This window comes from Solea senegalensis, linkage group LG20, assembly GCF_019176455.1.
Source record: "Solea senegalensis isolate Sse05_10M linkage group LG20, IFAPA_SoseM_1, whole genome shotgun sequence".
NCBI lineage: Eukaryota > Metazoa > Chordata > Actinopteri > Pleuronectiformes > Soleidae > Solea > Solea senegalensis.
This window is the reverse complement of record NC_058039.1, coordinates 5,216,416-5,496,746: the sequence shown is the minus strand read 5'-3', so window position 1 is coordinate 5,496,746 and position 280,331 is coordinate 5,216,416. Positions and strand designations below refer to the sequence as shown.

At 39.4% G+C, this 280,331-nt stretch overlaps 10 protein-coding genes and 7 non-coding genes across 35 annotated transcripts; 7 read left to right on the top strand and 10 right to left on the bottom strand.

The window, feature by feature from the left end:
* Nucleotides 1–1,296: 1,296 nt before the first annotated feature.
* Nucleotides 1,297–9,896, bottom strand: LOC122786576 (transmembrane protein 79-like). Of its 2 annotated transcripts, none has more exons than XM_044052976.1 (5): nt 9,656–9,896; nt 6,707–7,526; nt 5,106–5,300; nt 4,800–5,022; nt 1,297–2,877 (listed from the first exon to the last, which is right to left on the bottom strand). In XM_044052976.1, the coding sequence occupies exons 2-5, from the start codon at nt 7,410–7,412 to the stop codon at nt 2,688–2,690; spliced, it is 1,314 nt and encodes a 437-aa protein (XP_043908911.1). In that variant the 5' UTR covers nt 7,413–7,526; nt 9,656–9,896; the 3' UTR covers nt 1,297–2,687. The 2 variants fall into 2 exon arrangements, with proteins under 2 accessions (XP_043908911.1, XP_043908910.1); XM_044052975.1 differs by lacking the exon at nt 9,656–9,896 and adding an exon at nt 9,543–9,645.
* Nucleotides 9,897–11,562: 1,666 nt separating this feature from the next.
* On the bottom strand, nt 11,563–15,891 carry si:ch211-288g17.3 (chromosomal protein D1). Its single transcript, XM_044053364.1, has 2 exons — nt 15,747–15,891; nt 11,563–14,286 (listed from the first exon to the last, which is right to left on the bottom strand). The coding sequence occupies exon 2, from the start codon at nt 14,243–14,245 to the stop codon at nt 12,779–12,781; it is 1,467 nt and encodes a 488-aa protein (XP_043909299.1). The 5' UTR covers nt 14,246–14,286; nt 15,747–15,891; the 3' UTR covers nt 11,563–12,778.
* A 31,702-nt stretch (nt 15,892–47,593) lies between these two features.
* Nucleotides 47,594–51,097, top strand: LOC122786595 (40S ribosomal protein S19). 4 transcript variants are annotated; one of them, XM_044053008.1, is made up of 6 exons: nt 47,594–47,715; nt 47,935–48,005; nt 48,382–48,482; nt 49,514–49,697; nt 50,004–50,058; nt 50,632–51,097. In XM_044053008.1, exons 2-6 carry the CDS (start codon nt 47,935–47,937, stop codon nt 50,677–50,679), a joined length of 459 nt encoding a protein of 152 aa, XP_043908943.1. In that variant the 5' UTR covers nt 47,594–47,715; the 3' UTR covers nt 50,680–51,097. The 4 variants fall into 4 exon arrangements, with proteins under 4 accessions (XP_043908943.1, XP_043908942.1, XP_043908941.1 ...); XM_044053007.1 differs by having other exon boundaries at nt 50,571–51,097; XM_044053006.1 differs by having other exon boundaries at nt 48,382–48,587.
* Nucleotides 50,943–54,070, bottom strand: LOC122786594 (trypsin-3-like). The gene is made up of 5 exons (XM_044053004.1): nt 54,024–54,070; nt 53,785–53,935; nt 52,848–53,101; nt 52,441–52,577; nt 50,943–51,265 (listed from the first exon to the last, which is right to left on the bottom strand). The coding sequence occupies exons 1-5, from the start codon at nt 54,061–54,063 to the stop codon at nt 51,116–51,118; spliced, it is 732 nt and encodes a 243-aa protein (XP_043908939.1). The 5' UTR covers nt 54,064–54,070; the 3' UTR covers nt 50,943–51,115.
* A 2,005-nt stretch (nt 54,071–56,075) lies between these two features.
* kmt2ba (lysine (K)-specific methyltransferase 2Ba) lies at nt 56,076–84,961 on the bottom strand. Of its 6 annotated transcripts, none has more exons than XM_044052996.1 (36): nt 84,582–84,961; nt 79,472–80,849; nt 79,034–79,200; nt 78,479–78,559; nt 77,977–78,133; nt 75,060–75,324; nt 74,291–74,352; nt 73,943–74,167; nt 73,324–73,427; nt 70,197–71,015; nt 69,773–69,886; nt 69,291–69,437; nt 69,057–69,149; nt 68,809–68,926; nt 68,491–68,604; nt 67,592–67,782; nt 67,400–67,501; nt 67,160–67,270; nt 67,003–67,079; nt 66,642–66,784; nt 66,357–66,442; nt 65,860–65,994; nt 65,544–65,702; nt 65,343–65,460; nt 65,133–65,211; nt 64,790–64,950; nt 64,400–64,561; nt 62,016–64,260; nt 61,412–61,528; nt 60,839–60,954; nt 60,433–60,558; nt 59,949–60,201; nt 59,226–59,336; nt 59,024–59,107; nt 58,793–58,922; nt 56,076–57,341 (listed from the first exon to the last, which is right to left on the bottom strand). In XM_044052996.1, exons 1-36 carry the CDS (start codon nt 84,882–84,884, stop codon nt 57,066–57,068), a joined length of 9,129 nt encoding a protein of 3,042 aa, XP_043908931.1. In that variant the 5' UTR covers nt 84,885–84,961; the 3' UTR covers nt 56,076–57,065. The 6 variants fall into 6 exon arrangements, with proteins under 6 accessions (XP_043908931.1, XP_043908934.1, XP_043908933.1 ...); XM_044052999.1 differs by having other exon boundaries at nt 73,324–73,412; XM_044052998.1 differs by having other exon boundaries at nt 73,952–74,167.
* An 818-nt stretch (nt 84,962–85,779) lies between these two features.
* Nucleotides 85,780–89,666, bottom strand: LOC122786002 (oocyte zinc finger protein XlCOF22-like). Its single transcript, XM_044051985.1, has 5 exons — nt 89,606–89,666; nt 88,315–88,449; nt 88,077–88,195; nt 87,077–87,220; nt 85,780–86,939 (listed from the first exon to the last, which is right to left on the bottom strand). Exons 2-5 carry the CDS (start codon nt 88,412–88,414, stop codon nt 86,436–86,438), a joined length of 867 nt encoding a protein of 288 aa, XP_043907920.1. The 5' UTR covers nt 88,415–88,449; nt 89,606–89,666; the 3' UTR covers nt 85,780–86,435.
* A 607-nt stretch (nt 89,667–90,273) lies between these two features.
* ndufv1 (NADH:ubiquinone oxidoreductase core subunit V1) lies at nt 90,274–95,549 on the bottom strand. Its single transcript, XM_044053472.1, has 11 exons — nt 95,503–95,549; nt 94,532–94,641; nt 94,368–94,450; nt 93,995–94,165; nt 93,251–93,434; nt 92,155–92,344; nt 91,758–91,970; nt 91,423–91,589; nt 91,253–91,334; nt 90,959–91,104; nt 90,274–90,543 (listed from the first exon to the last, which is right to left on the bottom strand). Exons 2-11 carry the CDS (start codon nt 94,634–94,636, stop codon nt 90,448–90,450), a joined length of 1,437 nt encoding a protein of 478 aa, XP_043909407.1. The 5' UTR covers nt 94,637–94,641; nt 95,503–95,549; the 3' UTR covers nt 90,274–90,447.
* A 941-nt stretch (nt 95,550–96,490) lies between these two features.
* trnah-gug lies at nt 96,491–96,562 on the top strand. The gene has a single exon. It is a non-coding gene; the product is annotated as a tRNA-His (tRNA).
* An 806-nt stretch (nt 96,563–97,368) lies between these two features.
* trnah-gug lies at nt 97,369–97,440 on the top strand. The gene has a single exon. It is a non-coding gene; the product is annotated as a tRNA-His (tRNA).
* A 798-nt stretch (nt 97,441–98,238) lies between these two features.
* On the top strand, nt 98,239–98,310 carry trnah-gug. The gene has a single exon. It is a non-coding gene; the product is annotated as a tRNA-His (tRNA).
* Nucleotides 98,311–99,179: 869 nt separating this feature from the next.
* Nucleotides 99,180–99,251, top strand: trnah-gug. Its single transcript has one exon. It is a non-coding gene; the product is annotated as a tRNA-His (tRNA).
* Nucleotides 99,252–100,104: 853 nt separating this feature from the next.
* On the top strand, nt 100,105–100,176 carry trnah-gug. The gene has a single exon. It is a non-coding gene; the product is annotated as a tRNA-His (tRNA).
* A 1,184-nt stretch (nt 100,177–101,360) lies between these two features.
* On the top strand, nt 101,361–154,990 carry ptk2aa (protein tyrosine kinase 2aa). 10 transcript variants are annotated; one of them, XM_044052284.1, is made up of 36 exons: nt 101,361–101,564; nt 117,800–117,826; nt 122,169–122,413; nt 123,375–123,544; nt 124,578–124,665; nt 124,923–125,002; nt 125,908–125,970; nt 127,521–127,575; nt 132,344–132,484; nt 132,698–132,775; nt 133,036–133,143; nt 133,934–134,051; nt 134,277–134,307; nt 135,216–135,280; nt 137,226–137,243; nt 139,919–139,975; nt 140,860–140,880; nt 142,275–142,372; nt 142,913–142,997; nt 143,119–143,219; nt 143,546–143,661; nt 143,939–144,039; nt 144,395–144,484; nt 144,630–144,834; nt 145,190–145,301; nt 145,407–145,481; nt 146,273–146,371; nt 146,900–147,004; nt 149,536–149,598; nt 150,381–150,420; nt 151,020–151,123; nt 151,572–151,580; nt 152,287–152,442; nt 152,577–152,657; nt 152,799–152,884; nt 153,264–154,990. In XM_044052284.1, exons 3-36 carry the CDS (start codon nt 122,213–122,215, stop codon nt 153,388–153,390), a joined length of 3,147 nt encoding a protein of 1,048 aa, XP_043908219.1. In that variant the 5' UTR covers nt 101,361–101,564; nt 117,800–117,826; nt 122,169–122,212; the 3' UTR covers nt 153,391–154,990. The 10 variants fall into 10 exon arrangements, with proteins under 10 accessions (XP_043908219.1, XP_043908214.1, XP_043908216.1 ...); XM_044052279.1 differs by lacking the exon at nt 101,361–101,564 and adding an exon at nt 112,083–112,298; XM_044052281.1 differs by lacking the exons at nt 101,361–101,564; nt 137,226–137,243 and adding an exon at nt 112,083–112,298.
* Nucleotides 154,991–155,235: 245 nt separating this feature from the next.
* Nucleotides 155,236–155,308, bottom strand: trnav-cac. Its single transcript has one exon. It is a non-coding gene; the product is annotated as a tRNA-Val (tRNA).
* Nucleotides 155,309–157,179: 1,871 nt separating this feature from the next.
* Nucleotides 157,180–159,396, bottom strand: rplp1 (ribosomal protein, large, P1). Its single transcript, XM_044052821.1, has 4 exons — nt 159,095–159,396; nt 158,119–158,193; nt 157,522–157,630; nt 157,180–157,306 (listed from the first exon to the last, which is right to left on the bottom strand). Exons 1-4 carry the CDS (start codon nt 159,164–159,166, stop codon nt 157,224–157,226), a joined length of 339 nt encoding a protein of 112 aa, XP_043908756.1. The 5' UTR covers nt 159,167–159,396; the 3' UTR covers nt 157,180–157,223.
* An 874-nt stretch (nt 159,397–160,270) lies between these two features.
* clptm1l (CLPTM1 like) lies at nt 160,271–167,946 on the bottom strand. Its single transcript, XM_044052820.1, has 18 exons — nt 167,674–167,946; nt 166,610–166,826; nt 166,389–166,483; nt 166,092–166,281; nt 165,786–165,985; nt 165,612–165,690; nt 165,334–165,451; nt 165,141–165,235; nt 164,840–164,924; nt 164,495–164,598; nt 164,098–164,163; nt 163,917–163,967; nt 163,734–163,816; nt 163,610–163,644; nt 163,463–163,518; nt 163,256–163,300; nt 163,055–163,170; nt 160,271–162,259 (listed from the first exon to the last, which is right to left on the bottom strand). Exons 2-18 carry the CDS (start codon nt 166,772–166,774, stop codon nt 162,175–162,177), a joined length of 1,668 nt encoding a protein of 555 aa, XP_043908755.1. The 5' UTR covers nt 166,775–166,826; nt 167,674–167,946; the 3' UTR covers nt 160,271–162,174.
* Nucleotides 167,947–168,150: 204 nt separating this feature from the next.
* On the bottom strand, nt 168,151–168,222 carry trnah-gug. Its single transcript has one exon. It is a non-coding gene; the product is annotated as a tRNA-His (tRNA).
* Nucleotides 168,223–280,331: the final 112,109 nt, after the last annotated feature.

Below are 280,331 nucleotides of genomic sequence, written 5' to 3'. Positions count from 1 at the left end.
CTATTATTACCATACTATGACTTTTTGACTGATTTTGACCTATTATACCATACTATGGCTTTTTGGACCGATTTTGTAAGACATACTATACTATGGCTTTTTGGACCGATTTTGGACGACATACTAAACCATGACATTTTTGTCAGAATTTGGACGACATACTTAAATACGACATTTTTGTCACATTTTGGACAACATACTAAACTATGACTTTTTTGTCACATTTTGGATGGCATAATAAACAAGGCAATCAGAGAAGGCAGACTTCACCCCATTCATGCAACAAGCCTCTTGTGGCCTCCGTTCGCAAGTGCAGCTAGTGCGGAAGAACAAACAGACACTGAGCCACTAAAAATACTTTACTAAAAGTGTTTTCACTTTAAAACATGTATTTCACTGGATCTGACTCATCAGATTTGATCATATTTGGTCAAGAAGCTTTATTTAATTCATTCAAGGTCCAAAATATAGATGATATTTACTTTATATGCAAATTAATTCATTCATATGCTGGAAAGATCTTTGACAGTGAGAAAACAAAAAAAAAAAAACAACAGCCCAGCTACTAATGCAACTTTAACAAAAGATTTTGATCAATAAAACAAAGTTCTGGTCTCAAAGTTGAAAGATTACCACTTGTACAAGTTCTGCAATAAAATAAAATGGCAGAATTCATAAAAAACAATAATGCAAATAATTCAACCACATAAAAATAATAATTAATATAACCCTGAAATATTCAGTTTACATACATATATTTTTGATTGAGTGCTTAAACCAAGTGTCTCGTATTTATTTGTCCAGTTTTGCTGCATCACAGACCAAACCCTGGATGAGTCACATGGAAACTATTCAGCCTCAAAACTGGATCTCATCCATTTGTGACGATGAGGCTGTTAAACGTCGTTTAAGGTTTGTAATGAAGAAAGATGCAAATACACATTCATGAACAGTGTGGACAGCCGGCTTCTCTTGTCACATCACTGAGTAGTTTTAGGTTGAATAAAACTTTGTCGTAAACTTAATTTTACGACAAACAAAAATGTGGATATTGTTCTGAACTGAAGACATCTGCTTAAAGCTGAGTTCAGATCAAATATTTAAGTTATCATGAACTCAGACTTTGAAACTATTTTCTGTCTGTTTTTTATTTTTATTTTATATACATATATATTAAGTAATTAGAAATGATGAGTTCACCATGACTGCACTGGATTGATAGGAGTAGAGTTCTGGTTTATGATTAGTTAGACAGCTAAACAGTTTCTTCACACTAAACCTAGTGTGTATACAAGATTTTTAAAGTTTCTTTCACCCCTATATTACCAACGTGTGAATGGTGACATGATGAATATGTCATAATGATGAGGTGGTTAATAAGTTGTGTCTTTTACTTGAGCCTCTCTCAATATATCACTCACATGATACGAGAGATGAAATAAAAAATATTGAGCACTGTTCGCCGCAACCATTCATAGTTGAAAAAAATTATGTGCGTCATAGCGTTTGAGTTTGCAGTGGATCAGAGCTGAACCTGTGTCCATTACTAAGTCATTTAATCCACTGATCAAAAACCTGTTTAAACACAGGATTATACGGGATTTTGACCAGTGGGAATGAGGCGTTATGGCGCTTTTCCACCAGCACGACTCGACTCGCCTCGGCACAGTTATTGTGCTTTTCCATCAGCGATAGTAGCTGGTGCTTTTTTAGTACCTGCTCTGGCGAGGTTCCAAGTTAGCTGAGCCAATACTATGCATGACATCGTCAGACTGCCGGCCACTGATCGGTCAGAGAGTATCGTCAGGGGAAGAAGCACGAGCAAGATGTCCGGCACAAGAATCAAACTGAACACTGCCGAACTGTAGATCAGTTAAAAATCCTGAAAACACACTTTAATCTCCAACATTTAACATGGAAATGTCTAAAATCTCATGGTTTAACAGAGGAGTGTACTGATGTATTGAGCGACAGCACTGCTGAAAGCCGGTGATCTCAAGCAGCGAGCCGCATCACAAACCCACGCCACTGTATTTCAGTTCAGTGACTGTGTCAGACAGAGTATGAACTCCGGTCACGCAGGATGTACTGAACTAATCTTTTTAATTAACTGATTCTAATGATTCAGTTACACTGAAAACTGCTTTACAAGTCACTAGTCACTAGTTTGTGTGTGTCGTGTATAGAACGAAGTCACGGCAGTTTCATGCAGCTGTGCTGTGATGACTCTTCCCACATTGAGGAGGTACTATATTGTAACCGAAACACAACCAAACCGTGTAGAGCCGAGCCGAGGTGGTAACTTGTAGTGGAAAAGTGCCATTAGATTCAGTCAGAACCCTGAAACTGACAGAAACCTGTCAAACTGATCACAACAGACAGCAGCTTTAAATGACTCAGCATGGGAAGGCTTTTGTTGTGAAGCCACAGGAAGCGTGTCCACACCGAGTGTCAACACAACAATAATCAACAGTAATTTCCTGCCGTTTTTCATCAGTAGATTGTTTTGTTTAAATTAAGAGTATGTTTAACTGTAAAGCTGGTATAATGGCTGTGACATGAAACAAATGGTGCAGTTCTTTCCAGTAAACAATCTAAAAGGATTGCAGCTTTGTTAGGGGTTCTGTGTGAGTGTGCTCCTTTGTTGTGATGTCAGTCTTTCTCTGATCACTTTTTCTTGACGACTGTCACCACCAGCGCTGCCTGGGAGGAGGAGCTACAGTGGGCGGGGCCACTTCAAAAACAGCCTCCTGCCCGACTGACGAGCAGATGAAGTAGAAGTTGGCGCACAGCATGACCAGTATGGGGAAGAAGGAGAAGCCGAAGCCGAAGCCTCTGATGCTGCTGCCCAGAGAGAGGCAGAGCCAGTAGATCAGCCTGCAGCACAGGGAAGACAAGATCATGACATGAGACAAATGTACCAACTCATTTCTCTGGAGAATTCATTCATAATCAGCATGATTAATTTTACACAATGACAGAAGATTTAATGACATCAGACCAACATTTTTCAACATTCTTCATGTTCTCTATCATTATTTTATTCTAGTTATCGGAGGATTAATGATTCTTTAGTTTCTTACTTTCTTTTTCCCTCTTAATATATTTGAATCTGTTATTTTTTCAGAGCCTGTTTGTAACTTTCTACTTGATATTGTTAGTGATGCAATTATTGAAATAAAAAAAGTTTCTATCAAAGATTCTATAACATTCTGCTTCATAAATGTGTCGTCTCAAAGTGTGCACTATTTAAAATTTTTAAGATAAAATACAAATGCAGTGGTGAATAAATACTTATTGGACCTGCAAACAAGTTTAAAACAAAAACTGACATATATCATGTATGACAAGTCAACAGGTCAAAGTCACAGCAGGAAATATCAGCAGACAAGTTACACAAAAAACTAAACATTCACCTACACTCTCACATATGAAGTAGTTCTAATAACGTGGTTAGTGAGGGTTTCATCACTCATGGATTCACTCAGTGTAATAAAAGTTGTGCCCAGCAGTGGAATATCTGTTTATTTCACACATGCTGATAAACCTGTAAAATTTACCATTTAGAATAATAAATAGCAACCTGGCAATGTGTGTGGCTTCACTTATTCATTTAAACATGGACCAGGGATTTCAAAAGTATGGGACGTGGCCTTCTACTGGGCCATGAAGGAAGTGTTTGGGCCACGAGAGGACAATAAAAATGAATAATCATTGATCAATAATCTTTACATTTTACTTCAAATATTCTATTAATTCTATTGACTAAAAGACTAAAATATTAATGTTATAAATTTATTTTGTGGGGGGTGTCAGTATTTTAATTGAGTACAGTGTTCGTGTTTGGCAATGGCTGCCACAGACTGTTAATACAGTATATAATGGAAAAAGTCTCAGAATCCAGAAAGTAAAGCCAATGCAGATGTGCCAAAAAACTGTATTCTCTTGAATGATCATTAGGGGGCGACTTGTGGGAAATAAATATAGTTGTCTTGAGCTTTTCAGTAGGAAATGTATTGATTTTTGGTGACCTCTATCAGGTGATTTTCCTACATAAAGTGTTTGGTAGTGGTCAGATGACTGATCTGTGTTCCTGCTGAGAGATAAAGCCAGATGACAATAAACTGTCCTGTAACATGAAAGGTATTTGGATTAGGAAAATCTGATTATCACCTGGAAGTGTGACTGATTTAATCAACCCGGTCTTTCCTGTCCCTCTGAGGACATATGATGCTCAGTATACAAAAAAAGATGGCCGATATGAAAAAATCATGGCATGTTTTTTGGTTGTGGATCCTGGACTGTTAGAGGTTAAACTCATGTACAATGATCACCAGCTAAAATTAAATCATTGACATTTTACCTACCTAAGGAAGATTTGGCAATAAACTGTGATAGACGAAAAACATACATTGTCAGGATTTACTCTAGAGAACTGTACAGGCAAGGATTTTGTAGGCTATTTTTTGGAAAAACGGGTCCCAGATAGAGAAAAAAATCTCATAACAAAACTCTTCTTCTCTCTCTTCTACATCTTTGTCATCATCTTCATTCTCTTGTGTGGGGTTTGTACACAGCATGCATGCTCCACATCTTCTGCTTTTTGGTTATTTCTGTGGTTACAGCGCCACATACAGACCTGGCGTGTAGACTACAGCGTTGTTAGAGTTGTTTGTGTGTATGAAGACTTGAAATGATGCCATGTTTATTGAGATTTTTTTAAGAACGAAAAAGAAAAAACGTTCATATAGGATTAGTTGTGTTTGCGTGCGGTTGAGTGTGACAGAAAACATCCCTACCTGCCAAAAACAAATATGATGGTCAGCAGTGGCACCAGCTTGACCAGCTCCTGACTGATGTAGGTTGCCATGACGGCGAGCTGCAGGAAGTAGAAAAGGAAGAGTACCAGCGATTCGTTGACATAGTGCCAGTGCACGGCGACCTCTTTGTTCAGTACTGAATTCTGATAGAGCGGCTTGAGCTCGCTGAATCGCAGCCGGGCCAAACCCTGCACCAGTACACCTGCAGAGACACGAGGGAGCATCGTTAACCTACGCTGATCTGTTCAAAGACAAATGTAACAGCGAAAAATGCTGATGTCTTACCCAGTAGGATTGGGAGGATAGCGAAGAAGGAGCAGCGTAGTGTGTAAATCACCCTGAGGGGGGTGCTCTGCAGCTTCGGAGAGTCAAAGGGAAGGAGTTCGTAACCTCCCCAAACGAGGAGAGGGAAGAGGACCCCTGCGGCCACCAGCGACAGAATCAGCCCCAGTTTTCCAACAGAACCATGATCACACAGGTCTGAGGGGAAAAAAGCAGCAGTTTTTACACCTGCGTCAAGCTCAGTGAGTGAGGCAACATGATTCACCTCAACCGGAGTGTTTTTATCTGATTAAGCAGGAATGATTACACTTTGCCACAGGGCTATAAGGGCATTTAGTAACTGACTGCTGTTGAAAACTGATTGACCGGTTTGGATTTAACTACAATCAGCAATCTGACACGTTATATTCTGACACACTCAATTCAAAAACACTGTCCCGCTCCAAGGCCTCCTACCACTGCTGCTAACCAGTTGCAATGAGCCTTTATCCTGTGGAACTGCTGAGCGTCCGTGTTTATTTTAAGCAGTACAATCCACTTCTGAAACTTTCACTATGTCTTCAGCGATGTAGAAGGTAACAGAGCAACAGTGATGCAGAGAGCGACAGTATCTGCTGAGCACTGAGACGTGAATCAAAGACACTTGAGTTGTTTTTCCCTGATCATTTCTAAAGCTTAAAAACAAGCTGCTGGAAGTAAAAACACACACGAACTGAGCGGATTGGAGCTTTGGAGGAGACACGCCTCCTCACACACTCACATTCATGCTTTCACACACATACACCACTTTCATGCATCATGGTTCCTGTTTGGGCTGTAGATCCATTCAGAACTGTCATGCTTTTAGAAAACCAGCCTGGGTTGACACCAGATAAGCAGAAGTTCTGCCCCCTAAACCATCAACAGCAGCTTTGCTTTGCTCAACACACAATGTGAGTGGAAATAAACACAACAATTCTGTTAGTTCAGAAAACTGTCTGGAAACCGCAGTATGTTCACTTTGCCATTTTCACTTGTATATTGTCCTTCCTTCTTCCTCCTGTATACAGCTCACATTGACACACCCACTGGTGACTGAACGGTTGGCAAGGAAAAAAAAAGTATTATTTGGTTCCTGCTCAGCACCGTCTTTTCAGATTCCTAACCAATTTATGTTCAGTGTGAATGCACAACCTGTAAATGCAGTTGAAAAGGTTGTCTGTAGGGGGGATCAGGACTATGAGTACAAGATATTATCTTCAGGAGTTAGTTGGACTGGACTTACTTTAGGTAGGTTTTCAATTTCAGTTGGCTAGAGCTGAATATACTATGACCTGGATGATGGAGAACCTCCACAGACATGCTTCAGCCATGTTCCAACCTGTTCCAACCTGTTGTGTCTTCACCTTTCCTCCATCAGTCAAACACAACACCTCTGCACTGAAAGAGCTATGCAGCTGATCAGCTTACTCGCATGTATGTGAACTTATTTGACAGAAGGTTTAAGGCAAAGGACATTTGTTTATATTAAAAGGTTACATGCTACTGCTTTAAATATGTGGCATTACACATGTCCTGAAATTATCTGGAACATTCTAGAGGCCCAGTTTGTGTCATCTACTCACAGTACTTGTCATCCTCCTGGGTCCACTCTGGGTAGTACTGCACCACAGAGTCGGGGTCCATCTGCGGCTCCTTCTCTGGGTCCTTCTCGATATAGAGATGACTCTCCTCCTCAAAGAGCTTTTTGCTCGATCGACGCACAATTGTGACTTTTGGAGTGAATCCCAGAGCAGGTTTCTCTAACATCCACTGTGACTCGTCGTCGTCTTCTTCATCATCCCCCTCATCTTCATCATCTGCCTGGGAGCCGTCCCCTTTGTCGTCCCGCTGCACCTCGATCTCATCATCCCTCCACCTCTCTCCCTCTGGCATGCTCTCCCTCCACTTGTCCTTGCTCTTTCGGTCACTCGCCGGGCTCTGTCTCTCAGACAGGTCTTGGCTTCCTCCGCTGATGCCCGTGTCCTTCTCTTCAGGCTCTGAGGTTCCTTTTTCTGACCACACTGCGTCACTGCTGTCCACCTGAGGCCACTTATCTTTGTCTCCGGGCCATGGCAACGTGCTCGGCTCCAGGAGAGCAGAGCTGGTCATCGTCTCCTCTTCTTCCTCGTCCTCTTCTTCCTCTACATTTTCCTCCTCATCTGAAATCTTGGGTCTGTCCTCACATTGTGGGTTTTTTCTTCCGCCTACCTGTGGCTCTGCAGGTGGAACATCAGGCGATAAAGCCACGTCTACAATTAGTTCTGAGATTATTCCACCCAGGCCAGACATCCTTTTAACACTTTTTCTTTGACTTGATATCCTGTTAGTAGTTGTCGCTCTGTCAAGAGTCTGACTGTTAGTAAAGTTTTGTCCGCTTGCTCAAAGTCATGTTTGTTGATTTCTCTGTGAGAGGGAAAAAAACAAATAACATCAATTTACATCCCGGAAAAAAAGGGGGGAATCAAAGTTCACTGTAAATGATGGGCGCGTTGGCATGTGTGAGTTATACTGCACTCACATGACGTTACAGGGCTGTGAGTCCTGTTTGAGATGTTACAAAATCAGGAAAATCACACTTAAAAAAAGAGAATCGAGGTGCGACCTCAAAGTATTGGACAGTGAAAAAATATTATGTAGAATCCAGTGAATTTATTAGAAAGTTAAGTATATTATTTTATTATTATAATAAATACTGCTACTACTACTACCTCCACCAAGGATCGGAGCTGAGCACTGCTCAATGACTCGCAGAATAATTACAATAGCAATATCAACAAGTGCAATATCCATTCATTCTGCAAGACACTGCAATATCTGTCAAACATATTGACAATAGGATGTTTTATGTTATTCTTATACAAATAACAACACAGAGGGAAACTGAGCAACATTGGGGAGGTTTGTGCTAGTTTTGATTATTATCATCAAATATAATAATATAATAATTTAAATACATATTAAAGTTATTAAAAAGATACAAAAACAAAACTTTGAAATATAATTGAGGTTCTTTAAATAAAAGTCCTACAGCTTTTGTCTACACATAAATGTACATAATGTCATTTTAGACATTTAGACAGAATGTTTTACCCTGAAAAACAGAGAGCCATGACAAACACATCTCATCCCTACTTTGGTTTGCTGTATCTGTGAGGATATGTCTAGACAATAATTAACACACAGCACTGATAAACTAACTACTCCTTTATTATACCGATCAGCTACAAAGTGAGGGACAGCTAAATAAACATGGCTGCATTCCTGCTCTCTGTACACACACACACACGCAGCTGCCTGGACTTTGCCTGTCAGATACTCATATGCTGTACAACACATGGACACTACAGCAACTACATGTCTTTATAATCAAGTCAAGTTTAATTAGGCTGTCGAGACAAGTTTTAAACCAAGGTTCTTTACAGTAAGTGAGCAATTCTTATTTTCTAGGTGCCATATATTAAAATTAACCCCGTTTACCCAGTTTAAGTGTTACAGCGAGGCATTTAAAAATGTAAATGATTCAAAGACTTCTATCTATAGATGTATCTATGGTTATGATAATTGGACAATAAGACAAAATATGCTTATTTCATTTTCAACTTCCAGATAAGACACCTGGAATTGTATATATATATGTATATGTATATATATATATATATATACACATACATATATACATATATATATATACACACACATATATACATATATATGTATATATATACATATATATATTTATATATATATATTCACACACATACATTCATGGCAGGTATAAATACGCAAAAATAGGAAATTCCAGGTGTCTTATCTGGAAGAAGTTGAAAATATATATATATACTGTATATATACATACACACACACACGTTGGTAAAAACATTCAAAGCAAATATATGATGTGCGTCAAAGTGTGTCTTAAATGTGAATATGTGCTGGTTTATTTGCTCCATATAACAAAGAAATCATGAAAACTGATTAGTTTTAGTCTGTGAACAAAATAATAATCATTTCGCGGTTTGAGAAGACACATTTTCGATCATTTGACATTTTGAAGACGAAGAGATGCATCTTTTCCCTCATTGTTTTCCTCATGTCTCCTGTGTGAGATATTGCCACACATGTTTTTCACTTCAAAGAACACAGGAACTTTCAGTGTGAGCAGCTCCAGTGAAAACACATTGTTGGTTTTACTGAGTTTAAAATAGGCTTGTGTGTACTTTACCTGCACACACTCACACATACAATGTTGTTGTGTTAAAGTCTAAGCTGTTTGCCTTCTTTAGCCGTTTCGGCCTGGTTCACAGCTCAGACATGTAGTTTCAGCCGAACAGCTGAGACTAGAACTATTTTGACAAATGTTCTCTTTAAGAGCGAGTTTTCGCAGTAAACGCACCTTAGTATCGTAAAAGTTTGACGTACCTGTGTCTTCTATTCGCTCACATCACTGAGGACAAATCGTTTACAGGAGGTAAAGACACTAGTTCAGTTGTTTGTCTCCATGTTAAAAGGAAAAAACTTAAAAAAAAACTTACCTAGCAGGTGTGACCAGGTCCACAATCCACTCTCTACGCAGAGACCAGGAGGCGGTGGAGAGGTCTCACTCTGCGGCAAATTCCACGTACCAAGTGAAGAAACGTCAACCGAAAGACTGTCACACTTAACGTCACTACATCCTTGTAATCACTCTGTCACAAATAAATCCAGCTGTTGTGCGTAGCAAACTTGTTTGTTTTGCATCAACAAAACATCTGTTTGAGCTGCCCTCGAGTTCACGGTCACTTTAAATAAACGTGACGAAACCACACCCTCATGTCCAGGTAGGCAGTCAGGCATTATACGAAGGAAGAGTACAAGTTGCTACTAATGATGTGGTCATTCATACTTTCCCTCCCTTCACGTTCAGCTGTTGTTGACGTATACTGTATGTGAGTGAAATACATAAGTCAAAAAATAAACAACTTGAAAATAATTGCTATTAATTAGTGGTAACTTTTCCACTTCTTTACATGGTTTAATTTGAAAGTGTGCAAGCAAATTAGTAGTTTGTGCTTTTCACTTCATCTTGAGTTACAAAATTACCTTATTGTTGAACAAAATTAAAATAACAATGAAAAAAAAAACTTGAGCCACACTAAGCTACTAGTTTATTTTTTAAGATAAATATCAGTACATGGGGAAGTAATTGTAGTTAATTCTACATGGACATCGCGGTTATTCCTGGTGTTCCACAAGGGTCTGTGTTTGAACAAATCTATTCACCTCATACATCCAAACATCCATCTACACATTTTATACCACTTTATCCTCAAGGGTCACAGCAAGAGCAGGAGTTAATCCCAGCTGAGCAGAGTGAAACAAAGGATTCACCATGGACAGCTGGTCAGTCCATCACAGGGATGAACAACCATTCAGTCTCACAGGCCAAGAGGAAAGGAATTGAGCTTGTAAGTGGAAGGTTGCCAGTTTAAATCCATAAAGAACTGGGTTGGGCGCACATGAAAGCTGTCCACTGCTCCTGGATTGTGTGTTCATAAGGACGGGAACTGTCAACCTTCGTACTGTAAGGCAAAAAAGCTTCCCGTGGTCACCCCATACATGTTATTAACACTCCATTCACATGATATCAATGATTTATATTAAGGGGTAGTTGATGAAGTGGGGATGCACATGGTACTTTTGCAGAGTCTGTTTTGCTGCCTGGTTGGACACAGGGAGACAGGAAACCTGGAACACAATTCATGCATTATTTTTCTGTGACATATGATTTATAGAAGGCCCAACAGAACAATAAAGCCATACTCACTGTATGCTGTCAACTGTTTCTGCCTGAGATTTTTTTTCCTTCCGGTCACTGTTGCCAAGTGCTAACTCAGTAGGGTGGAAAGTTCAGTTTTTACAATCATATCTTATCAACATGAAAATAAATAGATACATAAAAGTAATAGTTGTAACTGCTTTGCATGAGAAAACTACACTGAATAGACAACTCTTTGTATGAACCTTTATCTAGGACTATGTAAAAATTTAAGAATTAACACGCCGTTACAGAAACCTATACACAAAGCAGGTGTGAATGCATTTTTCTGAGTATAATTTATCTACACATATGCAAAAACTCAGGTGGTTGGCTCAGGTTTATGGGTATAATAACACAGAAGTACATGCTTCCAGAGAAATAAATGTTTTTTTGTTTTGACAAGTACAGTTTTCCACTTTGTAGTGATTCATCTGCCAGAACACATACAATCTTTGACTTTGCTTGAACTCAGGTGAATAGTGCATTAGTCATAGGGTGGAGCCGCTGCCCACAAACTGTGTGATTAACAGCTCATGTCTGCCTGTGGATGTACACATTTCATTAACTCATGTAAACTGTCTGGAAGTAAATAAAATAATTTAAATCACAATCTACAGAAATAAAAACAACATCACACCACACTGAAAAACAAAACAGCAAGATCGACATTTTATTTCAAGACCATATACTCACAAATTGTTGGAATCTTGCTCAAAACACACTAAATGCAAATATGTCCATTTAAAATGATTTGACTTGACAACGTCAGATCAATTTTCACTGTGAACCTTGAGACTATTACTCATCCAAGTCTCAAATCATCTTCCATAACTGGACACACAGAAAACACAATTTGGCAATCGTTTGACTCAAATCATGACGGTGTAACATCAACAATCATGATGTACGGGACAGACAAAAACTTTTTTCTCTTTTTTTACACAAGGTGCTCAATAACAAGTAATGTTTGTGAAATCAATCTCATGACAGTCCCGAGTAATAAAAAGGATTTCACAGCTACACCCAGACATTAAGATAAAAGGGTGAAACGACGACTGAAACTAAATAAAAAAGGTTCAAGTGGAGGAGGAAAATGTCAGAGCAACTGTGAGCGGCAGGAGGGATTTGACACAGAGCTTTTAGTCCAGTCTAGGAATGCATGTTTGAAAGAAAACGTGAAGAGGCTGGTTTGTGCGGGACAACTCACTGATCATTTTCTTAAGTTTAAACCAAAGATATTATCCTGTGTCTAGCAATATTTATTTTTAGGTTGTCTCTTATTTCTCTCCTATTACTGAACATTTTTGTTTTCATTTTAAACTCAAGGGAATAAAAAGATGTTTTTTAAAAAAAATTAGGAATGTATAACTTAATTTTTCCAAAAACAGAAGAAGCTACAGCCTGGATGTGAGGCCAGAACTTTGGCTCTCTATGTTTTCACTGTTCTTCTACTTTTTTACTCCTTATTTCCAACATTTGTATAAACTTGTTGACCTCCTTGTCATACTCCAGCACCACAACTGTCACATTTAAACTGACAAACACTACATCTGGATGCTAAATGAAAACTTGAACCATCAGTCTATAATACTTCTTTACATGCCAGTTCTAGTAAAAGATTATTAGCACTGCTTACTTGAATGACAGAAATAAAGTACATATTTTTTTTAAAAAAATATCAAGCACATTAAAACAAGATGAGCATGTTAGTTAGGAACACAGAGGAGCTGCTGTATATCTATCCTACCCCGACTGACAAAAATGTTAAAAATGCCTCTTTTCATTAACAAAGACCGTGTTCTATGGTTTAAAACGGCAACTACAACAGCAAATGTTTTGGTTGGACTGGGATTATTCATCAAGCCTGGTTACTAACATCAAAGTTTTTGTTCTGTTTGACGAATGCCGTTTCAGTATCTTTGTCGTGCTCCACCACCTCCTCTCCTGACACTCCTTCATATTCCACTCCAACAGCAGAGAGCTCCCTCACTTCTTTTGTATGGCTGTGCGTGTTGTTGAGCTGTGTTTCACTATTGACTTTTTTTTTGTTGAGCGAACCTTTAGGACGGCCCCTTTTCCGCGGCGTGGCATTGTGACTTTTCGTGGCACTTGGGGGTCGGCCTCTTTTTTTTGGCGGTTCATCATCATCATCATCATCAAGGTTGTATGTGGAGGCTGGAGTAGTTGGCATATTCTTGCGTAAGTGAGCACCTTTCTTAGACTCAGACTTGCGAGGCCGACCACGGCTCCTGCGAGGGAGTGATGAAGCGTCATCTGGAGGATCTGAACGTGGATATTTCCGCGGCCGTCCAAGTGGCTTCCATACTCTTGGCCTTTTCAAATCCTCAGGTGATGGAAGAGGATACTTCCTGGGTCTTCCCCTCGTCTTGGCTGGTTGCAGTCTTGGTCGACCACGCTTACCTTTTGAAGGGGCAGCAATGCCCTGAAGCTGTCCGACATTACCGTGCAACCTACTAGCAGGATATTTCTTGTTCAAAGAGCCTTTGGGTCGACCTCTGCCTCTTTTAGCTATCTGGGAGCCATTTTGTTGATCTCCATTCTTCTGTTGGATGCTTTTTCTCGGCCTTCCCCTCCCTCTACCAGCTGTGTTTGTGATGGCGTTTGATGTTTGCTGTGTCATACTCCCACTGTAATTTCCCCTAGACTTCCTGAGTCGACCTCTCACACTTGTTGGTGAGCTTAGGCTTCCCTCAGTTTCACCATCACTGCTCACCTCTGCCAGCAGTCTGGGTACCTTATTGGGGGAACCCTTTGGTCGGCCTCTTTTCCTTGGTTTTGCAAAACTGCTTTCATCCTCATCACCACTTGTTAAATTTTCTGACTTTTGCTTTGTGGATCCTTTTGGACGACCCCTTCTCAGTTTTGGTGTACCAGAGCCGCCATTGGCTAAGTCTGCAGTAGCTGTCTCAGTGGAGCTTTTGCTGAGGGATTTTTTAGGCCTGCCTCTTTTCTTTGAATGGTCTGTCATGGGATTGTCTCTATTACTGGTGAGTTTCTTGGACCCTTTGGGTCTCCCTTTACCCCTATGAGTCTGCACAGAATCACCAGCATCGTCGTCTCCAGATTGTTCTTGTACTGTTTCTTCCTTGAATTTTGGACGCCCTCTTCCTCTCTTAGTCTGTGTGGAGTCACCATTGGAAATGCCTGAAACCATTTCCATGAGATTAATGTCTGTTACACAAACCTTTAGCTTCTTTGAACCTTGTGGCCTCCCCCTTCCTCTTTTCACTGGACTGTTGTTTGATGTGTCTGCAAAGGACTCTCCATCTTTGCTTGAGCCATCTCCTTGTTCTGTGTCGGCCATATTAATTTCTTCTTCAATACTTCCTTCTGTTTTGTTTGCACCTTTAAATCAAACATTGAAAAGCACAATTAATAAGATAAAGTGTACAATAAGCAACCTTTGGAATTGAGCAAAACTACAGATTTCTGGACATAATTTTGTCATGAATTTAAAAACCAGATATGCTATAAAATAAAGACAATTTTTAAGAGATTTGAAAATTAGAGGCTGCTTTTCTTGACCATATATTATATAATATTAAAATGCATATTTTGGCGGGTTTGGACAGTTAATTGGACAAATGAAGACATGCTGAGAAAGGCATCAAATTGAACTCCAGGATCGAATAAAAGCTTCAGTTTTCTGATGCTTTACAGGAAAAAAATCAGCAATAAAACAGAACAGATGCAAATGGGAAAAAGTCTGTTTAATCCCAAAAAATATTTCTTGTAGTTAGAGAGTGAGGTGATTGTATAATGTTTTCTAGTTTAATTGAACATTTTGTGTTAACGCAGAATGTTGTATGAAACAATATTATTTTAACTATATATGAAAGTAACATTCAATTTAGTTAACATTTACACATTTTTCTGACCATAATAATTTCATGTGGTGAAATAATACATCAATATTTACATATACATTTTAAAATGCACCTGTCTCATAGCTGTTCTTAAGTAATAATGACCGTTAATCTGAATCATTCTATTGATAAACATTGATGTGATTTTACAACCAATACACTACATAATATCACAAAAGCTGTTACAAGTGTTGACTAATTGATCATTGCAAGTAAACCAACTTCAAAAGGTTTAACATTTCAGGATAAAATTCATTTTTGAATATACAAATAATATTACTACTCTTCTTACAAATAAAAGCAAAGAAAATATACTCTGCACTACATTACATGTCATTTAGACGTTTTTATCCAAAGCGACTTATAATAATTGCATTTAAACATTCGGGTATAAACAAGAGTCTAGCTCTTGTTTATACCCGGTAAGTAAGTTTTTAGTCGGTGGCGGAAGATGTGGAGGCTTTCTAATAACTAATACACAAACTTATTAATACTAATTATTATTTTGATACAAATTAATTCGAGTTTTCAGATTTTTATTCTTATTTATAGGTTTTACTTGGCTGTGTCTATTTACTGAGGAAAAAAAGTCAACCAACGGCGGGAAGGTGCATCGCCGGTCCTCAGGAGGTGAACTTAGCAACAACATGTGTGCCTACGTCTCCCCATAAAAGTAACAATTATTACGTGATACCGGACCGCAGTTTTACACATACAAACACATGACGCTTAATTAACAAAAACTTACTGACCTAATGCACACACAACTGAACAAGAAATACAGTTAATTTGTTCAGAGACAAGGCCTTAAAAGACCGCGATGACTCTGGAGCAGATTGTTTTCCAGGTAATAGTCAAATTCAAAATCGACGGCAGTGGAGAATAGCGAGCGGCGCAAAGCTCATAAAAATAATGTAATGTACAGAGCGTGTAGCTTACCTTAGAGAACTCCTCTTTATGATTTTTGACAAATTTTTCTTTTATCGAATATTGATTTATCTGACACCCCGTAGTGTAAAAGTAGGCCTTTATTGTTGCTGTGGTTGCTGTTTAAATTTGCGACCACTTCCGGTCGTCCGTGACGTTTAAAGAGCTCCGACGTAAACCGCAGCGCAACACTTTGGTTCCCCCCTCGCAGGCGTTACGGTGAATTGTCACACATGTAGATTCACAGCCACAGTCCACTTGTGTGTCTCTCCACATGTTATTATTTCACCTCAATATTATGAAATATTTACGATATCTGTTTTTGATATTTAGCTAAGTATATACTCTTGTTTTACTCTGTAAAATCTGATTTTGAAGAAATCTGAGAAGACTGATTTACAGGCTACAATAAATGACACCCACAGAACATAATAGACCTGCCAGTCATAAAAGGACTATTTCTCTGGTCATGAAAGACAATGCCATCAAATGTGCTTTAATCTCAATACCCAGAGGCTTTGATTCAAATGCCTGTGTTTGGTAACTAAATGTCTTTGATAAATGCTCCTCCAAAGTATTTTGATACCTGACGCCCATTAATTGTTTCAAATGCCGTTTGAAACCACCAACCTCTGTTAATATTTACACCGGTTTTATTGAAAATCCTTCTTTATTTTTTTGTCCACATGTTATTATTTTGGCCATGTTTCTGTAAGTGGGATTACTCAAAATAATCAATTCAATGATATTTTTATTACATTTTTTGGGAATCTAGCTTAGCCCAAGGAATAATTGATTAGATATTGGTGATTATCTAGATACAGATTTACACATAACCTTTCAAGAAAAATGTCCAAAACTGATTTTGTAAGTCTTAAAATAACAGGATATATAATCTATCAGAAATAACCATGAACATGCAGTGAGAGTTTTTACATGTCTTTTATTGTACGTAGCTGTGTCAGGCAGTAACTGGGAGGTCAGGGGTTCATCTCCCAGCTCTGCTTGTCTACATGCTGACGTGTCCCTAGAAAAAATACTTAACCCTCTGTTGTTCCTGATGGCTGTGCCTTTAATTTCTGCCAAATTAAAATCTCACTTATACACTGGACTTAGAACTGTTTATCTGTTCTGTTGCATTTTTTTTAAATTATGAATGCTTCACAGTTTAGTACCTGTTAATGTAATACGGTGTCCTGGATTAACACTGATTTCTATTACTCTGCCGCTTTCTTGAGTAATGTTTTTGTAATTTAAATCTTATATTCTGTTTTTAGCATGAGACTACTACATCTGTCCAGGGACAACATATGAAAATAGACACTTGGCTAATTTAGCACATTCACATAAATTATTTTCAATGTGCACTGTCCCACTTTGATCAAACCACTAACAAATAAGTACATGAATAAAAAAACTAATTGAAATAGCAAGTACTGTTGTCTTTTATACAACCTATACTTGTCAGGCCCTGACCTACATTTCAGAAGAAAACCAGCAACGACCTAAAATATTTATCCGACTCTGAGATGCACTATAGAGTAAACTGCGGATATTCATTCATTCAGGTGGTAATGGTCTGTATTTATAGAGCTTTTCTAGTCTTGATGAGCTGTTTGCAGACACATATCAGAATCAGGAATTGAATCCACAACCTTCCAGTACTTTTACTTCTAAAACGTAAGTACATTTCATATCATAAAATTACGTTTGATATTTAAATAGAGTAAATGTCATACACTTGAAGACTTTTACTTAGGTAATATATATATATATTTTTTTAACGTGACTTCAGCTGACAAATGTCATTTTCTGGTAAGATACTTGTACTTACCAGTATCCCTTTTAGGTACTTTATACAAGACTGCATACAGAGAGACAAACAACAGCTCACACTCAATCTATTAAAAGTCTCCAACTAACATACAAGCTCCACACAGAATAGAAGAAATGATTTAAACCAGTGACCTTCTTGCTGTGAGGCAACAATGTCCACTTAGTTGAAGTATGATGTACTGATTTGTAGTTATTTAACCTGAAGCACAATGTACTGCTTTATAGATATTTGACCTTAATTACAACTAAGGCTACTTATAGTGTTTCACTGTGACTGTGGGAATGTAGCTCAGCACTGTCCCCTACAGATGAATCTGTAGGTGGAGAATTAACTATTTAACAGCAGCAGTATCTCTATGCACCATGGGGCTCAAAAAAGTGAGACATCTCCTATAATGCAGCAAAGCAAACAACAGAAAATCTGACCTAAACCTGTAGCACTGTGCTTCACAGCCCACACTCTAAATTCTCTAAAAACAACACGTTATTAAAATTCCTTAGTAGGAATAATTAACAATAAATATATAAGTAAAGATGGTCTGTTAATGTTAACAATAACTATACACATACAATAATATGTCTTTCACATGGTTCATACGTCTCAGCTTTTGCTGAGTTTTATCTCCCTCTTGTCTTTCCTGTATCTCTCCACAGAGGGGAACCATTTATTGACAAGAGAACAAAAGGCACGAAGGGGAAAAGGCAAAGAGAGAAAGAAAGAGAGAGCGAGACATATTAGAGAAAGAAGCAGAGAATGAGGTGAGGCCGGAGTGATGAGGTCAACATCAATGAGAAGAATGCAAGAGAAGAGAAAGATATGCAAATTGTGTTTATATGTGAGTGTGCAGAGAGAGAGACAGCGAGAGAGGCTGTCACTTTAAAAGCGGGAGAGAGAAGCTGAGAGAAAATGACAGACATGGCCGAAGGAAAGGAGAGGAGTGTTTGAGAAAGACAATCCTGAGAGACTGCGTTGAACCCGTTGCCCCGTCTCACCCCCACCCCCTCCCCCTCTGTGTGCTTTGCCATGGTTACCAGACAGGGCTCCCAATGCAGTCAGTTAATGTGTTTTTCAGCGGCAGTCCCGAGCTGGGTACTAATGTGTCTCAGTCTGTCTCCCGCACAATCAATGTCAACTGTCCTGGGATGCACAAACATAACGGAGGCTGAGAGCCAGAGAACACTGAGCCACACAGGCTGAGGGTCTGACAAAAGGCCACGTCACTTTCATTTATTCAACTCTAAACTGTCAGCTGGTTTGTTAAGATGTCAGTAAAATATGAAAGTGAAGCAGCTTGAGCCTAATATCACATGTGGATTTTCCTCATCCCCACATTACACACCTCACCTGGTGATCAAAAATGTGTTATATGCTGCTCATGTGCCACAAAATACAAGCTAAAATAATATACTTTCAAACTATTATCAATTTTTATATATATGTAGAAAAAAAACCAGCACAAGATGTTTTAAAAATTTCTTTAACTTTATTATCATATTTTCACAAAGGATTATCCAGAGCAGTGTTCATATCATCGGCAACAGAAAATAAACCAACTGCTGTTATTTGCACCCCTATCAAAATGCACATTTTTCATTGTTGCCAACATATTTTATTTAAAGCCAAGTATTAACACACCAGACGCTGAGAAGATAGAAAATATCAAGGTGATAACACTTCCATCAGAATTTATCCACACTGTTCACAACAGGTTTGCAGTGTCGTCATTTTCAGTCCCAGGGACCAGATAAAAACAAATCCCACATGAATCATTTATCGGGGTCACGAACCTTGGCAGTCTTTTTTTCTATAACGTATTCATCACACAAAGCCTGCCAATAGGTACTGTCCCCTCTGCAGAACCACGCCGTCTCCCCTTGGTTTCTCCCGACGTCTGGAAAAATCGGGGAAATTTTCTCCAGATGACTTCATGCACTCGAGATTCGCCCTGATCCGTTGTACATTTTCTGATATTTGTGATAATCTCGTTATTGAAAAAGTAAATGACGTGTTGTCTGGCAGCGTCAGAAGTTTCCTCACAGTGTAAGTGACAGGAAGTGCTGTGGTTTTCCAGACGCAGCTGCATGCACCTTTGTTCCCAAGGACCTCACCTGTGACCTTTCACATCATCACAGGTTAAGGGTCTCAGGGACAAAGAAGGACACAGTGACAGACGGCGCTGCGGCTGCTGCACACAGATCCAATCCAGTCGTAGCATCTACTGCAACCCTCGTCTACTAGTTTGCTGCTGGTTTACGCAACTGTTTTTTATATAACAATGTTGTTTTCCTTCTCATGCGATCCTTTTATGTCTACTCCTATATTCTGTGCTAATGGGTCTACCTTCGTTTGATCTCAAGACAGATGTCCCTCTGAGACAATAAAGTATGCATGTATCTACCTATGTCTATCAATCTTACATAAAAATAGCTTTCACAGTATACGTGTCAGGTATATTAATATACATTTTAATTAACTCTACAAATAAAGCATTTGAATGGATGATGGATACATAGCATTGTGCAGTATATTTCAATAAATGAGAGACAGTTTACGTGTCATACTTGATGGTTACCGTCTGGATCTACTGTATGTCGTTGCGGTCCGACATGGCGCGCTTTCATCTCGACATGTCTGCAGATGCCGGACTGGACCGCACCCTGCAAACGACAAGAGAAATCAAAGTGAAAGGCATTATTCAAATATATCAGTATCAATTCTCACAGCGTCACTATCTGTTTCTTTTCCGTTTCAGGGCCCTTCCACTGTCTTCTCCTCCTGACATAGCCAGCGCCTGTTGTTCAGTGCAGGTCTGTGCAATGAAACGCTCTAACAAAATGCCCCCTGCTGGCAGACAGACACACAGACAGACAGAAAAAGCGTTTGAGGGCAGACACATGCGCGATGGAAAATTCTCAAATTTACGTACATATACATATACATATATATATGTATATGTATATGTACGTTAAATGTACATATATACATATATATATATCTCGGACTTTGCAAAGTGGATGAACATATGGTTGTGCAGCCTGTATGAGCCACACACACGTACATGCATACATACAGTCGACGCTTCGCCTGTGCACACGCACACGGAACGTCCACAGACAGCTATGCCTGGAGCCGCAGACAACATTGTCATCTTCCATTTTCCTACAGGCCTTATGATCTCACAGGATTATGCAATCACTCCCCCATGACAAAGATGTTCAGCCTTTAGGGAGTAGCGCTGATTTACTCCTGCCCAGACAAAATAAATGTCACACAAGCCTGACACTGCAGATGCCACATGAAGAATCCGAGCCAGGGTTCAAACAACTGGAACGAAAAATCTTCATCATATGTTAAGTTGGTGCGGATCCCTCGTCCGCTAATGATCCAGAACATGTCTCCCAACTTGCTGTCTGTGGCTGTAGGTGCACACGCATGCAGCCAAATGCGCAGCTACACAAAGAAACACAGAACATGAAGCCTTTTGCTGCTGGTGTGAAAAAAATGAAGACTGGCTCTCTGTTTCCTCTTTGTCTCTGTGCTTTGAGATATTTCCCTCTGTCCCAGTTTTATGAGCTCTCTGCTGCTGCTCCCTCTCAAGCGCCACAGACAAAGACCGCTGCTGGATCAAGAGAGTATCAAGTGAAATATTATTATATAAAATAAAAAAAACAACAAAAAAATAAACTAAGGAATACAGATGGAGGGTGGACACAAATGCAGCAGGAAGACATGGTCAGATGATTTGTTATCCGGCCCGCTCCAGTCATTTTGAACTCATCATTTGCCTTTGCCTGGTGTTCGTTACATGAACACACACATGCATATGTACTCATGCATACAACAAGTGCATGTACATATAACAGGTTCACACATGCACGCACACACACACACGCAGAACACAACTCACTCTTACGATGAGTTATTGATCCGATTTTCCCCCGAGAGAGAAAAAAAATCATCAACTAATCCAGTTGTAATCAAAGTAACGCTTGATAAAACCTACCCTCCTGCCCCATCTTCAGTCTTCCTCGTCTCTGAAGCGCTGCACGCAGCGGCAAACAGAGGAGCTATTCCCCTTCTCTCTACCCCTCCATCACTCGCTCTCTCGCTCTTTTTCTGCCTCTCCGTTCTTCTTCTATCCCTCTCTCAGGCGCTGTCCCTGGCTCTGTTTTGTGCCTGTTTCCCTCTGCCAAGTCACATCACTAATTCTCCAGGCAATTAGAGTCCAAGCAAGCAACGTGTATGAGGCAGGTACGCCACACACACACACACAAACACACAGGGTAAAACACACACAGACAGTTGCATTGTTTCCATTATCTGGTGCTGTACCAACACCCCCCACTTCCCCCAACCCCCAACAATCACCAACAGCGCCTCCATCTATGACCCTCTCCGTTCATAAATCTGTGTCACCTACATATATCACACACACGCACACACACGCTCACTTCCAGACACTTATGCAAGCATGCAGTATCTCAAGCTATCGTTCTTTCTTCTTCTTCTTCTCTTGCCTGAACACTCTCTATCACGCTGTCCCCGCCTCCCCCTGCTCTCGCTCAGCTCTTCCCCTCATTCCCTCACCCACCCACCTCTCTTATACTCTAACCCTTTACATTTTTTTTCCCGGCATGACGTCCTGTCTCACCCATCTTGCAGTGTATGTTCACATGATGCCTTTTCTCTCTCTCTACGTGGGCGTCTATGACATGGGTGTGTTTGTTTGTTTGTGTGTGTTTGAACTTGCACTGCTCTGTTGGTACATCTGGAGGAGAAAGAGTCAAGGGAGGCGCATGTGTGTGAGGTGTGTGTATGAGTGTGTGTGTGCATGTGTGCGAGCAGAGGAGGGAACAGAGGGATTGAGGGGGGGATCATCTCACAGACGGCGTCTGTGGATTTTTACACAGCATGAGAAGCAAAGCCACAGCGAGCCCAAAGGTGATTAACCACCCCCACCCCCCCAGCCATTGTGACCACAATATTTCATTAACACAACATTCAGGATGTTTGCACAGTTCATCACATATCAGCCAAAACCGCCTCTTTGTTGCACAAGAATCCAACGATGAGAAAGCGTCCGACCAAAGTTGAACTATGAAGACATTTGTTGAGATAATTTTCAATAAAAAATACATTTTAAAATTTTCTGTTGAAAACTGTTGTGTAGTGATTAATCTTAACCCAATACCTTCAATTTAAATGGGATTAAGAAAATGGTGCCGTTAATAGGGAAAATATCAGTCAGCCTCATATGTGGAATGTTAGCATTAAATGAAAAAGTAATGCACAAATCTGCCACTGCCATTAAAATAGCTGGTGGCTCTATTGTGAATGTATTTCCTCTTGAATTGGAACATGCTGGCGAGTCGTTTCTTTGTGTGTACAGAAAAGAGCAGTGCTCGGCAGAGATTGCTGATATATGCTCTTTTTCTCCCCTCCTCGCTGGAGTACTGCAACGCAATGCGGATACTGAGTGTCTGAGCCACTAGCCAGACACACTGGGGGACAGAGGAGGGGGGTGGTGGTGGTGGAGGAGGGAGTGAGGAGGAGGGGTGGTGGGGGGTCCAGGAAGGCTATGGGAAGGAGGCGGAGGCGGTGAACAAGTTCACATACAGCCCCGGAGTTTCAGGACATACTGGCACTGATGTCTGGCCACAGTGTCATTATTTGCCCTTAAAGCAGCACAAACGTAGAAAGTGAAAACTGTTACGAAAAAGACACCGTGTGATTTGTAAAATTCTGTACATTTGTATCATCGTGATGCAGTTTTTTTTAACTGTTTGAGTCAAGGTTGATGGGGCCACACCTGATGTACAGTACATTACAAACGGCTAAAATCACCACGACACAAAATGACATTGATTAAAACACAAGCTCTCTTGTTCTTAGTGGTTTTAGCATCCCGGCGTAATGACCTCTAAAGAAACACTGTGTTTTTGTTCACAGAACGCTAAGAAAAAAAATCCCAGCCATCGACAGCTGGCTCTGTACCCGATTGGACTGCACCAAATAACAAATCAAACAGCACTGCAGAACAAGGTGAGTCTATCGATGTCTGGATTAGCCGGACCTCAACAGCCAAACCTGATCGCTATATTAGTTGTTTCAGATTTAAAGTCTGCGTCATTATCATTATGATTATGAGTTTAAAAATCGGGTTGCTGCTATGTCAGGGCTTTTGTACAAAATCCAGATTTTTTTACCTGCATATCTTTTGTTTCTATGCACCTATCAAAAGTCAGCCAGTGTTAGAACTCTTTGTCCTACGTCTGTCTTCGTACTTACCACTTTGAAAGACCCAGGATGTTGGAGGCATCCACACGAAGTCTGGGTGACACCGCAGGGAAAGCTAGAAGGTTGTACAGTTATCTCCAGGCTGTTTATTATGCGAAACCATACAACCAACTACCTCACACTGCAGAGCACCGGAGCAGGATCAGCGCTGGAGTTTCTTCGTCCTTGCAGGGTCTTTCTGTTTGTCTCTATCTGTCATATGTCTCACCCTTGTCTTACACTTCATTCTCGTGGATGTTCATCATAAAGCTTTTGATTATTTTGTCATAGAAATGTCACAATGACAAATCTATATCAAATAATATGAATAAAATAAAGTTCTGTCCATTGCTACGAGATTTGAGTTGATCATTGTACTACTGTTGGAATCTAAATCTATAATAGCAGATGAACTAACTGCACTCCATGCATTTTTGTGGACTTGTCTCCCTCTTGTGGGAAGACACTGAACATAGCCCCACCCCCCTTCCACCCCACCAGAGGCCAAGGCTGTCTCTGAGTACAAAGACAAGCACTTAACCTGCAGTTGCTTACTGTAGGCGTCTGCCTGACCTACTTCTGCAAGTGGAGCTGGTGGAATCTTCCATATCCTCAAAGACTCCTTTCAGCACTGCTGAGCAGTATTTCATTGTCATTCTGGGGGTTAAAGTCAATCACTCTGGTTCCATTCGAGGTTAGGTATCGTAGTCTCAAGTGTGCGTAGGAGCATCTTTTCGTTTTGCGTGGACTCGTCTCTGACTGTACTTAAGACATTAAGACAAATATGACTAAGAGTTAATACACTGTAAGAATGAGGCCGCTGTTGTTATCTGTTATCTGAATGTGCGACGGAACAATTTGATGACTGAACAGTTTAAAATGTCAGATTTTGTCTAATTATTTTACATTTTCATCGTAAAAAGAAGAGTAGAAAGTCGTCATGTCTGTGAAGTGGGAACTAGAAAATGTTTCTCATCTTGCATTCAGTTGATCGATTACAAAATTATTATTAAAATTAAGATTCTAAGATTCTTAACTATGCTTTTCTCCTTGATATATATGTATATCAATGTACTACTAAAGTGTCATGTTCTGATGGGTTTGTAATAGATTGTTAACACCAGTTGAGTCACCAGGATGTAACTGAGGTTGATGGTCTGTGGTTCATTTTAAATGAGAAGGTTTGTGAAAGATTGTTTTGTTAATAAAACACGATGTGTCCATCAAGTCACTGTGAACGTTTCATAACCCACAACCCGTACATTCCCTGATTTACCAGGTGCAGTGAAATGTACTGTAGTCTTGTGTAAATATACGTCTGTGGATATTTTACGGATTCATTCAGTATAAAATAAGTGTGACATATACAGGAAATGTACTACATTTCCTTATTTCATTAATATATATATATTGGAACCACTTACATTTTCTTTCAACAGTATCTTCTGTGCCTTATTTGTATATAAATGCACTTTGTAAAACACATAGTTGGTTTTTCATTCATACACCCTGTGCTGCAATTATTCAAATTGAGCATGTTTTATTCAGATTATTTTTTTTAATCTTCTATCTTTTCAATCTGTATGTGTTTGTCCACCATATATCCTTTTGATCCCTTGGTGAAAGTTGATATATAAAAAACTATCAACCATATCAAGGCTTCAAATTATTGCCAGTGTAAAAAAAAAACACTTGAAGCTGTGTCTAAAGCTTTCTGTAATTTAAAAAAGGAACATCTCGACTGTGTGGCAAGGTCTGCAGAGCTGTTAATGTTGTGAGGGTTTTTTATTCACCCTGAATACACTGCGCATACCAAAACACAAAAAACAAATGCCTTCAAGGCATGAAAATATGGCTCATTATTTCAACTTTGTATAATGTGTTGCATCTTCAGGCTTTTTGCTCAACCTTTAGGTTTGTAGAGCAGGTATTTATTTAACCGTGCCTGTCATACGAATAGGGAGCTGTTTGCAAGATTGTAATTTTCATCTTAAAGTAATTTACAGGTCTAATTTTGACACCTTTAATCAATCAAAACAAATATTACAATAGGAATCCGTGCACGACCATGTGGCAGCCCCCTGTAGTATTTGCAAATTGAAAGCAAGTATTTATGAAAGAATGCTGGGAACTATGAAATCAGCACCTGGTTCCTGCTTTAAAGACTTTTAGGATCATGTTTTTCCTTCTCTCTCCATCCAGCAACAATAATGTGGTCAAATATTCTTTAAGCCTTGCAAAGCTGCAGTAGGGATTTATGTATTAATAAGACCAAACAGCAGTGCTGGAGTGTCGCCTGTTGAAAAGACAAAGCCTCTTACAGGAATGGAAAGGCCAAAATGCATGAATGAGAAGAATAATTAACCATGTATTTCATACAACAAATCCACATAACTGTAGTATTGTTTTTTTATCAGTTGTTGTTTGATCATTTACTTCTCTATCCCAACCCCAGAATGGTGTCAAATATCTGAGCACATTTTAACAGGATAAGGAGTCGTGCACGATTTGATGAGGTACATTCAGGGTGAGGCAGAAATTGGTGCACTGTGGAGCACTTTTCTGTGTGACAAACAGGATCTAATGAGTGAGCAATTGAATGCCAATTTGGAGTAACAACACTATCCAGTCAATCTCCCTCATTATCCGACATAAATAATGGGATGCACCAACACATTCGATGTATAGCTGAGGTGATCTCCTGCAAAAGCAACAAATTGGATGTTGTGAGCAGACAGTGACTGTGTTTTGACTGTGTGTGTGTGTGTGCCTCGAGGACTCATTGATTACTTGATAGCAGCTGCACAGCACAGTTGCTAGGCCTCCTTTTCATCGTGGTCAATGCACCAAAACCACAACCTTTGAGTCTTTGGTGACTGGGGCCTCACTGATGAAGTTGGATTCAAATCCACTGATGATCACTGATTGCTTAAAAAAAGGTATCTCACGCTATTGCCTCCAAGGACCAGAACCTCATACTAATATGGACTGCTTTAAAATACAACTCTAGACTGTGCAGCACAGGTAAATGAGCATAAGATGATAAATAGCTGTGTTTAGTCTGGTTCAGTTACATTAGCGGAATAAAGGCCAACTGTAAATAGTCTCATTTTGTTTATTGCTCTGAAGATTTATGACATAGCTATCATTAAATTGAAAATAAGTCAAGTATAAACTTCAAAGCATCACAGCGACATATGCTTAATAAAGACATAGATTGTTGTTCTTACTGGCCTGCTTCCAAATGTGAACCCATTCACCCTGCCTCTCTCCACTGCCCTCTGCCAAGTTAAAAGCCCACCCTCTGCCTTCCCCTTTATTTTCTTTCTTTGGTCGTCCTGCGCCTTTAAGTGCCTCTTATTTGTCCATCATCACCAAACATTTCAAACCTAAAACTCTTATACAACTTTTTCCCCTGAGAAAATCTCCTCTGTTCATACTAACTACGTCTCCCCCATCCCCTTGATTCCTCACCTCCTCTTTTTTAACCTCTCTCACCGTCTCATTCGCAGTCGAATCACGCACGAATGCGGCATGGTTGTGCCAATGCCAGCTCTTTGCCAATCTGCCTGGGTGTGTTTGTTTGCCAGAGCAAGTATGGTGGGAATCTTTGCAGACCAGTGTTGGGTCAGGTGAAGCTTTGTATAAAATACAAAAATTTGCCCTCTTGAGGGAGTGGAAAAAAATAAAATCATGTTCACTAAAATCACCAAAATTTTGATTTATCTCGATGATGATGTTTTTAGAAATTAGCTGGCTCCACAATAAAAACTGCTACACTCACCACACAAATTCGGTTTGACTATAGTCTTTATATAGAGAGAGGTGGTTAACGATTGAATCTAAGATTCAGCCGTTCATGTCTTTGTTAATACAGTTCATGTCTTTGTTAAAAAAAACTAAACTAAAAAGAAATATGCTTGCGACTTATAGGATTTTAGCTTGCCATGAATTTGAGAAGTGGTGAAATTAAAACAGTAAATATTACAAAAACGTAATAGAGAGAGAAAAAGCCATCAACTGTCAAAGACCACATTGTATTTTACACAAGAAACGTTACATGAAAAGTGCAGAGCTGCCTCACAACAAGACATTTTCTCTGAATTATTTAGGCTCTGCTGTCAAAGAAGGAACAAAGATTTCACGTTACTCTTAACCACTTGCTGTCTTTGTAAAGTGGTGCACAGATTACACCCAAAAATGTAGGGGCACAGAGGAGCGAAATCTGCCCAGTGACAGCAAATAAACTGTTAACTGCAGCTATGAATCGTCTGGCAAATGCCACCTCGACAGGAATGCAGGCAGCAGACAGTGCTTCTCAAATTCAGGGCAAAGGACCGCTGCTTCTGTTGACATTATCGGAGGGACACGCTGTCTAAATGAATATAATTCTCTTGTAATTTAAATGACTAGAACAAAACAAATCAAAAGAGAATAATACTATGAAGAGTCACTGTGATGTGATAGACAAAAAAAAAAAAACATCCAAATTTTTTATTTTGCCAGCAACTACAGCGGAGTGTGATCAGTACTTTTCCAGGAACATTTAGGAGAAAAACATCAGTTAGAAACTGACAAAGAAGACTGAGATCATAATACTGGAGGACTGTGTGGGGAGGATTCGGACCCGAGACCACCATTGACACTAATGCTCCCCCCTTCAGACAGATGACGACTTGGTGCAGGGGCAGGATGAGTATGTGCTTCTCACAAACCCCGCATTATTAGCTCTCTCAGGATAAAATGAGACTCTGTAGTGCAATTTCTCCAAAACCCCCCTCTCCACTCTTCTCGTACCTTATTTACAAAGGCAGAAAATGTTACCATGGGAACACACTACTAGGCAACCTCAGTGGCTTGGCATGATGCCCAATGGTTGCTAGGGCACTGTTGTCAGTGGCTATTGGTTGTGTGGGCCAGTCTGTAAGAGCGCATGTCCTACATATGTGTGTGTTGTTGTGTCAGAGTGGGAGAGGTGCTGCAGTTAGTGTATGCATGTTTACCAATGAGGAACAATTTAAATGTTTTTATTCCACAATGATAGCTCTATCATAGTTTCCAATATGTCATTATTTAAATTATATGCATTCTTCTGAATTGGTTTTGTTGATGGCTCGACTCTCGACTAATATATATATGTTCTTTTTTCTTAGTAAAGTGAATAAAAAGACAGAATAATCATGCATGCAGTTATGTAAGGTCCCATATGCAATTTAACTGAATAACAATAACAACTTAACTGTGAAGGTGCTGTGATAACACTTGTGAAGTAGTGTGTTTATAATGGCAGTGATGTAACAACTTAAATAAAACAGACGTGGAGACAGAGAACATAAAAGTGTATGTCTGTTTACTAAAGGCTGGCTTTCTCCATCACTAGCTCTGATTTCTCAAGCTCTTTCAAGAGTTTATGTTGGTATAAATTGGGAAGGAATGGGGAAGATGTTGGCAAAAAATTTACCTCTCAACCCTGGATCTAGTTTGATGCTTTTCCCATGGCTCTGCTCTCACTAAGGACCTTCTGTGGCTGACCATGGCATTCCTGAAACCAGCAGAGCATCGTGCAGATTATTAGCATACCACAGGGTAGGAATGGGAACATCAATTAACACATTTAGCCATGAAGTTGGAAAAGTAAATGAATAACGTCAGCCACACAGACACAACCCTATCTGGCTTATGTCCAGGCCGCATACCATTTAGAGCAAAACCATCCTGGGTTCACGCATGAAAGACTATTACAACAAATAAATCATGATGCACCAATCCCTGATTAGACAAAAATAAATTATAAAATAAAATAAATAAATTATATATATATATATATATATATATATATATACATACATATATATGTGTGTGTGTGTGTGTATATATATTGTGAGTAGGAATTGGATTAACAAAGTGGTTTATAATGATGAGAATTAGTTCTTTGGCCATCAACAATGCATGAATGGGATGATAGAAAAATACATGAAGAGGAAAGATGTTTCAAGACAATGGTGATGAATAATACATTAATAATGGAGGAGAATACAATCAGCTGTAAATTAAACAGCAGAAAGCCAAACAAATGCAATAATTATGAAACTGCAACACCATGAAAGACAACGATGTAGTGCTTTTGTGTTGGTGCGTGCCCATTAATTCCCACATGTGTACATATAATGGCTCTGTGTGTTCCTGTCTGCATGTACTTAGGGAGTGCAAGTATAGCCTGCGGTGCATCTTATCTAATATTACCAAGAGGAAGCTTAGCCTCTCTCCCCCCGTGCCTTTTCCCCCCGGCCCTTTGAACTAAAGTTACTGCTGGAGATGCATTCAAACTAAGCACAGCGTGTCCTAGAAAGAGGTCAAAGGGCAGGACAAGCAGTCTGGTTTCACAGCAACACGATGCCACCAAGCCACCAAAGTTTATAGAGGGGCTAGTGGGGCAAGAAACGATTGAGATGAAATCAGAATGCTGAATTAAATGCTACACCATAAAGGTGTAGCATTTACGAGTTAAAACATCACAATAGGATGTGTTGCATGTGTTGCGTCACTGTACGCTTTTGTGATTAATTTTTAAAGGTGTTGTTTCTATTTCTTTCCTCCACTGTGGACCCTGCTTTCTGCCAAGAGCATGTGGCGATGACGGTCACTTTTCTAGAGCTTCAGCAGTGTAGAAGTGGTTATAATATGCTCTCTGTGCAGTGCTGCTTCTTCCTCAGAGCAGACAACAGTGATACGCTGTCAGGATGAGGATGGTCCGACAAGATAAGGGCTTGCTGGTTAGAATGCTAATGTCACAGAGTGAAAAAAAAAGATAGAAACACGAGCAAAGAGTTAACATTTGCAGCAAAAAGGCTGAACCTGGCTCCACTTTTGAGGGACCACACCCTAACATAATTCCTCTTCCTGTAGTAGTACTGAGAAGAAACAACATTGAGAGGAGACTGCTGGTTGCAGAGTGCCTTAACTGATCAGCTGCTCTTAGTCGAATGGTTTTCTGCTACACAATAGGCAATCCTCATCCTTGAATCGTGAGGTGTATGTCCCATGTTTTTTGCTTTGATATGTGTGTTTTGTGTTCTGTGTTTGATGGTTTTTTAAATGTGTGTTATATAACTGTACAGCACTTTGGTCAACTGTGTTGATTTAAATGTGCTTTACAAATAAATTGGATTGGATAAATTGTGGTATACAGGCTGCTTGTTTGGCAGACAAAAAAACACAACAAGGTGTAAGCACCATAAAAAAAAAATCATCTGCCGTCACTGGACCACATCACCACTTCTCGCTACTTCAAAAGCGCTTTCAATATAATCAGAGACGCTTCCCATCCTAACCATTCCATGCTTGAATTGCTGCCCTCTGGCAGGTGGTACAGATCTAGCACTGGGCATTATGACCAAAAATGTAGTTTAACGGTATACAACTTTATTTGTTGCATGAGTGACTGCTCCAGCGAGAGAGAGAGAGACACAGTCGCATGTGTGTGTGTGCCCGTACTGGGCGAGTGGTCAAGCGAGAGAAAGGAAGCGGAGCAGCCAAGTGTGTGCCTGTTAACGTAACTACATTCTTTTTACTCTCAGACTTAGACTCAGTATGCTAAGGTGGCGGAGTAAAATGATAATTTCTGCAATTACAGACACCTTTGCAGCAGTGAAAAGGGTCCCCTCGTCGAATAGTGTTTTGCTGTACCACATTCCATTTTTAACATACTGGCCTTGCGGTAAACAAGAAATTCATATAGCACAGTTTCTTGTCCACAGCCATCCATAAACTAAACTTGAACATGCAAGTAATTAACTATTCTCTTGGGACAACCCTACAGACAATACTGCTGCTATAACCATGTACCTTACTACAATCTCTACGTACTTGAATGCTGATGATATTTTTCTATTTCACACACACTTTACTATCACATTTATTTTGTGTGGTCTTTTTCTTACACACTGTTTACTTGTTGTTTATGTCTTGTGCCAGCATCTGTGTTTTTTTGATGCACCAGAAAGAGTTATGTCATAGTTTGCATTACTTTCAATGACAATAAAGGCATATCATTTAATTCAAATCACAAAAATCATATATATGTTTGCATTCCTGGTGGACTACTTTTGTAGTAATGATTCTGTTTACTGTGTATGATCATAACAACATCAAATTGATTCTTTTGCTTTGGGCTTCCTCTATAATCTATTCCTATTACTCCTCTGCATTATCTACAGTACACTTTTGGGAAAGCCATTTAAAGTGTATAACCTTATACTTTGATGACTTGACTCAATGTCTTTTATATACATGATCTTTAAAAAAACATTGCCACAACCAATGATGACTTGGCTCATATATCCCTCTGAGTAATTGGCACCAAACGGAATTCCTCTCATTTATTGTATTAATTATTCTCGGTATAATCAAATGAACTGCAGCTGTAATTGTATTGCCTGTTGGTTCCAGTGCAAGACTGTCTGTGTTTTCATACTCTCCCCTGAGGTGTTGGATGAATACGAAAGCCAGGTTCCTTTGTATGTCATTAGCTTGTTTGCAGCTCAAGCTGAAACACCTCCAAGCCTTTTGTGTGTTCAGCTTCTAAAATCTCTCATATGCAGAGTGTGGGATTTCAGGTGTGTGCATCTGCAGTGAATGAATGTGCATATTGACCTTCAAAGCAGCTTAGGTAAAACAGTATTGTAAATAGGTGTTTTAGTTTGAGTCTTGTGCGCACTCCTTGTGTTTGCTCAATGCGGCAGAGAGTGGAGTGGCAGATCAATAGGAAACAAATGAATTCAGATCAATATGAAGGCAAGGACTGAAGGAGGGAGGAGAGACTGAAAGTGAGTGAGTGGGGTGATGCACCAGAAAGGAGGAGGAGGTGGTGGTGACGGTGATAGTGGTGGTGGTGGGTTGGAGGGATGATGTGTTACCAGCAGCACAGCGACTAACAGCACACTTGGGAAGGACCACTCATTTCTAAAGCCAAAACCTCAGTGCTTTGAGGTCATTGATTGTTAAAATGGATGGTTAAGCGAGTTAGAGAGAGAGAGAGAGAGATGTGAGAGCGGCAATGCACTGGTGAAAAACTCGGCAATCCTGCGTCACTGGTGTATGATTGGTTTTGGTAGACAGTAACAATGAAATGTGGCTGGACTGTGCATCAATTTCTTCATGAAGGTCATTTTCTGGTGACATGTTTGTTCTCTCTTTATTTTATCTTATTTTTTTCCACATAAAAACGATACCTGACTTACTGACTAACTAGTTGTTTTCTTTTGTATTTAACTGTTATTTAACTGTAACAGTTATATTTCATGCTTGTCAAGCTTTACGTAGCTGATACAATAAAAAAAAATATTGAGAGATTAGTGAGATCAATATGGATGTGAGAGGGCCATTCCTGTAAAAAAACACACACCAATACCATATGCAAAGTGAACCTTTTTTCTTTTACACTGCACTTAAAAAGCACATTTCCTTATTGCAGAGAAAGGTATGAATAGAAATATCAACCTAGAAATTAATTTATTATATTCAGAGTTGGCAGAAATTGGAAGATGCTTAGACTTTTTCAATATTGTGTTATTGTTTTATGGGGGAAAGTCTGGATAGTACTGTGGTTTAAAATTTTGCTTCAAACCCAATTAACTCAATTGTGGAATAAGTTTAATCAATGCAGGCACGGCTACAAACGAACAACTTTTTTGTCAATTAATCTGTTATTTTTAGACTAAAACTTCAGTTATGTTGCAAAATGTTCCCTTTTAAATACTTGGGAGGCTAAAGTGTCATTATTTAAACATTCATTTTCAGTGACTAAAAAGCTGCAAAAACAACGTTTCAGAAACTTAAACTACAGAATGTGAAGCATTGTACATTTTCCAAAAAAAGTATTAATTAACCATTAGTGTAATCTCTAAAAAATGTCTCCCTCTAAGATGCCTGATGCCAATGCTGTATTTCTGCCTAACAGCATATGTTATATAGGCACTCTGGTGATATATGATATACCCATCCACTATATTTGTCTAGACTCTGAGAAATGACTGGAGATTTGATCAACTATCATATTTCTATCGCTGAAAATATCCTTTTGAGCTGCACGATACATACGTGAAAGCAGCTGTGGTGACATAACCTTCTTAATATAACTTTATTTGAGGACGTTAGATCAATGACATGCTATACATTTATGTACGGTGTATCTTCATTCAGTCTGCTGTAAAGCATTTGATTCTTCTTTTGCTTTGAAACAGGAATGCTTGGCTTTGTGTATCTGCTAATATCTCAGCTCCGAGATCAAAGCAACAAGAGCCATTTGGGAGTCGGGACTGAATGAGACTTTGAACTGATACTGTCGGAAACATACACATGGCTGCTGTGGAGCACTTGTGAATGGGCACTCTTCACTTCCCACTCAAGGTTTCCTAGCTTTTGAGATGGATTTCACAGATAAATGTCTCAAGTAGGTTTGAATGCTATATCATTGATGCCCCAGAGAATATTCGAAAAGATGAAAGTGATATTGTTTAAGTCAAGAGGATACCTGCTATATACTAACTTGAAAACCAACAGCTTGAACTAAATATTTTTCAATTTACTGCTGGAAAAGAGAGTATATAGATATTTACGATGTTGACGTAATTTTTCTCTTACCTGTTATAATGCTCAGCTAAATTAAATATTAATGTAATACTCTTTACTTTTTTATAGGTCACCATGTCACATATTACTATTTCCTTTATTTATATATTTGGATTTATCATTATTTTCTTTAGCGTGACAAAGAAATCAAAGCCCACAGAAAGCGGGTTTTTATATGCATTTTCAATTTCTGCATCTAAATGGAAAAAAATTGGTGTATCACTAAATGTTAAATGTGAATGAGTGTAGTGCAAACAGTTTGTCGAGTAAAATAGTACATTTAGAAATCATGTGACTGCAACGTGTATCGTACTTTTCATTGCACTGAATAAATAGCGGAAACAGCGGATCCAGTGGGCGAAAGGAGGAATGTGTGGACTAATGAGGACACCACAACATTCCTCGACTTAGTACAAGGGGTCTATGTTACTACAATAATAAATTGACGCAGTAATGAAAGCTAGTGGTGCTGTCTATTTCCCCCATCGAATTGCTCCGCCACATGCTTTACTCCCTATATTAACTCCCAATAAAGGAGTTGATGGAAACACAGATATGTATTTTCTTTTAAAGAATCTTTGATATTTTGGTAAAGATTTGCAACCCATTTTTATGGAGCTTGTGCAACAGTCGATACTTAAAAGCAGTCATGTAGAACAGCAAGTCCAACCCGACAGTCTTCTAAAATAATGTGGAGATGTCTCTCAACGTCACTGTTTCCCAATTCTCTTTAATCTGACAGCCTCACCCTCTCTGACTGTCTCTATCTCTTGCTCACTCTCTGTGTCTCTCCCTCTCTCGCTCTATCTCTGTCCCCCTGAGCCATGTTCCGTGTGTTCCATTCCTGCCTCCCTCCATCTCCCTTCGTCTAATGTGCTCTGGCGTGTGTTACCCACAGGTGCTTGGATGCTGCTGCCGCCCTCCTAACGCCGGGTTATGGGGGCAGCTGATGCAGCAAGAGGTTGTTTGTGACATCATCAGTCACTATTATTACTCACATCTCACCTCATCCCACTGAAACTGCCACGGCTTCAGGTGTTGGGTTGTGGGCGCACAGACAAACAAAACAAACACTACAAACAAACACTAATTTAAACCCATGTTGTCAAAGCAAAATGAAATATTTGAGCTTGCTACACAATTCACACTTGGTGGGTTTTATTAGATTTACTTTGGTAATATAAGGAATGAAACTATTTGTAGTTTGTAGAAAAACAGGCACAACATCACAGGACAGTCAGTCACAGCAACTTATGCAAAATGACTGATGCTGCACCTTTTATCTTAATGAGTGATGAATCTGTTGATTTTCCAAGTAATTGTTATCATTAAAGACTGTTTAGCCAATAAAATGTTGAAAATGTCCATGTGTGTTTGTAAAGACTAAGTTGCTGTCTTTGCTCGATCCAACAAACAAGGCAAGAGATAGTCGACTTACTCTGATGCAAGGCCATTCAAAATGGGCAAAAATGTATATTTACAGAGACTGATCCCAATGGCTTCAAAATAAAACAATTAATAAATCATGAATGTTATTCTAACAATTGGTTCATCAAGGATTAAATCAACTAAATATTCTATGTTGTATTTTTGTACCAACTATCAATTTGATTTAGAAGGGGTTAGTAACATTTAATCGATTAATCATTGAGCAACTGACTATTAAATTATTAATATGCTGTTTGCTTTGTAAAAATAAAAAATAAATATGGTTTTGAACTTGAGTATTTTCTGGTTTCTTTGCTCTTTTATCACAGTTAACTGAATGTCTTTGATGTGTGGACAAAACAAAACGTTTGAAGACGGCATCATTTAAGGCTTGGGGAAAAAAAAACACATTTTCATCATAATCTGCGTGTACAGAACCAAACAAGTAATGTATTAATCAATAATGAAAATAATATTTCATGGCAGTCCTATTCTAAACAAATTTATATGGAAATTAAACTGAGATGGGCATGACAGGACAGCCGGTGACATAATAAAAGTTGTCAGTCACAAAATAAAATCATAAAATGTTATTTTTGCTTTTAAATTTACAATTTACAATCCCAACAACGCACAAAATGGCCATCTGCCACTGATGTAAGATGAAGCAATACATAGCATTTCACTGGTAAATTACATTTGTATGAATATAGCGTACAAAAGAACATGAGAATTCCAGCTGACTCGCCCTCTGTATAAGTTATGAAGCTGTGCGCACTTTGCATCTGCGTAAAGGGAAGAAATGTGCTTCTATTCATTGAGCTTGTGTGCAACTTCCAGACTGTGTCAAATCACCACATCTGCCATCAGCAGAAACACCTCAGAACCCGGGGGTTGATTTGTCAACTCCACTGTCTGCTGGGGTGTGAGTCCGCAAACTCCTTCACTCAGATGCATGCAGCATGTAAGCATCAGCCTGTGTGGGAACACACCACATAAATCAAACATCACCAGGCACCATATGCATGCTAAAGCACTACATTAATAACAAGCATGCCAGTGTCATATTCACAAGCATACAGAGAATGTGAATGTCTGCATCTTCTTTTGTCTCATGCCCTCCCAACATGTCTTCCTCTAATCACTGCAGCACAGAACTCAATGTCGCCACAGAAAAAAAAAGTAGAGAGACTTGAAACAGAAAAGACGGGTGGGTGAAGCGTTGGGGAAATTATAAACCACACAGCAATGGCAGAAAAACAACGCTACAAGAATAAGAAATATATATTTCAAGATGAAAGACTCAAAGCACTGTGTGCACGGTCACAAATAAAAGACACAAAGACAACGGCGAAAGACACGGCGAACAACACGCCTATTAGAAGAGCAAAATAGAAAGTATGACTGAACGATAGATTAAATAAAGGAGATAAAGGAGGGACTGCGACAGACAAAGAGTGAGCACAAAGAACAAAAGGTGAAATGATGAAACGCAAAAGAAAGGAAGTGGAGAGGGCAGGAGAGACTTGGAACCAGACAGATAGAGAGAGAGGACGAAAGAGAGACAGAGAGAGAGGGGGGTGGGGGGTGAGATAGGCAGGCAGAATTAGAAAAAGATAGAGGACAGCAATGAGACAGAGGCGCAGCGCGGCAGTGCGCATGCGGAAATAGGTGGCAGACTCTTGTCAGTGCAGTGACCTAGTCGCCAAGACTGAGGAATTCTACCCGTCAACCCGGACACATTCCTCCAGTCCTCAGACATTAACCCATGCCACACCACCCTACTGTACCGCAGTGGCTTTTCCGTGTCTCTGACCCATGAAAAACGCCACTCTAATAAACACGCTGCTTACAATACTTGGATTAAAGAGCCGAATTAACATTTCTAATTTAGAACGGGTGCTGTGAGTAAATCTAATAAATGATCTGCAGTGGATTTACGAGGCACTTCCCGACAGTGGGAGCAAAGCACTACAAATCTCTGAGCAAACACTTTCAACAAGAATGGAAATATTAGGTAAAGTGCACAGCTCGAACAGCCCTGAATCAATGTTCTGTGCTGCCTGCTGAGAATGAGTGTGTGTGTGTGTGTCTGTGTGTGTGTGCAGACACACATGCATGTGTGTGCACAGGGCTCTGCAAAAACACATTGTGAAAATATCAGGCCAAGAAGGGCTCTATTGTGTCATGGAGGCAGAATGTAGCTCTTATTCTCCTGCTGCTGGACCGGGGGCACGGAGGTGACATCAGCACAAAGACAAAAATGTAATGTGAGGCATCTCCAAAGCTAGCTTCAAGGCTAGACCACAGGCCTCTCTTTATACCTGCACTCTCTCACTTTTCAGCAACATCTGATAATCGGGACATGACCAACGGATGACCTTTCACAAGTTGCTTACTAAGATAAGTCACAGTCCACTGCTTTGCACCAAACCGAGGTGTGCTACAGTGGAAAAACTAAAGATTGTCTTCTTGTTGCGTTTAAACAGGCCAAAGGTTTGCACATATTTGTGAGATTAATCACAGCAGAATGACTCAGGGAACACTAATTCGATGATTCTGATGAGGTATTGACATTTCGATCAGGCCGTAGACTAAAATGGCCGACCAAGTGTGTCTGACTGCTGACTGCCATTAAGAACAAATCTAGTCAGAAAGTGCTTGATTCTAACAAAAATAACATACATGCATTTCTTTTCTAGTACAAGTAGAAAGTTAAATCTCTGCTGCTAATTAAGGACAGTTTCTGAATTAAATAAATGAACAGAAAATGAAACCTTACCTGATAAAAATCACATCTTCAATACAAAAAAGTTCACTTTGTCTCAGCATCTTAATCTGAAAAACAAAAACACATTTTTGGCATTATTAAAATAGACATTTGCAGTCATTCTCGAAAGAAATATTTATTTTATATAGTTTTTGAAATTATTCTGGATTATGTGTATTATGTGTATGTTAAAGAACTCTTTTTTATTACATGTTTAACATTTTTTTAATCCTTTATTAAATACAACACTCCTGATTTGTGCAGGCATCTGTGCTATTTGAGTTTCACACCAGGCCTGTTAGATTGTTGTATGAACACTAGTCAGTTTGTCAGTTTCCAGCAGATTCAGTGGCACAAACTCAAACCTGCTACACACAATGGCAGCTTGCATGGGAATTCCTGAGGTCTGTTCGATCCATTAATGTATGCTGTGGTTGAATGTCATCAATTATGAATGAGAAACAGAGAGGTGGTAGAGAATCATGGGAACAGCAGTGGATTGCAGGACCCTTATCTTACACAGAAGTGTACATTTAAATACTATAGGAGGCACAGAGACTGCAACCTGCTATAGGTGAGGTTACTTTACTTTCTCAGCCTTTAGGTGTCAAGCACTTGGGTCCATATGTGTAGATACCGCAGAAGGGGCCTCTTCCCCTTTAAGGCCCAGGTATTCAGTGAGTGTGTTGACCCTGTCAGTGAGTTCATACCATAAGCAGACCCATATAGCCTCTCCTCCGGAGTCTCTGATCACGAGCCTGCTGAGCTGCCGCCTCAGTTATGTAAGATTACATAACACTAGGTCTGTCTGAGTAATATTTCATAACCTGGGGGTCTGATTACACTGGCATTACCATCAAACCCCCTCAAGAGTGGAATCGAAGGTGCTTGGCTGGCTTTAAAAATTGAAAAAACAAATTTGACTAAGTTCTATAAGAGGATTTGCCCCTCCTCATCTTTTCTTTAGCTGCCAAGCGCAGATGTTTAATTCAATTTTTTTTAATTCTCTCTTCATTTTATCAACCTAAAGAGGAGGTCAGGGAAAGGTCAAGGCAGGGACGCTACTAAACAATAGAAACCTCCCCCTTTGCTTATGAAAGAATTGTGTTTTAATTAAATCATTACATATGAATTCATCTGGCACACACTTAAAAACTGAACGTCATTAAACAACTAGGCCACTAACTGTTACCTAACGGCGTCAACTAAACAGTTGACACGTTTCAGTAGCTGCATAATTTAATATTTTATTTTAAAAAGGTCTGTACTGTTCTTAAACAAAACTTTTCTGATGCCTAACTTCCGCATGCTTGTCGTATTCACAAACAAATGAGGTTTTATAATACAGAAATAAAAACAGAATCATAAGAGGTTTTACAGCTTATTGTTCGCATCAACATAAAGAACATAAATGTCAAAGCAACACACACACATGTATGCACACTGCTTTTGGAACGACACTAGTGAACAATATCGGATGTGCCAAATGATAGAGAGAATGTGGGTTGAGATAAGAGGTGGATGTATAAATAAAAAAAACAGAACAGGCAGATATAAAATACAGGAGCGGAAAAAAAACGAAAGGAAAGAGATGCCGGAAGATATCTGAGGCTGATACCGTAGGAGAGAGAGCACTATAGCCGATCAAATGGACAGCAGTGTTTTTATATACGCAGTTTAATGCCTGTCTGTCTGTACACACTGTATTTAGGGTGCAAACATGTATTCATCTTTGCATCGCAGATTTGCACTAACAGCCTCCATCTTTACCTAAAACTTCACACCATCAGACAAAAGTCGCCTTGACCAAATACGAAGGACGCAGAAAAAGATCAACTTCTTCAAACTGACTCCAGGATGTTACATAGTTAAGGCCCTTAAATAAATCCAATCTCACCGAACTACTTTGTCTTGGATTATGGGTTTTGTCTTTACAGGCAAACCAACAGATAAAGTGGGGGATACCCGGATGAACGGATGAAAGACGGGATAGAAAAGAGGGGGAAAGCACGGGAGGAGTAAAAAAAAAATCTAATAAGAGAGGCAAAAGAAAATAACCTGCTGTACATTTGATGTTTCCATCTTGTCATTCCCTCTCGATCTAAACCCTCACCTTTCAGTTCTGTGCATTTTATAAGTAATTTATATTGTGCCTTCATTCTGTGAATATGAAACATGAAACGTGATTGTGTAAACCCACGCATGCGCAAGGTGGTGTGACTGTCCACCACTACCGGCTCCTTTAACTCTAAATCACACCCCAACATACAAACACATACATGCATAGACACACAGATATACATGACTTAGACAGACAGACACATGCACACACCCTGTCTCCTTCATGTGCTAGCCTTCCATGCATGGGCCCCCTAAAACTGGGTGCACTCAGTGATCCCTTTCCCAAAGCCCTCATCTGAATGTGAGCAGAGGTAATCCTTCAAGGAGAAGCAAAGAGAACAGCTATAACCCATGATAAAGAGGAGCTGAAGGAGGAAAGAGGGAGACAGTGAAAGAGGGAGAGAGGTGGAGCGCGAGATGGGATACACAAACAGGATGAAGGGATTAGCAACCTAGGGAACACATTTTTCAAACAAGAAAAAAGAGGACAGTTGAAAAATTAAGCAGGCGGAGGAGAGGAGAAAAAGGGGACACAGCAAGGATGGGTACGTGAGCCAGGAAAAGAATGTGTACACACAGTATACTCACAGATGAATGAGAGTGTGGCCCGCAGAAGTGATGAAAAATCATGGCAAAAAACAAAAATGAAAGGCGATCAGACTGCATGCCAGCGTTTGGCAAGAAGTCCAGCTTCTTCTCATTTTGGAGTTTTATTTTTTCTTCTTTTTCCCGCGATTTTGCCAATTCCTATCCAACTGTCCCTCCTTCCAAAGTCTATCCCCTACTGGTCCCCCTTCTCTTCCCTTACCCCTCCCGTTTTTCTTGCCAGTGCCGGTACTCATTTTCCTACCGCTCTCTCTCTCTCTGTCTTTCTCACTTTCTCCCGCAGACCATGCTCTCCATTTTCCCCTCATTCTTTGCCCGTGTCCCCCTCATCTGTCCACTTTTCCTTTTCTTCAACACCAGACTAACGCTTCAAAATACAGATGCGCTTTTAAAAAACGTTTCTAAACTGAAATCGAGTTTTCAATCAAGTTGGGGAAAAAATACTGCAGTTTGTGGCATGCAGTCTAACGCAGGGACAATCCATGGCCTACATTTTTCAGAGGTGCCACTTACAGTAGAGAAGCGTCAGTGAAGTGATGCCTCCGTACATGAGGGCATAACCAAAAGGAAAGAATGGCAAGCAAAAGAAAAAGAAGGAAAAAACTGAGCTTGTTGCAGTCAGTCCCCAGTAAGCGCGCGTGAGGAGGAGTGGGAAGGAGTCCTGGGTGTGTGCATGTAAGGTGGGTGGGGAGAAAAAGGCAGTAGAGAGAGAGAGAGAGAGAGAGAGAGAGAGAGAAAGAGATAGAGCATGGGGTTCATAGAGAAATATCCAAGAGGGAGGGATAGAGGAGGAGTGTGTCGATGAGGAGAGGATAGAGGAGGGGGCAGGAATAGGAATTTCTTCTTCTTTTTTTTTTACACTCACAGTATTAGAATTTTGGGCTTTTTCATTTTTTTCACAGCCCCATTTCAAGGCTAATACTTTCAATTTCTGTGAGAAGAAAATAGAGAGAAAGAAATGAGGAAAAGAAAGAGTTTCTGTGTGCTTTGTCTCCCGCCCCTGCCGTTCCTTTTCCTGGTTTCCTTTCTGCTCTGACTCTCCTCTATTCAGCCTTTTTTCTGCACGTGCACTTGAACTCTAAATCCTGTCTGCTTTCCCCTCCCCTCCCCTCTCTCTCGCTCTCTCTCCCTCAATCTCTGAGGCAGAGGCTTGAAATAGTGCTAGCAGGCAGGAGAGCGCAAGTGGGAGGGAAAAGGAGAGGGTGAGGGGGACAAAAAAGGGGAGAGAGATGTTGAGGGGGGAGGGGAAGAAGCCTAGTCGACTGACACACAGAAAGCGTAGGGCTGCTCTGTGTGTGTGCGAGTGTATGCGCATACATATGAATGTGTCTACACACTTGTAAAAACATTAATTTACCTTGTGTTTACATGCAATAATACAATACATAATAATAATTTATCAGTCAATCATTAAGTTAAAAAGAAAATGTCACAAATAACAAAAAGTCTTTTCTCAAGCTGTCAGAGTCAATACCAGACATCTTCACACAGCTTATGATTTAGTTATTGAAGTGACAAATCTTCACCGTGTTGACAGACTCAAAACACATCCTCCTGTCAGAATTAGTCCAAACTTCAGTACAAGCCTGTAATCCACACACACACACACACACACACACACACACACACACACACACACACACACACACACACACACACACACAGACCAGGATCGTATTGTTTGCGGATGAACGATGGAGTTTTACTTTTAGTTTTCTAAATTAAGAAATGTGTTATTTGAAACATGAACATGAAACATGAAATGTGACACTAAGATAAACAGTGAGCTCTCTTAAAATCTTAAAACCAACAATCAGAAATGTTAAATTAAATAATTAAATGGTTTTATTCACAATTGAAAAACTTAGTTTTCTGTTTCAGAGAGCACATCTCTGATAACTTGTACCTGGCAATTTCCAATATAGTTTCAGATTTTAATTATAAAATAAAACTTTGGAAAAACCTAGTAAGAGTAAAAAATAACAATTAGTTACTGTTCAAGTTTATTTTACCTGTTCAGTGTCAGGTAATTGTTTAAGTGTCTTTAAGAGGAAACATGTACTGCAAAACCACATTTGCAATTATCTTGTATTAAAATGCAGTTCACAGCATGAGTACAGTAAATGATGCAATTAATTAAGTTTTAAATATGTAAAATATGTAATAATTGGTGTTCCTCAATATGAATATAAATATGAAGAAAGTGAGGAAATAAAAGGAGAAAGGTGGAAGGAACCTTTCTCTATGCACATACTAGATTTGCAACAGAATTTCGAGATGTTATTTAAATTACATACAGTGTTTAACAAATGTATTAGACCACCTGTCATAAAATAAATAATAATGTACTGTACTATTTTGTAAAATTGAAAATTCATGGATAACAATAATAATTATATTTTAGCATTAAAAATATAATTTTGATTAAAGCGCTTCTACATACTGGTGTATTATCCATTACAGAAACAAAAAAAACATTTGGATAATTACCAATGCTGTTAATTTGGGGCACCTGTGGCTTTGGGTGGTGATCTAATAAATGTGTTAAGTACTGTATATTGACTTATATATTGTATATATCATATATTGACTTATTGACTTATCCATTGACTTCATGCTGTCACTGTATACCATGTTTTGTTTTCCAAGGATGGTAGTTACCTTGGCACATAAAGGGCTGACAAAAGCATTTCGTTGCCACTATTAACTATTTCATGCTACGTATCAAAATAAAAAACTGTATTTTTGTATTTTTAAAATACTCCCTGACTAAACAAAATGGTCTGCCGCATGCACATAGTCTACTGTAAATATTGTGTCAATATAATCAAAAGCACAATCTTATTTGGGGACATTTGTAACAAAAATGTTGCTTAAATATTCCATAACATGAGCCAGAACTACTAAGAGTATGGGGTTGTGCTGCTGCAGCACACACAAAAGTCCTCTGCATGATACAAAATGGCACCATGCAGTGTCATTGCATTAACAACTTAGAAACGTGATTCTTATGTCATACACAGCCGAGAGAAATCAAACTAAAGGAGACAAGCTAACGTGAAGTTAACAGTGAGAGTTAGCAGCTAACATTCGTGGGTTAAATAACCTCGCTTCTACAAAGAAGAACACTAACAACGTAAACTGAACTTGTCAAGGCTGAAAGCAATTCATGGTTAAGATAAATGCGTTATTCAATCAATTTCCTTGGTTGTCTGATCTGCAGCAGCACCTCACATTGTTGTGTTCTTATGATGTTATCATTTTGCTTCAAATAAAGTATTATACAGTATTTTAAAAAAACAAAAATACATGGCACTCGTATTTCGATACAAAATATGAAGGTATTTTCATCATCTCAATTAAATACAAATTACAAATTAATATTTTGCACTTGAAATACATATTTTAAATGAGACAAATATGAAAAAGCTCTACTCATGCTGCCGTAACATGAAATCAAATTTTAAACATTAGAGAAAGAAATTACTGTATGTGATGAACAGTGTTAAGAGTGCAGGGATAGTTACAAATACATTATCATATGAGCTTTGATGAGTGGAAAAACATTAGCTGGTGTCAGCTGAGGTGGTGGTTTCCATTTTGTTCTGAAGACAGATTGTGTTCATGTAGCTCAGGAATGTAACATACGCATCCTAAAACCACGTTCGAATGTGGTTTTTGAGATCAGATCTGACGATGCATCCAAATTCAATTGTGAGTGTTGGACTTACTTTCAACTGCTTATATTCCGCTCATAACTGGAACACACACGTGACTGCCATCTTCACACCACCTCACATACACAGAGCAACACCCAGGTCACTGAGCATTCAGCACTGTACTTACCACAATCTGGATGATCACTCTGAGGACAGATGTTAACACCTGGTCTGTTCAAGGTCATTGTGTCTGGTTTGAGCACAGTTGGATGCCAGATGAAGCGATAAAGGGAAACTAAACTTCCACCGGTGGTGTCGTCCTCATTCAGGTGCTTTCTCCTTTCCTGCTGACAGCAGCACTTCTCGAGAAAAATTCTCTGGCTCTGATAAAACAGAGAAACAGGCCAGAGATGTAAAAAAAAGTGACACAATTCTACCCTCTGCTGGGATTCATAGGGAGTAACTCACACCCAGCATCATCCTCATCACAGTTCATCACAAAAGTCTCTATTTGATTTTAAATTGTTTAACTATCATTTTGACACACAATAGATTACAATTACGATAGTGTAATCTCAGTTATGCTATAATTTATATTATATTTAGGTTGTAATGATTGCTATAATTTTTGTTGCTTTTTACATGTACACAATTCTAGGGAGAGTTATATAATATGTTATGTCATTATTTGATATGATTAATTTATTGTATGTAATAGTAATTATCACAGTATCTTAATGAGATGTGTGTGTAGTAATATAAATACATATATTAAGTTTTTTATTTACCTTCCTCTTGCTTTCCATTCTTATCTGCCAGTGTTTCTGGGGGATCTGTTGAAGATGACAGATGGAGTTAAATATGTGCAAATGAGTAAATAAAGCCAGATGTTAGAAATGTCCTGCCATGTGATAGTGATAGTATGTGGACCGCCTTCTTCATATTTGACAGATGGCATCTGCAGTGTTGCATTACTGCCTTCTTCTTCTTCTCTTTCCTTTGCAGAGTGAAAGAGGCTGTAACCCGCAATCCACTGAGCCAAGTGAGAGAAACCCATCCAGAAATGAGGGTTAAAATTAGTAATAATTATATAATAATTAGTAATAATAAAATAAGTAATAATTGTCATCAGCCAATTATTACTGATTTGTGTACTTGTAAGTTTACACATTTCTGTTCTTAGGTTTTAAAAGTAAGTTTAGGTTTTTGACTACTATTGGTGGGAATCACAGCATATCTCACAATATGATACACAGCACAATACCAATAATATCACAATACAACGATTCTGTGACAATCAATGTATTGCAAGACAGTCATATAGCGATGCATCACAATATCTGGTTAACTGAAAAAAAACTAAATGTCAGTGAAAAGTTAAAAGTGGAGGATTTCTCTGTTTATTTCCCAACATAGAGTAAAAGTGCATAAAGTCGATCAATGGAGATATCTAGTAGTGACGGCCGGCGAGTGCAACTGGCAGGGACTGTTTACTTTAGAATGCCTTTAATTTGTTAATTAAAATAGCCCTGACGTATCTATTATAATATTGCACAAGGAAGGACAACAATATATCACCAAATCAATATTTTGACCCACCCCTATTGATTACCTGTTTGATTGATAACCTGTTTGATAATTTAAAACATAGTTTCTACACCATTTTTGTAATAATATTCTAACACCCAGGGACACTTTACAGAGACAAATAATGACACAGTAAACAGATAAAATTACAGAGAGTATGTTATTTTGAAAAGGGGGGTTTTATGTCTGTGGATTTGAAGGGGGGGAGAGTTCTGGGTGTCTGGTGGGAGTGAATTCCAGAGATGGAGAGCAGCGCAGCTCAAAGTTCTGCTCCCCATGGTGCTGAGGCAGGTGGAGTGCACAGTGAGTAGGATGGAGGAGGAGGAGCTGAGGGAGCAGGAGGAAGTGGCGATGTGCAGGAGGTCAGAGAGAAACAGAGGGATGTGGTTGTAGATGGCCTTGAAAGCATACAGGAGAATTGAAGTTGTATGGGGGGTATGGGAAGGGTGGAGACGATTAATGTTGCATAGATGGAAATATGCAGACCGGGTAATATTATTGATGTGTCGAGGATGACACCCAGACACAACTTTGGATAGTGTGGATTTAGTGCCAATAATAAGGATAAACTGTTAAAAGTTATTTTCACTTAAAGCAGAGCATTAAGAGAAATTAATTTATAGCAATTTTGTATTTGTTATTTTCAACTATTACATTTTAACAGATGGGAGTAATAAAAAGAAAAACAGCAAAACATATCAGCCATAAAAAGATGAGATTTGTCAGGTGCCCTGATTCCTACAGTGCCCTGATTCCTACAGATCGGCATTGATCCTGGAAAAAACTCCAATATTGTTCTATTTACAGTTCAGATGTAGAATTTTATTAATTTTACAATTGGTGTTTATTTTAGTTGTGTTGAAGGACTGGGATGGATGAGCATCACTTGCAGCTGCTGTTGAGGTCAGTTCAGTTCAGGCTGCTTTAACATCATCTTCCTCTTCATCCCTCCCTCCTTCATTCCCTCCTCAGCACCCTTCTTTCAGCTGCTCTGCGGCATTACCTACAGGACAAACTGTGGCTAAACTCCTAACCACTAGACTGTCGGCTTTGTCTGGTATATGAAAAGTAAGATGCTGGTTATAACCTCAATAAATGACGCAGCAGAGCTGCATGTGCTGCTAACTCTCAGAGACTTGCATGCTATCAGTTACTTTAGCTAGGTGTCTATCTAGCTTGGTGGCTAACGTTAGCACGGGATGCGGTGCATTTTTGAGCCCTAAAGCCACACTGGCAACATTTGACGGTAAACTTTGAGCTCACCCTCGTCTCCATTTTGTCCCGTAGATGCCCAGTGTCACTGTGAAAGATGTCAACCAACAGGAGTTTGTCAGAGCTTTGTCTGCTTTCCTTAAGAAGTAAGTAAATAATGAGCTGCGGTGCAGTGCAGGATTAGAGCCACCTGTCAATCACTCAGGCTAATTTAAAAAAACAAAAAAAAAAACGGTTTCCGCGTTCATAATTACGTGCTATATTATATATAAAAATGTAATAATGATAACTATTTCAGATTAAAAACACACAAATAATATAATATTTTTAATAGGGATGAATATAATACTATAATAATATAATAATAGATGAGAAACAAACTATTTATGGAAAACAGCAATGCAAGCATTACAAAAAACAACTGTATTTGTTGAATAAATCCCATTTTCCCATGGCATATGTTGTTGAAAATGGTGCAGTCAGTTGATTTGACACATTAACTGATATTTTATTTGTTTTCAGGTCTGGCAAACTGAAGGTCCCAGAATGGGTTGACACTGTAAAGCTTGCCAGGCACAAAGAGCTGGCTCCTTGTGATGACAACTGGTTTTACACCAGAGCAGGTTGGTGTCACTGGAGGTGTTTCATCAGTTCATCTGTTCATCCTCAGCAGCTGGCAGAAATCGGCAGAAAATTAACACTGGAATTACTTTTTGAAATTTTGAAAGGTAATAACTATGTTGAAATAAATCCCATGTAACAATAGGACCTTGAGTTTTCCTAAATATCTGTATGTTTTAAAAAAAACATAAAACAAAAATATTGTTATTTTTGTTGAAAAGCCCAGTCAGTGACAGGAGATGCAAACTAGCAAATTGCCATATAATCTATGTGCAGTACATCTGATGCACTTTATGTCCACTATGTCTCACAGCATTGTCCATAATAAATAAAGATGAATTTAAGTGAATTTAAGTGAAAAAATGGCTTAAATAATAATTTAATTTGTGTTTTTGCTATATTCTAACTTGTCACAGTTACCTTGCAATTACTGTTTAGATGATTTTACACTGGCTAAAAACTTAGAGTTTAGCTTTTACCAAGGACCAAAAATGTCATCAAGATAAGATAAGATAGTCCTTTATTGTTCCTGCATTGGGGGAATTTACAGAGTCACAGCAGCAAAGACAGTAAAGATAAAGGTGATAAAATGATGCAAAATCAACAGTAATAAAATATACATTATTGACAATTACTAGAATATATACAGTAAGAGCTTGATATTTATATTCTTCATGTATATTTCACTTTGTGAACAGGCTCAGATGGTGATGTATCTGGTGATAGCCTCTGGTACCCATTTCAGGAACCCATGTGTTGCAAATTATCATATACATTGTGTAATATTGGTCTGTCCTATCAGATTTTCCACAACTGGTACCGTATATACTGTACAGTAAAAGCATATGCACACAATGATCCCACAGATGGTCTGTATGTTATCATCCTAAGTATATATTGGCCTACCAAAGGTTTTCATACATTTGATTAAGTTGGAATGTTTGATTTCATGTCTGTTTGTCCAAGAAGTCCAGACCATTTCAGACCGTATATACAGTATATGACAAAGTATTTTGTTTGTTCGTCACACCAGCGTCCACGGCACGTCACCTGTACCTGCGAGGAGGAGTGGGCGTGGGCTCCATGATCAAGATCTACGGTGGGCGTCAGAGGAACGGAGTGTGCCCCGCCCACTTCAGCGTGGGCTCCAGGAATGTGGCAAGGAAAGTCCTCCAGGCTCTGGAGGGCCTCAAGATGGTGGAGAAGGACCCCAGTGGGTAAGATACTAACCCTAACCCATATATAGAACCAAAATACACTATATTGTATGAAAATTAGTCAATTCTCCATAGTAAAACACTCCAAGTAAACACTCAACTGATTATAAAATTGTTTTGTTTTGCTCAATTAAAAAACTGACCCACAAATAACTGACTTAAAATAACTCATAATTCATTATGAAACAAGTAGATTACATTACATTCAATTACAGCTAGTGCAAAAATACTATTTTGGTTGTAGGACTGTAATGTTGTGGTGAGCTGAATGAGCGATAAATGTGTGTTTTAACATTTTTCCTGTAGTGGACGGAGACTTACATCTCAGGGCCAGAGAGATCTGGACAGGATCGCAGGTCAGGTGGGTTGTTACTGTCATAACTACCGTACTACAGAACATGGCCAAATTTAATAATTCAGTGCAAGATAAGCACTGACTTTATATTATTATAATGTCATTATTATTATTATTACCATATAAGACTGAGACAGTAAGTGCACAGTATTATTAAGTAGTAGTGATAGCATTACGCTCCAGAAATGGACAGTTTTAAGCAATGCCTATTATTTACTGACTCAGAAAACTATACTTTTAAATTATTCTTAAATAATTTGGCAAAACAAAAAGAATAAGAAGAATACTGAGTGCATCACACCATATTTTTCATTCTATATACAGTTCTGTTTGAGGTATGACTCTTGCTCTGTCCACTCCACTGCAGTGTGTGACATATTAGTAGCTCCCTCTTGTGTCGTGTGTCAGTTATTGCCATAAAAACAACGATTCAAATGAAACTGTGCTTTGTATTTAAATAGTTGAGTGAAATATGTTTTGTCACACGTCACAAAATAACTTTTACGACTACTCCACTGCACATGCAACTGCATGACTACCCCCTCCTGCTATCCTCTGTCTTCTTCTCTGCATGTTAAGGTTGCTGCGGCAAACAAGAAACAGCGGAGTTTACAAATCGCCATCTGAGGAGAGAATGCAAAGAATCCAGAGCAAAATTAATGCAGTTATGCCTCACACTTATTTACTGCACCCTTATCACTGTGGTGCCCCACATTAATCAAGTACAAGAGGCATTTCACAAAGAAGCATGTATCTATACTACAGTGATTACATTAATTTATTATGAATGTCAAGATAGCAGTGGCCTTGAGACAGAAAAACTCAATGGGCTCATGAACATTTTAATGTTGTCTCTGCATGAATGTAAAAAAAACACACAACAAAAACAGTTTAAATGGATGCTAATGTATATTTTATTAATTCATCCAGTTTTGTGTTGATTACAGAGTATTATGCCCAAACAATCTGTTTGTGAGATGCACAGTACACGGATGACAAAATAATACACAAGGAGTTCTAAATAAACTGTCGGCTCATGTGTGAACATTGTGGCTGGTTGTCTTTAGTTGTTCCTCATAACACTGCTGATCCAGTTGTTGTAGCGGCACACACGGGCATAGACGCTGGGGTGTCCCTTCATGGCACAGTCATAACCCCAGGACACGACTCCCTGCAGCTGACCGTTGCACACCAGAGGACCACCGGAGTCTCCCTGCAAACAAACAAAGAAGAACTTGGATTTAAATGTTCGTTCTCATTGGTAATATTAGGCAAATCATTTCATGAACTGTTGCAGAGATTGAATAGCTGGAATAAAATGCTGGAGCATTACCAGTCAAGCAAGTACCAGTCCCTGAGCGGGGGCTTTTTTGGGCCAAAAAAATCTACACAAGTTCCTGTGATAGAAATCCTTATAGTTCCTAGTAAATTCACAAGTTCCTGGTATTAGTTTCTTTGGTGGAAATGCACATTTGGTGTTGTAACCCAAGAGCACCTTTAAAAGGTTTACTACGTGCTTTTTAGAAACAAAGAACAAACAATATAGGGAGTGAAACATGAGAAACACAGAGGCAAAGCAACACAATTCGAACAATTGAGCACCATGGCACAAATGACGAGCTGTGTTCTGCTGCTGTTCTCTGGTTGAATGTCTGTTTCTATTTGGTGAAGTCTAAAACCACCATGTTCACTACAGCTCAGCAGCAAAGCCACATGTTAAACCTCTGCACAAGATTGTAAGGGACTGTCAAGTTACTCTTTAACTTAATCCTTCCAAATTTAGAACTAGGTTCTGTGTTGGACAGATGAAAGCTTCTTTCTCGACATCTATTATTGTTGCAGTATATAGAGAATAGATGTAATGAATTGAAATAAAATTATTCTTCACTATGACCTAAGAGATATTTAAGGGAAGGTTACCATGTTATATATTATCATATTGCTTTATCAAACACAATACTGTGTTAATATCACCAATATGTTAGAATAAAATCACTATATTGACAGATATTAGGTTTTCAAATGTGTGTTGGGGCAGATATTTGTGAGTTGGATAATTAAGGCACGTTTTAAGATTAACACACTGAATATCCTATCCTATAATAATATTGAAAGATTTTGTTTGATATGTATTGTTCTTAATCATGTATGTGTATATACTTTAGGGTGAGACATAACAAAGTGTTCCTACTCAGACTGGACAATAACGTTCTATTCTATTCTTATTACATTCTCAATTGTATTGTGTTAAATAGTCTTAAAAAGAGTATTAACGTGTTTCTGCTCTCTATAGTGTGTGCACCACAGCAGTGCTTGAAGGTGATGCGGTGTTGCAGTGGACCACGAGACTGACTCCCTCTGTGTTTCCTGTGGTTTAGGCCAACTCACCTGGCAGCTGCTGGCACCTCCGCTCATGAACCCGGAGCAAACCATGTTGTCGGTGAGCAGGTGGGGGTAGGCGTTCTTGCAGATCCTGTCATCGATGATGGGCTGCCTCAGGCACTGCAGCCTGTCGGGGAAGTTGCCTAGAGAGCAGGAGGGTAGGAGTTAACTACCTGACAGATGTATTATTCTGACATTGTCAAGGTGAGATTTTCACACTGTTAACATTATACAAGATATTATATAACAGTTTGAAAGGATGGGAAATTATGAAAATGAATGGTCAAGTGTGTGAGAATTAGTGACTGCTCATCCCTCCCTTTCCCAAGCTCATCAGGAAACTACGGTGGCCTTCGCGTACCAGAAAGGATGTCGTTCTCCTATGTTTGCATTTTAAACTCAAATTAACTTACTGCCGTTGGCAGATGTGTTGCCCCAGCCGGACACCAGGCAGTTCTCATCAGCCACAGGGCAGCGAGTGGGCAGGGCCACGGTCTTGACGTAGCTGTTGAGGGCGGCGGGGCGGCTCAGTTTGATCAGCATGATGTCGTTGTCCAGGTTGTTGCTGTTGTACTGTGGGTGCTTGATCATCTTGGCGCCGTCGATCCACTGCTCTGTGCCCTCGTTCACGGCAATGTTGTGCTCGCCAAGACGAACCTGAATACGACTGGTGAGAAAGGGAAAGTGTGAATAAGTTTGTTTTCACATCTAAAAACTTCTCACCATAAAGTTTTGATTTAAGGCTGTCGTGTGTAGCAAATGTCCATCACATTCAAATGACTTCACTAAATCTTGACCCACACGACCCCACTCTCTGTGAAAGTCAGTATAGCAGTGTTGTGTATTCATGTCTGTGGAGACACAGAGTGATGCATTTTACACTATGACTGTGTAAGGTGCTAAAAAAGTGAGATTGCAGCTAAACAGTTGGACCTAAAGTTGTCCTCACTGAACAAAACCTGCACACTGGGGCTTTAAGATGTGTTCATACATCACAGTGCATACTTATGTATGTCAAGGCCACTCAGTTTCACAACTACTGATATAAAAAACTATCCTGAATTTGGGTCTTTATGTTAATCAGCACCAAAATCTAATCCTCTTTTCTTACATCCCCAGAAAATCCACATCCATTCTTTACGTTTTTTTTTAGTTATGCTGCACACAGCCAAACATTTCCAACAACATACCCGCCTTGGATTTACAGTATGAATAAAATAGGAGATATTTCGGGGGCCAGCAAAGCTTGTGCTTGTGTAAGTCTTAATTATGCCTCTCAATGCATATTTTGAATGACATGCTACCAGTATGGAACAAAAGGTCATGCGGAGTGTGAATTGCTGTACTTACGATTTGTAGCAGTGAGCAGCTGACACCACCCACTGGCTGGAGATGAGGGATCCGCCGCAGAAGTGGTATCCAGCGTTCAGAGACACCTGGTAGGGAACAGAGTTCCTGGGACACTCATACCCTCCTACAACCTTTTCATCCTCAGCTGCAACTGCAATTGCACATTATGGATAGAAATATAAATGCCTTCATCTGTTTCAAGTTCTATGACCAAAAAGAAAAGATAGTAATTGTCTTACATGCTGCTCCAAGCAATGTCAGGAAAACCAGGACCTTCATGGTGACAACCATGCAAATGTGAGAGAAAGAACCGCGCTGTAGCTCCTTATGTACACCTGTCCCGGATGCTTCATTCATGACTTTCTCAAGGTCACAAGGCAAAATGAATCTGGGAAAAAGCCATATGACAGAGAGGAACACAAGAACCTTGAGCAATGTTGAATAAACAACCCAGCATTGTGGGTAATGTTGAATGAGCAATTTTGGATAAAAAAACCCCTGTCAACTAACAATTATATCAGCAATTTACGTATGTGATTTCAAAGCAATGACAGTTAAACATGATGTGGACACAGGCTAAAAATAATACTATATGTCATGTTTCCTACAGTGTGCATATTTGTTCTGAGGTGCAGCCGGTTAATTCAGCTGTGGATGTGTCTGATAACAGCTAACATTCACAGGTGTCATTGGTCAGGTTTTTTTTTTAGTATTTTCATAAAACCTGATAAGTCTTATCCTGATAAGTTACACAACTGCAGCACTGACACAGGGGAAAAAAAGAGTTAAAATTACATTTATCATCACCCTGGAGGTCAGGGCCTCCTCTGTAATCCATGAGATTAGTGTCAGGAACATGACAAATTCATCTGGTGGAAATGAGTGATGTATATGATTATTATACAGTGCGTAAAAATGTGTCAGCACTATTCATACAATCAGGTGATTGTACAAACACAAAATGAAGTATAATTATTTTATCTGCCACAAGTGATCCTTCCTTATGGGAGGAAAAAGATAATATTATAATTTACATCACAAATATGCAGCATGGGCGTCTTTAAATGTCCATTTAAAAGGCCAGTGGATTTTTTTGAATTGTTGTTTTTCTTTACAGGTTCAGCTCTACACAGGCTGCCATTTTGGACGACCATGTGTTTACAATAGCCCACAGTGGATGAAATAAACATCCTTTTGAGTTTTGATGCTGTTGTAACTGTAGGGTACATAAACTCTAGGAAATGTGACGTGAGGGATATTCAGCTGCAACATGCAACTTCACCAGTAACATTTGACATACTGTAGCTTTAAGCATGTATTACTGGGAAAACCCCATTGCAACATGAATAAGGAGACTCCCTCTTCCCATCTCCCTATAAACCACCTGCAACAAGTAAAACAAACCATTTTAAAGGTTGATTTAAAACCACTCTGATGGCTGTGAGTGGTTCAAGGAAGTCCACTGCAGGTGGACTCATCAGGCCTCTTGAACTGGAATCTCCTGTAGAGCAGTATTTCCCCAACCCCGGTCCTCTGGGAACACTGCCCTACATGTTTCATCTGATTCAGATGAGCAGCTCGTTATCAGGCTTCTGCAGAGCTTGATGTCGAGCTGACCAAAATCTGGTATATTTGAAAAGAGGTTCAGCTTAGAAAGTGTTATACTTTAACAAAAACAATATCAAACAAAACAGAGGAAAAAAAAGAAGAAAATTGTGAACATTTCAGCTTTTATTGAACATAAATAAAAAACGTAGATAAAAAATATTTAACAGGTTTAGAAATTCTTTATACAACTATATACAGACACGGATCCATTATAAACCGATAGGTAACAAAGCTGTGCGACAAATTCAATCATCAACCCTACAAAACAAAACAATCACCGACAGCAGTCAGCCTTCCGCTTCAGATCCACCTGCACCCATCGGCTGGGGGGTGAAAAAAACCAGGTGATCGTCTTTTCTTATGGAATATTTGTCGGTATAATAGTCAGTCAATGTTAAACACCTCTGAAATGGGTGGTTTTTACACTGTAATAATGTAACGATGCACATTAGGGAAACAAGGAAGCCATTTTTCCACCAGATACTTTGTGTAATTCAAACGCATCTTGCTTCATAAACATGTTTGAGGTAGTAAACCTGTGAGAGACGAGACCAAGAGGATGAGAGTGCAAAACAACCGCAATCACAAAAAAACAAACCTCACTCAGAATCACTGCTCAGCACCAGCTTCAGTTGTTAAGTCAACCTTCACTTACAGAAAAGAAAGGTAAAAGCTCAAACATGTGTAATTCCATCAGCTATACATTTATTGTTCAAATATACAAAAATACAAAAAGATATATAAGGGACTGAGCAGAGCAAGATCAGTATATATTCATTATAAACCCTGCACCACTGAAACTCCCTCGTAGACCTTAAAACACACAAACGGCACAAATGAACTGAAGAACAGACAGTTATCATAGGATAAAAGCGTCACGATCACAGCATCTCTGCCTGTTACAAATAAAAACGAGACATTTCAACTCAAGTGAACTCTGGAAAAGGTTTGTGTGACTATTAAAACTACCTTTTAGGGGAACTGTCGTCAGCAGCTACAGCAACTACAGGAGTCCCTGTTATCCAGTTAAAATGTAGCTGCACTACAATGTACAAAAAGGTGCTTTCAGCTTATTGTGTCAAATTTGCTCTAAAATTATATTTCCCTCAGTTGCCGTGACACCGGTGCTGCCAGAGAGTGTCTTAAACATAAAAGTGCCACACAAAATTAACTGCCCTCATTTCTGAGACCTTTACAAAGACACTCTGTCAGCAGCATAGCACTGGATCCCTCTTTTAAGCATCAACAACTGTATTCAGGTTCTTTTTAGGATGTGGCTGGTATCCATCACTTCCTGGCTTCTGAGTTCCAGAAGAGGTGATGATGACACATTGAACAGTCTAAGACTCAAAGAGTCCGGTGTATGGATACGGTCAAACGGTAAATGGAAAAAAAATAAACAACCAAGCAAAAAGAGACCAACTTTCCAGCAGTCAAAAATCATATAAATAATCTTCATCCCAAGTTTTGACATATGGCTCCAATGTGGATTCTGACCATCACTGGTCCGATCATATATATTAAGTAAAGATACAGTAGTTCAGGTCTGTGTGTGTCAGCGGCATCACAACAGTTGCCTTCACCAGTTCATCAAGGCCCCCCTCTCCCCCCCTTGTGGTTTCAACTGCATTAAACAAAATGACTACTACTGCGGTGTTGTGCGTGATGCTGTACTAATTCAGGAAGCGGCGGCAGCGCTTCGTCCCACAGTTGCAGTGCAACTTATTGTCTTCATCCTCGATGGGGAACTTGTAGTCGTAGGTGAGCTCCTCGCCACGGTAGATCTTCCTCAGGGCGAAGATGACGATGTGCTTGCGGCCGTCCACGTTGATGACGCGAGAGTAGCAGTTGGGCTCGCACGAGTGGTTGATGAAGCGCGCGGCGTTGCCTTGCATCGTCGCGTCCACCACGTCAAAGTCGTCGATGCGGAACATGTAGCAGCCGATGCCCTGGTGGAGAGTTAATAAGGTAAGAGTTAGCAGGTCTTTAAACATTTAAACAACGGCTTGACTACGGTTTGTGCAGAGGTTTATTTTAGCTCATCGTTTCCGTTCCGTTGTCTTCTGCTTATCCGGGTCTGGATTGTGGGGCAGCAGCCTTAGCAAGGAAGCCCAGACGGCCCTCTCCCTAGCCACGTCTACCAACTCCTCTGGGGGGAATCCCTAGGCGTTCCCAGACCAGCTGAGAGATATAATCCCTCCAGTGTGTCCTGGGTCGGCCCTGGGGTCTCCTCCCAGAAGGACATGCCCGAAACACCTCCCCAGGGAGGTGTCCAGGAGGCATCCTAACCAGATGCCCGAACCAGCTGGCTCCTCTTGACGTGTAGGAGCAGCAGTTCTACTCTGAGCTCCTCACCCTATTTCTACGGCTTTAAGGTTTCCAAATGATCTTATTCCATCTGCTAATAAACACAATTTTATTTTACGCTAAACCCCCAACTGAGGATGGAAACCCACAATACAATACTGTGACACAGACATGGACAGCACTCCATCAAGAGTAATATTGTCAATGTTCCACCTCCTCACAGCTGCAGCTCGACCGCAGTAGCATTTGTTTGGTTTTTGGGAACATTTCAATTTCACTAGTCAAGAAACTTTGAAATTCATATTCAAGTTCATGTGCATATATCAGGCATGTCCAAAGTCCAGCCCCCGGACCAATCACAGCCCTTGGTCAGATTTTGTACAGCTCGCAGCTTCAGTTTTATAATGTATTATTTACGGCCAGGGACAGACTAGGACAGAAAATTGGCCCCAGTCACATCAAGTCATGTGCTTTAAAACCAGAGTCCTGGGTTCACAACCCAGCCATGACAGACAGATACATCCATTCATCTCCAATTGCGTTATGATATCTGACTCTTGCGTGCTTAGATTTGGTTACATTGCCATTAAATATGATAACTGTGAAAATGAAAATAAAATTATTATAAAACAGTGCATTTGCAAATTCTACTGTTAAAAAAAGGCCTGAAGGGACCACTGGCCTCCAGGAATCTTCACATAATCGTTGGTAAAAAAGCTTGGACGCCCCTGGCATATATTCATTTATGACAAAGTAGTCCTGTGCATCAGTATAGAAATTTGCAAATGTGCAGTATCAGGATGCACATTATAGACAAATTTGGAATTCAAAAATAGACATTATAAGAATATAAGCGTGCTTTCGTTACAGATATCCACAGTTTTCCTGACACCATGAATCTTTTCGGGATCTCAGCAGAGTTTCCACTGAAATAAACGGCAAAGTTCACAGAAAGGTCAGCTCACACACAAAGACTTCCCAGGAATGTGGCCATTAAGTGGTAAACTGTGCGCGCTGGAATTCATCCACAGACTCTGGCTGTCATGATGAAGATGATAAGTTCTACAAAAAAGCATATACTATGTTCACTGACCTTGCCGTCATAATATTTCTCCCGTTTATCAGTCAGGACGGAGCGAATGACGGTGCCAGCGTACTCTATCACCATCTCCCCAGCGTCAATGTTCCTCTTGCAGTAAAGTCCACGTCCGTGAATTTCAGACCTGATTAATGCACAGAGGGAAACCGGTATTGATTTAATTTATTCATGTTGAATGTATATGACCACCTGTGTTCATTTGTACAAACTCCTGTTTGTCATTACCTGTAAACTCCCACTGCCTCTTTGGACGTTTTCTCCAGGTGTCTGAATCTCATGGCCATTGGAAGCTCACTGCTGGTGGCTCGCCTGTCACAGTCACACACAGTCACACGAGATTAGAATCAATGTGGAAACGCATCAAATTACTAGGAAATTTTAGCTCACGTTCGTGTGCGGTGTGCTGTGGGTAAAAAAAATCTCTCACCTTGAAGATTTTAGTGGGAATTCATCCTCTTCTTCTTCGAAGGGGCCTATTATGTCGGGGGGGTTTCTGTGCTGCGACGCCAGGAAGTTGAACATATCAAACGTTGCTTTCCTAAGCAGAGAAGGAAAGAAAATTACAATTACACAACAGCTTTTAAACCTTTTTTTTAAAAAAGCAAGTATCTGGTCATGTTCTGTGTGAACTGTGTTTACTATTTTAGGTCCATGTCCTCCCCCTAGAGGCTGTTAAGATAATTGTTTTAATATTCATTTGCTACTCTGTTATTATTTGTATTAGTTGTTTTAGTAGCATGACACAGAAGACTGTGAAATCCTCTGTGTTTTGTGCTCAGTCTGGAGTTACAGCTACCTTCTGTTTTCTCTCATCTGTTTGTATCAAACGATGTTGTGTTAAGGTCTGTAGGCATTTGAACACTTATTGCATGTGTTGAACCATCTACCCATCATCATTAATTGCCATGCTGCCAGTACAGTTTATATTAATCACTTTATGTACCAGTCCATGGGGATTTTATGCAAAGATAGTGCAGCGATTTATGCATTATTTAAATGTGACATATACACATTATTCAAGCTAGTTGCATTATATTTAAGTCTATGTATGTCTATATTTTTCTGTATCATTTCAGTTTTACAAAAAGAAACAGATCCTTTAAAAGGAGAAAAGAGAGGGTAAAGAGAATTGAACTTGAGAACAGAATACCTCGTGTAGATTTCAGTTCGGGCACAGCCACTTGGGTTGAGGGGAAGCTCCTCCTCGATGCCATCACAGCGGTGAAAGCGGAAGCGGTGGCGTTTGCAGTGTGTGGCCCCCTGCAGCTGCTCCAGCAGGAAGATGACGGCATCGTGGAGGACGCCGAGCACCCGCGGCCCAGTCATCCCGCCCAGGGGCAGATGCTTGAGGTGGAAGCCTGCGCGTGCTTCGAGAACACCGTCGATCACTGCACGCCAGGCGACTGAGGGAGATGAGAAATTAGGAAGGTGTGGGAGCTCTGCACACACACACTACACTGACGTGTATGTATACTCCAAAAAATGATTCCTCTCCTCAAACATAAAGTTTAACAAAGACCATAACATTGAATAACAATCTTGACTAACAGTTATTTAGTCAGTTTACTGAGTTTAGTGGTTTAAGTGGATTTTATCTGTTGTTTCCGGCAGACTGCAGTTACAGAAGCTCTTACCCTCGATGCTGTTGGCTTTAACACTGAAGCCATCGTCACTGGTGATTTCAAAGCGCAGGTGGGGCTGGTTCATGTAGGTTTTCTTCCTGGCTTTAGGCGCATGACCTTCTTCCTCTGAGCTGAAACCTGTGCAATTGAAACAAAATCATGTTACATGCAACATTCCCACTGCAAATATGACTGTGGCTAGAGATTTTGACCAAGTCAAATTTAGAAAAATGCGTCAAATAAAAGGCACACAGTTGATCTCTGAAAGGCTGTGGCTGTGTTTCACAGACAGATTAAAAGTAGTTGACTGTTGAATGATTTAATTACACCCTTTTTATTTGTGAACATCAAGAAAAGACGCTGTTGCACTGATGATGGAGCATTAAATAAATAGACATTCAAAGTTTCAGACACACACCTGAATAAGGTGCCCATTCAGAGAGGTCTCCATGGCGAGCACTGACCCACTTGTGTGTTCTAGTCTCAGTACCGTGTGTATCACTTTGTGCAGATGGACTTTCAACCGTAGAATGCCTGAAGAGAAAGGGAAGACACAGAAGAAATATTACAAACTTCGTAATTCTGTATTCTTTTCTTTAAATTGTATTTAAACTTGTGCAAATCGTAATTTTTATGGCCCCTGACCTTGATCCAATTTTTTTTACTATTGAGTATCTGCCAATGAGAATTCTGACATCGCAGACCATTTTAAAACAAATGGTAACAGTCATTAAAATAAATACTATACCGTTAAAATGAGGCACCATATTAAAATATGACAAATGACATCAAACACAGGTAACGGAAATAAAAAACGCCACTGGCGTTACAGATCAGGATGATTGCCAATATCCGATCTGTCAACAACAACAAAAACCTGATCTTCTCCAATCTAATACATGAGATCTGGATCGGGACATCCCTTGCAAATTATTTCATAATATTTTGCCTCATACTTTCACCTTCTTAAGGCTCAAAATGAGGAACTAACCTTGGACTTTTGGGAAGGGGAGGAGCAGTAATTCTCAACGGCTCACACACATTCTTTTCATCTAGATCAAGAATGTCCTTCATGGTTGGAGCTTTCATTCTCACACCACTCGATCTGCTGAGTAAAAGGCATTGGTTAGGTACATTAACATAGATTTTCATCATGTGTTCATCATTTACAACAAAGAGAAGTTAGATGGATAATATAGATAGCTACATTATTCCTCCTCTTAGGGGAATTCCACTATCCAGAAGTGTGTGATGTGCAACAGTAAAACGGTAGTGGAGGACCAAACACAGCACTTTAGGGTGCAGAGAAGTGGTACACATTTATGTAGAGAGGTTATGAAGTCCCTACTGCTACCAGACTCCATAACTCCTTCATTCCTCCTTTCTCTTAATTCAAAGATTGTCCATCTCTCTGTCCAACAGAGAGAGAATACGCAAGGCAATGTGCCAAGCATGTGATGCTGAGTCAGTTGAAGCCCATGATACAGGGTCTGCACTCTTTACTTTAACTACAGTAACTGTATCACTATACTAGTAATATTTAGTTACTGTCTTTATAATGATGCCGAGAGAAGAATGAGAAAACTTTTTAATACCTTGCGTCCAGCTCACTTGAGGGATCCACCAAGAAGTCCATCTTGGATTTCTTCCTTGAGGGTCTTTCAGATGACGATGACACTCTCTTGACTCTCACCTGCGAGTGTGATGGGGCAGGTGTTGGTTGAGATTTCACATTGGGTTCACACGTTAATCCACTCGGCGACGTCGACTGTACGGCAGGGGACTGATCTGATTTCTCTGCGTCCTGAACATGGGATGATCTTTCATGTATGGCCTTTAGCTTTCGAGGTTTACCAAGAATGGTGGGTGTCGTCTTTTCCGAGTTGCGATGGGAAGCCATGGCTCTCTCAATGATGGCCTGAGCTGTGCTTCTTTCTGTGTTTAAGACAATAGGTTTAGGAATACTCTGCACGCAAGCAGGCGCTGTGGAGGCAGAAGAAGTACCTGCACTTTTAAAGGGCAACACTCTGATAATGATTTTTTTCTCAGTTGGCGTTGTGTGGTTACTGGCAGCAGGGGTGACTGTGGAGGAGGGGATGGATCGAGGCCTAACGATGACTCGAGCGGTAGGTCGCTGCCCAACGCCACTGCTGTGGAGAATCTTGCCTATCTGGCTTATTTTGTGATAAGCCGCAGAGTTTGAATTGAGCATCTGGTAAGTGTTCGATCTCGGGTCTTTGAGGAGAATCTGACCTTGACGGTTGACCAGCAGAACTTGAGGGGGAGGGGCAGGGGGAGGAACCTGAGGGGAGTTAGTTGCTGCAGCCTGATTGGGAACAACCAACTGCTGCTGACTTTGTGGACTGGGTTTGTCCAATCGAATGGCAATAGTTTTGCATTGCCTGGCACCAGCCTGCACAGGTAAAGTGTTTAAGCCATTAATCACAATGGGGGATGTGACTGTACGTGGAGCTGTGCAAATAGTGGCAGCAGCAGGGGAAATGGATACATTACTTATAGTTTGCTTGGGTAGAGGAGGATGTATCGTGATGTGTTTGAGGTTTAATGCGGGAGGTTTTTTCGTCTGCGGTATGGGGGGGGATCTTTTACTTGTAAATTCTGGTGAGTAATCTGGGTCATTTAAATCATCTTTAAATCCTTCCACAGAATCTGAAGCTGATGAGGTGCTGTCATCGACGTCGTCCTCTTGAATGTTAAGTGGTCGCACCACAGAGCCATCCTTAGAGACAAACTGGCCAGTGTCAGAATGTAAAAACACGTCATTTTGAGATCTCATTGGAACTTCTTCTTCCTGAAGTGACATGTCCGATTCAAGAAGAGCAGAATTTTCCTGGAACCCTGACTGAGTTGTTCCGGTTTGGAGGTTTGACTGTGAACCAGTGTAGATTGACTCCAGCCTCTTTAGAGCAACTGACAGTTGTTTAGTTGGTGTAGGATTATCTGCATGAACATCAGTGTCATCACTTTCATCACTGCTCACTTCACTTTCACTACTCTCTGATCCACTGTCTGCTCCATCTAACTGTGAGATCGTCTGTGCAGAAGGGAGCTGATCAGTGGCATCTGAGCCACTGGCTGCATCACACACCACTGTCCTTGAAAACTTAATGTAATGGCTCGAGTCTTCATCTTCAGAGTCATTCTCCCGATTGTTTTCCTGAATTTCCACATCCTGCGCTGCGCCTTCCACCTCTCCTCGGCCTCCTTGTGCTACACAGTGAAGTACTAAGTTCTCAGTGAGCAGGGATTCATCAAAGTCAAGCTTTGTATTGAGCATGGAAGCCACTGCTACCTCTGTGTCAGTGTCAAACACATTGTAAGGCAGCTCCTGGGACATCAAGTGGGCAACTTCGTCTTCTAAGTTATCAGGTGCCAGTGAGATCCCATTGGTCGTAGCCACCGCTGCATCCTCTGCTTCAGACGATGCCAAGAAGTCCTGGGGAACCTCGGCAGAGACAGGAGCTGTGATTTTAAAGTTTTGTCTCCCTCTTGGGGAGTGAGTGATGACTCCTTGCCGAGGTGACATCCCTGCAGAAATGCTGGAGTTGGATCTGGGCGGAGAGCTCCACACTGGTGATGTTGAGTTTTGCCGTGACAGAGGAGGTGAGGCTGGTCCAAAGCTTGAGGTTCTTGGTGGAGAGCCAAACAGAGCACATCTGGAGTGGATGGTGCCTCCAGAGCGAAGGGTCATTGGTGCAGACGGGTCGCTGTCAGTGGGAGAGGAACTGCAGCGGCTTCTTGATGAGAGCCTGCGAGGGCGGCGGGTCTCCTCCAGGTCCCTTAGTGTTAAGATGTGATGTGATTTGGGGAGAAGAGCTCCTGAAATTCACAAAATTACAGGGATTAATGGGGTTTGCATCATGAAGGCACTTGAATATATCAATTCAAACTGGAAACAAGATAAAAACACCATTGTACGAGTAAATGATTGAGAAAACCTTATATTTTCACTATTTACCTGGAGATGGGAGCGGTCGAGATGATCCTCCTGCTGGTCTCCTGGTCTGTGTGTAACCAGGACTTTTCGATCCAGGGCTATAGAGCAGTTTAGAGTCAGGTGATGGAGTAGTGGACTTTATTGGGCTGGATGAGGAGCTTAAACGATCTGGGGACTCCATATCTGTAATAAGAGAAAAAAAACAAAAAAAACACACAACTTTATTAAGTGTTCTAATGAATATTTTTCAGTTAAAAACTCATTAACTTGCAGTGTAATATAGCGAGTGGTTTTTCAAGTCTTCTGTCATCTTCACTGCAGTTCCCCACAGATCATATGACAACTTTTCGCGGAGGAGGGGGGGTGTTAAAGCTCATGAATGGTTAAAGATTTTAGTGGGATCCTCCTCACCTCTGTGGTGTTTGGGGCTGTGGACGATGGTGTGATTCTCTCCATGATCCCATCTCAGATCTTGCTCCTCACCAGGGAGAGGTGTACTCACTTCTGTCACCTTACAAGTGTACTTACAGCGCCTGCGGGGGTCCACGGTGCTCCAGTACAACCGAGAGCATCTAAAAAGGAAAAAGAAAAGTGTGTTTTATGTCTTCTGGAGTGTACATGCACAAAAAAAAATATAAAACAGACTGGTAGTAATAAATAAAATGATCAAACTGAGTTCTAAGTTCTTACAAAGTAATGTGCCTTTAACAAATCTTCCATGACCTAAATATGACATAAAAATGTGACCACTCACTGATAACCAACAGGATACAGCGTTCTACCATTAGATGACAGCTCTGACAACACACCGAGTTTCTGAATCTGCAAAGAGCCTGGAAAAGTTGGGAAAGAAAAATAAATTCAACACTCTGACGACATACACTAAAGCAATATTTTTGTTGCCATTATAAAGACACCCACACACCAGTAGTCCACAGACAACACAGATGTTTTTTTTTTTTACCTATGGTCATGCTTATGGTTTCTGGCTCAAGGCCTGTAAGGAACTTTCTCCTAAATGTAATGCCCTCAAAGTCTACGAACACCCGTCGAGGGACTTCAAATCCTTTCCCAGAAACCACCTGGAAAAAAATTTAAAGAAAATCATTAGGGTCTCGGTGAAGACAAACCACATAATTTAATGGCAAAATTAACTCAAAAATACCTTTGCATTGACAAGATCCCTGTGTTTGTAGCAGTACATCTTCCTGTCTTGCTGAAACAAACAGTTCTGGGCGCGCGCGCACATGAAGTGGTAATTACTCTGGCAGGTGGAAAGACAACAGCCTACTGTGGCTCCCGACTGTCCACAACGATCACAGCGCTGATGAAGGACAAAATCATTCACGTTTTAATCTTAATGTACATTAGCTTCATTTTCATACAGGTTTGGAAAAAAAGATCCTACAACTGCTACAGTGAAAAGTAACAATCAAACCACTAGAGACATCGCAACTGCTTATTTCCTGACAATGTCTTACCAGGTGGCGCCCTCTTGAGACAGCAGTGTGCACTTGCAACAGAGCATTATTATTCTCATACACCTCAGCAGACCAAAGGCAGCAGTTGATGTGAGCCCAATCATTTTGTCCCAAGTACAACAGGCGTCCTGCATCCTATGGAAATAGAAACAGTTTGCTTAATAAGCAGCAGAAAGAGGCAAACTTTTACAGGACATTAAGTCAACATGAGACGTCTGCAGTGTACACACGATGCATCCCGTTTCTGTCTTCAAACATTTATCTGTGAAAAACAGAGAGAGCCTCTAAAGCAGCTGATAAGTTTCTTACTCCTTGATTATCATTTCACAGATTTAAGCTTAAATGTTGCAGCTTCATTAAAGGATTTTATGCTTCCTTTTGTGATTATTTAAACTAAGACTGAATATTCTTGCTAAATATTCTGAATATATGAATATTATAATGACTTTCCTGTCGTCAACATTGTAAAAACATGTTTTATTTGCAGTTCAACTCACACGAGGAGCGTAGTCTCCATATTGTTGGCACAGCGCACACTGCCTCATGTCTTCAGTCTTTGAAGATGCAGGGTTTTCTTTTACATCTGTGAGGGAGGAGCGACAAATTAACATTTTTTGTTTTTAAACCTAATAAAATAGCATTAATTAATCAATACAGCAAATAAAAAATGTACATGCAGGTGATCTGATGTGAACTGGGATTAATGTACTTGTAAAGTATATGTTATTACTGAGACCACATACATGATATAGAGCAGACTACATCACACGTCATTTCCATACCGTGCAAATGCAGAGGGAAGCTGTTGGATGTACCACACTGCTGCATAGCGAGTGAAAATGACAGAGAGCCTGGCTTCCTCTCCAGCCACTGTGCATAGCTATGCTCCTTAGACGGCGGGAGGACGGCATCAGGGAGCATGCCACTGCAGAGCGACGGATACATAATTCAAACAGAGGCGAAGACCAGAGAAGACATTAGCCACAGCATGGAGACCAGACTCATTGTATAAATAGTTTGAATTGCATTTAATTAGGATAAACATTCACCTGAAGTCACAACTATATTAGAACAACAAAAAGCACATAACTAGCGAATAATGAGAATGTGTATATTCAATTATGTTATTAGTCATAAATGTACCTTGGACATTCTTCAGAGAATGAGTTCCACTTTTTAAGAATACATGCAGGAAACCCCGTGAAAACTCGCTCCAGCAACTGTGAGAAAAATATGATGACATTTTTTGATAATCCATTGTTCAGTGACTCAGCTCAACAAATGTGAGGAGGAGACTTACTTTGACATAGTGCACTCTGGCCTGAGTAGTTGGCCTTTGATCCTCAGGGAGAAGCTCTTCCTCCTTCAGACACTTCCTCATTAGAGACATGAAATCCATATGGAAAGCTTTCTGAATAGAGAATAGGGAAAATATATCAAGATTATCCAACAAAAAAAACTGTCTCCGAAAAAGAAAAGAGCAACAAAAAAAAACATTGAGATGAATGTGGTGATGGATTATAATAAAGAAAATACTAACTATCGAACTGTAGCCATTCCCTTGAAACTTCTTGTCCATGAATTGTAGATCACAGACTGGTTGCTGTTCCCTGAAAAACCCTGAGTTGTTTGTTTCCCGACACTGAAAGACAAAGATTTACAAATTAATTACAAAGAAATCCTTTACAACTGCTAGCATATTGTCTGTCATGTGGATGCAGATATCTCTTACTTCTTTACAGATGTGGAGGTGCTTTGTGGCATCACTGGAGAGGAGATCAATGAGCACCTCCTCCAGCCCATCTAACAGCCTGCTCTGCAGCTCCTCCTTCAACCCGGTGTGTCCAGTCTGGTCCTGGCTGCACGGTGAACAAGTGAAAAGCACATCCTCCGTTTGGCTCGACAGCAACCCACACAGCTCCTCTACAGTGACACATAAAACAGTTTTAGATACATCTGCTTCTTACAAAAATAACATTTGGGAAAAATTAATAAATCAGGTTAAGTGTTTTCTTTTAATGATTAAGACAAGATATTAGATATTTTTTAGCTTCTTAAATATGAATATTTTCTGATTTGATCTACATTACAAAGGAATCATTACACCTAAATAACAATCAAGAGATTAAATGTTTATGAAAATGCTGAAAAAATAAATTATAAAATTGAATAAGCCATGAAAGATATCAATAATCATTTACATTTTAAAGGCTGTAAATCACTTTGAGCAATGTGCATCAGGCAACTTTAGACCTGCAACAACACTTCTACCAATGTGTGCATATTCTTTACCAGCCTTTTGATTTGATACGCATAATTATTTCTCTTTGATTTATTAATGTGGGTCGGATGTATTTAAAAGTGTTGTGTGTGTTTCTGTGAGGAGATATTTGACACAGCCCAACAGGTGTTTTATTTTGAAAAATCTGATTTGATTCAATCAATCATGAAATTCTCCAGATGTAGTCACTGATGAAGATGAAAAACATCTGTATTATTATTATTATTATTATTATTATAATAATTATAAATATAAATACTAAACCTGTCAACCAAGAGCAGATATTTATGAGTAAAATCCTCTGATCTAAGGTTTTGTTTCTATTATTATTTCTAAATAAAGTCACTCACCTGAAAGTCCTTCACATGTGTAATGAATCCAGTGGCTGCACTCTGAACACTGAATCATCTGTGAATGTTGGTTGCTGTCATCATAGCACTTGTGGCAAACAGTGCAGAAATTACCTGATGTAAAAACATGATCTTTAGTACCTCACATGTGATCCATTAGCACAGACAGAGTGTCTTCTATGCATACAAATACAAGTCTTTCCCTAAGCACCATTGAACTTGTTAGGTTAACTTATTACTGGGTCACAGAGTGCTGTTACCAGTGAACCGTGTATTTAGTATTTCCTGAAAGCTTTGCCACTAACGCTGATGTCGTACCTTTGCTGTGGAGAGACGTGCAGTCAGGACACAGATCCTGCTCGTGGTTCCAGGCCAAGTCCCAGGTTTTACCAGGAGTCACACCGCAGCTTTTACACCGAATGCACGTCATGCACACCTGCACAAATACAACAAAGTCAGAAAGTGGCACAAATATAAAATCCAGAGAGGGTTCTTACTCTGCACACTTCCTTATGATGCAAAGTACGGACCATACGGAGAGAGTTTCAAGTAATTAAAAGCAATACCCAGGGAATTTTGCAGTTCATGGGTTTAGGGTATGTTGGTCCCAAGCAGGAAGGATGGTAGGAGGTTTGGCAACGCCTGCACTGCAACACGGGCTACAAGTGAAATAAACACAGAGAAGGAAACATCTATGAAGGTACAAGTTTATCTGTGAGGATAGCACCTCTGTCAGTTTTCAACAAAGAAATCACATGTACAGTAGATTGACGCCGTGAGAACTATGCTGGGCTGCATACCTTTGTGGTCTTGTTTTTACGTCCACACACGTGACAGAATTTGCAGCGCCTGCAGCACCAGTTCTCCTTGTTCTCCTCCTGGGGGCACTCTTCTGGCGAGAGGCAGAAACTATGGAAAGGTTCGCAGCAGACCTGGCAGAAAATCATCTGAGGGCAGACAAAAATATTACGTTTAACAGAAAGCACCAACGGGGTGGGGTGAGTTATAAACTAAAACAACTGCAACAAATATTATACTTGAGAAGATGGCTAATGAGTCATTAAAAATAATAATCTGAACTGCTCAACAACTGTTTGTTTTTTAAGACATAATGATCACTTTTGCAAGTTTTCAAGAGGTGCTTTCTTGAAAACACTGTCATGTTGACAAAAACAGAGCGATTGTGGAGTTGTGAGGCTTACATGAGCATTGTGTGAACTTACAGTATTTGACAATGGTTTGAACCTATCGGACATTTGTTTTTGTATTTACAGTTACATACCTCATGTTGTCCTTTACTGGCACACAGCAAACAAACTGGATGTGGTGTGGTCGGGACAGAGGTGAGGACACTGAGGCCTCCCATTAGCCAAACATTCTGGACAGCACAGTCCTCCTGGCAGACACAAGTGAAGGACAAATAAACACAAACAAACTTGCATTAAAAAGGCAATCAGTGCTTTCTTCCATACGAGTACGAAAAATTATCAGTTTTATTTTTATTAAAATGTGTGGAAACAAGCAGCTTTGTTACAATCCTACAAGAATAGCTTGTTGATTGACTGGTTAGAACGTGTTGGAAAAATAAAATATAACTTAATTAACTAAATGTATCATCAAGATAAATGCAATTTACTCATGTATGCTTAAGGAAACAGATCAATTCTAAATATTTGCTGTGCGCTTGGTTGCTATACAAAACCCACCTTGAAGTCCACACGGATCTTGTACTTGTTCTGCAACAGGCCTTTATTGGGAAATCCATTAGTTAATCCGGTCAGGGTGTTCACTGATGCACACTCTGCAGGATTCTGGGAATGAAGGACATAGTGCGTGTCAGTTGTTTGACAGTTGTTCAGCACTGTCTCTTTTACAAAGGTGTCCTCCTCCTCCTCTTCTTCTTCTTCTTCTTCTTCTTTGGGCTGATCCACTCGTTCATCCTCCAGTTCATCTCGTTTGCCCTGCTGTAACTCTGTGTCTGGATCAACAGTCTGAGACGGCACCAGCACAGTTTTATCTTTGTCATCTCTGTGTGTCTCAGTCTGTTCCTGCAAACACAACTTTGTAGAAACTTCTTTAAAAGTCGATTGCAGTACCAGTGTCTGGTGATGTTGAGATGGCAATAATATATATTCGGTTGACTGCACCACAGATTTGGGCAAACGACGTAAATATAACCGCAGATATTTCTGTGGAGAGTTTGTTATGGGATGTGTGGAAATCGGAGGCGAGGGGTGCGTAACAAACTGCGGCAAATCTGGAAAGGACTGAGTTGTGGAGTGCGATGAATGTGAAATGGTGGGCTGCGTTACATGCTGGGACAGTTTTGGTTGCAGCTGTGCAGCACACTGATCCAGACACTTGGGCAACTGCCGTGTAAAAGCACGACCAGACTGCAGGATAAAATTGGGCAGACGGTGTAAGTGAATTTTTAGCTGCTGCTGCAGCTTCGGCAGTGGGCTCCTGGGCGGGCTGGTATCAGGCAAAGTTTCTCGGGCCTCCATCACTTCCATGTTCTCTTGTTCCTGTGGAGGAGGGGACTGCCTAAGCCAACCAGCAAGACAGGTTCCAAAGTGACACTAATAGTAGTGGCATGCAGAGGCGGCGACCGACAGCAGCCAGTGTAACAGAAAAACGGGACGGTCAACAAACTTATCAAGGGTGTTAGGCTAAAAAAAAACAAGTGAGAAAAGGTGAAGTAGAATTTAGCAAATGCATCTAATAGATAAATAATCAGGTGTGATGAGGTGCAAAGGTAAAAGAAGTTGCAAAACAAACAGCAAAGCAAAGCTCAACAAGGGTAAAGGATTTTGTTAACAACACTTAAAGACAGATTAATGGCAAAGTGGTGTTATTAGTTTGTTAGTTTTTTTCATATTTCCAGTGCTGCTTTACAACTACAGTACCACCAAAAGAGCACCAGATTACAACTGTGTAAAGGTGTTCATCTAGTGACACTCATACACATACGGTATGTTTAGAAGAGCCTCGCATGTACCTCTAGCTGCAGTTCAAAGAATAATTCATGAAGGTAATCCATTTAGATGTATATTTTAAAACTATTTCCTGAACAGTGGGTCTCCACTAATGACCTTTAAATATTAATATGGAATATAACCAAAGACACTGCAATTGTTTGAGACAAAAAGTTTGTCACGACAGCATTAGGAAGAAAATCTGCAGTGCGGCAGGAATTCACGGGCCCAACAACGCTGCTGCTGCTGAGAAAATATTCAGGTTGTTTGACAAAAAAAAAATGTTTGTCTTTAGGATTCTGATGAATTTTTTTGTGTGAAAAACACAACAGTTAAGATGCAAAATAAACATCAGTTGTGCTAATTATGAGTCATAGCGCAATATTATGTAAGGTGTCAGCATTACTTTACATTACAATATTTTTTCAGCTGCTTGTGTGAACAGATCTGCAGTCGACAGAAAGAGAGAAATGCTTCAAAAAACATAAAATAATGCTAAATGCATTTTGCCTATATAATTACAAAGTCAATATAGATACATGGTTGATTTTGTACACCTGCTTCTTTAAAATGTGTTGGCTCCAATGTTATTGGTGCATTTTGTATGGAGGATGTTGAGATTATCAGTTTGTGACACCAGCACCCAATGTCCATGATCTTAGACAGAAATCTTTGGTGTATGCATATGTATGTGATAACTTGCATCAATAAATACTGATGCAAATAAATAAATACATCTTAAAACGAATATGATCAAAAATAGGGGTCATGACGGATGATTCAAGCTGTAGAAATTTAAAGGTTAGAAAAAAAACAAAGATGTGCTCTTTTGGATTGGATTCATTGGCATGTAACTTGACAAGTTTAAATGCCAAAATCAATCAGAAGCAGAAGCAGAGAATAAAGTGGTGCAGCCACTGGGATGAGTGTAGCTTGAATTATCACACAGCACAATTGACAGCTCTTTCAACATCGCAATTAGTGGAGTAAAGCAAGCATTGGTGGGGCTTCCTGATCAGACATACTGAGGAAAAGCGGGTTGTCCACTCTGCAGAAGGTCAGTGATTCAATTCCCAGGGCCTGAAGTCAGTGTCCTTGAGCAAGACACTGTGCAATTGATGTGACAGAAGAAATGCTGCATATAGATGTGCATGTCAGCGACAAAATAGTGGTGTTATTTACCGACTATAAATATACTGACTATAAATACACAGCCATCTCTATCTGACCCTGGCACAATATTAAAAAGACCTGTTGCCCGTTTGCCTTATGGTGAACTATTTGTCACTGAAGCATGAGGAGGGTTTTTCTTCTGGATGAGATAGTCAAGATCAAGATTAGAGATTAGACAAAGTTAAACCTGGAGGTCAAACAGTTGTGGCAAATAAATAAAAAACTGTGTGTGAAACACCATCAATATTATGAATGAAGAAATAAACGGGCTGCATTTTACCAGGAACGAAGTCGAGTTTGTCATTGAGGTTAAAGCATGCAAGGTGGTAAACGTAAAAGGAGAAACCGAAAACAAAAGGTCAGAAAAAGAAGTTAAGCAAGGCTACATTTATAAAAACTTATTTCAAAGATGTTTAAGTTGAAAAAGCAGAAGAAAGTGAAAGTGAGATAAAGACCTGGGCAAACTATAATTTGGAAGTAACTGTTGGGTTTTGATTGCAGTCCAAATGATTATTATTTAACATATATATAAAAACTTTTTGTATTAATTGAATTTGGTAATACCACATATCTGGATACTGTATATATCATTGCAGGACAAAACCATTTTCCAAGAACTACAATTTACCCAGGCTTGATTAGGTCGCTCACTGAACAAGAAGGAAAATCTGCTGGATGTTTTTACCTTGTATGCTCTGGGTCTGCTCACCATTCCTCTGGAGAGCAGCCGGCGGTGCTTCAACGCTTCAGATGGAGGGTCGTTAGGTGCTACATCTTGAGACGCAGGATCTCCAAGAGAAAAGAAAAAAAAATTTAATTCTGGTGAAAATTATTTTTATGCATCTCAAAACCAAATACTACAAAGCCTTAAATATTAACAGTCAGCTTCAGTTCACTGCTAAATCAACATTAAAAATAGATTTATTACTTAAACCAGGTGAAGCGGCTAAAAAAAAGGGATTAACATCATTCCCATTGCCAGTGGTTGTCCTAACCTGTGGTGGTTTTCTTTTACACCGTGCATTGTGACGTCATGAACAGACCCAATTTGTGTCGAGCGAAGAAAGAAAACAACACCATTGTTGAACTCCGTGACAATGTTAGTGGTTACTAGTTTGTATCTTTTGTATCTCAGTCCATTACTCAGATGCTCTGACTGATGAAATAAAAATGACTAACATAGTCCCTAATTGTAAAAAAGTAAGGTTTGCTGCAAAGAGTAATGGTTAGGCTTCCACCCATGAGTGAATGCTGATTCAACACAATCACACAGGTGAATTTTGTTTGACCAGTGTTTGTTTTACCTTTACTACCTTGGTTGCTAGCAGGAGCTGTCGATTTTTCAGGCATCTCCTCTTCTCCTTCGGATTCGGACTTCAGCAGGTTACTGTACGAGCGTGGTGTGATGTTACGCAGGGACTGTTTCCTGACCCCAGCTACCATGGAGGACGACCCCTCGTCTGCTCCATTTCCCCAGTTCCCATCCTCACTGCTGGACATGGAGCCGCCGGAGTACTGCCTCGCTTTCACTGAGAAACAGAAGCCTCATTATTAATTATGCGCACAGTAAGATGTCCTTCTAGATTTACTTAGAATTAGTGCAAATAAATCAGGGGACATATTCATATACAATTACAGCATTAGAGACATACCTTTCAGTGGTCTGAAAATGCGCTCCATCTTTGCTCTCTCAATCCGGTCACACTTTCTATATCTGAGAACAGAGGAGTATTTGTAACATGTCCAAAGTAAAGCTCATATGTGCCCATCTATAAAATCTTTATTTAACTTGTCTTGATGAACTTGATTGTAAAATATAATTTGATTTACCAGCAAGAAATAAAAAGTACCATCAAGTTTCATGTTCAAAAAACACAAATTGAGGCTTTGATTCTTAGTACAAAATATAAATAACATCATTGCTACTCTTTATCCCTCAAATTTGACAGCTGGGTGATAAGTGCTGTCGATCCTCAAATCAACATTGTGACATTTTTGGAGAGGGATGGTTCTTGACTTTCTTGCTAGGAGTAAGTTGCTACCACTCTCGTGTTTGAATAATAAATAAGAAATACTGCCAGAACTAGCTCTCTCCAAAGGTAAATGTAAAATCTGCCTTTGAGCCATTTTGAAGATTCAGCACATTTTAGCTTGTTTGTATGAAAGATGCAAAAATAAAGTGTAAGAGGAAAAAAAACAAGATATGAGTGATACTGATCTTTTTTATAGAACTCACCAGGGAGCTCATTCCCCAAATTATTACCTTCAAACTACAGGGGAAAATTTAAAGTTGCACTAGAATGCACAGTTCCACAGTGAGACCAATTAAGAATCATATCACTTGGGTGCTGAGCTTGTAAACGTTTCCTGTTTTGTCACTAGAATCAGCAATTGTATAAATTCATGATTTATCTGACTCACATGCAGCACTGCCGCTTAGTGTTGGGCCCTCCATATTTAGGTTTATCCAGGCAGTTGACACACTTGGCGCAGTCCTCCTCGATCAAGCAGCCCTTGCAATGTCCACAACGACGGGAGCGAATTCCATTGGATTTATAGCGACTCAGAATCTTCCTTGAGACTTTGCGGCCCCTTCCTCTCCCTCTCCCTCTCCTCCGCTGCTGGATGTTTTCCTGCGTGGCAGCCCACTGAGCTCTGCCCTGATCCTCGTCGTCATCTGCCACATCTGCGGGTGAGAGACAGAGTGGGTGAGTAAATGAGCCGCCGCCAACACAGATGACAACAATCAATACAGACACATGATGTGAAGGGGCGACATCTTTGGATGCCAAAACTTACTACTCAGTCTGGAGAAAACATTACAGCTCTAAATGCTGTGTTTTGGGGGTGTTCTGTACACATTTACTCTCATTTACTGGTCTTCCGTCCAATAAACAAGCTTGGTTTCTATAGCTACAGGTGGTGACTAGTGGCTCCCTTCAGGGTTGGACATCCAGAAATCAATCTAGAATGAACACATCAGGAGTCTGAGAGAAATCCATTGGTGAAAATTGGAAAGAATTCCCGTAATATTTATGGCTATTAAGAAAAAATAAATCCATAAATAAAATAAAGTAGTTTTGAAAATGCATCCTGCATCTTTTAGTGGTAACATGTTAATGTGAGCTGACACAAAGCAACTTCACATACGTAGAGGTTGTGAGTCGTGGCATAAATAAAAAAAAGAAAGAAAAAAGAAAAGAATAATGTAGAACTTGGTGTACGGCTCTGTCCCCCACCCCAACAGCACTAGATGTGTTCATTAGGAGAAAAGATTCAGGGCAGTGAATCTATTTGTCAAACAGCACTTCCTCACCTTATACTGAGTGATGCTCACTCGACCAGTGTTGGGTATAGCTTTCCAACAGCGGTGGCTAATCTGTGTGTGACAAAAGATATTTTTTTGCTGGCAAATATTTTTAGTAACAACTACATTGAGCTAACAAAGCAGTTTCTTGCTCAGCAAATTAAAATGGCCAAAAGCAATAAAACTGTGCTATTATTCCCAAAATAAAAATGTTCTATGATTTGATTGTGTTTATAATTGCAGGAATTTATTTATGCCAGTTAAAAATAAACTACAGCGCAGCTTTGCCAAACAAAATGGCAGCTAAAGAATGGAAAAAGGCAGTGGAGTATTAATGGACTGAAATACATTTCACCTACCAGATCATGGTTATATACTGGATCAATTCTGCCCATTTCAGGGTTGCAGTAATTACTACAGCTGAGGTTACACACCTTTATATATATATATATATATACACTGGGAGGTTATGGGCTTTTAAATGATAAACACTTCAGCAATCTGAAGCTTTGTTACATTTACTTAAGACCGTTTTAAGATGAAAATATACTTGGTTTTCTTTTGTGTTGTGTGTTTCTTGGTGTCAGTTTCTGGGCATTTCAACCCGATTATATTTAGCTGTCACCGAGCGCATTCAGTGCATCTGTTAGCAGCATCAGGACTTTCATGGCACCAAAGGCCATGATTGCTCTGCTTCCACATCTTGGGTTTGCTGGTGCACTTTGCTGCTCCAAAGGAAAGGGGACACTCATCTGACTTTATATACAACTTACCAATACACAGAACTTGTATTAGTCATTTACAAAGTTTACAGTGAGGAAATTCCTGCAACCTATTGGGAATGTGAACACACTTTTAAAAGAATTCTGCATTACTAAAACTGTAAAAAAAAAAAACAATTACTATTAGGCCCAGATCACACTTTATGCATCCACGTGCCTGCAGAGGTTTTCTTTCACTTTGAAACCTTTGGCGCTGTGTACAGGAGACCAGAGGAGGATTCACTCCGACAGCTCAGTCAAAGCATACAAATTACAACACACCAGGATGTCCCCACAACAGCAAAGTTGCACACAAAAGCTCACAAACTGAAATAAAACAAATGCTGCTCCAACTTAACGATAGAGGAAACACTGAGCCTGTTCAAATACACAACCATGTGAAATTTTAGCAGACAATGAAGCAGATGGTAGCCATGGAAACTCGCTTGAGATCATGGGAGGATGTCCGACAGTACACACACGTACAACTCGGCTCTTAAAGAATACAAGGACATACAAAAGAGGGCTGAGAAATGACAAATGGAATGGAATTTGAGTACGCATGTGCAAAATACTACATTGCTTGGACTCTCGTGCAGGATGAATGGAACCGAGGGCATTCGGGGTGGGTTAAAAATATGTATTTGGTGATGTATCGTCAACCTTCCATGTGCAATACGATAGTCGATACGCCAGGGCAAATATTGATATTTTAATTAAGAAATTAAAGCGCTCTAAAGTTTTGTCACTACGTCATGTCTTCTCGCAGCGGCTAAAATTAATGAGTGAAATTTGAACAGAAGTTACCTGGCCGAGGAGAGGAATTTACAGCGGGATAATGGCGGAGAAAGCTACATTAAGAGATGCCCGATCTACATTCAAAACATAGACTTTATGCACTTTATTGTCCATGTTGTGAATAAATGGAGAAATCCTGCAATTTTATCTTTTCATGGACGTTTTTGTTTCCTTCAGTTGGACAGATATTGTGATGTATCACTATATGATTGTCTTGCAATAGATTGATTATCACAGAATCTTTGTATCGTGGACCATGAATTGCATATCGTATCGCGAGGTACCCTGTGATTCCCACACTGGCATGCCAATTTGCAAAGCCGCTCTCTGCAGACATGGAATCCAGAAAGTATGACGGAGCCCTTATAATTATACCTCAGTTAAAACCATAACCTATACACACACAGTGCATTGCAAAATACCACTTTCAACTAAATTCAAAGAGAAATTCACTTCTGCCGATACACTGTACCTTCAGTAGCTGGTGAGAAGGTGATGCCCTCTCTCTCGTGCAGTGGCAGGGCACTCAGTCTGGGAATATCATCCGGCACCGTGGCACGTGGCTGCCCCAGAGCCACTGCTGCTGCCCGACAGACATGTTTGATCCTGGGACCACCCAGTGGCTGCTCCTGCACAATAAACAAGAACAGAGAAATACTTGAGGGTAAATTAACAACCCATTAGTTAAAACAGCTACATCATGACATTTTATCTCTGTTTACAGAATTTTACCCATTTATTTCAAAGTTGACATTTATCAACTCCAGCTTCTCACTTCTTAAAAAACAAAATCATTATTTTTTCTGTTCTGCTCAACTGTCACAGCTCAGCACCTTCATACTGTGCATTTCTCTGGAGTTTCCCCATGAGTGTCTGTGTTGCAGACAGCGGTACACACATAAAATGAAATAGGGAACACTCATGCACACATGCAGCAACCCAATTTAATCAAACATATTAATTAAAAGCATTACCTGACGACTTGTATCTTTTGGGGATGCACCAAGTCTCCTCCTCCTCTCAGTCACTGGGCCTTGTGACTCTTTGGAGCCCAACTTTTTTTGTAGAAATATTAAAGAAAAACAGTTGAAGAACAAACCAGAATGACAATATTATATTCCTAAAAATATGAAACTGAGAAAATGCAAAACACAATAATTGAAAGAGCCAAACAGAGTGAAATTCCTTGACACAAAGTATAATGATCACAAGAACCCAAATAATCCATGAAATAAGTGCTAGCTGTCCAAAATTGATAATTACACATTAACTACCTATTATTCTCATACGAGGACATACATGTCATATACAGTCGCTCTTGCAAATGGTAAAAAAGAAAAAGGTTATACCAGTTTGACCTCTAATTTAATTCATAATCATAAAAATAACCTGAATATTTGCCTTTGTTTCATGGAGATTAATGAATTTACAATTGACAACCATATGCACCACTTTGAGAAGCATCAGTAACCAAGACAACAACATCTTCAGTTTTTCTTTTGCACAGATTTAATGAGGTGGAATCTTACCTGTGACAATTTGAGCTGCTTCTGCTGATCAATCTTGATGAGCTGCACTTTGGCTTTCTTCAGGAGGTGGAGCATCCTCTTATTAGCTCCACTGAGACCAACTCGATAGCTGGGTGCAGTGACTTCAGATGTCTCGTGACCGTCTCCTGTCATACTTTCTGGCTGATCTGCACCAAACAGAATGAACAGAGGAGCTCTGATTCAATCAAGCAGGCCCGCATAATAAAAACACAAACAGTGAAGCAAACACTGAAATGTGCCTAATTATCTCTTGCGGGACATTGATAAAGATGACTTTCTTGGGTCTAGGGATTTGTTGCATTCAACTTCTAAAATAAAATCAAAACAATTTGTTTTTTGAAAACCTTATTTTGGCCAGTTTAACTTGACATTTGATGAATTTCTAAATAATTATAATAAAAAAGTGGCATTCCTTACTTTTGTTTCCAGTATCTACCACTGGCACCTGAGAGGGCGTATTCTCATGAGTGTTCACCACTACTGCTAGTTTTCTCACGACTCCAGGAGAGTCCATTTCCTCCATCATGATCTTCGATCGCCGCCTCTTCCTGACATGGGGAGTTAAGCCATCCTCATCATGTGTATAATCCCCCTGGGTGTCACTTTGGCCTCTCTTTTTCTCTGCCAGTTTCAAGGTCAGTTTTTTCAGATTCTTGTAAATTTCTATGTGGCTCGTGCCTGGACTGGGCTTTGACTTTGTCACAGCAGACGGGTTGTTAAAACCAGAAAAAGAATTGTCTGATTGTAGAGACTTGCCATCACAACTGGACTCATCATCTTTCTGTTGATTCTTGAGCCATGTTGACACATGACCCTTTGGAAAGCGAATCATCTCCTCATCAAAGAACCTCTTTGGAGCTTTAATAACTCGGGAGGACCGCGCACTGGTTACAGGAGTGGAGTTGTTTGAGCACTGCTGGACTTGTTCCGATATCGAACTGGGTTCCCCCTTCGACTGAGTGATGTTCTGACCCTTGTTGTCATCCTGCGTCATTGTGGCGGGAACAGGCTCTGTAACATAGGCGTAAAATACCCGCCGAGTGCGAGAACGACGCACTTTTGGGAGGTTACTATTTGATGGTGGTTTCCTCTTGTGCCCAAACAAAGACTTGCGTGGTCTTCTATGTGTTCGTTTCTCAGGAGATTGTGCAGGCTTACACTCAAGAGGCATCGCTGCCTCCACACCGCTCTGAGCACCAGCCTCAGCTGCAGCCTCAGGAGAGGCACCCATATTCTTGGTGATCCTCTTCCTTTGCCGTTTGTGGAAGGACGTAAAGGACAGGGCAACTGCTTGAGATGTGCGTCTGGTGTGAATAAATCGTTTTACAGCAGGCTGGGGCTGGTCCTCCGACACTTGACCTTGTTCTTTGACCTTGGTCGTTTTTTCTGCACCCTTGACAGCTGTCAGAGTGCTCACCAGCTTATAGTGCTTGGTGCCATCAGCTGGGGAGATGCCTGAGTCGGCTGTTTCTCCTGACTTCTTGATAAAGGCAGCTGATCGTGTACTACTCTGTCTACCTGACGCCTCCTCAACTGCATGTTTGGCTTTTGTAGTGGGAGTTGCATGCTCACTCTGCAGTTTAATTACCACCTTGGATGATGGTTTGTTTTCTCCTGGGCTTTCTTCGAGACTCTGTCCGTCTTTGGGAAGCCTCGGTACAATTTTCCCAATCAGTGTTGTTTTTGGGTCTGAAGCGCAAGAAGACTTTGCTTGGCTCAAAGTTGAAGACCGAGAAACAGGGCCAGTTTTTTGTGGACAAATTGTTGTGGTCCCAAATCCAGTGAAATCTTCCTCCTGGAGTAAAAATGAAGAAGAATATTTTAAAACTTAACTGATAAAAACAAAATATCCTTAAGTATTGGGTTGAAATACAGCATATTAAAACTCTAATGTCTTGTGTGCATAGACACATAAATATTGAATAAATAACATACACCACAAATGGAAATATTACCACAATTGAGGGAATTGATGTGAAAACTACGATGAAAGTTCACATAATGAACAAATTATGATTTGTTTTCTTAGTTTTCCTTTTTAAACAAGGACAATTAATGCAATTAATGGGTTCAGCAGGTGCTCAGGTTTCCAAGTGTGTGGGATGTCACATTCTTGCTATCATGATGACATGCTGCAGCACAGCTGTTAGTGCCATTGACCTTACATTACACTCAGATCAGAGGCAATATACAAATCAAACTGAAGATAAATTCTCTCTTTCCTTTTAAAATGTCCAGAGGATAAAGTGTGTTTTAGATTAAATAAATCTCACTTGGCACAAACGAAAGATAAAATAATCATACTTTTATTTTTATAAGAGTACCATCACCTAATTGTATGAATTTTTCATTAGCCCAGAATGAGCCTTTTATATTTATATCAGAAGCATGGTCAGCTCTACAGAGACCACCAATTTAGACCACCATGGTTTTACAATAGCCCACAATGGATAAAATAAACATCTTTTGAGTTTTGATGTCAACTGAAGGCTAGACACATGGAGGGGAAGGGTGAGGGATATTAGGCTGAAACATGCAACTTCACCAATACTGTAAATGTTGCTTAATTTTACACACTGCATCTTTAGGGAAATATATTTAATATTTTTTCACCCACTTCATTACAGACATTAAAACATCAACACCATCCTTACCCCCATGTCTCAGATATGACAGTTCTATGAGTCAAGTCAACTATGAGAATTAACTTAGCAGATTTCTACCTGAGCAGCACCACATGAGCACAAAAGCAATAAAAAGGTGCAATAATCTGTAATCTAGCAGTAATGCAGCACCACCAAAGTGTAAGGAGCTCTGAAACATGATTAGTGTCCAGCATCCTCTAATTCTGGCACCACAGATGCTTTGACTGCATACTACAGCAGATCAAAAGCACACTGACAACTTGGTTTCCAATTACTCACATCCATCTTCACACGCAAAATAGCAACACTGTAGATTGGTCAGAGATTAAACTACTCCTATAAAACCTCCTTCTTCTCACTGCAGAACACAAGTGTGAGGCACTCTACTTGCATCACCCACAAGGTTTAGTGTGAGCCACGTGACTGTTACTGTCCACACTGAGGGAATTGCATCAGTGAAGTCTGGCTTATGTCAGATACAAAAGCCTGTGATGGAGCATCAGTAATATGATTAGATCCAATTTGGGATTATATCATTATCACCATCCATCTGTGTTGCTGCTGCTGAGAAAACACCACCTGAGAATGCTCGAGCACACAAAAAAAGCAATCAGAAGCTATATCAACACATAGACAGATCCGAATCCTCCATGTTGTACATGTAGGCCCACTTTACATGTAGGCCCACCTGGCATTAAAATGCGTTTTCTGTGTACGGATTGCAATCGGACAGTGTCTGACCACTTGTAAGTACAGGTGTAAAACGTCCCACGGATGGATTGTTATGTAATCTGCAAAACCACTTTGGGAGGTGGTCGGAGACACATTAGGACCAGATTGAACAGAAGTGTAAATAAAATCCCTTCCCTGCTCCACCCACAATAACTGAGCAGAATGGAGGAACTTGGTGGCTCCAAGCACATTTAACATGACAGCAGCGACAAAGCTGCGCAGTCTTCTCTGCTTTTGCAGGTTTTCCACGTGCCAAAGACTAGGTGACAGGTGTAAATGCTTGTGGTGAGGAGCTATCCAATCGCTGTCTGATCGCAGGAAACACATTCTAAATGTCAGGTGTAAAGGGGGCCATAGTATATTATAAATCAATGCAGCAGTGATGAGTGAGCTGACAGAAAATAAATCAGCAACACTGATTATTTGTTTAAGTTATTTATCAAACAATGTCTAAAATATCTTTTATGGTTGTACAATGCAGATCCTCAAAGTTTAGACCACTGGTTAAAACAATCATCTTTTGGACTGAGCACATTTAATGGATTTTCTTTCCTCACAGCTTTCTGATATAGTGTTAAAAGGGTAGAATGATCAAAATAAAATAAGAGCAAATTGCAGCCCTAGCTAATATCACTCATGAAAACTACACAAAGCAGAATTGGAATTCACACTGTTACAAAATGTAAACTGCTTTTTCAGATGTTTGATATCACTGGATCTTGTAAATAAAGTGAAATTAAAATTACATAATGGCGCACCTTGCACCTAGGATAAAATTGGTGTAATACCATAACAAAAATTCACCTTAGACCTTCTTGTGTATTGCAGTCAACAAGATTTGACACAATGACCATCAATCTATCATTACATTAGAGATATCTCTCATTAAAATTGTGTTGCAGGATGCGGGGTACTAACAAATAAATTTTTTTAATAAAGAAAATATATATCAACGGAAGCACATTCCCATTCAGCAGTCGGGACAAATATATTTCAATACAGCACAAAACACATTTTGGCACAAAACCTTTAACAGAGGATTTGCAGTGCTATATATATGTATATATATATATATATCACTGACTACTTTTAAGACTTAGTGTTACAATTAAGAATATCACTGTTTCAGCGTTTCAGCACAACTCTCCAGTCTCCACTTCACAAACATGTATTTAATTTAATTTTTATGTCCACCAAGGACGTTGTTTCTGGCAGTGTCTGTTTATTAGTCTCTGAGCAGCATGACTCAAAAAGTAAAGGGTAGACCTAAAACACATTTTGAGGAGATTAGATTAAGAATGGATTTTGGTGGGGATTTGAATATGGATCTGGAATCAGACACATATTAACACTGTTACAAATTGAGAAGCCTTGGTGTAGGTTTGCACCCTCTATAGCTTTCATATTCTCTGAAATAGACAGGAGCTAAAAAAAATGTAAATAAGTGTCAGAATGATTTTTTCCGTCATGATAGTCTGTGTAAAACCAAGTTCTGATTAAAAAAAAAAGCACAAGAGTAAGAGCCACATTCACATTGTGAACACAACCTGGAGCTTTGTGTGTACCCTTCATTTGCACCCCTGCGTTAGAAACACCCAGCGGTCAGCTGACAGCATGGAGATGTGTAGTCTCTGCAAGTTATCCCCAGAAACGTTGTTTGTACGACAAGATTAGCAGCCCGTGGATTTCAGCTCAGATTGGGAGCTTAAGCTCTGTAAAATGTGTCAGGGATGCACATGAACAAAGGCACATCCTGGTTTCAACAAACAAAACGCACTTACAGTTTCTAACATACCGCCAAAGTTTCCGCCTAATGCCCTTATCATGCAAACACACACAGCTGTGAAGACAGCGGTCTATGTGCATGTAAACTGCTGGCATTTCAAAACAATTTAATACTAATGAGTGCAGACTAAACAGTCACCGATCAACCTCTCTGAAGAACACCCTGCATAACAGAGAGCTAGCTACAAAGCACAATTAATGAATGCAAGCCAACTTGCCGCTAACTAGCTTTACGTTAGCTTAAATACTTTTTGTAAATAGCTAACAAGCCGTTTAAATGTCCATAATTAAAACAATATGGATCCGTGTTCTCTGTTAGGGCACACTTGCAAATCCAGCTGACATGCTATGGTTAGCTTATTCACCTCCTCGCTGTGGCTCGAGTCAAAGCCCGCATCTCCCTGCCGCCTGTACTTCTCCGTTACCCCAAGAAGGCGCAGTAGGTACGGATCCTCGCTCAACGCGAGCCCGATGTTTACGGGCCTCGGCCCTTCGACATCCAGCTCCCCGTCGTCGGAGCCCAACCTTCCGCGTCGGGTACGTTTGTCCGACCGCAGCCTGCTGCGTAGCGAGCACGGTCGACCTGGGAAGCGAGCCCGGGCCGGAGCCTGGGTGTTCAAGCCCGCGACAGTAGCGGGAGATGATAATCCGCCTCCCGATGCCGCCATTATTTACTACAACAACACAGACTGCGCGCAGGCGGACGGAGACTGCAGCGCTGTGAGAGGTAAGATGGACAGCTCCGAGGCAAAGGCGCGAGATAGCAAAAAACACAGAGGCATCATGGGAAAACGAACTTCGCCGGCGCAGTGCCACCCCTGTTCGACTTCGCTTGAGTTAAGCAAATTCTCAGAGCACCAGTGACCTCAAATGTACGGAAGAGGTTCACGACTACATGCAATTTATCTTTAACAAAGCCAGAATTCCAGGATTAAAGTCAGAATTTTGACTTTAATCTCGGAATTCTGCCTTCTGTTTGTTTTCTTTGTTGCCAAAAAAAATCACATGTGGCCCTAATCCTCTTCCATGTGAATAAATAAATATGTATCACTTAATATATTTTAGGTCCTACATCTACATTGTGGTTCTTGTTCTTAATTTTGTTAGTGTTTTTTTCTGGTTTTAACAGCTGAATTATCATTATAATGTGCTGTGAAATTGTAGTGACGTACACCTCAAACCTCAGGGAAGGTATCTATTACCAAACTGAAAAACAGAACTCTAAAGAGCAAATATTGACTTTAAAGAATTTCACTTTGTTGTCAGTGTTGGCAATGAAGACCTATAAAATGCCTCTAATCAACCACTAATGATTTCAGCTGCACTGGCTTGTTGAGAATTAATGAAATGTTCACTTGTATTATAATACAATTCACCACTGCACATTAGCAGAGCTAAGAGCATATAACAATCACTGCTAATCATGAAGATGACTACATCAAAACAAATTCATAATTGTACATCATGGCCAATTAGTGGTCCACATATACAACCACCTCTTGACAGTGTATCACACAAGTATCACAATAGTAATTGTAGACACAATAACAGACAAACACCTCAGACATGTTACGTATTATTTAATGCAACAATTTACTTTTTGGAGGACAAATTAGACTGCAAGAGTAATACATTTGCCCATCAGATTTTGGATTTTATATTGAGGATCTTCCATGAAATTGTCACTTTTACTAGTTTTCCTGAAAATGAAATATGGTTTAAGATAAATCATTGCCATATTTTAAGAATAAACTACTTACACTATTAAAAACTTTCAGTGAGAGAGGAAATACAATTAGCAAGAGTGACGTGATCTCACGGTGGACATACTGTAAATCATAATGACGCACAGACTCTTTATTACAAGTGTAAGAGACCTTAAAAGAAAAAAGTTCAGGAAAAAAAAGCATCCATAATTCAGACTGTGCTGCAACGCGTTGCAACCTTGTGTCAAAAACTTGCTCCATAACGATTCACATAAATATCGTACTCTTACTGTAGAGAATATGAGAAGTAAGAAATACTCTGACAATCATTTTGTTGAGTGTTGTAAGAGGAAGCTGCAGTCTTTTCCCCATATAGTTAATTTTTTTCTGCTACCCCAGTTTGGGTATGCTGGTGGACCTTCTCGTGCAAAGCTCTTTTCACAGGTATGTCCACAGCTCGAGTGCTTTGAGCTGCTCCGGTCAAGCATTGCTCTCATTAGACTCTGTGCAAGTCTAAGTCTTGCAAGGAGGACCATGTTTCTCTCTCTTGTGTGCCCGTAGGGCTGCAACAGAAGGGAATTCGAGGTCACAAGCTGTTTCAGGACAAGGGATCTTTAGCTGCGTTTGCTTCTCCTTAGAGTGGCATCCCTCTGTCGGAGACTCATCATATCCTTCAAATTCCCCTGTTTCTTCCTCTTGTTTGATCTTCTTGACATCAACTACCCCTCCTTGAGCTGTGTTCTTAGGTTTACGGCCACGTTTTTTACCTGGCAACTTAGTTTCACAGTCTACATCATTAGGAAATCTCTCAAGGTGCTGCAGGAGCTGTTCTTCGGTCTGAAAACCACGACAACATTTGTAGCATTGGTAGGTGTAGATTTCATCAGGCTCCTCCGGTAGCTCGAGGTGCACGGCTTTGCGATGCCTGCGAAGTCGTGGACGACTGGGGAACACGGCGACACAGTCCCTGCAGGGATACTGTCGTTCTTTGCATTCATTTCCTCTGTGTTTGTTCACCTGCATTGAGACAGATAACACTCATCAAGAAAAACACACAGCTATCTTATCATTTTCAAAGCGAACTACATAGATTATATGTATATGATATACACAGCAGAAAAAGTAGGCTTGAATGTAGCCTATGATGTCCTCACCTCAGTGAAGGTATGGAAGCTTTTCTGGCAGTAAATGCAGAGGAAGGGCTTCTCCCCTGAGATATGAGTGGCCTGGTGTTCACTGAGCTCCTCCGAGGAGGAGAAGCACTTGTCACACCGGTAACAAGTAAAGAGTGTATTAACCTGAAAAGAGATGATCAGAAAATTGGTTGAACAATAATGAAATCCCAACTTGACACTTCACTCAATGGTTTATTTTATTAAGGGGAAAGGTTTATCATATAAAGCAAATTATTCTCTCAACTGTAGTCAAGGCTAAACATTAATCACGTATCTACTTCGCAGTAAGAATTCCCAGAGGTAATTAACTAAAAGTAATAGGGATTTGGACTTACAGGTGTACAAAAGACCCACTGAATACATAATGTAGTGAAAATTATTGTAGAACTTTCTAGCAGGCAAAGCTATTTACCTTTCATTCTATTTATCTGTTCATTGTTGTAATTGGTATCAAAGCATAGTTGCCTTTAAAGTGCCTTTAAGGTGCATTGTCAAAGCCATGTTTTGTTATATATTAACTATGTGCCTTTGTAAGTGGCTTCGTAAATCTATTTATCATCAGAACCTGTACGACTTGTCGGTTTTACAAACTGACTAATGTCTAACTAACTAGTTAGTAGCTAACAAGATGCTGTCTAACTAACTGACTAACTTCTAACTACTAACTGACTGCTGCCTAACTGCTGTTTAACTGTGTATGTGGAATAAACCTTCAGAAAGACAGTCGAGTTTTGCCCGCCGTACTTGTTCTGGTTACCCTTTCCAGAAGGGAGTATTGAGCTGAAAGGATAAGCCAGCAGAAATCTGGACAATTATAGTCTGCAATTTCACAGCTATATAAGCTGTTTAATAGTTTAAAATTGAGATGCAAAAGAATACGTTGTAGACCCAATAATCATCAAACTATTGTATATGATATGAATTGCATAAATTGTTTACTCAAAGTTTGGCTTTGTAATTTATGTCTGCCATTTTCTACCTGCTGCAGGTGGTTTTTGTACTGTTCCCGATGAGTTTTCTTCATGTGTCTCTCCTTGGCTTTGAAGTCAGAGAAGGTGATTAGGCACTGGAAACACTGCAGACCCTCATGCTGATGATCTGCAATAACATGACAAGTGGTGTGGTGATTAGTTCAAATGCAACTGTGGAAGAAAAGACTGTATGAATTGGTATTAAAGCATGCCTAGGTACCAGGCACATTGTAAATGTCAGCTTACTTGGTTGCAGTGGTATAACCACAGGCTCAGACTTGATCTCCGTTGAAGTGGATTTCACCTCACTCCCAACAATGACTTGCTCTATCTTTAACATTTCCATGCTGATGCTCCCTCACACCTCCCAGCTACATAGACCTGTAATAAAGAACACACTGTTGTTGCATACACACACAGGATGTGCACCATGCATGTTAAGTTTGTGGATACAACTGAACAGTAGCATCAGGGTGTTTACTAGAGATGCACCGCAATGAAAATTGTTGGCCGAAACTGAAAACCGAAAATCAGGAACGCTTGGCCGAAAACTGAAACACCAAAATAAATTATTATGTCAATGTGTATGGTTTTTTTTTTTTGTTTAATCTAATTTTGTTGTTACGGTTGGGACTGTGTGTATTTATCTCACTAAAGTCAATGCATTGCAATTATATAGATTACATTATAGATATAAATTAGATACATTAATATTCATGCTTCAAAGAATAAATCAATGAAGAAACTATGAAAATATTTAGGAGGATCTCAGCGAACATATCAGACTACGAGGGTGCATGCACCTCATCTGGTGCGGACAGCATGACAGCGCCGCGTCTGCGCTCTGCGCTTCTCTGTGTCCAATGCAACCTGGATCATTTCTCGACGCACTCCCCACATCCAATTACTGATCTTTATGACGAGGGTAAAGTGCAGACGCGTTTAAGTTCAGTGGATCCGAGTAAATGTCGCGGGGAGTTCATAATCTGCCCTGTGTGCAGCCAAGTTTCGCTTTTGCGCAGAGACTTTCCGGTGTTCCAGGGCTGTCCTCACGTCTTGCTGGAACCGTTTTATTGGTGTTCCAAACTGATCTTGAACAGACTACAAACGGCAGGCGCGTGCTGGCCGCAGTCTTTGCATGCATGCGTCACCACACCGTCCTGTTTGGGTGATTTTGTTTCGGAGTTAAGTCTTTCGGACGAAAACGCCTTTTTTGACAATTTTCGGCCAATGTTTCGGTGGCCGGATTTTAGGTGCATCCCTAGTGTTTACGTGAATTAATTAAACATCAACCCCAAATAAAAAGGTGCCTTTCCATATACTATGAGGCCTACTAGTGATGATATAAAAACAAAACAGCTAATGCTAGCCCTAAGCTAGCTGAGCGAAGGATGGAGGAAGAGACCCTGAACACAGAGCTACATGAATGTGCTAATATATTTCAACATTATTTCAAATTTGCGTTTACTTATTTCTTGTCGTGGTTAAAGCTGTATGTAGTCACTGAAAACAATTCGAAAAGGTATCTGCTTCTTACCGTTTGGCTCGTCCACTGAAAGGAAGCCGCGGGCTGGCCCCGTCACGTGATACGACCAAGACTGCGGACATAGGGTTATCGCGAGATTATAAAAATTCAGCGTCACCGGGATCAATATCAAATTTTTATTATTATCGGACTCAGGCACATATAAAACCATAAAATACAATTTTGAACTAACTTTAACTAAACAGTAAGAGACATAGATGTCAACCAACCCCTGTTAACGAGACAAAACATTCAAAAACAATGATGAGCTATAATTCAGTATGTTTTGAAACACTTTGCCAATAAATTATTTTTTGTTGTTATAAGCTGCTGAATGCTTCAGGGTAGCATTTGATTGAATAAACCTTTGGAGCCCAAGTGATTTTAAACTAGGACTGGTGATATGACCAAAAAGTTATTGGTAATATTTTAAAATCCTATTCTGATAAATATCATTTAACTGAAGACTGACATTTACACCTGTGGAAAACCCATTTCACAAGTGTGTGGTAAACATTCAAAACAATTATTTGTTATAACTTTAAGTATGTTTGTACAATTCTAAATCCCTAGACATTTGTGATTTGTTATGTTGGTATTTGAAAAAAATATTGCAACAACAAAGTGGCTTATAATTTAAAAAACACATACACATATATCAAAACAAAGTCAAATGACAATTTATGGTTCATAGAACTTTATTGACAATATCTTCAGACATGGCAAAGTCATCAATGCAACACTTGATGGTGAAGTGAACAGCATATTATCTTAAATAATTTCTCAGGGACACAAACGTGGGATTTTGGGCATATGAATGAGAGAAAGGAATTTAAAGAACAGAAAAGAGACATTTAAGCCCTGGCCTGCTGCTGCTGCTGCTGCTGCTGCTGCTGATGATATTCAGCGATTCGACTTTCCATCACTGGCCTCAAGTGTCTGATTAACCCCTATAAAGAGACAAAAAGCCCACAATAGGGAATTAATACATTAATTATGATTGAATTGATGCAGATGAAGAACAGATGCAGAAAATAATGTATACCCATCACTTTAAAAGCATTATGTCTCTGAACTTTCTGAGGTTATGGTTTGTAGTTGTCTGTTTACTCTTCTTCGTTAGACCTTGCCAAATCTGTTACAAATCAATATAACATCTGTGCAACAAATCCTTTCATCATCAAGATGATTTTATTTTACAGTTTTTTATTCTTTGCTGGAGCGGTATTGATTGAATTTTGAGATTGTTAACCATCAGTATAGAAAACTTTTAACGTAATGCAGTACAATTTAATTTCAACACTTTTCAGTTTGGTAAATCACCATAGAAGTGTGAAAATGCATTATGAGAACACATGTGGATACCTGCACTGGCCAAGCCGCGCCATCTCCCAGGGCACAAATGGTGTGACCCTCGATCTGCTTACTGAGCTCCCAAATCATGTCGATCTCTGCTGACCGTGCATCACCACGTACAAAACGCCACATCATATTGTTCATCCAGTCCACCCCTGGAGAAAAAGTGGAGAATAATACTTAATAATTTGGACATTTGAAAGAGAGGGGGCCAGACAGTGAGAAACCTTAGCTAACACACTGCATGTGAAACATTAACTATGGCACTGTAGATGCATTAAATGAAACTGAAGCCATGCTTACCTTCTCTGCATGGAGTGCACTGGCCACAGCTCTCATGTTTGTAGAACTCTATCAGACGTGCAATGGCTCGGATAACGTCAGTCTGCAGAAACAATGTATCAGTCAATGTTACACATGGTTGCACACTTTTTTATGTACAATATATTATGCTGTAGAAGGGACAAACTCACAGATTTGTCCATGACAATAAGAGCCGCTGTGCCAAGCCCAGTCTGAGCTTGAACGAGGCCGTCAAAGTCCATCAGCACCTCTTCACACACACTCTTAGGAATGAGTGGTGTTGAGGAGCCACCAGGAATTACAGCCAACAGGTTGTCCCACCCACCACGAACTCCACCTACAAGACAAATGTCGATTCAAAGGAGTTAAAATGCCTAAACTGAGATGTGCTTAAGCTATCTTAATATTTTCCGGCCATGATCCCCATGAGTACAGAGAAATGCGACCAGATATCATATTTTTGTTGGTTTGTCTGGGCTCTTTGCAACATTGATGTCATGTATACCTGCATGCCTCTCAATGAGGTCCTTCAGAGGGATGGACATTTCCTCCTCCACAGTGCAGGGGTGATTAACATGGCCTGAGATGTTGAAGAGCTTTGTGCCCGAGTTTCTCTCTCTGCCAAAGCCCACAAACCATGAGCCTCCACGGCGACAAATGGTGGGCGCCACAGATACCGTCTCCACATTAGCAACAGTTGTTGGGCAACCAAACACCCCTGTGTAAATGAGTAGAAGAGTGTAAATGTGAGGTTGATTTTAGAGCCGTTTCAATTTGGCAAGAATTAAAGATCAGATTACAACTGCTGGCAGGCTGTAGAAAATATTACCAATGTAAAAGAGAAGCACCAAATACAAACATCAAATTTAACCTTCCAAAATCCACTTTCTGGTGAAACTCACCCACATCAGCAGGAAATGGAGGCTTCAGACGGGGCTTCCCTTGCTTTCCCTCTAGGGACTCAATAAGAGCAGTTTCCTCTCCGCAGATATATGCTCCAGCGCCACGCATCACAAACACATCAAAGTCATAACCAGAGCCACAGGCGTTCTTTCCAATCAGCCCAGCAGCATATGCTTCATTGATAGCAACCTACGAAAAGTGATGTGATAATGAAAATGTAATTAAAAATACAGGATGAAACTTTTTTTTTTCTTTGCAGTTTTCAAAAAGTTTTACCATAAACATGGTTTCGGGAAATATCACCATCGGCTGTGGTACATATGACATGACTGGAAATTGTGCTGCAACAAGCAAACATTACAGATATAATAACAGAGACAGCATGAATAGAGTCAGGAGAAAGAAAGGGAAATAATGTGTGTTTGTTTACGTTTCTTGCCGTTTGTGTGTGCATATTCGGTGATTTTACAGACCCTAGGCGACTTTTTTTCTTCAAAAAAGCGAATAGTGAAAAATCTAGCAACTTTCTGTCATAAACCTAAATACTTTGAAGAGAAGGAAATGCACAATTCTGTGAGATCCATCCAACTGTATTTACTGCAGGCATAGAGTCAACACACACACAGAGAAGCACTGTGTGGAACAATCACTGATCTGTTTTGTTTATTCACACAATAGGTTTTGTTTTCTCCTCTTTATTTTATGATTCAACACTTTTTTTTACCCAGTAATCTTGTTCGATCACAGATAAGCCCCTTTATTTTAGGGTATGACATGTTAGATCATTGACCTTGGTGAATCAATCCAATTATTTCCAAATAGAACTATTCAAGTCATCTGGTGAGAATGTATGTATTTTTTAATATCGCCATATGCATCGCAAAACAAAAAATCAAAATGTAAATTTTTCCACTATCGTGCAGCCCTAGAAATAGAACAACATTAAAAGCACCAAGACACATATTTGGATGCATACAGTTTAAAAGCTACATTTATCTGTTTCACCTTGATCTCCACACTATTTCAGATTTAGTACAGAACTAGTACTGTGGTATTAGTTCAATCACACTCTGTATTCAACAGTGCCATATTTACCTGCAGGTTGGATGACTCATTGTAAAACTCTCCTCTGATATAGATATAGGCGGCACGTGCCCCCATGGCCCTCCCAGCAATCAGACAGCCTTCCACCAGCTTGTGTGGGTCATGCCTCATGATTTCCCTGTCCTTACAGGTGCCAGGCTCTCCTTCATCTGCATTCACCACCAGATACTTTGGCCTACAAAAAGGAAAGAAGACAGTTGAGTCCTTTTCCCCCCCAAAAGTATCAACTATGTTTAGTCAATGCCCAAACTGTCTGGTCTTCATGTCTGGCCAGTATTACACATTTACGCATTTTGAAGCTATTCTAGTTCTATGTAGAGTAAATAAGGCACGGGTATTACACTCCAATGTGTAACATTTTGTTGAACTTGTTTTATTTATAAACTGAAAATAAAACCTTATTGTATAAATTGTTGTTTTTCATTACCACAGAATGAGCCTTTTATATTTACATTAGCATTAGGAGCTGCAACAGCTCATAATTGGAACAACAGACTTCGAGGGGCAAATGAATTGAACTGCAACATGCAACATTTTACACACTGTAACTTTAAGATTGAATTTGTAACCGAAAATATCCCTGGTAACCAAAATCAGTGCAAATTATTCATGGGAAGAAATCTGAAAACCTGACATTTCACTGTTGTGAGTCTTTTTTTGTTTAGATAAAAATCAGAAAATAATTTGGATTAGTATGAGGGGGAAATGTAAATGTGTGTGCATCTCCACACTGACCTGCCGTCACTGGGCTTGTTCATAAAGCCCCATTTCATGCCTGTAGGGAAACCAGCTCCACCTCTCCCACGCAGACCAGAGATCTTAATCTCATTGAGGATCCAGTCAACACCCTTCAGAAGGATCTCCTTGGTTTTGTACCAGTCGCCACGCTTCAAAGCTCCATTCAACCTGACGCACAAATAGGAACAGCTTAGGACTGTTTTCTGTTTAAAGATATTATAAAATTAGTTTTTAATCCAACAAAGTGTCAGGTTAACAACAATGAATTTATCTTTACTACTTTGCCCAATACTTTACATTGTATAAGGAGATGGAAAACATATTTAATGGTAATAGATTTTACAAGAGACTGTAACATTGATGATGTTACCTCCACTCATGACGGCCATAAAGGTTTGTGAAAATTCGGTCTTCATCTGCCAGTCCACCATATGTGGTTTTCTTTGGAGCACTCTGGAAAAGTAATGCAAAGAAACATAAGGCAAATGTAACTAATGGATTTACAGTTGTTTTAAATGAATTCAGTCCAGTTACCTGTGCTGTGCTGTTGAATCGAGTTAAAGCGGTCACTCCACCTTGAGTGATGGCAGCTGGGGCTCTAGCCACACCGCTCACCACAGCACGAGAGAGGGACAACATACTTCCTGGGGGATGGAAAGATGCCAACATGTTATTTAATACCTACATAAAACCATGATGCACAGAAACGGCAGAGAGCTTTCTCTAAAGTTTAGACTTGAGTATATAAAATACTAAACTTGTACCCTAACCATATACTACACTATATAATACGTACTAATACTACTTATTAACAGCCCTCTAACTGACGAACGGCTCTAGCTTGACATCAGTCCATATAAACACAAGATTCATGTCGCAATAAGCAAAAATATCGTTTGGTTGTAATATGCTGTACATCTTGCAGAACATCATCAAAACAAAAGCTTCCGATTGGAAGTTAACTCTGGATTAACAATTTATTTCAACGGGACACCCAATTCGCAGACACTTCAGGCTATTGGTAATTAGAGTAAATTTGCTTGACACTGCAATATTTTTGACAGACATCCTTCTTAATTTTCTTCGTTGTATCAGACATCTTGTATAACCTCTTAAGTAACGTGATGTCAGAGGTGTTGCTAACGTTAGCAAACAAACAACACGAGAAGCAACAACAGGCATTCTGTACCAAATGTGAAAATTCAGTTCAACAAAATCACGTTCTTTACTGAATAACCACGAGGATATTTGTACACTTTTGCCTCGTTTTTAAGAATTCACACTGACCTCCATGTTCATTGTGCTATTTCTAGCCTAGCTTCGCCGAGTTAGCAAGCAGTTAACCTTGTAATGTCAAAATAAAAGCAGCGCATGCACGACACAGTCTGCAGATTTCACGGTCACAACATATTAATACAACTGTTAAGGATAACATTTTCTTTCAAATCAGTGACGCGAAGAAAGCCTCAATGTATGTAAGCAAACAATCGGTACAGCTCACTTACCTCTACGTCCCGAGTTTATGAAACATCGACAGGAAGTGCCCTCCTCCTTGTCCTCATTCTTCTTCTATGGTGTTTAACGGCAACTTACGTATAATTGCTTCATTACTGCCACCTTCTGGTGTCAGTTAATCCTTACAATCCACACAGACAGGAACTATCTGCATTGTCTACTTTCTCCACATTTTTCGATACCATACTCATCATTATTTGTTTAACAGTCTCAGTCGCTTCTAGTCCCAATAATATGAAGAATTTCAGTTTCAGATGTCTACAATCTCATTATGTGAAAAGGATGTAGATATCTTCATTTTCATTTTTGTCTTAATGGTTTGGTTGTGTGTCACAATGAATACTAAACTGAAAGTTGACTTAAACAATAATATTGCAAAATAATATATATATGCATTTATTTTGCTTATAAATTGTAATTGTTTTGTGTGAATATCCAACTAACAGGAAAAACACAGATCAGTTTCACACAATATACTCCAACACGATCACTAAGCAAAAAAGAACAAAAGGTGCATTCTGGTCATGGCAAACTCAGATTTCCAACTCAGAAATTCGGAGCAATCTAATATTACCCGTTTATTCCAAGATGGCTGCCACTTGCACCAATAGTAAAAACACTCTGCTGCTTAATTGCATTTCTGTCGTATTTGTTTAACATACACATAGAATTGTTAAAGGTTCTTCTTTTCACCATCCCACCCGTGAACACAGCATTAGAGAGCAGTAAAAGCAAACAATTCTATTTGCACTTTCATATTCAAAGTGAAGCACTAAGTTTGGTTTAATGAATTTGTTTTTTAAAAACAGATGTGCAAACAACAAAATAAAACAAATCACTTCTTTAGTATGTTAAAATGTATGTTTTGCTTTATTCTCACACTATTGTGGTGGCTGGTGAATTTACGGTGACGTTCAGTATTGAGGGGTGAAGGGAAGCTGAATGACTCAGTCAGAATAGTAACTGGCATAAACATCAGCCGTGATCGTATAGTGGTTAGTACTCTGCGTTGTGGCCGCAGCAACCCCGGTTCGAATCCGGGTCACGGCATCTTTTACACAGAGGACCTGGGCAGACAGACAGAAAAGTACCACAGCACCAAAGAAAACGCATTTATTGTAAACGCTCGTGTCACTGTCATTGAGTTGAGCCATAACCAAAATCTTTGCAAATAATCGGCAGAGAAAAACCTGCAGAAATCCATGTCTTCAGATAATGCAAATACGCTGAACTTGCGAGTAATGACCACCAGATGTCAGCTTTGAACAGTGTTTCAAGCACATACTGTATCTGACATAATGATATAAATAAGTGAGATCATTTACAGGGATTCGATACGAACCTTTAGCCTGTAGGGGATGTTGTCATAAAGTTGTCAATCATGTTCACATCAAATTCAAATATTGTTTATCTAAATACCAGGGGGCTCAAAAGCCCTGTGTTCATGTCAGTATGTGGTGCGCCGACATACATATTTAAATAAGAATCTCTCTCTCTAGCTATATTTACTCTATACATAATCAATAGAAATGTAATAAACAAACTATTAGAATTAATATTGGTTGACATGAGTTTGATGTTATTCATCCCTGTAGAGAAAAGTATGTTAAATAATTACTGCAGTATTTATCATTATCAGATCAATAATATGACACACAATTTCCATATTTGCATTATGAGTACCTTTACTATTTCTATCTAAATACTTTTATATCTAAAAAGATCTATATTTCTTTAATATGTTAAAATGTTTTCTTTATCCTCACACTATTGGGGCGGCTCCGGGTGACGTTCAGTATTAAGCGGGGTAGGGAAGCTCAGTGGCTCAGTCGGAAAGGCAACTGGCATAAACATCAGCCGTGATCGTATAGTGGTTAGTACTCTGCGTTGTGGCCGCAGCAACCCCGGTTCGAATCCGGGTCACGGCAACTTTTACGCAGAAGACGTGGATTGACAGATGGAAAAGTACGACAGGACCAAAGAAAAAACCAATCAGACAAATTCGTTGAATTATAGATGTGTAAATGCTGGCTTTAGGCTAAGAGACAAAATAATGTAAACCAATAAAAATTCATGTCCTCAGGTAATCCTGCCCCCAGGTGTCAGCTTTGAACACTGTTTCAATCACATGCTGTATCTGATGATATAAATAAGTGAGAGTATTTCACTGCAGGATGAAGGTTAGGGTTAAATAGGCCCTAAAATAGGCCTTTGTCTTTGTTAGGGTTAAGTGTCTTTGTAGATCCACCTTGATCTGTAGTTGTAATGTAATTTACATGTGTAAATGGTAAACTTTTTTTTCTCACGAAGTGTCAGGTTATCCATTATATGTTTTGTAAAAAGATACTTTATTAAATGTAAAACAAAGAGAAACAGTTGGAGAGTATATTGTAATCAATAGGAATGTAATAAACAAACTATTAGAATTATTATTGGTTGACATTAATTTGAAGTTATTCACCCCTGTAGAGAAAAGTATGTTAAATAATTACTGCAGTATCTATCATTAACACGTCAATAATATGACACACAATTGTATTTGCATTAAGAGTACCTTTACTATTTCTATCTGAATACTTTTGTATCTAAAAAGATCTATATTTTTAATTGTTTTCTTTGTTCTCACACTATTAGATCCCCCTGGTGATTTTCCAGTCATGCTCAGTATTGAAGGGGGAAGGGTAGTTGGATGACTCCTCCGGAAAAGTTAGGAGTCGAAGCCGTCAGCCGTGATCGTATAGTGGTTAGTACTCTGCGTTGTGGCCGCAGCAACCCCGGTTCGAATCCGGGTCACGGCATCTTTTACATAGAGGACTTGGGCTGACAGACAGAAAAGTACCACAGCACCCACGAAAAAACTAAATGGTTAATGTAAACGCTGGTGTCACTGTCATTGAACGTTCACCTGAAACCAAAGCCTTTGCAATTAATTTGCCGGCACAAAACCTGCAAAAATCCATGTCCTCGGATAATTCAAATACGCTTCACTTGCAAGTAATGACCACCAGATGTCAGCTTTGAACAGTGTTTCAAGCACATACTGTATCTGCCATATGATATAAATAAGTGAGAGGATTTAACTGCAGGCTAAAGCTGAGGGATTTACAGGGATTCGATACGAACCTTTAGCCTGTAGAGGATGTTGTCATAAAGTTGTCAATCATGCTCACATCAAATTCAAATATTGTTTATCTAAATACCAGGGGCCTCAAAAGCCCTGGGTTCACGTCAGTATGTGGTGCGCCAACATACATATTTAAATAAGAATCTCTCTCTGTATCTATATTTACTCTATACATAATCAATAGAAATGTAATAAACAAACTGTTAGAATTATTATTGGTTGACCTGAGTCTGATGTTATTCATCCCTGTAGAGAAAAGTATGTTAAATAATTACTGCAGTATTTATCATATAAATATATGATATATATACAACAGATCAATAATATGACACACAATTTCCATATTTGCATTAAGAGTACCTTTACTATTTCTACCTGAATACCTTTGTATCTAAAGAGATCTATATTTCTTTAATATGTTAAATTGTTTTCTTTATCCTCACACTATTGGGGCCCCCTGGTGATTTTCCAGTCATGCGGAATATTGAAGGGGGAAGGGTAGTTGGATGACTCGTCCGAAAAAGTTAGGAGGGGAAGCCGTCAGCCGTGATCGTATAGTGGTTAGTACTCTGCGTTGTGGCCGCAGCAACCCCGGTTCGAATCCGGGTCACGGCATCTTTTACACAGAGGACTTGGGCTGACAAATAGAAAAGTACCAAAGAACAAAACTTGATTTAATGTGTTTATGTGAATGAAATAGAAGGCATAACCAAAACATTTACCATTAATTTGCAGGGACAAAATAATGCAAAATTGCATGTCCTAAGGTACCGCTAAATATGCTTCACTTGCGAGTAATGACCACCAGATGTCAGCTTTGAACAATCACATACTGTATTCCCTTGCAAAGAAATAACCGGCAATGATATAAATAAGTGAGAGCAATTCACTGCAGGCTATAGGTGAGGGATTTACAGGGATTCTATATGAATATTTAGCCTGTAGATGATGTTGTCATAAAGTCTGTCAATAATGCTAACTGTCAAATTCAAATATTGTTTAAAAGCCCTGGGTTCATGTCAGTATATGGTGCACCAACATAGATATTTAAATAAGAATCTCTTTCTATATATACATTTAGTCCATACATAATCAATAGAAATGTAATAAACTATTAGAATTATTATTGGTTGACATTAGTCTGATGTTGTTCACCCCTGTAGAGAAACGTATGTTAAATAATTACGGCAGTAGTTATCATTAACAGATCAATAATATGACAAATATTAGTTTTACATTTCTCATTCTGCATTATGAGTACCTTCACTAATTCTGTCTAAATGTCTTAATTTTTATCTTATTTATAAAATAAATAATATAAATAGAATACATTTCTTTGATATGTTCAAATGTTTTCTTTATCCTCACAATATTGGGGCCCCCTGGTGATTTTCCAGTCATGCGCAGTATTGAAGGGGGAAGGGCAGTTGGATGACTCGTCCGAAAAAGTTAGGGTTCGAAGCCGTCAGCCGTGATCGTATAGTGGTTAGTACTCTGCGTTGTGGCCGCAGCAACCCCGGTTCGAATCCGGGTCACGGCATCTTTTACACAGGACTTGGGCTGACCGACAGAAAGTTCCACAGCACCAAAGAAAAAAATAAATTGTTGATGTAAATGCTGGTGTCAGTGTCTTTGAAGAAGGAGGTAAAACCGAAACGTTTACCATTAATTTGCAGGGACAAAATAATGTAAACCTCAGGTAATGCTGCACTAGCGAGTAATGACCACCAGATGTCAGCTTTGAACAATGTTTCAAGCACATACTGTATTCCCTTGCAGAGCAAAGCAGAAGTGAGAGCGTTTCACTGCAGGCTAAAGGTGAGGGATTTACAGGGGTTTGAAATGAATCTTTAGCCTGTAGAGGATGTTGTCAATCATGCTCACTGTCAAATTCAAATATTGTTTATTTAAATACCAGGGGCCTCAAAATCCCTGGGTTCATCTCAGTATATGTGGTGCACTGAAATAAATAGATCAGATATTTTTATATAGATATTTCAGAGATAATTAAACAAATTATTAGAATTATTATTGCTTATTGGTTTGATGTTATTCATCCCAGTAGATAAAAGTATGTTGAATAATTACTGCAGTATTTATCACCAAAAAAAATCTGAGTACATTTACATTGACTTTTTATTCGTTGTGTTTTGTTGCTATATTGGTTTTGTAATTTTATTACTGTAAAATACGGAGTATGTGACATGTTATCTGTACATTAAAGTAAAATTTCAAAGTGCTTTTTATTCTCAGTTGTAGGTTTAAGTAAGACACATTAGAATGAACTGAACCACTCTCTTGTACTATGGTACACTCACCACGTAATAACTTCATAAGTATGTACACATTCATTCATATACTGGTTCATTCATGGGTTTGCTTGCTGCAATGAGGTTTCTCACTCACTGTGTGTGTGCGTACTTGATTTGTTTCCTCGTTAGGACCTTTCCTGATATGAACTTACCAAGACCAGTATAGTCCTCAAAAGCCTGGTCCTGGTGAGACAGCATCTCACATTTGAGGAACTTGTTAAGGTTGAAGTAGATGTGTAAATAATTATTAGAATGGGGTTTGACAATGACTGGTTGTGGTCACTGTTGTTAGGCTTGGTCAGTGTAGTGTCCTGACGAGAATATCAGCGCAAACCCATGTGTGTTTCGCTCCCTGCAGCAGCCATATTGGAATGCTAGATGTGGAGAGGGGGAAGCAGGAACAGGCGACGCGATAGAGAGAGAGGGAGAGAAGGAGGGAAGGAGAGAGGGAGAGAAGGAGAGAAGGAGGGCAGACACAGTCAGAAGTGAAAAAAACCCACTAGCAACTTCTCCCAGCTCTGCGACTGAAATAACGGACTATCTACCGACTGTGAGCAGCTTCTCCTGCAACTTAAGTCCTAACAAACGTCGCTGACGTCTCCTGGAACAAGTCAACGTGAGTGACGTAGTGTTTCTGGGATTATTTCAGCAGTTTTGAGAAATTATGTGATGCCGTTGCTTCTTTTTTTCGTCTTCTCTTCACGTCCGTCCCGTCGATAGCCGTTTCCTCTGCCAGACATTTGAACAAATGTATAATTTTACAGACTTCAAAGTGAGCGGTGAAGTTAGCTTAGCCTCACAACAGCAGTAGTTTTGCTTTTACAGTAAGTTGTAAAGAAAAGTGACCCACTGACTGCCATCAAACTGAGCTCGTCACATGGAGGAGTGACTGGGGAGAAAGGTTAACTAACCAAATGAAGTGAACCGGATTAACCTACATTCAGCTCCTAAATCTCTCTTTTCATTCAGCGTTTGTTTTTCCTCCCTCCTACTATCTCACCTACTCATGTCTGCCCTACCACCTTGATTTGTCTCAACTTGCTGAACTCTTTATTTATATCTTAATGGAGCGCTTATGTTTAATTTTCTTCCCATTTAGTTAAAGTAAAGACTTTAATTTAATTTTAAGATTAAGATATGAAGTTTTTTTATGGTTTTGTTAATAATTTAAAGCCTGCAGAGTTCAAATCCACATCCACATGTTTTATCTTGCAAATTACACCTACAACTGGCACTAAACCAATGACACGATTCACTGCAGTATTGTGTTCTTGATTATTATTATTATTATTACTACATATTGATGATAATAATAACAACAATAATTATAGTGATATAGCACTTTAAAGGTACTCACAAGCATTTTAAAAGTGAATTTATACGGTCAAAACAACAGATTAACAGTTCGATTTATTTCAAAATGATGTGTTCACATATAGTGGAATAAGTAATTGCTTTAAATGTTCCATTATTCACTTCATTAGCACCACCTTTCCAGTTTGGCCAAAATTCCAATATTCATACCATTGGAACATTACAGTTTTTTGGCCATCTGTAGTAGGTGAATAACATATTTAATTAAGCACATTTTTGCTTTAGTTTGTATGTATTCAAGTAGGTTTTAACATGGGAGGAATTTGCTTTGGCGTTTTGGTGAATTAAAAATATGGCAGGTAGGGTAAAAAGGGTAAGATGAAGCAAAAAAAGTAATTACTTTTGCTAACATTTCAAGAAACTATACTGTGCAGATCAAATATATGTAATAACAATATTATAAGAAATCTACAAAGAAATGTGTAGTATATGAAAATTGGTGCACTGTATCACAATAAGTTGTTGAATACTAACACTAATGGGTCAGTGTCACAGAGGGATAATTCCTAATGATTGGCATCTGGTTTGGACTTGAAGATATCACATTTTATTATGAATGAATGAATGAATGAATGAATGAATGAAGTGACTTTCACTTTCCTGGCATATTGGAGCATCTTCAAGACTTAAAAAAAAGAGAGTTAAGTTTTGATACGGTTTCCCCTTTAAAAAAATCAGTTACTGCCAAATAAATTGCACTTAAATATTCAACCTGCTTCTCACTTACTCCTCATAGAAAACACTTTGGATGCTCTGCATTTCCCATATGATGCTGTGCTTTTTATTTCTTTATTTATTTTTACCTCCAATTCACATTCCAGATGCAAGAAAATGCTAATGAATTGCGGTATCCCAAGGCCACTGAGGCTTCAGACCAGATAAGAGTGTCGTTATGCACACTAACATTTGCAATTCTCTGGACGACCCAACCCAAAATCAGTAGTGAGGAAATTTATCACTGACCCAATTTAATCTGTTACAGGCACAATAGTCTAATGTTTGATTGTGTCATATTTGATTTAGGTATGTTAAATTTACATGAGGTCTCATTTATTCATTTACTGAAAAAGGTGAGGTGTAACAATAAAATTCCTGCCATCTGAAGAATCACTATTCTGATGAGTAGACAGCCTTTGCGAGGATGATATCCTGCAGACTTTATTTCCTACAATAGCTAGAGTTAAAATGATTTCTCTCATATAAAATCTTTTGTTGCCACCACTTAGCTCCAAACGCTGTCAACTGTAAAACCAAATCTTCTCACCTATTAATCTAAAAGTAGTTAGTTGGGAGATACATTCACAGAACAAACCAGCAAAGAAGCCACATCAATGCTATGCTATGCTAATCTTATTCAGTTCACACGCTTGTATTCAGTCCTACTCTGGGTGCATTCATAAACTAATTTACCGTGTTCAAATACACATTTGTGCAGAGCATTTTCTGTGGATGTTTGTCAAATGCTGGCACTCAACTTCTATATGTTGATATGTAATGAAGTTTGTCTGAGGCAGCGCTCCCAAATATGTGGATTTGAACCATGTGGTTCAGTCCCAGTTTCCTAAATTGGTGTCATATAACCAAAATGAATGCAGTGTAATCCATTATCTCAAGCAGAAACTTCTCATTACCTTGTTTGTGTGAAACAGGCAGGAAAAGTAGTTGTTTTGCTTCATTTTTAGACATACCATGTGCCTCTGGTAAATCCATTTATGTGGAATGTCTCATTCAGTTTTTAGTATTCTTAAAAATTTGCATTGCTGTGCAAATGTAATGTAGGAGGCTTTTTGATTGTAAATTGGTGTAGTAGCTTCACTTTTCTGATTCCACTTTTCCTGTGTATTTTTATTCCAGTTTTTGTGCAGACAATTTTGAGTAACAGCTCTGACAGACTGAGGTCTTTTTGGCCAATCCTCATAACTTCAAACAGCCGTTTGATGGTTAAAACTTGGTTTTAGGATTGAGTTTATATTTAGGTTAAGGGTAAAGGTTGGGGTTTAATTATTGTGGTTAAACTGTAGTATGAATTATGTCAGTGAGTGTCCTCACTGAGACAGAAGTGCGTGTGTGTGTGCGTAAATTGCAGAGCAGTGCAGGAGGCCTGTATTTATAGAAACACTTTGACTGCACACTTGCAGGAGCAGTCCACTACATGGCAGAGAGCTCCAATCCACTGTCTGTCTCCTGATGTCTCTCTTTTTTTCCCTCTGAGGTCATCATGTGTTTTTGGTCAATTTATTCTACCTGTTTTCTACTTATATTATTGTGTAATTATATTATGTTCTGTACTGTATTTTCCTGTACTTTTCTAGCTATACTGTTAGATTTAAGAACCATACAGAAAGACATAAATGGCGCAACAAAGGCAGCAGTCTAGTGTCAGTAGATTGCAGCATGTGGTTGGACACATAGTGACTCTAACTAATGATAGCAATCACTGTAGAGGCAAAGTATGATTGTGTGGAGGCATGTAGAGTCCATGAATATGCTTGTGTGCTCTTAATATGTGTATGTCATGAGGAATTCATGATACCAAATTAAGTAATTTGACTGGGGTAAAAGTATCACTCTGTACTTGAGCATTTTTTGAATAAGTTGCTTGTTCTTCTCCAGCAAACACAGTGGCATTTTTCCCTCCTCCTGTGATTGGCCACTTCGTACCTACTGTGTAAATACATGCAGCTGTGAGGACGTTTCGTATCCTGCACAAATGTATGAATGCTATTTGCATACTCACCTCAGGAAGGAAAAAAAACATGAATGAATAGTTGACCTGGACAACTGAGGTCCTTTGTTTTTCACCAGCAACTTAATTTAGTCGTGTGTGTGGGTTTTTTGCGTGTGTACTTGATTTCGTTAACTCTTTTCTAGCATAAGCACTGATGTTGTCCTCATGGTGACCAGAACCTGGTCCGAATGAGACCAAGCCTGTTTTAAGTATAGGGCTAAGATTTGCATCGTAGTTAGGCTAAGGTTATAGTTATGTATGTATGTATATACATATATATGTATATGTATATATATATATATATATATATATATATATATATATATATATATATATATATATATATATATATATATATATATATATATATATAATATATACATAGACATTACCATTAACTGGTTATGGTTAAGGTTATAGGGATAAGGTTTTGTTTAGGCTGTCCAAATAAATGGAAGTCAGTACAGAGTCCTGATAAGAATAGCTGTACAAACCTTTGTGTGTGTTATTGTGTAAGTGCTGGCATGCACCAACATATTAGGGCTGCAAGAACTCATCGAGTATATTGACTAGTTTGACTAGATGACTAATTTAATTATATTTTATAGTCTTTTCTTTAAACTAAATATTTTATCATGTATCACATCTTTTTTGAGACTTGTAGATGTAAATGTAGATCGACATCTCTCCCCATTTGAGGACATTTTACTGGTCAAACACAACAAAATGATTACTTGGTATTCCCTTGCATCCTTCTGCATGTGGTTTCTTCCACTATGAAGAAAAATGTGTGTGTGTGTGTGTGTGTGTCTGTGCGTGTGTGTGCACGTGCATGGAAGGGTGTGGGGGCTGCTTCCTGAATGCAACCAATCCAGAAGCAAAGGGAAAGGACCTTCATTCAGTCTGTAAACACACATACACACACACTCACAGTCACAGAGCACTTACTGTACATCCTAAAACATGCTGCGTCCCTCAGGAGCTGAAAAGGAAAACGCCTTCTTCCTCTCAGAAGCAGCAGTAACACTATTCAGGCTTCTCTTAGACTTTATGTGTATTTTGATGAGTGTATGTTCATGTCTACGCACATGTGTGTGTGTGTGGTCAAATGTTGGTTTAAAACCATCATTGTGAGGTAATTGGGCTGGCCCTAGGTTTTGGTTAATGGGTTTGGGTTAGGGTAAGGGTATAACCTTAGGCATTTAGATTATAGCTAGGGGGAGAATTGATTGCATCAACTTTCATACACAGAGGTTATGTTTCTGTGGCTGTAATTTCTTTTGTTAACACTAAATTACAACAGGCAGTTGTGTGGCTAACATAATCTAATAGTTTATTCCTTCCAGGGTCTTAATATCATTATCTCATATCAGCAATCAAACTCTCCTCTGTGGAATTTCTCAAACATTTTAGACAGAACTTCACTTTCATGTACCTACAGTACATGAGTCGACCATTTCAGGCAGGAGAATCAAATGTGTATTGTCTCGGTCAAACCAAACTGATACATGCCTATTTCAGCGTTTTTATACCCTGAAACTACATTGAGTGTGAGAGTGTGTGTATGGTTGTGTGTACTTGCATGTATTACAATATGTATACAAATAATTTGAAGCAGGTGGCCATGACATTTATAGTATTATATTTCCTCTGTGGTAAAAGTTACGTAACATCTGCACGACTTTATTGGAAAATAGTACCATATGAGGTTTTCTGAGCAAGGTGATTGTGTGTGTGTGTGTGTGCATACTGTGTATATATACTGTACAGTATATGTAAGTGTGTGTGTGTGCAGATGGACTGTGACAGTGTAGTGTTCTGTGTGTGAGCTGAAATTTGCTACAATGGAAGGAAATTACATCATAGTTAATGACTTGTATCTCCTTGGGGCAGACACACACACACATACACACACATTTGCAGCTGTTCTTCACTGCATTTACTTACTAAAAGTAAGCCCTAACCTTAACCATAATCATTTAAGGCCTAACTCTAACCTTGCCCTAAAGGAATGAGGTTCTGCCTCATCATGACCAGGTTTTGGTCTCCATGAGGCCTTCTGGTCCTGACAAGGTCCGTGGTTGTGCCAGAAAAAGTCCCTAAAATGGTAACAAATACAAGCACACAAGCACACAAGCACACATGCACACATGCACACATGCACACATGCACATGCGCATGCACGCTGATGGAGAGAACTGGAAGATAGTTTCCTCTGGTGTATAAATGAGTTTGTGAGTGTATTTGCATAAAAGTGACTGCTTGGCTTAACTTATAACAATCGTTGCCCCTTAAATCTTCTTTGATAGAAACAGTCAGTGAACCGCAATCTTTGAAAGAACAATTACAATCACAGATATTCTACATAAGTGAATGTCTTTCTTGCTCTTTCTTTCTGTGTGTGTGTGTGTGTGTGTGTGTGTGTGTGTGTGTGTGTGTGTGTGCGCGTGTGAGTGGACAGCCACCGTAATTACATTGCAGTGAGTCAGACAGCGAGAGAGAGAAAGAAGCAATTGTTCAGCTTTGTCATATAGACAGAGAAAAGAGGTTGTAGGAGAAAAAACAGAAAGACTGAGATGAGGGAAGAAGGGAGGCTGAAGGAGAAATGATCCAGAGATAGGACCTCCTTCTCCTCCTCCTGTTCTTCCTCCTATTTTGTATGGAGTTTACTTTTTGTACAAATTGAAAATGTGACATGAACATCAACTATAGTTTAGCTTCATAAGCAGGATGTTTAATTTCCCAGCTCTTGTACAGCAAAAACCCTTGTGGGTGATTATTTTTTGCCCCCAACTTGTTTGTCTATTTGTCCAGCTGTTGACCGCACATATCTGAGGATACAGTATATCTTACATGACGACAACAACACAAACACAACAAACCTTTTTCAAGCTATAAGATCTTTTGATCAGAACAATAATTAGTGTTACTGTAAGTAAATTAAATTTGTTGAGTGCCTTTTGTGTGGAGAGATGAAAATAGAAGGATCACTCTCATATATGTGTAGGTCAGTATGAATCTACAACAAAGAGCTTAACAGATGTAATCAAAGTGTAAAACAAGACTTAATCCCTTCATAAAACTGTAGTGTTGTATGTCACTATTTTTGGGTGGTGTCTTTGGCCGCTTGTTCTTCTTATGATGAAGTTTGTCACTTTAATACAAATCACATAGAAGATCACTCGCAAATAAAGTGGAACATGGTTGAAGGCAAAGATAATTAAAATACTATGGAAACCATAACAAGTAAAATGTCAAATGTTTTTTTCTTTCTTTGTATTCTGTTGTATGATCTGTTCCTATAGAAGTAACATGAATGCGGACTGGAAAGCAGTTATGTGAATATGTGTGACATAATATAGGAAAAACAGAAGGGTGCTATTCATCTTCCAGCTCATAGAAAGTGAAAAGTGAAACAGGATTTTTATTTTGTGCTAGAGATTGGATTTACTCTTCATTTCTGCCTGAAACTATAAGAATCATTGTGTAGGGTTTTATTAGTGTAGAATTCATATTCACATTCAGAGAGGGTGCTGTTTAATGAAATGTGTCCTGTTGCAATCTCATGTTTTTTATGGGCTATGAACGGGGGGGGCTTTCCCATTTTTATGTTACCTAGGGCCACAGAGAGAGAAGGAGGGTGACGGTGAATGCTGTTGGGTTTGAATACTGCATTCAGCCTCACTGATAAAGTAGATTTTAAAGTTTATGTACATACAGTGAATATGTAATTTACCACAGCTGGAAAGGGGCTGAACACTCTTTGTCATAGAAAGTGCTTGAAAAGTACTTGATTTTGACCTGAGAAGAGGCGTATGAACCCTGCTCTAAATCCTCCATGCTGATTGTTTAAATCTCTGTTTGAAGAAAACCCTCAAAATAACAAGTGTGAGTAGTATAATGGAGAGAGAGAGACTGTCAGTGTCTGCTTCACCAAACCAATGACCTCATCCCTCTATATTCTTGCACAGCCACAGACATACAAACACTATGCACCCACGCACCCATATAAACATACAGTCATAATAGATCACAGAAGACTCTCTCTCCCTCTCTCTCTCTCTCTCTCTCGCTCTCTCTCTCTCTCTCTCTCTCTCTCTCTCTCTGTCTCTGTCTCCCTCACACACACACACAGGCTCACCCACACACATTGTGAAACACCTGGATACGAGCCATAGGTGTGACATCACACACACACACACACACATATACTCACAGACGGGTTTTTGCTGAGGTCAGCAGTGGGTGTAATGCCACAGTGTGTGTCTGTGTGTCAATGTGTATGTGTCTGTCTGTGTTATTAGTCACCAGCAGGCGCTCTCCTGTAACAAAGGTTCATTGAAGAATAGACTGTCTCGAGGCTGTCTTGTCTCTCTGTCTTCCTCTCTCCCTCTCTCTCTCTCTCTGTCTGTTAGATGGGTTTTTTGTTTTCAGTATTTGCCAATGCTAGTAAACAAGGTAATGAAAGACATGTCGGCAACATGATGCTTGTGGTTTACTTGGCTGCATTAAAGTTTTAAGCTTTATCCCGTCAGTCTTTTTTGACTGGAAAAATAAGTTTGTGTTGTCCTGTAAAGTGCTCGACACCCACACTAAAGTCCATTATATCATGGCACACAGGACTTGTTGATCTATTGCAGGCATTGTCAGTAACTTCTATTGTGTTATTTTGAGACTACTGTCTCCAAACTTACCTGAGTGACAGGAACTAACTAAATGAGGCAGCAGAAGTCCAGCGGCTCCTGTGTTCCTGACAGCTAAAATTGCTGATTTTCTTTATGGCCTTTGTTGTGGCTGAGTGAGCAGTTCACAAACGTATGTTGCCAGTCAGAAAAGTCTATTTTCTTTTCTAGTTTATTTCCTAAGTGAAATAAAGCAACATGTTACACATTCTAAGGCGTCATAGATTAAAGCAGGCCCAGGCATTTATAAGGTGAATGTTTAAACTATGGCGATGCACTGGTAGGGTGCTGTTTCAGGTTGTATCCTTTCATGATGAACCAGCTGCCGGCTACTGATCAGACACAGGACACGTCACTTCGAAATGCACCACCACCACCAGAGGGCGATGTTAACACATCTACTTATTAATCAGGGACTCAAGGAGGCAGAGTTTAGATCTACATTCTTGTGTGTGTGTGCTTATATTTGTTAATGCTTTAGGACCTTGTCTGGCATAAATGCTAACCTTGTCTATACCAATAGACCTCACTGAGACCAAAACCTAGTCCTGAGGAAGTGGTTAACTTTAGGACAAAGATTGTGGTTAGGTTAAGGTTCAGGTTAGGCCTTAACTGGTTATGTTGTTATTGTTAAGGTTAGGGGACAATACTTTGTTGTCCAAATGAATGGAGGTCAATGCAGTGTTCTAATGAGAATAGCTAGCAGATACTCTGACATCTTGGCCCACTAATCCAGTGGCCCATTAATCTGCTTTACTCATGAGCAACTCTTGCCCTTTCTGTCTGTCTGTAGGGAGTGTGTCCGTGCCAGAGTGTGTACAGTATGTTTGTGCATGTGTCTCAGATGTGTGTGTGTGCACATGCCATATGCTGTACTTGTGGATGTGTCTATGTTGCATACTGAATATATATATTGTGTGTGTGTGAAAGAACTCGAGATTTATTCTTGCCTTCACACTGTTCACAGTATCCAAGGTGAATGGTGCCGATGCAGAGTCAGTGCCAGGATGACTGCATGATTTTTATGACACTTTGAGAACATTTAGTTGTTAATTCATGATGGCACTAACAGCGGGAAAAGGTCATTTATGGCAGTTGAGCTTCAGCCACCACCACACATTTCCTCTGTTGCCCGAGTTTTCTTTTAGCACCACCATGCCGTTACCATCTGTGGTGTGAATCCTACTCTTTCTGATTAGTCCCCTGACATTTACTCCACCAGCAGGTCATCTTTGAAATGTGCTGTTAGGAGTACCTCTGCCTGGTTGGGCATATATGGACTTACAAAAATGAAAAACTCAGTGTTTCATCAAGGACACCATGTCACAGGCAGTCAGTCATAGCATGAATTCAAGATATTACACTTGAGTGTAAATGACATTAAAAGTCACAACCTAAAACCAAAATTGACCTGAAAAGTCAATTGTGGATGATTTGTATCACTTTTGTCAGATGATCACCCAACAGAGTATTTTTTTTGTCAACTTTTGCATAATCTTCAGTGTCAAGTTGACGGGCTTAATTAATATGACCATGTAAGGATTGGTGATGCTTACATAGTCTTGACTTTACCTTCATACACCCTTGTCTGACTTTATTCATGCATTTAGGAATCATTTGCCATGATTTATCCATAGGGTACGTAAACTGTTGTGTGGTTATTCAAAAGTTTTGTCCAGAATACTTTGCATTGCATTTTAACCCTCCTATGTCTTTACATCAATTTAACAAAGTCAGTTGAACAACTGACTGTTTCCTCCTGAAGTCCCACAGTTTCTCGAGTCTGTTCTGAAGATGGATTATTCCATGGGGACAGTGATGAGTTGCATCATGACTAATTGAGTAGCTCCTCAGGGCTTCATTTGTATCTGAGAGACAGAACAGCCAAAGGCAACACAGCTCTCCCACCCATTGGTTCTCAACCATAGTCTTGTCCTAAACCTTTGAGGTCATTCTCTTCTTCACTTTTTATTTCCTCCTAACTTTATCATCCATTTTTCCTGCATCGTCCCATTAGCTTCTCTTTTTCCACTCCTCTTTTCTTGCAGTAGTTGCATCACTCCTTTCCCCTCTCTTATCATCCATTTCCCTCTGCCTTTTGAACATCTCACCCTCCCACTGCTGCCTCCATCCCTCTCCAGGGAGACAAAGATACCCCCTCCCCCTCATTCTCCCCCATCCACCTCCTTCCTCCTTTCCTCTCTTTTTCCTCCCTCCCCCCATTCACGGTCAGAGGCTACCACTGCCTCTCTCTCTCCTCTCCCTTCCCTGTTCCTCTACTCCCGCTCCTGCTGTGTTTGTCAGTGTGTAGTAGCAGCAGTAGTTGTAGTAGTAGTAGAGGAGGAGGAGGAGGAGGAGGCTGGGCTTTAAGCTCATCATCATTACTGAGTTAGCTGGCTAGCACATCACAGCGTAAACCCAAAGACGACAGAAGCCCAGGATTTTGGCTTTCCCTTATCTAAACTGTCTGTCACTGTCAGGAAGAGACGACTTGACTTCTCTTCTCTTCTCTTCTCTTCTCTTCTCTTCTCTTCTCTTCTCTTCTCTATGGAAGGACTATATCATGGTAAGGATTTTATCACACGAAAGTATGTTGTGTGTGTGTGTTTGTGTGTGTATGTACGTCACCTTCTTGTATGTTAATGCTCTGTGTGTGTGTTGAAATTCTGTAATTTCAAAGTAATGACCTGAAGTATTGAACTGTATGTCTGATGAATGCAGTTCAGCAGTTGTTACTGTAGTGATGATGATGATTACGGGGTATTTGTTTAAAGTTTGGGTTTTGCTCTTTCTGTGTCAGGCATTGTTGTTTGATAAATAAGAAAATGGTACCACATTAATCCATAATAGAAGTTGGATCAAAGTCAGTTTTCCGCTGCTCTATAATTGACTCCAGCATTTGAAGTTCTATGCAATTAGGTTTACGATGTCTTTGGTTGCCAGTATGAAGACTTCAAGTGTGCGTGTGCAGTGATGTTGGGGGTTAGCGCAGCATGTGTGCACTTGTGTGTACTAATGTGTGTGCTAATGTGTTTACAGTTGTGTTTATTCGTGTGCATGTGTGGGAGGTGGAGTGCATTTGACAGAGATGCTATTTGTATAAAATTAGTCGGTTTAAAGTACAGGGATGCATGGTTTATGTGCAGTGATGCCAGTGTGGCAACATGTGTAGATGCTAGTATGTATTTTTGTGTGTTCTATCTATTTGTTGGACATTTAAATGTGTGTGTGTTTGTAATGCTGGAGTAACAATCCTCCTCCAGCGTTTTGTTTCAAGGTTAAATCATCTATATTTCAGTGTATCTTAATTGTTTGATCTTGGCTCATTGTTGATCAAGATTTATTTAACAAGGAACAGAGCTACCATCTTCATACACACACACACACACACACAGGTCAACCTTACTTGCCTTGCATTCTGTGCACAACAGATAAATATGCAATGATAAAAAGTAAGTCACATGAAGTCGCATTTAATTTATTTACGCACCCTAAAATGTCAAGAGGTTTGGACTCATCTGTTTATTACTAATCATCCTTTATTCTAAGACACATGATCCAGATAAGGCTCAAGAACATCAAATAGATTTTATTCCCCTATTGTGCAAAGGTCTGGAATTGTTTGCATAATTCAAACTGATAAATGTACAAATAAAGATACATTATCATTGTCTGCTATTACTTGCATCAAATGTACCATCAAAGCAAGCATAGAGCCCAGTTAATTAAGGATTCATTTTTTTTGCCTAATTAACCAGCTAGCAAACTCCCCAGTGTTTGCTATCATTAAAAATCAAAGAAGTGTTCAATATTTAATGATCAGTTTCAATATCTTCTGACCAAATATGCTTTTATTGGGTAAGCATGTGTAAATTTATGCTTTAACCCTCACCTGGGGCAGCACTTTAACATGGTGCTGGTTGATAGTGATGTCAGATGTTTTTCTTTTTATGTATTTAAAAAACATTGACTGGTATCATGTGTGAACTCATGGTGCTTATCTCCCTTGCTCATTCGCCCTCAATCTGTTGTGTTGAATTATACATAATGGTGTATCTGGAGTGAGTGTGATACATCAACACGCATGCTGCTCTAGTAAGCCAGTTAGCTTCATCATTGCGCCTGAACTGAACACACTTGAATGAATGTGTGTGTGTGACTGTGTGTGTGTGTCCCTCTCTCTCACTGCAGTGTGTGCTTTTGCAGATAAATGTGTATGAGCACTCATGTGTTAACATGACCTTATTATATTGCATGTGTGTAGGACTTATCTGGAGTATGCATCATCTGTGTGCGCACTGTGTGTCTGTGTTGGTGTGTTTTGTCGTCTATTAGTGTCAGGTTTTGAATAATGTGTATTTGGACTCATAAATAATGAAATAATGTGATGTCCTTCTGTTGGAACACATTAACCTGTACAACTCAGTGGGGCTGTGCATTGGTAGCAAACATCTGGTAGCATGATACATGGAATGATACATGGAACATGACATATTGCGGTGTAGTGGGACAATATAATCAAAGGAGTTTTTCCCCTCACAGTGGATAGTTTTACAGTAAAAGTAACTGTGTTACATGCATAAACAATATACAATTTTCTTTGTCTAGAGAGAGGAGTGGAAGTAGGGGTGAGAAAGTCAAATGAGTGAAGGCCTGCTGCCAACTACCTCCATCAAAAATATTTCTAATATATGCACAAAGCACTTCAAAGAATCAATACAGTATTACATCATGAAATATTGCAATATTATAGTGTATACATATCCCCCCTCAATCACACCATTCCACTATTTATTTCCTAAATCAAGTCATTTAAAAAACCAACTTGGCCCCAGTATTATAAAAATAACCTGATTATGTAAAACACATTATCATGGTCAAAGTCAAAACTGTGCAGGGACAAAAAAATTGGTTGGAGTATCTGATTTTGTGGGTGTATGTGTGTGGCAGGTGTGACTGATGCCTCAGGCGTTATGTTGTTGCGTCGTAAGACCGCACGCTCCAGTAACAGCCCATTGTCCAGGGGGGTCAGGCGCTCACACACACACAAATGCGGGTGTGTGCCAGCTCAGCTTGAAGGTTAGCCAATAAACACTGAGCATTGAGGCAGAGCAGCTGGCTGCTCTCCTTAAGTTGAATCAGTTGATTCTTATAAGAGGAGTGCTTTCACATCTGCCTTTGCGACTCTTCAACCAATTTGGTTTGTCACTGTTAAATGAATTGTTCATTTTTTCGAACCTTTACTGTTTGGTGCAGCCAAAGTGGCAGCTGCTTCAGGCATTACATGCATGTGAATTCAGATTGCCACAGTGTGCTCCTGGTATGTTGCCTGGACACAAATGATAAAATGCAAAGTATGGAGGAAACTGCTGGAATGTAAACGTGTGTGCTGGATGTCATACATTTTTGATGATGATGATGATGATGATGGGGTTTATATTTATACCTGAAACCATTTTTCGACATGAACAGTAATAATAGCTGAGTAGATTTCAAACTTAATGTGCTGTTATACTCCTGGGCCACACTTTTTATGGCCCGATAACTGTTCCATCTCTTCCTTTCTTTTAATGACAAGTATGGACTATGCATACTCCCAATCTTAATGGGATGTATATATTTAAAAACACATATGCAAAAAGAAAAAGAACAGGGGCAAGACATGATTTATTAGAATATGAGCATTTTATATACAATACAATACATTTATGAGACTTATGTGTTAATCTGGCCAGATTTGCTTCCACAGCACATGCAAGAAAAAAGACCAGACACCAAAACAAGTGCAGGTGATCACTGAGAGCCCATGCTTTGTTGTGCTTGATTCACATTGGTGCTGAAATAGGCTCACAGCAGCAACGACCTCAAATATTTATTTTTGACACCTAAATACAGTTTCCTGGTGTTTAAAAAGTGGTGCACTTCTATTTCATATACAAAAATGTTCTATATATGCTTCCAACCACACGAGTAGAAACATGAGGCCATAAACCACCCCCCTCCCCCATGGTGAAGACCATATTTTCTCCTTAATTGTCGGCGCTGAGAATTACAATTGTGAAAGCTATTGTTTTAGCATGAGACTGACAGCTTTTCTCCTACACAAGAGGCTGTTTAGATCACAAACTCCCAGTTAAACAATATTTGCAGTGACAAAGAGAGTATTATTATGCATCAAGTTCATTTTTAGCATGATTCATTATAGTCCAATGCATTTCTGTAAAAAAAAAACTTGTGAAATGAATTTGTGCCGCTCTTCTCAGCTCTCTTCTTTTTTGACAACAGCTTGAGGAGCAGGTGTTTTGGGCTGCCTGCCAGTCTGTGTGTGTGTGTGTGTGTGTGTGTGTGTGTGTGTGTGTGTGTGTGTTTTAATATATATGTGCAGTGAAGGCTGTTAAACAGACTAGTATGTAATTAGCACCATGCTGGTACTCCACAAAAAGCAAATACAGTTGTAATACACAATTACAATAGGGTCCTCACACTAAGGGCAAATAAAGGAATGCTTGAGGAAAAAAAATGTCCAACTAACGCTTTCCAGCAGCTCTTCAGGTTTTAGCTTAGACTACAGGAAAATTAGCAGGGCTGCAGATGTCAGGCTACATATCACTTATACCACATGTCTACAAAAGAGATAGGTAAAGTCACAGAGGAAGGGACAGATGGTCTGTTTTTACCACTCAGTAATGGCTATACAGTAGGCCAAACATTTATAATAATTGCTAGTATAATATTAAATTGAATGGGCCTGCAGATTTACATTAGATAGAACTATAATATATTATGAAAAAAATGGCTTCATGATGGGATCTTGTGCAAATATTATGCTATTGATGAAAAACGTCATTATCTTGTCATTTGTCAATGGGGCATTGGACATAATAAATGGGGCTTGAGATTCAGAGTTGAGTTCAGAGCAGAGAGATGGGAGCTTGCATAAAGGATCTAAACCTTAATTTAAATGTTGAAATCAATATTGTTTAGCGCTAATATTGAATTTGCAGAAAAGGAAGGTAATAAGTTCCCGGAGCATAGTGTGTTAAAACCATCTGTATCTGTAATTGAGATGGTATTGATTAATGTTAATCATCACCTTCCTGTAATGATTAATCCCCTTTACCTTACACAAATATATTTGCTCAACTCTAAGGTTATGGTGTTGTATTTCAAAGGGTTTGTACACACACACACATACACGCACACACACCATGAGTCACCTCATTGGCATTTCCCTTTCACTGAGGGTTTTCCTCTCACCATTACATCAGACTTTGTTGACAACCCTGCTGTCATTTCACCCCTGTGTGTGTGTGTGTGTGTGTGTGTGTGTATGTGTGTGTGTATGTGTGTGTGTGTACCCAGTAGTTGTGTGTACATTAGGGTGTCTAAGCACTTCGACACTTATCCTGCTGACCTCATACAGAGAGTCCATATCACTGCTCTAACTGGGTGTCAGGTTCCCAAAAGGCTCATCTTGAGCTTCCTGTGAGAGTTTGGGAGCGGTAGTGTCAATACAGTGCGGTGAACCTATATATAAAAGGAGTTGCACTATACCATGTAGTATAGTTTAAATTTATAAACCACATTTTGCACTGAATTATGTTTTATCTCAAAATGCAACTGCAGTTCAAATGCTAGTCCACAGCCTTATGAACATCCCAGAAGCCAGATAAGCATTGTTAGCCCTTAAAACTTAAGGTTTATTCTGTTGTGCTTCAAAACCTTGACGTGTACAACATTTGATAGGACAACCACATATCCTGTTGTATTTGTTCATCAGTTAAAGGCTAGGCTAATCTAAAAAATGCTGAATATGAACAATAAAGCTATTCCTTGGTATTACCCAATTAGCTCTTTAAATTACAGCAAACCAATGAAGGGGGAGAGAGTCATTTATGTAACAATGGACTCAATACTCATTTGAAATGTTAACAGGATATTGAAATTTAATTTGGTAAGCATTATGGAGTTAGCACTGGTTGCCCCTGTGAGACCTAATAAACGTCAGATTATCTCTTTATGCTCATCCACGTAATAATTCCTCTTATTTCTGTGTTTGTTTTCCAGATATTTCCAGGATTGTTTACTACACAGGTGAGTAGATGCACCATTCAGAATCATTCATCTGTTAATACATTTACATTTAACATTTGTGCTCTAATCAGTTTGCTCACAAATCATGAGCATCATGAGATGCAACTAAAATGATGACCTCAACCACAGTTGTACTATACATTTTCATTTTACCAACCTTATTTACCCTTAGCATGTGAGAAAGAAGAGCCTTGCACATTCACAGAAGCTGCCCCACATAACAGAACAATGAAGCCATAATGAAATGTTTAACAACCACACTCTCTGCTGTAGAGGTTAAATGTCTTGTTAAAGGGCACCACAATGGTGGTAACTTCATTCTTGACCTTAGAGACAGACTGGCAATGGATGGATGGATGGATGATTGAAGGAATGAATGGATGGATGGTGTTGGTTAATTCACTCAAGTGAAACTAACAAGCTGGCGTCATGATGGACTTTGGACAGTCACTGTATAATGAAGCACAGCTGCACAGGAGCTGTTGTTATATGTCCAGGGATGAAAAGCACTGAACCACAAACAGTCTAGTCAAAGAAAAGGTTGACTGGTGTTTCCCAAACCTTGAAATGATGACATTCCCAAATGTCTTGTTTTGGCCACAAACCAAAATTAACCAGTTTTATCAATTTCTTTGTTGTGTGGAGCAAAAAAACAAGAACATTAAAAAAAAACATTCAAACTGACGAATAGATTATCAAAATAGCTGGCAATTAATTTAGTAATTTATTTATAATTCATCAATAATTAATTAATAGTTGTGTGTGAATATTTTGACTTAATGATAGAACCAGCATGCGGGAGTAAAAACCTTGTCTGCTTGTAGTCAGAAACGGCTTAATAGAGTCATAATTATGAATGCACAAGATAATTAAACAGGAAAGATGGTTGATGTGAGACTTTATCTGCATGTCTTGGTCTCATTAGTGCATACAGAAGTGAGGGAACGAGTGGTCATGTGTGTAGTTGGGTGTGTGACTAATTGTGAATTTCACACAGTGGATACCACAAACCAAAATATGTTCCTGAGAGCTTAAGGGTGGAAATTTGTTTTCCTTTGTATTACTGAGATGAATAAAGCACAGGAGAATATTCAGGTATCATGGCATCATGCCCAGGAAGCACGGCCTGCTGGCCACTTAAAACAGATGGAAACGCCAGGGTCCAACACTGTTGTAAATATCACAAGCAATTCCCTTTGAGCTCATTGACCCAAAAGGCAGTGCACCCTCTAAAATTGTAATCCCACAAATTAAGAGCACAGCTTCTCTTCTGCAGCCACACACATCTTTGGTTGGTTCGTCTTTCAGCTAAGTGTATCATCTCCTGTAAATGTGTTTCCGAATACCTGACGCCAGCTGTGAGAAAGCAAGGAAGGAAGTTCATTTGCATTTAGTAGCATGTGAGTAGTTCTGTGTTTTTCTTCCCCAATAAAAATAATAAAATAAACACACATTACGATAGGAATAGATACAGAGACTCTGGCTCATCCCCAGAGAGGGCTTTCCATTCATGGCAACATCCGGCCTTCTGACAAAAGGCTTTCAATAGTCTTCATGCACACACACATGCATGCACATGCAAGCACACTTTGTACCAGACCCCCCACCACCAGTTTTTCATAACAATGGCCACCGCCTGGGATGGAGCACAAATTACAGGAAACCCACACGTGCACTTAGGCTCTGTTCAGACCTTGTGTTAAGATCCATCGTTAGAAATTTGTATGACTGTTCACACCTGGTATTCACTCATTCATTCTCATATACTCATTCTGGTATTCACAGATGTGAGTGACGGGGAGAAAAGAGCGATAGAAAAGTGCCAGGGTGGACTGTGTGAATCAAAGCCCTACTCATGCTGCTATGAAGTCAGATTCTAACTGTTAGGAAAAGAAATCATGTGGTGAACAGTGATAATATTGCAGCCAGGGCTGCAACTAATAATCTGTTGATTATTTTTTTGATTCATCACTAGTAGTTTGGTCCATTCAGTGTTAGAAAATGTTTAAGAATGATCGTTTTTTCCCAAAACTGTGTTGTGTTGTATGTATGTTAACCAAAATTATTCAGTTTTAATAATCTCTTTCTTCTATGGAGCAAAGAAACCAGAACATTTTCACATTTAAGATGAAAACATTTCTATCCTCTGGGGGGGCATGACAGAAAATAATTGAGGCTGGTGTCAATGTCTCATAAATAAATAAAAAAAAAGTCTAGGATCCTAGTTTGAGACGTGTTTAGACTCCACAAATGTTTCCCAAGTGCTAACTTGAACGCACCTCAGAAATGGAGTATGACCACGAAAGTGTGCAATATGGAGTATTATTGAATGAGCCCTTGTGAAGTTTAATCAGAGCAGCTGGGAGTTCACATGCTGATTACTGTCAGGGTAACAGATTTATTCGTAACAAAAAACAAATCTGGCCTTCTCTCCTCTCCTTTCTCCTCTTTAACAATGTTAGTTCAGTCTGTTTTGAGAGCAGCTTCATAAACAGAAGTGGGAGTGGTTACCAATGAATGGAAAAGACAAGATTAGCATATTAATAGTTTTTGGCTCCTCCTGCTCTTGCAGCAGCCCTCGCTCAAGTTCCCTTGTTCCCCACTCAACTTTCTGTCAGTTGTGCTGCTATGTCCTCCTTTTCCTCTCATTCAACTTGAAACAATTGCTGCACTTTTCTCTGCCCCTCTCTCTCTCTCTGTGTCTCTCTCTGCCTGACTGTCTCTGTTTCCTTTTGTTTCTCTGGCTCCCTCTTTTCATTTGCCTTCTGTTTTATTTGAGCAGAGCAACTGACTGAATATCTATTTGGAATCAACATTTTACATGCTGGATTTGGATTTGAACTTTGGCCGGAGAATCGGTCTCTTTTCACCATCTCGGGGTCCTGAATCCTCCCCTGAGCGACACTTACTTCACGCTTCCACGGCAACTGTGTAACTACGGAGCGCAGGCATGGGGCAGAATTCAGGCAAAAAACAAACAGTGTTGTCATCAGAGAGGGGCCACTGAGGAGTACTTCAGAAGTGGACAGAAAAAGAGGACTTCATGGATGAGACTGACTTACATCTCTGTGGATGATTTTCGTCTTGCGGCAGTGGATAACAAGAAAATATTAAAAAGACAAAACTTGTCTGAGAGGAAAGTCTTTGGCGGATGGGAGTCTTCTACATTTTCCATGATTTGTGTGTCAACAGAGCTTAATATTTCCCTGTTTGAGTATTTCTGCCAGAAACTATTGGCTAACGAAGCTGTTGACAAAAGTTAGAGTGTGTGTGTGTGTGTGTGTGCAGAGTGTGAGCTGGTGTTTGGGTTCGCTGAGAGTGCTGGTGCAGTTGTGGCAGAACCTCAGTCAGTGCATTTGTTTACACAAGAGGTTCACCGTATGTGATGCGTGGTCCTGAAGGTGCAAGCTGTCTCTCTGTCCTTGACAAGGGAAGACACAGGGAGAGACAGACATGTGTTTCCATGGCGACAAGTGGCTGTAGCCCCTTCCTCATGTGCTGGGACAGAGGTATGAATGAAATCTCCTTTGCACACACAAGTAGCCCCTCCACGGCTTGACATCTGACTCCATGGGAACTGAGTTAGTGTACTGCCAAAGCTCCTGTTACTCCAAGTGCAAGTGTGTGTGTGAGTGTGTGATATAACCATCAGCAACTTGACTTGACTGTCTTTCCTCAGAGTGTGTTGTGTGTGTGCTTACTCTTTTTCTGTCTCTATCTGTCTCTATCTCTCAGGGGTAATTACCTGTGAGAACAATGTACTTTAATGGCAGGGAAGCAAAAAAAATTCAGAGTAAAAAGAGATATCCGTATCTTTCTCTCAGCGGTGTCATGATTACTGCAGCTGGCATGCACAAAAACATGCTCTGTCTCTAGTCCGTGTTGGCCATGCACAGATGAAGTTATCATGAATTTCCAGGAAGTGTGTCAACGTCAGGACTTCATATTCAGGAAAAACGTCAGCCTGAGGTGCATTGTCTTCTCTCTGTTCCAGACACGAGCTCCAACATTCTAAGCCTTGACCTGGACTGCACCTCAGTCTTTTTATTTCTCACTTCCCATTTTTGTGCTCTAATTTTACAACAGGTTAATATTATGGTTGAACATTTTCACATATTTTCATCCTGTCAAAGCTGAGAGTTTGGTTATTCTGTGAATAATTGTACCAAAGAGCATTACACTAGTTTGTTTACTTTCATATATGACTAGTTATTGCAGAATTACCACTACTACATGTGTAGTACTACATATTAGAACACCCCTGGGCTCCTTAAACCACTTCTGATTCAACTTTTCATACCTTTCTTACCCCCCTCACTGATTTACTCCCTCTCCGCTGCAGAATATGACAGACACCTAGCAGCTGCAGTGTCAGCAAAGAAAACCATGGCGACAGCATACCTGGAACCAAACCTGAATCATGCCCTCGTCGGAGGGGCCAAATCACGTCTTAGTGCAGGGGGGTCAGACCGAACCATAGCTGGATCTGTGGACAGGGTTCTCAAAGTCTTCCATCACTTCGAGACCAACACTGAGAACAGCTGCTGGTCGTCAAACATCAGATATGGAGATGCAACTGATGTCAGGGTAAGAAGAGACACACACTTATTGTATAAGCAAAATATATATTAGAGACGTCAAACGTCTCTACCTAAATTGCTGTGGTAATATTCCTGGTAATAAATGTAGGTCATTCATGTGTTGGACAACAGATACATTAACAGGCTCAGTTCAGTGTTAGTTTCAAGCTTTTTTTTTTACTGTATGTTGTGGCTGTACCCAATCTGCACATGTTTTTTTTTTTTTTATCTCTAAAGCAGTGCTTTTTTATGTCAGATAATTGCAGTGGATTTAATTGCATGGTGTATGAGTGGTCATGAGACTGTTTGCACCTGCTCTATGGTGCAGTATACACCCAGCAGAAGTTTTAAAGACGTTTGTTGTTTGTCCTCAGCTCAGGGTCCCGTCTGTCTGGTCTAATAAAAGACACTCAGGACAATGAGATTATTTTGCTTTCAAACACCTGTAACCTCAGGACACCATGTGTGTTTGTACAGTGTGTGTATTTACAGTTATGTTTACTTTTAGATTTGCTTCCACTTTACATAAACTACTTCATCCTCCTCTCCACTCTTCCCTTCCTTCACCCTCTCCTTCAGTATCTGGGTCAGACCCCCTAGCAACATACGTGGTTCTGTGAGCATTTACAGGCACGTGTGTATGATGTATGTCAACTTGTTTGGGTGGGAACGTCACATTAAATGAAATGAAATCACACACATTCACACATGGATTGTCTGATGCCCTTGTTGACCCGAAACAAATGTCCAACATATACATCATTACAGTTGGTAGCTGATTTTTTGTGACTGTCTTTGTCCACTGGGTATTTCTGTTATGTGCTGGGTCACTTGGGGTAATACCATCATAGATTAATGGGCAAGTTTTGTCCAATTTACTGAAATTCATCAGGTGCTAAATATGATATCTGCTAAATGTTTTGTTTTTCAATTGTGTAACAGTACAATCTTTCCTCCTTTGTGTCCAGGGAATCATCCAGAAAATTCTGGACATTCATAAAGTACGCTGGACATCTTGTTTTGGCCTACGGCTCAGCAACAGCCAGTTCGGAGACCAGGTGCACTGGCTCCACCCAGATCTAGGCGTTTCTCACGTTAGAGAGAAATATGAACAGGCACGACCAAATGAGGAGTGGAGGTAAGAGAGGAGTGTTTGTGTTTGTTGATGCATCTATGTTTCAGTTTAATGAACAACCTTTTGTAATATGTGTTTCTGTCATGTTTGTCATGTGTCACTCTGCATGGGCAGCCCAACTTGCTTGCCCTTTGGGGATTAATAAAGTTTTTTCTCTGCAGAGTTAATATCCAGTGTGGTAGATGAGCTTTACCTGAGACTTAAGGGAATAACAGTTATTTGATTTCCTTTCATGAGATCCTGAGGCAGGTGTTTTGTCTTTTTCTGAGAAAAGCTGAGGATACATTTTACACACAGCTTCCTGCCTTCATGATTTATTTTCCCTTGTAAATTCAGTCAATTTCACTCTTTCCTCAAACAGCAGCCTGCCCCATTGTACACGAAAGGAGCTGAAGTGATTCATTTCCACAGTGTTGTATACAATAGTGTGAGCGTCTGTAGTGTCGTGATGGGAGGGCCAGCATGTGTGCTGCAGTTCGGCTGTGTTGATCTGGCAGTTTGGATGTTAATGCAATGATATATATTACCTTTATTGTGGCAGCCCTGGTGCTAGTGCTGTTATGAGGTGGAGACCTTTTGCACTGAGAGAAAGAACCAGATGCCTCCTTTGTAAAACCAAGTCAACATATCTCTCTGTCTCTAATCTTGTAGCCAGTCTTCTTATTTGCATTCTTGCATGTTGATTCTTTTCTATCTTGCCCTCCTTATGTCTGTCTCTTTCATTTCCTTTGCTGGCAGGTCTACTGCTGAACGAGTGTTTTCATTATCAATTCAATTAGATTATGTTTTAAGACAATGAAAAAAAGACTGCAGTTGTGGCACATTTTCCATGAATGTGGTTGCTCAGGCCGTCTACCAAACATACCTAAAGCAAATTTGCCAAATGCAACATTAAAAAAATAGTTTGATTCCAAGGCTTTAACCACATAAAACTATTTCCATCATTTTTGTAGACAATAGAGAAGCATCAAGTCATAGTTTTTTTTTCCCCTGCTCTGCATAACATTCAGTCTTACCTTCTTCTTTTCCACTGAAGGTATGAATTAAGGATCCGGTATCTTCCAAAGGGCTTTGTGCAGCAGTTTGCAGAAGACAAACCTACACTCAATTACTTCTACCACCAGGTACCTACACAGACACATAAATGCTGAGAGGCACCCAGACACACAGATTTCATTTTCTGCCAGCATTCCGTACTGAGACATATGGCATTGCAGCAAGACTGTGAGTGTGTGCGTGTGTGTGTGTGTGTGTGTGTGTGTTAGCCTGTGGGTAATCTTGGTTTGTAGGCATGTCTGTGTGTAAGATAGATGGCTCGCCTTTTGTCTCTTGGAGAAATAAATGTTTTAATAAACATATGTTGGGTGTTTGTGTCCTGCAGGTGAAGAATGATTACATGATGGAGATCGGGGATCGGGTAGAACAAGATGTAGCTCTCAAACTTGGCTGTCTAGAAATCAGGTAAGAATTGTCACAGTAGTGACCGAAAGTTTTAATACAGTGCACTTTGTCTGTTTCAACTTCTCTTTCCTCTCTTTTCTAAGTTGATTGAATTTAGTTTTTGCTGGACTCACATACACAGCACATAGGGTATGAGTCAACGGAAATACTTCTCATTCACTTTGAATGGAGCTATGTGAAGTGATGCTGAACTGCACTGTGGGTCTGTAGCTTTTGCCTTGCTTGTATTGCGTGCGGTAGAAGATGAGAAATGTTCAACTTTTCAAGCGTCAGCTTGAGGGTCAGCCAATCCAATCAAGTTTAGCAAATATTCCAGCACAGGTACTAGCCAATCGAATCATCTTTAACATTTAACTCAAACACTATACATATGCCCAAATGGCTTTCACAGACAAGGCTGTTCTTGTCACATATTGCCCCCTACAATGGCGGACTTTTCAGACCTCACATCCCAATCACTTAAACAGCATTAACAACTCTCGACACGTAGTTAGGCATGACACGCAACCTACAACAGTTACCTCCAGCACTGAGTGACAGACTCACCTACTGTAAAGCGTTGACACAATGTGTACATGTGAGTCCAGCATTAAAAGGACTGTTTGAATTATTTACTTCACTAGTGAATTAAACAGTTAGTGTTTGCTCACCAGTTGCTCTGATAATTAATTAATTTGATTGATTTATTAATTAGTACAAGCCACAAGCTAGGATTTTATACCGTTGTGTTTTTTCTGCTGTTTACAATTGGAAGATAATTAGAAACTTGACAAAGACATAATGTTGCAGTGTTTGTGCGCAGTGAATGATGCAGCTGACCATGCTCTCTCTCTCTCTCTCTCTCTCTCTCTCTCTCTCCCTCTCTGTCTCTGTCTCTCTGTCTGTCCCGCTGGTTTCAATTTCAGGAGGTTCTTTAAAGAGATGAGAGGAAATGCCTTAGATAAGAAATCCAACTATGAACTACTGGAGTGAGTATTTTCCTTCATCAGCTTCAGAAGCACAGACCACATCTTTTTTTCGTATATACCAGGGAACATGAACATAAAACTGTAATGTTTAATGCCTTTCATAGAAAAGTCTGGTAACATTTGTAAATGTGCTGGATTACAAATGTGCTTTGAAAATCTACAGTCTCACTACAGTTTTCTGTTGCCTGTATGTTCCTAATGTTCCTAATGCAGCTCTTTGCATTCCTTCACATGTCTACTAAAGCTCCATACTCATTTCTTTTTGACTGGCTGCTATGTCTTGTTTACGTCATGGGTTGGTCCACTAACAGCTTTTCTCAAAATGGATGTCTTTGAAGAACATGAAAAAACTGTGGCCCCGACCAGGCTTGGCTCTAATGTGTCCTGATTCTAATGAGCTGCCCTCTCCCAGCTAAAATCTTTCTCTCTGTCCATCGGACTAACAAGCTTCAATTAAATGAGAAAAAAATGCACACTGTCTCTCTATTGAGCTCTCTTTGTCCCCCTTTTTCATCCATCTGTCTCCGTCTGCCTCTGTCTTCTTGATGCTCTCATCCTCTTTTTTTGTCCTATTTTTCAGAAGGGTTATTCTTGTCTCTTGTTTTGTGTCTCTGCCTCGCAGCATCTCCTGTTGACTGGAAAAAGATGTTTCATGCGTATTATAAACCAAGAAGGGAAGGAGAGAGAAAATGGGCTGTTGGACTTTTGATTCAAGTTTACTTGTTAACTGGTTATGTGTTGAGTGTTCATGGATAAAGATTTTCAGTACATTTTGGATTGCGTTTGGCCCTTAAAACTCATCAAGGAATTGTTTCTTCATCTTTAAGAACTTTTTTATTTGTCCCCAAAATGAAACACCATAAGTAAGCATTTTATTTTACCGTTCATATTATTTCTGGGAAAAAGCTTTACAGTTTGGTGCATCTTAAAGGGAAAATATTTTTGACCAGCCTGCTGTAGTTGACAGTAAAACATGTGTTTTTATGAAGTAATGCAAAGCTCTTAATCAGTCGACTTTTGGCTCTGCTCCTTCTCTGTGGTGGTAATTATAGTTTGACATGACTGATATTTGACCTATGTTAGAGGAACAGGGGGGGAGAAAGGATGATGTAAACCTCACTCTCCTTCTTCTGTCTCCTCTAGTACTTGTCTTTTCTCCAGAGGAGTTTGAGTCATTAGCTGGCTTCCTGTATTTGTCGTTCTTTCATCTTTGTATCTGTAGTCTCTCTCCCTCTCTCTGCTTTTCCCTGCATTTCTCTCTTTCTCTTTCTGTTTTTCCTCAGCCCTCTGTGTTAGGAAAAGATGAGTAGCATTGTGAAGTCCACACTTAGTCATCGTTCTCTCTTTCAGTTTTCTGACTGCCGCTGGTGTTCACTCGCCCGTCTGCCTAACTGTGTCTGTGTGTAGCTCGTGTTCGCCATTCTATCAGCAGAGGAAGAAATAAACTGCTGAGATCAGATAAATACAGCAGTGTCTGTCAATTAATATTCCTCAGTGTAATTGCAGTATACTAAACATTCTCCTTTATCTTGCTCTGCCTCTGTTTACAGGAAAGACGTAGGTTTGAGGCGTTTTTTCCCAAAAGACTTGTTGGATTCAGTCAAGGTGAGAACGACGAGTTTTATATGGAATTTTCTTTTTTACTCATTCATGCTCCCCTCTTAAATCCTTTGTGGAAGAAAAAGTGAGAGAGTTTAGCTGAGTGCTGAGTAAGTAGTCTTCTCCGTGCAACTCAGCAGCTGCTGTCATAGTGCCTCATCTACCCCACTGCAGTCGCTTAGTTACCAAAGTGAATCCAAAAACTGTGGTTTTGTCGGCTTTTCACCGTGATCATAGACTGTACTGTATATGGCCGGTTTAAGTAACAGCTTCTCTGAACCACATTTTGAATGTGTTTCTCAGTATTTCGTCACACTCAGTCTGACATGACTGACAGAATCTGATGTGAAGTGGCACAGCAATACTTAAGTTTGGATGGATGGAGATGAGTAAGACAATGAATAGGAAATTATTGCATGTATTGAACTAAAATGTGTTACGCCATCCTAAACATTTATACTGTAAGTTAGTATAAATCCAGTTTTAATTTCTAATATCTTTCCATATCCCATGATTCTCAGTAATAATATTTATTTGGTAAAATTTAATAAATATTACAAACATTGAAACACCTATGCTGTTATTTTATTAAGATCTGTGGATCAACATGTTATTATAATGGCACAGATTCCACACAGATAGGTGGATAGATACAGTAATACAGTTATGTGTTTAGTTTCCCTTGTTGTATTTTGAGGTACTGAAGTGATTTGTACTGAAATGCGTCAAATTTAAAAACTTTCTCACTGTCAAATCTTCAACATCCAACACTTGGAGTTATATTCACATAGACGAGCAATCAGGTCAAATAAGGGAAGTCAGTTTTGTGTCAGATTTTGGTTGAGTGTGTCTGTATTTGACTCCTGGGTGTAGTTGCATAATGAACTGTGTCTGTCAGTGATAAATTTACGGCACGTGTTTAAGGGGTGGGTCCTCGTGTGTGTGTGTGTGTGTGTGTGTGTGTGTGTATGAGTAAAAGAAAGGCCCAATGAGCCAAAAAGGTTTTGATGTCAGCAGGCGGGCAGACAGATGCTCTGCAGAGGGACAGAAAGTGTGTGCGACCTTCAGGTCATGTTTAAACCCACTTTCTCTTTTCGACAATGAGGAGGGAGGGGTAGGCGACAATGTGCATCTTCTATAGGGGCCCCACCCCACCTCACCCCCACTCTGCCTCACCTCACCCCCACCCCTGTCTGTTAAGCCCTGCTGACTCCCCCCCTTCAGCTGCTCATGTTATTTCTCATGATTGTTTTGTAAGCCATGAAGAGACACACATTGACTCAGAAACACACATAATGTATGTGCAGTCGAACATTTTACTGCAATAAACAGGATTCTCTTAATTTTTTAATTCATTTTATGACATATATAGAAATCATTTTAGTATACAGCATATTTTATTAAATGTTTATATCTCAACATACAAAAAGTAAATGGGTATTAGTACCTTACATTGAGTATCCTGAAATGTAGAGCTGCAGTTGATTAATCAATTAGTAATTTCATTTTTTAAGAAAAGGTCTCTGATATTTCAGCTTTGTAATTATGAATATTTTTCTGGTTTATTTGCTCCATAGAGCATATAAATCATTAAAACTGATTAAGTGTGGTTTGTGGACAAAACAAGACATTTGAGAACATCAGTTTTTGGAGGTTTGGCATAATGAAATTTAAAATACTTTTAAAAGAACATATTACATAATTGGATTAATTTGTGCTGCTGCTATGATAATCTGTATTTTAACATAGAAGTGCCCAAACTATTAAAAATAATTGAGAGATTATTATTTGTTATTATATAAATAATATATAACTGTATCATTAGTTGTAGTAATGTTAAGCAACTGCTGCTCATTCTGTGGCACACATGCATGGATTTGTTTCAGACTTAATTTGTGTGTAAAAGTGTGTGAGAGAGAGGGAGAGCACAGCTGTCAGTTACGTTTCTGTCGTCCACTGTGTTGAAAGAGAATGGTAGACATTTAATGGGATTATTCTTCCTCAATGGACTCCACTGCTCACATAGACACACACACACGTGTACACATAGATAGACACACACACACACACATCAGAGCAGATGGCTGTGGTAGTAAACGGTGACTGATGAGAGTGGTTATAAAGAGCAGAGTCTGTTCATTCATATTGACACGGCTGGACACCAGGTTGAGCAAAACTGACCTTTAGTTTGTTTGGAGCTGTTTGGCGTTTGATTAGCTGTTTGAGCTACAGCATCTGTCTCATCAGAGCAGCGTGCCACGCTCAGCTACTGTGCCACGCTCAGCTACATTCACACTTGATGAAAGCAGACAGTGACACAAAGATGTTTTACACAGCAGGCATTTTGAACTGTCGAAGTGGGAAAAGCACAGGTGTTCCTAATGACGTTAACGACGGCAAGAGTCCCATTAATTAATTCGTTATTTACACCTGCGTTGCTTTGCTTGATCAATATGTCCAAATGTCACAGACAAACAGACACTTTTCAATGAAAATCTAATTCATTTACTATGCAGTAAATGCATTACTTGACAAGAAAGAAAAACAATAACAATACATCTGCATTCAGTGTCTCTGCATGTCACTGATGTCTCAATAAAACCCTGAAATATTTTCTGGATGTAGAAGGGATTTAAAGGGACTTATTTTTTTAATCTTGAGGTTTTTGAGTCAATTTGCTTTGGAATGAAAAGAGACGAGGATTAGTATTGTATCCTCTGAATTTCTGTTGTTTGTAAATTGAATTTTGGTTTAAATGCTTTAAAACGAGATCACAAAGGTTGTTTTATTTTGGTCCAAATTAAATCTATTTACATTTGTTGATGTTGTTTTGAAATGCACTTTGTATCAAGATTGACCTGTAGATTCTAATATTCTTGCTAAGCACCAGGATAAAAAGCATTGTTAAGTTAGGTCAGTGGTCATGTAACAGAAACTATACCAGCAGTGTCACATGATCGGCCTCCAAGGATAACACTAACTACTGATCAGTAAATAGTTCCTGCAGAAGTAATGACATGTCTTGGGAGGTTTAGTCGACCTGAGTTTAATGAAGATACATCTACACCTATACTGCAATATATCAAATTTAGGTTTCACTTTTATTTCCAGTCAGATGTAATTTTGCCATTTGAGTGAATATGTCAGACAAAATAAAGGCTTTCAGTGCTGTAAGAATGATCTAAAGCAGTTATACCAGGAGATGTCACTATGACACTATGTCACAGTAAGAAGAGGCACAAATCACAGCAGGAAAGGAAACATACACACAGCTGTCATTAACAGACATTACCAATAATACATAAAGCTAACTCATTTTACCAAGATCAAAAAAACATATTGTGTAAGTCCTGTGACTAAGTGGTCAGTGTGATGTCAGAGAGAGGTGATAGTTACGAGCAATACTTCCTCTCAGGAAGGGTGGACACTTGAGACTGACGATATCGCTCTTTGTATGTGTGTGTGTGTTGTTTTGAGGAATTCTAGGAATTAAAGTGGAGATCCTATCAAGATCCAATCAGCAGCATGTAGAAGACACAAGTGCACACACACACATTATATTATTGATTGCGGGTGGATGTGTGTGTGTGTGTGTGTGTGTGTCTGTTGTGTGTGCAGGTGTCTGTTTCTGTCTTAATGGTTTGACAGCTGACAATGTAATTATGGAATAATTATTAAAAATATCAAGGCTTTGTATTAACAGATGAAGGAAGATGAAAAATGCAAAGCATTTAAATAGTGGCCAAATACAAAAAAAGTCACCAGTCATTATCTGAATGATTCATTCCCCAAAAGTAAACACATATATTATATTTTATATTATAGGTGTAACTCAAGTAATATGCAATTTTAAACTGCTCATTCATTTAGTGCAGAATGACCTCAATGTGATGCACCAGTTTACTGTAAACCTGCATGTTTTATTGCAAGACGAGTTTGTACTTGACTAAATCCTTTCTAATCTTTGTCGTAATCTATATATGAAGAGCTATTTATAGCCTTGGTTTGTTTGTAGAGTGTGTGTGCTTGGGTGAATACGTCTTTTCACATTAAATACCGAGTGTGTTTGTTGGTTTTGGATAATACTGTCACCTCTGTGTGCCTAATACTTCATATGTACATAGCTAAGATGATAATGGAGGGATGAGGTCAGGGTCAACATGTTATCTGGTAAAGGCTTATCTAAGTGATTCTGTTTTTTTAGATTTACATCAGATATTGAGGATTACACTCTATATGGCATGTTGTGCTTTCCTGTGCATATACGTGTGTGTGTGTGTGTCCTCTATTTCTTTATGTCCAAAGTATAGAGAGGATGGGTATAATGTTCCTAGATGGATTTTGTTTCCCATCTGTCTCCACTGTGATGACATAACAAACCCACATTAATCAGGTGGAAAAGGACCATGGGATTGTTATTTCAGCAAGGATGAATACTACTGTCGCTTTGAAAATCTGTACAAGCACTTAACTTAATGTTGTGTCATGTAATCTCAGTTACTGTATGAATGGACAGACTCTATGATGAGTGTTTAATAACAGGACCATTGTGTCTCTGTTGAGATATTGATCTGGACTGAATGTGCTGAGGTCAATTCGATTTATGGTAGTGGAGTGGACTAATAGTCAATCAATGTCCTCTCTTAGAGTCTGTGTCACTCTGCTCCCATAGACAAACATGCACACTCTTTTAATACACTTTCCTCTCTCGTTTGTAAAACGTGCCGCTTCATTCCGATGTGTCTCATGTTTTCTCTGCCCTCACCCTCTTCAGGCTAAAACTCTTCGTAAGTTGATCCAGCAGACCTTCAAGCAGGTAGCCAATCTCAATGACGAGCAGTGCATCCTGAAGTTCTTGGAGATACTTGTTCCAGTCCACCGCTACGACAAGGAGTGCTTCAAATGTGCCCTTGGGGTACGTTTCCTCTTGCGTTCACTGTGTTCTCATGTAGTCTGATAATGAGCTCTCTGATTTGTTGCGTTAGGTTGACCCCTTTTGGTAGCATCAGGTTTTGCATGTATCAAGGATGTATCGCTGTCCCACAGAGAAGAAAGTAAATGAGTGATTATTGTTATATTTGTGTTCTCCTCTTCTCCACTCCTTTCAACTCTTTTTTTCTCCTAACAGTCCAGCTGGGTGATTCAGGTGGAGTTAGCCATCGGGCCAGAGGATGGGATCAGCTACCTCACAGATAAGGGATCCACAGTGAGTTTGTTTTAGCAGAATCAGGTTTATAACATATTATCACCATTGTCTTCTGCTGATAATGTTCTACATCCTAATATCATTTAAGCCAACTATTTTCCAGCTTATCAAGGATAGTAGCATCAAATGCAAGTGAAAGTATTGGCTTGATTCCTGAGATAAAGATCACCACCGTTATTTGATTATAAGTTGATATGATTATGCTTTTCAGAGTTAACTTCATTTAATTTCTGCTTTCTTTGTTTCTTTTTTGTCTCCAGCCTACTCATCTAGCTAACTTTAACCAAGTTCAGTCCATCCAGTACTCATCAATGGAGGAGAAGGACAGGAAAGGCATGCTACAACTCAATGTAGCTGGAGCTGCTGAGGTACCAACCTGTCTGTATTATAGGAACTCTGAAAATGCTGAAAATACTTTTTTTAGTACCTTATCTGGCGAGGTTCCAAGCAAGCCGATACCATGCAGCCACTGATTGGTCAGACTGTCGTCATTGGAAGAGACATGAGCGAGACGTCACAAGATTCAAACCAAACAATGATCAACTAAAAATTCTTAAAAATCCTGAAGACTTGCGTTGATCTCCAGCATTTAACATGGAAATGTCTAAAATCTCACTATTTAACAGAGGTGTCTGGTGTCTTTAGCGACAGCAATGCTGAAAGCCGGCGATCATATGAGCAGCCAGGTGACTGTGTCAGACAGAGTCTGTGCTCCGGTCATGCATGAAGTACTGCACAAATCTTTTTAATGAACTGTAATGATTCAGTTACACCAAAAACAACTGCTTTACAAGTCACTAGTCACTAGTTTGTGTGTTGCGTATGAGTTTTGTGTCGCATATAAAATGAAATCACGGCAGATTCATGCAGGCGTGCTGCCTCTGACCTGACCCCGTCTAGGTTGAGGAGGTACTATATTGTAATCGAAAACCTAGACTCTAGACTCCAGATGTTGAGTCTAGCATGATGCCTCCTCTGGCCTCTAGTGGACAAAAAAAACGTAATCTGTGCACACCATATAGCATATGTCTGATTCTCAGCTCATATAGACAAGTCGAGTAATTCTTTTTAATAAGCATTTATTGTATTGGGTTCACTTATATACTCACTGAGAGTGAAGTAATGAACAGCTGTAAACTGTTTCTGTTTCATGTGCAGCCTCTCACCGTTACAACCATGTCACTGACCACGGCGGAAAACATGGCGGACCTAATAGACGGTTACTGTCGCCTCGTCTCCATGGAAACTCATTCCTTCATCGTCAGAGTTCAGAAAGGTATGAAACTATAGCTAATGTAGAGAAGTTGTATATAGAAATTAAACCTATGAGCTTTGCAATTATTTACCATTTTCTCAGTACGAAGAATTTTAGCATTTTAGTTTAGAATTTTAAAAAGTTCTAGTTATATTTATATGTATAGTTTTATGCTGTATATACATAATTAAGTCCTGTATATTTTCTTTTCTGCTGATCCTGATGATGAGTGTTTTTGTCCTCTAGAGGGAGAGAGAGCACTGCCGTCCATCCCAAAGTAAGTCCCATTCTTGTTATGGCTTTAGCAGAAAAATACTACAATAATACAGGCAATAAAACTGTGAAGAGTGTCTTCTTTTAAAGCAGCATTTCAACAAAGTTGTCACCTCTGACCTCTGTACAACATGTTGATTGTATGTTTATTGTGTGAGGTGGTTTTCCTTTTGGATTAGCACTTTTGTTGTACTGTTATATAGACAAGACTAAAATGAGTTCTTCTTAAGAAACAGAACCCTTTAGAGTTTTAATAATTTGACAAAGAAGAATATCAATTCAGGCTCGCTGGGTTATATTGACATATAATCACTTAAGTCTTCTACCAGCACCCATACACTGTCTCATGTGCAGCTTCAGTCTCAGCTTCAGTTGTTTGGATTCAAAAGCCTTTTGCTAGTTTTCAGTCAGCACAGCTTACATCTCTCTTTGTCTTTCTTTCTTTTTTCCTACTTCTTTGGGTCTGTCCCTGGTCAAATATGGAGATAAGTTCAGGAGCCAAATATTTTCCACTTAGGGTTTTTAAACAATCTCCTCCTCTTTCTCCCTTTGCTCTCTGCCTCTCCTTCTCTCTCGCTCTGCCTGTTGTGGTCTGTGATGTAAAGATAGAAGTAGAGCACCAGTGAGAGAGAGAGAGAGAGCAAGAGAGACCACGGCAAAGGCAGAGACATAACTGAAGTAGTATGGGATTAGATTACATCTGTTACATTACATAGTAACAGCAGTATTTACTTTTTCATTGTATAGCCCACTTATTTTACATTTTCCAAAGAAATCTGTTGGTGAAAACAGTTGATATGTTTTCATTTATCACTGGTATGTTTGTTTTGTGTTTCCTGAGGGTTAACCTCTGTGGCTGATGTGTGATTCTTGTCTTATTTACCATGTTCTGTGTTTTCCCCTCTCATCTAGACTGTCTAACAATGAGAAAAAGTTGGAAGCAGTCAGAAGTGGAGTAAGAGCGATCTCTGTCTCAGGTAATACTCAAAACATATTTGGGGTGGTATGAACATCGTCTGTCTTTAGATGCAACTGCTGTCTCTGTCTCTGTCTTCCAACATCTGTTTTTTTTCTTGCTCAGCCATTTTTTCATCTCATCTCTCATTGTTCTCTCCTCTGCTGGGACTGCCTCTCCCTTTCTCTCATCTCATCCCCTCTGTCCCTGCTTTCTTTTGTTTACTTCCTCCTCTTCCCCTCTGTCTTTTTTACCACCACCACCACCCTCTCCACACTCACTCTCATCCATTCACTGTGTTTTCTTCTTTCACGCTGTTGTCCTGTTTTCCCCACCCTCTTATTGGCTGAAGAACTCGTGACATCGACATCTCCTAAGCCAACCAAGGCACGACGTTTCCTCCTCCCCTTTGTCTTCTGTTCAGATTCGCAACCCCATGGTATCCTCAGCTCTTTTTGGAAAGTTAGTAGAGGAGCGTATCCACAAAATTGTGATGTGGACAAATAAAATGCAGGAAAACAACATTGGAAGCCACCTAAAAGTTGTTTGAATTATAGTCTCTGTACAGCAGCCATTTTGACACGTGGCACGTAGCAGAAAAAGCAAACATTTACACCTGTGATTTTCCTATTCTGACCTGTCAAAACGGCTGCTGTGCAAAGGGCCCATATCTCTGGCTTCTTTGATCACTTTTGAAACTTTAAAAAGGACTTTCTGGAATGTTCTATATTTATAATGTTTTTTTTTGGATAAATGGCAATCAAATAATTTTAAGGATGCTCTCTTCTACCTGTATTTGTACATGTTGCTGGAATGCTATAACTTACACTAAAGGAAAAACTTAATTTAACCACAATAACTGTTTCTGCATTGATGTGCATTCAAATGTTTGGGAAACAAATGACAAATACAGAAGAATGGAATCTTCTATAAACCTGTAGTTAATGTGTGTTTTTGATGCACGTTTTTGCAATTTAACTCAATATTTAGTTAAGATACTGATTCCTTCCTGTGAACTTTAACATACTGATGTGACTGATCCCCCTGTTCACTGTTCAATTTTTAAGGCAGATGACAAGGAAACTTTTGTCTTTTGGAAAAATAGTTTATGGCAAATTTATTCTACCAGATGTCAATTCATCACCTTACTGTGTGTCTTGCTCTACGACTGACATGTTAAGTGGTCAAAACGTGTCCTTGTGTCTCCATCTGTGGCTTTGGCAGCTGACACCAGTAGATCTCAGTACTGCTGGATCTGGACAGCAGCTGGTTTGTTTCAGAAACTTTGACAAACAATTCAAGATTTTCAGACTAAGGGCTCTAAATGTGACATGTGACACACAATAGAAATGTAAATGTTACCTTAAACAAACGAGAGTCAGTGGAGCTGTTCCTGCTTATGAAACCGTTTTAAAACAATACACCAAAGAAACTATTTTCTAATAATTATGTGATCAGATCATTTTGAATATTTTTTTTCCATCCACCCGTCTCTGGTTCCTGAAGTTTATCTACATCCTGGTCATATGAATTAATTATATCCCTAGAATCTATTGTTATGTATTACTGAGAAATACTGTTAGCAAATGAGCAAATAAGGCAAATTTCTTTGATACTTTTAATTCTTTGGTAAACACTGTTTTACATTTGTTTTAAAATCTTAAGTTAAACACTGCAGAGCCAATTGTATACTAAAAACGGATGCATATTGCTACTGATGTATTGATGTCATGTTCTTCTGCATTATTAGAGATCTAACTCCGATTTTTTCCTCTTGAGATATTTTGAATCTTAACTAACTGCTTGCTGACAATTTGGTTTTGCAATTTCTGAAGCTTTTCATCCTCTAACTTCTTTCTCTCTTCTCTGCCCTGCCCTGCTGTCTCTCACTCTCTCTCTTTTTCTTTCTTGCTCCTCCTCTCCTCCTCTGCTCTCTCGTTTCCTGCATGCTCTCCTGGACTCTGCAGAGGATCTTAGTGGTGATGGTAAAGTTACACTGTTGTTTTGTCACTCTGTCTATGTTGTTCCCTCTTTCTTGTGCTGCTCCATCAACTAACTGCACCCTCCTGGGACAGGGTAGCATGTGTGTCTGTGTGAGTGTGTGTGGGTTGATGTGTTTGTATGCATTCCTAGTCCTTTAACAATAGCCCTGTATGTATGTGTGGTTTATTATGTAATGCTGTGTTATTTGAATGATATAAAAATGATTATTTAAATCTGTTGTTCCTCATGTTTCAGTTACTGGAAACATGTTGAATGAATCACCGGCTGCTTTAATGTGCTTGATCTTTTAGTAGCTACAGTGGCTTACTACTGGAGTATTTTGTTTTTAAAATGTTTGTGTGTTTGTACCAATCTCTATTTGAGATCATTCAAGTGGATTACCACTAAATTTGAAATATGTCTTTGTTTCACCACAGAGTGAACACAAAAAAGCAGAAATTGTAAATTAAGCAATATATCTCTTTAAGGGAATTTCTCCAAACCCATTCTCTCTGTGCACACACACGCGTGCACACACACACACACAGAATCATGCACACGTGTACTCACATACGTTCATACACACACAGTGAAGTAGGGAGAGGTTTGCTGGATCTGAGTGTGGGTGCATTCCTGGCTATAATGGGCTAACTAGATCATACACACACACACACACACACACACAGACATACACACACTGGAAGCAGAAAGAGACCAAGAGTTAGACCAGTCAAACTTAGAAACCATCTACTCTCTGTAGAACAAAAACCACATGAGCCTGAAAATGAACCAACAACAATGGACTTCACAGTTTAAACTGTGAGAAATGGTAAAAATCTTTGTAAAATATTTCTTAATATATGGACGCACAATAGAGCTGCAAATTTAAAGGGGCAATAAAAAAGTCAGAAAATAACTCATATGGAAAGAGTAATAAAGCTGACTGGGGAAAAACACTATGGAAAGATTGAAACGATTTTCTGTTTTTTGTTTTATTAAATTAACAAAAGCAGATGAAAACCACATTTTGTAAAATGCTACGCTGTGCTCATGATCTGTCTTTCTAGTAATGCATATTTTAGTGGCAGCTTTCTTCACAAATCATGCCTGTTTTAATTCCTCTAATATACACTATTATACACACTGCAGCTGATTAAAACTGTAGTCATGTGTTTCTTTTGTGTTAACCGTGAAGTATGTGGTAAATAGAGTTACTTGAGAAAGCTGACACCTCTCTTGTGTCTGTCATCTTGATAATTACACCGCGACAACCAGTAGCCAGTTAGCTTAGCTTACCATAATCAGCAGCCAGTCAGTTAGCTTAAGGACTGGCAGCAGAGGCAGTCAGTCTGTCTGGTAGTGAGAATTTAGATCTTGAGCATCTTGAGCTTGAGAGAAAACCTTTAGGGATACTAATTAGCAGATGGCTAGAGCCAGTGTGGTCGTTCAGTGTTAAAGCTAAGCTACGCTAACTGCCTCTTGAATGTAGTTTCATCTTTACCACACCAATGGGAGAGTGGTATCCAATCCCACATCCTACTCTAAAGACAAACAACTGATAAAAGCAACAAACTAAGACCAGCCTCATTTAAGACGAATGGCTGTAACTGGCTTGGTTTTAGGAGAGATGGAAACCAGTTGAAGTGGGAGGAGAACTAGATTCTTGCTAAGTCTCAGCAAGAACGCATCAAAGTACTACTTTGTCAAACATACCGTAAATACAGATTTTATTTTCAGATTCATTATCATTGGCAATTTTCCAGTGTTTTTATTCCTCGGTAGAGCTTTCTCCTAGATTATTCTACATGGCAGGTTGTGTGGAAATATCTCGAGAAAATCATCAGCCATAATTTGGGGACGTGTTCCCACAGAGCCTGATAAATCCCCACTAGAGTGGCAAGGAAGGCAAGGCTCTTTAGGACAGCAGATGTTTGACTCTGGTTTCCAACAGCTGAGTCTGCACACTGATTTTATTTTAAACACCGCCATCTGGTTGGGATAGACTTGGTCCATCTCTCTCCGTCGTTTTCCTGCTGGCAGTTTTCTTGGCCTATCTGTCTGATCTGTGTGTACACTTGATCCTAAACGCTGCCATCTGCTTACTTGATGGCTACACACTCTATTTCTTTCTCTTCTCCCGTCAGTCTCTCCCTCTGTTTCCTTTTTCCTTTTTTTGTTTGGTCTTGTCTTCTTGTCCTATATTTTACTCCCCACTTGTCTCCCTTGAACTCTCTTCTGTCTTAGTTTCCATCCCCACTGCAGCTTCTCCCTGCACCCCAGCGGCTCTTGCACAGACAGATATGCACAACACATGCTCAGCTGACATTCTCTGCCAAGTGTGTGTGTGTGTGTGTGAGTGAGAGAGAGAGAGAGAGAGTGAGCGAGCGAAAGAGAGAGAGAGAGAGAGAGGGAGAGAGGAGCTACGTGGGTGTTGCTTTGCAGGAGTTGTCAAAACACAGTTTGTTTTAAGAGTTAGCGTCTTTGTGTTAAGGTTTTTGTGGAGTTCTATTTTTTGTTGGACCATTCAGGGAGCTTTTGTATCATAGTGGACGTACGGTAAATCGAACCACATGTGCACCTTTGTTTTGTTGTGTGTGTTTTTTGACCGGTATGTGTTTTCTTTTGGTTTTCATGTAGTTTTATTTGAAACCATGTGTGTGTTTGTGTCATGTTACAGAGACTGATGACTATGCAGAGATAGTCGATGAAGAGGACACGTACACCATGCCCTCCAGTGAGTAACTCATATTAACTAAAATTCTTCTTAAGAAACTCAGTTATTTTATTCTTCTGTTTCACTTATTTAATGTGTACATAAACTAACTGATATGCTGTTATTCTTCTGTAAAATGTATGCTCTCAAGCAAAGGTTAATTTGCTTCTGCTGTGTATGGTAATAAAATGAGTGTGGTGTGAATCTTTTACAAGAAACACGTAGAAAGAGCACATTTTTGGCTTCGTAGAGCGGCTTGCTGTCCTTTATAAACAGTTGAGGTCACAGAGGCTACAACTCATACTCAAACATATGGTTCATGGAGAAACATTACATCTGTCAAATTCATTCACATGTTAGTCAAAGTCCTGAGTGTGCTGTTGAGTTTGGCTGTGGCACTGTGAGTAACAGAGGTTTTAGCCTCTGTTACTCACATACATTACTCAAATACATTACTCAAATACATTACAATTAGATGTTTACTTCTAATTATCAGTAGACAATTCTGTCCATAGTCCTTTTCTATCTCAACCTGTCTTGCTTTATTTATCAAGCAAATAGCTTTTTTTGTTCCCTCAGCAGCAGACTTCCTCTCAGCAGATGTCTGACATACAGTATTTCCCTGCTCTGTGACTGAGTTGGTTCTGTCTGCTCTGTGTAAAAAATAAGCTGCATAACAGTAGTAGCTTTTACTTCTGTCATTGTGTGTCAGTGTCATTAAGGTTTACGTTAGTAACTAACTATTAACTAAACATTTTAAAGCATTACGTAGGTCTGTTGTCTTCATCCGTATATACGTGTGTGTGTGTGTTTTCTCTGAGCTATTTTCAATCTTAAAGCTGCTGTCTGGCTCTGCGCCCTCTCTTCATCTCTCTTTCTTCCTCTTTCTCCCATCGCCAACACAGTGAGCTATGGACTAGTTGAAGGTAAAATTGCTTGTCTGTGTCTGATTCTGTCCAACAACGAGCCTTGATATTTTTAAATTATGAATGTTTTTGAATGTTTTTCTTTGCCGGTTAGGTCTAAATTATAGGAACAAAGTTGCTTTAAATTATTTTGTTAATTTAATCTGAGCAGTACTTGTATGAGTAACTGTATTATTAGTTTTTTTTTGGGTTGGGAACCAGTAAAAGTTTTTTCTGTGACTGAGTGCCTGGCAAAGAAAAAATACAAAGACTCAAGGAATCTAATATCCAGTTTGTTGTTGACTTGTGGTCGTTGGTGTTTTGGGAGTCTGCAGTCCGCCTGGCTCTGGTGTTGGAAATAAAATGGAGAGCCAGTCTATAAACAATGCAAAATGTGGATTATTTGCATTGTATATTGGCTTAGTTCTCATTTTTATCATCATGTCTGTATTTTGATTGAGTGTTACGGACATGTGTTTCCTTTTTCTTAAGTTCATTGTGGGTTATTGTAATTTCAAGCAGTATTTATTTCCTAGTGAGTAAGTTTGCTGTATGGATTGATTATAATTAATCTCTACAAAAAGGAATGTGCTTGAGCAATGTTGCATTTGTTATGTGTTGTTTGAGTCAAAGAGAGTGATTTTATTTAGTCCAACAGATAAGTAAACATTTACAGTACAAGTTCATGATGGTCAGTGTCTTACATAAACTTCTTGAAGTCCTCCGTAGAAATATTTATTGGGCTACTCAACAAGACGGGAATATTTACAACACATGAAGTGTGTGGATGTCAGTTGTGAAAACTGTTAATTTAAATTATTTTTGACATACTCTAAACTGTGTATGAAAGGTTTTCTGCCAAGCGCAGACCAAAGTGAACACACTCCAGTGCATCTGTTTACTTACAATTGGGCCTTAAAAGTCTGCAACCACTCTCAGACTTTTGGAGTCCACTGTTAGTCTGTTCCATATTTCTCTGAAAAGGATCCAAGCCCAGCCAGGCTGCTCTCTCTGTTTCACAAATGGGCTCTCATTGTTTACATGTATAGAGCACTACATGTTATTATTACCTCAATTAATTATCGCAGTAATAACGTGGAAGAAGTGGTTGTTTTCTTGTGGCCCTTCATCATAATGGGCCTCTTATGTGCATGTGAACAAAGTGTTTATGAATTCATTGTCTATGTAGTGGCATATCTGTATGTTGATGTGTTGTTGTGTGTGTAGAGTTAGAATGTAGATGTTCTAGGATTAGGAATTTACTCTCATATTTTGGGATTTACCAAAAAAGACGGAAATGAATAATGATGACACCATTCACTTTGTCTTCTTCTGGGAGATGTATGTCAAATGTTAACGTATGTCACTCTTTTCACTTTCTTACTCTTTCTTCTTTTCCTCTTTCCCTCTTTTAGCTCGGGACTATGAGATCCAGAGAGACAGGATAGAGTTGGGCCGCTGCATTGGAGAGGGTCAGTTTGGAGATGTGCACCAAGGAGTCTATAACAGCCCGGTATGTAGACATGAAACAAACATTACATGGAAGGAGGGAGGGACACATGTCAAATTACCAACTGTGTATGTAAATACATGTGCTACATTAAGGCTGTGAAAGCCCACATTGCTGTTGACTGAAATTAATTCATCACTTATAAATTCCTGTTTTCAAATTTGAAGCTTTTTTTTTTTAAATTTATTATTCATATATATCAGTTGCACATCTGGATTTTTCCTCTATGGCTCTTCTATTGGTTTCTAAAATAGTTTTCTGTAGTAAAATTTGTTCCATGTTCCTGTTCCATCTGACCTCAGCCTTCAAGGACAGAGGATGTCTATATGTATACTGTTAGTAAAGTCAACTGAGGCAAACTAATTAGTACATTTACACTATATAAATTAAATTGATTTGATTTATTGCACAAAAAATGCATATTTTGTGAATTAGAAGAATTTACTGCAAATATTGTATGTTTATTGGAACGTATTGTATATGTAGCAATATTATAAGTATATTATTCTTAATCTGCTAACTTAAGTATTGTGTGTTGTTCAGGACAAACCAGCTCTACCTGTCGCCATTAAGACCTGTAAGAACTGTACCTCAGACAGTGTCAGAGAAAAGTTCCTTCAAGAAGCATGTAAGACCATTTAGTTTTCCATTGTGTGTCTCTAAGTGTGTATCGTCTTGAGTCATCTGAAAACTGTGAGTCAGTTCATGTCTTCTGGAGTTCACTGTGTGTCTTTTTGTTTTCCCTGTAGTGACGATGCGTCAGTTTGACCATCCTCACATTGTTAAGCTTATCGGGGTGATAACAGAGAACCCGGTGTGGATCATCATGGAGCTCTGTACTCTCGGAGAGGTACGATTCATGCTCCTTGTGCCCTTTGTGTGTATGGTAATGTGTTTCACATCTGCTCTGTTAAAAAGGAAGCTGCAACAAAGACCAGAAATATTCTTGACCCGCTGTCAAGAATATTTCCATTTCATTTGAATACAGTGCTTCAAAGGATTGATATAGTATCCCACCATGAGTTCTCCCACATTTAAGTGTATTGATATTTTCTTACACCCTAAGTTAATATGCTCTAATTGTAAATATGTGGGAACACATGTTGACATAATATGTGTACTGTCCACTCTCAATAATAATAAGTGTTGTCCATCGGTCTCTTTCTCCATCTGCAGTTGCGTTCATTCCTTCAGGTGAGGAAGTACAATCTGGACCTGGCCACTCTCATTCTGTTTGCCTACCAGCTCAGTACAGCACTGGCCTATCTGGAGAGCAAACGCTTTGTTCACAGGTAACCATATACATACAAAAGTGTAGAAAGATCCTGAGTGAGGAATAACTTTGGGTTTAGATTTTGTTTTCATTCTATTTACTTCCAAAGATGGTTAACACCAATCCACCAGATCAAATATGTTAATACTCTGTATGATTTTTCTTTTCTTTGACATCTTTTTCAAACACAGTGATCAACAGTGTGCTTCTCTTTTGCTTTCATAGATATTTAGCATCAAATTAATGACACGTAACAATGATTCAGGTCTAACCACAGTACTTTTTTCCCCTCATAGGGACATCGCAGCCCGTAATGTGTTGGTCTCATCAGTGGACTGTGTGATGCTCGGAGACTTTGGTCTGTCACGATACATGGAGGACAGCTCTTACTACAAAGGTAGTGAAACACCACCTATGACCTCATACAGTGCTCAGCTTTGCCATTACTCAGAACACCCATTTATTATTATCTTAATGTATTCAGTACAGTTTTTAATGTGCAGCTCATGCTAACAGAATATTTTGCTTGTGCTGTACCATCACCTGCTGGTGACTCAAGGCTACTACAGTTTTCTGAAAGCAATGGCCTACCTTAGATTTGATTTAAGCACCTATTACATTGTAATTGGTGGACACAATATTGACGGATTATGTCACACACATGTATTGTCACTATAATAACTAGTTAATGGATGATGCTGAATCTAAAAGACATTGAGATTGGTGGTCATATGCGTCCGTCTTTGTTTCAGCTTCTAAAGGTAAACTTCCTATCAAGTGGATGGCACCTGAATCTATCAACTTCAGGAGGTTCACTTCAGCCAGTGATGTCTGGATGTTTGGTAAAATAATTTATTTATTAACTATGGATTATATTGGAATAAAAACTAATTCAAATTGGTGGTGAAATTCATGTAGGATTCTTCAAACCTGACACTCTTGACGCTTGTGACAATCGCCATGCTATTTGTTTCTGTGTCTCTGCAGGTGTTTGCATGTGGGAGATCTTGATGTACGGCATCAAGCCCTTCCAGGGAGTCAAGAACAATGATGTGATTGGCAGGATAGAGAACGGTGAGCGACTGGCCATGCCTCCTCAGTGCCCACCCACACTCTACAGTTTAATGACCAAATGCTGGTCATATGACCCGAGCAAGAGGCCACGATTCACTGAACTCAAAACACAGCTCAGGTAAGAATCGCACATGCTTGCTTGCACATGTAAGCAAGTAGTACTAAATATTTATTTATCGTATGCACTGTATCTGTTGTGAATTTACTCCCCTGCATGTCACATCTTGTTACATTCAATGGTGGCATGTGTTCGCATATTTTCTTAATTGTTAGTTGATCATATATTTTATAGGGCTGTCAAACAATGTTTTTTTCCTAGTTGTAATTAATTGCAAAACTTGTGAATGTGGTTTTTAATGGCGTTTAATGCAGTTTTACAAAAAACAGGAAATTGTGAAAGATGGAGAATGATGAGTCCTCCCTTTTAATTGGAAATAAAGTATATTGTGGGTGCTTGTGGTTTATTTGTTTAGCACCATACTGGAGGAAGAGAAACTGCAACAAGAGGAGAGACTTCGAATGGAGATGAGGAGACAAGTCACTGTGTCCTGGGACTCTGGAGGGTCTGACGAAGCACCGCCTAAAGTATGACTAACTTGTTGTTTTCACATCCTTGTCATTTATCTTTATTTCAGTTAGTATTTTTTTGGAATGAGTAGAAAACATAAACTGTTATCTTTGTGTTTGCAGCCCAGTAGACCAGGTTACCCCAGTCCTCGCTCTAGTGAAGGCTTCTTCTCCAGCCCCCAGCACAACCACTTTCAGGTAAAAAAACAACACAAACATTTATACATGGAAAAATTGTACAGTATACTCAGTATACTACAATCTATGTGCAATGTACATTATTCCAATTAGGTCACATAACAGTATTGGTCATTTTAAAATATCAGGAGCAGTTTGGAGATTAATTAAGTTTGTCAAAATGTACGTACTCTTTGTTCTTTATCTGGCAGAAGAATATATATCCTGTTAGAACCTGAACACTCTCTGAGCAAGCTCCTTAAACTCTAGTAAAAAGGTCCAGAAAATAATGAAAAAGATATTTCCTCGTCGTTTGACTTTGAACTGTCAATTTAATCTTAGTGTCCTGGAATTTCCAGATCGAAACACTGTCATCACAGTAATCACAGTAAAGTCAGAGTCGAGTCGAGTCTGGAAGACACAGAGCGTGTGCTGCACACGTCTAAGACACAGAGAGACATTCAGTGCAGCCACTCGTCTCCTCATAAAACAAGCAGACAGCAGGCATTTCCTGTAGTGCAACACGCACCCACACAGACATAAATGCTCTTCTTCAGCTTTTATAGTAATAAGCTTCTCTTTCTCTTGCTCCTGTTTCCTTATATGTATAATATTAACTGCTGTGTAACTTAAACTTGATCAAATAGACACATTGTAATTACACAATAAATCCTAAACCTTTTATAAAACAAGGAGATATGTAATACAGCCAGGTTTTGCAAAAAAACCTGCAGTCTTTGCACTTCTTTTTGCAGTTCTTTCAATGTCTGTTTCTTTATTTTTCTCTTTCATCTCTCTCTGTCCACCACCAGCCATCAGCCCATGGTGGAGTAGGAGGCAACTACCCTCCTGCAGAGTCCTGGAATCAACTCAGACCTGAACACACTGCACTGTGGAGCCCTAACATGGAGGTACACTTTCACACACACACACACACACACACACACACGCACTCACACAGATTAGATTGCAGATTGTAAATCATGTCATTTCTATCTGTCCTGGCTTTTCTAAAAAGAAAGGCAGAGTAAGATGGTGGCCTAACCTTAAGATAATTATAAAAGGCTTATTATAAGGCTAGGAAAACCAAACTATTTTTATTTTAAATTTTATTTTTATTTTTATAATTTTTTTAAAACTTTTATTAATTTCATAAACCACTATGTAATTAACTTTTTATTTTTTTTCAACATAGCAGGTTAGTTTATATTAGTGAGCTGCTGGCAAGTTATTTTTTTCAAGCAGACCACACAGACGTTATTTGAAAAAAAAAAGGTTATTTGAACCCTGAAATTGTTTCATTAGCTCATGTTTTTAAGTTCACTTCTTGATCAGTCATTTACCTGGAAATAAAGATTGATGTGCTTCCTCATATTGCTGCCATAAACATGTCTATCCAGCATTTCAACAAAAATCTTAATCTGCCGTGTTTTCTTCAGGAAAGTGGGTGTGTTGGCCATGCACTGATGGAGGAGAGGCTGATGATGCAGCAGCAGCAGATGGAGGATGACCAGCGGTGGCTGGAGCAGGAGGAAAGCTTCATGGTAACACTCCCGCACACATGAATATCACATAAATGAATAATACAATAACAAAAAGCCATGGATGTTGTGTCGTAAATTGTAGTTGTCATGACTGATACCATATTTCATTAAAAACAACATGTCTGATGTAGAACATTGATTTCATTTGCAATTTTTCCACACAGTGAAGCATTTCTGCGTGTGTCATTGTTGCCAGATGAGCAGAAAAATAACTTTTTCAGATTTTTGAACTGGTTCAGTCCTGTTTGATTTATCCCATCAGACACTGAACTATCCAAAAAAAAGGGGAGCCAAATCCCTGCCTCAGGAAAACCAAGTCTGTTTTTCTTCTTTCTTCAGATCAGGTTGTTTGTTTCTCTTCATTTGATGGATTGTTTTAATTTTTGAGGCCTGGGTCAGGAGTGCTGAAACGAAGCTTAAGACTATGATGCTCACTCTCTGTATCTATCATCATATAGTATTTAGTTTCATCTTCATTCTTCACTTATATGTCCGATGCCTGTCAGTTTGCTATGTTTGGAAGGCACATGTATCGCTTTTCAGAGCATTTCTAATTCAATTTGAATGCAAAATGGCTGCAATTGCTCAGAGGCCAAATCACCACCAGCTTCAGGATTAATATATTCCTACTAAACTGGACTCATGAGGGGAAACATCCCTCAGAGGAGTATGGAATATCACATTACTTCATGACCTCTTCCTTTAATTGAAAGCCTCATTATCAGCCACATCTAAAAGGGACTAATACGACCCGCGGGTTTCTTTCCATTTCCCTGGATGTACCAACATTTTAAGACCACAAGTCCATTTCTTACAAACGAGAAGGTCAGTGTGGTGAATTCAAAGTCTTTAATCTGATAATAGCATGGATCCAATAACTGGAATTAGAGCCATAGACAGAAATAAATATCCCTGGCACTCAGCTGATGTAACCATAAAGACAAATGTGCAGTGTGGATTTTGAAGTCAAAGGAGCAAAAATGAACATGGGCCACTGTGACAACAATAACCCTCCTAATTACAAAAATATCATGCATAATATGAAGTACTTTGACAACAAACATGACCAAGCATTGGTGGGGAAGGTGTTTTATCATTGGGTTATAATGCTAGATAATTGTTTCTCCACTTTCCCCCTTGAGATCTGATCTCAGTCCATCTCACTTGTCACTTGTGCTGGACCAAAAAAAAGATTTCAAAATATGGCCGTCAGCTGTGAAGGCCAGTTCTTTTCACTTGCTTTTCAAAGAGGGTGTGTTTTTGATGACATGAATGTTGCTCGCTGTAACCCAGCTCTGACCGTGGTTCAAATATATACTATTACCCATGTAGTTGTGTGGATGGACAACAAAACAACTGAATTTACACTTCAGTGTGGTCACAACAACATCACTCACTACCTCTGGATGTGGTTTAGCCAAATCCATATTTCTCCCTAAAAATATTTCAGTAAGGGAAGATATGAGTAGGACTTTATGATGGATGAAATTAAATCGAGCTTTAATCATTTGCAATATTATTTGGCACAATTTCTACCAGTGAAATATGAAAGTAAACTTTGTGATAAATGAAAGAAGTCCCAGCAGGAGGAGAAAAGAGAAAAGAGCAAATAGAAGAGACAAAAAATATGGCCTGAAAAGAAAGAGGAATTACAAGAGTTGAGGACAGAAGGAGGGAGAAAGGAAGTGGGATTGGCAGGAGTGATGGAGAGGGAGGAACAAGTGAGGAGTCAACCATCAGAAAGAGGGAGATGCATTGAGATGGAAAGAGTGGGAGGGAGAGACGGAGGAGTGAGTGAGGCAGTTCATTGGATCTTTCCTTTCCAGTATTTTGTCTCTGTGGCTTAGTGGAGCTTTTCCTCCTCTGGAAAAACTTTCCCTCTTTCTCCCTCTGTCTCTTCCCCTCCATTTGTTTCTCCTTCTCTGTTCTTTTCGCTCTGTCTTTGCACACAGTCTTCTACGCCCTCACATCCATGGCTGTGCTCATTTCTCTTTCTTTCTGATTTTTCAGTCTCTTTCCCTCCTTCACTTGCATCTCGCTCTCTCTCTCTTTCCTCCTCTCACACTTTCCATCTTTATTTGCACCCTTCTTTCGATGGCCTCCACTCTCTGCGTTCCTCCTCCCATTTTCTTCAGGCACTATTCTCCCAGGATGCATCTCTTCAAGGCTTGCTTCACAAAAACGGTACTGAAACAGAGATAAAGAGGGGCGAGGAAAGAGCAGGAGAAGTTGTGTGTGACAGGTTTAAAATGTTGTTGCTCTGTGGAGGAGTGTGAACAGACTGCAGATGTGATCTTGGTGATTTTGTTAAATTATGATGTTTACTTGCAAAGTGGAAAGAAACTAACCATTCATTTGTACTATTTCTTAGGTTTTTTCATTACACTATGGAGACTTATTTGAATTTAAAGCTGGTCATTTATTTACCTGTGTGTAGAACAACCTGGAGAAATGTGCTTGCAGTTTCACAGTAATATAAATTGATTGCACCTTTTTTCACATAAATTGTGTGTGTCTATCTCTTCTTGTAGAAGACAGAGTCTAGAAACAGCAGAGGAAGCATTGACAGAGAGGATGGCACACTACAAGCACCGGTCAGTGTTTTGTTTTAGTATAAACGTTTAAACTCTGAGCCTTTACATGGAAAAAATGAATGACTGTGTTAGTCTGACTAAAACCACATTTTTGAAAATACATGTTGACATGTTAGTCTTACTATGTACTAAATGCAATTTCTCAAATTTGGACTAATAAACCCAGATTATGCAGTTGGGAGTGGAGTTACTACTGCAGTATGACGCTATGCACATGGGCCACAGTTCCCACCCCCTGCTAAAACCTGGAAATAATAAGACAACTGCAACAAAAACAGGACAGAATTCAGGGCGGGACATTTTCTGGACTGACAAGGAGACTTTAAGCAGTGGAGGTGGACACACTTAATTTAATAAATCAATTCCTCACTAGCGTTTGTTTACTGGGACAGTAGTACAATTGAACGACTGTATGGAAACTTACTGACTGAAAGTAGATTCATATTTGGCTTTTCTATCAAAGAGAGAATGTTAGGTAAAGCAGAGGTGAAGTGCACGTTAAAAAAGGAGGTTAAAAACAAGGAATAAGGAAGACCAAGATGGTAGAAGTGTGCCAGGAAGGGCACTGCCCACACACTGACCACATGACCACAGTGGACTCATGGGAAATTCTAAGCCAGACACTCATCTCACTGCAAACCAAGATGTTACTGTATTATACTAAAGGAGCGTTCACAGTTTTTACCTTTATCAGCTTTCCACACTTACATCTGTGCAACATTAATCCTTCTTTTGACAAAACATGACAGAAGTTTGTAACATGCTGTTCTGTTTTTGCACAGAGTGGAAGCCAACACATCTACCAGCCTGTAGGGAAACCAGGTGAGAGAACTAATATGTATTTAGACTTTCTCTGTTGCAGAAAGTATGGAATAAATACTCTTTATTGTTTCTATACCTCAGTAAAAGCTGTAGTAGAAATAGATGTTAGACTTGTCTTAGCCAAACATGTAAAGATCATTCTTGAATACAACACACCTTTATTTTTAACACCATCAAATGTAAACATATACATGATTGAGAACAGTAATTATAATATAACAGAGATAAAAATAACATAAAATAAATGATAAAAAACAATGACACAGCAAAGGGTGTTGAGACATAGGTTCAGGTAAGACCAGTTTTATTAATGTAATACACTATAGTAGTCTTATTAAAATTAGTTCATATACAGTGTGATTTTTTTAAAATCCATCCATCTATAATATAATCCGATATAGAGTAATAAATTGATAACATTTTATTTATTAAATTTTACCAACAATGACTGTGTAGCAGTATTATAACATTATATTACAAGTTTTGTAGTGTTGTTAAATGAAGTAAATTGAGCACATAATACTGGATTAAATACCTATTATCATCCTGTTAAGCATGCTAACCTACTTCATACTAATGATAGCATACTTATATTCCAGAACATGTAGCTCCTCCTAAGAAGCCACCCCGTCCCGGAGCTCCTGGTCACCTGGGCAACCTGGCCAGTCTCTGCCCTGTGGACAGCTACAATGAGGGGGTCAAGGTATATATATGCAAACATACATACTGTACACAGAAGCTCAAATCTGCACTGTTTTCATCATGGAAGTTATGAATTAAATGAATCTTCATACTAGGTTTGAGTTCCCCCACTGTGCGGTGTCATCCTTTATTTAATTATTTGGTGTCACGCTGATGGGTTGCATGCGGACTCATGTTATACCTTGCCTGTGGTTTTGCTTTGGTCTAATATGCTGTCCCCCCTTCTCTCCCATTCACCTCTTCTCCCCCTCCCTGTTAACATCCATCCATCCTGCTTAAACAAACATCTTCTCATTCCATATCCTCCTTTTTATGTCTTTGTTTTTACTCTGCATCCATGTAACCATCTGTCCAAAACTTTCCCTTCCTTTGATCACTCCCAATCCACCTCACCATCTTCCTTCTTCTCCGTCAACCCCCACCTACCTGCTCCCACCCTCTCCCCATAGCCCTGGAGGGTAAGCTGATCTGTGTGTGTCTGATATCATGATAGAGTTAGATTCTTCGTAGTTTTGGTCACTTTGCAGAGAAGCCACATTTATTTTTCTCCACCACAAACAGCAAAAGTGTTTTATTTATTGGCATATAAAAGTTAAAATTAGATTAAATGACATAAAAAATAGTCAGTTGGTCACTAGTAACATTTGAGTCATAGCAACAATCTTTTCAAAACACATTTTGTAATGTGCAGGAATATTTGTGGTGAAGAAAATAAAACAGATTAGTGGAGGCAGAGTAGACTGTTTTCATACAGTGTGTGTGTTCACCATTATTAGAAGGAAGTTACTTCCTGTCATTAACGAGTTATTAGTCATTCAATTTGCATTAACAACATGTCTGTCTCAGTAGAGAATTCAAAGTTTGTAGTATATGTAGTTAGAAATGCACGTTTTCTCGGTATATATGTGTGTGTGTGAGAGATAGAGAGAGGGAGAGAGAGAGAGAAACACAAGACAAAAGCTCCCTCTCTGCCCTTTTCTGTAGTATTGACTGCCTCCTAGTGTTGTGTCTATGTAATTTCACCCTCCATATTAACACAGAAATTCCATTTTGGCCTTGTTTAAAGATTCCACTCGGCCTTAACATGAGTTAAAAATGAAATAATGTTGATTTGTAAGATTTATCAAATGAAATAAACGGTTGAATCCCTCTCCCCTGGTGCAGCTACAGCCTCAGGAGATCAGTCCACCCCCCACTGCCAACTTGGATCGCTCCAACGATAAAGTATATGAGAATGTGACAGGGCTGGTGAAAGCTGTGATCGAGATGTCTAACAGGATTCAGCCTGCAGCCCCAGAGGAGTATGTCCCCATGGTCAAGGTAGGAGTCATGAATCTCTGAAATGAAAACAACCACAGAAGCACTGCTTCCTGATGTTATTTTTTTTTGAGAGACACAAACTGTGCATTTAAGTGCTTTAAATCACCTTGTGTGTGTGTGTGTGTCTGTGGCAGGAGGTAGGTCTGGCTCTGAGGACTCTGCTAGCTACAGTTGACGAGACGATTCCTGTGCTGCCAGCTAGCACACACAGAGAGGTAAATACAAACACAGAAGTCTTCAGTTAGTTTCTAAACATTGTTATAAAGACATACATTTGTCAGACATAGTTCTTCCTAATCACTTAAGACCTTAGAAACAATTTAATCTTCTGTTGTCTTCTGTTTCTATTATCACAGATTGAAATGGCCCAGAAATTATTGAATTCAGATCTGGCAGAGCTGATAGCAAAGATGAAACTGGCCCAACAGTACGTCATGACGAGGTGGGGACACACACACATACACACACACACACACACACACACACACACACACAGTTGCCCTTCTTAGGACAGCCTGAACAAAGCATTATCCCTAAACTTTTCCATAACTAGTTAATGCCTAACCTTAACCTAACCACAATTCAAATCTTTGCCCTAAACTGAATACGTTCCTCAGAAATTAAGTTCTGCCTCATTAGGACCAGGTTTTGGTCTCTATGAGGACTACTAGTCCTGACAAGGTCAGTGTTTATGCCAGAAAATGTTCTAAAGAGGTAACAAATACAAGTACAAACACACACTACATGCTGGTTTATGTGCCAAAGATACTCTTTGTTGTCTTGTCCCAGTAAACATCTCTTCTCATTTTCTTTGCGTACAGTTTGCAAAAGGACTACAAGAAACAGATGCTCATGGCAGCTCACGCCCTTGCCGTCGACGCCAAGAACCTGCTGGATGTCATTGACCAATCGCGGCTCAAGATGATCACCCAGACCCGCCCACATTAGCCCAGGACCCATTTGCGCCCGGGTGGCTGCAGGGTCAAGAGGTCATGTTGCTGTGGAGTGCAGTGGAAGAGAACATTAACATGGATATTGATGATGGATGGATTAAAATTGACTGATGGACAGCTGACATGACTGACACAAACAATCAGATCTCTCTTCTTCCACCTCAAAAACAGTGATCACAAGTTTTGAGTTCACAGTCATGAGTTGGTTCCATTATTGTGTTGTTTTTGTACTTTTGTTGCATTATTTTTAATTTTATATCCAGAGAAACAATCTTCCCTCCCTTCACGTATCCTGAAAAATCCTCCACGTTTTTAATAATCAATGAAGAGAATGAGGTTTCAGAGACTCGCTGTGCAGGATTGTACAGACATTTGTGGTGAACTGACACAGCATCACACACAAAACACAAGACTCTCCGCAATAGGCAAGATTCAACAACTGGAACTGAAGAACCAGACAGCAGAGGATAATGAAGATGATTTCATAATGTTGTTGTTTAAACATGCTTTTATATCAGTATTAATTATTATTATTGTTGCTAGTTTAAGCCTTGACTCTTTCTAAAGCAGTTTCTCAGTCTTCCTCTTGACACTTGTATGAGCACACACATTTACAGCACAGCTGCTCAGAAATGTCTTGATTTCAACTTCTTTCCCCTCCCCCCATCTTCTTCCCCGTGTCTCTCTATCTCAGGCATCAAGACATAAAAATGAAATATGAAAGGTGTCTTCTTATGAATCAAAACTGCCATGGGCCACTTTTTAAGTTAACAAACATAGTAAATATACAAAGAATCTATATTTTTAACACACTTCTAAGACATGAGTTTCAAGTGAATAATGGAGGTGGATGAAAGGGGGAGAATGAGGGGATGGAGGAGTGGGGGAGGTGGACGGAGGGTAATTTTTTTCTGCTTTCATGGAGGTGCCCACTAAACTGTACTTTAGGTCACCCAGTGCCAAATGAATAGACTACAAAAAGGAACATTTCACTCAAAATGCAGATTATGTAGAATTCAAGAAGCCATTCTTTAGAGCCATCGACATATTGTTGTATCAATCATATTCATTCAATGTGTAACTGACACCTCTTTCAGATTGGTCAGTCCTGTTCATTTTCAATTTATCTATGAAAAAACGTTGATCTTAAATCTGCTTGTATTTAGATCTGTTGATCTTTATTATGGTGTAACTGGCTGCACTGAATGTGAATTGGTCCATAAGTCTGCCTTTTTTTTGTAGCAAATTTCTCTTAAAGCCAAAAAAAACCCATTTGTTAAATTATGGGCTGCATGCTGAAATGGGACACAGGTCTTGTTCACATGGTTTATGATTCACAATGTGTCCAAAATTATTTGTATTATTTGTTGTTTCTCTCTTCCCTCAGTCTTCCCGTCTTCCTCCTCTTCTGGAGTTATTTATACCTTTTTATTCCCTCTCTTCTTTTGTCATTTCTTTCAGCTCTGCCTTCCTCTCCTCCCTCGTTTCGCTCCCTCCATTCCTCTGTTCCCTTTCCTCCATGGTGAGCAGTATTCTCAGGAAGGAGCCACATGTACAGTTGCTAAACTAAGCAAATAAAACACTGTTATCATGCATGACTCTGTCTGGCTTTAATACCTTTTGTAAAAATGAAAAAATAAACGTGCAGATCTTCAGTCATAGTACGTTTCAGGTTGTAGGCAAAAAACATAAATACAAATGTATGAGCTCCATAGTCACAGGATGGGAGGTGTCTTTCTACTCAGTAGTCCAGAAGCAAGGATAGCACAATTCAATTTGTTCATAGTCTTAAATGGATGGAAAGATAAAAAAAATAAAGTCACCAAAAAAAGCTAAATTATGTTTCCGCCCGGTTTCGAACCGGGGACCTTTCGCGTGTGAGGCGAACGTGATAACCACTACACTACGGAAACCCATGAGATGTGATGTGCTGCAATATCATATATAACTTCTTCATTCATCTCAATGTGGTACAGTAAAGCTTTATTTTTCTTAACTTTTTCCATTCATTCTCTATGGTATTTCTGATCACTACGGCTGTAATATATTTTTGACCACTTGCAGGGTTCTAGGGGCGTGTTTGAAACACGTAAGGACACTTGCATGTTTGAGTAAGTCTTGGTGTGCAGTCTGTTTTTCGTGTCGACAGCATTTTCTACGTCGAATTATTGTCAAACGTAAGTCGCCCTAATATGTTACTTATGTAGTGAGTAAGAGTAAATTGGTATTATTTTTTATCACATGGTCGGAGTTTATTAACATTTATCTACTCTTTTTTCATTTGTTTGCCGCGTAAATACAACGTTCGTTCGTAATGTCTGTCATTGTCTGTCATTACCGAATGTAAAACTATCGTCTTAATTAATGTGTGTATTTCACAGTCGGTGAATTGTATGTTCGTTGTCAGTCATGCTATGAAGAATGCAGTATTTTATACCATTAATATATATTTAAAAATAATATGTCTTTCATTCTGTAGCCATTACAAATGCTGATAACTATTGACTTGACATGAATATGAGTGTTGATATCATATCAACACATAATTGCACAGTGTAACAGACACAATATTAGACTCTTCGGGGTTGAACACCGGTCTTCCATAAATCACGTTTTACTCTCTTAACATTTTGCATTCATTTTTAATGATAGTTCTTATCCATACCGGTGTAATATATTTCTGGCTGCTAGGGTGGAGTGGAGCGCTTTCAGTGTAGATAGCAAGTGTGTTCCGGGTTTAAGGAATTTTTGTCAAACTTTTCAAACGTAAGTAGGCCCAATAAGTTACTTACATGGCGTATATGGTATTTAACAAAATGTCTGAGTTTATCGTTTGTCAGGCCAATTTCGTGGCATGGTAGAATCACATTTGTTATCATGTAGAACAATAATTCCTCCCCTCCCTGGTAGTTTTATATGGAGGACGAAACCTGACTTATGTATAAATAAATAAATGCAGTACATTTCATGGATTTTATACATGGATAACAATGATAATTATATTTTAGAATTAGTATTAAAAAGTCACATGGGTTAAAGAGCTTCTACATACTGGTGTATTAACCATTACCGAAACATTAAAAAATATTTTGATAATTACCAATGCTGTTAATTTAGGGCAGCTGTGGCTTATTTTCTTAAATGTTCTCAGATACAATAAGCTTATGGTATTTTTTACTTTTTTACTTCTTATACTGTATGTCTTCCTTTGTTTCCAGAAGGGGGGACATGATGGTTTAGATTTTTTTGACACTGTTTTAACGATAGTCTGCATTTATACAGAACTCTCCTTCTCTTGTATATACACTGTATGTTATAGTGGTCTGTGTTTTACAGCTCTGCCATGCCCAGCACCTCCTGTCAAATCTCCATCCCAGGCTATGACCAGGAGAATGGATGAAAAACGAGCTAGAGGGGTTGAGTCTGTCGGCAGGTTCACATTCAGTATGTCACCCTTTGAAGAGGAAGTCAGCAGTGCAGCAGCCAAGGTAATTTGTGCAGGTTTTGTCAGCAGCCTATACAGCAGTGACCAAACAGTCCTCATATTCATGCCCATTTCCCTGATGTGCCAGAGAAATATCTACTCTTCATCGAATCAGTTCTTCTCCTTCGGGTTCATAATTTTTAACCACAGATTACCTAATTTTACATTGGTACAGGAACAGGAAGCTGTACACATTTGTATTATTCTCCCTGTTGAAAAGCTCAACATCTATGCACTGCTTCTATAAAAACAATGCTTTTAACAATCGTTGGTGAAAACAAAGTCAAGACAAGTCAGCTGTCATTTTTGTGATTTTATTGTGTTTTGTTACAAAAACAGCTGTTTTAGTCGAAGAGACCGAAGCCCATGTCGTCGTCGGACTCCTCAGACTCTTCCTTCTTCTCTTCTTTCTTCTCCTCCTCCTTGGCTGTAAGACAAAATAGATGGTTTAATGAACAATGAATGAAGTTAAGATTTCAGATTACAGTCAAGCTGTGGAAAAATTGACAATGAAACTCTAAAACACAAGCCTGTATTCCTCAAAGCCCCAAGAGCACTGAGTACATGCACGAAACTCCCATAATTGAATGCAGTGATGAAAATTTACACATTCAAAGTTTTTAAAATCAAGTGTCTTGTTACCTGGAGCGTCTCCAGCAGCAGGGGCTCCAGCAGCTGGGGCTCCAGCGGGAGCTCCACCTCCGGCTCCTACGTTGCAGATCAGGCTGCCGATGTCAACGCTGGACAGAGCCTAAGACATGTCAAATACACACAAGTTAGTGTCATTTAGGTAAAAGAAAGCAATTCCAGCTGCAGCCCCAAGGTCAGAAACAACCTGCCAAGTATAACAAGTCAAATTACTCAAGTGCAACTTCAAGATAATCCTTTTAGTCCCACAATGGGGCAATTTAAGACATATTTTGAGATATATTCTGACTTTCCTAACAGAATCTTGACATCTACATGTACTGTCTTTTGAAATTGATAATGCAGCTACCTGTCAGTTTTAAGTGTCAATGAGCAATTACACATGATACTTTGTCAGATACCACTGCTGAAATGTCCCTACTACGGTCCTTATTGCTCATTGGACAGACAACGTAACAAAGACCAAGCATAACAGTACAGAGGTTCCTCAGTGTAACCCTACAAGTTTAAACCCTTTATTCCAGCTACAATTTTTTTTTTAATCCATCATATACCATCAATGGCACTTTCAATGAAGTGTGCATCCCTTACCTTGGCAAACAGATTTGGCCAGAAGGGTTCCACGGTGACTCCGGCAGCCTTGATCAGAGCATTCAGCTTGTCCTCCTGCAGACACAAGCCAAACATATTTTGGACATTAATCACATGTTCAATTCAACCCCCTTAGTGGAATATTATCAAAACACTGCAACTATCGCCTTTGTTTAATCTGTCCCTTTTAACTGATATACATGTAAAACAGTGATGCATGTGGGACTTCAATGATTAAACTGGTTAGTTCAGGCACACCAAGCACTCAACTCTGCTGCTTTCAGTTTGATATGATTAGCTGCTTTTAAGAGGCAGTTGATAAACTCAATATTTACATTCAGCCATGTGGATATAACAATGTTCAGTACTTCAGACCAATATTGGGATCTTGATTTATGATCATCTGTGCAGCATCCACGTGAGACTATCACAAGTAACGCAGGACAACTTAGTTGTAGCTACTAATTAACTGGAGCAGACCTACAAATGATATGCTAACACACAATAGTTTAGTGTGGTTAGTGTTAACAAGTTGCTGCCAGTGATGAAACAGCATGGTGCACTCTGAGGCATCACCAATGACAGGATATGATGGCAAGTGTCACATGGATGCTTAAGTGTCTATACAGCCTGAAATAAGTTTTAATGGTAAAAACATGTGACGAGAATCAGCTAGAACACGCTGCTGATTTACAAACGTATATAAACAAACTTCGACTGTATCTCGTTCTGTTCAGATAAACGTGGCCTGGCATTAGCAACAAGCATGCCGCCATTTTAGCTAGCAGACTAGTGTTTACAGACAAGTGTCGACTATAACTCGATTTAAGAAACGAATGTATTCTTCCAGCTTGTCAGCATAGTTTAACCCAATCCTAAATTATGATATAAAAGGCTTTCATCACCAGCACATCATGTACCAGTGTGCTGTGAAGCTGTGGGTGTTGAGCTGTCGGGGAATTGCCGGTACACTTACGGTGACGGTGACTTCATCGTCGTGGAGGATCAGAGCAGAGTAAATGCAGGCGAGCTCGGACACGGAGGCCATTTTAGATGTTAGATTTTATGTTTGTGGCGTCGGATGCCTAAATTTAGCGGTGCTAGTCGCCGGATTGTGGGCCTTAGCTTCAGATGAAGAACCGAGCACCTTAGGCACGTTAACTTCCTACAGCGGAAAGGGAAGAGGAAAGGGCGGGACCTTCGTTCATATACTCAGCGCCTGGGCTGCGTGAGTCTGACGTCAGCACGCACACGACACGACGACAGACGTGGTCGCTTCTCTGTCTGGTTGTAACACCCTTAACTTTTCCAGACATACTGTTTTACGTATGTAAAACAACTAAACACATTAATTCATCCATTCTTTACTGCGTAGTCCTCCACATGAGGGGGGCGGGCCTGGAGTCAATCCCAGCTGATAGAAGATGAAAGGCAAGGTACACCCTGGACAGGTTACCAGTCCATCACAGGGCAAACATACAGAGACAAACAACCATCCACTCTCACTCTCTACAGTCAATTTTGAGTACCCAATTTACCTAATCCCCACATTTGCATGTTTTTGGACTGTAGGAAGAAGCCGTACAAAGAGAACCACACGCAGACACAGGGAGAAAATGGAAACTTACACAGATAATTTCACACAGAATAGCCAGTGGTAACCCCAGGATCCATGATGTGACTCAATATTACACTATCCATACTTTACAACTCAAGTGCAAAGTATGGATAATGTGAGAAGTTCTGCGAGATCAACTTCTTATGCTGCGTTCATACCGGACACATGAGTGATAGAGGTGATGGGAGCGATGTGAAACACAGCATTAAAGGGGAATTCCAGGACTTTTTTTTAAACCTGGACACTACATTGTTAAATGTATGTCCAAGTATAATTGCTCCATCATTACTCAAACACAAGTGCCACTCAACTATTGCTAAGTCTTGTTTTGAATTCTCACATGATTTTGAGTTTCTGCAGCTACACTTCAGTAATGAAAGCAAACATTACGCAGACAAATTGAGCCTTTAATTGGCAAAAATGATCAACAGAATGATTGGTAGCTAAAATAATCTTAAACTGCAGCCCTAATCTATAAAACACAGACACAAACACACAAATACAAATTAACATAAAGAACAAGCACTGCAGAGGTTTGAAATCAACACCAAACAATGTTCAGTCAATTTAATTTCATTTCAGTTATAAACACAAACATTACAATAACTTTACATTTCAAGGCAAATCCCTGGTACATCTCTCCTGACTGCACTCATATGCTGATGTTTAAACTAGGGCAGAAAAAACAAAATGTGACTGATGTAGTAATACTTTCCACAAGTTTTGTCCATTTGTCATTTCCCCTGCAATGTCAGATGAACTGTTTATGATGAACACACAAAGCTCCAAAGAATCATTCTTACATTTGGCACAAACAGATTTTCTTGGCTCTGATGCGTGAAAAATACTTAAACAGGTTAGAACTGCAGAACTAGAAAGGATGTAAAAGGACTGGGTAGCTTTCGTTAGTATAGTACCGTCCTGTACCACACTGTCGTAGTAAAAGTCAGTTCCATTTAATGTGTGGAATGGACAAGAGACACTCCAACTCAACAGATTCTGGAATGTTTGGGCAAGTTATCCACGTCTCCTTGGCAACAAATCAGAATGTTCTAATCTGCTTCTAAATGAGATCAGAATCCCAAAAGATTTCAGTCGATACAGTTTATCTCTATCACCATAGCAACATATATCCATCTACCTAGTATCTGAATTTCCACTCTGTTTAGACCGCAGCCATCTGATGCTACGTGCATTGATGATGTGTTTTTTTTTAAGTGTCTTTGCATTCATCCCTGCCTCAGTCCTTTTTTTTTTTTCTTTAAACAGTTGTATTGTGTATTCTCACATGGGGTGAAACAAGGTCTCTTCTTCTGGACTCTAAGTTAAAATATGTTAATATTAAGTAATAGCGCAATATGTTCATATATTTTCAAAGCATTTAAATTCTGGAATGTTTCAATTCTGCCCAACTTTGCTTAATGCAGCATTAATTTTATGTCAGAGTTACCGTGTTGACTGGTTTTGAGTTGTGAGTTGAGTTTACTTCACCATTAATTATGACTGGGTGACTAATTTTTCTGAAAGTACGAACAAATTGAGAAGGCTCATCTTAGCTGCTGTTAATTACAGGCAATTATACCCACATTCTGATGGACATAGCACTATATTTGTCAAAGCACAGTATTTTTTACTCTCTGCAGTCACAGAGTTTACATTAAAACTAGCTTTTCAGTCATTTGTTTCAGTCAGGTGTAAAATGAGCTGAAGGATTGTAAAGTTTTGATAAATGGCGGACCACGCAGCTTGAGTTTTAATCTTTGCTTCCTCAAATCAAGTTTGAAATAAACTCAAAGTCCTAAGTTAACTGGGTCAAAGCCTCACAATAAACCCATACCAGTAAAAAGAATTTGGAAACAGAACTGTTTGATTTTTGATAGAACAATTAAAATTCTGAGGACACCATATATACAGTGGGTCTAAAGAGGCAGTGACTGGGGTTGCGGACTGATGTGATAAGTTTTCATTAGTTTCATCAGTTTATGGGAAATGGGCTGTATTTAAGTTGAGCTTTTGTAGTCTTATTGTCTACCCATAGTGCTGTACACTACAATGTTTGCTATCCACACCCAGTCACTCACATATTCATCTATGTGCAGTGCAACATGTAGCGCCTGACATGTTGTCATTCCGTCAAGCCACACCCTTTCTCTATGTTGGTATGTCAGCTTGAAAATGTAACGATTGAGCTTATAGATCCTCCTGTATCGTCACAAACTGCTAAACAAGAACAGAATACAAAGAACAACAAAAAAAAGACTCTCTCTAGACTACAAGGTTCAGATAAGCAGACGCTGACCTTTCCTGAGAATGCTTTGCACAAGGGGACGACATGGAAAAAGTCAGAGACAACAAGTATGATGATCCACCTGGGCCATTGAACAACTTAGTTGATACCAGGAGAAATCAGATGGAAATCAATCATCTGTCGTTCCTCTCTAGTCCTTGTGAGATTTTCCTTTGGGCTTCTCGTCATAAGAAACCCCATATTCATTCACTCTTGTCTTGTCAACAGGATAGAGCCTGAAAGGGAAAGGAAGTTGTCATGTACAGTATATTTTCCTGAAAACGTTCAAAATGATAATGTGTGTGTATACTTGTATTATATGTTTACAAGGTCCAGTTTGACTGTTATGACGCTTTTCCACTACATAGTCCCGGGCACGCCTCGCCTTGGCTCAGCTCCATTACTATAGTATCTCCTCATCGTGGGTGGAGTCATCATAGCACGGTTGTATGAAACTGCCATGACTTCGTTTTACACGACACTCAAACTAGTGACTTGTAAAGCAGTTGTATTTGATGTATTGAATCATTAGAATCAGTTATTAATTAAAAAGATTAGTTCACAGACTCTGTCTGACACAGTCACTGAACTGAAATACAATGGCATGGGGTTGTGATGTGGCTCACCACTCACGATCGCCGGCTTTCAGCAGTGTTGTCGCTAAATACACCAGACTCCTCTGTTAAATATTGAGATTTCAGGACTTTTAAGTCTTTTCAACTGATCTACAGTCTTCCAGTGACGACACTCTGACCAATCAGTGGACGGAAGTCTGACGACGCCATGTATAGTATTGGCTCAGCTCGCTTGGAACCTCGCCAGAGCAGGTACTAAAAAAAGTACCAAGTACTATCACTAAAGCAAAAAAAAAAAAAGTCAAGCCTTGCCGGGCCTGGATAGTGGAAAAGTGCCATTAGATGTCATGGAGAGTGCACACATTAACAGAACTGTCGGATTAGGATCAGGGTTAGTTTAGTAATTATGTTTGAAGAAATGCATGATGTCAATGGAGGGTGTGTGTGTCCACATACCATCTCTGGTAGAGGTAAATGAGAAACACGACGTCATCTCGGAAACATGCCAGTCTGTGAGATGTTGGCATGGTGATGATGAAGGCAAACACGTCGTCGATAAAGGTATTGAATGCCTGGTAATGATCAATTAGCATAAGTTAATATTAAATCTTATTCCATCCTTTAACCAAGTATCTCAAGGATCATTTTTCATCTCACCTTGTACATAAAGGCTTTCCAGGGAAGGTGGGCCACAGATTTCAACTGAAAAAAACAGTAAAATAAGGTATTTATGTTGGTTACCAATAATTACAAGGCACACATTTAGTCTGCCTTGTAATTAAATATAACTTAATTATTTACCGTTTTGAATACACCTGGTTTAAAGCAGCATAAAATACTTTATAATATCTGTGAAAAACTGACCTTATAGTTGACAAATAGTTGAGGAAGCATGAAGAGGAAGCCAAACGCATAAACACCTGTAAAGGTGACACAAGAAGTTGATTAGCCTTATAATTTCAATCAAATAATGGAGTAAAATGTAAAACAGTAAGAGGTGTTTTAATTTACCATTCACTAAACTGTTGATCAGCCATGAGTACCAACTATGACAAGGAGAGAGAGATGGGACATAATCAATACAATATTAGTAATAAAGAATTTTGTTTATGTTCATACCCACACCCACACCTACCTCTTATATCGTAGGAATATTAGAGCATAAACAGCCCCTCCGATACAAAGTGGGTACAGGAGGTATGACAGATACTTCATGGCCTACAGAGACACACCAGCCACATATAATTAGCATGTGTCCAAATTATATAAACCTTAAAAATTTGGTTTTCTCTCTATGTGTGAGCACACTGTGTCTTACCAGAGTATCGTACTCTTCTGTTCTTCGCTCCGATTCATCTAATTTGCCAAACTATTCCACAGAAATGAAAAAAAGGGGTCACACAGGGATATACACCCTTTATCTGTTCATCTGTCAGTCGTGTTTATGTGGTTTGTATACAATGATACACACACGTATACACACACACACACACACCTACCAGGAATGTTGGTTTGCCTCCTTTCCAGAAAACCTGAATCTTAAAGGCCTTCTTCACTTTCCATACCTGTACAAACAGAAAATAGAGACATTATTTATTTTAAATGTAATATTGAATATTATTTTAGGAGCAAAATGAAGAAGAAACAGTATACACCAAACATTAGGCTTAATAGGCCCTGTGCAATGTGTGAATTTGATGACTTCCAACTGTGATCTGTCAAAATAGCTGCTCAAATTACCCATTTGATAATCCTCACATATTATCAAAAGAATACAAAAAGAAAAAAAAAACAATAGAAACAATAAATTATCTGAAAAGATTTGTGTGATACTTCACATTGTCTAAATGTCTGCAGTGATTTTGTTTATGTTCTTTTAAGTGTATGGGAACTTGCTTCAATGATAGAGCCGATTCCAGCAGGTATGAGGACAAGCAGGCTGGTCTGCTCGTCAAACAAATAGAGGAAAATCACTATGGTGCTGAAGCATCGCCACAGCACTGAGAGAAAGAACACAAACACAAACGGTCATATTTTTTACCCAAGTTAACAAAACAATGCAGATTAATTGACAGAGATTACATCAGAACACACTGGTAAAGCCTGGTCTCATGTATATTCACAGACTGACAGTAACTCAGAATTAATTCTGAAGATCTAAACATTCAAAATGTTCAGCATGTATTTCCTGTCTACTATTGTATAATTATTTCAGTGATGCGCCTGAGCAAAGTTACTTACCTGCTTTGCTTGACATTCCCACCATGCTTTTCTTATGCTTCCAGAAGCTGATGTCATTTTTAAAGGCCAGGAAGTCAAAGAGAAGCTGAAAAGAAAATTACAAAGTTGAGTCAATTTCTCCATTTCACACATATTTTAATGTTTATATTAAAACCCACGTAACATTTTGTTGTTTGGTTGTATTCACATGCTGTCAGGTCGAGAAATCAAAACAAGACAATAAACATTTCATATTTTGTTCTAATGTTTCTATTTAATTCAGGTGCTTTATTGTGGTCAGGAGCTCTTTGGTCAGACTTACATGGAAGGCAGCTACAAAGAAGGTCAGAGCCAGGAAGTACAGGTTAGTATCCACAAATATCCCTTTAATCTCATCTGCATCCTTCTCTGTGAAACCTGCAACACATACATGGACAAAGACAGACACAATAAATGGCCTGGGAGTGGCATAGAGAAGGAGAGAGGGACAGAGTGAGAAAGAGAGGGGGACAAACCAAACTGCTGCAGAGAGAAAACAGCATCCTGCATGTGGATCCAGAAGCGTAGTCTTCCCAGAGAGATGGAGTCATAAGAGATGGTCAGAGGGAGCTCCATGGACGTACTGTTGATCTCCTACACACACAAACATCAACAACTTATCAAGGATTGGAAAAAACAAACTCATGTTGCTCTAAATAAATACAACAAAATTCATGACTGACAAAATTTGTGAATTTAAAATCTGCCTTTGGAAAATGAGTAAAGTAATATTTATTTCAAAGTTAAAACCTACCGCAAGGTCCTTGACCCGGTTGCTGAGCTCATCAACAAACAGCAGAGGTAGATACACCATCTTTTTACCAGTTTGGAATCTGAAACAGCCAAGTAACACATCACTTATCCATCAGGATCTCATTGATTTCTGAAACATCTGTGTGTGTGTGTGTGTGTGTTATCAATATCTTACACTCTGAGGTATCTGTGAACATCACTTGGGAGGTATTCTCTGTCGAACGTGAAGTGGTCACTGACAATGTTGACCGTCAGTCGTGTACGCCAGTGGGAAACTGGGTGATCTGACATGGAAGTGGCTCCACTAGTAGCTGCACCACCTGCTCCATGTTTACCATTAACTCGTCTGTTCTTCTGGGCTCCTTCCTTCTGACCCTTTAACATAAAGAAAACATGACATTTCAGAATTTGTGTTTGCTCGTTTGTATCTTCCTGGAGTTTTTCAATTATTAAGGAAAACCTCATCACTTTTTACATATACCTGTGTTTGATCCTCTCCAGCTATCAAAGAGATTTCAGGAGGTTTAGGGACCATGTATGTGGTTAGCTGAGCCACTAAGTGGACCTGTCGTGGGTCCTGCCAAGGACTGATTCCAGCTTGATGAACAAATATTAGAGCGTACAAAGTTCCATTGTTACGGGTCTTCTTTGGGAGGGAGACATTGACTATCCTGGAGGAAAGAGAGGAGAGAAGATAGGAACCTTATAGATACATGATCTTTAATTAGATACGAGTACATTTTCCCCATTCTCATTAAACAATGTGAATCCCACCGACCTCTCAAACTTTGTGTTGATGTCAAAGTTCTCCTCTTTATGGATCAAGGTATGTCCTCCCTCTGCATTGGGCCGCAGTGCAGTATAGATACTTAACTATTTAATATCAAAGAAAGACACATCCAGTTTATTATTTGATCTATATGCACAGAAACAGGTGAACAGAGGACAGATTGGAAATGAAACCAATCAATCATGAGATCATTCATCCACTTTACTGACCTGTAGTTTTGGGTCTTCTGCCAGGAATGGTGTGATACATTTATCACTGTTGGGGCTGTCGCAGGGTTTGGTGTACACAATCCCATACATCACCCAGCAGGTGTGGAGCACGTACACTACAAACACCCCGACGATCAGGGAGGTGAATGATGTTTTCAGAAACATGATGCCCAGTGTTGTTGTCTCCGTCGGCTAGCTGAGCAGCGGGGCCATATGTCTGTTAATGAGGAGTCAAGAGATGGTGGTTTTAAGAGTGTTGTTATGTTTAAAGAAGATTTTACATGGTGAAGATTGTTTACTGGTCAAGCATTTATCTGGATAATTTGAGTTCCCTGTTTTGAGCTGGGTCAGTGTTATAAATATGATTTCAAATCGGTCTGTGAACATTTGAAATTGCTGAATTCCTGAAGACCATAGGGACCAAAGTCACATTGTTCTGAGAAAGGGCAGTTTTTCAGACTTGGGGCCTTATAAGATCCAAAACATCTAAAAACAGAAAGTTGATGCTTCCAAATATCAAGTTTTCTAGACTAAAGAATCTTCTCCATCTTTTTCCGAGTATCAAATTATTTGTCTTTTGTATTCTGATAAGCGGAGGGTTCAGGCTGGTCAAGAATATTTGTCAAAACTCGTTCCTCTGGTTTTTTGTCACTGTGTTACATGACAACAGCCAAATAAACAAAAGATGAAATGGATACACATGTAGACAACAGCATAGATCTGATGTAGACACACACGTCATATCCACATAGACTTGTTTTTTTGACTGTGTGTACACTTTGACCTGAGCTGTCAAACGTATCTGTTCATTTGAAAACCTGTGAATTTGCCTGAGGTTACAGGAAACTGACACCAGCTATGTGTTGCTGCTGGTGAATGGTCTATGAACTGATTATAAAGCGGACTGAGATAATCTGAAACTCAGACACAGTCACTGTCAAGTGTCCATACGGTTCCCTCTCTGGGGTTTTTAAATCAAAAACATTTGATAAATCTGCTTCTTTTAGCTCGTGTAGCATAGCTCCTATATGGTCATTAACATCATCAGACTCATTTTGACTCACATTTGTTGTGTTAATCCGTAAAACATACAGGTGTTTCATCCAGCACACAGTCAGTCAGTCACTGTCGCAGTAGCTCGGCTGCTCTCGGTCCATTCAATTCACCGTTTGTGACAGGCAGTTAAACGAGACGTCATCGTTTCTTCAAATCCGTCCACCGCTGTTACACCCTCTGGTTACTCATCTGGCATCATTCAGAAAACACAGAAGCAGGTCAGGACAGAAACTGTGAGCTGAAAGCGTGAGGTGGCTCTACATTTCCGTCATTTACTTCCTGGTTGGTTTTTCAGAACGAGAATTAGGGAAGTTACGCGAGATTTGAGTAAATAGAGGCTCGATGCTAAGGCTCATTGGATTTTACACTGTTTACTGAGTAAAACCAGCTGATTCATAGAATAAAATTGACATATTACATTTTTTGTGATTTTTCTGTGAGTCGGAGTAAGATTGTAGTTATATTTTTACCCTCTGTGTAAAAGCTGCCGTGACCCGGATTCGAACCGGGGTTGCTGCGGCCACAACGCAGAGTACTAACCTCTATACGATCACGGCTGTCGGCTATTGATGCACGTTTGAGTTCAATGTGATATAACGTTGATATGACGTAGGTCCGTCAGCCTGCACTCAATCAAAAGAGTTAAAAGGACAGTCCAAAATATCAGGACATCTTTTTTTTTCAAATGGAAGATACGTTTTTGAGTTCTTGAGACTAAAAGAAGTGTGTGAGAAAATGAGATAACTCCATTATATACTATATTATATAAAATTATATCTTTTTATAGCGTAAGTCTGTTATCGCTATTAAAACTATATTTGTAAACACACACACTAACCCACACTGCTGTTTTGCATTATTTGTGTGGGCACACATAGACATAATGCATTCCCTAGCCCCTTACCCTTACCCTTACCTTAACCATCACAACTAAATGCCTAACCCTAACCTAATTCTAACCCTCGCCCAAAACCAGATCTTAATCCTGAAAAAGCCTGTTCAATTTGTGTGGACCAGTCTAAATGTCCTTACAAGGTCAAAATGTCCTCACAAAGATAGGTTTTTTGACAACAGCCTCCTAAAGACATGTTCACACACCTGTATATAAAGCTGTATATAAAACTACTATATTGTATTCTTGTATATAATTCAGTAGTTACAATAAAAGCAAGTTTTTATATAGATAACACCCAAATTACATGTTGCAGCTGTAATATGGGTTCTATCTCCTTATATATATATGTTATATATATTAAGTATATTATATGCAGTTTTTCTATAGAGAAAACATTCATAATACATGAGCATATAAAGTCTTACATAACCACACATTTAGAAACCATGTGATTGTTGTCTGTACTGTATAATGAGTCACTGACAGCATTTCTGTTAATGCCGATAAAGTCAGCTTGTTTGCGTCAGACATTTCTGTTTTGATTGAGCCTCCCACACAAAGGCGAGGAGACATGCTGCACATTTTCCAGCTTCCCCTCTCTGTTATTGTCCACGTGGGTGATTCAAACAGAAAACATCCCTTCTGCCCAGTCTCACCTACCCACCTGCTCCAATTAAATATATAGAAACCAAACCATGGCCCTGTTTATGATGTGTGGCAGAGCATGGGCATATTTTTTTATGCAGAAATAATTGATTTCCCTTGTAAAATGTATTGGGGATCTTCCTGAAATATCCTGAAATAGCATTGATTGAAAACACATGGTTTTATAAGCAGACTTTGTTTTTATTACATATTTCACTGTGTGTAAGAATAATAACCATGTCAATACAGATTTGTGGAGGGTTGCCTCAGGGTAAAATGATTAAATGGCTAATAATACCAAATTCTGTCTCATAACCAGGGGGCAACACAACTAATACATTACAGAGGGGATTAAATTATTTTATTGTGCCTTTGCTCCAGTTGTGAGACAGACATCCACCTGTGTTTAACAAAAGATGATACTGTCACAGTGACATTTAGCCATCTATAGTTTGTCCCCAAGTGACATCCTATTTAAATAGTGAGTAATTCCTGTGCTGAAGGTCACCTGCCTTCGTCAGCTCAGGCCAGTGGCACTGACCTCTACTTTTTTTTGATTAAGCTCTCTGTTTTCTTATCTCAGCTGTATTATTGTCTCCCACCTTTGTTGGAGTGGGACACATTTTTTGACCCAGGAATTCTGTGCCTTCAACCAGCCAGTTATACAATTACACTCACTGGCCACTATATTATGTCAAGCCCCTCACTATGGCAAGGCTTTAGTGTGCAAAACTCCCCACTTGATAAGGCTGCTAATTTTCAGGAAGACGTTACAGTATTCCACTCGTCACACTTCTGCTCTCTTTTTCTTCTTTCTTTTATTTAGAAGATTGATGCAATGTTTACAGCCAGGTGAAAAACCTTTAAACACAAACAAAATACCAATTTAATAAATGAAACTAAGATAAACACACTCAGTGGAACACCTGAGGATTAAGTTCTCAATACCCAGAAATAAACCTTGTAAACAAGTAGTAAATAATCTAGCAATATCTTGATAAACACGTTAAATACAGAAATCACATGTAATATGGCAGTATTACATGGATCTCATTCCTCCTCTCATGCTGCCTTCTTCCACTGCTGCTCTGTAGTGATTCTGTGTGTGTGTGACTCCAAACTCACTTGATTAGTGAATCACCTTCACCTGGTGCATTCAGGCTGGGAGAGGCTCCAACCTGGTGTATCCAGGCTGGAGGGGGTGGCCCACAGCTCAGCTCAACAGGTATACTTATTATACTATTTTTTTTCACTGTTGGTGTTCTGGTTAGCACTCTTGCCTTTGCAGCAAGAAGACCTGGATTCGCAACCCTGTCGGAACAAAGGCCTTTCTGCATAGAGTATGCATGTTCTCCCCATGTGAGTGTGGGTTGTCTCCTTCCACAGTAAAAAAGTGAATGGTTGTTGTGTTGTGATGGACTGGCGACCTGTCCAGGGTGTACCCTGCCTTTCACCCTATGTCAGCTAGGATTTGCTCCAGCACCCAAAACGACCCTTATGTGGAGGATAAAGTGGTAGAAGATGAGTGAATGAGAGTAATTCAAATATCTAATCACCCAATCACATGGCAGCAACTCAGTGCATTTAGGCATGTAGACATGGTCATAGTGACTTGCTGAGTGTGACAATGCGGAATAATGGATAATGCAAGTGACTTTGAATGGGCCATGGTTGCACAATCATATCCAGGGTTCATAGAGAATGGTCCAAAAAAGAGAAAATATCTAGCCAGTGGCAATTATCTGGGCAAACATACCCTGCAGATGTCACAGGTTGGAGAAGAATGACCAGACTGACCATTTATTATTTAAGAAGAATCATCTTTTAAAAAGTGTCCCGTGTACCCAATAAAGTGGCTGGTGAGTATAGATTTATATATTCTCTTCATCTTTGTCAAAACTCACAATGTATTTCTATAGAACATCAGCTTTTTCAATTCATGTATTCCTCCCAGTGCAGCTGAGGTCCTGTCATCATATCACACTTCATGTGTTCCCATAAACCCAATGGGCCAACATTGGCACACAGAGTGAAGTGTCTGCTGTGTTACCGTGGAAATGCAATTTGTCTGCACCCGTGATGACTCTGCCATCAGGATATTGTGTGAGGAATATTCAGCTGTGATGTGAGCGCCATCATTCTGGAAGTGCTCTGTGGGCAGAATTCCCAGCTGATTGTCACCTTCATAAATCTGCTGGAGGATATTCTTGCACTTCCAGTATTAGCTGCACGACCCTGCCTGTCTTTGCTGTGTCACTGATGTGCAAACCCAAACCCAGCAAAACTAAGTACCCTTCTAATCTACTCCTTTCACCTCTATCTCCAACTTTTAGTCAGGTTATTTTGTCTGGAAAGATAAGAAATTAACATATAAAAGCTCATCATCTTAAAAGTGGAATTTATCAACTCGTTTACAACGGTGAATAATTACTGATATAATTCATTTTAAAAACCAGTCTTAAGTGCACATACTTCATTTCTATGGGAATCATCATTCTTTATTCTAGTGCATTTTTATACTACTCTTAATTCAATTTTAAAATGTGCTTTAAAATGCGTGCGTTTTTCTGTCCTACTTCTGTGTCTGTTTACACCTTACCTTTTTCTTAAGATATATTACAACTTAACTGAGGCCCCCTTGTCATTTTAAAATGTGTTTAATGAACACATTGTTAAAGGCTCAACAAGGTCATTAAGTATTTATTTTACTTTGTGTTTCTTTCTTTTCTTCTTCATTAATCATCTCGTAGTTCCTATGCTCTTTAGTCTCCTGTTGCTGGGACTTTAACTTCCAGTTGCTTTTAGTCAAAATGTGACCTTTTTTTAGGGCCAAACCACCAGATTAAGATCAGTTGAATGAAACTGTATATAGTAGTAGTCGTTAAACTAACTTCATATTTACCAGCAATAAAATACACACTGATACATCAGATATCCATGTTACTGTCATATGCATTTGTCAATAAGGATATGCTGTACCTTTACTTTGAAACTTAAGTAAGATATTGGCATATTCATGTGTCAGAACCATGAACCACACATTTTTTTCTGCTTTTTTCCTCACTATAAATATTGGTGTCCTCATTTGTTATAGTGTCTAAAATTTTGCAAGTTTAATTATTTAATCCATTATTAGAACGATCAAAACTCAGACCCAGAAAGGCTGCCAGGAGTAAAAAGGTTGCTATTATAATCAAGCTCCCAAAATGAATGAAACAGTCTGTCATCTGTGTCTCTGAGCCTTTGGGATGAACAGTTTGTCCAGAAGAGTAGAAAGGAGAGAAATGTAAAGAAGAAAATGACACCATTTTAAATATATGACCAAGAGAAGGGCAGAACTTTCCCCCCGATGCCTTCCCTCGTCCATTCACTTGTCAGAAGTGATTAAAAGGCTTCAGCCTTTCATATACCAGTGATGTACTTGTTCCCTTCCCTCAGGAAACCTGAGTCACATACATTAGCTAAATTGCAAGAATTTTGGTCTCCCGTGATCCAGCGAGCAGACAGAGATCCTCGGGCAGGTTCATTTAAACTGTTCCTCATCCTCAGTTAGAAAGTAAAGGTGACCCACAGTTTTTTTTTTGCTCTCTGGGCATTTGAACTGTGAAACACACAGTCGGAGGATTTAACACCAGCAGATTCAGCATAAAATGAACTTTTTCCTCATATTTCTTTTTTATTATTAATGTAACTTTTTGCTGAAATGCTAATATTTGATCTATTTTAGTTCATACAAATCTATTTACACTCATACACATTTCCATTTCTGCAGTAGAGAGAAATATTGTACTTTAAATTCCACCATCATTTACAGCTGTAAGTATTTCAAATGATTATTTCATGCAGATGCACCAGAAAAAAATCCATTCTGAAAGTACATTTTGCTAATAAGTGTGTGCAGTGTAGAGCTACTTTAACTCATTGACTTATACCAGTTAACTAATTATTTTCAAATAGGGCTGATCTGTGTTTCATAATTAACTGAAAGCCTTTTTGATATTTTGCTCTATCATTATCCATTTTATTTTGGCAGCTGTTTTTGTAGTAGTTTAACATTTCACCTCTCAGTGGCGCAACAGCTCCATCTTGAAGAATCTGACTGTCATGAACCATTCTGAGCCTGCAATGCTCTCTCTCTCTCTCTGCGTCTCTGTGTGTCCTTCCTTGATACTCCATGATGATCCATAATCACCTCTCCATGTGTCTTCATCAACATCCATCACTCTTGATAGAGTTTCACTGTACGACGCTCAGAGCAGAGAAATTGAGAAAGAGGAAAAAGAAGATAACGTTTTAGTCAGAGAACAGGCAGAGAGGAGGATACTCAGCAGTCTATTTCCCAATGACCTCCTACATGTAAAGAATGTGTCCCACTCCACACATTTCCACTCACCTGTATCGGAATACACCTCCAATTCACCAGTTGGGAAACTGCTGACTATACACATGTGTTGTTGTGAATAAAACCTTAGGTACAGATAACCATATTATTATGCCATTATTTCATCCAGATTAAGAGACTTGGCCACAAACGGGTTTTTCAGTACTTACTGGAATGAAATGTTCCTCTAACACAATTAAACTTGCTGCTGCAATATGTAACATTGTGCATTAGCAAAATGAAATTGGATATGTCATAAATACACATCACATTATGCATTGTTAGTCATTTTTTTTAAGGGAAAAACAAGCGAAGCAAACGCCAATAAATCTAAAAAGTGCGACAGATATGCCAAACAACAATAGTATCATTTGTTAAGTTCCAGCCAGCTTGTATATGTACATTTGTTACATATGTGCCAGATATTCTGAAATTCTTCAAAATAAAGCAAAAACAGATTTTAAACATTTAGTATATATATATATATATATATATATATATATATATATATATATATATATATATATATATCCCTTTTAATATGTACCATTAAGACATTGTTATGCGGTGCTATACATTTTGTTATGGCTACATTCAGATTCAGACAACTTTATTGATCCCAGGAGGGCTATTCATTTGCAGTGTAGCCCAATTACAATCACACACAAGCAACAATCAATATGTTACATGTCAGGGCATGGACCAACAAACGGAGATCGGTGAAGGATAATAACTTAGATAACTAAGGTAATCAGGAAATGATAGAGGAATAATTAAATACATGAATAATAAATGGATATATAGACATTTGCATAGCCTGTCCTGTAAAGTCCATAAATGACCAGTATCAGAGTTAAGGAATGAAGGATTTGTAATACATTTCTAATGGTTTTTCAGAAAGGTAGACGATAACAGCGGCCTGAAGGCATCGCCATGAATTCAGAAGACAAAATGCAATTGGACTTGTTGATAAAGATTATTTCCCTTCCCTTTTCACCAGGTTTTCCCAGAGGTAACACAACTCTCTCTCTCTGCATGTGAGCGAGTGAGCAGTATCACAGCTGGAGAACAGTCAATGGTGAGTTCAAAAGTAATGTTATCAAGAGACAAGATTTGAAATTGATTCATGCTTCAAATACGACAAACGCTTAGCCGTGATGATGATGAATCCCTAAAATAAAATCCCAGCCGACCGACAACCTTGTTGTTATGGTATTACATTAATTACATCTTAATCACTGAGGACATTAATGTGTTCTTAGTTATCAGTCTACACAGGGATTGGGGCAAAGTGAAAGGAACCCTTTCTGCGACACACGGAATGTCCGGCCGTGTGTGCAGGTGCATCAAAGTATCTCATTGTGACACATACACTGTGGAGATAAGGTTGAAAATCACTGAGGTGGTCCTTTAGGGAAGACAGCGCACATCAGTCAAGCTGTTCAGTGGCAAACATTGGGCTTTGTGGACGTGGATGACTGAGCTGCAGCTCTCAGCGGTGACTCAGTGTAACTTTGTGATTTTGACGCAGGGGTGTAGCTGAAAAAGAGCGAGCATGTTCACTCAACCTTTTCCGGGTCAATAACACTAAAAAAGCCACCAGTCTCCCTCGTCTCATCTCAGCCACAGCTACTGCGTTAGTAATTTAGAGCGTGCGTAAAAGGAAAATAACTTGCCTCATTTAAATGCTAATTTGTCTTCAGCTGAAGATTCAGTACAATGGCAACAGGTTGGCAGAATATGGGATACTTGGCGTGGGAGCTCATAGATCAGCCACAAAGACAGTTTTCCGGCCATGTCGCCCCATAACAATCTTTTTATTTCTTCATGCATCTTTTGTGGCCCGGCAGTGCTGCGTAAATACACGGGAACCAATGGTCTGCATTGCTGCTGCTGCTGCTGCCATGACTGAAAATCATTACTGATCCTACTTGTATAAATCATCTCCTCTGTCTGCACAGACAGTCTTCTTGTTAAGGTGACTGGCTGTTGCTGTGGTGGGCTGCTTCCTTACAGGCAATACACATTTGTTTCACAGTGACACCGTACAGCAATTGTTTCTTTGGGACTGATTTAAAGAGTGCAATTACAGTGTAAGCACATCACACACTATCGTTGTAAGACAACTGGAAACAACACAGATGCAAGAGAGACCTGTACACGGCCTCTGAACTACAGAAATAAATGTACTTAATTAAAGCTGTGGTAGGCAGGATCACTGGAAAAAAGTGAAAAAATAAACAGATTATTGCAATACTTGAGTTTTGTCTTGTTATGGCTTGTTCAACACTAGAGGATGATTTTCTTTGCAGCATAGGAAGCATTTGTTGCTGCAGCAGCAGCAGAAAGAAATCTAGAGGCTGTAAACAGAGTCCAAAGAAGGTGAGGAAGTGTTGTGTTGTCTCAGATTTTTTCTTGTTGCAAAGGCAAGAGTGCTAACCACTACACCAACCGTGTGGCCTATAGTTATCAATATCATGCATATTATTATCAATAATGTAAAATAAAATGCCTACTGTAGCTTTGAAAAGGCACTTTTGTTTTCTTCTGTTTGGGGTAACTGCACTTTTGATGGACTTTGGATCCCAATAATCAAACCAGCGGCCTCTTCCACCTCCTTCGTTACTTTTCTCTCCTCTTCTGCTTCCTTCTTTTTCTTTCCCTCCTGCATCTATTTCTGTCTTCCTTCCATCTGTCTCCTTGATGTCATCATATGTTCAACTAATATATTGTGTTGATCTGCAATAGTCATAACATCCTCTTTTCTCTTTTTTCCTTCATTTGTTCCATTGCTCCTGAGTGTCATTTTCCTCCAGTGTATTTCTATCTTTTTCTTAAAACGCTTACCACTTTTTTCCCATCCTCTGCTCTCCACACTCCTCGTCTGTCCCTGTCTTTTCTCATTCCGTGTGTCTTCCCCTCCCGATATATTGTTTCTGTCACTTTTCCCTCCCTTTATCCTTCATTAATGCTGTTGTGCGTTTGATGCTTCCACCATCACCTCTTTATTTCTTCCCATTCCTTTATCTCCTCTGTTCTACCACCTTCTCTTTCCTCCCATGCACTTGCCTCTCTCTGTTACCATGCTCCAATATTTTTCAGTGTATTTACGAATCATATTTTTTTCATTCGCTTTGCTTCTTGTTTATTTCACTTCTCTTCCATCCTCTCCATCGCTCCCCTTTGTGGGACTGCTTTCATCTTCCGTCAGTTTTTCTTTCTTCCCTCGTCTTGTATCATTTCCCAGTATTAGGCAATGCCACGTTGAGGAATCCTTTCAAACTCTCACATACACCCACAATCCTGCGCGCTTTCATTTCTCCCGTCTCACCCTCTTTGCCCCTGCTTTCTCACACTCTGAATCTAAATCTTTAACCTTTTTCAATCTGTCTCTCTATGTCATCCCCTGTCTCTGTCACTCTCTCTCTCTGTGTCACTCTCCGTCTGTCTCGCTCCATCTTTCTCATTCTCTGTGTCGGTCTGAAGCCTCCCTCACTCATCTTGTTGTGATTGAGTGACCTGAGAAGTTAGTTGGATACCCTTCTACTATCAGCCAAGGTTATACACACACACACGCACACACGCACACACCAACCTCCTTCGTCTTCTCTCTTCTCTGCTCCTTCACATGCCTATAGCTGAATGTCCGTTACCTTTGTGTGTGTGTGCGTGTGCGTGTGGTTGTGCAGGTGTGTGTTTCTGTTATATGTATAGTTGTGTGTCTTGCTCCTTTAGCTCCTGGACCATATGATTTTCCACCACACAGACTTGACAAGGAAATGACCTGGTTTTTAATTGGTGGGGATTCACCTGAGACACAAGGTCATTGGCTGATAAGATGTCAGTTGTCAATCACACGGCCGTGAGACTGAAGAGAGAGAGCGAGAGAGGGGATAGAAGAGAGGAAGAGGACAAGCTGGGGATGGACATAGCCTCATTTGACTTGTCAGTTACCTATCCCAGTAGTGATCCAAGAGAGACACGGAAGGACCCCCTGACACACTCTCTCTCACACACACACGCACACATGCAGGGTAAAGTCACCTTCAGCAAAAACAGCAGGAACTTAGAAAACAATTTAGGTTTCTTCCTTGACTTTCAATGGCTGTAGCTGCAGCATCATATTCATGCATACGCAAAGAATTAGTGACACCTAATGGTGAGACTGCAGACTATAACCAGTCCCTCCCAGGTGTGTCAGCGCACTATGGTGGCCTTGTTACACCAGATGATGTTGTTCTCCTTCATTTGCTTCCCGAGATTCCGCTTCAAAAATGCAAAACACACACTCTGACTGAGCGCATCGTCAAGACAGCAGCCTCCAAATAGCAGGGCCCTTGAGTCATTACATGCGCAAGGTTTATTCTAAGGGTGCAAAAAGCAGACATATTTTATTTAAAAACAATCATACACTTATACAAGCAGTAAGTAAAGCCTCCTAAGTGTTCCACAATTGATCTCTTATCTTTGTTTAGTGAAACAAGTCAATAATAATTTCATATTATATACTTAGATGGTTAACTTCCAGTTCTAAACCATTGATTTGTCCAATTGAATTAAAAGTTTCTCTGTGGCCATGAGAGCAGAATCATCCAACCCAATCCAATCCAATTTTAGTTATAAAGCACAATTATATATAAAACTACAAGGCGGGATACAAAATCAACAATAAGAGGACTAAAACATTTAATAAATAGCAATACATAAGGTACACTTAAAACACACATTTATAAAGAGAAGTGTATGGGCCAACCTGATGTGGAGTGAGAGCTCATTGCACAACTTACGAGCTGAAACAGAGAAGGCTTCTCTCAAAGCTTCAGCCTTTTACTTTTAGAGGAGCTGATCTGCAGATCTTAGTGACCGTAAGGGAACATAAGGGTGAGCAGATTACAAAGATAGTGAAGGGCAAGATTATAGGCCAAGTGGAAAGGGAACTTGGCTTGTAAGTGGTTTGCTGGTTTGAGTCTCCACCAGGTCAAAAAAAAAGGCTGGGGTACCCCTGAGCAAGGTACCCTACCCCCATCGCTCCCTGAGTAGTTGCCCACTGCTCCTGATTTTAGGAAGGTTTCTAATAGAGGATGGGTGCATAAAGAATGTAGAGGGGCTGATAAAGAATTGAATTGAATGACATCTGAAGATTTATCTAAATCTTTGTTGACACTTGTTTTGTCCAAAAGAATATTTACAGTGTGTCTTGTGTGTGATGGTACTGCTGGTTGTGGTAGTTGATTTTAGATCACTGCATCTTCATGCATGCTCGTTTGATTCCTACACTGAGGTCATTGCTGTAACAACAGACGGGTCTGGTGTTCTTTGCTTTGTTTATTAAGTGTATTTGGATTCTTTTTTGTAGTAATACCCATACAAGAGCAACTCTAATCACGTCAAAAAGCAGCATTTGAATACTGTCTTTAATGTCAACAAGGCCGCTCTTCTGTGAGACAGTGAACAAACAAATTGTCTGATACTGAGTGAACAAAAAGGTTGCTAATTGTGAGAGTCATCGTCATTCACGCTTGTGTCCTCACCAGTGTTGTCACATGAAGGCTGGCATTTGTCTCTCCTCCTCCTCGTCACCAGTGGAGGAGGATGTCTTCAACAATAGTCAGTTGACTCTTGTGATGTGATGATGTTATATCAAGGTCACCATCAACCACAATGTTTGTCATGATGTCTCTTCTCCTCATCAGAAAATGTCATGCCAAGATTTTGTGGCCCAGTTGACTTTCTATTTGACAGAAATTAAAATATGTTTTTTGAGCCTTAAATTAAAGTTACATGGCAACGGTAGGTGGCAGCAAAACTTCACCTCTTCAGTAATAATGATAATAATAATAAAAAAAACAGCAATTTCTTTTTCTGTATAAGATTTATGTGTAATTTGAAATGTGCATCTTCACCCTACAGTTTTTAACTTCCCTTCTTCCTGTTTTATAATGATGTCACCTTTTCGCTCTGCTGAGCCATCACTCAGATGAGACTAATGTCTTATTTTTATGGTATTCCAATACTTTTGCAAATCATTTTGAGTTTGACTTGTGTCTGAATGGTGCTATATAAAAAGAACTTGAAACATTCACTTTCACAGATCGCTGGTCTCCAAAGTGTTGTCTGCGTACAGTATGTGAACTGAGCTTTGATTTACATTTCTATTATTTTCTCCTCAGCCTGGCTTCTCATTTGACTCTTTTACTCTTCAGCCCATTTCCCCACTTCACCTTTTCCCCCGTCCCTGCTCTTGCTCTTCCTCCAATCTGTTCAATTCAACATGTGTGGCATTTTGGATGGAGAGGCTTTTGTCACCGTGGTGATGCAAAGCTTGGTGAGAGGGTGCAATGGAGGGCTAGAGGGACAGATGCACCACGCGAGAGACGTCGGTGGAGAGATGGAGAGACATCTGATGTTCTCTCGCTGGGGCAACCATGAGTGTAGCTACAATCTGTAAACACACACACGCACACACACATATAGTCAGGAAATGAACACAGGGGAAATCAGTACCCTCTCAAACAGAGAAAATTAACACAACAGGAAATTGGTTTCAGCTTTCTGTGCAAATGTGACAGTGAATCCCTTGATAAATGATATATAAATAATAAGTGTAATTTATTTAGCTATAAAAGAACAAGGAGGGCCTGGTGGTTGGGATATAGGCGAAAAAGAGGTAAACAAAGTGTTAGGCATCTTGATTCATACAGAAAGTTCATTTGCTTCTTAGCAGGAAAAGTATGACTAATGTAAACAGATGCTCTGTCACAGTACGGTTAGTACTTCGAGGAATATTTAGTGCCAAAAGGCCAATTCATAGTTTGAAAATCTGCTGAGGTTGCTATGGCCCATGAGACCTAAATGTCATCATCCACCTATATACGTAACCCATATAAATGTTGTGATGTGTGTGTGTGTGTGTGTGTGTGTGTGTGTGTGTTACCAGAATGCACATGGAAGTCTCTGCAGACACAGAATGGAGTATGGAGAAACCCTCAGTGTGAATACTCACTGGAGGCTGTAACCTCCTAGTGACTGTATTGCTGGTGATAAATATAGAGCTCACTGATCACATTTCCCACATGTAATTGCTGTGTACATAAACACCATTTTGGAGGCAGTGTTAGGCTAACACTAGCATCAGGATGTATACAACTTCTCAGCCTCGGTTTTTGTCTCACAACTTTTACCCTAGAGCACTTAGGCTGCTTTTTTCCATTACTATGTTGAAACTTATATACAGAGGATATAAGAATGTAAATGGTCTGTATTTATATAGCACTTTTCTAGTCTTGATGACCACTCAAAGCTGCTTTACACTATAGTTTTGCCATTGACCGATTCACACCCATTCACTCATGCTTTTCATACATCTATGTGCAGCGCATTTTCTATCACTCATCTTTCATAGCCATTCACACGCTGCCAACACAGCTGTCAGGAGCGACGTGGGGTTAAATATCTTGCCCAAGGACACATTGGCAAGTAGACTTGCGGAGCCCGGAATCAAACCCACAACCTTCGGGTTCAAAGGCACAACCTGTAGGCAATCTGATGAAAAAGATTATTTTTTTAAATTTCACCAACTATATAAACACACCTGAGCAAAAAGTGCTCAACATTTTTTAAATTGGATTGAATTTGTGAAATTTTGAAATACTTCACAGTATTTTGTGACTTTCGCACAATTATCACTAGTAAGGAGCTGTGTATTATTCTCATGGCAATTTACCAAGGGTGCACCTGTGGCACAGATCTGTAATTGGTGTGCACAAAGGGTTAAAGAAATTAAATACAAGGTGTTGGAAGTAGTCTTGTTTATCAGTGCCAGGCTAACTCTTTCCCCCTATTTTCCATTCTCTGTGTTAAACTAATTTAGCAAGATAAATATCTTGTTGTAATTTAAATCTCCAGCAGAGAACAATTCAAATTTTCTCCATGTCAAATGTCAAACTGTTCATTTAAACTCTAACAAAACAACAAGATAAATCGCACTACACACACACACACACACACACACACTTGTCTTTCTTTTTTCCCCCTTTTCCACTCTTGTATGACTCTGACAGACTGTTCAGGCAACTGTGCCAACTGAGAGATCAAACACCATCGAGCAATAAGTGGTTTCTCTGATCACCGTGGATACGGCGAGACAGAAAACCACTTTGTAGTGTCTGCATGTAGCATACATGTATGTGTGTGTGTGTGTGTGACGGTGTGAGCTGGGTTAGCTGTAAAGGTATCTGATATTGAGTGATTGAGTTTGTGTGCAGAGGCTGAAGGAAAAAGTACTGACGCCTGAGTGTCTTATTAGTGTGTGTGTGTGTTTTCCGCGTGTCCACGTGTGACTGTCTGCTGTCGAGAATCTCCCCAGGCTCTCTGATAGACCAGTACTTGGTGTTGTGGAGATGAAAGGGATGCTGGGAACTCATCTCACGCTATGAATCCTGGGTAAGTAGCGTGTGATGTGAGTACATCCTCATCACTCAGTGAAAGAAGGCTTTCATCTCTTATCCGTTCCCTCTCTCAATACCCCCTCGTTCTGTCTCTCCTTGTCCTTGCTCCCGTTTCTTTCGTCTCTCTTGCATCTTCACTTTCTTCTCTTTCTGTTTTGTTGTATTTTTTTTGTCTTTCCTTTTTCATACCAATTTACTTCTACTTTTGGCTCCCTTTCCTGTTTCATTCAACTCTTCGTAATGCTTTCCTCCTCCTCCTTTCCTTGTCCACTTCCCTCTCCTTCATCTTATTCACATTTTCCTTGCTCTCCTTCCAACTTCTCTCTCTCTCTGATTCTCATCACTTTATATCTTTTTTCATTTCTGCCTCTTTGCTCTTATCTTTTTTTGCTCTTTTCCTTCTTCCTTACCTTTTCATCTCTCTCCCTCTTCCTACCCACTTTTTATTCCACCCATCATTCATATCTTCCTTTCTTCCCTTTCCCCCTCCCTTTCTTTTATTTCTCCTGCACTATTTTACATTCTTTTCCTCTGCTGTGAACATATAATGATCAAAGTGCCAATTCTGGCCATGACAGTTCAATTTTACCAGAGCACGCACTCACTCTCACACACACACACACATACCTACACACAGAGGCACAGAGTTCTGCATGTACTTTTCAAAGGCCGTGTAAGCAGTCAGTGAGGCTGTGTGGCAGACTTGCCGTTTTCATATGCTTCAGCTTAAGAATGTTGAATATGTCAAGTTTCAAATCATTTGACGTTGACCTTTTCTGACCTCAAATTTGAAGCTTTCATGGCCAAAGTCTCTTTGAATAGCTTTACAAAATGGCTACAGAGTTGCTGCTGTAATTCCTTTCCTTAGTTCAGTACATCCATTGGCCAGAGATGCTGACCTTACACTATAAGACTTACTGTATGTACATATACAAATAACTGTTTTTTTCCTCCACATTTTTAACCCTTTAACACCGAATGCATCACAGACGACACGTTTGTGTAAGCGCCGTAATTACATGGCGGTTTGTGCTATCGGAAAAATTCCAACTGTTTCTAATAACTGAGAAGTTGCAAGTCAAAACCAACATGTGGTTATCGCGTTAATGTCACTCGCGCTGTTGCAGGGAGCCGGTAAATCATAGTCTTTGTCACCAGAAAGGAGAGAGTTAGAAAAAGGCCTGTACATAGTTACTTTAAATATGTTTTATACTGTTCATGTACAACTACGGTATTTTTTTTTCAAATAAAACCTTTTGTTTTTCTTCATTTTAAATTGTTAATACAGTATTTTAACATGCAGTAAACTGTAAATAACTGCCAGATATTGAAAGTTAGTCTGGAAAAATGGGCAAAAGAACTTGCTCACAGGACATTTTCTGGCCCATTTATGGTTAAAATAAAGTTAAATAAAGTTCAGACAGACATTTTGAGGTTTAGGTGTCAAAGGGTTAATATGTTGTGACCTTTTTTTTTTATCTAGTTATTTCAAAGTTGCAATATATAAAATTAAAAGTAATCTGAGGTAATGCAAATGCATGCTGTGTCTGAGCCTGTTACCCTCACCAAAGAGAAACTCAATCAGAATCTTTTTCAGGACAGACACTTTGACAGACAGGTGTCCTCTCATGAGTTGAACAAAGCCATCGTTAGTGATATTTATAACACCTGTGCTTCTGCTGCTGAAACGTGTCAGAATGTCTGCTGTGAGAAATGCCTTCTGAAGTTAAAGAAAACCAAAGGGGAGTCACTACCTAGAGAGTTTCTAGGTTTTAATGTTGATATATTTGCTCACTTTCTAACAATTATATGCTTTTAAGAGAAGTTAGTGCTCGTTTGTAGCTGTGGAAGGTAAACTTGTGGACTTGGTTGTCGTTGGATAAAAACAAACACTGGAACTACTCTGAAAGTGGACCTGAGGACAAGAGACAATTGGACACTTAGCCGCAGCATCAGTGGAGTCGACGTGAAGTCCAGCAGGAGATTATTGGACATGATTATTGAAGAGGATCCCCCACATCATGAGGATGGTTGACTGGCTTTCTTCACACACCGGTAAATCAATCTCCTTCTGTTTCTTTGCTCAGTTTCAAAAGATATCCCTGTGTTTTGCAGTGTGAATTCAACTGTGAGGCTGTCTCTGTACTTTATAAGGTTTAATACCAAAAGATAACACAAAATGTATGTTGAAATATAGTACGTCACTGTTGTTGGTCCTACTCCACTGTCTCTAAGCACAGCATAATGGGCAGGGTTAGCTGGATTTTTGTATATTTCAGATTCAGTTTTAGTTTTTATTTAGCTTTGACTTTGTGTTTTTAAAATGAGTTTGTTTTAATTAGTTTTCAGAGCGGGTTTGCTAGTATTTATTATTTATTATTTTATTTAACAAAAAACTAATTAAAAACATTTTATTATGAATGAAAATACAACCTTTCAAAATTGTCGGCAGAGAGGAACTAAACACATTTTCGCTACAATTCTATACGTTTTTTTTTCAGTTAACAAAAATGTTTTTTTCAGTTTTCGTTCTTTCGTTAGTTTGCGTTAACTATAATACAGACAGATCAGGCATTGGGTGTAAGACAACAGGGTCATAGGAACAAAGAACATTTATAAATAAGGTTACTAAAATGAGTAAAAATTAAACCCCAAAGATTCCCAAATTTAGTAAAAACTGATCCAAGTACAGTTGTCTGATAGCTGAAGGTATGATAGGTTTGGAGAACCTAATTGTTCTGCTCAGGGGCAAAAGAAACCGGCGACCTGCAGGTAGAAGCTTGAACTCAGATGCGATCATTGATAATGTTTTTTGGCCTGTTTAGCCTCCCGATCTCCCCAGAATGAACACAGGTCTGTGTGTCTGACCCCAGTGATTTTGCAGCAGATGTTTGTAAAGCTGCTGAAAGCATTTCTGTCCTCAGAAGATAAAACACTGAACTAACAAATAAAAGAGAATGTGAAAAGACTTTCGATGAATGAGCAAAAGAACGGCTTCTAACATTCTCTTTTATTTGTTGGTGTCTGTGATTTTTTTTTTTGATGAACAATAAGTAAGCAGTGACTGAATTGGAAATATAATGTGTCTAATAGCTTCTCTCTTAGAAGAGGCAGCATTTGTGTTGGGCTGTTGGCTCTTTGATTCTTTGATGAGGCTTTGTTCTGCTTTATATTGATCTATGTCCTCTTTTTTTAACAGTCATGTCATCCTTGTGATAAGACTGTTATACCTTTATGTGTATTGATATGTCTCCAATAGACTTCAAATTGTACTGTTAAACTCCTCTCTGATGCTAGTATGGTACGATAGCATTCAAATTAACTTAGCTTTTTGCATGTCATAGGAAAAAACGAGGTACACATGTATACTGAGTTTCCTGTGGCCTTTCAGTTTTTTATTCCTTCTACCTGCCAACATCACTGGTCTTTTAATGTTTCTCCAAAATGAACGCAAATCCTTGTTCAAGGCAGCGATGTCGTGCCTTTTCCAGCATCTCAGTTTTATATATGTGGATTGGGTTTGTTTGTGCATGCAGAGAAGTTAGTCATGGGATTGTTGAGCTGCTTAACTGATGTCTGTGTAAAAAGGAGAAAGACTTGATGGCAGCAGTAGAGGACACGCATGCTATGGTGTTAACACGTCACGCCGGTATCCAATCTAATCTAAATGTTGTAGGATCTCTGTGTAGAAGGTTCTTGTGCCTGCACTTCTCTCCCTCTCTCTGCCTGCCTGTCTGTCAACCTGCCATCTTCATCATCCATCTATCTTCTGTCATTCATGCATCAAAACTGATACATGAATCATTGAAACAAAACGTGCCCTCACACCTCTGTCTGTTCTCTCCTCTTCATCTCTTTCAATGATCTACCCTGTTTTTCTTCCTCTCCCTGCTTTTGCATGTTCTTGTTGTCTCTTCCCCTCCTCCCACATCTTGCTCCTCCCTTCACTCTCCAGAGTCCCCTTCTTTCCGTCTGTTTCATTATCAAGATTTATCTTCTTTAGTAATTACAGCACACACACTTCTCACTTCTATCCTTGTGTGGACACACACACTGAACCTCAAATGTGCCCGTCAGTTGCTGGCCTGTTTTAATCCGTCTTGCAGCTTTTTATCCAAACAGCCTTCACAGTCAACTCCGTACATTCTCAGGGAAACACCTGCCATGACATAGCCGTGTCCCCCTATTGTGTGTAGTGCAGTGTAGTGAAAGTGTTCTTTTAAAAATCTAAAACTAATTCAGTGAGTTCAGCATCTGAATGACTCACTCACTTACACAAAAGTTCAGAAATGCTGAGTTGAATAGATTTTTCTGAGTTGACTCAGTCTTTGCTACTGCAGAACAGACTGACACGGCTCGTTATGAAAGATGCTCGTAACCATGGTAACCTGTAGACAAAGATAGCAACTGCTTAAGCCTCAAAAACGCATTTTATGGGGGGAAAGCCATCTCAATACGAGCCTAACATGTCTGTGATATCCTGATGGACTGAGGTTTGTCTAAAACTAATGCATATTTTCACCAGAAGGCAAACAACTACTCAAAACCAGTGTTCACCTGTTGATCCTGAAATGTGTATGCTTATTATGTGGGTGCTGCTATTCCTTGTAGTGTAGTTTCTACTTTTTCCTGTCAAGAAATATTGTTATTTGAGGTTTTCCTGTGAAAAAAACCAGTTCAGACAGTAGACTGAGTGGTTTCAGAGAAAATTGATAATCAGAAGAAAGATGTTTCTCTGTTTATTCTTGGACACATTGTCTAGCCCCTGACCCTAACTTCACTCTAAGTATGCAGTACCACACATACAAAGGCACATAAACACGGTATTTTACAGCAGTCTTAGTGAGGACACTAGTAGGCTGTCAGTTCTGCTTGGAATCCCCTTCAAACTGAACTAAAATGATCAACATTTATTTCATCTTAAAACATCGACAATGGGAATCCATTGAACAGTGCCTGTGTTCTTAAATTGTTACTGCGACTATAACTCCTTCACTTTATTTGTCTATTTACTTGCACTTTTATATTTCAGTTTGTTTTGTAACTGTTATCTCCTTGTTTTTATTAACTATGATGTGTGCTGCTGCCTTTCTTGGCCAGGTCACCCTTGTGAAAGGTCTTAATCTCAATTGGCCTTTAATCTTGTGAAATAAATCTTAAATGATAAATATAAAAGACATAAAACATTTCCTAGCCCCTTATCCTAACTTTTACCTAAACCTAATTTTACCCCTAACCATAAAACCCTAAGAAGTCTTAACTGTCCTCACAAAGTCCTCCTGATGCTGCAGTAAAACGTTTCTACCAGTCAGTGTCACTGTGGTACTGTGATGAAATGTGTGTGTGAGTGAGAAGGTTTTTTTTTTGCATGCTTAAATGTGTGCGTATCATCGTATGAATGGTGTTTTTCCATGACTCTGCTATACCAGGGACTGGATCAGTGGGGCTTCTTGATAAGATTATATTCATAGAACAGAACATCTATACTGTATAATAGCATTCTGCTGATAACCCTCCTCCCTTCCTCCTTCCTTCCTTCTCATTTTTCCTTTTTTTTTATTTTCCAATTTGTTAGAATCAATACTGCACACTAATGCAGCTTTAATGCCCTCCCAAAGGCTGTGGCTCTGTATGTTTGTGTTTAGATAAATACCACCATGGTCCATGATGTTCTCAGTGGAGGCACTTGAGTCAGAACAACAGGCTTTATTGCTGCAAAGACTGTGTTTGCACAATGAGATGAGCTGAATGCGGTGTCAGTAGATGCACTTTATAAAAAGCTCAACATTTACTTGTCTGCCGGTCTGTAAGCCCACAAGCCGACGATCTCCGATATCACAATCCCTCTAAAATAATGGGCCCCTTGCTGACGGAGCCTGATTGATGCCAGTTTTTCTTTCCATGCAGCTCTAGTGAGCAAGTTGACATTGATAGAGTGAGCGACAGAGAGGTTGACAGATTGACAAAAGCAGAGTGACTGGCGTTCATCACTGTAAAGTTTCTGAGTGACACAAAGACCCACTTGGTGATATATTTAAATATAATGTCCCTCCAATATTATAACATTTATTTCTTATTTCAAATTTCAAAAACTCAGTCAGCAGCTGCAGTGTCTGCAGTATAAATATGTGGATAGAAAAGCTTTGTACATCAGGTCAAACAAAAAAAGTTTATTATTATCATTATTATTAATAATAATAATAATAATAATAATAATAATAATAACAATAATAATAACAACTACTACTACTAATAATAACTACTCCTAATAATAATGATAATTAGCACAATGTCAGTGTTGCACCGTTTGAAGCTTATTTTCAAAAATACAGATGGTACTTTCATTTTAATGTGTCCTGGCAAAAACACCAATTTTATTCTGAAGACAGAAAAGTTAAGTTTAGCCTTCTTTAAAAATGAAAATAAATAAACTGTGAGCTTTTCCTCCAGCTTGCATCAGGAGTGGTAGATGGTTTGTCCACACACTGAGGCCACAGCACAGTTGGCCACATTTTGGGAAATAGAGATAGACATCATGTCATACAAATTATGTGTTGTATTTCAGTGGCTTTACAGTGTCACTCAGACTGACCATGCACAACACTGGAAAATGAAAATATTCTGTGTTATTCATAGTTTCCTCTCTCTGCGTCATAATCCTGAATAAAGGTACAAACACAGAAATGGGAGGCAACACTCTTCTGCTTTCCTGGCGACAGTGGAGGTTGTCATTAAACCAAATTGATTTTCGGGTACAAGAGAGAACTAGATTGGTAAGGCACATGAAGATGCTGTTCACATGTCACACTGCTGATCACGGAACTATGTGATCTAAAAGCACATGGAGTCTGTGATGAGCCAGGCTGTTTTGCACAGTGTGAACAAGAAGAGGCAGCATAATGAAGGGTCTTATTAACTGGGATCTCTGTATGAAAACTCACTCATATTTCCACAGTAGCAATGCAGTGATAACAATGAGCTCCGAAGAGGCGAGTAAATTGGATTCTAGTTCAGTGGTTCTCAGGGTTTGGGTTGTGAGACACAAGCTACATTAACACTTCTATTTTCATTTTAAAACACTTAACATCTGCTTCCAATATGCCTGCCGTCCAAACTACCCTGATGTTTGAAAGTAAATTGAGACGTTTGAAAATGCTACTGCTTTCTGCTTTAGATTGACAGCTCCTGTCTTGCACTTTAGAGTGGACCACCAGAAACACAGACCTAGACCAGACCAAGCACATGCCCAGTGTACCTGAATGGTCATGTGACTTGACCTGAATCTGACTTAAGTCGCAGATTTGAGGATTTGAGACTTGCTTGACTAACGTTGGTAAAAGACTTGAGTTAGACTTGACACACATGACTTTAGACTCGAATTAGACTTCAGTAAATCACTTGTCACTACACTTTCTCACTACATTTTCTCAAATGTTGATGGGTTAACATTAACATTGGGCGTCTGCTTTTGCAGTCTTGCGTACAAATCTGGCAACGAGCAACAACAAAACAACTTCATGAAATTCCATTGTTCGTTAGACACTTCAAATCCCACAAAAGTGAAACAGGAAGTCAGTTGGTTGCCAAAAGCTGGTTATGATAAGTGTGCCAAATGTGCTGTTTTTTAGCGTAATATTTTAAATACATGTTTACAGTTTAATAATAATAATAGGCCTAATGTCAGTATTCTTTACATTTTTGGCTCTGTAGGTTTATTTATCTTCATTTTATTGATGTTAATTATATATTTTATATACATTTCAGTTGTATGAGTAATACAGCGTTTCTGTTACAGATAAAACTCTTTTTAGCATTTTTAAATGTGGAATATCTAGGAAATCATCTGCATCTTCTATATTCATACGTCTTGACTTGTAACTTGCTTGATTTAAAGCAGGGACTCGACTTGACTTGCACATGTGTGACTTACTCCCCTCTCTGGTATACGATGTGTTTAATGTCCTGTGGAATATCTCGAATGTTAGAGGCTGAAAACCCATATTCCAGTTCACTCAGCGTCTGTTTTTATCGAAGTGCATGCATGTGCATGTCTTTGTTTGTGTGTGAGCTCATGAGCTTTTTCTTTTTTCTTTCGCGTTTGTGTGTGCAGTGATATGTGCCATGTACTCAAGCCAGGAGTGGATTGTTGTCTCTTCAGGCTTCCTAACAACATTTATACAGTTTCCACACTAATGCGCACACACACACCCGCACACATGCACAGGGCAGCAGGTGCAGCAGCACAAAGCAAGAAAGCGTATATAATGTATATGTGGACATGTGTGTGTGTGTGTGTGTGTGTGCACAACACAGGTGTGTGTTCTTTGATAAAGTGTATCTGCTCAGGGCATGTTGCTGTCAGCCACCTGTGTTGTGAGGGGAAGAGGACATGCAAACAACGTGTGTGTGTGTGTGTGTGTGTGTGTGTAGCTGAGATGAGGAGAGGGTCATCAGCAGTGCTTCTGTTTTCATCCTCCTTCCTGCACACACACACACACACACACACACACACGTAGAAGAAGAAGAAGAAGAAAAGAAGATTTAAATCCATTTCCAAATGTAAAAGCTATCTGCATATTTATAAGTTGATATTTCAACACCAATGACTGTGGCACTGGAAACATTACTTTCTTGTAAGTGAAGGTATTGAAATAGATGTCCATGAAGTGGTTGAGCTGAGCACAGCAACAATCTGTTCCCGAAATTTCCGTTTCAGCCACATTTGCAAAATGTTGGTAAACCGAATCTAAACATTTTGTTTTGTAAGTCTGTGGCTGATACTGAAGCTTCAGCCCCGTGACATGACTGCAAATCTGAAGATAACACTTCACTCAGTCCTCTGTTAATGTGAAACTGACAAGGCAAAATTTCCTGATCCTACCATCTGTCCTAAGATGAACCTCAGAGACTCATCACACCTAACTGTTTTTCCTAGTCACTGGAAATGGAAATATAACCCGGGTATTTGTTAGAACTGGAATCTTCGGATAACATACAACCCCAGGCTTTGCCTGATGGGCAGGGAAAACCGCAGTGCTTTGACTTGCTTGTAAAAATTGTGGAGAGTGTGATTGAGTAAAACCCTTTGCCCTCCTTCCTGCTACTGAAGTGCCTGTGGGCCAGTCACTAGACCTGCAAGTGCTCCACTCGCTCAGCTGCTAAAAGAGCATGACTGCACTGGGCAGCTCCCAGCTGAGGGTCACAAATACTGCTGCTGACTCCCTGTGAAAAAGATGATAATGGTCAACTCATCTTGCATAACTAGACCCACATCTTCTGTTCACTGTTTTCATGCAGAATGACCTGACTGCACCTATTATGATGCTACTTTAGGGGGAAATTACAGTCTTTTAGTCAATCACTCAACATGCACAGTTAAGTCCAGCTATGGCAGCCTGACTGTGCCGCTTATTTGGACTACTGTCCCTGTCGCAGTGTACAAGCACTACTAGGGGAATGGATTTATTGAATGAAGTGTGTCGCCTCTGCTATGCTAGGTGGCAGTAGGCTGTTTCTGTTGTGGCTGGCGGCTTGTTGTTAGCATGATTAGTGCCATTCTGAGTCATCCTACCATCCATGAACTTTACAAAATTAAATCCTTTGAGCTGGCAGCGCATAAACTCTTTTTTTCCCCTCTTGCTGTTGGCTTCTTCTTTGTACAGACTTCTTCTATTTGCAGGCTAAAGGCACAGGTTATGGACTGTGTAGCATGTGCAGAGAACCCAGGCCAGTGTGAATGTACATATACTGTACAATCATTAATTTACTAGCACTTTATCCTCCACATGATGTTCGCAGGGGGAGCTGGTGCAAATCCGAGCTGACATAGGGCGAAAGCCGGGGTACACCCTGGACAGGTTGCCCATCCATCACAGGGCTGAACATAATAATACATAATATTGCATGTAAAATAATAATAATACATAATATGATAATACATGCAGTAGTAATTCAACTCCCAACTGCATTTGCTGGGTCTGTTAGTGTGAATGTAGTACAGCTTCAGCCAGAATAAGATTTTAGGTCATGCTAGACCAGGGTGCATCAATATTGAAGCTGCAAAAATGGTTCTGGGGAACCGCTTTGGAACATTTCAATCTTTTTGAGGTGATCCCTGTCAAATGGTGGACCCCTGTTGATTTATGTCAATTTTGTGAAAAACCTAGTCCATCTAGCTACAATAGCTGGTTTGAAGGTGGTTAGTGGATTTTAACAATAGTAGTCAGCTGGAAGTCATGTGTGAAACAGATTGGTTGTCAGTACTGGTGAGCACACAGGTTTGAATTGGCAGAATTTGTATTTGAGGAGAAACTGTTGAATAAGTGTATGCCTGATGGTAAATTTAATATATTTGGGTTACAGACTAAATAATATGCCCCACACTGGGTATTGTAATTGACAACTTATAAAGCAAACTTTAAGTTAAGTAATAAAAATAATCAATTGATATGCAATGTTGCAGCCCTGCCATAATTGTCTCCTTCCTCTTATTTAGTTCTTTGGTTCTATGTCCCTCCTTTAAGTAACCATGTTTGACATAATATTGTTGGATTCTAAATGAATTAAAGTTAGTCAGTTAATATGAAGCCATATGATCCAGAGAATGTTATGAATTTTGAATATCTAGCTTTGTGGTGATGTAAGCCTTTGCTGTCAAAATCTATGTCCAAGTGTCTGAGAATCCACAAATGCTCCAAGAAAAACGGTAATAAACAGTCTATGCTCTCAACTGCAGTGCTATATGCAACAATAATGTAATGTTGTTGGTTTTTTTATATTATAAATAAAGCAGTTTAAATGTGTATGGTTCTGCTATTTGCACTTTCCAGGACATAGCACACTTTTCTCAGAAAGTTGGGGTTTCATTTAAGCTCAGGCAGTAGATGGCAGTGTTGCCATCCCATTCTCTCACTCTCTCTCTCTCTCGCTCTCTCTCTCTCTCTGTCACACACATTCACACTCACACACAGACAAAGAAGCAGAGATTGGCAAACACAGCGAGAGGCACATTCTGTCTGTCTCTCGCTCTTCTTCCCCCTGTCTCTCTCTTTGACACACACACACACACACTCTCACTCCTTCACACACACACACTTGCACTTACCTCACGTGTAACCAGAGCAACTAATTCAATTTAATGGGGTTAAATATCTGTCACCTATCTACTGATGAAGAGACAGACAGGCATTCCTTGCATTTAGAGATAAATGTATTGTTACTTCTGGCCCAGACACGCACTAAAATAACACACAGCAGCCAAGCGTTAGAAAATCGGAAAAATATACAGAAGACGTATGTGGGGTTGTGCAATTACTGTAAAACTGTAGTATGTAATCATACGTTTCTGCAGTAGAGACATACGGCAAACCATTAGCCTCACATTCATATACAGTATATCACTTGCATTTGCGTAGCTGCACTAAAGCTGCAGTGGTCAAGTCATTTCATTGGAGTTCTTTTTTTTTTGTACTAAAGAGCACTTCAGGAGAAAGGATTACCTCTCACTCACTACTCCCACACTTTATTATGAACATGGGGATTTAATGTGACGTTTGCCTTGTCACCAAATCTCTTCTCGTCCTCCTCTTTACAGGAGGCCGCTGCCTCAGGGAGGCCAAAATCAAACAAACCGTGACTTTGAAGTCATCATCATCATGTCATAGAGAGCACTTCATCCACTCGCACTGAAGTGTGTGTGTGTTTGTTTCAGAGAGCGAGATGAGAGTTTGAGCCACAACCTGAATTTAGCTTAACATGGTTATCAAAAAAAGGCATATGGGGACACAGGAGTGCTAATTTATGGAGCATATATATAAAAAATAATGATTCATGACCACAACTAATATGTGACCCCAAGATAATAAATCGTGGTCACAACAAACTAATTTGTGGCCACATTATGTATACCATGGGCATATTTCAGCTCTTTTGACCTACTTGTATGCCATGCAGGAGCCAGCACCCACAGAGAGAAAACAAAGCTACAGTGAGGAACAAAGAGAGTTGCGTGATATTGCAAGAATAATTGTAAATATTTAATATTAAGCAGAATATTGACAGACAGGATACTTTACCAGTAGAAGTACAACTTTGACCCTGGAATAGATTCCATTGTTGACCAACTGCAGGGCTCTGGAAAGAATCACAGTCACAGCTTCTCTCCCTCCACAGCAGATCACCTGCTTTTTCAGTGATCTGCATTTGATTTGGCAGTTTTTCTTTAATGCTGGATGTCCTTCTTGGCGCGACACTCCCATTTATCTGGGCTTGAGACAAACAAAATGTAAATAACAAGGTATTCATATTGGAAGACTGTAGGATTCTGGACCCAATCTGTTCCCAAAGTCGCCAGATCAGGCGTCTCAGAAGGAATAAATTAATTATTAATATCTGGCACGTTATACAGATATATCTTTTTCACAATTTATTTCTTTGTTTCACATCTGGGGCTCTCACCTAGTACAGCTTGTGTCCCCCAGGCTCCTTCATGTCTGCCTCTTCTCTTTTACTCTTTCACACTCATCTGTCCTATTTAATAAAGGCTTAAAAAGCCTAAAGATATCTCCTCAAAAAGGAGGGGACATACATGAGACTATTCTCACCAGTAAAAAACAACACTGGTCACTTGTTTAAGTAATCTATGTATTTTACTGTTGAGTGACCTCTTGTGAATGTGGCTCTAATGATTGTCCCCTCTCAGGAGCTAAAGTCTATTTAAATTGTGATTTTTGTTGCCGCTCTTCAAAACCACATAAGAGGCAACTGGGAGACGCATCTTTTTTTCTTTTCCGCCATCTTAACTATGGTGTCAGATTTAGATAGAAAGAGAGTAGGTCCTTGAGATGAAGTGCATGCATTTTTTAAATGAATTGAAAATTACATTTTCTTTAGCCATTTTTCACCTTCAGAATGATTCAGCTTCTTAAATGTTAGGTATAATGTATCATATCTGAGTTGAAATTGCAAAAAGACTTCATTAATGTTATTTGAGATGAATAATAATAAAAACAGAATGACCAACGTATATAGGCAGAATGTTGCTATTTCCCGGCAGCAGAACGTATGTTACAGTGAAATAACACAAATTACTCCGTTACTAGTTGATTAGTTTCAGGAACCGTAAACTAATACCCTCATTTATATCAGTAATGGTAAATTAAGCACTGTTCTTAGTTTAATGCAATATTACAACATCAGCATCATGAGCTACAGCCTCCAGAATTACCATAAAGTTGATTTAACGCCTCTGAACATTTAATACTCGTGAACATGGGATTTGTTTCAGGTCTGCTGTATTGGAATGTATTAAGTTTTTAATGTTCACATAATAAACTGGCAAATGAGTGTATTTAACTTGAGAGGACACAACAATGACGGCCAGTTTTGAGTTAGTAAATCATTTAATCAGGGTGCGCAGACAGGCCTCTATTTATCATCACAATTTGAAGACTGACCTCTGTTCCTCGTCACTGAGCCAGTAAAGCAGTGCCAGGCAGCGCACACTTGTGAAACACAGCGGCAAAACAAATTTGCTCTTTTGTGGAGCTGACAGTTAAAACACTAAGTTGCTTGCCAAGATACTTATTATTGCACTCGGTCAATAAAACCAAATGAGTGAAATCGCAAAAACCCATGAACATGCTTAGCTAAAGTTTTCAAACTGACCAGAAAACCGTTGGTGAAGAAGGAAGTGAAAGACAGTTGTGCAAAGACACAAAATGGCTGCAAAGTTTGTGACAGTTCAGTTGTCACATCTGATTTAAAAAAGAAAATGTTGTCGCTCGACACCGACTCCTGCTGTTGACAGTGCTCCCTAAAAACAGTGTGATACAATACAGCTATACAATCTTGCCCAAAGGATGAATTAAACCAGCTGGTTATGAGCAAAATGTTTTGACCGATAAGACTTTAGTTGTATTTGTTCAACACAACACCAGTCGTCAAAGTCCATTTACACAAGTACTGCTGAAGCACAATGTTCAGCTTGGACTGGGACTTTATTTGAGTTTATATGAGGGAGATATTGTACTTTTTCTTTTTTTTTTGTAACCACACTGCATTTATCCAACATTTATTTAATAGCCTCAGTTGTTTATGCCAGTTAAAATGTTGTGTAGTCAATATGATACATTGTGCATTGGTTCTCCAGACCATTCATATCCTCACACATCTGTTTAGTTGGTAAGTCTATTCCAGTTCCACTGTAAAACAGCATTTACCCACTAATAGCTGATGTTGGTAGAATTATTTTTTTCCACTGACCTCTCTTGTCTGTAACACCCACAATTAAAGTTAGTTCCACCTCAACCATGTAAATATTTACTCGCAGTAATGCATCAGTATTAACAAGTGTTTATATGACACTTGGGTTTTCTGGTTGGCTTAAATTCTGACAGTTGTGTTGCACTTTTCCTTTCTTGGGTTGTGTCTTTTATGGAGTTCAGTAAGGTATTGTTTGTTGTTTTATCGAGTGTTGTGTCAAACCGCACAAAAATAGTTTCCCCTTTTCACCACTTTTCAATATTTCAACAGTAACAGTTGTAGAACCTGCTGCTTGGCCATCTGCAATAATGCAAGTCAGGAATTCTTCAGCTTTTCAAGCAGGCGTCCAAATCTGTAATATGTCCTCTTCTCTCCAAGGGCCGAAACAGTACAAAACCTTACTAACTACACAGTCAAGTCCTGAAAACAGAACATTTGTCATGATACCAGTGCTAAGTGATTCGATGTTACTTTCTGCACAGAGATCGGTTAACTTGGAGATTAAATGACCTTGAATTACAGAAAAACTAGGTTGGTTGGCAGCATTTAGCATTTCGCTGCAGTGAGACGAAGAGTCTGTCTTAACTTTCTTTATTAAACACCCAGCTAATATATTTCAGGTCATTCGGTTCTGACTTCAGACGATATCTCATCTATTGGCTTAGTTACACTGCCGCAATAATCCTGTTGAATTTAAACCCCCGATAATGTGCACTACTCTTCTGCAGAGATACAGCATCCTCCTTTTACACCCACACATTTCTGATAAAGATGAAGTACTATGTATTTTTGTGCGGTTAAAGGTCTCTTCCTCAGAGGAGAATTATAACAGAAAGGTGACGAGCAGATGGTAGAGAGAGAGAAGAGGCAAAGGAAAGGGAAATAAGGGAGGAAGATTGTGTGTGTTTCAGCTTGTCAACACATGGATAGTTCCTCCACAGCACTCTGTCTCTCTTCATATCTCACCCAAGTGTCAGGGGAGTGGGCGGTAGGCCCTGTCTGGAGAGACCACACACACACATTTAGTTTGCAGAAAACTGGCCTTGGTACTGGTTGTTATCATGAACAGGGAGGGAACACACACACACTGCAGTTGTGTATTATCAATGTGCGCCGGGTCAAGTCATTGAAATTCATATTTACCAGCAACACAGACACTTCCTCGATATGTTAGGCAGTGTTGATTACTTTCAGAGGCCCCCGATCATAACAGACATTAACATCCATGTCACGTGATAAAAGCCCCACTGGAAACAAGTGTTGCAAATTAGCATCTGCTATAAACGCCGCGATACTTGCATTGGCCAGCTGCCTTCACTTTGTCTATATGCACAGTGTGTCTGTCCCCATCAAATAAACCGTAAATTAATAAATAAATAAACAACAGAACACATCCAGAGAGCTTCAAACACAGTCGGCTCAGTTTCCCACCATGGCAACACATTTCCCCTGTCTCACAAGAATATCATTTTATTTAAATAGGGACAATACAGTTACCATAGCTCCAATACAAATAAAGCAACTGATGTGCTGTATGTAGAGTTTATAGCTATTGCTAGTTTGCAACTCTTGTCCCTAGTTGGGCTTTTACATGTATAACAGTATCATAACATATACATGATCAACACGTTAAAACTACACTAAAACACACAACTACATGCTTACATAACACATTAAAATGTAAATGTCTACACAGAACTACAAGCTAAACTACATTTGACACAATAACTGTTGTCAAATGATAAATATAAGACAAAACTTGCTAAAACTACACTTTATAGTCCACTAAAACACAACTTACAGGTCAAATAAACCTAACATACCTAAAACAATTAATGGGTACAGCTGTTTTTCTTTTCGCCAGCACTTAACCTTTGTTGTAAACAGTTTTATATCTGATATTAATTTGATTTCGGTTGGCGATGCATTCCAGACTTAATCCCAAATGTAGATCTTTATCTGGCTCACCACCGGAATCAAAATGTGTTTTCCATGAGTCATAACCCACACCCCCAGAAAGTTTTATACAAATTTGATACTGTCCTTAACGTTTTAAGTTATTCTGCTCAGAGACAGGCGGACAGACAAATGTGGCCAGAAACAAAACCTCCTTGGTGGAGAATAGAATAATTGATATCATCACAGGTTTCTTTTAGCAGTCTGTGTGTGAATGTGTCATAGGTGCAACTAAAGGACTGCATATGCAACTAGACTCCTCTGCTATGCTTTCAGTGTTTCTGATGAATCGGTCTTTGGTGGCCCACCACCATATCAACACTGACAACCACACGGATCTAAGCAACTTTGACAAAGGTCAAACATTGACACCGAAACAAACTGTGTCAGACCATCTTCAGAACAGTAGGTCTTGTGGGTTGTTCTAAACCCAGTAGGTCTGATTGGGTCCAACAGAAAGTTATCCAATGAAGGATAACTGGCAAACCAGCAACAGACAGATCTAATTTATTCATGTGCTGAAGTAAGTCTGAGCTGTGTGTTTCCACACAAGAGCTATTGTAGCACAAAATACCGACAACCTAAAATGCACAATATGTAATTCATGCAGCGAGGGGTCCCTCAAAATAAATACGTAAAGAAATAACAACAGACACGCACAACAGCAAAGCAACACACTCACTAACTAGAAGTACCAAATATTTCTTCCAGACAATAAAGTAGACAATGACTGAAATGAAATATTGTGTGACCGCATGGATTTAAAGTGTCCATCCATCGGTCTTCTACCACTTCTCCACATGAGGGTCGCGGGGTCACACCCTGGACAACCCAGAGAAAACCCACGCACACACGGGGAGAACATGCAAATTCCATCCAGAAAGGCCCTTGTTCTGAGCAGGTCGTGAACCTGGGTCTTCTTGCTGCAAAGGCAAGAGTGCTAACTAACTATTTAACATGTGTTGGATATATTTTGGTTAATGTACCTACATTACTCACAACATAAGTTATCATTTTGAGATATTCTTATGCAATAATGATACTCACTATGTCATTAATGCTGGCTGTAATGTAAAGAGTGTCAGAACACACAGTGGACTGCAGCTGGTCAGAGTGACTCCTGTCCTCTGCTGAATGGGATGACACAGGTCACACAAGCATCTCAACTAGACCATCAAACACTAGAAGAAGGTGGCTCGGCCTGACAATCATTTTCTTTTACTGTTCTGTGCAAAAAAAAAACTTGTGAGGTTAATGCAAGTAACGGTAACTGCTGCAGTACAATCTAATATCATTGCATGATTAGGTGCATAATGGATGATTACATGTTCCCCAAACATGCATCAAATCACCAACAGCGAGCGTGTGTGTGTGATAATTTAGTATTCTCGTTGATTAGAATTATTTTATGAATGACTGAAAGGCTTTATTGAAATTACTGAAATGCTCACATAATTTGACATTGCCTCAGAGGGTTTTAGTAACAGATGTTGATGATTACTCTGTCTTGTTATCACCAGTTTACTGATAAAAGACATGTGCAATATTTTTTTCCGGCAATGCCTGTGGAAAGAAACATGGCAAAAACAAACCCAAGGATAGACCTTGTACAGTACATACAAGAGAAATAAGCAACTATTTAGTATTTTATGATTCGAAACACGGATTTAATAATCTCTTCTCTCAATTTCCAATATAATAAGAGTAAAATACAAAAGCAGTATGACCTAAATCATACAAACATTTAATTTTGGGAATGTTTCAAACTAGCCCAAATATAAGTACAATTTAATATTTTGTTTTAACAAGTAGAAAGTGGTAGAAGGACCAAAAGGTAAACTCTCATAACAGTAGCTTTGAAAACACAGAAGGTTGAGTGCATAAGTTAAAAGATTCAGTGCTCCGATAAACGTGGAACTGAACTCGAGCTGTCCTGAAAAGTGTTATGTCTGGCAGGTACCAGACACAGGTTATCACCCATGTAACAACGTCTCTCTTCTTAAAGTACACTTGTGGTCGAACCGTGCTCAAAGGAGACCTTTTAGTGGCAGTAAATGTTACGTTTGTGAGGACAAATGGAACAAATGGTCAGAGTCAAATGGAGCAGACAAGTCCCCCAAAGAGAACCTGCTGTAAACTGACAAACATCTCGGGATTGGGATCACAAGGCATTTTCCAGTGTTTTATTTTGGAAACCGGATGTTAATATCCTTACAAATCAGCCTGAGTCATTGGATCACAGGCCTTTTACCGTAACGTCCTTTGTAAGGAGGGCGTTACAATTCAACGTCAGATAGTTTAACCACAAAAAATACCCAGTGTTATGGAGCAGTTATGGAATGGAGGGAAATTATGAAAGATCTTTAGTTGCACAGTCAGGCTTGAAACTGATGTGTTGAATACATTGAGGATAACCGTGATGGTGCTTACCATCTGCTTAAAGGCATATCAGCAAGTCTGTACAAAGGAAAATGGGAAAATACCAAAGATCTATAGACTTATGCTGTAAATCCCACCTGAGATTTAAATGACATAACCCGATCATCAAATTACATTTATTTTCATTCATTTTAAATTAAAATGATTATTGACAAGGCATGATCTGCTAGCTTTTAACACTGGCCATTGTTAGAATCATATTTACAGCATCCTGATCAAAGACGTTTGCTTTGTGTTGTGTTTCTGTCGCGTCTGTGCAGTGCATCACTTCGATATACTATAGCAAAAACTTATGTAAGGCTCGGGAGAAAAACTGTAACATGAAAGAGAGCTCCCACTTAAATCAGCCTGGGGTTGGTGAGGGGAGTTTTCAGCCCATGTCCTAATAAATTGCCTTGCATCCTGAAGTGACATCGGAATGGATTTCCATAAACCTAACGCATCAAAATATAAGAGGGAGGGAGAGCGAGAGGGGCTGCATTTATCAATAAACTATCTATGTACAGCTCGTCCCTGGAAACACAGTCTCACTGCTGTGGGCGATGAATGAGCAGTGTGTGTTTGTCACAGGTGATGTACACTTTCATGTTCTTACAATCCTCTGACATTTCTCCTGCCATTGTCTTAACCTAATATAATTACTGTACTGTATCTCTATCAATCATTTAATAAACTGCAGATTGATAAAACATTAAGACGGGAACAGGTTTGTTGCCCGGTGACAACATACGTTAATCATATTAATGTAAAAATCATATCGAATTCCAATTTTCCTTTTGAAATACTCATAGTTTATATGATGGATGGAAGAGATGGTGTAAATGGTTGTGTAACTGACAGAAGTATATTGTATGATATGATATGTATGTATGTATACATGTTATGTATATGTATATATTGTGACTTTGCTCACGCTCTGCTATGACAAACAGCTTCACCAGCTTGTTAAAAGTGCAGCAGGTCACTCCGGGGACATTACTTGTTGAAACTTGTTGAAGTGTCACAGAAAGTCTATTTTCCACTTCAGGTATTCTAGCTGATTGGTCCTTGTAGGTAGACTTACCTGTGGCCACTTAACAATCTCTTCACTTCCTGCCTTTGACCCAGCACTAATCTGGAAACACGGTCAGTTCAGAGAAAGATGGAGTGGCCACTAACTCTAACCACATCTCTCTACCCTTTTTGCAGAGGTCAGGAACAGCTGCTTTGGTGATCATGTACCCAAAATGAGTGGGTACACCCAGGTTTTGAACTCGCGTGAAGCGGTTAAAAATGTAATTAACACTTTTAAAAGTAGTTGGTCCGTCTTTTGTTTTTTTGTCACCCCTGCGTGAACCCTGCTTGAAATGAAGAGTTCGCAGATCTTTTTTCTTCAGTCCCTCTCTCTGTCGATCATTAATTTATCTGACTGATGAAATACAAAACCGAGTGCAGTTCCACGTTGTAAAAAGTTAAATTAAGAATCATTCAAGTGTTGACCAGTCGTGACATCACCCATAAAGATCTGCACTCCCACTATGAAGCTTCAAGAATCTCGATTTATGTCACTGCCTGATTGACTTTATCAGGGAAAACCAGAAGCCACCTTTAATGTTTTTATGTATAGTCTATGGTTCACCACAAACATTCATAGCAAAAAGCTGGCAAATGAATGTGCCTCATGGCGTTGCATCTAAAATGATGGAGGAATTTGCATCACTGCCCAATGAAGCATACGAAGAAGACATTGACATGACGGCAAATGCTAATCAGAGCTGGAGCCGATTTGAAAACCTGCATGCTTTGCAGGGTCAGTTGACTTGAGAGTGAGTGCTGATTAAACACATTTCCACTGTTCAAAAACCTGGATTTAAACATGTTTTTTTGACCAGTGGAAACGGGGTATAAGTTAAAAGGTGGCATCTTGCGTGTTTTTAAAGTCCGACTGTAAAGGACAAGTCACAGTCATGGAGGTAAACTGCAGCCACAGGCATTATTGGACTGCTGCACAGTATTATTTACAGTGATGGAGTATTTTCACGGTTAAATCTTGACACCCTGCAGAAACACAGCAATTACACAGTAGGACACTGAGTAACCAAATAGTCCTGAATATTCATAGCACACGTCATCGTTTCTCAGCTCTGCCCTGCTATTGTTCATCTACCCACAGCACTTTTCTATATAATCAATGCAAAGCCTGCTTTTTCTTGAAAGCAAATTTTTAACTAACACCCAGCGGCTATTTATCCCACCTCCCTATGTTTCTTCTTGGCCTCCTCTTCTCCTCCTCCTATCTCCGTTCCTCTCTTTCTTTCCATCCCCTCCTCCTCCTTTCTTCCTCTCCCCCCCAGGTTCTTGGCAGTGCTTGGCAGTCGCCCACCTTGTCTAACTAGCAGGTTGATGTGTGTCTGTAAATGTGTGTGTTTTCCATCTCTGCTCAGTGTGTGTGTGCGTGCGTGTGTGCGTGTGTGTGTGTGTGTGTGTGTGTGTGTGTGTGAGCAGCAGTCTAGACGTGGTTTCCTCTCCCGTGTTTGTCTTTCTCCTCCGGCCAGCTGATCTGTTCAGCCAGGAATGTTACTGCTACTGCTGCCATACTGTTAACACACACTCTCTGTTTCTCTGTAGCCCCCTTATCTCTTCATGCAATTTATTTTTCTCTTCCTTTATCTCCACATATCTTCCATCTATCTGTCAGCCTCTTCCTATTCTTAGCCTGCATCATCCTCCCTCTCTACTTCCTTTATTTGCCTTCTGAATAACAGAGATTCAGAGTTTATCTTTCCTCTAAAAGGTCTATGATTTCCATCTTTGAGCACCACTTTGTCTTTTTACTCCCGCTATTGCCTTTATCTAGCCCTTCTTTCCCCCTCCTCCACATCTCCTCCCTTCCCACACCCTGACTTATTTTCCCTGCAGACAAAGTTGTCTTTCACTGGATGGCAAAGGACCAGCACACCTCAGTGTGTGTGTGTGTGTGTGTGTGTGTGTGTACAAGGTTTTATGGAAGTTCCTACATTTATACAAATTCTAGTTCAAACTTCTGTTAAATGTGTGTGTGTGTGTGTGTGTGTGTGTCAATGGTATTACACGCCAGACTGGCATCACCGTGGCACACCTCAAATACTGGAGACAGGCAGAATTAGAAACATGCACACCCTGGATAAATGAAAGTGAAATGTTTTCATTCTCTTTATTTCACAGTGCTCAACCAGCTTTGGGAAAACCATAATGTTTTCATTAGTACAAAGTAGGACTCATACCTGTGTACAGAACAGTATGTGCAGTATTTACTGTGAAAATTGTTTATAAGCATGGACTTAGGGAAGGTTAGTACATGATATACAGCCTCATTGTTGTGTGCCTTTTTAACGTAGAGTCATTTTAGTGTCTCCTCTTGTGATTGGCTGGCAAACTTTATTTCTTCTTCACATTTCTGTATTTTAATTCCACCTCAGTTTAGCAGTGGCAGCAGCCATTTCCCACTAGGTATTTGCCCTCATTTGCAGGGTTGTACATTTGTGGGTACGGGTGGATCACCTCTCATAACCTCAAACAAGTTTCCATAGTTAAGTTCATCATTGTCTCTTTTGACGAAAAGCAAGAGCATGACACCAACTAGAGTAGAAAGTGTTGTGCTACAGGCAACATGCGCAGTCACCATGTTCGAACGACACTGACTCAAACTGAGACTGTGCACACATTTATGTCACTAGTGGACCTCTGCCCACTAATAACTGTGCTTATCAAGAGTAGTGATTGAATCTGTGCTGTGAAATGAACCTGTGTCTCTGCAGCAACATTTCATTTCTGCCCCCTGTGCACCCATTAGATACAAAATTCGTAACGTTGTCTTACTCTGTACCTTCTTCTTTTCTCCCTTTTGTGTACCCTTCACTTCTTTCTTTCCTCGCCCTTGTTCCTCCCTTTCTCCACCCACTCCCAACCACTTCAGCCAGAGTGTCTTGGGTCCTCCCTCTTCCTCTGCATTAGGCCTTCAGGTTGTAAAAATTAATCTTCATAAACGGGAAAAAAAAAGAAAAAAGTTTCCTCTTTCATCTCCTTTGGTCCTCCTTCAGAAACACACACACACACACACACACACTTTCTCTCACTTTTAAATTAAGCTGATAAAATTCTCTTTCTAGTTGGCCTTGACAACGCCCTGTACTCTCTGAAACACACACTGCCAAACACACACCTGGGCACTGGCCACACATCTCGCATAAATAAGCAGCGTGAAAGGGGTATGAAAAAAAAAAAGAATACCAGCAAAATTAGAGAAAAATTCAAAGATGGATTTAAAGAAAGAGATTGCTTCCTTTGCCTTGAAAAACACAAAGCAATCAAAAGAGTAATCAGATGTTGAAACACAAACACAAAAAGGCCTCGAAGACCCTGGAAGTGCTCCACACACACGCACGCGCACACCCGCACGCGCACACACACACACACGCTGACTTGCACACAGAGTCTAACCATCTGGTTAACTTATCAGCCTGCTCTCCTACAGTTGCTGTAGCAACCAAAGCAAACAGTAACTGGGGGCCGACTCTCAGTACAATGCCTCTCTGTCTTTCTTTCCTTCCTTCACTCTTTCTCTGTACTCCCTTAGTCCCTTAATCCCTCCATCCCTTCCTCCCTTGTCCCGTCACTCACTCCTTCCCTGCATCATTTCTTCTCTCTCCCTCATAAATCCTTCCTATACTCTGCAGTTTCCTTCTTTACTATAACTTGATCATTGCTCTCGTTTTCTTCCCTTCCATTACTCCCCTCTCCACTCTTTCTTCTCCTACCTGTCTCTAACTCCCCCCAGAGGGAATTGGTCCAATTAGGCTTTTAAATTGAATTTGTGTTTCTGTTTTTTACATGAAAAGAAAAAAAGAGGAAGCGATAAAATAGCAGTATCAGTGTGTCTATATGTGTCTTTGGGGGAAAGAGAGCTTGACAAAAGAAGAGAGTAAGTGTGTGTGTGTGTGTGTGTGTGTGTGTAACTGTGGACATCATTAGCATTGATCCATCCATACTCCACTTCTTTTCCACTTTGTCGCTGCTCATGTAAATAAACTTGAAGTCCAATTGTTTTAATCCTCTGAGAACACTTTTTTTTTTTTTCAGGCAGGCAGAATTCATTCATGTGCTGTTGAATGTGGAGTAGAATCAAAGCCGCAGAGGTTTTACTTCACAACAAACACAGGAAAACAAGTTTTTACGTCAGCATCTCAACAACCATTTAGTATAATTTTCCTCATGTGCTATTTTTCTTTAGTCACAAATTATTTCCATTCAGCACTTTAGTCCACTTTATGGCACCTGTATCAGAACTGTCCATTAAGGTTATTTCCATAACTGCTTTGACAAAGCTATGATGTAACATGTCTGCCTCATGAGGCAGACATGTTTTCACACACACTCTTTTATTTATTAGACTGTTTCCTGTTTGGCCGTGTTTACTGTTTTTCTTCTTTACTCGAGTGTAAAAACCCAATTTAACTTTTTAAAGGCAGTTCAACCTGAGTCACCTTTTTTGTTTTTGTATTTATTCTGATGTAGCAGAGGGACACATTTTGTGTATTTCTATTCCTATTATTATGTGTTGTGAGAGCCCGGGAGTTTGAATGCAAAGACAATATTTTTTCTTTGGTTCAAAGAAAAAACCCAAATCGTAGCAGCTCTACAAATTATGTGTCTTCTGTTTACAAACGGATGATGAATAAATGAGGATGTAATGCATCACTGATCATTGCTCTTTCGAGACATTTTTAAAATCAAACAAATAAACTTAGTTTAATGATTTTGCAGTTCCCTGCATAAGCAGCTGTAGCTTCCACACACTGCACTGTCTGAATAATGTGGCTGTAAAACATTATTTCTCTGTTGGCATTATAGCAAAACATGATTTGCAACAGTGAAGTTTTGGCTTATGAAAACACAGTTGGTATATTTACATTACATTAGAAATAAACTATTTTTCAGTCCAACTAAAACTGGACTTTTGTTTATTAAAGAATTCAAATATTTTAAAGTTATTGGATGGTAGGAGGAACGATACTCAACATGCTAACAACTAGCTTCACATCAAACAGGATTATGATTCAGTCTTGGTTCCTGTCTGAAAACAAAAATATGGGGAAATGTTCAGTGTATTAGAAAATCCACTGTCTAGATAAAGTCTTTGGGATGAATGTTTGCTCGGTGGAAGGTGTCAAGATGTTTAAATGTGGAGTGCACGGTTGTGGCAGCGCTGCACCACTGCGCTTGCATATTTTCATCCACACGTGGGTGTGTTTCTCCACTGCCCTTGCCTAAGGCAGTGTGTGTGTGTGTGTGGGCATAGGTGCGAGTGCATACAAGTGATGGATGCGTTGGGTGAGCGGGTTAATCTCTTACTAATGTAGATGAATTGTACACAACCCAAATTGCGCAAAAGGATAAAACACACACAAATAAAATATTTCTGCAGCAAAAAAAGGTTGACACACACACACACACACACACACACACACACACACCCATGGAGTACATCTACTGGGGAGGAATTGTCACAGCTCCACGTAAAGGGCACAGAGCAATGAAAGGTGAACAGAAGAGCAGTGGTGTGTTTGAGAGTGTGTCGTACGAAAAAAAAACCCTCCTTTGCTCTCTGCTGCAAAGGAGTTCACTCATATTTAATATTTTTACTCTGTTATGCTCTCATTGTTTCCTTTTGTGTATCCAGCTGTCATGCTTTATTCACATCACTGGCTGATTTTAAAAATAAGACTCTCTCTTTCACACAAACTGTGAGTCATCGCCACTTGTTTCTTTTGTGCTCCCACTCTGGGCTCTGCAGACTGTCAGTGGTCAGCTGTACCAGTGTGTGTGTCATCGGCCACGGAATAATAAGACTTAATTTAGACGCCGAGCTGAGGCCTCCTGCTTCTTTGGGTTTGACATAGACAGGAGTTGGATTTTGAGGCCGTTCAGCTCGACTAAACGCGCGGAAGTGCCAACCAAACATTCATCCTGCCACCTGTTGATAGCTCCCTACAAAAAAAAAAAACCTAATCAACAAAGCCACAAACTGTGTTATTGATGTCAGGATCTGCTGGCCTCGAGCCGATCGTGCACGAGTCACCTTTGTGTCTTTGCAGCGTGATTAAAATTCACACTGTGTCCATTAAGCGCGAGTACATGTGTTCAGTGTATTTATAAAAACAAAGCCTGAATCAACATTATGTCTGCAGTACACAACAACATAAGCTGACAGTGCATGCTAAAGTCATTCAGTGTATTTGAATTGGATCCGGCTCGTTGGATCCCATATTCAGTGTTTTTTTGTGATGATCAGACTCTTTATTGTTTCCTGTCCGTTTGCTGACATAATAAATGAGTTAATCATTTGGCGACATTGATTTTGATGCTTCGATCTGGAATCACTGCTCTGTGGTCATGCGCAACGTCCCGCTCACAGCAGTAGCCGATCTGACTGGGCGATCCTGAGCAACAGTATCACTGAGTGTCACGGGCATTTAGGAACATACTGACCAGAACAGCACAGAGAGTGTGACAGAGTACGTTTGTTTTTGTTTTGATCGATTTCAAAATTCAACTAAACTCAATGTTAACCAGCATATGAGATCAACTATTTTTGCCCCCATGAAATACATTTAAGGACATTTTGGATCATCTATGGGGCAAGTTTTTATCAAGTGTTGACTTTTACGTTTATCATTTGACAACTGTTATTGCCTATAATGTAGTTTAATCATGTAGTTCTGTATTTGGTGTAGTTTTAATCATGTATATGTTATTATACTGTTCATGTAAAAGCCCAACTACAGGGAAAAAAGGTGCACACTAGCAATAGCTATACACTCTAAGTACAGCACATCAGTTGCGTTATTTGTACTGGAACTATGTTAACTGTATTGTCCCTCTTTAAATAAAATTATTTTCTATAAAAATATTATTTACCAAGTCATGTTGTTACGACAGACCAATATTCAATGACTCTTAAAGTACATAATTTCTAGAAGGACATAAACAATCCCTTTTAATACTTTCCTATAATCTGTTAAACTTCTTGATTTATAATCTATAAAAAACTTTTCTTTTTATTACGGGGTCTGGGTTTGTCATTGCCATTAAAATGCTTCAGTATTCAAGGGCAAATCCAAATATTTTAAGGTGTTTTACCCTCAGTCCCTACTTATTTACCACCAACCTTGTATTATTTATTATTTTGTTTTAATTATCTTTAGATTATGGTGTGACATTATAGTACAGTATAGCGTATCATTATACTGCAAGGATTGCAGTATTATCAATTATGGAGAGTGACCACACACCATCCATAATTCACTGATATTTATTTATTTATTTATCTAACATTTGGCTTATTGGCGACTCCTTCATTATACAAATGACTTGCTTTTTGTTTGAGCAGTAACAGTGTTTTGTGTAAAAGTAATTCAATTGTTAGATTATCAAAGAACATTGCATCAAACTTGCAGGAATACGTTGTTTCCTAACGCATATAAATGAGCTGATGAAATAGTGAATACTGTCGTCGTTTGACATTCACAGTGTCCTTAAAGAATTCAGGAGGAGTTCAATCCTGCATTAATCACATGAACCCATGTGTGTTCATCTGATCTAACTTTCAGAATCCTTGCATCTCTTACTCTGATCAAAAGTGCTTGGATGAAAATGTCAAAGAAAGAAAAGCACGTGGCTCTTTGTAACATTGTTAAATCCACATTCTTTGAAATTTTAATAAGTGCAGATTGCATAAGCATTATGTATATTATGTGTATCTTTCAGTGCTATTACTCACATTTTTGTGGTGTCAGAAGTTAAAATCTGTATTTTTTTCTGTCAGGGTTTGACAGAAATGCCAGAATACCATTTATAGACGTTCATTGTTTCTCTCAGGGGTTAAAACTCTTCTTACTCTATCAGTATGACTCACTCCCAAACTCCACAACTTCACTTCTCCTGATTTTTCAAATGTTTGCACCTCCAACCTCAAGCAATAGAAAGAATAGACCTCAACACTTAAATGTTTTTCTCTGTTCCTCAGCACTTAAGGTAAATTCTGTCACTTTTTATATGTAAATTTATAATAAAACATATTTCCTCTGCCTCCCATGTTGTCCTGCTGTGCTGTTTACAATGCTTTTGACATGGGAAATGCATTCAAATAATCTCTTGTTTTGTCTTACATTTGTATGTTTTTCTGCAAATCTGGGTTTAGTTTTTATCACAATGTTTTCCATATTTTCTTTCAATTCATGAAATACATTTTAATCTAAATTTAAAATGATGGTCTAATGCAAAATCCACCACATTAAATCAAGCACAGACCTGAGGTAAGAACCACTCTGTTTCTGACATAAATAATTGAAACTTTACTTTGTATTTACTTACTTCTGACAGCTTTAAATACCAATGTCTTTTCAGATTTTACATTTACATAAAAACTGGATATTTTTGGAAACTTAAGTGACTGTGCGATTACACAATTTTAGCTTTTAAACTTCCCAGATATTTGTTTGAGGTACAAAGAGTTAAAAAATATGAATTTGTGGAGCAGAACTGTTTCTTCTACTAATCACCTTAACACAAAAGCTTATAGGCAACATGTGATTGTGGTAGAGATTTAAACAGAATGTATGTTGAGTGTCAATGTAAATCTTACACTATATCCATGCAGACAAGAATCCTCTTATTCTCTGTCTTTGTCCCCAGTGGCTCTCATTTTGGTGAATAATTTATATAAAAAAGCTACACAGTTGAAAAAATAAATAAAAATTCAGATTCAAACTTTTCTGCAACTTTTCCCTCTTTTCTCTCTCTCTCTTTCTCACTCTTTTCCCTTACTCTCATTCTCCATCTGTCTTCTAATTTAATTTCCATTTTAAATTTGTGTAGCTCATTCCACACACCTTATTTTTACCTAGTCCTTATCATAAGTGTAACTGAGGCACAAAGGCACAGATGTTACATAAAGCTACAGAGTTAGGACTTGGGTCAAGTTGAACATAATGGGCAACAATACTGTGGGGAATTCTTGTGTCGATCTGACTAAAAACAAACTTTTACCTATTGATATAATTCCTGTGGAAGCACTGGGATGCATCAGTGTCGTCTCCTGGGGTCAACAGGTGTTTCGGGTCTGTTAGAATGTCATACACGGTCGCCCAGTTGATCAGTCCCCAGCTTGCATCCCTGCGGCATCACAGATAGATTTAATTCCCACTATCCCTAGCTTGGTCAGACTGACGTGCAAAGCCCCGACGTCCAACCTCGTCTCTCCACTCCTCTGCCAACTCCTGGCACGTTGAGCAGTGAGTTCCACCATGATCACCTGTTTGGTGCAATTCGGAAAAGATGACCGTGTCTGGACGCAGTGTTGTTGAGGCGACGTGCTCTGGAAAGCACAGCTGCTTGTCCGATTTGAAATGGTACTAAATTAAATTCCTCAAACTTGGTTGTACACACCTATTATGCTGTTTGTTGCTGATTTACAACCAGAGGAAGCTGGTATGCAGATAATAAGACGACAGCAATATAAGCATGGTGACATTCAGGCTGGTACATTTTTTTAGGACCGACAAGGTCAACTTATTTTATGTTCTGTCAGCATGCTAACAACTAGCCACATGCTAAACCAGAAACTTTTACCAACAAAAAACTAATACTTTCAAGCTGTAAGGGGATGTCTCGTCCCCAAGCATAGCAGAGACGGACACACTCCAGTCAATAAATCCTTTCCCCACTAGTGCTTGTACACTGGTCAAGGTACAGCAGTCTGACGTAGCTACAAACATAGTTTGACTTAACTGTGCATAGAAATAAGAAATGTGTTACTACTCTCCTTTGTTACTGCCGCGCTAACTGTTTGTGAAACTGAGGTAAAGGATGCATGATTGAGCATTTTAGACAGGCAACCTACAATATCTGGAGTGAACCACTGAGCTCCAGGGCTTTCAGACAACAATCTTTCTTTGATGCACGGAAGACCGCAACATGGTTATCTGTAAACAACCGGCTTTTCACACTAACAGACAGAGGATTCAGAAAGGAAGGGGATTTAGATCTGGTCCAGCTGCACTGTTGATTCCTTTTTTACAGACACTGGGCATTGTTTAAAACAATGACGGACACTTTCTACTCTCAACCAAGACTGCATGAAGAAGACTTTTGATTGCACATCTGCTGTCAGAAAATTTACTGTCGCTCAAGTGGTTCTTTTTGCCTTTTTTTTTTTGTTTTAGCTGAAACAAAAGCTCAAATGTCTTTGTGTTTTCACTTGCTGATAAGGCTGTGTAAGGTATAGACATGGTCAATTGTGCAGCATTCTGCATGAGAGTTCCTTGGAAGATGTGCTCATTAAGGATGTCTATCATTCTGTTGTTTGTATTGCTTCTCAGTAACATCCCCAAATTGCTGCATGCATACATCTACCTCAGTAATTACTCAGGTCTCCAGTGTGGGGATGGAAACCCTTGGGGCCAGATGTTCTGAAAAGAAAAAGCACTTTAACAGAATGCAAGGAGGAATAACAAGAGTGTAGCAACATGCTGTTCATAATCATCTCATTAGAGTTATTGCGGCCCTTCACTTGCTCTTGTAAAAACTGATAAACCAAAAAGAAAGAAAAGACTCAAATGAACAACTCTATGTGAAGTCAGATGTGCAGGCAAACACATGCAAAAGTAATAAATAAACGTAAGGTCAGGTACTATAAGATGATGAGACAAAGACAAACTAGCACAGAGGAAAAGAAGCACAAAGGACCTTCTTAGTTCACCAGGTGCCGTCAGTTACAAACCAGATGACCTGCCAGAAGGCAATTGACCATACAAGTCAAACCTCCATCCATGACACAGCTGCTATCTGTGCATCTGTGAGCTGCAGTGGCATCATGTGACAAGCGCTGTGGGAAAGAACGTATCTTCCTTCTTATTAAATCTTTTCAGTTCTCTCCACATCTTCAGTCTTCGTCTCTTTTTGTTTTCCACTCTCCTCCTGCCATTGGCTGCTTTCACTGCTCTACTTCATTTCATTTTATTACTATTCAAGGCATTAAGTCTTCATAAATTACATTTCTGTTTGAATGCAATACAAAGAATAATCAAAAATAGGATTGATGTCAAATACTCACGAGGTAGAGAATGAGAGCGGGGGAATGCAGTTAAGTAAAGCATGACTGAGAAAGTGAGGGAGACAAATGGCAGGATTGCAAATGTTCCATTTTCCAAGTAAGAAATCCAGCATTTTGAGTTTGATACAGGACAGTTTTTAAGATAAAAGAAGGTGACAGTGACAAAATGAAGAAGAAACAGTAAAAACATTTAGAATACTGTAATAGTGAATTACGAGCAGAGATTCGTCAAGTTGGAAGTGAAGTTTGTTTTTCCAAATTTTCAAATGTGCAACTTCATTTGATGAGAAACCTAGTAGCGGTAGTTCCTGAAGTAGTCATAAGGTTTCTGTAGGAAACCACCAGGTTACACGTCTCCAGGATTAAACCACTTTGTCTCTTACAGTCATGAATTACTAACGACTCTTTTTTTTGAATAATTAATATCAGAGAAAATCCATTTCTTTGATCCATTGAGAACGGTCACAGGATTCACAATCACCACTTTACCCATTTCACTGTTCTGTCAGAATATCATCACGTTTCTCTTTTTTCTGTCCTTTGTCTTTTCTCCTGTTTCTCTCATCCTTTGTAAAGGTGAAGAAAGTGATATTAATGGACTGTTCTTCTTGTCTACTCTGTCCTCTGTGTGTGTGCTGAGACAGCACTGTCTCTTCTTCAAATGGGAATCAAATAAAGGAGCTAGGATGTATATGATTATTATCCTTATTATAATGATAATATTATGATTTCTATATACTAATATACATTGAATTCCTGAAATCTACATGTTATATGTAATAAGTAGAATCAATAAATTGATTGATATCTTGATCTTCTAATAAATGAATAAATATTATGTTTTATTTAAATTAATAATATAACCACTTCATACCTAAAGTGTCTAATATCTGAAACCATGTTTTAAGTTATGATTTAGCGTCACCAAAAACATTAAAAAAAGAAACAAATAAACTTTAAAAGTTGATTTTTGGAACCGTGTTCTTAGTTGAATGAATAGGAACTAGTTATTTTTCTAATTGCATGAAGTGGATTTTGTTATTTCTCCCTGGCACCACACTGCACGACACAGCATAAACAAAAGTTCCTGAATCAGCGCTGATAACGTTGCCAATGCAGTGATGCAAGGCACAGATGCTTTATAGCGGCACCACCTGGTGTGAAACCGAGTGTAACCATATGTGATTTCTCCAGGTACTCTGTTTGATGACAGTGTCATCCAACACAAGCCACGCCAAAGCAACAAACTTTGTCAGGTTACACTCTCATGTTTGCTTTCACCCAAAAAAACCTCAACAGTCAGCATTCTGCACATCATAAAATAAATCACCCCGAGTTCTGATTTTGACAGAGATTCTTGTGAACACAACATAATAAAAGCTTCATGCTGAAATGTTTAATTACTTAACTGCAAAAGTGTGAAATGTGATGTTTTAACATTTTTATGGCACACAACTCATCTGAACTCTGATGCTGGATGATCACACCTGTTTTTTTTTTTTCGTCTGCTGCCATTATTGAACTTTCTTTTATAGCAATATTTTGACTTGACGTCACAGTGTGAAAACCACAGGTGTTAATACCACAGTGTAGAATAGCTGGATTCCCCTCAATCTGCTTCAGTAACAACCTGACACAAACTAAAGACACACAGCCAGTTTTTCATTAAAATGACTTTTAACCAAAGATCCAAAGATTTGTTGGAGAAAATATGCATTTATCCCCGTATCCATCAACTGCTGTGAAACAAGTATCAGGAGTTAGTTCACAGAGATAAGCAGTAGGTGGCACACAGGTCTGTGTCAGCACAGATGAGAGAACATGCAGTTTAATGACATGAATAAAGAGAAGCTGCTGATATGTGTTTGCCTCCCTCTATTGTTGTAATATTTGCATCAAGAAAGTCAAGGAATATTGTGATTTCCTCATCTGTCACAGCAAACCTCCTTTCACCATTTGCATCCAAGTTTTCCACTCTTCCACCTGCAATTGTAGGAATTTTATCACCATTTCAATTATTTTTATTGTTTCCATTCTTTCTATCCAGTTTTTATGTGCAAATCATTAATGAGCATGAAAACAGGCTGACCAAAATCCCACTAAATGATCAGCTGGTCTCAAAGATAGTGTTGGAAATCCCTAAAAACTGTTTGAGCAGGCTAGAACTTTTCTTTGGACTTCCCTCCGAAGCTCCGCCTCCAGAGCACGGGAACGCGCAATGCTTGTTCACAAAGAGCGTTGGTTTCACATGGATTTCATGACTGTTTTGGATACCGAGAAACAACAAACACTCACAAAGACATAACATTAACCTACTGGTCCAGTAGAAACAGAGCCACCATACATTACTTTGCAGCTCTTTCTGGGCTTTCAGTTGTCACCACCGCTCAAACACAGCACCGATGTTCACGCTGGTCTCGGATCGCTCTGCATCAGCCTTTTTCTTGGCTGTAGCTTTCCCAAAAAAACACGCATATGATTGATGCATCATGATCCAATAACTTAGTTCGGGCCATTCGATATGATTGGATGGTGTTTTTACAGGCCTGTAGGTTGCACAGGTGACTGACTTTTTACATTTTTGTGACAATGCATTGATTCATTGGTTACAATCGGGGTGTGAAGAGGATTTTAAGCAATGCAGTAAAAAAATACTGCAGAAAATTTTCCCCCACCCGACCTTTAATTTGTGTCTATTCATATAAATCAAGTTACACACCTGTATGACACTTGTCTTTCAGGCATAGTATGAAAACCATGACACGCAGTCTATGTGGTCCAAAAAATCTGATATACCACCACCATCACCTGGTCTTTGTTATGCACAAGCAAGCTTAATGCCATTGTCAGGCCAACAGGTGTGAACGAGAAAAATGTGCTCGTATCCCCGGAAAATCACACTGGGTGCTGCCACTGTGACCACAAATTCTGCCTCCATTTCATCACCGCTGAAGCAGCTCAAGGATTTGTCTCGCAGCTTGAGGATTTATGTCCTGATGGCATAATAAAATAAAGATAGCCTTGTTCTGCTGTTTTCAAAGCTTCAGGAGAGAGTGGCTTATGTTCACATTTCTTGAATGAGCCATTGAATAGTGGATGGCATAATGTGATACCGCAGTTATCCTCTCAGTGATATCCTTCCGCGATATGTCTGTCTTCTCCATGGACAAGTGTCAAAGGTCAGTCTAGCTCACCAGCCGCTGGGAGGCGAGCCTCTCTTCGCTGACAGGTGTTGACATATCGGTGAGTTGGATCACATTGGATTTCTGATCTTGGTTCCCCTGTCACATATTGAAGGCATCATTAAATCCACCCCTACCCTTAGCACAGACTGAACCAGCGCCTCAGGGAGACTTTTTGACCTGAGGTTTGCTCCCCAAAGGCATTAAATGGCTTAAACCCCACAGAAGGAAGAAAGAACCACAGAGCCTGTTATACAGCTGTAGCACACTGGAGGCATGTGAACCGGCAAAATAGATTTCACCCATTTTCGAGTCTCATGCCGGTGACAGCCATTCCCGGAGGTATTGTCTTTTGGGTTATCTGTCTGTCCTGCTGTCGAATCCTTGTGAATGCAGTGTCTCAGGAAAGTTAGCTTCCCATCAATTGTACCACAAACATTTGTCAATTCAACCATCGTGCCCTCATTTATCCCAATGTCTCTCACAGGACTGGACAAGGAAACGGGGGGACTCTGACATGCGTCTCCATCAGCACTGCCACTTTAGTGTTGCAGTTAACACCCGGGTCACACTCTCCATGTGTGCAGAGGTCCACTAGGGTTAGCTTGACATAGATTTCATCATTTGTCCATTTCTGACGACAGTGAGGACCATACGACTGCACATGCTCCTTGTTGCACAACACTTTCCAGTCCAGTCCAGTTGGTGGCACGCTCTTCTTTTGCTCAGAAGAGACGACAAAGAAGGCGGTAACCATGGAAACTTACTTGAGGTTATATGAGGAAGTCCGCTGGTACCCACATATACAGTATGCCACGCTACACAAAAGAGGGTGAACTCCTGTTGAGAAATTGTCACTATTGTAATGGAACACGAGATAGAGTTCACATACACAGAACACTATTTAACCGTGAGTTAAATGTATTGGTATTCAGAAATTTGATGTAGCTCTCCATGGACATCTGACCTGCACTTTGCTCTTACACATTTTCCACTACAGGTTTTTTTTTACAGTGTTTTGATTCTCAATTTTCATGTTTTATTCTGTGCTATTTGTGTTCTGGGGGAGTTTTATGTACTTGGCTGTTTGCCGAGCTGCGTATTGTTCTGCCGCTACCTTTGTCAAAGCAAAACATCTCTGTAGTTTCAAAGATCAAGGTCACAGTGTCTGTGTGTTAGACTGACACCTTTCACATCACATGAGACATACAACTGCTGGACCGTAATTCTAGTTTTAGATTCTCTTAATTATGGTAATTGCCAGTGACCCTCATGAGGATAAAGCAGGAGAAAATAGATGGATGGATTTTAGTTGCCAAAAGTGTAAGATTTAAATTCTTTTGAAATCCCACAGTCATGTAAATCAACAGGTCAGTGATTGTTTTCTTTTTAATTATATTCATTTCTTTATTTTGGTGAGAAGGAGTTAAAGGTCCTACACACCCACACAGGTGCTTTCAGTCATTCTGATTAAACTTGACTGGACAATTGATTAGATTTTTGTTCAGGGTGAAGTTGGGTGGATTTACAGTATGCAGAGAATACGTGATGTTGCCAAATGTAATGATCGGTCACACAGAGGTGCAACTTGTTTCTAGATAACAGGAGAATGAGGGAGACGTTAATCAGCCCACACATTCAGTGTGTGACTCGCTGGGGAGGGACTTAACCTCTCATTCTGAAAATGTATATTATTGTTTATCCTTATCCTTGTGGATAATCTGGATTGCAATCGTCTTATTTTTAAATGTAGGCTGTATATATGTATGCTTAAACAGGTGTTCATTTAGGCATGAAGATGGTGAAGTTCAAATTAGACATCAGAATGGGTTTAGAGAGGTTATTTAAGTGACTTTGAATGTTGCATGGATGTTGGTGTCAGGCAGACATACTTGAGAATACTAGACTTGAGTATTTTAGAAACTGCCGACAGAGAATGAGCCAAAAAAAAACAAAACGATTCAATATGATAACAGAGACCTGAGGAGAATGGACATACTGGTTTGAAATGATAGACAGACAACAGTATCTCGCAACATTTACTCAAATAACCATAACCACCAGAAGCAGATGAGCTAGAAAAAGTGTGTGGTCTGCTGTAGGCACCTGTGTACCTTACGAAGTGGCTAGTGAGCGTATGCTGTAAATGGATGTTTTTTTTTAAACTGACCTCAGCCTCTCTGCCAGAGTTTGACAACAACTCACCACCAATAGACTTGTGACCAGCAATCACACACGCGCAGAGAGCCAGCAGTAATCTCTCGCTCTTTTTCTCTTTCTGTGTGTGTGTGTGCGTGTGTGTGTGTGTGTGTGTGTGTGTAAGAGAGGGAGGGAGTTGTGTAGGAACAGTTAATTTAGCTTGTTGAGAGTGTGTATAAATATCTTGGTACCTTGGACAGGGTGATGCAGTTAGTCACAAATTATTGCTATGGCTGTGTGAATGGGTGTGTGTTGGACAGAATGACTAAGGTGCAAACAGTATTTACAGTTATAAGATGAGGTGAACAGAGGACACAAAGCTTCCACACAGACAAAGTTAACTATACATTAAACTGTCCTCCTAACACACACTCACACACTCTTATTCTCTCTCTCACAAACACACAGACGCACACACAGACGCACACGAACATAGACACAATGCAGAATATTTTACAATTGACAGGAAGCTATTTGTTGTAGCCATGTACTGCTAATCAATACTGTCTCTATTGGACATATATATCACTGGCAATGAGCTGGACTTGTCTGTGTATGAGTGTGTGTGTGTGTCTATTGTAATAGAGGCACAGATCAATGACAACAGTCTGTGTGTGTGTGTGTGTGTGTGTGTGTGTGTGAGTGTTTGTGAGTGAGAGAGAGGAAGAGATCATGTGAATGTTGGTTTAGCTAATTTCTCTGTGTTTGATGTTTTTTGTATTACACAAGTTCACATATTAATCTGCTTATAATTTTATTTGCTCATACAATCATGTGGTCAATGAAACGCCAGGAAAAAGCAGAGATATTTCCAGTGACGTCTTTGTCCATCAACAGTTCAAAAATATTCAGCTATGACGAAAGGCATTCATTTTCCATCATGTCAGTCATTTAAGATGTAATAACTCAGTTTAACAGGAAAATGATTCAATATTCAATGACATTACAGGATGTAATTGATGTTAAATGTTTTTCATCTGTTTTTTTTGTGATTCTCCTACTTGAACTCTTAAGACATTTTTGTGTGTATTAAACCAATTTACTGACTTTAGATATAAACAGTACATTTAGTTGTTTTTTTTCTCAGGGTTCTAGCTAGCAAATGGTAGCACATCGGCCCGTTACACTATGATTTGCATTCGACGCGCAAAATTGAGGATGTTACGCTAATTTTCAATCAGCGTAATGGTATTTTGACTGTATTTACTTGTGTAATAATGCCAGATCAAATGTGTTGTTTATTAATGTCTCTTTGAAAAGCTTGCTGCCCCGTCTGTGCATTAACAGCACATGACATCTCCCACCCTAACAAAAGTGCTCCCATGTCAATCACTGCATAGCAACTGCCAAGCCAATTGAAACCATCTCCAGCAGCGTCGCGCTTTCCGTTAGATTCCAAGAACTAATCGTGACATTAGCATACATTAACCATATTTGGAAGGCCGGGCCGTGCAGACTGCTGCTGGCTGAAGTGTATCAATTTCACTGGCGTAAACACCTTTAGAAGCATGCTTCGCCTCATTCTCAACGGAAATGTGGCAATCGCTCCGCCGGAACTCCGCGTGTCACCTCCAACTAAATTGCATTATTTTGATTGAGGTAAAAGAAAAAAAATTTAGAGTTAATTTAGACACTTGCCGTGTGCCGCTCTTTGAAAGATGTGAAATTCACCGCCGCAGTTCTGGCACGTTCTTTGTGAAGGTTACACCCTGCCAAAATACAACGGTATAAAAATGACCCATCAAAAATATATGGTGTAAAAAGAACAATGTTCCCCTTTGTGTACACTTAGAATGGCCAATAGCTAGAACCCTGTATCTGTCCACTTTGTGTAGTGTCTGCACTATAATTTTTCCTCATGTATTTGTGTTGGCAGAATTTATATGTGAATAATGGTTCTGTCTGTTAAACAGTAAGTTATATACACAAAGGTACATTTATGTAACTAATTTGGGTCTGTGTGCCTTCGTGTGCATTTTCACTATAGCTTCTTTTGTATTTGTTTTTGCAGTTTGCATCACAGGTTGAGCAGTCACACCAGATAAAACTCACAGTTTTTGTACATCTTACATTCGGAATTATTGGCACTTAGCCTCTACTGTTATGCAGCCTGACTACCATGGAGCACAGCAGCAGAATAAGCTTCAATTCCTAAATCATCATTAGCAACAACCAACATGCCTCGGCTCAGTGCCCTGCAAATCCTCTTCTGACCCTGAAATGGTCCTCGGAGAAATGAGCTAGGAATAAAAAACAGAAAAATCAGCAAGATGGAGGGTACTTTCAGTTTGGAGAGAGTTATTTGTCTCCGAAACAACAGGCCTATTCATCCTTTTTACCATTTGCTAAACCATTTCACCACGCAAGACGAACACCAACAATGAATAGTGCCATTCTTCACTGATGCAAAAGCAGATAAATAAAATGTATGGTAATGCAATACCTTAAAAGACTCTCCAGTTTGGAAAGTAGGCTCACGGCCAGACAGTTGCCGCTCCTGCTCTGGTGGTGGGGAGCGAGTGAGAAATGCCCCAATATCCCTTAATGGTTATACTCACAGGTTCTTATCCAGTGTGTCATTGCCATGTAGCAGTGTTTACTTTTTCTATGTGATCACACAGGACCATTTTAAAGATGTATTTAGGAGGTGGAAGGTCCCTGTTGTGTCATTTATACACCATGGTTGACTTTGAAGACCCTTTTCACTGCAGTTTATGACTCCCCCATTCACCAGCATCAACTCGCAACTCAAAGAACAGCAGAAAATTGCTTCTACAAGTGAACACAATACCTGTCTGGATTTAATGTTGCTGCTTGAGTGTTGACCTGCTATTACTCATGATTGGGTTTGCATCTGTACACACAGATATTTACTGTATGTATGAAAGAAATTAAGAAATATATGGTGGCGGAATATTTTTGTAATTGTTTTCACTTTAAATTCTAAAAAAGGATGAGATCTGATGAGAGGAGATGAGAGCTGCAATCCCAGAATATGAGCATTTTAATACCTTGTATTATCATATATAGCATATCATGGATGACACATTTGCACAAGTGCACTTTCTATTACCGGTGTGTGCTATTGTAAAAATTCCCATGGTTTCTGAAAGCTGAAAAGTTGCATGTCAAATCCAACATGTGTATTCCGGTAATTTCAATCATGCTGTTGCAGGAAGCCGGCAAATCAGCATCTTTGTCACCAGAGAGGAGAGAGTTCGAAAAACGCCTGTGCATAGTTTTCATTTTTCGGCCTGTTTGGACATTGAAACAAAAATTCAAACAAATGTTACTTTAAATATGTTTTATACTGTTCAAATGTTCAAATTTAACACGCAAAATCTGGTGTTCATGTACGACTGCAGTGTTTTTTTTTTTAAATAAAACTTTTTGTTTTTCTTCATTTTAAATTGTTAATACACTATTTTAACATGCAGTAAATTGCAAATAACTGTCAGATAATGAAAGTTATTCCGGAAAAATTAGCAAAAGCACTTAGTTACAGAACATTTTCTGGCCCTTTAATGGTTAAAATAAGCAAAAAAGTCCAGACAGAGATTTTGAGGCTCAGATGTAAAAAGGAAAAGCCACCTGACCACACAAACATTTAATACATAATTCATTTTTTTCATTTCGGTAAATACTAGCCGTTAGTGGCCTTGTCAGCAAATTCTATCAATTAAAACATAAGTAACATTTACATCAATTCAAGGAGTACAATTTCACACTGTATAGTTTCAACACCCAATGTCACAAATCATCTTTGGGGTCAGGAGGTGAGCTGTCATCATGTACTCATAATTATTATTATTTTTTTATAAAGCAAAGCTATCGTGAATGGAGGTGGTCAAGGGGACATGACAGTCAGAGAAATGGATGAGAATATTATGCAGCAGGTAATATTATTATGCTGCTGGACACAGAGGAATATATTTCCCAGGACATATTTGCATCACAACTCATTTGATACTTTGACACTCAAATTTAGACTGATCTTACCAACTCCACTGTAGAAGTTATATTGTTAAAATAATATTTTAACTATATAACTTTTATATTTAACTTTTTGCATATTATGCTCTTGGACACTTTGACTACCAGACAACCACTTTACCTCTGTACTGAGCCAGCATGTCCATATGGGCTCCATAAAGGTTATATTTGGGCTGACAATATGACTTAAGTGGGTCTTAAGTGGGTTTGTCTGTGGTTTCCATGGTGGCCCAACCTGTGTTTGCTCACTTCAAGCCCTTGCCCACTTAGTACCCCTTCCAGACGACCTGGGTATGAAGTAGGTACTCAGTGGGCATGGGCTTAAAGTGGGCAAATTATGCAGATCCCATATGGTTTACAGTACATGACAAAACCACAGACAAAGCTTGGGACCCATATTTTCAGCCCGAATGTAAACCTGATGGAGCTCACATGGAGTAGGGCCGAGTCGCACTTACAGAATTCTGCATCCGTGGAAAACTGTGTTGCATTTTCACGTGTGGACATATAACAGTTCCAGTTCACAAGAAGGGTCCACGTCAGTCACATTCCATGTTAATAGTGGCCTTCCCACCAGGAGTCCCTCATTTGTATGTCATTATATTCTTTGAGCAAATAGTTGTGCATGCGTGGGGAACCATGAGACCTCCCCACATAACCTCAAGCAAGTTTCCATGGTTACTTCTTTGTTGTCTCTTTTTTCACCGAAAAAAAAGAAGAGAGAGTGTGCCACCAACGAGAATGGAAATTGTTGTGCTACATGGAGCATGCTCATATACGCACAGGGTCTGGAAATGGGAAGATGACAAAATGACCCTAGTGACCCTAGGAAAGTATGACCCGGCCCTTACTTTCTTTTTGAACCTTGCTGGAGAACAGCGTGATCAGGTGACAATAACCTGGACTACTCTTTAGTTAGATTTTTCTTTTATGCAATTTCTAAAATTATTCAAACTTATATCGCTTAAATAAGCTGTGTTATATAAGGGTTGCTGGTGGAGGCCCATTGTCTCCCTGTGTCCCGAGTGATTAGTTTGATCGTGGCAGTGAGGGAAACTCTTACACCACCCTCTGCCTTATATTAAAAAACATTTTCCTCAAAGGGAGACTGTTTGGTTTGACCACAAACCTCTTTTTTTTTTCGCTCTTTAAAATGACATTTTGGACTGCATGTGGTAAACAGTGTCAAGCAGAGACATTTTTTCTTTAAATGGCAGAGGTGGAGTTGGGTTTTCTACTGGAATGTGGACGACATGAGTAATATTTCCAAATCTATACGTCTCACCATAACAACGCTATATGTATCCGGTCTGCTCGCCTCCAAAACAAGAACAATAAATTCAATATTCCTGAACAAACCTGCCATTATTCTCAATACCTGTGTGTGTGTGTGTGTGTGTGTGTGTGTGTGTGTGTGCGCAGATTTGTGCATATGAGAGCATGCCGTATGTAAGGGTGGTGCTCCCTAACTGCTGTTTCTGATTGTATTACATGAGGGCCCTTGCTGTATTTGAACCACATGTGTTACATGCCTGCTGTTCTAGTTTTACATTAATAAAATATGTGTCTGTGTGTGTGAGCGCACAACTCTGCTCCTGCGACGGAGTGTTATAGTAATAAAATCATCACACAACCTCATTGTTTCTGACATTTAACCAGAAACTCTGGAAGAGGAGAGGAGGGGAGAGGAGACGACCATCCAGTGGGAAACATTCCCCTGTGGTTAAAGGTTTCAAGTCAAACCTATTATTCTGGACGTGATGGCAGGTTTATTTTCATACTAATTTCCAAGCATCACCCTGTGAATCAGATACTTTCTCTCTTCAGACGATACACAAGCAACTTCTCTCCAGCTGGGATGAGAGGTTGGAAATTAGGTCAGTATATTCTTGTGTCATGGGATGATTTGTTGTGGTTAAACCCCTGAATTTTTACTGTGGATGATACAAGCTAGCAATGTCAGCAGTGCTTACACTTTATATACATGATAGAGTAAATACAGGAGAAGCTATCAGATTTAATCTCCTACAGAGAAGCAGTAAAGTGATGAAATTTGAGCTAAAAGTATTTCAAGTATCAGCCTGGCTGAAGGAATAACCCTCTTCAAGGCAAGAGGGTTGTTTGCTTTGCCTCTGCGTTGTTGTCAGGTGCTATTTTTCTTAATGTTTATGGGATACTGGCAGGAAATTCCATGTTTGGTATTTAATAGCAAAAGGTCAAATTAAACAGATGGCATGAAATAACTAACTATTTTCAGAGTCGGGTGCGCAGGACCATGGCAACAGGACTCAAAACAACAAACAAAATATCCCACAAACTGCCCGAGAGTTGTGACAAATGCATTGCAATGGTTTGGTGTCTAGACCTTCATGAATCAAATAATTTCTTAGATGGGAGAAGCCGTCTTAAGTGGGAGTGGCTGTGATCTCATCACAAATCACACAGATGGCAATCGATCATCAATTATGTAAAAAAATAATAAACAATGCAGCATGGCCCTGGCAATATGTATGCTGGCATTGTTAATCCATCTTCACATGAATACTACCAGACTGACGCACTGAATCCACAATAAATATAAAATAAAAACAACATAAAAGAGTGAATTCTCAGCAAAGGCTTATTTATTATCATGATCAGTTATCTTAAGTTATCTTACAGTCCAAGAACATGCAGACTGGGGTTAGGTTAATGGGAGACTTTAAATTGATTGTTTGATTATTTTTATTTATTTATTCTCTGCTTGTTGACCCTGTGATAATATGGCAGACTGTCCAGTGTGTAAGGAGCCTCTCGACTGATTTTTGAAGCATTGTATATATTGGATATCTGGAACTGTATAAATAATAACTGCCAATAAAAACAAGTGTTTTAAGGTGGGTTGAGGATGAGCTGCGCAAATCTGGACCAAGTTCCTACAAATTCTGAGTATTTAAAAAATCCTGCCTATACACTCCTTGTCTTCGACCAAGAAATTTGGAAATATCATGATGATTTTTTCAGTCTGACAATTAACTTGTAAAATATGGAGGGACATTCGCTTCAGTGTCTCTTACATACAAAAACGTATATTTGGAGAATCTAAATATAAGAAATTAAGGATGTAGTTACATCACGCGAGGTATTTTCAGTACCACTAACAGGAACTGGGTATGACTTTCTCCACCCACGCTTGACAGCCCATAATGCATTGCAGCTTCAGGACAAGTCGCATTTTTTGCTTAAGAGCGTGACTCACATTTTCTTGATAGAACTATATCTCACCCGCTCGCTTTCGCTCCTGCTCTCTCCACCTACGCGCTGACAGCTGAAAGCAACAAGTTCATTTCTGATCTGAGGGGATCGGTTAAAGTCATACTGGGAAATGCAGCGGAGCATTAACTGGAGTACAAGACAGGTTAAGAGGGAGTGGGCACCCCGAACGAGTAAATTGCAACACTTAATCACAAAATAACTGCAGGAACGCACCGAGCATCACAGATTGATGGTACGCGAGGCCTAGAGATCACCTGAGGGTGGAATTTTCCTTTAATCATGTAGTCGACATCCAGGCCCAGCTCTGACTCAGTGGGCAGTACAAGGAGACTGCTGTCCAGTTGTGTGTGCGTGTTATGTATCTGTGTGTGGGAGGGCAATGGTTGGCGATGGCAGCACTGCCTGGAAACAAACTGCACCTCTGAAAAATCAACAAGCTGTGAACAAGTAGCAGCAGACAAGTTGCAGTGGCAAAATTAACGACGCCGGTGTACGACACAAATGGCACTGCAATGAGTTATTTCCATTTTCACCTCACAAATTTTCACAGGATGCAGCAGGAACGTTGGGAAAGATGCTCCCCGTGTATCAGCCGTTACAGATTTGTCATTGTCACAGAATATGAAGGAACATTCCCCACAACATTGACTCTCACAACCTATATATAATCCATATGAGACAATTATGCAAATCTGTACATTTTAATTCTAATAGCAGCCCTTAATATTATTCAGCCAAAGAGTGTATGCTCACTTTGAAGATCTGTTCTTGTTTGCTGCTCGGCTTTTGGCTGCTCAGCGTGAAGCAAGTGGAACTGAGAACATGAAAGACACACATTTGAGAAATCTGTTTTACTTATATATATATATAAGTAAAACATATATATATATATATATATATATATATATATATATATATATATATATATATATATATATACATATATACATACATATATACATGTATATACATATATATTGCTCTAAACTAAACTCCATTTTTAATTAATAAAGTGAATCAACAGATAACAGTGTGAGGACTTGTAAGAAACAAAGTGCTCGTTCAGATAAGTTGGATTTAAAAATGCTCAGAACACACTTCTTTGTACTGTGATTTTTTTTCCATCAATATTTTTATTTTAAGTTAATACAAATATATAAAAAAAGGTCTATTTCAATAGCTTACATGTCATGTGACACACTGACTCAAAACCAATGACAATTTAAACTTGTGTGTATTGTTTTTAGTATATCTTATATTTTGTTTTATATCTAATATATTTTTTATTTTTAGTGCTTGAATGAATCAAAATATAAATTAGTAATTATTTTAATTTAACTAGTATTTACTGCGACACGTGTTCTCCAAACCAAAGTCAGTGTTGAAGTAACCCAGATAATCACACACTCATTTTATATTCCTTTGTTTATTATGCTTTTTAGTGTTTAAAAGTTTCAAAAAACAACAAACCCGTTCATATGTCTTGTGACACACTGACTTCAAAGCTATATAAATGTATTTAAGGCCAGGATAAATGTCTTTATTAGATTATAGTACTTCTTATATTTAACATCACTCTATAGTGCTTTTATTTTCCATTTATATTAATAAAATGTTTTGGTATAATAGTCCAACATTAATGTCCAGTTATTGGACTTGTTCCCATGCCTGTTTTTATTTGCAGGGTGAACAGACCCTGGTTCCTGGTTCTGACAGGACACGGTGCTGCTGTTGTTTTAAAAGCAGCCATTAAGTGTCAGTATACTTCATCAGATTATGTCTGTAATCTCCTCATTTCATACGTTAATGCTGGAGGACAAACTTGTTTCTTTCACATAACTCTCTGAAATCAATTATCTGACAAGTATGCCTACTTCAAGTGTTTACTGGCCAGGTGTTGCAGATAAGAGACAGTGAGCAGGATTATTTTTTATTTTTTTTTATTTTTGCCACAAATTCCATCAGTTGTTCTATGTACAGAGCAGTCAGCACGACTAATTCCTGTCAAACTGTGCGTCATTTGAACAATTATCACATCTCTCTGTGATGCCAGACTGCAGCGTGCATTCATGCGTGTCTAATTGGAGGAGGTGCAGTATAAACACTGGACATGGTCGGCCGACACTTTGCACAAACTTTCAAGGAATCTTAGCTTTTGTGTTCACAAATTGCATCAGACAAATTACTTTTGCAGTAAAGTGAAACACATTCACTCCACTTTTTGTTGTCTTTTTCTCATTTTTGATGCCACATCATTGTGCTAGTCTTTGTTAAACGTGGTTGTTATAGGTGCCTGAGTGTAATGCTGCGTAAAACTGTGTGAGCCATCAGGTCATAAACAATCTAAATGGCCTTTTGAGTTTATTAGAGTTTTATGTGATTTTGTGTGAATGCATTTGGCTTTGTGCTGTTTTTTTGTTTGACATCCTTTCAAGTTCTACTGAATTGTTTCTGTTCTGTTTCAATTAGCAATTTGTTTGCCCTAAATGATCGGGAGCATTACTCCTGACACCTGCTGGGCTCGGCTGATTGCTCTATCCTCACTCAGATGAAATGTGTGTGTTGTTTTTATTATTCCATGTCCTGTCCAATCGTTTATAAAGCCGAATTGAAAAGGTGTTTCTTTCTCGATTGCTCTGCGCTGCATTTATTTCACAACTGTTACAGCTTCGGTCAAAACTGTCCATATATTTGATATAATCCCAGACAATAGCAAACAATAGCGGCTGTCATTACTACACAGCTTTTAGTGTCTGGAGCTCAGAGGGTCTAATGGCTTTGCCGTGTGTGCGCGCGCGTGCACATGCAAATTCTGCAGGAGTAATACTGTAGTATATTTGAATTATTGGCGTCTATCCATGGCTATGCAGTGCTGTGCTACAAAGGGTTTTAATGTGTGTGTGTGTGTGTATGGGTTTTAGCCTACAGCTTTATACTGGCTCGAGGACAAAAACAACAACCTTGAAGGTAAAGGAGACAAATCTAATCACACAACAGAGAGGGATAAAACACACACACACACACACACACACACACACATAGAGTCTTTTTTTCTCGGCCCTACACATACACATGCATACCCACAGACCTGGATATATGACAACTGTGGAAAGTCTGGGAACTGGCTAGTTTTTTAAGAAAGTGTCAGTTCAGTGGACCGTTACCATAGTTCAGCAGGTTTGGCTGCAGCTCCTGCCCCTTTCCTTTGCAAAAGGCACCAAGATAAATAAATACGCCTATGCATTTTAATGTCATGTATTAAAATGTATTTATACTTCAGGCCAACACTTCTTGGTCAAACATAATGAAAAGCAACATGTTTATACAAAATGTCCCAACCCTGGTCAGTGTTTTTAATTCTACACCACAAAGAGACAAGACTTTGTAAGTTAAATTGATGTTAATGTATCTTAACTGGCCAAACGCTATATTGACAGGAATAAGAATTGGATTTATGGAGCTTTCAGGCATGAAACAAACACTGCATAAAAAGCTGCCATGCAAATTTGACATAAAAGAAGAGCCACAACAACTAAACAGATGTACATGAAAGACAAAAAAGGAAAACTGTTCCAGAGCGCATAACAACGGATTGATTAGTACAAAAGCCTGGTCACAGAAAACTAATTTGTACGACCTTATGAAGCTATGTACGCAAACATAAGTATAGTGCGCAGGTCTGACCAGCCACATCTTCTTTTCTGCATCTTTCTCCTTTTTCTTTTCTGTCTTTAGTCACTCAGATTGTTGATCATTACGTGCCTCTGCAGAAGACCAGCTCACACAAATATGATGACACACATAACACTGCACATTTTCCAATGCAGCATCACGCAATCTTAAAAAGAAAACCACACACAGATCCACAACTATAATGAGGGCAACGCGAAGGAGTTTGTGGTGACTCAAAGAGCAATTTTGAAACCAAAGAAAAAGACAAACGCTGACAGGTGGAATATAAAATAACACAAGATAGCGAGGAGAGTGATGATAATGACATACTGTTGGGACAATAACGGCGGGGGAGGAAGATTGAGACAGCTAAAGAGAGAAAAGACATGACACAATATTGAGAGACATGTTCATGTAAAACTGTAACGAAAATACAAGGCTGGGACAAAGAGATTATTGGTAATGGTTTAGTTTTGGGTGAGAGAAATACAGCGTTAAAATGAGAGAGAGAGAGAATCATAGTTTCCATTTTCCAGTGCGTCACATGAAAACAGTCTATTCATTAGAGCATCAAAACTAACACGCCATGTTATGACCACTTCAAAGAGGGGGGGTGAATATAAACAGAAATACAAACACACACACACACACACAGAGGAATGACAAAGATGGTCTGTCTCTTTTGCCAACTCAAAGCAGTAGTGTGTGTGCACAGTGTGTGTTTATGGCTTAGCTAATGTGTATATTTGTATACGTAGACTATGAGCATTGGCAAGGCCATAGTCAGAGTGGAGGAGGCAACAGCAGAGTCTATACTATTGATCTATTCAGGGACCTGCTGTTTGAGGCGCTATAAAAACTAACCCGAACCCTAACCTTAAAGCTGCAGTGCGTAACTTTTTGTGAGTTTTGTTGTTGATGTTATTATCCTGTCTCTGTTTGGTCTTTGTGAGCAGAAACAATGTAACATTATTTGAATGCTGCAGCCTTTGTCTCAAACACGCTCTGTCATGCAAAACTATCAGACCTGACTGAGGGAGTGTTTGTTTGCATACACCAGCAGTGCAGAGGCAGGTGGGGACAAGAAGTGTTATCTCTGCCATAGAGATGAAGCCGTCAGTTTCACTGTTGGGGCTTCTTATAGTTTATATATAGTTTATAGTCCTACTTTGACCTGTTTGCTGTTGACTCCCTCCGTCTTCTAATCACTTCCTGTGTGCAGTGGGGCAAGTGGGGGAGTACAGTATGGGTGGAGCTAGACCCACAACAGTCAGCTGCAGCTGAGCCGCTGTTTCCTAAAGGCCTGCAGTGTATTCTCATACAAAACTTGATGTCTTGTTGAGACAAACAGCCACAAACCAAGCAGAATAAAAACGAGCTGCTCCATTGTTGTCCGTTGTGTTATTGTCTGTTGGGTTGTGTTCGATTTCGTTGTCAGTGCACTGACACAACACTACGTATCTCACTGTCAAGGCCAACAAGCACAGCACACACCCGCCTACCAAGTAAAGGTATTGTTCTCATTCAAAATGCAAGCCTGACCGGGGGCTTTACCGCTAAAACCGTAACTGTACTTAACCAAACTGAGCTGTACCATGATGGAAAAAACACGCCATTTAACCTAACCACAATCCTCATTTTAATCCCAATTTTACCCAAAGCCTAAAATCACACCTACCAGTCCATAAAAAGCCCAAAAAGTTCCCACAGAGGTAATAAAAACAAGTGTTCACACACACACATACACTCACACACAGTCATCCTATACCAAGGGCTATTTACCTTCTGTGGTGGTCCTGCCCCAGACCGAGACCCCTAAGGTCAGAAGCAATTTTCCCATTATTCTGGTCACTAATCCATACCGTATAGCTATGCCACAAGACTGAGTGCATTTGTGTGTGTGTGTGTGTGTGTGTGTGTGTATTAGAATTGGCCTTTGTCAATCATGCCAAGTACACTTTTCCTTTCCATCACCCATGCCTTTTTCGTCTTCCATTGGTCCTGTTTTCCATCATTTTCTCCAATCTCTGTCTGTGTCTCTCCCTCTTTTTTGGCACTCTCCAGCCCCACCAACATGTGATTAACCCCTAGAATAGAAACACTGCCCCTGTCCACTTTGTGTAAGATTACATGCCCGTGGGATATTGATATTTCCAGGCAAACGAGCATGAGTCGTGGTTTGGAAGAACCAGCTGCATATATCAGTTTATTTTCTACCAAGTGCTCAAAGCTCCAGACTAATTTAACAGTTGTTAAAAAAACACACTGGGATTTCGGGAGATTGGCCCACTGATGAACTTGCCTGCAAAGTGATGAGAATACAGACATCTAAATTGTCTGCGTGTCCTCCGTGGTAACAACTTCACTAACTGCTATGTAGTGTTGGCACGTCCCGATATTTAATCAGGTGCTTCTTTGGCACGAAAAGACAAAAGAAATTCTCAAAAGATGTGCGTTCATGCTGAGGTGAGAGCATCAAATGTGTGTGTGGGCACTTCACTGGAGAGCAACAATTTAATGAACACCCTACTGTGTGACAGGAGTAGGAGTCAAATTGGATCAAATGAGTATTTTTATATTATTATATGGAACAAAATACTCGAGAAGGGAAGTGCGTTTCTGTTTCACCTGAAAAAGTCATTATGGCCTCAGATACAAAGCAATATTTGTGTTTATTTAGTTTTTTGCTTCTTCTCTCTAGGAGCTTTTTTGCAATGGAATTGTCTGCTGTGTACTGTGGGACTGAACAATGTATCGCATTCAAACTGGAATCACAATTTGAAGCAATGCAATTAAAGCAAATCACAATGGCTGCAATTAAATAATTCTATTTTGAATTGCACCATGTTTTGAGCCAATTTCAAAACTATAGAGCAGAACTTTTTAATACTAACAAATGTCTGTTGCATTCAAACATTGTCAAATGAATTCACACAATACATGCCTTTGTGTTTCTCAGTTACAGCAGTGCCTAGATCTTGTGTTGCCGAACAGGAAGTGATTAGTTTTATGTCGAGACAGACAGAGGCAACAGCGATATTGGGCTGGATGACTGAAAACACAAAGAAGTTCACACAGGGTTTCTGAAGTTAGTTCTACTGTTCAAATAGCATTGTTGTTAAGGGCCTGAAAACGGGTCCCAGGGTGGGAAAATCTCAAAACGCCACCCTTGCGTTTTCGTGTAAACAACAAATACTTTTACCTCTGTCTTGTGCATCATTGTCATCATCCTTCTCTAGTGTGTGGAGATTGTTTGGCAGTGTAGCCAACTGACTTCAATGAGAAGTAACTAATGTCAGCCTGAAAAGACACTAGATATCATTAGAACACGAAGAAAAAAATAAGTGTTGAAGATTTACAGTGAAATTGAGAAAACAAAACACAGACACTATTTTTACTTGAATGAACAATACAGATGAGTGATTGTTGCCCACACGGTCAGCTGCACATCCACAGCTCGTTCTCGTCTGTGATTCTGTGTTGTCTGTGTTGTCACAGTGTTTTCTCACTCTCTCTCTGCGTGTCTACAGTCAGACTGATTCTCCACCTGCAGTAAATACAGCTAGATGAAGCTCACTCGTGTGGTAGAACCATGGCTGTATCATTATAACACATCCATTGGCAGAACTGGCCATTAACTTCTGGGAAAGTAGTTAGGGTTACGTCAGAAAGTCGCTAGATTTGTCTTAGTTGCTTTTTTTTTGAAAAGATGCTTAATATAGTGACAAAGTCACCAAATTGGCAACACTGTTGTTAGGCCTGTTTGTTAACCTTTATTTACTTGGCTTGGTTCATAATGTAATGTGTATAATGTCTTTATTGTTTTTGGTGTAGCAGTTACAGTGTTACAGCGCCACTTATAGGCCTGGCATATGTACTACAGTGTATTGAGTTGTTTTTGGGGGGGGTTTCGGGTGGACAGAGACATTTCCTGATTCAATACCAATTTGTACAGCAGACTTTTTTTCAAAACAAAGAAAAAGATTGTTTATATTTTGTTCCATTTCTGTGTGGATATGATATAAATCGTAATGCTCCTTGTCCTGTGCTGCCAGTGTATCAACAAACACTCCCTCAGTCAGGTCTGATAGTTTTGCTTGACATAGCATACAAGTAATGTTTAATTATTTCTGTTCACAAAGATCAAACAGAGGCAGAACAATATCACCAAATGTTACGCTCTGCAGCTTTTTTTAAAAAAAAGAAGAAAAAGGAAGAAACAGTTAATATCTTCAAGTGCTCATTGTTGCATTAGAGCATCGTCATTATTATTTTGATGGCAAATCTAATTGTAATCACATGATGTCAGAAAAATGGCAACCAATTAGCATTAAATAGCAAATACACCAGTAAACACAAACAAGGGTGAATGTCATCTTATCCTTTGACAGAAGGGGAGTTCTTTTGTTTTGTTTGGCCAGAAATCAACAAGATATCAGCAAGATATAAATGCATTGGGATCAAATGTGCTGGAAGTAGAACACAACACATACATGAAAAAAACACCTCAGTCCATTTTTTAGTGTCAGTGTTGACTGAATGATTTTAGATTAGTGCTGCTTGAATAGGGAGTATCATAGCATCATGGTGGGAAAGCTAAAAATAAAAAGTAAAGGAGGTGAAAAAAATGAGTTGTGATGACCTGGTGGTCGTGTTTTTGTTGTTGATAATCAGAGCTGGAGCAGATAAAAACCTGTTTTTACTGCAGAAGCATCTGACTCATTAGTGAATGCCAGTTGTATCCAGTCACATTGCACAGAAGAGCCAGATGCTTGTGGGTTTGTTGACCACTGGAGAAGGTTCTTTTGTCAGTTGGCTTTTGGGGATGTTGACGGTGGTTTTATCGGAGCTTGTTTGATGATTGTTTTGCCTGTTGTGGCAGGAAACAAGGTTGATGTGAGAGGAAGTCGGTAAACTGGTGGGCCATAAAAACCAAAACAGTGCACTTGAACATGCTGTAAAGCTCTGTGGAGCTGAGGGAAACTGCAGGGTTGGGTGATAACTCTTTGCAGGCTTATCACTATGAGCAAACCCAGTTTACTTTGATCCGTTACGTCATAACACAAGGATCATGCTTAGTGCAGCTTTACGAAAGGACAATGTGGAGGTAATTTTAGACAAACTGAGCTTCGACAGGCTCTGAAGCAGCTGTGCAGAGGTTCGACCAACATCAAGGATTCTGTCTCACAACTGTTTATATTCAATTTCACCTATTTTAGCTTGGCCAACAGCGCTTACATGACGGCCTCCTGCAATTTCAGACTCTGTACAACATTGAATTGCCAAATCTGATGTTTGATTTTGGTCGTAGTTACAGATTTTAGTGTCAAATTTGCAAATGCACAATGAAGTGGCCACTTTTATTAAAGTAGACAATGCTGGTGTTTGTTTCTTAAAATAATAAAAATTTAGACTAGGGTGTTATTGCCTTAGTAAATGAAACTAATAAAGTACAGATATGACATAAGGTGAAGACTAGATGTGGTCAGGTTAGAGTACACAAACACACATGCTGACAGTAGCTCTTTATTTCATTAACTCCCACTTTCTTCTCTTTCCCTGCCTCGCTCTCTCTCTCACTCACACACTCACACACAGACACACACATACACGGAAAGTCGTACTCTGACGCACACGTGCAGATGACCACTGTGACCAGAAAAAAGCCCCATATAACAAACAAAAGAAACAAACACAAATCTACTTAACCCTGATTTAAACATGTTATCATGCTTTAAGCACATTTCTCTCTAGCAATCATACAAACACATAAATATATTCAGAAATATGTTCCCTCTGTGAAACATTGTAACAATTATCGGATTATCGTTTCATCTTTTGTTTTGGTGGAGCTGATTTAAAATTCTAAACAGATCGGATAAAAGGATGCTTTGAAGTCTGATGACTGTTTCACTCCCCCCCCACTCCATTTCTTTTTTTCTGTGTTTCTGTGTTTTTTGCTTTTTTATTTATTTATTTGTTTTATCTCTCTCTGTCGGTCTGCGTCTTCAGTTGAGTTGAGGTTTGTTCTCGGGCCAGGCATCTTCTCCAATAAGCTACTGATACTTGTTGCACACAGCTGGCATCCAGAAGAGTTAACTTTTCGACAGTATTGATCCGGCTCTTCTTTTTTCCCACTCTTGGAAGGTCAGAGTTCAGAATGGATGCATCACTTCGGAGACAGATTCTTGCTAAAGGTTTCTTTCACCTTTCTTTTCTTTCTGTTTCGGTCCTTTCTTCATTTCCAATTTCTTTCCCCTGCACGACGCTGCCTTTCTCATTTTCCTCTCACATGTTGTGGTTGTAACACTAATTGACCATTCTTAAACATCCTATAACTTAATCCTTGTTTCTGTGATGACATAATTCAATTCCACAGTCAGATTACTGAACATATTCCTCTTAGACTGATGTACATGAACACGTAAACACTGCACACACACACACACACACAGAGGAGAGAGAGATTCTTCGTTGGTGTTCCTGATTCTCTTCCATGCCAAAAAGTGACAACACTGTGTGTGTGTGTGTGTGTGTGTGGAACACCAGTGTTGATGGTTGATAGAGAAATGATGGAACTATTAAATTAATTAAAAGACAGATTAGGCGATCATGCTTCACAGAGACAGTGATAATAATAGTTAGTGGATACCAACACACAGGCATACATAACCACAGCCACACACTATGTACACACTGTATTTATACAAATGTGTGTAGTTCTAAATTCCAGTCTAAAATGGGAGGATTAGTAAGTTCACCCATATTTGTTATCTTTTGCTCCTGAAATGAGCCTGGGATTTCTCGTGGGATTTAAATTGATGAGCAGAGAGCGATGCACTTATTTTAGGCGGATTGAAAAGGGAATCACTGATGTACGTTCCCCGCTGTCGATGACACACATAGACCGTAGGTCTCTGATGTTAGTGATGTTTGATGTTTGCTGCATCATAAGGAAACAGCTGAGAAGCAGAAACTTGAGTTATAGTTGCTACAAAAAAAGTTCCTATCTCTATTTCACTTCAACATTCAGATTAAAGGTCTGTTTTTAGATTTAGAGTGCAGGTCTTCATCCGTTGAGTTGTCGTCATGGTCAAAAATAAACTCAGATAAAGGAATGACCTGCACTTGTTGTCAAGTGTGTAAATCACAGGTGGAAAAGCACAAGTCTCGCCTCTTCAGCAGAATATAAAATGGCCACATTAAGAGCAGCATCACTAAGCGCTGCAGTAACATACTGAGCTAAGAGGATTAACGCCTCACTATTTTGTGTACGGTGACACTGTCAAATCCAACAAACAGCTCCTATTCGTAACATCTCATCCGCACAACTTACCATAACAGCTTTGTCCTAAGTGGAAGACACAACTTTCTGTGCTCATTGAACTCACTAAAATGGCCACTTGCAGTACATGAACCCCAGAGAAAGCACAAGCAAAGAGAAGAGAAATCTATTTCCTCATATGCACTTTGAACAGTTTAGGCCCTGAAGTATTTAATGTTGTACTGATTCATTTTATCCTGCTTAGCACCAACAAAACCCCCAACACACACACACACACACGAGTCAGACACAGGTTATAGTAAAGCATAATTAATGGGGCTCTTTGTCACACACACACACACACATGCTGTTTGCTCCCTCTGTGAGCACCAGGCCTGTCACTGGTTATCAGTCATGTCTACATTTCCTGCCTGTAATTTAAACTAGGGCATACAACTAAAAGCCTGCTTGGAGCCCACTGACCTGAGACTTGCTAAATGACAGACAGAGACTGGAGCTGGTGAACACAATGACACAGACATATGAGATAGGCTGACACTATTAAGACGAATATCAGTCTCCTAATCAGCATCAGTGTTTCCTTTATTTACCCGGGGGCTGTTTGCTGAGGGTCCATCCTCTTTGTCAGGCGCATTTTGCTTCGTTTTCATGCAGCTCAGACATTCCTCCTCTGTAAAAAAACACATTACCCAGCTGTGCCACCGGGGGAGCCATAGGCTCATTAAAATTGCTCAAGGGCAACATAATAGTACAACCTTAATCCTTGAACCTGTAATATATTTTTTATTTCAGAATTAACATGGATGAAGAGTCGCGGTCCTTGAATTCCTGAAGTTTTTGAAGGTTCATTATGTTAGAACTTTTTTTTTGTAATAAGTCATAAAATGTTAATGTTAAATTGACATACTGGCTTCACTTGGAACAAGGTACAGCTGCTATAAACGCATTTAAACTTTTAAAAAATATTTATTTAGAAAGTCTGGAGAGTGCAGGTTGGCCCCAGTACACACCGTGCCACTGTGTCGTGCTGTTCCTTCTCTGATGACTTAATTGTGCGACGACATTGTGCCATTTTGAGCTATTAATGCAAAACCTCATATTATGAAGTTCTGCTGAGCATAAATTACTCATCCATTAGTCTTCCCGCCCAGACTTTACCAGTCACCGGGGTGGGGTTTTGACCTTTCACATCTCTCATTAATGTAACAAGTAAACACTAGTTTCTTAGCTCTAATATGACCGAGAAGCTTGCTAATGTCCCTTAATAGGAATAATATGCAAATGTTAACGCAATCACACTTCACATAGTTTGACGGCTGGTAGGTTTTTATAGAATCCCTGTTGAATGTCGGAGGTCTAATTAATTCTGTGCTCAAAACTCATTATCATATTTTCGGAACAGTAATTATTTGCATATTTTCCCGGCACCTAGCCTGAGTCCTGATTAGGGTTATATGGAAGGTGTTTACAATTAAAGCACACACATATAATCACGTTCATGTAAACCAAGACATTTGTGTGTCCTTGTCTTCACTTCCCTAGACTGTAACCTTTATTACAACCACTTAAAACCTAACCTTAAAACTGTATTTAGTTAATATAAGCCCAAGTACTCCAATAAGTACATAATGCAAACATAGGGAGGCATTTAAAGGCATATATATATATAAGAACACATTGGTGACTGTCTGATCAACTGTTGCTTTGGCTCATGTATATTCATGATCAATCACTACTGAGTGCTGTTAAGCATAGCCTATCCAATTCTGCCCAGACACTCCAAGATTTGCATATTAAAGTTGCTGCCTCAGTGAGTGTCTAACAGATGCGTCACCAACCTTTTACACCATCTGTCTTACTCTCTTGAACACACACACACACACACACACACACACACACCGTTTTGCACAGCTAGTCTTCTGAGGACTGACTTCTGTTCATTTAGACGACTTAAGCCAGGGGTGTCTGATTTGGTCCAATTTGATAATGTGAAGATTTCTGGGAGCCAACAGTCCCTTCAGACCAAAAGTTACATACAAATTCACTGTTTTATCCATCCATCCATTATCTACCACTTTATCCTCCACACAAGGGTCGCGGGGGGAGCTGTGCCAATCTCAGCTGACATAGGGTGATAGGCGGGGTCACACCCTGGACAGTTTGCCAGTCCATCACAGGGACACATAGAGACAAACAACCATTCACTCTCAAACTCACACCTTAGACTCACACTCTAGAGTAAATTTAGATTGTCCAGTTTTACCTGATCCCCATATTGCATGTCTTTGGACTGTGAGGAAGCCAGACAACCCGGAGAAAACCCACGCACACAATGCGAGAACATGCAAACTCCATGCATAAAGACCCTTGTTGCACTGTTTTATAATGATTTTATTTTCCTTGTCGCAATTATCATTTTTACAAGGTAAGGTAACCAGGAGGCGCAGGAGTGAACGAATGAAAAAATTGGTTTCAAATCACAACTCCTTACCAGCTGAGCTAATGCGGATGACAAAACTGAAGCTGCGGGCCGTACAAAATCTGACAGAGGGCTGTGATTGGCCCACGGGCCGGACTTTGGACACGCCTGGCTCAAACGAAGCATTATCCCAACTGTAACCACAATTCACTTCAGCTCTAAATTTAACCAGGTTTTCAGAAATTACGTTCTGACTCATTTGGACAAGGTTTTGGTCCCCATGAGGACTACTGGTTCTGACAAGGTCAGTGTTTATGCCAGAAAATGGTCCTAAAAGCATGACAAACACAAGAACATACACACACACACACACACCGAAAGTGACAGAGTTATTCCTCAGTTAAATATATAGGATCAGTTTCTTGTCTCTAATCCTCTCTCTCTCTCTCTCTCTCTCTCTCTCTCTTTATTTCACGTTTGCCAGTAATATCAGTAATTATTCTAGTTTCTACTCATTCGTCTGTCTGGAATTGAATTTAGCTGTGTGTGTGTGTGTGCGCGCGTGTGTGAGCTTCCCGGTGTAATTGCTTGCTAAGCTGTTTCAAAAGCAGGTGCAGTTTGCCTCAATGACTTCTCTGTGTTCTCAGTAGCTAAATGCTCAAACCTGCCAATTTATGTATGTTTGTGTGTGTGTGTACGTGCGTGCACGTGTGTGTGTGTGTGTGTGTAAGTGAGTGTGTGTGTGTGTGAAGACGGTGACGTCAGTCATCACGTCTGACAGCTCCCTTCCTGAAAACACACCTAAGAAAACACCCGGAGCCTTGCAGACACCGTGTGTGTGTGCGTGTGTGTGCTGGAATACACATTCAGAGGGTTCCATTTTCACGAGCACCAATGCATGTGTACAAGCAAACACACATGCAAGCTCTCTTTTGGAAAAAAAGAGAGAAGAGAAAACACACCTCATGTTGCTGATGGATGAAAACCCGACTTTTCCAGAGAGTCAACATTTCAGTCGGCGACACTTTCTGATTGATTCATAGACCCATTTGTGAAACTTCTGCAACTTGGAACAGATATAAAACACCTTTAAAACCTATATGTGGACGTGTAGAGCACAACAGTAATGACAACTGTACGAAGACAAAGCTTTAAGTGCCATTTGTACACATTTTTTATGCAGGGTAATAAGTGTAAAAGAGGGAAGCTCTGTTTAGGAGACAAAGAGAATATATGTTACGCATTAAAAACACAACACAGCACATCCAGTGGATGGACATGACAGAATATCTTGTACACTTAGCTCACCGTCTGAAGTGTTTGTTTGACGCCTGATAATAACAACAATACTAAAATATCCAGATTTTTAACACCATTTCAAACTTAATAACAAATGCCAAACTTAATACCAGCATGTTCTAAAGTAAATTCATCAGCACCAGCTATCACCAACCGAAAAGAAAAATAGGAGGATGCTTGTTTAAAATAACCTTGTCTCCTTAAGGGTTATTTAAATAACTCAAGTTGGGTCAGTTTTGGAGACAACAGCAATTGATCAGAGGTTTTAATCATTGAGTTTTAAATATGCTGGATGTGTGGATGTCTTTATATTAAGCTAAGCTAAACTACTACTGAGTGTTTAATTAATAAACATAAAGATAGTCAGCGTCCTCATCACTTTCACTTGGAAAAAGCTTTCGACTGCAAATATCAAAATGTGCAAAAATGATTGAGCAAATCACTGACAGAAAACAATCTAGCCTAATAATGTATCACATAAAAAATAATAATAAAAAACAAGTGAAGGTACAGCAACACAAAAATATGCAGTTCCAGGATAATAAGTACAAGAGCTGAGGAGAGAGAGAGAGAGAGAGAGAGGAAGAGAGAAAAAGGGGATCCCTGTGTTCCAGCCTGTCTCATTGTGAATTCCCTCATTTGAAAAATGGTGAAATTCATTTCTCACACAGATGGGAACAGGCAAGGCTGATTTCATTAAAATACCCCATCTGTTGGTGTGTGTGTGTGTGTGTGTGTGTGTAGAGAGAGAGAGAAAGACAGAAAGAAAAAAGTAGAAAAAGGGAAAACAAACAGGGGTGAACCAAACAAAACAGTTCTCCTGTCCTAGAATAATTTGTTTCCCCTGATGTACCCTCGCTGTTTGTGGTACTGATGGGAGCTAAATGTGCGCAGACAGGCTGCTATCACTTGAAGAGCGAGAAAGAGGAGAAAACAGAAATATGTAAAGGATTTGAGGGAACGATGACAAGATAGAGAAAGAGTAGTGACATAAATTGTAACGTGCAGGAGATGCTGTGATGCTGATGAACAATGAACAAGAAGAACCATCAGAAGGGAGAGAGACGTCCACATCAAATCTACAATAGTCATTTTGGAGCCATATGGTGGCTCAGAAATGTATTTCTTTATTTATTGTTGCTTACTTTATGAAGTATTAGCTTTTGTTAATGTCATAAATGGGTACAATAATCTTGGAGCACATTCTATATATCTGTTTATTATAGTTATATAGTTTTAAATCCTTTTTAAACCTGATGCTTAGACTATGTTATGCTTGTCCAGCCCTGTTTCATTAAGACTGTGTTCGTGTTTGACATCGCACGCACAGTAACACAGTCTGTGCTGAGTTTACAGTTTGTTTGGGGGTAACATCATCATACCTTAATTACATAAATACACATAAATGAAACGTATAGCTTACTTAGTTACTACATCAAATCACAAAATACCAATTGCATACATTTGTAAGTGCTGTGTGATGGACGCGGCAAGGACAGCCTCTCCTCCTCAGCTGTTTCCGTGGCAGCTACACTTTATATCACTTTCCTCTTGGAAAACAGAGTTTAGCTGACCTGCTGTAGGTGAAAACAGGCATTAAATGGGAGGAAAGCCTTGCTTCTTTCCCCAGGGCCTGGGAAAACAAATGAGGTCATGCTGCTTTACCCTGCAGCTCTGGAAGAGATGTAACTTTCACTCTCCTTCAGAGTGCAACACACGATTCCTCGTGTTCACATGTGTAGTATGGCTGGATGGTCCAGGCCAAAGGTTCGCAAGCAGGTGCCGTTAGTAACGCCTCCGTGTGTGCAGCTCTTCATCTTCCTCCCCTCATTAACCCTCTCTGTCAGTTTATGCCTTTTTAGAGGATAAACTTTATTACCTCCTGAGGGAAAATCTGTTGGTCAAATGCAGTAAAAAAAAGATATTCAGAGAGAATTTAGGCTTCAATAAAACTCAACGCAAAATAAAGTGCCTGCAATTTTTTGTCTCATTGGTAACTAATTTTGATAGAGCAACAAAATTAAGACTGTGAAGTCATTTTCATTAAGACGTCCATCTCAAATGCCTAAAAACTGGAAATCGGCTAAATCTCAACGTAATTGTGCATTAAAGCCAACATCTGGTATGGTGTGGGGCAGTCTTGTTATTCTGCAAAGTCACAGCTGGTTAAACCTCATCCTCTCCGTATCTCACTGATATAGCATTTTAACTACAGCCCAACTGTCGGAGCATGAGTTCATGCAAAAATGGAGGCAAAATTAATTAAATAAAATTAATTAAGCCCTTTAAATAGCAACAGGAAGAAGCACAGGTACGCACATGAAACTCACTGAAAGTAAGGGGACTAAATGAAACTGAGCCACAATTCATTTAATTATTCACACCTGTGACCTGTCCAAATGTCACAGGTGTTGTTGAAAAAGTCTCTTTTGCCTTCTCTCCGAGACAATTGATTCCATTCACTCATTCAGTCAATGTGATGCTAACAAGCCTTAGCTTAGCTAAAGATTGGAAGGAGGGGAAGATGAACACATGTTTGACACCAAAGCAAAAAGAAAATGTGCCCTGAGTGTGGAGTTAGAGGTGGTGGAGACAGAGTTGGCGTCCTGTCCTAATGGCAAATCCACTGTGATGTCACTCACTGGTGTGTGAACTGCCAGTTTGAAGCTGTGAGTTGCAGTTTGTACCATTTTGTAACTGGAAGAGATCATATTTGGATGAGCAGGTGTAAAGAGAGTGAAGAGAAACAGAAATACAATCTGTATTTTCAGATCTCTCTGTTGGAGAAGTCCAACCTTGTATGTTCATTATAAGCGCAACACATTTTTTCACTCCCATTTTTAACAAATTCACCTAAAAAAAAAAAATTCCTTCTATGCAAGCAAAAGGCATGTTGCACTCGGATATTGTTTCTCTCAGATTTTGTTCTCAAATTTGTGTAAATCTACGAGCACCTTGCCTTTACCAAGATAATCTGTCACCCTGACAGGTGAGATATGTGGGTATTGATATAGTGTCTGTCCCCCCGAGGGGCGGTGATTTAGAGACTTTCCAGGAGGGAACACTATTGGATCTATTGTTGTCATCGTATGGATTAAATATAGACTATGACATGGAATGTTTCCTTTAATATACTTTTTGCACATTGGATATTTACAATAATGTGCTTTTATTCTACATATTGGAAAAAGATCATAGTACAAATAATGATATGTAAATGGGATGATGTATTATGGTCATGGTATTATACTGCATTTAAAGCTGCAGTGTGTGTCAGTTTCCAGTGATCAGCATCTCATTGACCACACAGTTATGGTTGTATTCTTTAGAAGTGACATGCCTGCCTGGGAGATTTCAACTCTTAACCAACACACTTCACTGGAAAGTTTCTTCTTATGTTTTAACACAAATAGACAGCAGACTCTGATTTAATGCATTTGGACCATAAATGTGTATTTGTGTGCGGATGTGCTGACGTCAACCCATTAAGGAGACTCTTGCTTGACTCTCGCTCAGCAGCAGCAGCAGCAGCAGCAGCAGCCAGCCGCACAGATAATGCACAGTGGGCATTTATCTTTACAGTGAATTATGGCACACTGTGGTCTCATTGACTCTGAGCACAAATGTGACTGTGTGTCTCTGAGTGTGTGTATGCAAGTGTTGAATTATACCTCACACTTGGTGGTGTGTGTGTGTGTGTGTGTGCGTGCATGTGCGAGTGCGTGTTGAGTTGAATTATGGCATTGCGCTATCTCATTGACTCCATCTTAGTCCCATTCATCAAAACATAACCATGGAAATAGACTTTATGGACAAAGTGCTGTTTTAGCAGTGTGTGTGAGCTTGTGTGTGTGAGCATGGAAATAACCCCAATGAACCTTAGAGCAGGGACGTGTGCCAGAGTGTGAAGAGATCAGTATGTGAACGAGTGAAAAGTGTAATTTTTTTATGTATGTCTGATTCATTCTACCTCAATAAAGGCATTATTTTTCCAGCAGTAGGTCCAACACCTGGAAATGCACACATGTAGCAAGCCTATAATATACAAACACATACCATCATTGACAACTACGCACTGGAGGTCAAAATCTAAGCCCCTCTAACTTTAACCAGACTTGCCATCAGTGTCAAGAATCCCTAAACCGACAAAGCAGACCAAGGCTGAAGTGTACGGTCCTGCATAAACATAAACAGCAGATCAATCACAGTATTATCATCTGGAAAGAAGCCAGAGAGTTGCCCACACCTGAGATTTTGTTGAGTTGTATACTGACATTAGCTGAAATGTTTCCAGCACTCCTTAGATTCAAGGTAACAGACCATTTCATTTTGGTTGGCATCATCGGCTTCACCCATCTCTGCGATAACTCCCGTAACAACACCTCTATGAAACGTCCGGGCGAGGAAGGAAATATTCGGTAAACTACTTAGTCAGTGCATTGTCTGTTGTTTTTTTCATGTTATTGTGTGTATTTGTTACTAAGGAATCATGACTACTCGTTGTTTGCTGGGAGACTAAAATGAGACAATGGAACAACAATTCCCAAGATCCCATACTGCTTCCCAATTTCATCAAAGTAGTTTTTTTTTATTGCCTTGATTTAAAAACCCCTAGTGGCAGAAAGTACATACTATACATTTTAAAGACCTCTGCAAGCAGGATGTGGCAGTCCTTGAAATCAATGTCAGTATTTTAGAGCAGACTGCAGAAGATTTCAGCTGCTACTCTCTACATCAAAGGATGGAGTTTGAGGAGAGAGTCGAGAGCAGGCCTGAGAGGAAAGAGCGAGCCTCCACCGACCGGCCAGAGACGGAACATCACTGGCACAAGTGCAACAGGAACTGTCACTCCTGCCTTGAACTTATCGGCCACACAGGGTGCAGCAGCTCCAGGGAAAGCCTAACAAACTAGGAAGCATTATTTATGGTCTACTACTGCACGTGCAGAGGTCTACAACTACTATCCTTTCATGGGGGAGTTGGAGCTGGAGCTAATCCCTTCTCACATTGGTATATATGCACACCTTCAGCATTTCTAAAGTATATGCAATCCATCCATACCGACCTTTTACAATAATAACAGTGCTATTTCTGATTGTGTGTGTGTGGAAAGGTCCGAGCAGAGTGACAGTGCATGCGCGACTCAAAAACAGCCAGACAGCAGGATTGATGTTCCGTATAACAGGCTTACAATTTTATATTTTTCTGGGTCGCGGCTGAAAGTTTAAGGTTCTACGAAGAATTTAACAACGGCGATGATTTCTACACCCTGTAAATAATATCCTTATGTGTGTCATGAGAGATGACAGGGGCAGTGCATGAGGAGGAGGATGAGGAGGAGCAGGAGTGGAGTGGGGGATAACTCAAGAAAATACTGGACACACACGTACACACGTACACACACACACAATGTGATCCAGAGATTACCTCAACAGTGACAGTTTAATAACAGCAGTTGTCTCTTAGGTTTATGGCTGGCACTACAGTCAAACCTGCATTCAGTGTCTCAGCTCCTGCTTTGAAAACACTGAGCAGTTTCTCTCACAATCATCAACAAAGCCTCCTCTCCTCTCCCTGTCTTTTTACTGTATTATATGGCGTAAGCTCCACCGTTCCCACTGCCCCTGCACAACTACATCACTGCCACTGAGGAGTTTTTATTTGTAAGGTTTGAAGCTTAAGTGTCAGCCATAGCCCCTACATCTCCATTCAATCTCTTTTCCCGGTGTTTATCTTTTCCCGGCTGTTAGGACTTGCAGTCGCTGACTCGCTCATGTGCGGGTCTCACAATTACACTGTGGATGTGACAGGAGTTCATCACTGTGCAGGGAGCGTGACGGCGTAAACAAAAGAAAATTTGAAAATGAAAGCTCACACTCTTTCCACTTCTGATGCATATTTTCATGCATCAATAGTGGATCAGAGCATGTATTCATTACTTTGGTAGTGTTGTTATGATAGTAATTGCAAAACGCGTAAATGGACTGTAGATGAAAAAAAAAAAAAAAACAAAGTTAGTGAACACCCGCTTCACGTGCTGAGATTGATTTGAAGGCAGTGGAGAGTTAGACCACATCGTGAACATAAACACCAGTGACAGGGGCATAAACTTGCTCCAACCGTTGCCCTGACATGTGATGATGTCTTCAATCTGAGGAAGCCGATAAAACCAAAGGTGTGGCTATAGAGAGCAGTACATCATCAGATGAAGCACGCTGATTAGACAGGTTAATTAAAAAACATGAAGTATGTCACACTCATTGCAGTCCAATTCAAATTTGAAACATGGGCTCCAGTTGCGTTAGATTGACAGCACCCCCTAAAGTGTTATCATAAAAACTGATGTATTTGGTGGTGTTGCTCACTGGAGACAAGTGTCTAAGGACAGAGGATGTCGCTACACGTTCTAAAGTCCTCTGATGCAAACTGTGATGCAAATTTGGGTGGTCCAAATAAAACTGATTTGATTTAACCCTTAGTGCTCCTGTGCCGCAGGTGCACCCATGGTAAATTGCCATGGGAATAATACACAACTCCTTATATGGACATCCTGGGGGTGTGTGTTTATAGGTCACATATTCAAGCTTTATTTATTTTTTTGTGTTCTCACATGTTGTTGAGCCAAAGTTATGATTCATTTTATATCACATTTTTAGTAGTGATATGAAGTAGCGATAATTGTGCAGAAGTCACAATATAGACCGTTTTTCAATCCGATTTTAAACATTTTTTTCCTCAGGTGAGTCTATATAGTTGGTGAATTTATTTTTTTTTTCATCAGATTGCCTAGGTTGTGCTGAAAAAAGGACATCAGACTTTATATTGTATATTCTTATAGCCTCTGTATATACTGTACGTCTAAACATAGTATGGAAAAAAGCAGCAAATGCTCTGTGTTCTAATGGTTAAACAATGACTGATGTGGCGTATGTTCAGAAAACTCCTCTAGGAAAGAGGAATAAAACTACAAGGTCATTGATTTTAAAGACAATATGTAGAAAATAATGAAGCTTATGTTTTGCACACACAGTTGATGCTGCCGAAACACATGATCTCTGTTAACCGATCAGTTTGCTGGCATCTTTCTTCATATGTTCTTCCCCTCTTACTTAATTCCAGTAATACGTGCTCTCCTCACCCTGTCTTTGTATTATCGGTTTCATTATTCTTCTAATTTCCGAAGTTGCTGGTCAGGCCAGATGCTTTCAATCTCAAAATCTTTTATACCTTTCAGATCCTGAACATAGCAGTGAAATTCTTCTATGTACATTAATATTCAGTGTACTCAGGTATTTCATCTCTTTTCTTTTTTTATTGAGCAAAGGAAGCACTAGATCTTTACTTAATGTTGACTCAATCTTTTTTTTCTTCTTCTTCTTCCTGTAATCCTTATACTTATTTTCTAAATTGCATCACACTTAATGTGAATTGTCAGGCTTATTGGAATTTGCCTTTGATTTTGCTTGTGATTTCATGCCATTTATTCATATCACTGTTGATCCTGAGCATATTTCTGCAGTGCCCATGATCAAATAAATGAAAGAAAAAGTATAAGAACAATTTTATTCTGAAATCTATTTTTTTTTTTTTTTTAATTTAACACTGTTACAGTGTAACCATAATTAGGGGTTGTTTGTAGTTTAAATGACGTTGGGTTAGTGAGTGTTAATCTTATCCTTTTATACCGAGTATTTCAGCAGTAATCTGCTTTAAAGGTGTTTCATTTGTACAATTTTAAACTGCCGAAGTTTCCGCAAAAGCAAAGTAACACGTTGTAGTGCCACAGAGGTTGTGAGTGGAATGGACTTGTGGCCACAGTGAGCAGTCGACAGATGTCCAGTCATACAGTGTGAGATGGCTGTATACAGGAGGAGGATGAAAACAAACCTGTTTTATTGATTTTAGAGTGACAGCTTATCAGTAAGTCTGAGGCAACAACAACCAGTGTTTTGTTTTTATGAATATTGTTGTTGCTCATAAAGAATGTGTTTGTGGCTTTAAATCGTGATCAAATGTCACACTCCATGACTTTAGTAATACGGTAATCATTTGTGGTAATTATTAGTTCATGTTTTGCATTTGCCCGATTCAGCACGCTTTGTACGCCCACGAGGTAAATACACATACGATGCATGTAAAAGAATAAAATACACACGCCATGGATGGAAGAATGGTTTCCTGATCATGTGCACCAAAATATGCTGAACAAATGAATTAAGTCAACTGCTGTTCACAATTATAGATATACTGTTCTCTCTGTAGTGAGTGTGTGTGTGTGTAGATGTCTGCAGTAGATCAAACATGTCTGTGAGGACACATTTGTATTCAAACCTATCTTTCTGAGAATATTTTGACCTTGTGAGGATATTTTGGTGAGGGTTAGGGTTAGTGTTAGAGTTAAGCATTTAGTTGTGATGGTTTAAGTTGGGGACTTGTAGCTGTAGAAAAATAAAATATCGGAACGATGCCGACTTTTTCTTTTGACTGCACCTGACCTCAATTTACCTGCTGCAATGCCACCGTGTCCACACACACACACACACACACACACACATTCTTCAAATGAATTATACATTACTATGTAAGAGTTGTCCAATAGACCAGAGAGAACTCACAGAGTGAAGGTAGATTATGTCTGAAAAACTTTCTTTCTGGCATAAACACTGACCTTGTCAGGGCCAGTAGTCCTCATGGAGACTGAAACCTGGTCCTAATGAGTCAGAGACTCACTGCTGAGGTACTGGTTAAGTTTAGGGTTAAGATTTGAATTGTGTTTAGGTCAAAGTTTGGGTGAAGCATACAGTAATGCTTTCTTTAGGCTGTCTAAATCAATGGAAGTCAATGTTGTGTGCTCGGAAGGAATAGCTGCACAATCTTGTGTGTGTTTGTGTGTGTGCGAGATGCTTGTTTTATATCCTGGTGGGGACATTCACCTGAATACATACCGATTCATGGTGGGGATTTGTGCCACTCTGGAGAGAACCATTGAGGTCTCCATGTGGATGCTGTTTTGTCAGGGTTGACTCTTTGTTTTAGGGTTGGGATTAGGTTGTTGAGATTACTGTATGTTGAGGCACATAAGCTTGGGGATATGTTAAATCAGAAGCCACCTACAGAGATGCAACTATTTTTAGAAGACCCCTCATTATGCTGCCTTTGCAGTGGTCCAGACAAAAACAACACATTAATGCCTCCATGTGAGCTGTCATGAAATCAAATGAGTAACGAATATCAACAGCATTCATCCTGAACATACAGCCTGTCTCTTTACACAGTGACAACTCCCCGAACTTCCTGTATGTGTATGTGGCACAGAATGCCTCTGATTCTCTGTACACAGTCTCACAGTGAAGTGTGCAGTTCTGCATGTATCCCTGATGTTCTCTCTGCCTGTCTCCCTGCATGTTTCAGTCTCTGAAGGTTGTCGTGTTGTAAATGCCAAATGATGACAATCTGATCTGTGCATGTGTCTGGCCATGTGTGTGTGTGTGTCATCTAACCTCTACGCCAGCTTAAAGTAGGGCCTATTTAGGGTGGTGATGGCTCGATTTGTCTTCTACTTGTCAACTTCAGCTTCCCTAGAGACATAAAGACGACAGCTACAGAAACAGTGAGATGGAAAGAGAGAGAGAGAGAGAGTATTGGCACCAAATGTGTTTGTAGCATTGAAACAGTGGCAGCTGAAGCAAAGTCTGCTGCCACATTTTTGGTGCTTGGAAAGTGAAGATACTGGCTTAAAAAATGGCTCACATTTCTCCTGAACTGGGGGCCAGGGCCATTTTAGATTGTAAAAATAGATAATTATACGTCTGTGAAAGAGATTCTGTGTCACTTGTGTTTTTTTTTTTTTTTTAAACGGGACATATTATTTCTCTGTGTGATATAAATTATTAGAACAGCCTGTTATGTGACAGAGGCAACACATTTATTTCAGGGAGAACGTAAAAAAACAAAAAGGCTAATAAGCTACAGAACATCTTGAAAATTCATAATCACATTAAAAAGTTGCACATGAAAATACCTTACTATCTTTTACAGAGCCCCAGACATGACATAGGAAAAACAAAATTGAATCGTGGCCTCGAAATACACATTTTTTCCCACTAAATAAAAATGTGCGCACAAACTACAATTAAGATATTCTCAAAAGCATGGCATTGCAGGGAATCATTACTAGTGTTTAGCATTTAAACAGAATATTAAGAGCCAGGTTAGTTTACAGGTAGCAACGTAGCCCCGCCTCCACCTCAATGAATGCATGCACACTCTCGCAGCAGGGGATACAACTACCTTTGTAACTCATTCCCAACCTAATATAAAACTCAATCACACTATAATCTCTGTCCATCCCGTAGCTTCAGCCCTCTTCGCTCTCTTTACTTGAGCAGCTTTCAAGGTAACTCGTGAGAATGTTATTTATATATATGCGTGTGCACGTTTGACCTACGTCATGGGAACGTATTAGTATTTTGTGGGAATGTTTTACCTTATTATGTGGGAACAAATTAGTATTTTGTGGCCACAAATTTAAATTTAATGCGCACACATTCATATTTTTCCCCCCTGTCATGTCTGGGGCTTCGTAATCTTCATATGAATATGAAAATATATAAGCAAATAGGGCAAGTCTTTACTTGAAGTGTAATAAGTGTAATGGTTCAAACTGTCTCGTATTAACTAAGCAACTGTGGTACCAAACTGCTACTGCTGCCAAGTTCAGTTACCATCTGCTTCTGCTACGAAACGCCAGAGGAATTTCATCCATGTTTCACTTGCCCAGCATCAGAGGCCTGCTGTTTAGTGTGTGTGTGTGCGTGCGTGCGTGTGTGTGTGATCGTGAGCAAGAGTAATTGTGTTTCCATTGTCGAGGTGTCAACAACTCATGGTGTGCCACTTGTTTGCATATTGTTAATTTCTCCCTCTCACTGTGTCCAACTGTGTGTCTCTGCATGTTTCTCCGTAATTTGTGTTCATACCTTTGTGTGTTTATGTTCATATGTATGTACGTACGCGCGCGTGTATGTGTGTGTGTGTGTCCTGCCAAGTCGATAGGTCCCTGCACACTGACACTCGATTTGACAGGCCTGCTGACACTCTAGCATTTAGCCGTGTATGTGTGTGTGTGTGTGTGTGTGTGTGAGTGACATGGTGTGACACAATAGCATTTGTCGCGTAAATGCCAGAACAGAGAACTGACACTAAAGGGCAGAGAGACGGTGATAAAAAATGAGTCACAGAGAGGGACAAATAGGGAGATAATGACCAACATTTTTAAACAAGTGAGCAGTGAGCTCAGTGCTAATCTAACTCTAATCCCTGTAAATGTGACAAACCTCAACGTGCTGAGGTGTTTTCCAGCTGTGTCACTTTTCATTATGAATATCACAAAACCTTTCACTCTACAGAACTCACGCGCCGCAGCACAGCAAGGCAAGTTTTACAGTCCACCACAGGTGAGAGACCTGCTTTGTGAAACACTGTCAACATACAGTATATCCACTTCAAATATGAGTCAGAATTGACTGCTGCTGCTGCTACTACCGCTTGATTTTGTTCTTGCTCTCAGCAGTAAATGAGGCGTCCCATGTAACTATTGTAGCCCTTACCTGTTTTGCCTTTTGTCTCAGTTATTGTAAAGAAGATTTAACACCGTTTTATATGCTATGGGTTGTTGGTATTTTCAGTTTGAATGTCATGTTTTCTCATTCTCTCTCAAAATGCATGAATCTGACCTGAAAAGCCAGCTAAGACCAATCAAGGAGCTTAAACCTAAATCTAAAAGAGGCTGTTTTGGTCTTGTTTTGGTTTGATATGAAAAGTCCTAACACATAAAAGAAAACAGGTACACCATACTACACTCAGTGATTCCCAGTTTGTTGTTCAATCATTATAAACCTGCTTTACAGTACAAACTGACACATTGATTTGGTATGTACAGTGAAGTCGGTGTCTTAAGTTGATTAAATCAAAATGTAATTCATGCTATGCTGCGTCAAACGAGAGCACTAACTGAACAGCTGCCATCACAAAAGGGCTGAAATGACATGATTAATGATATAAATGTTGCAGCAGGCTAAAGTGGCTGGGGTCATATTTGTTTAATAGTCTGTTTCACTGGTTTAAAGAAACCACGTCAAATTAATATATAATGCATGGTCAATTTGCATCGGAACCTTTTGAAGTAATGTCTACATCAGTTGTGCCCAAATGCATTCTCATCACGAGACCTGGAAATGTGATATGGAAAATAAATATACTGCTATTTGTAAAAACATATGAATATAGATGTAATCTAATAGGGGTTTTGCGTTGATGTAGAATCTTCCTATTTCTACTTTGTCAAAACACCTGTTCAAGTTGAACCACGTTGTCCATAATGAGTAAATGTCACTCTGTCTGACACTCACTCATTAAATATAATGATTCCCATGTCAGAGGGATGAGCAGTCTGCATCACACTGGTAAAGAGTCTCATTATAATATAATAGCATTAATATTTGGAGGAATTCACATCATCCTTTACATGGCTGTTGAGCTTCTGAGTTCACAATAGAAAGATATACTCATTCAAACGTAGCATCCTAAGCATTTTAGAAAACTGTTCTCCTTTTGACAAAAAAAAAACAAAACATAAACATAATTGTGTATTAGACCACATTGTTATTCTTGCGGGCACTTGAGGACAGTATTGTGGAAAAATGTGCCACGTACATCCTCTCTCTTTTATATTTAATTTTCATTGTAAAAATGGCTTAATAAAATAAAAATGTCTCTTTTTGTTTTAAGTAAACACACACCATATGTACACATATGTTCTCCGAAGCACATAATCCGTGTGTGTTATTGATATTAGGGATTTATTTTCTGGTGCATTTTCAGTGTACAGTTGAAGGAGGATAATTCATTCAATAAGGGTTTGAGCGTCATCGATAAAAAAGCCTGTTGCCTCTTCTTTGGTGTGTTTCCATTTTGTGTCTTTATCCCATTGTTGTGACAAAAAACTGTGTGTATGTGTGTGTGTGTCATTGTTTTATGGAAACATGGGACAAACATGACAAATGGCTTTTTAAACTCGCACTGACACTCTATAGGACTGTGTTGCATGTTTTTACGTGTCAAGAGATTGCACTGCGATCTACTCTAGGGGGGGTCATGTGACTCTGTGCCCACAGCACTTTATTGATGAGTCTGCAGTTATCTTTAACTTGGCGAAACTTCGCTGAAAGCAAAGTTTCGAGAAAACTAAAGTGCAGAGGGAACTCTTTGTTCCTGACTTGTCAAGTGTGGGGAAAAAGGTAATCGCTCACTCTCAAAGAGGTATTTTAAAAATGATACCGCATGCATTTAATCATTATTGCGTATAAGAGAGAAAAGCATCAGTAATTGCAGATTCACATTACTCTGACACATACAATAATGCTGAAGATTAACCTTTGTATGGGTTTTTTAAATACATATTTTACGAGTGAATATACTGTCATTTACAGTAGTCATGGGCAACTGATGTTTAAGTAAATATGAGAATGTATCCAGAGCTTGTTTAAAGTCTTGAAATTCATGGTTTTTTGGATTTCTTTTTAAACTGAATTCCATGATGAATTCTAGCAGGCTTAAATTAGTGTCACTCCTTCTGTGTGTATGTTTGTTCTGATGTTTTTAATAGCTTGTTAGAGTGCAGTCCAATGTAACTGAATCATGATTGCTGACAGCTGTGAAAAGCCCTTGTTTGAATATATTATGGGAAATAGCCCTTTTCACTTTGCAAGACTTAAAAGGTTGTGCTTCACACTCCATGTAAAGTGTGAATATTGCTCTGTGTGTGTGTGTGTGTGTGTGTAAATAACACTGTGATAATAGAATGACATATTTGTTTGTGGGCATCTGTAAAAAAGAAAAAAATGTGTTTGAACAAAGAGCAAATATGCACCCGTTTATGACAGTTATGTTTTCATAAAGTTTTCATACGCACACACACACACACACACACACACACGCACACACACACACAAAAAGAATAAGAAAAATCCTTATCTTCAAATACTGAGACTTCCACTTCTTGGAGATCCTTGTGGCGCCTGTGTGTGTGTGTGTGTTCTTGTGAGTGTAATTTAAACGTTGGACAATGAAGTTTTTTTGTAAATGTGTGTCATTGTGTGTGTGTGTGTCTTGTTGCATATGCATGCGCGTGCGGGTGTGTTTTCTGATGTGGTTTTGTTCAACAGAAAAACAAGCCTTTAAGTTTTACTGAGAAAATCCTCAAATCCCCAAATGGATTGATAATTACAAACAGGACAAGACCGCTCAGTGTGTGTGTGTCAGTGTGTGTGTGTGTGCGTGCATGTGTGTGTCAGTGGGCTGTGGCCGAAACATGTTTTATGAGTTTTGAAGGAAAAATAATTACAAATTCCTGTCACAGCTCAAAGAGAGGGAGAGGGGCAAAGAGAAATGGAGATAGAAGAGACAGAAGAGACGGAGAATAATGAAAATCTGGAAAACAATATACTGTGGTAACAGACAGAGGATTGTGAGAAATGTCGTGGCTCGTCAATAGCGGTGCTAGGGCTCGACCCCCCACCTGTCGCGAAGGAAGAAAAAGCACAGACTTTCATTGACTTTGACATTTTTGAGGTATAGATTGTAAAAATGTTCTACTTTGTCTTACGTTGCTGAGGTGATGTACTTAATGTCCAGGGTGCAGAAATATTTAGTAAATAATAGTAATACAGCCAGTCAACTTTTAATTATGCACCAATGTGCTGTTGTAGCCGGTAATATCGCTTTAAAGCATTTAAAGCACTTGCATAAGTTTTTAAGAAGAGTAACTTTAACCTTTTTTGTGGGGAAGAGAGCTCATGTGGTCAAGATGCCAAACCCCTGCGTGTTTAATTTCATTACAAGCAGTGTCACACATGAACAAACACTCCATGTCTTTGCAATTGACAGAGACGCTTAAGTGGTTAATATGTGCCAAAAAGTAATTATTTGTATTTTCTTCTTGGTGTGTGTGTGTGTGTGTGTGTTACAGTCTGCTTCCTTTCCCAATTGTCTCCACTGTTTTGTTTCAATTGTGCAAAAACTGCAGTGCATCCAATACAGGTTAGGAAATATTGTTGATTTTTGACACTTGTGCCAAGAAAGCATCTCTGATGTGAAAATGAAGACACTGCCAGAGAAGCAGTGGGTGCAGAAAAAGAAAAGACAAGGAGGGAAAGGAGGGAGGGAGAAAAGGATGAGACAACAGAGTGAGAGAGAGGATGACACTGAGAAGGAGGGGAAGACGGCGAGAATTGTTAAATAGAGACATTTTTGATGAATGGGCCAGTCGAAGTACAACGACACAAGGAAATTATAGACTTCTATACAACTTCACACATAGAGACCTTGAATTCAGTAGGACACAAAAGAACAGAAGAGAAGAGAATTAACAGAAGAAAATTAAATAGCGTGGCAACAAGAAGGATAGAACAAGAGAGTTGAGACAGAGAAAAAAGTTCAACAGAAGTGTTCAAGAGTGTAAGCGCTGTCAAGGTATTTTGTGAGTCTGAAAATAAGTGGAAAAACTAATTTTCTAATCAATAATGTCATTATTGTATATATTAAACTAGAAAAAGGCAATTTCTGAAGAGATTTGCAGTGGGATTTCTGCCTGAGCTTCAGTCAGTCTCGCACACTGCGTAAGAATTTGTCTGAACGAGAAGTTGAAATGATGAATTTGAGTTTGTAATTGAATGTCTGAATGTGAAGATTTGGTCCAAAATGAGCGGTTGACAATAGGAAACGTATCCAGAATGTGAATGCATGTATTAGGGCTGTCGCTGTATGACGTAACCACTGACCACAGGTTCCTGCAGAAATGACGGCCACTGCAGCGGTGGCTGAACAGGTGCTGACCCTTTATGATCACCAGTGCATGGCGAGCTGAAGTGCTCTCTACCACAACTCCACTGACTTTTGTATTTAACGTCTGTGACCATCAATAAGCTGGAAAAACTCACCGCTGCGTACTCACGTGTGTTCACATACGGTTGTTTTGTCCAAAGTGAAGTCCTAAATCGCTCTCACTCCCTGTGTGTGTGTGTTCACCTGTGTGCGGATCTGAATCAGCAGTGTGGCACCTGCATTTAGTGGTTGCTATAGCGATGGCACCACCTGAGATGGAGAGCATGTCCATTTAACGCTTTAAAACCGAATAAATTGCACAAACACACTTCGCATCACGTAGCAGTTTCTGCTATTGGATAAAAATCAACGGCTTCTGAAAGCTGAGATACACCGTACATATTTTTCATTTTTTGACTCAAACAATGTTATTGTAATCATGTGTTATACTGTTCAAAATTCTTTACCCGCAAAAACTGTTGTCCATGTACAACTACAGCATTTTTCTAAATACACTATTTTAACATGCAGTACATTTTAAACAACTGCCAGATATGTGAAGTTATTCTCGGAAAATTGTCAAAATTGACATTTTTAAGGCTTAAAGGGTTAAAATACACACACAGAGCACCACTGACACACCTACCGAGCTACTCATTGTAAAGCAAAGACTGTTTGTACAGCTGAAATGTCTCCACCATGAGTGTCACAAAGCTTGGCTGAAGACTGTGATATTTTCTTTGTGACGACAGAGTCAGAAATGGCAGAGAAACCGCAGTTTAAAAATAGTAGCAGAGGTCAGTTTATGTTGTGCTGTGTGTGCGTTCTGATAGAAAATCATGTATGAAGAGTGAAATTTGTGAACTGGAGAGCAAGTTGAATAAAAAAAATGTTTTAAAAGAACAATCTCTCTCCACTCCAGCATGAGATGTCATCCATTCTAGATGGTGAACCTTCCACGCAATACACACCAATGTAAAACTCTGGCATAGGCTGAAAATGTCATGCATTTTAACTGCAGCTGTGAAAAATGTGTGAAGGTCATGAAAAAGCCGAATTAAGGGATGAAAGTCCCCACCTTTTGTGAATGTTGTGGAAAAAGCTTCGACATTGAAGTTTGTGTAACCAGTGAGTCGGAAAAAAGGAACATTTTCAGTTTATATGAATGAGAAATTGTCTTTGACAAAAGCTGAATCATTTGAAAAGTATATGAAATATTGCAAACTTCTGAATGGACCGAATCATTTTCACTGAGCTGAATATTTTGAATTAGGTTTTTTTTGTGGAAGTACATGGAGCTAGTGAACGGACAAATGTGGAATAAAAAGAAGTAGAAGAAGAAATGGCCACTGCAGCATTTTCATATATATATATATATATATATATATATATATATATATATATATATAATGGGATCAATCCCACTGATTATCCCACTGATTATATGATTTATAGTTTTACAATAGTTTTGGACAAAGGAACACACTATTTTCCATCATCATGGATCAGTCTGATCCATTTATTTATGACGACCTGGATTTCAGTATGATGATATGTTCGATACTTGGTGTAAATTGCTGTTTCTCTATACCAAAGTGTTTTTTATCAGAACTGCATTTTAACGTCTCTCTTTGGTGCAACTGTTTTCCCCTTAATACAAGAAGTATAAATGGTTAAACTGAGAAAGATAAAAATCTTTACAAAGTAAAATAGAGTTTAAAGTTTAAAGTAAGTTAAAAGTTTAGACCCATAAGATGATAGAAATCCACAAATGAAATCATGTGTGTCTGTCATGGTGAGTGTGAGGGTGTGTATGTGTGTGTGTGTCTTTTTAATGAACTGGACGATACTACAGTCTGCAGCCACTGTCATTTTTCTCATGTTCTGCCTTTCTGCCACTGGAGGCAGCAGTGACACACACACATTACACACACACACACTCACACCATCCATCAAGTGTGTGAGGCAACCTTAAGGTCTTAACATTACTCTTGTTTGGTTTGATAGAGTGCTGGACAACTCTGGCTCTCTTTTCTTTTTCTCTCTTTCACTCTCCCATGTTCTCTCACCCTAAATCCCCCACAGTCTCCCTCTCTCACTTCATAGCTCATAATTGGCTTCTCTCTTTCACCGCTGTGCCCATTCTCGCTTCACTTTTTTCACCGCCTCGCACACACACACACACACACACACACACACACACACTTGACCTGGACGGTCGTGGTTATCAATCATGTTGATCACGATGTGTATCATTGCAGGAACATCACTGAGGGTTTTGGGGAGCCATGACATCACTCGTCGATACATCACTGCTAATATGGTCTTGATTTGGTGCTCTTGAAGTGGGGAGAGATGGAGACAGACACACACAGAGAGAAGGACAAAAGCTCTATTTGAATGGGATTAGTTTTGGGAACCACGTCTGAGATGTAATTACTCACAAAGAGGCGATGCTGCTTTTATGTTTCTTTTCAGATATGATTGGAATCAGTGCCGTTTCCAACCCAATATTAACAGAAAACTTACAGATTGAGTTTAAGGATAATGAGGATCTGGATTTGAAGTGGCTAGATGGGACAGGAACTGTTCACTGATCATTAGTTTTAATTTCTTATACATCTTGTAATGTGCTTCCAGCAGGCTAACAACTATGAGACACATGGAGATGATAAAGGCCTCTTTTATTACTTATAAGCCAATGATATCCAGTATAAAGACAGTCGGAGCAGTTTATATAGATGTTTTTCCCGGGGAAATAAAATAAACTGAAGCAGCTGATTAACTGACAAGCTAATAGATTTTACAACAATTTAATAACTGAGTGCATTTATAAATCAGGCATAGTGATCTATCTCCAGCCTCTTAAGTATGGGGTTTCCTTTCTTTTATTTTGCCTTATTTAAACTGTATATATATATATACAAAAAACACACAATTGGAGTACATTATTGACAATAGTTATGCTGCATTTTCCACATTTGCACCTACTTGAGAAAATGAGCTGCACGTTGAACGTCAGTTTAATAACACATAAGTTTTTATTTAAAAAAAATGCCTTAAGGTTTTAGATAGAGAGCAACATGTGCTGTAATTACAAAAGGTCTGCTAAATCCAAATAACATGAAGCACTTAGTATCCCTGAGAACAACAGAAAGTAGTAATATGATTTGTCACTTGAAAAACACAGGAATGGCAAGTTAATGTTTACGTGATAAATAAAGTACAGAATCTACCCGACTGAAAGAGCGAGAGAAAGAGAGAGAAAAGAACAGAGAGTAAATAAGTCTCTGCTGTTAGGATGTGATGAATGCTGCAGTGCAGCCTGGGATTGAATTGAGGGACAGCTTTCTGTCAACAAGCCAGCCACAGAGGGGAAATGGTCAGCAGCGGAGTGAAGATTTATTGCCACGGTAACCACTGCTAGTAATGATAAGTAAGTGTTTGTGGAGCACTACAGCTTTCACCTGATGACAGGAAGTAGATTATTATCCGCCTGAGCTCTTTTCATGTTCAGAATCTCTTTTTAATTGTCTCTTTTCTTTAATTTAGACAAACCAGTCTGTAGCGTCAGGATTTTGCCTGTCAAGGACTTGAACTTGCTGTGAATATTAGCTGGTAATGTGTGTGCACAGTTGAATTGCAGAGAGAAAGGTTTATTTCTTTTTCCTCCCTCCTCCTGCAGCACTTTTTTTTTTTTTTAAAGCTACTGAGTCAGTGGACACTGACCTTGAATCGGTTCAGTGTGGTCTGATCCTGGTCCATGTCAAACAAGGCCCGGCTGGTTTTCATTGGAGCTAAAACCTCCAGGAATGAGTCACATGTGGTAAAGCAGGTGAATGAAATAAACCAGGTAGTTTGATAGAAACCCATTGTGGAGCTGTGGATCCTGAAGGCCAGGACAGAAAAACCATGAGAAAATTCATAAATTCTTCCATTACTTTGATCTCTTTCATAATCTGTTGCACTGCAGAAATTATCAAGACCAAAATTTGATTACTGATTCTCTTTGTCCTTTAGTTTGTATTTAACAGAGTGTAAAACTAAAAAATAAACAAATTGAATTGAAATAAAGTTTGACAACAGTATTTTTTGCATAAAGAATTTGTGAGTTAATGTACAATTTTCTTCAACCTCTAACACACAAAAAAAACCTTTTGAACTGGAAGAAAAAAAATTAATGAGCTGTTTATATTTTTGAACTGATCAAATGGAAATGAGTAGAATCCTTTCTCCACTCTGTGTCCATTTTAGCCGGAAGCCTGCTGGAGCTCTGACTTACATCTTGTATCGTGAAAGAGAATTGAAACCAGTTAAATTGAAGACAGAATATTGACAATATGCAAACCGCGCGGAGGAAAACATCTTTTTACGGGAAAGGAGAGCATTAAAAAGTCAAAATGAATCGACCACACTGGGCTCTCTGTTCTTCCTTTTCCTCTCTGCGTCTGTAAATTTGTTTTTTCCTCTTCGTTCCTTCATGCTTCACCTTTTAAATCTCTGCATTTGTAACTTTTTGTGCTGCTCCTCCAAATCTCTTCTAAATCTCTGTTTTTCTCTCTCTTTATTTACAGCGTTGACTTTAATGACTATAGATTTTCTGCAGCCGGTGAGATTTCCCTGCAAATTTGTTTTTTGTTTTTTAAAAAGAAAAAGATGTAGTGACATTTGGGATAAAAGTGAGTCGTGAATGTTTTTTGCGTAAACATACATACAATAACTGTCAGTTTTAGCACTGGAAAATATTAAGCAAACAAATGTACATGAACGCATGAAAAGGCAGTGAGAAACCATGACAACTGAGCAAAACATAATGTGGAAATAAATGGAAATCACACATTATATAAATTAGACGTACTAGTATTATGCATTACAACACTTAATTCCTTATACGTTCAAAAAGTAAAATTCTAGGAAAATCCAGAGCCTAAACTAACACAAATCTGACAAATTTGTATTTTATTGTTTGTGTGTAACCACCAAAGAGGTTAAAGGTCACAAAAACAAGACACTGGACAAAAAAAAGAAGTGTCTGCCGATGGAGATGATGGTGACGCAGGGAGGAGAAATATTTCCTCCTTTTAACACCCAGGGAATAATATATCCTGGAATAAAATAATAGTGCATGTGTGCATATGTGTATGTGTGCGTGCATGTGTGCACGTGTGTGTGTGGGAGGCTGTGTGGTTGTGTGAAAGCAAGCAAGCTGGCAAACTACCTTGTCTGCTGCAACAACCCGCCCATCAAGGAGAGCAGTGCGGAAAATCCATCTGGATCGTACACACACACCTAATGACGTCAGAAATGTACGAACGCACACACACACACACACAGAACTGTTTTATTTTTGTTTCTAAATTGGAAGTAGAAGTTACACAGATTAAACTCACTGAACCAAGAGGGAGGGAACAAAAATATGACATGAAAAATAAGAGGGGAAAGAAGAGAAACAGATAAATGTAAAAAAGAAAAAAAGACACAGGGGCTTGTGAGTTTCACATCCCACATTACACACACACACACACACACACGCACGCACACACACACACACATACACACACATGCACACCTAATCAGTCTGCATTTTAACACCCCAATCCCTTTTCCACTCATACATAAATATCAAACTATGTTATGCAGGTACAACTAATCCTGTGTGTGTGTGTGTGTGTGTGTAGGTGTGTCTGCAAGTGTGTGTGTGTGTGGAGTAGGGGATTCTGGCATGGCATGGTAGTCATTTCCCTTCTAGACTCAACATCATGCAGATACACGCGCGCACACACACACACACAGACGGCAAGCGTTGGAATATCATTACGGTAAGAGCTGCAGTGAGCAGGCCCCTGACACAAGCGGCCCTTTGTTCAAATGCAGACGCGCGCACGCACACACACACACACACACAGCAGACCCAGACTCAGGCCTTGCATATCGCCAATATAATTACAGCTATTACATCTGACTCAAATATAACTTTACATCTTTTGCTTCTCTCTCTCTCTCTCTCGCTCTCTCTTTGTCTCTCTTTCCTACTGTCGACTACCCATGTTGGAGCCATGTATAACCATTTGTGCGTCTGTGTGTTTTTGTGTGTGGTGGTGGCATAATGCTATATAAACATTACCTCAACTAACGAGCAGTAACTGGTCTGGCCCAAAATGTGTGTGTGTGTGTGTGTGTGTGTGTGTGTGTGTGTGCACTTCTGTGAGTTAGTGAGTGAGTGTGTGTGTGTTTTAACTTAATGACTTGTACAGTCAGTTTTTTGTTCGGGAGGATTTTACTGTGGAACAAGGGAACATTTCTCTCTCTCTCTCTCTCTCTCAGCCTTATATTGATAGAGGGATGGAATGGTGGAGAATGGATGTGTGAATAAAACAGAAGTGGAAGAGGAGATGGAGAAAATGCATTTTTATTTTCCTCTACAAAACCCTGTGAACTCTTGTGAAATTAACTACACTTCATACAGTAAAGTGAAAAATATTATGTCTCTCAGTGGAGGGACAGAACATTATTAAATGAAATCACTGTAATCATGATTCAAATTATCAAACAGCTGTACCCCACATTTAGACTCTGTTGGCAATTTTGTACAATAAAGGATTAATTGAAGGATTAAAAGAAATCGTCTGGATAATGAAAATAATGATTTGTTGCAGCCTTGTACTCGATTGTGCTAGATTTACAATTTGCTGAAATAGACTGAAATAACATTAAACATATAATATTATGCATTGTTTATCAGGCAACTGGTGACTTAGTTGTGTGTTTAGATCAGGGGTGTCAAACTTACAGCCCGCAGACCAGAACCAGCCCACCTGAGGGTCCAATCCGGCCTGCAGGATGAATTTGTGAAAATTTCACACTATAATTAGAATCCTGATACCTGTGACTACATGTAGATCTGTGATCTGTACGTTGTAATGCACACATGAAAATGGTGAACTTCATTTTGTTGAAATTGCACTATTTTTGTCAAAAAATGTCTGGTTGTTCAAGATATTAATTCAGTAAATCTAAAACAAAGGAAAAAATGTGGGGTTCTTGTTGTTTATTGGTTATTATGCTATTATTTTACTGGTCCAGCCCACATGAGATCGAATAGCTCTGTATGTGGCCCCTGAACTAACATGGGTTTGACACCCCTGGTTTAGATAATTTCGTGGAGGCTTCATTTTCTTGTTGGAAAAATCTAAAATGTAAATTTTCTCCAATAAATCATACTTCTGATGAAGCAAAGGTAAAAACACGAGTAGGAAAAACTTCACTTAAAGCCATTTATGAGCTATAATAAACATCATATCCTAAAGCGATGGGAGTGAAGCCTGAATTTTAAATTTAAAAAGCTTTCTCCCCACTTCTTCTTTCCTCTTTGTCTGTGTTTTACAGCACTTGTCGTCTGTAAGCCCCCAGCTCCAACAGGTGAAGCATGTGGCACAATCAGGTTCATAGTTGAAGTAGTTGAGTTCACGCTGTCACCGGTCGAGTCAGCTTTAAAGGCAGAGGTGCTTTAAAACACACATGCTGCACAGAGAGGACAAGGAGCAGCTTCAGCAGCAGTGGTAGCCATGTGTCCCGTCCCCCACCACCTCCAACCCTCTGCCCCACCTCCCTGCTCGTAGTTAAAAAGAAACGTATGTCCTGGCTGCAACCTTCCTAAATCCTGGATATTTAAACATCTCCCAGGCCTTTTCAAAAGCCATTTAAGCATCAAAAGATCGGGAAGGGATTAAAGTGTAACAGTGTAACAAGCCCAAAGACAAAACTTCACTCATTCTCATTCTTCTGAGACACTTTGCCAACTAGTAGCTATGACATATAATGGTTTCTTCCAAACCGCCACACATATGTATGCTGTTACATTGAATGTTATTGGTCTTTGGTCTGCCTCATGATCGACAGTTTAGGTTGCTCTCCCTCTCTCTCTCTCCCTCTGACTGTATGAGCTATAGACTTTTTCCACAGCGACAAGGCCAGCGAGTCCCCACTGTGCTGAAAAACATGTGATGTCAAACTGAAGTGCATGTGTGTTAGTTTGTTTGTTTGTGACAAATTAGAGGCAGCAAAGTCGAGGCCCTTTTTCTTGTCGGGGGTGGGCTGCAGTGTGGGAGGGGTTGATAATGGAAAACAGTCGTCTGCCATCTTGTGTTCAACATGCACACACAGTCACAACATCAGAAAAATCAATAGTGATCTACATATGCAAACACATAGATTTGCATTCATATTCGGTGCTGGGCTCTGCTAATGCATAATGAATTCACAGAAACGCAAAGTGCTGTGTGCCGCTTGAGTTCCCGCTTCCATGGCAGCAAACTGAATCGCAGCACGTCAAGGATGAACACTTGACGTAGCACTTGTGCACCTTTTAAGTGTGTTCAGAAAAAGTGTTTAATGTCCTTTATCCTCAGTCTTTATTGGCTTATATGTACAGTATGTATGGATACATTATATATATGTATATATATATATGAAAGTCATTTCATAGAGATGCTATATAATGTCCTCCAGGATGGAGATTTGTGCTAAACCACTGAAAAATATCAGAAATATAAACTTCCTTTTTAATGCATGGGTTTTCTCTCGTCTCTCTCTTTCACGCATGGCCAAAATGCAAATGCACACATTTCTCCACTCATGCATGTCTAAGAGACTTCATTGATTTAAATGTCAGATTTGCTTTTAATCTTTTCCCCTCCTCATTTCCTCTTTGTAAAACAACATTTTCTGCATCACTTATTTTTGTTTGACTCTTTGCTTTCACTCGTTTCTTTAATCTTGTTACACATCCAGTTTTGTATTTCCAGGAACGATTCCCCTTTTTTCCAAAACATACTTTTCCTCACAAATTTCTTTCTTTCTTTTGATATTTCTTCACTGCGGGTGATATAGATTTTTTACAAACACTCACTGATCGTATAGTGTGACAAATAGCTGAACTTCTCATTGAGCCAAATATAAATATTCCACATGTGGGTGTCTTACCTTAAACCAGGTGTTCTCTTTTGATCCAGCCTTTTTTTTTTTTTGATTGTTGTATGTAACTTTTGGTGATTTTTCTTTTTAATAAGTTAATTATTCTGCCTCTGTTTAGTCTTAAAGAACAGGAACAATGCAACTCTATTGTTGCATCCATCAAACAGAATCTGTCAAGCAATACTATCAGACCTGAGCATTTGTGTGTACACCAGCAGTGCAGAGGTGGGTGAGCGCGTCCATTCCGCAGCACATACGTTCTGCCACCGGTATATTGTGGGTGGGTAATGTGGAGCTGAAAGGGTTCATCAATGTGTGATTTGGTTTAAATGTAACAGACTTTTGTTTACGTTCAAATGTTACGCACTACAGTTTTAAAATTAGAATCCGGACTATATGTCGCTGAGTCAACCTGCATAGAGACAGAGATAATGTAACAAGCTGTCTGTGCTTTTTGCTGGTGAATATTCTGAAATTTAGTAACTTGGGGGGAAAATAAATAGCCAATTAGAATGAACTAGTCGAGCGTAACTTGCACACATACACAGCGTTTGTCAGCGGGAGTCCAACACACCATGTGAATATTTAGAACGGCACAGCTGGAGGGTTGTGGGCACTAAATAAATTGGCATGGTTTAATTTATGTTTTTAGATGGGTGCGAGATAAACCAAATGGCTAATCATCCTAATATAAACCCTTGTGTCATAGAGAATAGAGCCTGCCCTGCATGCTTTTAAATTACTTGATACAAGTAATTATTTACACTGTACTGAATGGGAAGTTCACAAATTGCTGATGATTTCATTTAGTTTATTCATATAATCTGCTCTCAACATCATCACATATGGCAGTTTATTATTATTATTATTATTATTATTGTTATTATTGTTGTTGTTTTATATGCTAAATTTAGATTGTTAATACTTGTGGAAGTATGAAGGTGTGTAGAAGAGAGAGGAGAGGACACTTTGACCAGGTTGTCGAGGACTGGAGAAGACGTGTAGTGGTAGTGATTTTCAAGAACGGGGGTGATGATGTGCACGACTGTAGTAATTACAGAGGTATAACGTTGATCGACCATATCATGAAGATATAAGAGTTGTTGAAGCTTGGTTAAGGAGAGAAGTGATGATCAGTGAGCAGCAGTATGAGCGTATGTCAAGACAGGAACTGTGGTACTGTATGAGGAGTGGCAGAGACGTATGTGGTGCATCTATGAGGACAGTGAGACAGTGGTGAGGTGTCAGTAGGCGTGACGGTGTGATTACATCAGGGATCGGCTCTGAGACCCTTCTTGTTTGCAGTGGTGATGGACAGGTTGTCAGATGAGGTCAAGTCGAAGCCTCTGTGGACTCTGTTGTTTGCAGATGATATCGTAATCTGTAGTGAGAGAAGGGGACAGGTGGAAGAGAGCCTGGAGAGGTGGAGGTCTGTACTGGACAGAAGAGGAATGAAGGTTAGTGGGAGCAAGACAGAATACATGTGTGTGAATGACAGTGAGACAGGTGGTACGGTGAAGATGCAAGGAGTAGAGGAAGAGAAAGTGGATGAGTTTAATTGGGGTCAACCATCCAAAACAATGGACAGTGCACAAGAGAGGTGAAGGGAGTGCAGGTAAGGTGGAGGTCAGTGTCAGGGGTGATGTGTGACAGAAGGATAGCAGTGAGAGGGAAGGTCTACAAGACAGTAGTGGGACCAGCAGTGATGTATATGGCTTGAAGACACTGACACCGTCTAAAAGACAGGGGATCAATCTGGAGGTGGCAGAACTGAAGATGTTGTGCTTTTCGTTTGGAGTGACCAGGATGGACAGAATTCAAAATTAGCACATTCAAGGGAAAGCTTAGGTCGAACAGTTTGGAAATGAAGTAAGAGAGGCAAAAGGTTGAGATGGTTTGGTCACGTGCAGAGGAGATATAGGGATTATATTGGACAAATGATGTTGAAGATGGAGCTGCCAGGCAGGAGGAAAGAGGAAGACCACAGAGAAGGTTCATGGATGTTGTGAAGGAGGACATGAGGATAGTCTGTGTAACAGAAGAGGACACAAGGGAAAAGGGCAAGATGGAAGCAGATGATCTGCTGTGATAAGATCTTCTTTAAAAAGATGTCATCATTTTTGATGGATAAAAATGTATTTTTGAAGAAAAAGGGAAAGTGAGTTGTTTTGATGTTGTTTAAAGTTTCTTAAAGATTCCTTAATTCTTGTTTTGAGTGAGCGGTTTTGATGATTATCATAACCATTAGATGCATCATTTAAAGTTTTTTTGTCCTAGAAAGCTCTGAATGACAATAATTATACATTCAACAAACATCTCTTTGATCACGTGCTTTGAATGAAATGAATCCAATGTTGAGCTGTGGATAGAATATAAGATAAGAAACGCTGCATCTTTGCAATTTAATACAGGAGTCAAGACGGGTCGTGTCGCCATGCTGGCAATCACAGCAGCCTGCAAAAGAGCTACGTGATTTCTACTATACAGTTGTAGCACAGCCTGGTATGGCACGACTCGACTCTACATGGCTTGGGTCGTTTTCCATTACTATAGTACCGCCTCAACGTGGGTGGAGTCATCATGCCGCGGCTGCATGAAACTGCCGTGACATTGTTTTATACGCAAAGCAGTTATTTTCGGGGTAAGTGAATCATTACAATCAGTTCATTAAAAAGATGAGTTCAGTACTTCCTGCATGACCGGAGCACAGACTCCATCTGACACTGTCACTGAACTGAAATACAGCTGAACGGGTTGTGATCGGGCTCATGATCGCTGGCTTTCAGCAGTGCTGTCACTAAATACACCAGACTCCTCTATTAAATATTACAATTTTAGACTTTCTAGGTTTTGGAGATTAACACATTTATTTCAGGAGTTTTAAGTCTTTTTTAACTGATCTACAGTTTGGTATTGTTCGGTTTGAAAAAGAGTAGAGTCGAGCAGTGCCGTACCGAGCCATGCTACAGCCAAATGTAATTTCACAGAGGTTGAACGCTTTTGTAAACTGGTTTGTTGGGTGACCCGTAAGAAACGTTCATCCTGTTATTTTCAGACATGCAACAGGCAAACAACTAAGCGTAGTCAAAAACTGAATTCATTTTAAAAATAAATAATTCATTAAATGTTTTCAATTAATATATTAATAAAAATTAATACATATGCTGGGTGCACTGAATATCATCATTTAACAGAACACTTTATATACATCATGTGATTACTTTAAATAAAAAAAAATAAAAATATATTTTGTATATATATAATATATATATATATATATATATATATATATAAACACACATGTATACATATATGTGTATACAAAGTTTGCTTCATCAGTGTGACATTTCCTTCTTGATTTACAGCTTTTTGCTACAGTTGCAATATGTTGGTACCTGCACCAGAGATCTTGCGCGCTCTTGTAGGACACACAGGGAAAAATATCGTTTTGCAAACACATCAGAATCAGAAAGTCCTCGAGGAACTAATTTGCAGTCAGCTGAACAAAGATATATGATAATGTTTGTTTACTGTGTGTTAGCGTGTGTTCCTCAGTAAGAGTGAATCTCTGCAGGGAACACCGTTTAACACACATGCACCATCTGGAATTCTTCAAACACTGCATCAATCTTAGTGTGTGTGTGTCTGTGTACTGTATGTGCCGAATTGAGCCAATGGAGGCACTAAAGTTAAAGACATAATATGTAACATTTCAGCATTAAAATATCTAATAATAAAAAATTAAAAAAAATACATAATTCGCTTGAACCGACCCCAAGAAGGTGCGCCACAATCAGCCACGGCCATGTCGCCACAGAGCAGACACCAGCAGACAGAGCGAGGGGGTATGGAACTACGTCGCTCCAGGGGCGCCACAGATGCTTCCTCTCAAGCCGCCACTCTCAAGGCACCAGGGAACACACTCCGTGGTCCCTTTCCAGGACATTGATAATGAACATACAGTCAGTATATCTTGGCCACAAACATGGCTGCCAATTTTAAATATTTTACCAGGTGATTTGTAGTCTGTTCCCGATAGAAACAGCCTGTACTCTGGTTACTAGGTTACTTTGTTTGTGTTCACCACTGTGTGTCTGCTGGGACCACTGACAGACAGGAGCATGGCACTTTTCACTGTAAATTAACTTAAAGGCTAATTTTCCTGTAAATGCATTTTTAGATCTACTTTAGATTAGATTTTAGACTGAGTGTTGCGTCGTCGTTGTCTCCAGCTGTTGCCCATTTCAACAGTCTGCAACAATTAATATCTATTAGTGTTCTTTCCATTTGCACTAATTACATCTACTAACCTACTTCATAACCTACATTACCTCATTGTTACTGCTGTTAGGCTCTCTGACGTTATTGATAATGCACATTATGCCACTCTCACAGCAGGTAATCAAATCTTCCATTTCCATTTTCTCATTGCGTTTCTTCTTATTACAGCAGAGCTACACCCATTACACTCCTCACTTTCATCCATTCAGTGGTCAGAGTGAGATTATTTGTCTTGTGATTCACTTTAACTCAAATGGAGAAGCGGGTATGACTGAATGCACACCAGGTATTTCTAATAGCAGAGGGCCATTGCAGGGCGAGATTCCCCTGTGCACTCTATAAATATCATTTTAATCATTAAATAAATCAATCACAACAACGTTCAAAAAGTTTGGCCCTAATCCAGCAAGTCAGTCAATCAATTATGCAGAAATAAGTGTGCCAAGTGGTCGGTCAGCCAGAGAAACAAGCAGCCAAACAATCTGCCAACAAGTCAAATAGTAAATTATCCATTCAGCCTACAAGCCATAAACAAGCAGCCAGCTAGTCACGACGATAGAAGAATGGACAGACAGAAGTGTAATTAGTGATAAGTGATTAGGATGTTTCAGTTGCTGAGGACGAACAACTGCATTCTTTAATCAGGGCATTTCTCTTTTTCTCTGAGTTTCTCCACTTTCTCCTCTCGTTCAATAATTACCCCTCTCAAGTTTCACTTGTGTGTGGTCGGACACATCAGAGCACAACACAAACATTAGGATTCTGCTCTTTGCTGCACTATGAGGAACTTCCACTGAGAATCCATTAGCGGTCTAAAAGCACTTAGACTAATTATGAATATAAATTAACCGTTGTTCTCGTTCTCGTGCACTGTTCACATTTACAAAAACTTGTTTTTATGAAAGCAGGAATAGTATTTTTAGTTTTTTTATTTAACTTTATTTAATTTGTTTCATGAAGTTAATTAATAACTTAATAAAGCGCTATACTTAGCAACTAACCAAGATGATAGCAATAGTGTGAAATAGGTTCTAATTTGTATGCATGTACTGTAGTTGCAATAATTATGTTTTGGTTTATTTAATAATCATATTGTCCACACTCCAGGTGGACTTCATAGTGGCTTAGCTATTTAATGAAAAACGAATCTGTCTGTCTGTCTGTCTGTCTGTCTGTCTGCATGTCATGATAAGCAGTGGAAAGTATTCTGTGAGATAACTGTAAATATTCATCAAGTCACTCAGCCACTTCCATAAAATTTTATAGTTTTATCCTCCAAGATCTCAAAGCCCCCAAATCCACCTGGAATTATATTTTGTAAACATCTAATCCGTGTTCTGCACTGCTAATTTGGGAGCTTTGCAGTTGCCTTGTAATGTAACCACAAGTTTTGGTCTCCAAGTTACAAGATTGACTCGTGATTTGTTGAGGAGACATTTATTGAAACACTCTGAGCCCAGAAAGTGCTCTGGTCTGAGGGAGGTTGCCATATTTACTAACCCTCTCCACACAGTGGTGAGGACAAATGTCCTTTTTTTTTTGTCTAGACATGATAGTCTGAAGAGTTTGTGTGGTCACAGGAAATCAAACCTGAGTCAGCAGAGACAGATGCAGCTGTAATGGGATTAAAATGCTCTTGACAGATGTTTACAGTTATTGTTCGCAGACGTCGGTCAGAGAGATATGTGATGCAAGGACATGTGACAAAAGTCTCAATGCAAATTTGGCCTTGCAACTTTCATAAGCACAAGATGTGCTCTTTCTTACTTTCTTTGCACAATGTACGAGAAATCTTCATTATATATTCATTTTTTCTTTAACTAGAAAAGTTTTCCCTCTCCAGGAACTGTCAAGTTTTATGCTCCACAAAAGTTGTCACTATTCTGACTCATCACCATAGTGACAATATCACTTTGTAGTAACGGTAACTAGAGTTTGGGGAGCAATTTTGCCCACTGGTTCAGTGAAGCCAAGCGTCTCTGACAGGACTAACAATCCCCTGCTTGCAGATTTGTGCTTATGTATTACTTTCATCTGCATGTCAGCGACAAGCTTAAAGTGTCACTTTATCAAGTAAAATATCGTGGGTGACCATTTAAGTTTGTCATAAATACTGGTGATTGTCATCGTTGTTTCTTTTATTGTAATTCTGAAGAGAATGGTCATCATTTTGCCCCAGAGAGAGAGAGAGAGAGAGAGAGGGAGAGAGAGGAGGAGGAGGAAGCAGAGGGGAAAAGGAGAGTAGACAATGCACAGTCATAATTAGGCTATAAAGAATATTGTAAGCAATAAATGAACCACATCATGTGATGACTCAGCAGTTCCTGGAGTCTCTCATGAGCCAGCAGTTCAGTGATTGCCAGTGTCACTCATGAATGGACACGGAGGTCTTAAGGTCAGAACAGGAATATCTCTGACTTTTTGAGATTTTTGTCTCGGTCGTTCTCTTACTTTCTTTATTCCACAGTTGTTGGCTTTCTCTGGAGCTGAGAAAATGTGTAGCATGACTACAAAACATCAGATGACAACCATGATAACTTGTCATGGTAGGAGTCAAAGGCAAGGTAATCACTAAGTTGCACTGCTTTTGTTTTTAAAGGTTCACGAAGGTCCCACATGTCTGAACCAACCGCTGAGTTTTAAAAGATTTGATTTTCTCTGGAGCCAAATTATATTTCAATAAGTTGCTGGATAACTGCAGCATGAATCATTGCTGTAGATCGATTTCACATCACCACCAGATGTCGAGAAATTAGTATTTATTTCTTTATTTCTGGATGAGCAAAACCAGAAGCTGAACATGAAATGCACCATTCGCCCCAAAGATACTCATACAGGAATAAAGACAAACTTGGTGTCACTATAGTTTTATCCCTACATCACTATATTCTTTGGGGCTTTACTTGTGGGCGAGGGAGCATTTCATTTCATTTTAGTTAGATTTAAATTTAATCCATTTTGTTTTGTATTGTTCCACAGAAAACTAAAGCGTTGTTGTTGTGTTTGCTGTGTTCACTATCCTGAGAAAGATAAGTTTAAGGCCTGTAGGGTTTCTGTAAGAATACAACATTTCCTACATTAAAACTCATTATTTTATCTGTGTGCAAGTAATTATATGTAATTCTGTGACCCCAATTACCTAAGGCATTATGTTGATCAGATAGAATTTAAAAATGGACAAAGTACAAGATACAAATATCTATCTCTCCCCTCATACATGACTGTCATAGTTTACGGCATGAATCAACGTTTCTTAAGACGGAAACATTTGTCTGACTCCTCCTAGCTATACTAAGGAACATTACTCTCATCCAAACACTGATGTGGAGTGGACTCATTACCATGTAGCACAAGGAAAAACAAGACAGAGGACCATCAGATATGATGTGGCCAACAGAGATAATGCCAGGGCTTTATACATCTGGATTTCATCTGGATAGACATTTGAAATGACGACCCCGTAGTTCTCAGCAGAGGTGGAAAGAGTACGGAAATATTCTACTCAAGTAAAAGTACCACTGTTTTGATAACATTTTACTCAATTAGTGGTAAAAGCACTGGTCTGAAAATGTACTCAATTTAAAGTAAAAAAAAAAAAAAAAGCTTGTTTAAAATATACTTAAAGTAAAAGTTACTTAGTTACTTTAACAACAAGATGAATTGTTTGTTGTTTAACAAACATGAATTGTTTTTAATTAAAGGCAAACCTTTACAACGTGCTGACAAAATAAAATATGTAAACACTTAATGTATCAGTCAACATGATTCAAAAGTCACAAATGCTTCAACTTTCTCACTCACTCAGCGACCATAACTAACGCCAATTCACCCCAATAACGGATGTGATTTAAAACGTAGCGAAGTACAGTACTTACAAAAAAAACATACTGAAGTAAAAATAAAAATCACAAATTTTAAAAATGACTTTACACAAAAAACCTACTCAATTACAGCAACGCGAGTAAATGTAATTCATTCCTTCTTCTTTTTTACAATTACAGTACTCTTCTAAGACTCGATAATATACAACCCAAGAACACACAAAAATTAAGTTAAATATTTAAAATTCAATAAAAATCAACAGGTTACTTTGTGCTCTTAAACCTAAATTAATTCACAAGCAGGAAACTGTTATCATTACCCAATTTCCTTAAAATGATTATCTTGTGCACATTTTGTAAACATGTCAATAACCTAGTTATGTTCATCAGGAAACATACTGTGTAGTTTTGTAATCTTGAGATTAAGTTTGTATCAGCAAATGCCCAAAGTTTGGTGCGAACACTTTGAGTTTGGCATGGAATAGCACACAGCGTGACCTGCCTCATGCACATGTATAATTAATGTGATGTGGGGATACTGGAGGGACCAGTTATGGTCTAATGTAGACCTGGCCAGCACCTCCTCCAGCCCCTCAAGTTGGATATCTTGTCCCTCACCATATTGAATTTGATGCCACAACTCCATCTGGAGCCATTTTTGAGGCAGCCATTTTGTATCCCCCCCGGCACCCAATTTATCTGGATAGAGGAAAGAATTCAGCCCATGTCTGTTTATCTTTGTGCTCCAACTGCAGTGCCCGCACAGCCCACTGGTGGGCCTTTAGTCATGGTTTGGGAACCACAAGCGGAAATCATATACATGTACATTGTGGAATCCATATGAAAAAGAACATATGATTTATATTATTAGTATTAATCATATTCCGTAAAACGTTGGCTCATTATATTTGTAGAGAGGGGAGGGGACTAAAACATTATTACATGATGTACTCATTTATTTGGAAAGAAATGATGTCCAACATTAAAAAGCAATAAAAATATGTGCATTAAAAAGAATTCAGCCCATGTGAGCAGTAATTAGGGCGTGAACATGTAGGTTCAAATGGACTCACCAGGTAAATAATGTCGCCACGCTTAGAGAGGAAATGTTTTTGTTTCCTTTTATTCCTTTTTTTATTCTTTATTTTCTACCGTCCTTTAAACATCCTTTGCCTCCCACCATTGTCATCTCACTTCTTTCTCTCCTTTTTCCTCCCTCTACTTATGTCTCACTCATTTTCAATATTTCACTCACTCCCTCACCCTCATTCTCTCCACTTGCATATGCTGTGAATCAGAACAGGTTTCCATTGGGAACAGCTTTGAATATTACCTTAAATTTTTCATTTCTCATCTCTGGCACTATAGTTTTACCCTCAATTTGTTGCCCAGAGCCAAAAAGCAACATGGGATTCATGAAACGTGCACATACCACAGAAAATGAGATTATAGCCTATCCATCTCTCTTTCCATCCTTCTCTTTCACCATTCGAAACAACATGGGAATCAGGAGACGTGCTCAAAAGTCAGACAGGAGTACTTCTTTCTCTCACATTCGTCTCCCTCTTTTCTCACCCCATACCTATTGGATTTTTCTCTCCCTTTCAATCTCTTTTATTTCATTTTTCCCTCTCACTCAACTTGCTTCATGTTATCGCTCCTCTCTTCACTTCATTGTGTCTTTTTTCCCCTCGTCTATATTTCACTCCCTCATGCTCAGAGGTAATTCTGTCCTGAGTCTTATTCATCATCATCCCCCTCTTTCCTTTCTCTTCCTCTCGCTCACTCACTCACTCTCTCCCTCGCACGCACACGCACACACACACACACACACAAAATACACACTTATTTAGTCTGCATATCAATGTCACCACCTCTGAACAACACAGAGGGTAACTGCATTTGGGTGAGTTGAGAGAGGGGGAGAAAAAAGAAGAGGGATGGCCAAGTTTGGAGCAAGAGAAGAGGGAAATAGAAGTAATTCACACACAAATCCATTTGTATTGTTTGACAATGTAGAAGAACAAGCGTACAAACACAACCTTTACCAACCTCTGCCCACAATTTCTGTACTACACAAGTGGTGAGAGATATGAGAGGCATTGATACACACACACAGACACACAGAGAGGTTTGCACAGCTATTCTTAGGACACTGCACTACCTTCCATTCATTTTGACGACATGAAACAAAGCGTTATTCCTAACCTTCACCATAATCGTAACCAGGGATTAGGGAGAGATGATGAGTATCTGTTAAAGGTTCTGTTGCCTACGGGAAAGTATTAGCTTAAAAAAAACATTTACATCTGCTTGAGCAGATGACCTAATCCATATGGCTCCAAAAAGAGCGAGGGGAGAAAAAGTGGGGAAAATGGTCCATTTACATCACACGAGAGAGTGACTTCATAGTTAATTAATATTTCATTTGTCAGGCCTTGTGATTTTGTGTATACATGCTCACCCCTGACCTCATGTTGTTTTTTTAAAGTGAAAATATTCCACAAATAATAATAAAAAAACATAACCAGTTAATACCTGGTACACAGAAGTCTTAAGTGTGTCGCATATCGCAGAACCCTGGTATACTCGCGCGTCAGGGTCCCGTAGTATCTGACTTCACCATCGGGTGGCGATACAAGTCTGGACACCCGGAATAGGACGCATTCTTACCAAAGAAGAAGAGAAAGATGTTTCCCTTGGGCACATCTGAAAGGCCTGGTGGGCACGGGGGTCGGGGTGTCAGCCGGTTAGTGGGTCACCAGGTCTAGCCTTGGCGACTACTTCTTCTGTTGTCGAAATGTTTTTTCTGCTTGGTGAGCGGGGCTTAATACTCCAGACATTCAGTCCGCGCATGCACTGTCAACGCACACCTAACGCGCTCTTTGGGTGCGATTCCAAAATCTGGGCTACACGTGCTGCGCTTTGATGAGGCAAATCACGTCATGCGCACGATGCACGTTGGGTCTACCAGGACCTTAACCCTAACCTTAACCTATAAACACAAGTTTAATCTTAAACTCAAGCAGAAATACAAATCTGCCTCAGTAGGACCAGCTACAGGTCTCCATGAGGACTACTGGTCCTGACAAGGTCCTAGAGAGGACACAAATTCAAGTACACACACACTGGGATTGAGAGAGAAACAAAAAGTCTGATTATAGATTTTCACAGAATGACATGAAAAACTAGCTTCCTCATTGAGATTTGTGAGAGAAAAGAAACTGTCATGCACTGTAAGGCTCTTAAAAAAGACGGCAGAAATAACACCGTTTTTTTTTGTTCACATTAAAAATGGAAGCTGTGATTTCCACAATTCCGTATCTCCATTGTGAGGAAGCTCTGATTATTATTATAAATGAAGGACCTTATTAAACTGTCAAAATGTTGTCAAGCCAAGGTCTTAATCATTTTGTAACAATAGAGGGCAAATGAAGGGGTACATGGAAGAGCATGAGTGCATATTTGCAGGCAATATTAGATTTGATTAACCTCAATTTAATCAAAGTAGATCACAGGGTGTCACACATTTCCGTTCCAGTTACATCTGTTTCTGACTTATGTGATTTAAAGGCTTTTGTCCACTATAGAAATTCAGTTAAAGGGTAATGCGTACAGGAACAACAGAACAAGATGGTTCATATCAATCCTTTGAAAGACTTTCAGCTGTGTAGTTTTCTTAATGGGATTCAATTTCACAAATATTTTTTTCTCATATTTTATAAAGAAAAATGTTCAGTGGTCAAAGCTTTTGGTCAGAATTGTTCCAAGGAGACAAGAGAACATGGAAATGAGTTGCATGTGTTGTCTTTCGGACACTGTTGTTTGCTTGTTTTGAATTAAATATATATCCGACAGAGCTTTTTCCCCACGGTATGAGGTTGCAGTTCACTAATGGGCAGTTTTCAAACTGTTATAATTTTGTAAATACAACTTCAACAGCAACTGTGTTGGGTTTTTGATCTCCGGACCTCGGTCCCCCTGTATACATTTTTATTTGGATCTTTGGTTTTTGTTTGGACTTTCTGGATCCTATTTTGGTTAGTTTGGTTTTGGTCTTGCATTTATTGGTGTCTTACTTTGAAGTTTATTGATTTTGCCTCTTATTTTATTGTTTGTGTCTTGTTTCATTTGGTTTGACTTCCTGTGTTTGTCCAGTTTCCCGTCATTGTTGATTGTCTGTCCCACCCTAATGTGATTTACCCGTGTCTTATGACTTTCACCTGTGAGCTTTGTCCCCTTCTCTCAAGTGTATTTAGTCTCTGTGGCTGTGCTCCCCATGTGTCTTTATCTGCTCATCGTGTTGTGCTGTGTTCTGGTCCTTCTTCGTGCTCCTCATATTTCAGCTTCTAATGTTGTGAGGTCATTTTGGTCATGCTTTTTTTCTTTACCCTCTTCTACTGTCATCATCAACATCTAACCGCTTTATCCTCCACCAGAGGGTCGCGGGGGGGTGCTGTGCCAATCTCAGCTACATCGGGCGATAGGCGGGGTACACCGTGGACAGTTCGCCAGTCCATCGCAGGGCCACACACAGATAGAGACAAACAACCATTCACTCTCACACTCACTCCTATGGTCAATTTAGAGTGTCCAATTTACCTAATTTACCACATTGCATGTTTTTGGACTGTGGGAGGAAGCCGGAGAACCCGGAGAGAACCCACGCACACACGGGGAGAACATGAAAACTCCATGCAGAAAGGCCCTTGTTCCAACTGGGGCTCGAACCCGGGTGCTAACCACTAAACCACTGTGTGGCCCCCTCTTCTACTAATTTGGAGCAATTTCATGTTTTTTAAACAGTTTTTAAATCTAACAAAGTTGTATAGAGCTCTGGATGTCACAGAGCCATGGCGGCAGGAGAAGCTTCTGCAAAAGTGAACACTGCGTGTGGTGGTGTCAAGCTGTCAGAGTTCACTGCTCACTGTAAATCCCCAGAGATCAAACAACTTCCCCTCAAGTGCAGTCATTACACAAACAGAATGGCATTGTTTTGATTTGACTGTTGCATGACGGGATTGGTTGACATCAGCTCTTTAGTCCAAAATGTATTGTTTGTGTTGTGTTTGGGTTGTGATGCGACTCGTCGCTCGCGATCTACAAAAGTGAAATAAACCAGATTCCTCTGTTAGAAATGAGACATTTCCAAGCTAAATGTTAGAGATTAAAGCATGTTTTTTAGGATTTTTACGTTTTCTTAACTGATCTACAGTTCGGCATTGTTCGGTTTAGCTTGTGTCGGACGTCTTGCTCATGATCCTTCCAGTGATGACACTCCAATCAGTGGTGTCACACATAGTATTGGCTCAGCTCACTTGGAACCTCACCAGAGCAGGTACTAAAAAAAGTGTTGACTGACTGCCCTTATGTTGGCCCTGTGACCACCTGTGTGTAAAAAGCCCCCCAACCACCTCTCAAAAAGCAAAGTTATGGCATAACTTAACAGTGAAAAAGGTTTCAGTGTCACAATTGTACTCATTTTGAGATGTATTGTGATTTTCACAGGCTTCTGGCAAGGAGACTGTCACTCTGCTGCTTCACTTGTGTGGTGCCAAACCTGGACAACACACAGTCAGTGATTCATTTTACATGAAAAGCAGCAGGTTTGGGTCCAGTTTGGACAGAAATATGTGACCCAAGCTGCCCTCTGCTTAACACACACACACTCACACACACTCACACACACTTCTGAAAACAATAAGATCATAAAAATGGAATCACTAAGCTAAGATAGACAGATGGGGAAAATGAGAGGAGAACAGAGTACACTTCACACACACACACACACACTGGGGAGGAATGATAAATGAACATCATGTGTCACCATAGACAGTTTACCCATGTGACATTAGCTAAGATGATGGATGAGCTTGGCTTATAGTAAAAACATTTCGATGTGTGAGTGTTTGTGTGTCTGTTGAATAGCTGTGTGTATCTGGGTTGTGAACGTGCAAATATGTATGAATTTGTTTCATAGATTCAAGGAAATGTATTCCTTCATGCTTGTGCACACATCATTGAGTAGAGCCGCTCATTGTTTTGTGTATTTCTCTGATTCCCTTTCCCCCTTTTTAGTGTTAGTATGAAGATTGTTATTGCAAAAATATCACATGACTTAATCCATTATACCACGTAAACAATAGAATCAAAACAGACCTGAATCATATGAGATTGATTTATCATCAAATCTGTGTTATTGATTCTCTTTTTGGTTTATTTGTTTTCATAAAGTGTTACATTACATATTTGGTTGTTTTGCCTTGCAGAGGTATGCGCCCCTGCTCTGTGTGCCAGTCTACTGTAGTTAACCCAGATTAGATCAGTTTATCAGATTAGTTTGACAAGAAACAACAAAGACAAGTGTTTAATCCGTGGTAATAAAGCAATCTGCACATCTTTTACCTAATGAAGAAGAGAAAAGGGGGGCTTTCTGCAGAACTGATGAACAATATCTGATCTGATGAGAATCAGGGGAGCCCCCTGTTCCTATGTGGCATTGTTATCATCATCTTTTTTGCTCAGAGTAGCTGCTTTGCTTGTGCATTCTGTCATTTACCAGGAAATGTCTGCCTGGTTTTAGCAACAATTTACTTTCAACAACACAGGCTTAATGTACTCATGCTATGGTATGTCTATTTTACCCTAATACAAGTCATCAGTCAATAATTTTACATAAAGTTGCGTCATCCTTTTAAGAGACAGACTTGCGATTTGCCTGAGTCATAAATTATCTCATACATTACTGATGAAAATCAACAATTCTCACAAAAACCACTTGTCTATCTTGTTCCACCGAAAATAAATAAAAATCAACTTTGTCAGTGAAACAACAAAGTGCCGTTTGAGCTTTCCCTTGAATTGCGAGTGGATGTCATGCCAGCAGTTCTAACGAGGAAAGTATGTCCTCATTCTCTGAAACTGACACTATTGATGCCCACAAATATGGAGTAAGTCGTGAGGGATTAAGTGGAAAATAAGTCGAGTCTGGTTTAGGGTGACTTAACCCTCTTAATCAAGCCACTCGAATGCAGAATGTGAGAATAGCCATGTGTAAACAGCATGTTGTCAGTAAAGGCAGGGTAAATAAAACACACTGCCGAACTAAGAATAAGACAAGTGGAAAAAGCGAAACGGAAATCTGGATTTTATCCCACAGAAATGGCTTTGATAGCAATGTGTAAAAGTAGACACTGGTAGCGTGTAGACAAATGGCACCATGAGACAGACAAAGACACAGAAACAGGGCAACA

What these genes read in the sequence shown, in the direction of transcription:
- LOC122786576 (XM_044052976.1), bottom strand. Translation starts at nt 7,412, where the DNA reads ATGTCTGGCCTGGGTGGAATAATCTCAGAACTAATTGTAGACGTGGCT. An exon ending in CCAGGAGGATGACAAGTACT is followed by an intron (nt 5,301 to 6,706) that starts GTGAGTAGATGA and finishes TTTTCCCCTCAG; the next exon opens with ACCTGTGTGATCATGGTTCT. An exon ending in ATCATATTTGTTTTTGGCAG is followed by an intron (nt 2,878 to 4,799) that starts GTAGGGATGTTT and finishes CCTGTGCTGCAG; the next exon opens with GCTGATCTACTGGCTCTGCC.
- si:ch211-288g17.3 (XM_044053364.1), bottom strand. Translation starts at nt 14,245, where the DNA reads ATGGCCGACACAGAACAAGGAGATGGCTCAAGCAAAGATGGAGAGTCC.
- LOC122786595 (XM_044053005.1), top strand. Translation starts at nt 47,935, where the DNA reads ATGCCCAGTGTCACTGTGAAAGATGTCAACCAACAGGAGTTTGTCAGA. An exon ending in ACTTTTTGAAATTTTGAAAG is followed by an intron (nt 48,588 to 49,513) that starts GTAATAACTATG and finishes TCGTCACACCAG; the next exon opens with CGTCCACGGCACGTCACCTG. An exon ending in GTGGAGAAGGACCCCAGTGG is followed by an intron (nt 49,698 to 50,003) that starts GTAAGATACTAA and finishes TTTTTCCTGTAG; the next exon opens with TGGACGGAGACTTACATCTC.
- LOC122786594 (XM_044053004.1), bottom strand. Translation starts at nt 54,063, where the DNA reads ATGAAGGTCCTGGTTTTCCTGACATTGCTTGGAGCAGCAT. An exon ending in GACATTGCTTGGAGCAGCAT is followed by an intron (nt 53,936 to 54,023) that starts GTAAGACAATTA and finishes GTGCAATTGCAG; the next exon opens with TTGCAGCTGAGGATGAAAAG. An exon ending in GCTGCTCACTGCTACAAATC is followed by an intron (nt 53,102 to 53,784) that starts GTAAGTACAGCA and finishes CTTTCTCACCAG; the next exon opens with TCGTATTCAGGTTCGTCTTG.
- kmt2ba (XM_044052996.1), bottom strand. Translation starts at nt 84,884, where the DNA reads ATGGCGGCATCGGGAGGCGGATTATCATCTCCCGCTACTGTCGCGGGC. An exon ending in ACTCGAGCCACAGCGAGGAG is followed by an intron (nt 80,850 to 84,581) that starts GTGAATAAGCTA and finishes TTTTTACTCCAG; the next exon opens with GAGGAAGATTTCACTGGATT. An exon ending in CACGTCTCTCCACAGCAAAG is followed by an intron (nt 68,605 to 68,808) that starts GTACGACATCAG and finishes TTTTTACATCAG; the next exon opens with GTAATTTCTGCACTGTTTGC.
- LOC122786002 (XM_044051985.1), bottom strand. Translation starts at nt 88,414, where the DNA reads ATGGAAATGTTAAAGATAGAGCAAGTCATTGTTGGGAGTGAGGTGAAA. An exon ending in GGTTATACCACTGCAACCAA is followed by an intron (nt 88,196 to 88,314) that starts GTAAGCTGACAT and finishes ATGTTATTGCAG; the next exon opens with ATCATCAGCATGAGGGTCTG. An exon ending in ACAAAAACCACCTGCAGCAG is followed by an intron (nt 87,221 to 88,076) that starts GTAGAAAATGGC and finishes ATCTCTTTTCAG; the next exon opens with GTTAATACACTCTTTACTTG.
- ndufv1 (XM_044053472.1), bottom strand. Translation starts at nt 94,636, where the DNA reads ATGTTGTCCCTCTCTCGTGCTGTGGTGAGCGGTGTGGCTAGAGCCCCA. An exon ending in GATTCAACAGCACAGCACAG is followed by an intron (nt 94,451 to 94,531) that starts GTAACTGGACTG and finishes TTACTTTTCCAG; the next exon opens with AGTGCTCCAAAGAAAACCAC. An exon ending in AACAAGCCCAGTGACGGCAG is followed by an intron (nt 93,435 to 93,994) that starts GTCAGTGTGGAG and finishes TCCTTTTTGTAG; the next exon opens with GCCAAAGTATCTGGTGGTGA.
- ptk2aa (XM_044052279.1), top strand. An exon ending in CAGGATTGTTTACTACACAG is followed by an intron (nt 117,827 to 122,168) that starts GTGAGTAGATGC and finishes TCTCCGCTGCAG; the next exon opens with AATATGACAGACACCTAGCA. An exon ending in CATCGTCAGAGTTCAGAAAG is followed by an intron (nt 134,052 to 134,276) that starts GTATGAAACTAT and finishes TTTGTCCTCTAG; the next exon opens with AGGGAGAGAGAGCACTGCCG.
- rplp1 (XM_044052821.1), bottom strand. Translation starts at nt 159,166, where the DNA reads ATGGCCTCCGTGTCCGAGCTCGCCTGCATTTACTCTGCTCTGATCCTC. An exon ending in ACGATGAAGTCACCGTCACC is followed by an intron (nt 158,194 to 159,094) that starts GTAAGTGTACCG and finishes TTGTGTCTGCAG; the next exon opens with GAGGACAAGCTGAATGCTCT. An exon ending in TGCTGCTGGAGACGCTCCAG is followed by an intron (nt 157,307 to 157,521) that starts GTAACAAGACAC and finishes TTTGTCTTACAG; the next exon opens with CCAAGGAGGAGGAGAAGAAA.
- clptm1l (XM_044052820.1), bottom strand. Translation starts at nt 166,774, where the DNA reads ATGTTTCTGAAAACATCATTCACCTCCCTGATCGTCGGGGTGTTTGTA. An exon ending in CTGGAGAGGATCAAACACAG is followed by an intron (nt 165,986 to 166,091) that starts GTATATGTAAAA and finishes TTTATGTTAAAG; the next exon opens with GGTCAGAAGGAAGGAGCCCA. An exon ending in AACTATTTGTCAACTATAAG is followed by an intron (nt 163,301 to 163,462) that starts GTCAGTTTTTCA and finishes TGTTTTTTTCAG; the next exon opens with TTGAAATCTGTGGCCCACCT.